Here is a 288,358-nt window from a genome sequence, read left to right as displayed (position 1 = left end):
TTTTTTTTTCCATAATATTTACACACACGGACTCTGTCTCTGGTTAGTCCATCATGTTTGCTGTTTTGTCCTTCAAATTGTGGGCATTGAATTCAATATGAATCTGATTTTTTTATGGGGGTGGAGTGGAAGAATAAGGGTTCTGTAAAAAAGAGAAGCAGTAATTATGAATGTATTAACTTTGATAATAAAGTCTCCAACTCATTAAAAAGTGTAACCATAGCAACCTCAACAACACAGTCTACCCACGTTACATCTATCTAATGATGTGCAAAGTACATTTCTGAAAGCAGAATTAAGTAACATGAAAAGGAGCAAATGGATACTAGCCGTATGTGCATCTATTTTTATTAAGAGCCTTTAATAATAGTGTGCTGTCATTGCTTTGTAAAACAAAAGAGTAGCTACAGAGAATATTTTCAACATGAACATGTATTCCCTGTCCAATTATCACTATTTTGTTGTCTTTTAGTAAATGTTTATCACCATGATTGATATACAATTTCTATTTCAAAACCCAAGTGAGGTGGGGAGAACATAAAATCCATGCATTTCCCAAAGCTTTCTAATTATCTGTAAATCTTGTCTCTCAGGTCAGAGTTCATAATATAAAACAGTGTTCCATGCCATGAATATTTATTTACTTATTTAATAGTGTTTATAGCCACAAAGGTACAAAAGAAATAATAATATATTATTTTCTATACAAAGAAATAATAATAATATATCAATCACTCTAAGATGGGTATCTGTAACACTTTACTGCTGTTGAAGGTTTGGTGAAATAAAACTGTCCTTAATGATTATCTGAGCACCATGAAGCAGGAAACTTTATGAATCTTCGGGATAAGGAGTTCCATCATGAGGAGGTCATCATAAAGAAAGGTTGTGATCTTATCCATTTACCTCTACCTATCTTCAGATAGAAAGAGATCTCTGAATAGACTTTGCCTAGAAACCTTCATCAAATGTGGAACTTCAATTTGTAAGGCAACATTCGCTCTGAATCAGTGGTGAAATCCAAATTTTTTTACTACTGGTTCTGTAGGCATGGCTTGGGGGCGTGGTGTGGCTTGGTGGGCATGGCTTGGGGGCGTGGCAGGGGAAGGATACTGAAAAATCTCCATTCCCTCCTAGTCTTGGGGGAAGGATATTGCAAAATCTCCATTCCCACCCCACTCTGGGGCCAGCCAGAGGTGGTATTTGCCGGTTCTCTGAACTACTCAAAATTTCTGCTACTGGTTAAATTTACACATCACTAGTTGTTTCAGGTTTTTTTGAGGGCAAAAGGGAATACATCTTGGAATAGAATCCTATGAAGCTTCAACAGACGCAAGCTACTTCCTGACACCATTCACAGAACTCATAAGCATATTTTCAAATAGTAAGGTCATTTTTTTATTGTAAAACTGAAACTCTCACACCCTCTTTGATCACATGTACCCTGTAATTATTTCTGCATAAAAGTACATATGGAAGTACATATAGAAGAGGAATAACAGGGGACTGACAAGAATCAGCAACAGTAAACAGATGAAGTGGTTCAGTTTTTGTTCTGGAGGTGTTTTGACCTCTGCAAGAAAAAAGCTTCACTTCCTTCTAACCATTGTAGAATTCTCAAATATGGCACATGCTTTTTGTAAGCTTTAACTATCACATTTGGTACACCTACAAAGGTGGACATGGTTTGCTAGGATTTTACACAGCTTTTGGGGACTGGCGTTCAGCAAGAGTATCACATGAAACATTTTCTTTACTACTTGATCTCAATCTGTTTCCAAAGAAGAGGGTTAAAGAATGCTGTACAAAACTGCCTGTTTAAAAAAAAAAAAAACAACTTTTAACAAGGCATCAACAGGATATTTTCAATCTGTGCCATGTCTTTCTTCACCCAAGATTGAGGAAGAAAACACAAAAAGACTCCAAAATGCATCTGTGGCCATGTGGAACTTGATGCGCTTAGTATGGAAGGCATTCCGAATGATAATTTGAGAAGACCTATGACAGTGCTTCCCAAACTTTTTCCTTCATTATAAAAAACCACCGATCAGAAAGTTCTTATTTAAATTCTCTGTTGTGATTGGGTAGTAAATTTGTGTTTCATTATCCAAAGAAAAACCACTTTCATCCAATTTCGAATAATTTGACCAGGTTTGGGAAACAGTATACTGTAGCTTCATTCAAGGCAAGCTTTTGTAGGTATTGTGAGGCATCCTTGGCACAACTACCTATCAAGATCTTGACTGGGTCATTCTACAGTGGCTAAAGGCAACAGTATGATTAACAATGGATGCAAAGGAAAGTGTAATAATATTCGTTTATTAAAAGATGTTTTGGTTGGAATAGCTATGGCTGAGGACCATTCAAAGAGTTAATTTGTTTTTAGATCCTTAAATGTGTAATAGCAGGACTCATTCAGGGTTCAAACCTAATTAGGAGTCCTGTTTCCATGTTGCCTAGCAACTAGGGAGAGCTGGAGGAGTTTGTATGGAGCTTCTTGTGTGTGTATAAAAGAAAAAGCCTAGCATATTTTGTTCCAGGTCACAGTATGCTGTGTATGTAAACTGTCTTGCAAGCCTATTTTACTTCTGAACCATCAAGGTTGCCAAATTCTAAGCTAATTTGATTTAGCCTGCTTACTCTGAGGTACTTTGCTAATAGGTTTGCAATCCGTTTTTTTCCCTTGTACATAATAATGCTTCAGAAGAATGTTCCTCAAGTCAAAAATGAATCTTTTTCAATGGAATTGAAAGGGGCCTGTATTGCTGTTGATTCTCTGAAGATCTCCCCCAGTTCAAATCAGATTTCTCTTTTTGTTATTTGAGTTGCATTTCATGGACTTTTTCATATTTGGATTAAAATGCAGCATTTAGAGGGGCCCTTAGTTTACCCAGCATACTGTCATCTGCAACCCTCTTGATATCATAGGTTTCTCTTATGGTAGTTCTGCATTCCTATTACCAGTATGGCCTGTTTTGGGGCAGAAGATAAGTGTAGAGATGGTAATTGAGGCTTTCCAGAGACAAAGCACTCATATTCCCTACACCTTCTTAAAATGATCCTTTAAGAAAGCAAAAAGAAATTATGTAAGTAATGTACCAAATACAGGCAGTTCTCGACTTATAACCACAATTGAGCCCAACATTTCTGTTGTTAAGTGAGACACTTGTTAAGTGATTTTTGTCCCATTTTACACCTTTCTTGCCAGAGTTGTTAAGTGAATCATTCTAGTTGATAAGTTAGTAACCTGGTTGTTAAGTGAATCTGGTTTCCCCATTGACTTTGTTTGTCACAGGTTTGCAAAAGTGATCACATGATCCCAGAACACTGCAATAGTCATAAATATGAACGAGTTGCCAAACATTTGAATGTTGATAACATGGTCATAGAATAGAATAGAATAGAATAGAATAGAATAGAATAGAATAGAATAGAATAGAATAGAATAGAATAGAATAGAATTGAATTTTTTATTGGCCAAGTGTGATTGGGCACACAAGAATTTGTCTTGGTGCATATGCTCTCAGTGTACATAAAAGAAAAGATACATTTATCAAGAACATCATAGGGATGTTGTAAAGGTTGTAACTGTGAAAAACTGTCAAAAGTCACATTTTTCAGTGCTGTTGTAACTTTGAATGGTCACTAAACAAACTGTTTTAAGTCAAGGACTACCTGTATTAATGAGGCCCAGAATGGACCTCAGTTTAAGAAAACTGTAGGACAATTCGTTATATGCCTCATTTTTCTATGGAAGGCTTCTTAATGGGAGTCACTGAGGTGTAAAACATCTCTATGCTCTTTAGTCACTTCTGCCATATACCTTAAATTTGACAGTTTTCCACACAATGTTTCTCTTCTTTCTCAGAATTAAACTCGAATGTCATTTTGCCTCCCCCTCAGAGTAAAAAAAAACAGTTGTAATATGCTGTAGCTTAATTAGAATTGGTGATCTTGAAAATCATAATGAGGTGGGTCTAGCTGCAAGGCTGAAAACATCTCTACCCCCAATTCCCTTTGCTTTCACAAGGATTAATCACACAGATGCTATATAGCTGAGCACAGACAGTATTTTGAATTTGATAGAAAAAGGAAGAAACTAAAACAGGCATTCTTGTTATTGGATAATAGGAACAATTTTAAGCAGGGGCAAGGGCAAATGACAACCAGTCTTAAACTAGACTTAGTCTTCTACAAATTATAATTTACCAGGAGTACTTTATTTTTAGCAGCAATGCAGCCCAAGATCCAGTGGTGGGATTCAAATTTTTTTTACTACCGGTCCTGTGGGCATGGCTTGGTGGGCATGGCTTGATGAGCGTGGCTTGGTGGGAGTGGCAGGGGAAGGATACTGTAAAATCTCCATTCCCATCCCACTCCAGGGGAAGGTTACTGCAAAATCCCCATTTCCTCCCAATCAGCTGGACTCAGGAGGCAGAGAATAGATGGGGCGGGGCCAGTCAGAGGTGGTATTTACTGGTTCTCCGAACTACTCAAAATTTCCACTACCTGTTCTCCAGAACTGGTCAGAACCTGCTGAATACCATCTCTGCAAAGATCCATTATTGGGACTGCTTGCTTAAGCTTAGTGGATTTCCAGTTTCCAAACTGGACCTAAGCTACAAATGAATCAACAAATTGATTACCCAAGAAATACCTTTGAAGGAAGACCATAGCGTCCTTTCATTCACAAGATGGAAGCTCTTTAACAGCAGAGCAACAAAAATCCCCTTTCACATAATAGATGATGCTGAGTCTTTAAAAAGCTCCAGAAGTTACTGAACTAGAAATCTTAGCATTTAAGATTTACTTTTGACCACAGTATGTGGGACTGCTGCCAGTGACATTTTGAGAACCATAGACTTCCCTTTTTGATCAGACAATATGGAATTAATGGATAAATAAGCTAATGTAGCATAATTATCTATCCAGAATTTAACTAGACACAATTTCTAAGCACATAATATCCAACTGTACATACTCCTTAAAGCATACTGTTTTTAATGTTGTTTACTTCTCACTTTATTTTTTTTTAAATAGGGTCATATAATTTGTAAATGTGGAAGTAGCAGAATGAAAAAGAAGAAAGTAATTTTTGTCAAAATAATATTGGCTCAAGGTAAAAGGAGTTAAAAATGCAACTAACCTGACAGAAAAGGCCAAAAAGTCCTTAAACTCATTGTCCACACCAGTAACATCAGATATTGCAATAGGCCAGCTTAGGTCATTGGTATCATTGATAGTGAATTTCCACATGGGTGTTTCACACTTTATGTGATCTTTTCTTCTTCTTCTTCTTCTTCTTCTTCTTCTTCTTCTTCTTCTTCTTCTTCTTCTTCTTCTTCTTCTTCTTCTTCTTCTTCTTCCTCCTCCTCCTCCTCCTCCTCCTCCTCCTCCCCCCCCTCCTCCTCCTCCTCCTTCTCCTCCTCTTTTACAGCTACATAGTTCTGGTCCTTGCTCTTCTGACAACTTCAATTATTGTTAATTGATGCTGTTGCAAATTGTCTTATATTCTGAATTCAATAGAATCTATTACTAAAAGATCTGCTGAAAGGTGGTGATGTCCTATGCAGCATATAACTGACTATCATGAAAGGCATTCTATTTATATATAACAATAAGGTCCATAAGGTGAATCTGATGTAACTATCTGCAACTGTCTAGCTGACCTGGATGTAATGTTTGCTCCTGATATATTAAATAGACTTATGTACACCAGTTATGAATTGAATTCAGTTCTGTAAATATATATTTTCTATCAGTAGTGAAATGTTCAATATAATCATAATATTTTAATCCAGTATTATTAATTATATTCATTATGTTTATAGATAGCAATATAGGAAATTGCCGTGTTTAATTATAAATATATTAATGGGTTATTGTTATTGTACTCGGAGTAGGAAGAAAAAAAAATCCTACTATCTGTGGCTTGACTTGAACATGGATATATTGATTCCAGTCATGTATTATTAACTTGTAGAGCATGATTCTAGACTTCCAGAAAAAAATGGCATATTGTATTCATCCAAGATGTTTTGGTCCAGCATGAAATAATGATGCTAATAGTACATTGGTCCAGTTGAGGTACTGTTTCTTCAGCTGTGATTGCATGCAAGACATGTAATCTTTGTAAGCTTTGCTTCTTAAATAAAACAATATATCACAAGTACATTGCATTATGTCTATAGTTTGCAGATAATTCTAGGTGTCATCATTTGGATTCAGCACTATACTAAACGTTTTATTGTCAGTACCTTCCTGAAGAAGAAAACCCTTTTTCCAAGTTATGGGAAAACAAAGTAGTTTAGAAACATAATGTTTTAGGGAGAATTGAAAGTGGTATTTAAAATTTATCAAAGTACAGAGGTCAAAATACTTAAGCAGTAAAAAAAATGAAAATATGACTGGTTTAGACCATAACTCAGAAGGATATTCATTAAAAGTTGTATCCTTCTTTTTGGAAGCATGCATTTTTTTAAAAGAAATAATAATGAATGTATTATTTATTGTTTGTAATATAATATTCTTTGCGAGAATAAATTTACAATATCAGTTTTTAATACAGTACAATACTGGTTTGAAGAAAAGTTCAGGTAGCTTGGCAAAATTTGGTTCAGCATTTTTGCTTGTTAATTGCAAAGTTATTTTATTTATTATTAAATTTGGAAATGGAGATGCAAATAAACTGAATAGGAATGAACACCATCCAAACCAATGGCCATCATGCAATCTTATGAAGGTAAATTCTACAGATTAAACCAGCATGGATGAAGGAGTACCTGACAACAGTTGGTTCAGCACTTTCCAGTTCTAAAAGTAAGAGAGTGAACAAAATCCCTGAGCAAATAGGATCTCAAATGCATAAAGGTTAAAGGGGGGCTGAGTCTTGATTGACCTGTCCTGTTTGTCATTGTCCATGCTCCACTTCACCAGAAATTCCTTTGTGTAATGCAGGGGTGGGTTCTACTTACCTTTACTACCGGTGCATGCGCAGATCACCCATGATGATGTCGTGGTGGGTGGGCGGAGCTTCCCGCCGGTTTTACTACCGGTTCTATAGAACCGGACAGGACTGGGAGCAACCCACCACTGGTGTAATGGACGTCAAAGAGGTTTTATGGATCGTAAGAGAACAGTGATGTATTGGGCACTGCACCTCATGTACAGTAGGTCAATTATTGTTGTTATCGGGCACCACACCTGTACAGTAGGTCAATTATTGTCAATAATGTCTGGAGCTCACCTACACTATTTACATTGAAACAGAATAATTTCTTTAGTAATTATGAGATACTGAGTTTACAAAATATGATTCAGACATTCTGCATATGTGGAAAATATAGTGATTGAGTTTATACTCTATGCTGAGACAATGTTTGTTAAAGCTATACATTCTGGAATTAGCTAGAAGTATTTTGATTACTATATACTGCTAAGCCAAAACAAATAAAACATATAAAACAAATAAAACAGAGTCCCTCGGGAGTTGGGCAGCATAGAAATGCGATAAATTAAATAAATTAAATTAAATATAATGCTAAAAACTAAGTAACAATATATATGTGTATTTGCCTATAAAGTCACCAAGAGTCGGACACTGACTAAATGGTTAAAGCAACAACAACATATATTGTAAGTGTGCAATGCATGTGTGTGCATGTGTGTAAAATGTATGAATATCCTTTCACAAATATACTCAGTCCTATGACAATAATAGTTTTTTTTTACCAAACATCTACAAATAGAAACACAATCTTACAAGAACGGCCCATCATTAGTTGCATTCAAAGAGAAACAGTATGATTTTTGGTACTATCAAATGCATTTATTATTGTTGTATTTGCAAAATGTTTCAAAGAAGCCAGTCAAATGCAACAGATAGATGTCAGATCACTTATCATTAATGAAGTCAACTAAGTGAACAGGTTGATAATTCAAATCCAAATTGCATTGCTTTATACAGGAGCGATATAAAACAATAAAGATTGCATATGTGAACATTTGCATTATTTCCAAAGGCTTTAATTTTATGTCATTCTTTTAAAAATGACATAAAATTAAAATAATTTTTAAAAAATTACTGATATAAACTGATTTATATGCGCTGGGTTCCTTTAAAATTCAAATCAACTATGAATGATCCTATGAATCAGCACAAGTCTTACTGGTTCCTTGTGCAAACAAACAAAAGGAGAACAAGGTTAGGAGAGAAAACAAATAATTTCTACTTACCAGTAGCTTAAATTTATAGCCATTAAAAAGTCTTCAATAGGAAACCTACAGTTAGGTTTACTGATATTTAAAGAGCTCTGTGGACAATTTAAAACAAGTTGTTTACATAATTGCAGATGTCTTCTGGATCAGACTGAAAATTAAATCAAGTCTAGGTTTCTGTTTCAGGAGCCAATTAAAATCAACTGGGAAATCCACCAGCAAGACATCAGAGTCAGTTCTGATTAATTTTCAATGCTTTGAAACCAATAGCTATTCAAATGAAGCTGCATAATTTCTAATTGCACTTATATAATGAATTGCTTAAAATGTAGACCTCCCGAGTTATTAGGATATCAAATTTGTTAATGTCAGTTTATGTAAATTTAATTATATTATTTGAAATCAGCCACTACCAGAAAAGGGAGTAGAAAAACACATTCATTTATTTTTTTTTATTTTCAACTTAAATTGTTTAAAAATCATTGATCTTAAAATTAATGATTGTAGTTTTTCTGTTGTTATGCAGAGAAAGATTTTAAATCAAAGTCTATTTGATGGGCAAATGAGATTTCAGGGTTATCTTTGATCATACTGGCAGATATGATAACTTGATTTTAATTTATGTATCAAATACATGAAGTTGTTTGTTTCAGGGAATTGATAGTGTTTATTCTTTTATTAACCACTGTGTGCATGCAGCATGGAGTCACTAGGTTAGACAGCTACATATAAATCCACTACAAACAAGGAGGTCACTAAAAGAGGGAAAAAAGGTAGTCTGTTTTGCCCAGAGAAACCTCAGATGATCTCAGTGAGGCTCCTTTTTCCAATCTTCAGGTGATAGCAGAAGATCTATCTTGAACTATTGTACAGTATCTTCTGCCATGCAATTGGGCTGCTGAAGATACATGTAGGAGTCCAACAGGACTAAAGGGTATTTAGAAGCCTCATTCTCGGAGTCCTCAGTTATTTTTGTATTACTGCATCTGAAACAGCTCTTCGTTTCAAGTAATCCACTTTTTTTGTTTTAAAGATTTGAAGACTATCAGGTTAACAAACATTGTAACAGAGCCCTACATCCAGGAGTAAAATCCAGCAGATTTTGACAGGTTCTGGAGAACTGGTAGCAGAAATTTTGAGTAGTTCGGAGAACCGGCAAATACCACCTCTGGCTGGCCCCAGAGTAGGGTGGGAATGGGGATTTTGCAATATCCTTCCCCCAGGAGTGGGAAGGAAATGGGGATTTTGCAGTATCCTTCACCTGCAGTGGGGTGAGAATGGAGATTTTGCAATATCCTTCCCCCAGGAGTGGAGTGGGAATGGAGATTTTTGGAGTATTCTTCCTCTGCCACGCCCACCAAACCACACCCACAGAACCGATAGTAAAAAAAATTGAATTTCACCACTGCCTATATCTACTGGATATCCACAAATAACCCCCTTTGCAGGATTGTAGAATCCCATCCCATCTGGTTTAGAACCAACTAAAATAGAACTGACTTCTATAATTTACAAACATTCAATAATCCATTAGAAACTGACTCTGGAAATCATCAGCAAAAATATACAAATAATATACACTTTTAAGATTTCAAATTATTTGCTGCCTGGATTATGAAAATAACTCTGACCTGGTCCAGGATTGTAGTTTCTCTGAGCTGTGGTGCCGCAGTGGTTAGAATGCAGCACTGCAGGCTACTTCTGCTGCCTGCCGGCTGCCTGCAGTTCAGCAGTTCGATTCTCACCAGCTCAAGATTGATGCCTTCCAGCCTTGCGAGGTCAGTAAAATGAGGATCCAGAACATTGGGGCCAATATGCTGAACCTATAAACCGCTTAGAGTAAAGCACTGTAAAGCACTGTGAAGCGGTATATAAATCTAAGTGCTATTGCTTTGCTATTCTGGATTTGCTTCTCTGTGTGAGGTTATCCGGATTTGTGTTTCAGTGCATATATGTTGTAACTGAGGCTTTCATTGTCCTTCTCACAATTATTGTCCTATAAAACTAGATAAATGGGTCTGAACTACTGTGCAACCATGCATATAAATTATAGTTTAAGCCCTAACATTTATGTCTAAACATTTAGTTGCAGTTAAATGAATTGTAATTGGCTTAACAAAGATCTATAGAGATATAATTGATATTATTGAATTTCTTCTGAGACAGAGAGAGAAGGCTTATAAATAAATAGCTAAACGCCATTCAGTTTTTACAAAGTTTTTAATGGTACACTATCATATGCAATTTATATTCTATAATGTTACATAGAATTTGCCATCAAAGCACTTTTTTTAAAAAAAATATTCCTTTTAAACACATTCTTAACCAGGGGTCCCCAACACTGTTCCGTGGACTGGCACCGGGCTGTGGCATGCCAGCAATTTGGCCGTGCAAACAAGCAAAGCCCTATCTGTGGGATGCAGGCAGCATGAAAAGCCACACACCCTCTGGTCCACAGAAAAATCTTTCTCTATGGAACTGGTCCCTGGTGCCCAATGTTGTGATCCAGGCCCAAGTAGTTAGTATTAAATATAAACAGTTCGAAAACAAACAGACTTTATTAGAACAGCTGAGAATTAACTCATTCTCAGCATAGTTCAAACTAAATTAAAGCAAATTCTTCAAAACACCATTCCTCAGTTTATCACTGACCTTGGTATAATTAGGCAAACTGCCAAAGGCTTTTCTTGGCAAAAGTTCAGAAGCAGAAGACGCCGACAAGAAATGAATACAGTGAAACAAGAACCAATTCTCTCAACGTTGTTTTCCAGCAAAGAGGCCAAGAGCAGTTGCTGGTCTTTTAAGCCTTATGGGAGGGGCCAATCATCTCTTGACTCTACTCCTGAGTCGTCCTCTCTGCTTTATCTGCTCCTGTGTTGTGGCCCGCCAGTGGCCTGCACAGATCATGGCTAATCCCGACGACGAGGAGGCTGGTGTGGGGTTGCGTCAGCAGCCGGCGCAGCCGGCGCTCGTGTCGGACAGCGAGGAGGCTGAAGAGGATGCGGTGCCAGAGGCAGAGACTCAGCCAGGGCCTTCAGATCCTCCAGAGGCTCCTTTAAGTGGAGAGAGTGAAGTGGAGGAGCCTCTCCTCAATGCTCGAGCACGCAGGGCTATCAAAAGGCAGGAGTGGCTACTCAGGAGGAGGAGGTCTCCTCGAGAGTAAGGTTTGAAGATAATTGGTCACTCCCTTAGCCTATTTAAGTTGCACGCAGTTAGTAATTTCTTGCTGGAAACAACGTGTAATTATTACAGAGCATTTTGGAGAGTGAGTGTCTTATCGTATCTTGTTTTCTGGCTAGTTGCCAACCTTTGTTTATTCTTGGTACATTATAACTTTGATAAGGACCGTTGGTGTGTGTCACAATCCTTGGGAATCCAGAGCTGGGGCAGAACATCCTGCCTTCTTCTCATACATGCACTAGGAACAGGTTCCTCCTGTTCTTCTGCCTCTTTACTGTCAGCCTCTGGAGGCTCCAAAGTCCGCACATCACTCCCCGATGGCCCTGGCCCCATCTCTGCCTCCGATGCAGAGCCCTCATCAGGGCCTTTCCCAGCCTCCAGGACTGGCCCATGTTGCTGCTGGCAGACCACAATACCCAAAAGGTTGGGGGCCACTGTTCTAAACAGCAGGAACAGCAACTTGTGAGTCCAAATAAAGAAGCTTTAATTACTTGGCCAGGCATACCCACCAAACCATGAAGATATCACAATGGGACAATCACACAAATGCCACAATTAAGTACTTGGATCAGGATATCTGATGCAAGCACATACGTCATGACTTTTTGATATGATTACATCATTACATGCATATCTTAATTTATCCTCTATCTCAATCATCAGGGTTGTGTTTGATCTCGGGGGGTCAGGGTGGGTATGGCCAGCTCACCGTCGCTTGTTTCAGGGGTGCCTGTGGCAGCCTGAGTGCTTTGCCAGCAAAAACAGGCTCCTGAGCTCCATTTTCAGCTGCAGTGCCTTCCTGCAACTCTCTACCAGCAAAAACAGAGCTCAGGAGGGCCACCCGCATCCCTGAAAAGCTCTGTTTTCACTGGCAGAGGCATTGTGGGCCAGTCCTTTGCTATTTCCAGGCAGCCCCAATCTAAGCACCCTGCGGGCCAGATCCGGCCCCTGGGCCTTGAGTTGGCACCCCTGGGTTAGAGGGTTTTCAAAAAAAAGCTAAAGATCTGGAGGGAGGCCAGTGAACATAGGTTTTGCTTTTACAGGATTCCAAGAGAATGACACAATTGAAGATTTAGAATATCTGCAGCTGAGGTTTGAGACAACAGTTAAGAATCATGGTGGAACATTGAGGTAATGACTGTGCCAACAGGAAGGAACACAAAATATCAATGGGAAGCAGGTGATTTATTTGAACAGAGGTGAGTGTTGCCAATAAAAGAACCACCAGATCTGCTAGTCTTTCACAGCAGGAAGGCCAAGTGGTAAAGACTAAGGAAGTTTGCTAGTTTCCGATGTTATCTGGCAAAGATAAAGAAGGCCAAGAAATGCAGCCTAGAGAATTTACAGCACCCATTGAAGCAGCCCAACTACCATATCTAGCAAGGCCGAGCCAGCACGGTGACAGTAAGAAGAAAAACCTGTGACATCGGACTTTCTAAGATTAATCCTAGGCAGTAGCAGCCCATTGGGGATATGAATTTCCAAGGATAGTGTGTAAAAATAATTCAACCAGATATGAAATTTCAAAATCCAAGGTTAAATTATCCCAGTTAGAGATACTTCAGATGGCAGCTTGAAACAACACTCAGAAACTAGAAGTGAGAGCTGGAGATGTAGCTAAGAGAGAAAGAGAGGTGACAGAAAGCAACACTTTTTCTGAATCACATTTATTAAGTGATAAAATAAAAAGAAGTTTCACCAGAAAAGACTTCTATGTAGTCCTTCAGGTTGATTGCCTTAGAATTGGCAAATGTCCTCATTTTAACCATAAAAGCTTGCAATCTTACTTACAAGAGCCAATAATACAGGATACAACACAGCCTCTTTTCACAAAACTTGCTATCTTTGCTACCCATTGATTTCTTACTCTGCTATTTAACCAACAATGTGTACAATGATGCCATGGTAAAAATGATACAAAATGTGGCATTCGTGCATTTTATCAGTATGCAAATAGATTCAAATGATATGATGATTTAAACTGTCACAATTATACTTTGTATAATTGTATAACTGTCACAATTGTACTTTGCGATGCAAAAGACATTCAGGAAGAATGGATATCCTTTTGCACTGCATGGTCCATTAAACTGAAACTCCCAGTGTATAGCATTTTTAGTTTAGATTACAACAATACCACAAACACAAATCTATTTTGCTTTCTCTTTGTGGGCTTTCACATAATAATAGCAATTACACTATCCAGCTCCAAAGTGGTGTAAAAAGGGCCAAATTAAAGAATGGCTTACCAGTTATGAGTATTTTGGAGATAGGGAAGGATGAGGGTAGAACAGAAGTTATATAAACATTACCAACAGTTCAGGAATTAAGAATTAAAGTACAGTATCATATAGAACAGGGGTGTCAAATTCGATTTCATTGAGGGCCACATCAGGGTTGTATTTGACCTCAGGGGCCCAGGGTGGGCGTGGCCAGCTTGATATCACTCGTGTTGTGGGTGCCTCTCTGTGGTAGCCCGAGCGCTCTGCCAGCAAAAACAGGATCCCAATCTCCATTTTCATCTGGGACGGCCTCCTGCAACCCTCTGCCAGCGAAAACAGAGTTCAGGAGGGCTGAGGCAGTCCTCCCGAGCTCTGGTGTCACTGGCAGAGGCACCACGGGCTGGTCCTTCACTGTTTCCAGAGTGGCCCCATAGGCCAGATCTAAGCACCTCATGGGCCAGATCCAGGCCGCAGGTCTTGAGTTTGGCACCCCAGATATAGAGTATAGGCTACCGAATTGTTTAGGATACAAAAATTAAAAAAAATAGAAATAATAGTGTTATAGGTTCAACTGCTGAAGAGGATCCCATTCCTGTTCATGTCAGAAGCACGGAGACACTTCTGGATTAAAAGGATTACCCCAGGGCATGCCTGGTTGGGGGCTCCTTTCATGTCCTTGTTAATGTGTCCACCAATTTTTTGTATTCTCCTTATATCTTTTAACACTGCCATGCCTTTATAAATTTTAGTCCTCCTTAACTCCATCAACATTGTTTTGAAACATTTCTTCTATTGTGCTGGGACAAAAGAGCAGCAGTATGGTATAGTGGTCAAATGGCCTAGAAACCATAAGACTGTAAATTCTAGTCCTTCCTTACACATGAAAGCTGGCTGGGTGACTTTGGCCAGCCATTCTCTCTCAGCCAAATCCACCTCACAGAGTTGTTGTGATGGTGGAAATAGGAAGAAGAAGGATTGTTATATATGTTTGCTGCCTTAAATTACTTATAAATTTAAGACAGCAAACAGGGTTAAAAGGAGGGATAAAAGGAGGGATTTAAAAAATCTAATAAATAAATGTAAGTTGTGATGCTGAAGCTTTGTCTGGGACTTGTCTACATAAGTTTTACCAGCCATTTTAAAGCATTACAGTAGGAGAAAGAATATGTAGGAAACTATTATCAGTTTCATTGGGCCATCTTGACTATGTCTGGTTGCTGATGCTGGACCAAAAATTATTTAATTTGATTTTATTCTATTTTTAAATTTTGTATTGTATGTGTTTTTATTGTTTGGCTGTGCACCGCCCTGAGTCCTTCGGGAGTAGGGCAGTATAGAAATCTAATAAAATGTAAAATGTAAAAATGGACAAGTCTATGTTGCACTTGTCAATTCCACACAATCTGAAGAAAAACCAAACCAAATCTGTGACTATATGGACAGTGTAGTTTAATCACTATCACACATAGTACTATTTATGATGTTTTAAATTAATATCACCTAACACTTTGGACACCTAGAAAACACACTATTCAACATAGAAATGGAGTATGTGATGTAAAACAATAAAAAATATTTAATATCACCTCTGCTTGCAATTAGCTGTAAGAATTCTCTTCCTTCACATCTTTTAAAAGATGGCAAAATAATGTTCACTCATGATCTCCATAAGAAATATTTGCGTAAAAAAAATCAAGCAATGACAGATTGTTTTCCATGTTAGAAGGCAACTAGCCACACATTTTATGTTTAAATATTTTTGTTTTATTATATGGTTTGTTGCTTGAGACTGAATTTTGGTCTATGAAAGTACTATTTGACCCTGATTGTTTGCTGTAAACCTGTGGCTGGTTAGTTGGTTGTTGGATTTTATTTTATTTTTTATAGAAATTTATTCATAGAACTCATTCCAGTACAACCTTCATGGACAAGTGCTATTTTGGTTATTGTTTTTTTTCAAGAGGAAGAATGCAGCATACTTTTATTTTCTCCATCATTTTAGCTTTAGTTGAGGTTTAACTGTACCAAGGTCACTCCATGAATTTCCTTGCTGAATGGGGATCTGAACCAAGCTTTCTACATTCTGATCAGAATAACAGGCTTTATCTCTTCCATAAGGCTTTTGTTCTTGATTACATTTTCTCTCCTTACATCTTCATAACATTTTTCTTACTCTTGATGCTAAAATACCATTAACCTACTAACAGCTTGTGTGGGGGTTTTTTAATTGCAGAGTGACCCCTTTCATTTTTGCAAACACCTGTAGAAATGAGTCATTTGTAGAAGAAATGCTATTAAAAGCAACAAACAATTCTGAGTATTACTGGAAATGATTTCTTTGGATTTAACCTTTATGCAAAATTAAGAAAAGAAGAATCCAAACACTGAATTTCTGGAGTTCAGATCTGAACAAATCCACTTTATTTTTTTAATATGTAGGGAGAATCTGAGGGTGAATTATGCATATTGCATCAGAAACTATAGATAAGCCAACATTTCTCATAATATATATTTTTAAATGCTAATATTTTCTCTTTTTTTTCCCTCCAGGCAGGGCCTGGTTATTAAAACAAGTATTACTATTCTCAAACTAATAAAAATAATACCTTATAATACAAAGAAGTTAACTTAAAAATTTTGTCAGTCTTCAGCCAAACCACAAGAACGTATTGGAGAATGTGAGCTTCATAAATCAATGGAGATTTAAATCTGAATCTTTTAAATTCAATATTTTAACAACTTATTATAATAGCTCTCAGGATAGATAGATAGATAGATGATAGATAGATAGATAGATAGATAGATAGATAGATAGATAGATAGATAGATAGATGATGGATGGATAGATGATAGATAGATAGATAGATAGATAGATAGATAGATAGATAGATAGATAATAGAATTTATCAATAAGAAAAATGAATTCTATAGTACTTCTATCTACTTCTAAATATTCCTTCTATATAGTATTCATAATTCTTATAACTGTTACATTTGTTTTATCTTGCTTTGGGTTTCACTGTTTTGCTGCTCTTATCTGATACAAGTTTTAATCTAATTTTTGTGAGTTTTTTCTGCTGTTTTTAGCACACAGAATTTTATTTTTTACTAGTTAGGACATCTATGAAACTGCTGTATGTAAAACTGTGTTTTACATACAGCAATTCTGCAAGCAATTTTTAGTGAAATACATGCTATCCATTTCTACTTTATCTTTTCAAAGATCAAATCAAATCTAGGACCTTTTATATGAGAAGTTTATGTACCAAAGCTATGCAAACCATTTGTACAAAGTGGTTTGGATCATGCATGCAGCAATGTGAACAAAGCACCATACTTCAAATTATTAAAGCAGGAGTGCTTTCTGCAAAGCTCGTCAAATGCTGTTGCTGGCAGTCTCTGCATGAACATACACATACAGCTGTTTGGAGACCACCAGCAACAGTGTTTGAAGCAGCTGTGTGAGCCTTGCAAAAGAGCAGCTGCTTAAATGGTTTTAAAGAGAGGCGATCTGCACTGGAAAGGAGCTCATTCAAATGCTTTGCACAGTTCTAATGTATATGACTGCAGAGCTGCAGCTGCTTCCATATCATAGAATCATATCCTTAGCTTTCTTGAGAGAAAGGATACCAATGAATATTTAGAAGAAAAACAAATCAACTTCACTTTCCCATTTGAAAACAAGAGTCCCAGGTTCTTCCAATTATATTTGGAAAGAAATTTGAGCAAGTTTCTTTTACTCTTATTCACTAACCACCACATTATAAAAAAGTTGTTGAGCCTCTAGTAAGAATGCAGAGAAGAGCAATAAAGATGATTAGGTGGCTGGAGGCTAAAACATATGAAGAACAGTTGCAAGAACTGGGCATGGCTAATCTAGTGAAGAGAAGGACCAGGGGTGACATGATAACAGTGTTTCAATATTTGAGGTGCATTCCTCCCCTTTTAAGTAATTTCAGTTATTACACAGGTAGGACTACCAGCAAAAATAAAACTCTGTGGCTGCCCTAGCTCTCTGGAACCAGTTACCTTCTGAGGTCCGGACCATCCCACCCTATTGGCCTTCCGAAAAGCGGTGAAGACCTGGCTCTTCCGGCAGGCTTGGGGCCGTTGATCTCGCTGCTGCGATTTGGTGAGATCCGGCCATGAATGGTGTGAATGGGTTTTAATTGCTTTTAATGGTTTAACTTTTAATGTTTTATATATGGTTTTTAAATGCATTGTAAGCCGCCTTGAGTCTTTGGAGAAAGGCGGCATACAAGTTGAACAAATAAATAAAAATAAATAAATAAAACATAAAGTTGATCTGTTAGCATGGTCTGTGAGTATGCTCCTTGATTTCACATATATCCACCAGTATGTGAATCCAATTTTATGTCATAAAAAGTCAATCTTCAGTTGTTGTTGTTGTTCACCAGGAAACACATAATGCAATCAAACACAATGACAGCACAGGAAAACTGCTAATTGCCAGTATGAAGACAGGCACCAGTGGGATAGATATAATGAGAGATGCCTTGCAGGCATGCTCTCTGAGTTCTGTAATTTCAATCATTTTAAAAGCAAAAAAATAATGAATAAATGAAGACTTCCTGAAGTCATGGAGTAGTGAATGTTAAAGCGCAGAACACCAAAATCAGCAGAACATGGCATGATGCTTAGTTATTAAGATAAGCAAATCAAATATATGTTGCATAGATTCATTGAGCAACAGTCATGACCTTTACCGGGAAAAATACCTTTTTTACTTATTCATTACAAATCCAAACAATATTGCAAATATTGAGCTGAATAATCTAAAGCAGAAAGGAAAAGTATCTCTAATTTCCTCTCCTTGGTAATCTGTGTCAAACAATTACAACATTGGGAAGGTTTATTATCACCTGTTTAACTTGCCAGAGCAAAGCAAGTCTCATCAATTCATTCCATGTTCCAAGAGACACCATCACTCTTCCTGCTCCGAGAGAAGTCCAAGAGCTAATATATGTCAAAGATTTCATAGGAGTAGCAATGCCCAAGAAGGAAATGGGATTGTGTGGGCAGAATCACAATACATTGTTTTGCCTTAGGCAACTGGCAGCGTGTTCTGTGTGGTGGGCTCAAGAATGAGCTTCCACCTCTTAATGATAAGTAAGAAAAGCTGTGGTTTTGCCTAGGGAGAAACAGGGTACTATCAAGACAAGTTGTTTTGGTGACTAGGGTAGAGAATAAGGGAAAGAGAAGACATCTGTTAGAATGAGAGGAAACTGAAGGCCAAGTCCAGGTTGCAAGGCACAGGATTCATCTGCACTGTGACGTCATCAAGATACCAGACAATTTGCACCTAGTCAAAACAAGCAAAGAATGACTCAGCTTTGTGGAATGGTCCGCATAACGTAACTTGCATTTGTACATACATGCATATTTCAGAGGTAAAATTCTTTAAATCTCTAGGAATTTCACAGAATAGTAATGAGATTATGCATGAGTGTGCAATTCCATTAGGAATGAAACTATAAGAATGTCAGACTTAGGATAATCATAATACACAGTAAAATGCCAAAGTTGGGCCTCTAGCCATAAAACAAAGATAACCATCCTTGGGCTAGTATCTAAAATTAGGACCTGCTTACCTATATACTTCATAAAATGAATTTCTCTCTTATTACTTCTCATTCTTTCCGTGATCATGCATTTGTTAAGTTTACGAATCTAAATGATTTGGAGTATATGATTTGGAGTATACAAGCATAAACCAGTTTTACAAGATTTGTGACATATTATATAAATAAAGTTATGTATCATTATTTACTAGGATTGCTATAGATGAAGTTTAAAAATAAGCACACCATGAGATTCATCCCACTCTCTATAGTCTCTATTAGAAACATGGAAATAGATATCTTTGGTGCAGTTCAGATGTTGCCTGTGGTTTGGGCTTTGGCTTTGGTACACCATAGTGACAGCAACTGAATCTATTTTCAGAACATAATCCAAGGTGCCTCATTGAATTAATGAAAGCAAGAGAGCTGCTAAAGCAAGTTGTCAAAGAGCGTGAGAAATGACTGGTACACATTGCAGAAATAGTTTAAGAATATTTAGTTCATGCCCATCACCTTGAAATTTTGCTTTGGCATATATACTGAGTATGAAACATCTCTTAACTTTTGTGATAAAAATAAGTGGTACCTGTGTATATGTTTTTAGAGCATGGTTAAGCAGTGAACCATCTTTTTTACATGCAGTACATGCCCCAGAATTTCTGGAACCTCCAGTTCAAAAGAACCAGACTCCTGAAAATAGCCATCAGTAAACCACAGGTAATACTTAAGCTATACAACATTCATCTACAACAGAATATTTTAACTAATATGAGAAGATGGGACTATGTATTCAGTATCTGTTCCCTCTGTTTTAGCAATGCATGAAAGCAGCTCTGATCCTCAAGATCTGAATCACACAAGCTTTATCAGACTCATTTCTGAATCTTGTAACATTGTTCTTTCTCAAAGCTCGAGAATTCAGATTTGGGGGAGATGCCAGAAGATCAGGGCTGAATTTAGCACTTAGCATTTGGCTCCAGAAGAAGATGATGGAGATCAGGACATCTACAGTGGAGTGATGGGAGTCAGAAAAGTCAAGAGCAGCTGCCACCATATGACTGAAGTGCTACCTATTTTAACATATATTGCAACACATATAAAAAGGATTGAGGTTTGGTTGTGTCTTGATCACCATATTGGTTTACTTGCATACACACACACACACACACACACACACACACACACACACACACACCTAATATAAATGCCCATGCTGGGGAAGATTGTACTGGTAGGTCTGAGTATCTGTTTTTCTTAGAGGACAGAGCTATTGTATTTCCTAAATTATTATTATTATTATTTATTAAATTTCTATACCGCCCTTCTCCAAATAGGACTCAGGGCGGTGCACAGCCAAGATAAAAACAAAGCATACAAAATTTAAGAACAATATTAAAATAATTAAATGTTTTGGCCGAAATTAAGATAACCCAATTTAAAATCAATTTAAAATTTAACTCAGGCCAGCCCAGCTTGTTGAAATAAATAGGTTTTCAGGGCCCGACGAAAAATCCGGAGGTCTGTTATTATACGTAACTCTGGGGGAAGGTTGTTCCAGAGGGTGGGCGCCGCCACAGAGAAGGCTCTCCCCCTGGGGGTCGCCAGCCGACATTGTCTGGCGGACGGCACCCTGAGGAGGCCCACTCTGTGCGAGCGTACTGGCCGGTGGTTAGTCCATCTTTGAGCCATATTGCAGGCTAATTCTGCCCACTGTCAAAAGTTCAATCCTTAGCAGCTCCAGGTTGACTCAACCTTCCATCCTTCCGAGGTCAGTAAAATGAGGACCCACATTGTTGAGAGCAATATGCCAACTCTGTAAATCACTTAGAGAGGGTTGTAAAGCACTGTGTAGTGGTATATAAATCTAAGTGCTGTTGCTATCTTTGCGCAAGAGGGTAGGTGCCTGTTATACTGATATTTCCAACAGGACTGACTCTAATATCAGTCAAATGGAGATGATTTACCTTATGCTTCAGGTTCTGAGGTAAATGTTGGGAATATAGCTATGGTGTTGCCCTCTTAACTCGATGCTCATTCAGCTCTGAGTATGCTCCTTTGATTCACAGTTTGGATGCACAAATCCCTATAGTTTTCTTGGCAAGATTTCAGAAGTGATGTGCCATTGCCTCCATCCTAGGACTGACAGAGAATGACAGACCTAAAGGCATCCAGCTGGTTTTATAGCAGCTTACTAGCCTGACACTTTAATCACTAAAGCAACTGGCTCTAACCTGTTTCTAACCTTAATTGCTATACTAAATTGGCTTTGTTTCCTGGATCTATTCTATTCCTTTCAGATAGTGATACTATAACTCTGGACATTTTGAGAGTTGCAGTTTCAACACTTCTAATGGTGCTCCAGATTGTGAAATGTTAGGTTAACCTAACCAGCTTGTTATTTTTCAAGGGAATAGCACCTCTATTCTAATAAACTCTCACGAGTCAGTAAGAATTCACATTCCTTCAAACATGGTGGTTAGTCTTTAACCTAATGAATATTATCATTTCTAAGATAAGGAATAGCTACCAATTCATTTTTGTAAGGAGAAAAAGTAAAGTTGCAATTTTTCTAACCAAAGGTGTTATTCTACAGAAAACAGCTCCCAGAAGAATTTTTGCTATTTTTTTTTTGTTACAAACTCTGTGATTTTAGAAGTGTAGAAAGCTTTTAAAGCATTATTGTGTAAGAGAACAAAATTATATAACCATTGGTAGCGGAGAACAGAAGACATTTTCACGGGAAGGATAATTTTGCATAAGGTGCAAAAATTAGGAATCACCTTAAAGCAAGGTGATTCCTAATTTAATAATAAAGCAGTAGTCTTTTTAAATCAAGGATCACATTTGATCTTTGAATACATTTGCGAAAAGTGGAGCACCTAGACAAAAAAAAATTTAAATGAAAAACCAATTTTAACTTTAAATTAACTAAAATTATATCAAAGCAATTAATTACAAGTCTCTTGCAAATAGTAACAAGAGCAGATGTAGTATTGCTTTTTCTGATTGATATAATTTACAACCTACATTTTAACGTAGGATTCATTCATCTGGGATTTCTGAAAGTGAGTTAATTATTAACTGTTAGAATTGTTTCTTTAATCTGTCTCCTTGCAAAGCCATCATCTTGCTTCAAAATACAGCTCATTTGTTGCTATTTTTTATACCATGAAGGAACCTCTGAAGTTGCTGTATCTACATCTTCCTTTGCCAGCGTCTTCCTAAAGTTATGCTGCTATGTAAATATTTTTATGTTTTCTTTAGAAAAGTATGTCATTGCAATTTTGATCATAAGAAACATATTATTATACTAGTAAATACAGCTTGCATTTCTGGCTGATTCTGGAATTGTTGTGTTCCTGAATCTAAATGTAAACTTAAAAAAAAAGAAGAAGAATATTTTTGGGAGAATTTCCATACTTCTCTTTTATATCATTTGTATGGCTTGTCTCCTACCCAAACTTCCTGGCTAAATTTGTAAATGATCTTTTCTCCCCATCCAGACTGTTCAAGTTTAAAAAGGGGAACTTCATCTATTCTTTCTGCTACAGGAATAAGCCCACAAGCATTAAGCTACAATGTGGTGTTTTGCATTAAGTTACAATGTAGTGTAACTTCCAAGCAGCGAGATCCAATTTGGTGGGGTGGTTAAGATTTCAGGCTAGAGATTGTGAATTCTAGTTTCACTTTAGGCATAAAGCCAGCTGAGTGGCCTTGGGCCAGTCACTCACTCTCTCTCAGCCCTTGGAAGGAGGCAATGCAAAATATGTTGGTGGTGAAGGTCGGTAGAGATTCTCGGTCATCCAGGTTATTGTTATTGGTGGTTTGTTCACTGAGCTTGCTGTTTAGTTTCCAAACATTTCATCACCAGGCTAGGTGACATCCTCAGTGGGACTTCGGTTGAAATGTCTTGTTTCAGTTCTTCACCAAACAAGATACTTCAACTGAAGTCCCACTGAGGATGCCACCTAGTCCTGGTGACAAAACATTCAGAAGCTAAACAGCAAGCTCAAGTGAACAAACCACCATCAACATCTACCACTCGAGCTACAAATATTTCTATCATTTCTAATGGCAAAATATTTTTGAAATGCTGGCAAAAACTTATCTATATCTCCACATTTGGATCGATTCTTATAAATTAGCATGCACAAATTTAATGCTCCAGTGGTGCAGTGGTTAGAATGTTGTATTGCAGACTCAACTCTGCTGACCTCCAGGGGTTCAATCCTCACCAGCTCAAAGTTGACTCAGCCTTCCATCCTTCTGTGGTCAGTAAAATGAGGACCCAGATTGTTGGGGGCAATATGCTGACTCTGTAAACTGCTTAGAGAGGACTCTAAGGCATTGCAAAGTGATATATAAGTCTAAGTGCTATTGCTATTGCTAATGCAACTCTGGTCCTTTTCTGGGGACACATTTTTAACCTACCATATTTTTCGGAATATAAAATGCACTTTTTTCCCCAAAAAAAGAGGATGAAAACCTGGGTGCGTCTTATACTCCGAATGTAAACCGGCCCAGCCTCGCAAACGGAGATTTCAGAGGCTGAAAGAAGCCTCTGAAAGAAGCTTCAGAAAAAAAGCCACTAAATAGAGCTTCAGAAAAAAGCCTCTGAAAGGCTTTTATCTAAAAAAATATGGCAAGCAACAAAAGAAGAATCAGTAAAGGTTCTAACCAAACTATGCTAACAAATCTGGAGAATGGCACAATAACCAACAGATCGGAAGAGGTTAATCCAGGGGTGAAATTTAAAAATTTTCCCTACCGGTTCTGTGGGCGTGGCTTAATTGGTGAGTGTGACTTGGTGGTCAGTGGCCGGGTAGGCATGGCCAATAGTAATAAATAATAAAAATAATAAACAAAGTACACAAAACAATAAGAGGTACCAAAAACCAACTTTCACACTTTAAACACACACAACACAACATAACTGACTCACACACAATGTAAAAGCAGCTGCACTTCACCCAAAATAGCCCCTACAACAAGCAGGAATGTCACACAGCCACAAAAAGTTCAAAAACCAACTTTCACATCTTTTCTCACACAAAATGCCACATACAGCTTTGTGAGATTTTATGTGTTTGTGTATTAGAGTGAAACACTACAGAAACACACCAAATCTCAGATAGCGGCACAAATATTTTATTTTATTATTTTAGTTTATTTTATTTATATTTTTAGATAAAAGCAGCTAAATTTAAAACTTCCTTAACTTTAAATTGCTCTGTCTAAAAAAGAAGCAGCAACTGCCAAGTAGGCAAGTGGGGACCTGGCGATTGGGTGGGCATGGGCGGGGGCGCCAGGGATTTTTGCTACTGGTTCTCCGAACTACCCGCTGCCATTGCTAATGGATCAACCGATCTGGTCCGAACCAGGAGCATTTCACCTCTGGATTAATCTATATACCAATTCCAAATAAAGGAGATTGAACAGAGTACAGATAGTCCTTCAGAATAAAAGCCTCTGAAAGAAACTTCAGGAAAAAAAAGCTTCCAAACAGAGCTTCGGGGAAAAAAAGCCTTTTATTCTGAAGCTCTGTTTCAGACGTTTCAGAGGCAGAAAAAAAAAAAGCAAGGCACAGAGCTCACAACCAACGAACCTGTTGCTAAAATTCACCTCTAGGAACAGCTGATTGGGGGTATTCCAGGAGGCCATCCACTACCAATCAGCTTTTTTCTTATTTTTCTCCCCAAAAACTAAGGTTTGTTTTATACTCCGAAAAATACATTTATAAAATGAAAAAAATGAAAGTGTCCTATGAGCTGAGTTAAATTTTGAAAATGTTGTGGAACTAACCATGCAATTTTCTTTGCAACAGTACAGAACTAGTTTATTGTGACTTTTTATTATTTATTTCCCAATCTAGTAACCTGCCATGGTATTCCCTGGAAGACTCCCATCCAAATATTAATTCCAGTTAATTTCCAACCCCAGACAAGGCCAGCAAGGTGCTGCCACCTAATGGCTTCTATGTCTTTCTATAACTGTCTCTGTGAATCCACTCTTGTGTTTTTTGATAAGCAGAAAAATCATTTTCAGATAATTCCATGTTTATTGTCACCAAATTCTGATATTCACTTTAAAATAATCTGAGACATATATGCATTGATACATTTTCCCCTGTGCAGTTGAAGTTTTAAGTTAACCCCTGTAGCTGCCTGTGAGTTCAGTGACTCATGCATGCAACAAAAGAAATAATTTCTTCTCATCAGGATTCTGAAGATTAGTTTGAATGCACTTTGTAAAAATAGAAACTTCAAAACATAAATTCAAGGAGATTAATCACTTTATGCCTCCACTCCTAATGCCTTTCTGTAATGAGCTTTGATGTCTATTACCATCAGAATTATTGGTCTCTTAAAAAAATAAAAACAATGGAATAATTAACTATTAATTTGAATCTCAAATAGCTACTTTGTATTTATATTTGGTTCTCTATCATGTGGCAATTACTGCCTAAATATTTGCATGATAGGATTAGCTAGTCATAGGCAGTGTCTGTCTTGTTTATTGCTTATTTATAGATGTAAGCCTTTGCTTCTCCCTACATGAAGGCCTCTGTAATAGGCTGGTGTTTGAATTTCTAGCTAAATGAAGTTATATTCTGATTGACAATGTGTAAAACATGGTAAAGCAGACTTCCTAAATTGGAAGATAATTTATCTAAAGTAATTGTCTGGTCTCTATTGTCTAGAACTCTATTATGGTAATCCTCACTGAATCTGAAGGAATTCCTTTGATCTGTTTGTGTGTATATGCATATATACATACATACATATATACATACATACATACATACATACATACATATATACATACATACACATATATATATGATTTTGTCTTATGTGGCGGTTTGAAAGCCATGTGCAAACTCCAGAGTCAGTCTTGGAATGAAAAGGGTGCAAAGACCAGTGAGTTTTTAGTGATATGGAGATATATAAATAGAATGGATAAATTTTGGAGCATTGGTGAAATTTTAATGAGGAAATAACAGAATAGCAGAGTTGGAAACAACCTTGGAGGTCTTCTAGTCCAACCCTCTGCTCAGGCAGCAAAACCCTATATCATTTCAGACAAACCATTGTCCAATCTCTTCTTAAAAACTTCCAGTGTTGGAGCACCCACAAGTTCTGGAGGTAAGTCATTCTATTGATTAATTCTTCTAACTGTCCAGAATTTTCTCCTTAGTTCTAGGTTCTCTCCTTGGTTAGTTTCCATCCATTCCTTCTTGTTCTGCCTTCAGGTTCTTTGGAGAATAGGTCATGTCATGTCACCCCCAGTCCTTCTTTTCATTAAACTAGATATACCCAAATCCACCAACTGTTCTTTATATGTTTTAGTTCCCAGTCCCCTAATCATCTTTGTTCCTCTTCTGTTCTGTGTTTCTTTCTAGAACTCAACATCAAGTGTGGTCTTACCAAGGCATTATAAAGTGGTATTAACACTTTATGTGATCTTGATTTTCTCTCTCTCTGCTAATGCAGCCTAGGGCTATGTTAGTTTTTTTGGCAGCTGCAGCACACTACTGGATCATATTTTAGTGATTCCCCGCTAGGACTCCAAAATCTCTCTTGTGGTTACTACTGTTGAGCTACTGTGCTTTTGATTTTTCTTGCCTAAATGTGGCCCCAAATCTTTCTGAAGTTTGCAATGGTAGAATCATAGAAATGGAAGGAGCTACCTGGATCATATTTCCCGCCCTTTCTGAAGTTGGAGATATTGCTGTCTTTTACTAATCTGGCACATTATTATTATTATTATGTTATGACAGTATACACAGCAAGTGAGATGACCATGCTGGATTTCGTATCCCAAATCACTAGTCAAACACTTCTCAAGCATTTAGGACTGTGTGATGTATCGGTGGATTATGCAATCAGATATTATTATTATTTATTGGTTAATCTTTAGTGAGATTCACAGCCTTTGAGGCTGGTTAATAGCTCAGCAGCTCGAGTCCTAACCAAGGACCTAGGAACTGTTAAGGTATCGTCGGAGGATGTAAGCTGTTCCGAGTAAGGTGGTTTTTTGTAGAGTCAAAATGTTCAAGTCCGGCAAATTTAGAATTTCTAAATAGCGGGGTAGCCCTTTGGGTATTGCTCCGAGGGCTCCAATTACAATCGGGACAACACACAATTTCTTTTTTCACAGTCGCTCAACTTCAATTTGTAAGTCCCGGTACTTTGTGATTTTTTCTTGCTGCTTATCTTCAATTCGTGCATCACCAGGTATTGCAATGTCAATGAACCATACTTTTTTCTTTTCAACTATTGTTATGTCAGGTGTGTTGTGGACCAAGTGCCTGTCAGTCTGAATCCTAAAGTCCCACAAGATCTTGAGTTTCTCATTCTCTAAAACTTTCTCAACCTGATGTTCCCAGTGGTTTTTGCTGTACTCAAATCCAAACTTCTGGCACAATTTCCAGTGAATGATTTTAGCAACACGGTCATGGCGTTGTAGGTAGTCAGTTTGTGAAATTTTGCTGCACCCACTGATCAGGTGGTCAACTGTCTCTTCTTTTTCATTGCAGAGGCGGCATTTGCTGTTGGTGGTAACATGTTGAATTTTTGCCTTCATACAGTTTGTGGCTAGGGCTTGTTCTTGAGCTGCCAAAATAAAGCTTTCTGTTTCTTTTTTCAGTACTCCTGATCTTAACCAGTTCCAAGTTAGTTTCTGGTCAGCTTTGCCTTCAATACTTTTCAAGTATTAGCCATGCAGAGCTTTGTGTTTCCAATTTTCAGCTCGCTGCTCAATTACTTCTTTCTTATATTCTACTTTTGTTTTAGTTGTCTTTAAAAGGCCTCCTTTATTTACTTCCTTAATCATTGGTTCTTCACTTTTCTGGATGTAACCATTCAAGCTGCATTTTTCTTCTTCCACAGTCTGCTTTACTTGTAGGAGTCCTCGACCACCCTCTGCTCTTGGTAAATATAATCGGTCAACATCACTTTTAGGGTGCAAGGCATGATTCATTGTCATAAGCTTCCTTGTTTTTCTGTCCAAATTGACTAACTCCATCTGGGTCCAGTCAATTATTCCTGCAGAGTATCTAATCACAGGTATAGCCCAGGTATTTATGGCTTTTATGATGTTTCCTCCACTCAATTTGGACATTAATATCTTACGAATTCGTCGAATGTACTTGGCTGAAGTTAATTCCTTGACTTTATTATGCATTAAGTCAGAGGCTTCTAAAATCCCCAAGTACTTGTAGCCTTCTTCTGATTTTACTGCCTTTATCATTTCTTCATTCTCTAATTCTATTCCATCCTCTTCTATGATCTTGCCTGCTTTGGTTGCTATTGTTGCACATTTGTCAATTCCAAACTGCATACCAATGTCTTGGCTGAATTCTTTTGTGTTTTCAATTAATAAATTCAGTTCAGCTTTTGTTTTACCAAACAGCTTCAAATCATCCATGTACATCAAGTGCGAGATTTTCAGTCCTTTCTTTGCAAGTTCGTATTCACAGTTCATCTTCCTCAAAATGATTGTCAGTGGTAGCATTGAGAGTATAAAAAGTAGGGGTGAAAGGGAATCGCCCTGGAAAATGCCTCGTTTAATTTCAACTTCACCCAGTTCTTCTTCATTAGTCATAAATTTTGTTTTCCAGAGGTTCATTGAAGATTCCATGAATTTTTGTATGTTGCTGCTGATGCCTAATATTTCCAGGCATTTCTTGATCCAACTATGGGGAACTGAATCAAATGCTTTCTTATAGTCTATCCAAGCCATGAACAGGTTGGTTCGTCTTTTCTTTGAGTTCTTTAGGATTAGCTTGTCGATCAGCAATTGATCTTTTGTTCCTCTTGAGTTTTTGCAGCATCCTTTCTGTTCTACAGGAAGCAAGTTATTTCTTTCCAGGTATCCATAGATTTGGTTTGCAATGATACCAGTAAGAAGCTTGTATGTTGTTGGCAAGCAGGTGATTGGCCTATAGTTTCCAGGGTCCTTTCCTTTTTCTTTATCTTTTTGGATCAAAAATGTCCTTCCAGTTGTCATCCATCCATCATTTTCAGGTGTTTTTAGGATCTGGTTCATCTGGGTTGCCAATCTTTTGTGCAGACTTGTAAGTGCCTTTAACCAGAAGCCATGCAGCTCATCCGGTCCAGGTGCACTCCAGTTCTTCACTTTTCTTGACTGTCTTTGCACCATTGCTTTTGTTATTTTCACGTCTTCCATTTTATGCATTTTAATAGAGTCCTCAGCCTGTTTGATCCATTTTGCATTTCTGTTGTGCTTCTTGTTGTTTTCCCACAAATTCTTCCAGAATTTCAGAGCTTTCTCTTTATCAGGCTTTTCATTTGTTGTTACTCCATTTCCATTTTCTAAATTCTTATAAAACTGGTGCTGATTTGCTCTGAACTGTGAGTTTTCCTTGAACTGAGTTACTCGGTTTTCATACCTTTTAATCTTTTCAGCGATGGCAACAACCCTCTGTTTCAGCTCTTCAATTACTATTGCAATCTCCTTATTCCTTAGATCATATCTTGCTTCCAGGCTGCTTTTGACCTGCTTGTTCTTTAGCTGACCTTGCCTTAGGTTCTTCAAGTTGCTCAAATCTCCACGTACTTTTTTGATCTTCAATTCTAACCGAATTTTCCACTTAGGCTTCCCCTTCTTGCCTCTTTGGTTCTTTTGTATTTTCAACCCCAGTTCTTTGGTGGTTATGACAGCTGCTGCATACATCAGTTGGTTAGTTTCGGCTAATGTAGTGGTTCGAATAGTTTGCACAGCCTCATTGACCTTTTTTAGTACATTTCTCAATTCTTTCCGGTTCACTTGGTTCAGCTTTGGCAAACGTGTTCTTTCAGCATCTTCCATTTGGTGCTTTATTTTTCCAGCTAATTGAGCACTATCTGTTGGTGTTTGTTCTTTAGTGCTTCCTTGTTCTTTATCTTCATCCATTTCAGTATCCTCTTCTTCCCTTTCTTCCTCAATTTGCTTTTGAGTCTGGAAATTATTCTTGATGTTACTCCTCTTTGTTGTTGTACTCAGACCATTAATTGCTTTCTCTTCTATTGCTATTAATTCTTCTGTAGTGAAAAATTTGTGGTTTAGGATTACACATCGTTGGTCCATTAACCTTTGTTCACTGGTGTCACAGTCCGTATGGTTCATCTTCCAAATCTGATACATTCTTTTTTGAAATCCATGTTTTGATGGTTCAGACTGATAGTAAGCTTTCATAATAGAGGTGTTTTCTTCCCAGATTTTTCGCTTTTTGGGTTTTTCTTCCAGTAGCTTGTCAGCTCCATGCCCTGGTTGCCTAGCAGAGGGAGTTGAGCCCTGTAACTCATTTTGCGTAGAATGCCCAGGAGCCATAGCATCCAACGGAACCCTTGTTAATCCGGGCGACGGTTCAGCCGGCATAAATTTCATTTTTTCTGAATTCACCATATTTGAATGGGTTGTGGAGCAGATTTTGTCTGGCCCTTCACCTAAGGTCTGTCTGATATGGTTGCACCGCTTCAGCATAGCCCTTAGGATCATTAGAGCACGCAAGCCCCTCCACCACGACAAGGTAGAGCTCCTTGGAGGGGTTATTATTATTATTATTATTATTATTATTATTATTATTATTATTGTTGTTGTTGTTGTTATTTCTTCTCAGTGTTAGTGCTTAAGGTTTGTACACAGTATCAGATAATACCTTTAATACCCTAGGATTCAATTCATCTTATATAAGTATTTTTAAAAAACAGGGGTTTTTTTTAATTGAGATACTTTCATAGTGTTGATGGTTACAGTACTTAAGGTTATCATTTTTCTCATAACCTAACTGAGGTTTTCCAATGCAAATGTAAATGCAAATAATTGGATCACAAATGTCAGCACCACCCACCCGTTCTAGTTATGACATCACTGTTTGTGGTCTTCAGGGCAAAAAAAAGATTTTTCACATCATGTTAATGTGATCTGCGAACATATCAGCTAATGCAGCATCTCCTCTCAAAGCAGAAGTAATTCTTATGCTACCCAATTATTATCCTTTAAGATAATTTTCTTGATTATGGTAAAGTAATTAAAAGCAGAGACAGGTAATGTGCAAAGGAAATAAGGATCACGGTCTGCATTTTTATGAAGTTAAATTAAGAAGTTGGAATAGTACTATTAAAGTTTTATTAACTTTATAAATTAAGTTGTTCAGGAGAAAATCAAAGAAAGTTTGCAAACTGACACAACATTCTTTATTGATACATGTTTGGCTTTTAAATCTGTGGGAAATTTAAAACTGAACCATTTTATTCTCAATAAGAAAAACAGTAGCAACCTGTTTCACCTTGTGCCTCCAAAAATGATAGCTCTAACAGCTTGAGTCAGCATTGCCATTATAGACGCTGAAAATATTGGCTGTAAATTTGAATGGTGTGATAAAATGCTTCTGGAAGACATCAACTGGACAAGTCTCTAGCCTCATGATAACTTTGATGTTTAGATCAGTCACTACCAGTATCTCAATCACCCAACAGAATGGACTTCAATTCCTTTCAAGCAGAGTCAATATGGCCAGTGGAAAAGACTACATTAGGAAAGTAACATTTTACATCAACTCATAACGTTAGGAAAATAGAGGGTGACATACTGAATGGGTTATTTAATTCAATTGTGCCTCCCTATTGTCCTAATCCTAACTCCAGCTCACAATTTGGCAATTTCCCCAAAATTGTGGTTTCATTAAAATTCCCTCCAATTGCTACATACTTATTATTTTAATGTGACATAAATACTTGGGAAAAAAACCATTTTAATTATATCATTGTTACCCAAAAGGAAGACAATGCTGATTTTAAGATGGCTGAGAAAGGAAGTATAGATAGAAAAAGAATTGTAAACATCAATAAAAATTCTATGCAGTGCCCAGGTTTTTATCTTGTATCTTAGTTTTGCCAATTGGCTCCCACTGAAGTCAATCCCAGAAATTTTCCCCAATAAATGTATACTTGTGATAAAAGTGGATATCTGTATATGGCAGAACAAATAAATAGATATTGTTTGCATTGGTACCTTTTGATTAATTACTAGCTATAAAATAAAACATTTATAAAATGCATTGATTGCCCTGTCTGCAGTTACCAAGTATTTCTTTCTTCACACAAAAACGCACCTTCGCCCAATACACAAGGACACATTACACACATATTTCCTTCCTTCTTTCCAGCAGAATTACCTAAAATATATTAGGAAAGGAAAATCAGGTGAAGATTTTTTTGAGACTCTTCATGAGGGTCTTCCCTTTTAGGAAGGGAAGAAGCCAGAAGCTTCTCCAGTGATGATCAAAAAATCAAGAGCATGATTGCAACCACATGACTGAAGTGCTGCCTTTTTATATGCGTCACATCCACAATGCAGGTAGAATTTAATCATATGGTTGTGACCATCATTTTGAGAGGTTGATTTGCAAACCACTGCCAACTTGCTGCAGAACAACTTGCCACGGCCATCTTGCCACAGGACAACTTGCTACAGGACACGAATTACACTAATTAAAAGAAATGGTTGAATAGAATCATTAAAGAAAGAATGCAAAAGGAGGAACAGAATAAAATGTGAATGGCAAAAATTAAAATACTCTTTATTTATTTTAAATAATTAAATAGAATTGTTACATTGTCCTGCAGCGAGTTGTCCCATGGTGAGTTGGCCATGGTGAGTTGTCCCGCAAAGAGTTGGCCATGGTCAGTTGGCTGTGGTGAGTTGGCCATGGTGAGTTGGCCACAGCAAGTTGGCTGTGGCAAATTGTCCCATTCCCCTCTTGGAGTTGCTAGAAGGATTAGAATTCATAAAACAAGCAAGGTCCAACAAAACAATCTTCAAGCTAATCTTCAGAGCAAGCCATACTTTTGGCAGCTCTAATTACTTGAACTTCCCATACTTCCTTCTCTTCCAGTAGAGAAATGACTGTACATTGAAGGGCAGGACATTTACAAACATCCCATGAATATATTGTAGTAATAGAATAAATAACCCCCACCACCACCATTCAACCAAGACAATTTTATTGAAATTCTGCCCTCCTTTGAGAGATATTTTGAAAGCAAAATCTCTGATATTGATGTGAATGGGAAATACTAGGGGGAAATGCAGAACTTTCTTTTGGGGTAGCATAATAAGCAGCATAACTAAAAAAAAGGATATTTATCCCATCAATTAATTACTAAGCTACATTTGATGTCGCCATTCACACGGCTGGAATTCAATATAAGATACAGTGTAATGAGTTAGATATGTTGGTCTTTGCATTCTTCTGTGGGCAGAAGAATAATGTGAAGCCAAGAACTGTATGAAAAGAGCCCGACAGACACTTTTCACTTATGGTACCATAAAGTAAGTTGCAGTGTGAGCAGTTCCTACTCAAATTATACAGTATATCTTTGTTGATATGCTATCTGGGTTGAAAGTAAAACCTACATTGAGGAAGTTTTAGGTATCTACACTGAGTTTCCAAATCATTGAAAGTATCTTGAATATACTTCTGAACTGTACCAAGTAACCTTTAATAATATTGAAGAATGTCAGTTTGGTTTTAATAGTAGCAGTACACTTTTCCATTTCTAAAAGATAAATCATGCCATCTTTCTTAATGAATACACTTCTGAGCTACCTGCTTCATGCAACACCTACAAAATGGTGCTGTGTTAATTTTTCAGAACTGACATACAACCCTAATTTCTTCATATGTTGGTACCGATTTAAGACATCGTATCAATGTTGTGCTTTTATATAATTTATAGCAGGTTGTAAGAGATGTTATGCTGTTCTAATATTATTTTAATCATTTTTATAACATTTGTTGAAAGCAGAATACGAAGATCCATATGGATTGGATCTCTTTTACTCTACCACAGGGCTGTCGAACTCCCAGCCCGCAGGCCAGATGCATCACGTGCTGATCACACCCACACCCAGTTTAGTGAAGGGGGGAAAATCCCAATACGTCACGTGATGCCTATGTGATGACGTGAGTTTGACACTCATGCTCTAGCAGATTCAAATACAATAACTAGGTATGATGTTATACATCTGATTTCTTTCAGTGGAATAGTGTGCAGTTACTTTATTAACTGATCTGGAACTGTGGTGGGGCAGTAGTTAGAATGCAGTATTGCAGGCTAACTCTGCCCTTAGCCTGGAGTTCAATTCTGACTGGTTCATGATTGACTCAGCCTTCCATCTTTCCAAGGTTGGCAAAAAGACCCAGATTGTTGGGGACAATATGGTGACATTGTAAACTGCTCAGAGAGTACTGTAATGCACTGTGGAGCAGTATAAGTCTAACTGCTATTGCTATTGCTATCTCTTACAATTCTTTCTTCATAGCAAAAACATTACATACTTTACAAAGACGCTACTGCTTCTTCACAGCAATTCATGGACTGCCTATATGGCAGTAGGATTGTATGTATTTTGTTAACACAAAATTTTATTCTGAGAACCAACAAATGTTAATTAGACCATTATTGATACTTAGCAAAACTATTTCATCTCCAAATGAAAAATAGCATTTGAGACTAAAACCATCTTGCAGTGGTTACTTAGAACTTAATTTTTAATACTGTAGCTATATAAAAGTATAAACAGAGTGAATGAACAAATCCAACTTGATTTAACTTCATTTGCCACCAATCGAGTTCATCATAGCCATAGAAATAATTTATGCAGGTTTTAGGATTCAGTGAGCAGAGCTCCGGAGATGCATGGATTTAATACAAAATTAAAATGGCTTCTATACCAGTTTATACAATATTTCCCTCATGGGTATATACTCTGTTCTCTCAGGATAATATTCCATGCATATGATGAAGTGGACTGTAATTCATGAAAGTTTATACCATAAAAATATCATTACTTTTTAATATGCCATAAGGATTCTTGGACTTCTGGAAGTATCATTTCATCTTTTTATATTTTTTCTGACAGCAGCTCCCTAGTTCTTTTTTATTTTTTGTGAAACAGCAATGAGTTTTTGGGATATGTCTAGGCTTATAGAGTCATTAAATCTGGTGGAGAGTGGGAACTGAGGGTCACATTTGGCCTTTGAGAGATCCACACTACAAAACATCACAGGTTTGACAGGGCAAGATATTAAACATGATTTGAATTTAGTTTACATTTCTATTTAAATCAGTATCACTTGTCCAGCTAAGGGTGGCGATACATAATTGGGTATCATCAGCATATAGATCATACCAGATCCCATATTGTCTCACCTGGGCATTTCATGTAGATGTTAAAAAGGAAAAGTGAAAACTCAAACCCTGAGACACCCTCATGACTCTCTCCTCCCAGCTTCAACTTCTCCTTCAATTTCAACTGAAACTGACCATGGAGGAAGGAGGAGAACCACTGTAACACAGTGTCTCCCATTCTCAACCCCCAAAGCTAGTCCAGAAGAACTGATGGTACCAAAGCCACTGAGAGATGCAGGAAGATCAGAAGGATTGCAGGACTCCTATCTCAAATCCTCCAAAGGACAACAATGAGTGTGGCCAAGCATTCTGAAACTAGACTGAAAAGGCTCTAGATAATCCATTTCAACCGGGGCCTTTGGTATCTGTGTCCCAACCATCCTCCAAACAACCTTCCCTTAAAAAAGGAAGATTGAAAACTGAATTAAAACTTTCTAATACTCTGTCTAAGAATGGCCTTTTGAGAAAAGGATGTATTTCTACCTCCTTGAGAGCAGGTGGTATCACCAGCTCCTAAAAAAAGCCATTAGTCATCGCTTGGAAACAACCACATGCCATGTCCTAGGAGGATCAGGAGAGGCATGGTCCAGAAGCAGGTGGTCCATCATCATCCCAAGGAACCTATCCACATTTTTGAGAGCAACTGGGTCAAACTCATCCCAGAAAACAAGGCTCTGAAGTATCTTCCTTCCAAAGGGTCTGCTCAGCCAGGAGTCCATCTCCAAGCAAAATCAACCAATTTCATCTGACAGATGCTAGGAATATTCTTCACAGTGATTCTGCAAGGGCTTCCTTAGCTCTTCTTACCCAGGAGGGATCTAGTTACTGGCAATAAGGTCACTGCTCAGCTACCTGCAGATGCAATAAAGGCAGAAAAGTATTTATGCTCCCCCATCCTTACAACCACAAGGTAGATCCTGAAAAAGGTTCTTACCTGTGCTTGGCTGGCCACAGCTTTCCCCCAGAGATGCTCTATTTATCTCTATAACTGAACTTACTTTTGAACACAGCCAAGAGCAACATTTCTGTTAAAATAGAGGTGTTGGAAAGTTGAATTGGGATAGGCAGACTGAGATGATAACTCAAATGGTGAAGGGAAGAGTTCTTTTTTTTTTTAAATCTTGGGGGAACAAAAATCATATGGAAATATCAATAATGAGACCTTATGACATTCAGTTATAAAAATTGGCTTAATTGCTCGATCAATAGGGAGCCATGCATTAGCTCTATGAAAAAATCCATTTCTTTCTCAGCATTCCATGGAGGACAATCTTTCATTTAAAATAGTCTTTCAAGTGTTTTCATTTTTTTCTCCCTAATGTTAAAATATTTATAACCTCCAATTTCTCTTCTCAGCCTACTAAATTTCTGAGTGTTACCAGGGTGGTGTTTGCTGATTCTAGCCTTGCTAGAATGAATTATCTTCACATCTGGTTCTGAAGAACGTTCCTTCTATAGATCTTACAGTCCATATGATCACTAGCAGGACAGAGCTCTACATGTGTTTCTTTTAATAGTTTCTTCCAGTTCCCCTCTCCATCTACAGGACAATTAATTCAGGTGAAATATAAATTTGAATTACAAGCCTGAAGCTCAAGAAGATTAAAAATTGAAAAAAGGAAAGGGAGAAGCAGAACACCTCACAGACTGCTATAATTCTCATGGTAACATTCCATTCGATTAATACAGTCTTGTTGCTAGGCAAAAAATAAAAACAGATGCTGAAGTTATCTGGGGTCATAGTCAGATGTATAATTAATTTTTCCCCTTGTTCTTCCCTAAACTAAAAATAGAATCTCTTTAATTGTTTTAAAGGGGCTTATTATGAATTAATTATGGCATGTTTTTATCACAAGTAATTGGAAGACTTATACTGGGTTAATGCAATATACCTCACATGTTTGAAATCTAATATTCTCTCAAAAATATAAATCCTTTTTTAAAAAGTTCTGTTGGGAGAACTTTTCATAGTGACTATGCAGTTTAAAACTGAGAAAAGTGTGTTAGGCAAAATGTGCTGTACATGTTTGCAACCTAAACAGTACTTTTACACTTTCCTATCAAAATATTCAAAGCTTCTAGATGAGATTCTAGGTGAAGCTTTTGTCTCATCATTGTGGCCTTGCACAACTTTAAAGGGCCAAACTATGATTGTTGTGACTGCTCAAAGTCGCTTTCATTGAGATGGGTCACTGTACAAATTTGATTAATAAATAATGAATGATGTTTTTATTTTTAACTTTCCCGTGTTTATCATAGTTCTTTTTTTTCTTGTAAGCTATCACTCAATTGATAAAAAATTATTGCAGAAGAAAAGAAGTGTACAATATATTGCCATGGTAGCACATTAAGTCAAGAGGAACTAACCAGAGAATATCAGCTACTACACAACCAACTCATTGTAATCAGTCTCCAGCTAACTATCTAGACTTCTGAAATTCACATACTCAACCTTCAAGCCATTTAAAATAGGTAAACAATTTCTAAAAGTAATGCTGAGTGAGTTTATGGACCCCATCGCCTATCTGGAGGAGTTGTAGAAATTCTGGTATTTATAAGCTCTGCATTACCAATCCACACACAAGGACACACAAGCCAAAAATAATCAAAGATTGGAAAATCTATGTATGTTTACCAGATGAATGATCTCATCAAAACTCCATTAACAGTTCTATCAAGACCCCCTGTTTGGCTGGTTTTATTTCTGCTCTAACCTAGAACTACATCTGGATGCTTCAAGAATTGGATTCCAAACTCAACAGAACCGATATACTATGTACAGAATTAGGTTGCAGGCAGTACAAATAGTCACACTCCCAAAAGGTTGTAGGAAGTTCACCAAGAAATTTGAGGGTATAAATAGATTGAGAGGCAGCCTTTGATTTCTCAAACTGTTATATTTGTATAGATTTCAAAATAAGGCCTGTCATCACAAGGAAGTATGAAACTGTTGATAAGTGTTTTTTTCTGTCTTAACAAAGCAGATGACAAAGTCTTCATCTGTACAGTTATGTGGACAGACTGTTCATCCCTTTTCACATCATTGCATACAGATAGATTCTTCATTTCTTTTTATTCAAGTAGAGGATCAGAATGCTCATCTGCTGCTTCAGTTATGGTGGAAGGTCTAATATGTGTGAGCAGATGTGTGAGTATATAAAGACCAGGCAGAGCAGGAAAATATCTTTTCTCCAAAGAGTTGAAAAGCCTTCTCCAAACAATACTGGGAGGAGGAAGAAATTGCTGCCTTTGAAAATAGCTTACTGTTTGCCCCAGATTTCATATAAGATTAATATATATCTGTAATTAAAATTGCCCGACATCATTAGCTTCTTCTTCAGGATTGGTAGGTAGCATAACTTAGTTACTGAAGCTGGGAAGTGTGTTCTACAATGAATAAGCTTACTTTTTCAGCTGCTCTTACTCAGGATCATTTGATGCATTAGAACAGGGATGTCAAACTCATGTCATCACGGTGGCATCACGTGACATATCGAGACTTTTTTTCCCTTTGCTAAACTGGGCATGGGCATGGCCAGCGTGTGACACATCCGGCCCATGGGCCGGGAGTTTGACAGCCCTGCATTAGAGTGTTCTCACAATACAACTGACCAAGTGAAGTTTATGACTGACTATGCCATCAAACATTTTTGCTGAAATGTAGTGATACTCTTTATTGTTTTATTTCTCTTGAACCATGAGAACTAACGATGGCATAAAGAAGCCTCTAGGTCTCACTAAGACAGTGTTTCTCAACCTTGGAAGCTTGAAGATGGGTGGACTTCAACTCCCAGAATCCCCCAGCCAGCAGCGCTGGCTGGGGGATTCTGGGAGTTGAAGTCCACCCATTTTCAAGCTACCAAGGTTGAGAAACACTGCACTAAGAGCTACCCCTCTCAAAAGAATTCTATTTTAATTTGAAAATATATAAAAATGCATTAATCCTAGAAAACGCTTCATATTAACAAAGTGATAATGATTTTTTTATATTCTCCTGTGAAGGATATGGATGAGGGAAAGAAAATCTGATAGGCCAAAATATTTAAATGCCTATCACAAGTGATGGATTTTGTTTTAATTCAGCAAAGGAGTTTTTAATTCTCCAAAGGTGTTAAAAGAAGCATCTATTTCAGTTCTCTCAGCATTAATAGCAAAGAAATGACAATAGTAAGCTAGTCTATATAGCGATGTTTCTCAACTTTATCAAGTTTAAATTGTGTGGACTTCAACTCCCAGGAATTCCAAGTTTGCATTGCTGGCTAGAGAATCTGGGATTTGGGCTGCACACCTTAAAATTGCTGAGGTTAAAAAACGATGGTATACAGAGTCAAACTAGACAGATAGATACCAAGGAAGGTTGAACAAGAGAGGATTTTTTTTTCTTCTCAATTTACATACTGTAAATGTCCAAAAAGCCTGTTCAGCCAGGATTTTTTTCTTTTAAATGGACAGTTTGTGCTTCATTTGATTTTACTTATTATTTTTACCAAAATGGTTACTGGAAGTGTTGCACACAAACAGCTTGAGTTATATCTTTCAAGCAGAATCCAGCCTCCAAATTTTCCCGGTTTCTACCAGTTCACCCCGGTTTGGACGAACCGGGAGCGGCGGCGGCAGGAGGCTCCACCCATCCACTCAGACATCATCACAGATGCTCTGCGCATGCGCAGAAGGTTCTGCACATGTGCAGAAGCACCACGCACAAGCAAAGCAAGCCAGCGCACGTGCACTCTCACAGTTCCGAACTGATAGCAAAGGTAAATGAAACTCACTACTGTTTATTATGTATAATTTATTGGCAAGCTCTCAACATTGTATGACTATCTGGCCATCAGTACTGAAACAGTATAGAATCTGTGCAATTGGTACTGAGGCATAAAACTAACTAGGAATTTTATTTAATATTATGATTCATTTGTCCTCTCAACTCAGCACCAGATTCCATCACATCTACTATAGCTATCCTTAAACAAATGGATAGTGGAGCAGTTGAGTAGGACTTTGAGCACAGATTAAAACATTTTCTCCAAGAACACTCCAGTAATTTGAATTTGGTATTGCCAGAGCTCTGATTTGTATACAAGGCTGTGCTATACCATTGTTTGGGAGTTTCCCCTTTCATTTTTGTATATGGGATAGCTAATGGATTCATATATTTAATAGATTTTTAAAACTGGCACCTCATGAGAAAAGTCTGTTCTTCAGCCCACCAACTGTTGAATAGATTGGGCAACTAATTAATGGAGATGGAAATGATGGTTTTAAAGGTTGGTTAAGTTTCTGCACTGTCCTTATGCCATTGAGCCTAAGGGTATTAAATCTCCTTTTTGAAATCCTCAGATCTGCCATGATGATGATTGACAGCAGAGTTTCCCATTATTTTGCAATAGAAAATAGATTAGACTTGTTCTGTAGACCCTAAAATAGACATGCTACAGTTTAAAAATATCCAAAGCTTACATATATAATGGGCTCCTGGGATTAGAGGTTGTCCACCTGAATTTTAAGAAAGTGTTTTAAGAAACACTTTTTGTAAACCAAGGATTTTTCCCTCAGATCTATTTAATATGTTTATATGGCATGCTGGTATACACAGACTAAAAATCTTCACCAGACTTTGCACAACATATTATGGATCACACTCCAAAAGTGAGTAAATCTAGGACATGTTAGATGGCATTGTTAGGAGTTTATATAAAATATGTAATATAAATAGATAATAACAAATAATAAAATAAGAACCTCAATGCACCTAATTTGCCCTTAGTTGCCCAAATATATAAAAAGATCAAAATACTTGGCTTCATCAATTTTGGAATCAACAAAATAAATACAGTAATGCCCTAGATGAAAGGACTTATTATTTATTCCAATACATCACATTAATCATTTGTCATAAAAGTCATGAGTATTGTATTTCCCCCATATTCTTACAATCTGGGCCACTGATGGAATTTAATTCTTTTTTTTTTATTTTAAAAAATGCTGTTTTTTTTAAATTCAGCTCCATAACAGTAATGATTATGAATGTTATTATATCCTTGGGTAATAAAGCAGGAAATGCAAACCCCAACTGACTGCAAAATTAGAAGCTGTTTTGCTTTTATGCTTATTAGACTGTGTGATTTAAAATACGATTTAAACCAAAATCCTTCTATACTTGGCAATAGTTTAAAGTGTGTAGGATGTACAGACTGATTTATCCTATAATAATTGTAAAGAGAATTATTCTTTAATAATTGTAAAGAGGAATGCTTGTAAAGTGCTTGTAATATCAGGTTTTGCTTTGTGTATGGAGTAGAATTATTTCCAGCTTCATTTATACAACTGAACTCAGTTTTTTACTTGTAGAAAAACTGCACTCAAATAGCAATACTTTTCCTGGAGTAATTAGATATGAAAGTGTTCACCAACCACAATCTAGGTTTGATCCAGTTTCTAGAAACTGAATGAAATAGTTCAGTAGCCTGGAGCCCTTTGTAGAGGGAGAGATTGAAGGGAGATCCTCCCTAAAACTTTGCAGAAATTTTCTAGTAATAATACAGTGTGTGCTTTAGTCTGGCAAGATTCCTATCTATAAATGAGCAATATATAAACAAACCTCTCTGAACAGCCTATTGTCTTGCTTCTGGTTCCTTTTGCTTGACAGTAAAAGACTGCTGTTCCATGCCAATCAGAGGCAGGTTATTTAGCTGAGTGGGCCATACGAATATACAGTATAGAGATTATTAGAGAATATTCCTCCAACAAGTGGTTTGGTTGGATAGGTAATGTCACTCTTTGGAGTAAAGTTTCTATGACAGCCAAGGCCTATTCCCTACACTCTTGGAAATACTGCTAAATATATATAATTGTTATTGAGGCCTTTAAACTATGGTGCTGGAGAAGACTCCTGCGAGTCCCTTGGACTGCAAGGCGATCAAACTGGTCAGTCATATAGAAGATCAAACCTGACTGCTCTTTAGAAGGCCAGATCCTGAAGATGAAACTCAAATTCTTTACCCACCTAATGAGAAGGAAGGACTCACTGGAGAAGAGCCTAATGCTGGGAAAGATTGAGGGCAAAAGTAGAAGGGGATGACAGAGAACAAGGTGGCTGGTTGAGTCACTGAAGCAGTCGGCATGAGTTTAAATGGACTCCAGAGGATGGTAGAGGACAGGAAGGCCTGGAGGAACATTGTCCATGGGGTCACGATGGATCGGACACAATTTCGCAACTAACAACAACGACAAAATATCACTACAAGATATTTCATAGATCATTGTCATCAAGGAACAAGTTAAATTTACTGTTTAATAGTAAGTTACTGTTTTTTAGCTTGTACCCTACCCCGAGTCACTTATTTTGTGAGATGGGTAGCTATGTAAATTTAATAAAAATAAATAAATGTGGCATCAAAGTTGTATAAAATGATCTTCCACCAATTTATACCCTTGATAAGTAATTTCGAAGTTGTGAAAGAAACGAGCACCCTGTCTGTATTATGGAAAGGAGCAAATTCTTAAATATCGTGTTTGTAAGTGCTTGGATGGAAATGCAACACTTACAAGAGCCACTATGGGTTTATCACAAAATAACCAATGTGTCTTCTTCTTCTTCTTTTCTGACAGTGATTAGTTTAGGTTACTTTCCTGTCATTGCACCTTGTACAATTAAATGCCATCTTCAGTGTACATCATACGTAAGAAAACTATTAAAAAATAAAACAAAAACACACATCCTTCACGCTCTACACAATTGAATTGAAACCCCCTGATACTGCATTAATATTGCACTATACGTAGAATTCAACATAGTTGCTGTTCTGGGATAGAAGCTGTTTTTCAGCCTATTTGTCCTTGTTTTTATTGTCCTGTACCGTCTGCCAGATGGCAATCGTTCAAAAAAAGGGTGCCCAGGATGAGATGGATCTTTAAGAACGTTTTGAACTTTCTTAAGGCAGCGGGAGCTGTAAAGCTCTTCCAAGGAAGGGAGAGGGCAACCAATGATCCTCTGGAGTGCTGTCCTATCTGCCACTGTGCAATTAGCAAACCATACACAGGTGCAGTAAATTAAAATACTCTCTATAGTGCAGTGGTAGAAGAACCAGCAATTTTTCATTCAGTTGTTGTTTCCTGAGAAATCTCAGGTAGTATAATCTCTGCTGGGCCCTTTTGACCAGTGCTACAATGTCAATGCCCCAGGTCAGGTCCTCTTTTAGTTTAATAGGTTGAGAAATGCTATGAACATAGAGTACCTGGGCTTGACAAGTAAAGTCTTGACAAATCTCTCATGATAGTGAAATATTAAATAACGATATAGTAAATGATTTAACTGTCAGGTGAATACATAACTGGCTGAATGACTGCACCTAAAGTGCTAAAAATGATTCCACATCAACTGGGAGAGTAGTACTGAGTAGAACACTACAAGCTTTCACCTGCTCCCTGTGCTGTTCCACTTTATTTATTTATTTATTTTAATTACCTGCATCAAGGGGCTGAAGGGATGGTAGCCAAATCAGCAGAAAATATAAAGCTATGAAGATCAAAATGATAGTAGAAAAGTTCTCAATAGGCTGGAAAAATGAGTAAAATAACTCAGCTAAAATTTAACGAGGAAATGTAAAGTCATACATCTGTAGGGGAGGAGAGAAAGGGAAAGAATAGGGTAAAGGAGACATGTGCTAGCATTAGTATATATGAAAAAACATCTAAACATCCTAGTAGGAATATAACTCACTGTTGGTTATATTCCCTGTGAGTGAATTGAATGGCATACTGTGAGAAGGCATATACTATTTTGGGGTGTATTAAGAGAACCTTAGACCCTAGATCCTCGGAAGCAACAATCCCACTCTATTGTTTCTTTTGTCAGGCCCCATTTAGACTAGGATGTCCAGTTTTGGACACTGCAAGTTCAGAGACGGCCTACCAAGATGGTGAGGGGGACTAGAAATCACACTCTATGAGGATCTGGATTTACTGAAATGACAGAATAGAAAATTAAACGGAGATATGATAGAAGTCTTCAGATAGCTTTTAAGAAATAAGAGAAGTGGCAAATTTGGCTTTCCAAATAAGGCAGTTGCTATCTGGGCATGTAGTCCAGATCCCTGGAAGGGAGGGCATGCTTTCCAAAGAAGCAAAGACAGTGAAGTTTAGATAGTTTGTTTAGAGAAAGGGAGTTAAGAGAGCTCCCCACTAAGAAGTTCCCAGAGTATATGTTAAATGGTGTAAGTAGTACGTTTTAGTTTGGCAAGATTGATGTCAGGCTCCAAAAACCAAGAAAATTGTTGGTTTCCTTGTTTCCTTGAAAACAATTCCTTTATTGTTCCTCACCTACAGACAGAATCTTGCCAAATTAAGGCAAGCTACTTGCATCATTAAAAAAATATTCTGAGAACTCCAAGGGAGGAGTCGTCTTAACTCTTTTTCTCTGACACAAACTATCTAAACTTCATTGTCTTTTGCTCCTTTGGAAAGAACTGTCTCCCTCCTGAGAATCTGGATTATTCCACCACAGTAGCATTACATATATAGTTTGATGTTATAAGTTTTAGGTCTTTAACAGATTTTTAGAAAGTTAAAGATACAAATTGCATATGTAGTTTGATATTATTCATGGGAATGTTTCATGATATTGTTAATAGTAGTATGAAAAAACAATATGTAAATAACATCTAAATTGTCAAGAGAGAAAGGAAGAGAGAAAACCTGGTTGTTCATTAGTACTCCTACAGAAATGATAGGTTGAAACTTCAAGGAAGTAGGTTCAGGTTAGATATTTTAGATATTTTAAAATATTTTCCTGATGCTAAGAATTGTCAATTGAGAAACAGGCTTCATGAAGTATCAATTGAGAAACAGGTGGACTCATGAAGTGATATATTCCCAACCACAAATGAAAAGAACTGATAGAACAATCAGTATGATTTAGCACAATGTTTTCAACCTTGACAACTTTAAGATGCCTAAACTTTAACTCCCAGAATCCCTCAGTTTAGCAAGTACCAGTAGTTCACACATCTTAAAGTCTTCAAGGTTGAGAAACATTGACTTAGCACATCAGGGAGTTGGAGTAGACAACCCTTGAGTTCCAATTCTATGATTCCATGTTCTTTCACCAATTAGTTGGCCTTCCTATACAGGAAAGCATTTGTTTCATTGGTAGTATAAGATATTCTTATAAATATGTTAAAATGGATAATTTTATAAATAAACAAATAAATAATTTTTGCGATTACTAAATATGTGTTGCATTTTTTGCATTCTTTATTATATAGTTTTATCACACAATTTTTAAATTCTGGTTATCCACCTTGACTGGGAAAAATGCATTAGAGACGTGAGCTCTAATGTCAGATTCTGTCTGACATTAGACAGAATCTGTCTAATACATAAGCAAACAAACTTAAGCAAACAAACATATTATTTATTTATTCTTTAAGTTGGTTTTGAAAGTTTTCTTTCTCACACTCTGCAACAATATTCTTGGTGGAATGATGGAATAGAATCAGACAGAATCTGATTTATATTGCTGGACTGATCCAGCAGGACTTTTCCAAATCCAAAATTAACACCTTTTTTTAAGGAACAATTCACACTGTCAGTTTATGCATTGCAGAGATGGACTTCTTCCAGCATTAGTAGGGCTCTTAAAAGCAATCAGAAAAAAAGCTATTTTTCCTCATTAAGTGATTTTATCCTAGCCTTGCAAATAAATTCTCACGTAAAATTTTTATTGCTTGTATAAATGCAGTCACTAAATTTGATGATACTTGGCAGTTGTCAACTCAACTAAGCTTGCGGTATCCTTTGGAGCACCTGGCAAGAACATCATGTTCCAGTGAGGAGGTGTCAATAGCTGTCCAAGCAATATCATTACAAGCATTTAGAGATTATGAAGTTAATGGGCAAAGACTGCAATCTGCACATTTCTGAGCTATCAGAATGGCAGTCTATGAAGCTTAAGTAAGAAAATAATAAAATGCAATGCATCCAATTACAAAATCACCTGTTGGGAGTCAAATTTTCAACTAGATCTGACAGGATCTCCCTGATAAAAGGATGGATGCAATGTAACTTGAGATCTACTCTTTGTTTTTGCATAGGGAATAATAACTTGGGAGCTCGGAAAACATGCAATGAGAAGATAAAATAGGTTATATTTTACTTCACTAACTAACTAACTATGTTGTTAGATGTTGTCTCTACAGCTCGTTTCTGATATCTTGGGAGAAGATTTGAAGATAATGGATTAGTTTGCTTATCTGTAGATGAAATGTATAAGCTGTGATTGAACCATCTTGTGGGTCATTTGCAAATCCCACAGAGGTGAAAGCAGTAGTGGGTTTCACTTACCTTCGCTACCGATTCGGAACTGTGAGCGTGCACATGTGTGTTTGCTTCGCTCATGTGCAGCGTTTCTGTGATTGCGCAGAGTATCCGTGATGACGTCCCGGTGGGTAGGCGGAGCCTCATGCCACCACCGCCGCTACTAGTTTGCCCAAACCAGGGTGAATTGGTAGAAACCCACCACTGGGTGAAAGGCTGCAGACTTAGTGTGCCAAACAAATGAGAGCTTAATGCTTGAAAGAAAAGCCGAATAATAAACAGTGCTCAAATGCTGATTAGATGTCACAGCTTGTCTTGTTCTAAGTTTCAGCCACTTCATTGGGGAAATGGCCTCAGAGTTGCTAATGTAGTTGACCAAAAGTTCAAGTCAAATATTGCTTTGCTAATTTCATTTGGTGCTTGTTATTTATAGAAGACTTGTTAGCCATTGATTATTAATCAAACTATGGTTAGTCAATAGGAATTTCAGAACCTCTTTTGTGGAAAAATTGGATACTTCCCAACTCCAAGATGAGACACAGAATAATATTTGTGCCCAGCTAATGGGCTAAAGACAATAAAGTGACTGTTGATATATGGAGGCATATGGAAGAAAGATTGTAAGTTTTGTACATGATAACTAGTCACCATAATAATGAGAATCACATCTTGGAACTTGGTTATTCACACTGCCTTCCTTTGAAAGAACCTGCAGGTAGACATAACACTCTTAAGCACAGCACAGTCTATACATGAACATTATTGAATACTCCTGTGCAAAAGCAAGTGGGGAATAGAATATATTAACAATTTCATGTATGTGGATTTGTGCTGCAAATATCCAGATTTATTAGATTTACTAGATTTGTGCTGCAAATATCCAGATTATCACAAAATGGCAACAATGGTCTAGAGTTTTCTTTAGCTTATAGTGCCATGTATACCAGCCCAGATCTCGTAGCTCTGCCTTTCTGAATTACAACATGCTTGTTGATTCAAATGCTAGTCATAAAAATTCTAGAATGTGAGGACCAATTATCTACAAATTGCACTTTTCTTTCTTGGAAAAAGCCTTGGAAATGAATTATTTTGAATAGTATTTTGCATTCAAAATAATTGCCTCTTACGCACTATTCTTCTCCCTTGCCCCTCTGCCCAAGGAAATCCACATGTGCACATTGCAATTAATACTCAAGCTGGCCTTGCTGCTAGAATTAAAATTTACATAACAAATTACTGATGAAAATTTTATTGTGTCTGTTTTGTGAAGGAAACAATGTCCTTATAGGAGGCAGGCTGCACATAACCTGGGTAAACATTCGTCTAATCAGAACAATATTACCTAGGTTGTACAGGTTTCCCTTTCTTGTGTATTGCTATTTGTATTTTAGAAAAGTATTTCTTGTTATAATTTAAATGAATTTCTAGCTTGGTTTACATTTTGAGTTCTAGTCCCACTTTAGGCATGAAAGATAGCTTTGGCCAGTTCCTTTCTCTCAGCCCACAGAGTTGTTGTGAAGACAATACTGCAGATAGACAAAGGACTAATATGTTCAATATCTGGAGTTATTTATAAAAAAATAATAAAAAACTGTAGACAAGAATTCACAAAACTTAAGCATGATTTTAGTGTTTGTACTTCATTATACTTCATAAGAGGTCATCTGTTTTTATTTCTAGCAGGAGAAAATGTCATGCTGCATATTATATGCTATAGATATTTTTCTAATTAGCTTGTACTTTTAAAGAACTGAAGTGGAACCAGATTTCAGCAGCAAATTTCCAGAAGATCACTGTGGTTCAAAAAGGTTGAGCTATTCTATAGTGTATGTGTCAGTGTATATGTGTGCTGCCATTTAATAATAATCATTTTTGCAGCCAGATCTAGTGGTGGCCAGAAAAAAAGGAAGAATATACAGACCTTTTGAAGTTAGGATTAACCCCAAAATTACGACGCAGATTCAAACTCCTGATTGTTCCACATTCACAACCCATAATTACATGATCGTATTTTGGATGGTCAGCAACTTTACTGCCATTTGCAGCATCCCACTGTCACGTGACCAAGATATTTTTTTGCTGGAAATCTTCTAATTTCCAACAAAAAATGCCCATTGCAGAATATAGATTCACTCAATAACCGTGGTGATTCTCTTAATCCCCGCCTCAGAAAAATGTCATAAAATCAGATTAGTCATGTAATGATCTGCTTAATGACTGGCACAATTTACAACCATAATTCCAGGCTCAATTATGGCTGTAAGTCTAGGACTGTCCTGTTTCCCCCAAAAGAAGACATCCCCTGATAATAAGCCCTATTAGGCTTTTGAGCTCATGGCAATAAGGCCAAGCACTTATTTCAGGGTTCAAAAAAATATAAGACAGGGTCTTATTTTTGGAGAAACATGGTACTTATAATCAGGCTATGTGTTTCCTTTTTCAGTTATCAAATTCGGTGAATTAGGAGCTAGAAAAGCAGGGCTTAGTTTACCAGGCATTACTTGTATCTCTGTCCTAATTTTGCTACATGTTTTAATATATTTCTACATTCCTAGAAAGGAAACATATGCAGAAACCCACAACATAGTTTCACCAAAGTATACCTTAATATTACCTGAAAATGACTCCACCAAGAGATATCACAGAATCCCTTTAATTCTTCTGCATCAAATCAACTATGACCCGGAAGAATTCAAGCTAGATCAGCTACCATTAGCTGAGGACTTTCTGCATAGAATCTGTTCTACAATGTGCTACTGGTGGCTTAATAGAATGTGTTTCATTTTATTTTGAATGTAAATTGTGTTGGTTAATGAACAAAATAAAGAATGTCTATCTGATTTGTAAGTACAGTAGTGGCCAAAATTGTGGAAACCTTTTGGGAAAAGTGTATTTTTGAGGTTTGATGGCTAATAGCACCATTTTGTTTTTGGAGTTTCAAAATAATCATATTCCACTGCTGGAATGGCCTGGGAATAGCCCAGACCTTAACCCAATTGAAAATCTATGGAGCCAACTAAAGAAACCTGTTATTCAGAAGCAACTCAGCAATAAAACCCAGTTAATAGAAGCAATCATTCAATCTTGGTTTCACATTATAACAGCTGCAGAACTAAAAAACTTGGTTCACTCCATGGGAAGACATTGTAAGGCTGTAATTCATGCTAAAGGTTACCCAACTGACATGGTGATAATTTTTGTATATCTCATTTTTTTCTAAGGTGATAATTTTTGTATATCTCTTTTTTAAGCCAGACCTTGCTACCAGACCTCTGGAAATTTTCTATGACTTGTACTGGAGATTTTAGAATTTGATCTTAGTATATGTACTTATGTTCTTGGTATTCTTAGTCCCTGAATTAGAAGAAGGAATTATTTTCAGGACCAAATTGGTAAGTACAATTTGAGTTTGGCTCAAGAAGGAATGCTCACAGTGCTGTCAAAACATATTCTTTTATGTTTTGTTGTAGTGCTAGAAATTGCTGTGTGATTCCATTGTGGTAGTAAGCAGTCCACCATATTTCCTTAAAAATGGATGAGACTGTACATTTCTATAATTTTAAAAATGCTTGCAGGAGTATCACATAAAGCTAATGCAGCAATAGCATGACAGAATATGTGGGATCCAAAGATTTAAGATTTATGGATTCACATTTAATTATCTGTCTGCATATATTTCTCTTATCATTCGAAATTAGTTGTCACTCATGTGAAAAATCTATTCTAAATATTGTTTATAAAGCCATGGTATTAGAATGCATTCCCCTATGTCTCAAATTATATGTTAAAATCCAGCTCAGAGCATCGGTAATATAAGTTATAACACAAAGCTTCATTATCTGTGCAACACAGATTAATGTCACATTAACAGTTCTTGTTTAACATAAGAATGGTTATACTTAAAATGTTGGCTTTCCTGTGTTAAGTTTTATCTGGTACGAAAAATTCAAGAAGATTTATTGCATTAAATCGTTAAGGGGATTATCACCTTCTATATTATTCTTAAGTATAGCTCAGTTCCCTTAATAAGAAAAATTCTACAGTCTCAGCACACTTAACAGCCATGTTGAAATTCCTTTGTAAGAAGGTCACTAAAGCTTGATTGTCACTTTGTGACTTTTTTTATTTACAAATAAATAAAATATATACCTAGATTTCATCAGTTCTCCAGAGAGAGCGCCAAGGGCATAAAATACCCATAATATGTTAAAACAAAAAAGTATGGAAGAGGCAGTAATTAAAGCACTTTCTGTTCTTCTCCCATATAAAGTTTATTCCTCCCCACATTTTAGAGGAAGAAACTCTCTTTTGAAAATGTCTTGGTTTTTATGAGATATTTGATTCCCATGGCAGCACAGCAATAGTTGGGAGCTCTCTACCTTGGATGCAATGTCATTTAGCCAATGCATAAATGTATAAATTCTTGCTGGCAGAAAGCAGACCTTATTGGAAAGACAGAATAGTACAGTTGTGGGGGGCATGAGGGGCTTATTTCAAGGAGTTAGCTCCATTATCCCCCTGCACCGGGGGGAATCATGAGCTGAAGCTTTGGAAGGTTAGGGAGAAAGTCTGTCTTATTCTTTGCTAAAGGTAAAAGGTAAAGGTTCCCCTTGCACATATGTGCTAGTCATTCCCGACTCTAGGGGTGGTGCTCATCTCAGTTTCAAAGCCAAAGAGCCAGCACTATCTGAAGATGTCTCTGTGGTCATGAGCCTGGCATGACTAAATGCCAAAGGTGCATGGAACGCTGTTACCTTCCTACCAAAGGTGGTTCCTATTTTTCTACTTGCATTTTTTTACATGCTTCCGAACTGCTAGGTTGGCAGAAGCTGGGACAAGTAACGGGAGTTCACCCCGTTACGCGTCACTAGGGATTCAAACCACTGAACTGCTGACCTTTCGCTCGACAAGCTCAGTGTCTTAGCCACTACTGGGTTATAGTTCTCTAGAAGAGAAGGGAGCCTGAACTAATACATCTGTTACTCAGAGTTTGTGTTATCTCTGCTGTGGCGAGAAAGGAGTCAATCCTTATCTGATGTTCCAGTATTTTAAAAGGGTTTACTTAGATGCCAACTATGCTGGGTTTTCTGAATAACTTTGCAGCTGGAAAGAAATTAATTAGGAGAAAGCACTGGGGCACTGGTTATAGGGTTTTATTGCTGGGTCACTTCTGACCAACAAGTTTCTTTAGTTGGCTCCATAGATTTTCAATTGGGTTAAAGTCTAGGCTATTCCCAGGCCATTCCAGCAGTGGGATATGATTATCTTGAAACTCCAAAAAAAAAAAAAAAAAAAAAGTGGTGTTATTAGCCATCAAACCTCAAAAATACACTTTTCCCAAAAGGTTTCCACAATTTTGGCCACTACTGTACATAGGACCCAAAGTGCAGATTATACAGAGAGGCTTCAGAGACAGTCCAACAGTTAGCGTCAGGGTTTAAGATAAAGGCAGGAACAACATACACTTAATGGCACAGCCAAGTAGCCTGCATTGTGTACAGAAACAGCTGTATAGAATATGGGCTACATCCCCTGAAGTCTAGATGGGAGATCCCATGGAAGGTTGTGGAAAGTAAGAGGGCTAAGATTCCGTGGGATTTCCAGATCCAGACAGGTACTGGTCAATCAACCAAATATTGTGGTAGTAGACAAAACCAGAAGATAGTGGCAGTGATAGATGTTGCATGACAGCAACATCAGGAAGAAAGGGGATGAGAAACCAGTACCAGTGCCTGAAGGAGGATCTGGAAAGAAAATGAACAGTAAAGGCAAAAGTGATTCCAATAGTGGTAGGAGCACTTGGAGCTGTGACTCCTAAACTGGGAGAGTGGCTCTAAATTGGCTCTAACAGATTCCTAGGAACAACAGCAGAATTCTTTTCCTAGAAGATTATAGTGCTAGGAACAGCTAAGATACTGCACAGAACCCTCAAATTCCCAGGCCTCTGGTAGAGGATTTGAGTTTGAAAAAGGCTTGTGATTTTTTAAAAAATCAAATTTACTTTAGACTTCATTGCATTATTAAATTTTAAATTTTTCCATTGGGGAGAAGTGAAAAAAAACTATAGTGGAGCCATTAACTAAAATTAAGCCTTCCAAATCTCAGATATGCATGAGAAATATACGGACATTTTTATCATGCACAAAATAGAACTTGTTTACATTATATTTTAATAAGAAAGTCAAAGTAAAATCCCTTAAGAAACTGTAGAAAACATAAGGAGCCACTTAAGGAACAAGAGTGCATGCTTTGTCAAAATAACATCGCTTTCCAAATGAAAGATCGCAATTAACAGGGAATGTAGCCATCTGTATTCCCTTTTTCTGAACATGCTAATCTTGAACCAGATTTTTGGGAGCTGAGATTCAGTAAATCTCTTTGTGAGACAAGTTTTCCTTCAGAACTGTGCAATGGATTAATGCTGAAAAATGTGTTGGGGGTATTTTTAAGAATCAGAAGATTTTGGATCTTGCAAATCCAAAGGTTCCTTTGATTTACTCTGCTTATTGTTGTCCTGCCCCCAGACTAGTTTTCTTTTCTCTTTTGCTGCTAGAACTCCAGAGTCAGAGAGGTGAAGACAACAATGCTGTTTGCAGGAACGGATGGCAGGGAAGGGGCATTGGAGTTTGGTTCTTTCTCTATGAGGGTGAACCTCTTTCTTGATGGACAGTCCTTGAAGAAGAACTGTGGAAAGAAGCAAGTAAAATGCATTTTTGCTAGAGAATGCAGTGAGGTATGACATAGTGGTGGGTTTCACTTATCTTTGCGTGAGCGAAGCAAGCACATGCGCAGCACATGCGCAGCACATGCGCAGCACATGCGCAGCACATGCGCAGCACATGCGCAGCACATGCGCAGAGTGTATTTGATGATGTCCAGGCAGAGCCTCCCGCCACCACTGCTACCGGTTCACCGGTTAGTAACCCACCACTGGTATGACATGAGATGAAAAGAGAAAGATTCCCCTCGCCACATAGAGCAAAGAGAGACAGCTGTGATCTGAGGGTTAAATTTCTCAAAGAATATCTTTAAAAGAAATATTTCAGTTGTATATGAAGGGGCTACTTCTGTAACTGACAACAGGAACAATTTTCTTTGGGTTACAACTTTACATGAAAATGTAATCTAATTAGTTTGTGTTTGATCTAACTGTAATGGTCAGTGCTACATGAACTATACCTTATTCAAGAAATCCTAGTTTGGTTAATGTAATATGTAAATACAGCAGCCATCCTTTTATGTGTTGTTTTACATATACAGGTAGTCCTTGATTTACAATCATTAGTTTAGCAACCATTTGAAATTACAAGATGCTGACCAAAAAAGTGACTTACCATCATTCCTTTCACTTACAATCATCTCAGCATCCCCATGTCATGTGATCAGAATTCAGGCCCTTGGCAACTGGTATGTATTTAAGATGGTTGCAGCAATGTGGAGTCATGTGACTGACATTTCCTGGTCAGCTTCTGACAAGCAACAACATTGAGGGAAGCCGGATTTGCTTAATGACCGCAGGATTCACTTAACAACTACAGCAGAGGTCTTCAAACTTGGCAGCTTTAAGACTTGTGGACTTCAGCTCCCAGAATTCTCCAGCCAGCTATGCTGTCTTAAAGCTGCCAAGTTTAAAGACCTCTGAACTACAGTGATTTATTTATCTACTGTGGGCAAAAAAAAAAAATAATCATCATAAAATCAAACATAACTCATTTAACAACCAACCAGTTTGCTTAGCAATAGAAATTCTTGTTCCAATTATGTTCGTAAGTCATTGTTGTACTTGTAGTCATTTTTAAAGAAGAATCAATATATTTTAATCTATCTTCAACAATCTAGACGATTGTATCAAACTCGCGACGATACGTTGTCATCACATGACCTATCGCAACTTTTCCCCCCTTTGCTAAACTAGGAGTGGGCCAGGCCAGCGCGTGACACATCTGGCCCGCAGACCGCGAGTTTGACACCCCGATCTAGAAGACTACCTAATAAAGTTTAAATGTAACTTTTTAATTCATTAACATATTAATTTCTTCCAATGATTCCTCCATTGTATTATTTGATAAGTGAAAATTTCAAGCTTCTCTCCAAGCTGTGCTGAATTGCCTGCAGAGATTTATATATAAATAGGTTTTATTTTTCACAGGAGATGTAGATATCCTTTCTTAACCACAATGATGCCAAACAAACAAAAGAAAGAATACTTGTAGAATATTTGTAGCTCAGGGTTGAACTGTCACTGTCTACTTGGAGTGCAAACTTTGCTCTTTCATGCTTAGATTGCAATGTGACTTGCAATGTAAAAATTTAAGGGAGGGCATTTGTACTGAAGATTCACAATGCCCATTTTGTTATTTCCCACAGTCTCTCGTTGCAGATACCAATGAAAGGAAAACACATGATTTGTTAATAAGCATTCCGTTTAAATGATCAAGGACTCTTGTAAAGTTATAGAAACCTTGTTACATCTGAAGTATTGTGCTTTTTAAAGAACAATTCGATTCTGGCAACTATGTAAATAAACTCCAATTGCGCCTAGCTCTTGAATACTTTGCACATGTAATCAACACTCAAAAAACCTTGAATGATGAAATCTCAATTTTCCCTTAGTAACTGAATAAGACAGTAAACAATTAAAATGATACACTCTGAGCTTATAATATCTGAACTTTTATCTAAACATAGTAACAGATAGTAACAGAAAAGCATGATTGACGGCAAATATTAGACAGTGAAAGGAAAGAATTAAAAGTGAGAAATGAGGGAAGGAAATAAAATGATCATACAATAGATATTGTGAACCACTGTCTATTACTAGTTCACTTATTTTGCATTCTAAGATCTGTCCAAAAACTCAAAGTTTAAACGAGAGTTAAAACATAAAGGTGTTAACTTAAAGGTCAATACTGTACATTTCAGTTTATATGCTGATTTGAAATACAATGCCATGAATACCGAGACATGAATCCTATTGTTTTTTTACAACTTAATAGACAGAAGCAATTATTATTCTGGAAAGCAGAATATTTTATATCAGAGACTTCTACTAGCCCATGTTCAGGAGAAAAACTAGATATTAGGGCTGTGCAGATCAGCTCAGATGGGTATTGTTGATTTGAATTGATTTGGATGTATCTGATTCAACAGTTAAATTTGTTTTCTGATTTGTTAAGTTGATTATGTCAGGTCACTTTCCAGATGACTCCCTGAACTAGAGCTTTATGTAGCTATGCTAGGTATGCCACAATTGTCTGAATAATCCTACTAAATCATAAGGATATATAAACAGATGTGCTGTTTAAATATTTACTATAGCCATCCTTCTAATTACACTCTCTAAGAATGGTATTTCTGATAAGTTTTTCAATACTCAGAATTTCTCCTCCCCATCCCTTGTTGCTCTTTTAGCATGTTTCCAAATTTGAAATAACCAAATAAGGTAAAATTCAATGTAATCAATGAAAACTGTGTATTTCTCACATCACTGATCACAATAGTCAGAATACCACATGCTCCTTATGATTTTGTACACCCTAAATAAGCAGAAGCATGCTGCTGTTAATGACAGAAACACATTTTCTTAGCTAAGAGTTGCTTTCATGGGTAATATCAGGCACACTGAAAGTTCCCTTGGGAACATTATGTTCTCAGAGAAGCCATATTTTCAAGCAATAACTTTCAAGCATACTGAAATTTGAGATAGATAACAATGTACTGCTTACTGAGCATATTCAGAGGCCTTCTACCATGGGATTTATCCAAAACAATGCAGACAATCTTGTTATTCTTGAAAGTAGCATTATGGGTTCTTATCAGAGAGACAAATATCTTAAAATATCACCAAGCTTCATAACATAAAACTATGAACTTTACAGAAATTGTTCTTTAAAAACTCTTTGGAGTAATGAATTACTTCATGCCTTAAAATATTTACCCATTTTCTATATACCACAAAGATGCAGGTCATCCAGATCCATTCTAAATCAACACAGGTATTTCAGGGCTCTAAGTGTATTTTGCTTATTTGGTTCAAATGCAGGACTAAATTATTAGCTATGTTCATTTTAAAGCAGGCTTGAATCTATGTGATTTACTTAATTTTTTTCTTCCACTGGATTGTTTCAACATTTCTTAGGATGTAAAGAACATTTATCACAGATTTCTATGGAATAGAATTCCAATAAATTAACCTCTTCTATGACTTGAAAGGTGTTAATTAGCTTTTTTTTTCTTCCCCTGGTAAAACATCCCACCAAATGTTTGTTCATAAAATTACAAAGTTGGAAAGAACCTTAGAGGCTATCTACTTTGTAGGTTACACTGATTTAATTTTTAAAAAATGTCATCCTGGGTCTTCTTAGATTCCAGCAAGCATCTGGAGGTTTTTGTTTTTGTTTTTCCAGCAATCGGTAGGCAACTTTTGAGAATCTGTTGATCCTTGGAAGCTGAAGGCATTTGACATAATTGCTCTAGTGCTCGCTCACTCTCTCCAAAGTTCTCCTTGATTTACCAAGAAACTATAGGAAATAAAGGATCAGAAATGTTATCTGCAGTAACTATGGTGGAAAGCAAAATATAAATGTAGCTGGACACAGGTATAAGCCCATATTTAGACCCACTGATAAGGGTAGCACAATATCAGTATATCTTCTTATTTCATCAGAAGATTTTCATCTGGCAGCACAGGATAAAGTGGTTGCACCATGTTGGGACAGGAAGGGGTGATCAATCTTCCTTCAGGTTGTCCTATCAATTTTTTTTTGTTGTTAGTTGCGAAGTCGTGTCCGACCCATTGTGACCCCATGGACAACATTCCTCCAGGTCTTCCTGTCCTCTACCATCCCCTAGAGTCCATTTAAACTCATGCCGACTGCTTCAGTGACTCCATCCAGCCACCTCGTTCTCTGTCATCCCCTTCTTCTTTTGCCCTCAAACTTTCCCAGCATTAGGCTCTTCTTCAGTGAGTCCTTCCTTTTCATTAGGTGGGCCAAAGTATTTCACTTTCATCTTCAGGATCTGGCCTTCTAAAGAGCAGTCAGGGTTGATCTCCTCTAGGGGCTGTCTCTGAAGACTACTAAAAACCGCAGATGGTCCAGAATGTAGTAGCTCTCATATTGATATGAGAATCATCAATTTGCCAATTGTGTTGCTGATGCTGCATTGGCTGCTTTTAAGTCCTGGGTACAATTCAAGGTGCTGGTATTAACTTATAAACCCATATAGGGCTCAGGTCCAGTCTACCTTTGGGATTGCCTTCTCCATATGCCCTCGTCACCTCCCGCCTGGACTACTGTAATGCTCTCTACATGGGGCTCCCCTTGAGGAGCACCCAGAGGCTCCAACTGGTCCAGAATGCGGCCGCGCAGGTGGTTATGGGAGTGACATGGCGTTTCCATGTAACATCTCTCCTGCGCGAGCTGCACTGGCTCCCGGTGGTCTTCCGGGTGCGCTTCAAGGTCCTGGTTACCACCTTTAGAGCACTCCACGGCTTAGGACCTGGGTACTTACAAGACCACCTTCTGCCACCAGTAGCCTCTCACCGGCCAGTACGCTCCCACAGAGAGGGGCTCCTCAGGGTGCCGTTGGTCAAACAGTGTCGACTGGCGGCCCCCAGGGGGAGAGCCTTCTCTGTGGGGGCACCTGCCATTTGGAACGAGCTCCCCCCGGAGATACGGAGGATCCCGGATTTATGCACTTTTCGCCGTGCCCTCAAGACCTTTTTATTCCAACAGGCTGGCCTGGCCTAACTTCCTTTTAATTGTTAACTTTAATTGTTTTTTTTAAAAAAAAAAAAAAAAACAGGGGTGTTTTAATCAGTATAGGCCAAATTTATTTAATGTCTTTTAAATTGTTTTTTAAATTTTATATTATATGTGTTTTATCTTTGGCTGTTCACCGCCCTGAGTCCTTCGGGAGTAGGGCAGTATATAAATCCAAAATAAACAAATAAACAAACAAAATAAATATAGAATTTGCATGCCGTGTTCACCCAGCCCAGGAGGCAGTCTTACAGATACTGTCTTTTTTTAATGTCAGCAGGCAAAAGTCTTAAAATGGTTTGGTGTGTAACTCCCATCCTTTGTAACAAGCTTTGTCCTGAGTTTTAGGTAGCCCACATCCTTGTCATTTTCATAAAAACAATGGAAACATGGTTTTCCCCACCCCTCCCAGCAAGCTACTTGTTCAGAGGTCCCACTGGATTTTTAAGAAAATTAATTTTGCTGAATTTTGCTGAGTCCAATCATATTTTGATATTGAAATTATTGATGGTTTTATGCCATACATTATTTCCATGCCTAGTCTAGAATTGGACAAGTAGACAGTGTTGAAGTAAATTAATATAAAATAATATTAAATAGTGTTTCGGAAGCTAACTAGATCAGGAAAGTATGTGTACCAAAACACTGTATGTTGCAACAAATAGATGTCAACTAAAACAAGATCTGTTAAAAAAACAGAAGGTTCGTTGCTCTGCCCTAGTAAAGCATTTTGAATTTAGATTGACCAAACCTTGCTACTCTCAGCTCTCAATCTCAGTCTAAAGGACAGAATTTTTCAATTTCCTGGATTAAAATATGCTGAAAATAATTATACTTCAGGCATAATGAGTATAATAATTTCTGTACTTCAGAGATCTTCAAGCAGTAAAGCTAAATGGGGTAGGAAGGCATGTGAAAAGTATTGTATGTTTGTTCTATATATACAGCAAAGATTGCCTGTGGAGATTTGGATCTCCTGAAGTGCTAAGCACATTTGTTTTAATTAAGCTATATTTTCCTCACTAAACTAATTATCAACCTGGGCTTGAATTAAAGACTTGTTTCAATGTTGCCAAATATGCTTCCCTTGACTGTAACTGACTTTTCTTCAGTGTGAAGGAACAATAGCAATAGCACTTAGACTTATATATCGCTTCACAGTGTTTTTATAGCCCTCTCTAAGCGATTTACAGAGTCAGCATCTTGCCCCCAACAATCTGGGTCCTCATTTTACTGACCTCAGAAGGCTGGAAGGCTGAGTCAACCTTTGAGCCTGGTGATATTTGAACTGCCAAATTGCAGGCAGCCGGCAGTCAGCAGAAATAACCTGCAGTACTGCCCTCTGCGCCACCGTGGCTCATGTGAATCAACAAGCACCAGATTCATGTGACTGTTTCAAAACTGAAGTGCCAGCACTGTCTGAAGACATCTCCGTGGTCATGTGGCCAGCATGACTAAATGCCAAAGGTCCACGGAACGCTGTTACCTTCCCACCAAAGGTGGTCCTTATTTTTCCACAACCCGTTATGCGGCACTAGGGATTCAAACCACTGAATTGCCAACCTTTCGATCAACAAGCTTAGCATCTTAGCCACTGAGCCAACGCGTCCTTAGAAGAAGATTGGTGATGTCATAAACAGAAGATAGGTGATGTCCTTTCCCTTGCCCTGTGTTGAGGGAGACCTGTTCAGCTGAATCCTCTTTCAAACCAGTTGTCCTCTCTGTCCAGAATATGAACCTAATGACCAACCCTCAAGAGTGCTAATGACTGGATGACTGAAAAAAAATATAAATCCTTTCATTCTCTATAAATTAGTTGGAAATGAAGAAGCTTTTTGGGTGAGGAGCAAACCATTTCCAAAGGTAAAAAAACAAAGTCCAGTTGTCTTTTGAAAAAAAGTGCCTTTGGGACAACCAAAGGCACTTTGGTTGATTGAGAATCTCCAGGGCTGGATTTTCCTATAGGCTAACTAGGCTTCAGCCTAGGGCCTCAAGATCAAGAGGGGCCTACATTCAAATTGTTAGCAAAATTAAAATTACACTTTCACTATAGGTGAAAGGGCCTCATAAGTGGAATAGCCTAGGGCCTCTTTTCATCTAAATCCGGCCCTGAGAAACTCCATAGTAAAATAGCAGCCCTTCCAAGTCCTCTTTGAAGGGAGACTTTATTTACCAATGGCCTCATCTTACATTCTTCATCTTGCAACAATAAAGGAGAAATTGATCTTATTTATTAGATTATCATAGCTAGAAATGGTCTGCCCATCTCCATTTTTTCTTCCACAGATATTGTTAGGATTGCTTTTTGGTTGAAAAGGTAACAGTAGATTCATCCAGGCTGCATTGGGAATTTGGAGGTAATTTGCAGTTTGTGTGTATTTATGAAGGATGAGGGAAAGGATTATGGCTATTTTACTGCTACTGTCTAACAGGATGGAAGCTTTTCTCTCACAGCTCTGTCCATCTGCTCCATATCCAACTCCATAAAATATGTAATCTGAGATAATCTTCGTATGTAACTGATGTAATACACTGGTCCAAACAAAGATATAGTTTCCCTTTAATTTTGAATTTTCTCTGAATCAACATCCTATGTCTCTGTGATAGACACATCAAAAGGCACAAACTATGCCTGATAATTTTGGGGTGGAAATCTAGAACTCAGTTTATCAGAATGTGTAACCCCCTCCCCCCCGGGGTGAAATCCAGCAGGTTCTCACAGGTTCTGGAGAACTGGTAGCAGAAATTTTGAGCAGTTCGGAGAACCGGCAAATACCACCTCTGGCTGGTCACAGAGTGGGGAGGGAATGGGGATTTTGCAGTATCGTTCCCCTGCCACATCTACCAAGCCACACCCACCAAGCCATGCCCACCAAGCCACACCCACAGAACCTGTAGTAAAAAAATTGGATTTCACCACTGCCCCCCCCAATGGAATAAGTGTGCCTTTGTATCGAGATAAGTGAAATAATTTGCACAGTAGTATCATTTCTAGGTCTTTTTTTCTATCCTTTGTCATTTCTTAAGATATTTAAATCCAAAGTTTAAAATTACCTACCTGGTTTATTTTTCTAAAGGACAGTGGTTCATATTAAGAATGCAAGAAGCTGTGAATTTTCCATCAAAAAAAATGAAGCAGCAAAGCTCCAAATGCCTTTTTTCTTTTTCCTTCCTCTCTTTCGTTCCCACACACTGATGTGATTTCTTTGCAAGTCACAATGGTTTGTTCCCACTGAGTCACAACCAATGGCTAAGGGCAAAGAATTTCAGATGGTATTAGAAAGAAAAATTTCCACCCAAGACATCTGGTGCTTAATTTCTGAGTAATGCTTTGAAGAAGGCAAAATTCCAAGGTGGAGATCAATTGGAGTCAAGAAATTCCTCTCTTTAACCTCTATGGTTGCATTTTTAAACCATAGCAACTTTAAGATGTGTGGACTTCAACTCGCAGAAGTCCCTGGCCAGCTTGCTGTTGGGATTTATATTTATATTTTTCATCTCACAATTTTCATTTCAAGGCTGTTACAGGATGCTAAGAGCTTTATTGGAGCATAGAAGTCTGAAAAGTTACAAGATTGGTTCTGATACATACTTTAGAAATGCAGAATAGAGTCTCATAGTAAAGTCAGGGACAATCAGGTTCCTTGATTTCAGAAATCCCTTAAGCAACTTTTCCCCCTTACCCCAAAGGTGATTTTTAAAGAGGCAACTCTTGGGAGTTGGGAGTATATCTAATTCACTGGAAAGAAATAGCAGTTTCCTAAAGAATTGGTAAACTAAAATGTTCATGCTTCATTTTGAAAGTTCTCGCTCTAAATTATTTTCAACCTAATGTAAATTTAGTTGACTAAAAACCTCATCAGAACTGGGATTAAAATAGTATCCCAGAACTGGGATACTATGTGCATTCCACAGGACAATCTCTACAGAATTTAAGAAGCATAGCTAGAATAATCTGTCAGTTATAAAACACAGGCAAAATTCAAAATCCATTTAATACATGATTTCTCTTTTAGAGTTTTGCTTTATTGTGGTTGTTTTGATGCAACCTGCTTCAGGGGTTTATTTTTCTTTAATATTGTCCATTTAACATGGATAATTAAACATAAATAAATGCCAGAATTCCAGAATTTTGCAGTTTGTTGGGTTGTTCTGTGCCATTGTCTCCCTTTTTCTATTTTATGAATTGAGAGATGGGAGTATTTATAGAAATCTTGATGGAGTGTGTGTGCACCTAGGTAACTCAGTCATTTGGTAGAAACTAATCTTTGGTAGAAGATGCAGAGCTACAGAGAAAGAGCTGACACCAAATCATAGCCAAACTACTTCAGTTCTTTCAAAGAGCAAAAAGTTGATGTGTCTGAAAGTGTTAACCTGGTGTTCATTTATTGATGAAAACTTAAATATGAATATGAATAGTTCCTATTAACAGGAGCTTTCACCCAAGGTTATATTTTGATTTGATCAACCTGGAGCCCATTTTCGGATGGCTAACAATTAAATTAAACTCATCTGCATTAGTAGGGCCAGTACAGAAAAGTACAATTTCTTTAGTTTAGAAGTCAGCAATGCTAGGGCTGATACCTATCCACATTAAAAAAAAAAAAAAGATAAGAGTTGATACAGTGAATGAAATTTTGCTACTCCAAAAGACCTGTAGTAGGCAAAGAGTTTAATTAAAAAACAGCTATAAACCAAGGGTGGATGGGCAGATAAAAGGAGGGAAGGAGAAATACTTTATTACAGTCACATACCAAAATAGAGGAACAACTGAAGACATAATTTACAAGAAAAGGCACTATGAGCAAGCTACCTGGCATAAACACAACCATGATCTACTTAAACATATGTTTGCATTCTGAATTACAAATGAAAGAGGAAAGCTTTGGGTCTTGGTCATCCAGAAGGTATCTAACATTAAAGTTCATTAGGGTGCCAGAAATATTCCTAATCAGAAGCAATATTATACTATTGGTATTCTTATATAGGTGAAAGGGGACACGGTGGCTCAGTGACTAAGATGCTGAGCTTGTCGATCAAAAGGTCGGCAGTTCAGCGGTTCAAATCCCTAATGCCACGTAACGGGGTGAACTCCCATTACTTGTCCCAGCTTCTGCCAACCTAGCAGTTTGAAAGCATGTAAAAAATGCAAGTAGAAAAATAGGGACCACCTTTGGTGGGAAGGTAACAGTGTTCCATGCGCCTTTGGCATTTAGTCATGCTGGCCACATGACCATGGAGATGTCTTTGGACAGTGCTGGCTCTTTGGCTTTGAAATGGAGATGAGCACCACACCTTAGAGTCAGGAACGACTAGCACATATATGCGAAAGGAACTTTTACCTTTATCTTATACAGGTTATAGTAAATCAGATTGTGTGCCAATATTTTAATGGCACCCAAATTACTATCAATTTCACATATATTTAGGAATTTTCCTTCTACTACCATTGCAAAAAGAATATTAAATTAGATGAGTGGTAAATATCCTGTAGTATTTTTAAAAAAGAGGCAACTGCTCAAAGTAATTGCGTATGACAATATATGTGGGGCACTGGTTATTAACATCTACCTTTTTCTGCTTTAGGGTACTGCAGTTTGGTTTGCTTGTGGTGTAATTTCCTCAAAGCTCAACAACCTATGCTAAAGCATTTTCTCTTCATTCTTGTATTTCTAAATGGATGTAAAACTGTCAGCAGGTATTAAGGGACTTAGAGAATCTGTGGAAAGAAAAATATCTTCAGTCATAAATTGAAGATATTAATCCACGCCTGGCTTTACCTTTAGCAAACCTATTTCTCTATGAACAGCCACACTGGGGATGTTTAATGAGGTGACAATTGGCCAACTACTCATATCAAAGTCAGAAGTACCAACGTAACATTCAACAATTCCTTCAATATTCTCCTTATATGGAAGTATGATTGCAACATTGAATATTGCTTGTAAAGGCTACAAAGTAAGCTTGAAATCTACTGAATCTGTAAAGCACTTTTGAAGAACATAAAGCACTTCAAAACCACCTGATCTTATGAGCTTCATCAAAACAAGTTGCCATTCCAGTGTGAGAATCTGCTTTGAGGCGTTATTCATTTTGAAGGCTCACTGAATGAAAACACTTCTAAGAAACTTTGCACAGTCTTTGCAAGTAGCTTTGCAAAGGGAGAAAGTCAGAAAATGAAAAGATAATTGTAAAGTAGGACTGTTAGATATCTAAGTGGTTTGGTCTGGTTTACAAGAACCAGTTATTATTTTTCCCCTAGAAAACTCAGTGGTGCTGGATGACGTTCAGACTCACCCAGCAACTTTATCAAAGTATGGAAGTAACCTGCCACATCACTCGTCCCATGAATTCCAGGACAACTACGTTCAAAAGAAACAACTCTTCAGCAGCTCCATTTCCACTGGTTCCAATCACCTTTGGACACAATGAAAATCGATATTAGCCCTGGTGTCAAGTCTGGGATCAAATGTGACACTGTTGGTCTTTAGTGTTAAAGTTTCTATCATAAGATTACATTAAGCTCTCATTCAGCCATATGTAAAAAATAATGGAGTTGAGATGTAAACTTGCACAATAACCAGAAAGTTAAATTTAGTACAATTATAATTCTGATAAGAGAAAAATATCAAAAAGGAATGTTTTGAATCTCATAGCCAAGTGGCAAGAATTAAGTCCAATTTTTCAGCTTGTCAAAAATGTGGGAGAAATAATAGATTTCTGGTCCATGGGCACACCTTTTAATCAAATATGGATGGTGGTGTGCACGCATTGGTAAGTGTGCATGCTATGGTAGAAAGTAAACTTCATTCATCATTTTAAAATAGAGTATCGGAATCTGTTACCTTGGAAGATAACACAGCTTCAGAAGTGCAGCATTGTAAGTTGGCAGATGGCACGGCTGAGATTTTGTCTAAAACTCAGGCTCAATGGAACAGCTGTGCTTATGTTTACATGGTAAACTCCAGCCTAACATTTTCATCTTTTTTTCTTTAAATCAATCAATAAATATAAAGCTATGAAAACCTACATTATGCTGATTCACCAGATGATTTTTGATTATCACATACTAGCAATTTCCCTAATTTTTCAGATCTCCAAAGCATTTTTTTACTTTTAACAGATGTTGAACAGATGTTTATTTCTTAGCTAAAGCCAGATGGGAAACGATTCTGTATATGGCTAATTATTCAGCATGCCGAAAGTGCCTCTTCCGTAACTGAAGCAGCATACTGAAAATTTTACTCATATTCAGGAGATACATCTTAATTGCAGCCATGATGCTGGGCCAATTAGGTTCCACAAAGTCCAACATATTATTTAATACCACATCTGTAGGATGGCTGGCTACTACAAACTTATAAAGAAATGTCAGCTTCTTCGTTTCAAAGTTTGACTCTCTGCTCATCTTGCCTCTGACCTGGAATTCATGAGCAACAGCTGGAAACTAAACCTCTAAACATCTGTTCCTATTTGATCTCACAGCTGCTCTTGATACTTGTAGTCTTGGCAAAAGTTTGGACCACCTCTTGGGCTTGTGAGTGTGGAGAACTCTGTTGCAGAGGTTTTCTTCTCTCCTCCAGAGTTAGTTACTGTTAACATAGTAGAAAGTTGGGTGCTGTTAGCCCCCCTTTTATTTAACAGGACATGAAGCTACTCAAAGAACTCACCTGCATCAAAATGTCAGGTATTATCAGAATCCTGACGATGATCAGTTGTAAATAGCAATCCTGCACTGGGGGCTATGAGGATCTGAATGGGGGGAAAAAAACTCGGGCTGAAACGGGTCAAGGTGGAATTAATTTGGAAGTGAAATAAAAGTCAGCTAAGACATGTCATATTTTAACTTTAGTTTTATCTGGGGCAGGGGCGAAATCCAGCAGGTTTTGACAGGTTCTGGAGAACTGGTAGTGGAAATTTTGAGTAGTTCAGAGAACAGGCAAATACCACTTATGGCTGGCACCAGGAGATCTTGCAATATTCTTCCCCCAGGAGTGGGGAGGGAATGGAGATTTTGCAGTATCCTTCCCCTGCCATGCCCATCAAGCCACACCATGCCCACCAAGCCATGCCCACAGAACCGGTAATAAAAAAATTTGGATTTCACCACTGAGCTGGGGTTATGATCTCCCAAACTTAAGAGGTTCATTGTTTGGAGGTCTTCTTGGACTCACAAATCCAGGTCAAGGACCAGTAAGCACTTATGGATAGAAGGGTCTTTATCTTACCTTTATTGTATTGTATTGTATTGTATTGTATTGTATTGTATTGTATTGTATTGTATTGTATTGTATTGTATTGTATTGTATTGTATTGTATTGTATTGTATTGTATTATTTTATTATTTTATTTTATTTTATTTTATTTTATTTTATTTTATTTTATTTTATTTTATTTTATTTTATTGCTTTATATAGCCATCTACTTGGCCCATGACTAAAGACAATGTACGCAATTAAAAGACATAACGCAATTAAAAACAACACAATAAAACAAATTGTAAAAAAAAAAAAAAAAACCACCCTAAGGCACATAAATACATAAAATTCCAGGAAAATTCATCAAATAGGTCATACTGCTGCCAGTTCCAACAGGAAAAAAGGGGTATTTAATGACTTTCAGAGGCTCAAAAGAGATGTTACCCTAAAACAGAGGTCTTCAAACTTGGCAGCTTTAAGACTTGTGGACTTCAACTTCCAGAATTCTCCAGCCAGCATAGCTATGCTGTGAGTGGTAACCAAAGACAGTCCCATGTAAACCACATTGTGACAATCAAATATAGAAATTAAAATAGATAAGAGCATTTCTCAATTTGCCTTTTGAACAGCACTACCATAAAGGTGTAAGAGACTGAATCTTACAGTTTGAAGCAGTTACTTTTCTTCATTATTAATGGCTTATTCTAGTATCTGCAATACAACCACCTTATAAAAATCTATATCGTTGTCTGCAGTCTTTCTAGTTCAAGTATTGGTCTGGGTGAAACTTGGCAAGAAATGGTATACTCAGAAAGTGAATATAGTAAAACAAGAAGAAATAAAGGTCAAGAATCACTGGAGGGTGGACAAATGTAGAATGAATACAAAGTAAGAGACTGGTACAAGAGATGTACTTTAAACTGATTATACATATGCAGAGACTGAATGAAGATGGAACTGCAAATAAAATTAAATACTATGGAAGAATAGTGGATGGCCTAAGAGGAAAGGGAAGACCAAGAAAGTCTTACTTGGATGGAGCAGATGAGATACTCTAAAAAAGTGATGTGAAAATTACAAAAGAAAAAAGATAATGCATGCAACAGTATCAGGAATAGATGTCATCAGAGATGGTTTCAAAGATTTAAAGGTATGAAGAGACATAGTGAAGAGCCTTAAATCAGATCTAGATATATTTCCCTTTTTCATGCTTTTAGCTTCTCTGGCTTACATTTCTTACTTCCAGTTCTTCAGTCATACATTTGGACTACAATAGTTGTGATGATCCCAAATCACAAGTCTCCATGTTTCCTTATTTCCTTCCTTCCTTCCTCCCTTCCTTCCCTAATCATTGCAGTTTACTTTTGATTCTGCAGACTGTAACTGAAATGAATAGAATGATTCCAGATTCCTGGTGTACATTTAGTATATGTGGAATCAACATAATAATCTTTCTTTCCATTTAATCCTTTCTTTCCATTTCAACCTTGATTTCTTTGTGGACAAGATATGAACTAGGGCAGTGATGGCTAACCTTTTTTTTCCTCGGGTGCCAAAAGCATGCACGCGTGCACTATCGCACGCATGTATGTGCCATGCCCCTCCCGCATGCCCCACCCCTGCACATGTGTATGCGACCCCCCCCGCACATGCACACGCGACCTCCCCTTTTGGCCTTGCCTCCCAAAACAGCTGGGAGAGGAAAAAAAGCCTGACCTCCCAAAATGGCTGGGAAGGGGGGAAAAGCCTCACCTCCCAAAACAGCGCTGGGAGGGGATTTCTGGAGATCTGGGAAAGATCTGGGAAAGCACGGGCAGCAGAAAGTGAGGAGAAAGGTAACCTCCCCCTCCCATGCACAATTGTCTCCCACTTGCCAGGCAGAGACCGGAAAATCAGCTGTCCAGCGGGAAGCTCTGGAGCATGCGCAGTGGAGCTGAGCTGGGTGACAGCTCACGTGCCCGAGAGAGGGCTCCACATGCCACCTGTGGCATGCGTGCCATAGATTCGCCATCACGGAACTAGAGTCACAGCTAAATTTAAACTCTGTTCAGATATTTTTCCCCAAATAATGTCTAAAGGGTATTTCTGTGGGGGTTGAATGGGTTGAGGACAGGGTTCTGAATCACTAGTGAAATAAAATAGTTTCCATTTTTAAAGCTGGAAATTATAGCTTCCCTATAGAGGCAGAAATAAAAGAAGGAAGGCTTGTATTTCATGAAATGGGTTTTTTTTTTCTCCTTCATTTGGATGACTTTATAAAGTTGGGCAGTATATTCCTCATTTTGGTTCATAAGACTTTAGAAATAATTCTTGTCTTGTAATAAGAAAGGACAAATAGTGATTGATGAAGCATTTCGCTTCATCTCCCAGTGAAAATTGTCTATAACTTTAGGTGAATCATGGCAAGCATTTGATCATTTGAACATATCTTTAAAAGAAAGAGTCAGCATGTTCTTTCTGTTGGGCTTGTTAATAAGGAATCATGTTAAAAATTGCCAGTGATAGCAGGATACTTTCCATTTTATCTTCGTATTTAAAACAAGTCTTAGAAGTTAACATGATGAAGAAAAGCAATATAAATCGTGATCTTACACATCAGATTTCCAATTACTTCAAACTGCTATTGAAAACCTCTGTTGAACGAAAGAACAGAAAATAAAATTAGATGCTTTCATTGCTGTTCCAAAAGCAGTAAATAAAAAAGCATTAATCACTGGATGTAATATTTTAAAGTCTGGGGTGGGATGGGAGCAAGCAAACATAGAAACATCAAGGACATGAGTTTAATCTATATTAATTGGAATATCTTACTTTATGACCAGTAAAGTAAGACTTTCTGGCAGGACATGGAGTTTAAATAATGGAAAGATATTTGGTAAAAGCATCCAATAATAGCAAGATTTTCAGTGCTCTTCCTTGCACCTGCCTGTAGTTTCTCATTTTTCCCATTGAGCTAACATTTTGTATTCTGAAACCAACATGAATGGAGATTCCCACCCTTCAAGCCTTCCCCTTCTCTGGGCTAGGCTGCAGTATATCCATTTTTGTTGCCAAACAGATGGAGAACTAGCAGGCTTCCATCAGATATTAATCTGGTCCAATCTTATTTAATGTTTAGCATGGTAATAAGTATCCATAGAGATTAACATACTCATTTCCCCCCAAAGCACTTCCTAGTCTTCTCTATTGGGAAAAAATAGTCAAAATAATGGTCTTGATTCTTCTAGTATTATTACTGGCAATGGTCTGTAATACCTTCCTAGACAAATAAAAAATAGAAATGCAGCCCAAGAAAGAAAAAATGCCTTGTCTATGCCAAGGATAGAATTAGGTAAGGGGAAATCTTTCTTAGGTCATTAGTTTTAACTTAAGAACCACTGTGCAAGTTAAATAATACCATCTAGTGACACAGTGACTAATTTAAATAATAATAAGAAATATTTGAAACAAAGTAAATATACTCAACCATCTCTCCCAATTTCGACCTAAGTATTGCAAAGCAATTCTAATAAGTTCTGGTATTAAAAGCATGTGTGTGCATGCATTTTAAAATGTTTACAGATTTGGACATTTTCAATAGGTTTATATACCTTTAAAGACTGTCAAAATGATATATGTCATGATGACTTTGAAACTGTAGCTGGGATGGAGTATTTCAGCAGTGTGGAAGGGAGCATTGATGTATAAAAGTATAATGACTTGCTTTTATGGGACACCATCAAATTGTTTATATCAGCTGGTTATGAGTTAGGTGGCCTTATAAATTTAAATTATAAAGAAATTCACGTAAGTAAATAAATCCTAACCTTAATTTCAGACCATAGCATAAAGTCTATCACTAACAATTAAAATTCACTCTAATGCTTACATTTAACATTACATTTAGCACTACATTTTAAAATGGATCTCAAGGAAATCTCACCATACCCCTAGTTTACCCTAACACTAATATAAATATTTACTCTAAAAGTTGTCCTGATTATTATTATTATTATTATTATTATTATTATTATTATTATTATTATTATTATTATTATTATTATTATTATTAAAATTTTTATACCGCCCTTCTCCCGAAGGACTCAGGGCGGTGAACAGCCAAGGTTAAAATACATACAGTATGAAAATTAAGATAATTTAAAAATAATTAAATCAATTTGGCTTCCCAATTTTAAAACCCCTTACCCATAAAATTAATCAATTAAAATCTTAAGCCAGCCCGCCTCGCTGAAACAAGAAAGTCTTCAGAGCCTGGCGGAAAGTACGGAGGTCCCAGATCAGTCGTATCCCTGGGGGTAGTTCGTTCCAGAGGGCGGGTGCCCCCTCAGAGAAGGCTCTCCCCTTGGGGGTCGCCAGTCGACATTGCTTGACCAACGGCACCCTGAGGAGACCCTCTCTGTGGGAGCGTATTGGCCGGTGGGAGGTTATTGGTGGCAGAAGGTGGTCTCGTAGATATCCAGGCCCTAAGCCATGGAGCGCTTTAAAGGTGAAAACCAAAACCTTGAAGCGCACCCGGAAGACCACCGGAAGCTAGTGCAGCTCACACAGGAGAGGTGTTACATGGGAGCGCCATGTCGCCCCCATAATCACCCGCACCTGCATTCTGGACCAGCTGGAGCCTCTAGGTGCTCCTCAATGAGAGACCCATGTAGAGAGCAGTAGTCCAGTAGTAGTCCAGGTGGGAAGTAACAAGGGCATGAGTGACCATGCATATGGAGTCCTGATCCAGAAAGGGGCGCAACTGGCGTATCAGGCGAACCTGATAAAAAGCCCCCCTGGCCACGACTGTCATATGCTCTTCTAAAGACAGCCTTGCATCCAGGAGGACACCGAAGTTATGGGCCCTCTCCATGGGGGCCATTGACTCGCCCCCAATAGCCAGCGATGGCACCAGCTGGGTATATTGGGACACCGGCAACCACAGCCACTCGGTCTTGGAGGGGTTGAGTCAGAGCCTGTTCCTCCCCATCCAGACCCGCACAGCCTCCAGGCACTGGGACATCACTTCAAGGGCATCATTGGGGTGGTCTGGGGTGGAGATGTACAGCTGAGTGTCGTCAGGGTACAGACGGTACTGCACCCCAAAACCATGGATGATCTCACCCAGCGGCTTCACATAAATGTTGAACAGGAGAGGCAAGAGGACCGACCCTTGTGGCACCCCACAAACAAGGTGCCTTGAGGTCAACCTCTGCCCCCCTGCCAATGCCAATGCCGTTTCCATGCTGTACCCAGGCCTGAAGCCGGACTGGAATGGATCTAGATAGTTTCAGTTCCTGAGACAGTTTCATCCAGGTATTGCAGGAGCTGTCGCGCAACCACACTCTCAACAACCTTCGCCACAAAGCGAAGGTTGGAGACTGGATGGTAGTTTGCCAAAACAGCCGGGTCCAGAGAGGGCTTCTTGAGGAGGGGCCTCACCACCACCTCTTTCAAGGCAGGGGGCAGGAAACCCTCACTCAAAGAAGTGTTAATAATCCTCTGGAGCCAGCCTCGTGTAACCTCCTGGGTAGCCAGCACCAGCCAGGAGGGACACGGGTCCAATAAACATGTGGTCATGTTCAACCTCCCCAGCAACCTGTCCACGTCCTCGGGAGTCACAGGGTCAAACTCATCCCAGATAACATTCTCAAGACCCACCTCAGACATCCCACCTGAACCCACCCAGTCAGAGTTTAGTTTGAAGGTAAACTAAAACTAATTCTAATCACCAAACTTCATCTTTATGTTAATCCTCTAACTATAGACTTTAAGGAAGACTAACCATAATGCTCATTTCATCTAACTCCAGTATAAACATTGTTTTTTAACTGAGCACTCAGTTCTCAGTGTAATATAAAACTAAGACTATCACTCACAACAGAAACTTAACCTCTCACAAAATTTAAATGTCATTGAGTATAAACCCTATATTTACCATAATGCCAATATAAACATTTACCTTAATTTTCAGCCTGGCACAGAATGCCAATTATAACAAAACCTAAGGACTACAATTAACCATGAAATATAGTTCAAATTATATTCCTAACTCTAAATTTAACTGTAAACCTCAAGGAAGATTTATGCTGGATCCTAATTTCACCTTGATGCCAATGCAAAGCATCTCCACATCAATGCTGCCACACATGCGTGTAGGAGAAGGGATGGTAGAACCTCTGGGTGGAATGAAAAGGGGGATCAGCCTAGAATCCCTATGTAGCCATAAAAGAACCAATCCCTCTTGAGTGCCATTGACCCTTATCTAACTCTAAGCAGGTACCATATAGTTAGTTGAAAAGATTACTTGCATAGGCTTTGAGCAATAAATCAGTTTAATCTAACCTTCATGTGTGGAACTAATCTTTCATGCTGACAATGTGTCTGTACTCATACAGGAATGCATCTTTTTGAGAAAGGGGATAACAACTGTAATTCACTAATTCACTACTATTTCTCTGCTTTATATCTCAGTGGAGACATAACAAGTTCGGCTGAAATGGGAAGGCAGTTTTGCTTCAGTGGACAAATGTGAGGATCCAGGGATTTTTATTTTATAATAAAAAGGGCAAGTTCTAGCAGGCATGCAAAGATGCTATACTTAGAACCTGCTATAGTAATTACTACTCTGTCGTGAATAATTATCACAGCAAGGCCACAATTACATGTCACACAGGCATTCATAATGTATCTAAAATTACTAAAGTATAAAAATAACAGCAAGTATCTGAAGTTCACCAAAAGCAAGGAGTAAAGCATGCAAAACCATACTGGGCCTGCTGCTATTATCTCCTCTTCATTTCGAAGGCAGGCAAAATGATGACAAAGGTGATGTCTTTAATATAATATTAATACTCTACTTTCTTTTACAGTTCTTCTGTGATGGAGTACTTACTCAACAATGAACCTCAATGCCTGGCCAATTATATTGTGCAAAACTTCTTCCTTTAATGTCTGCCAGATAATCAGGGATTCTAAAGGTCAATTCTGGCTCCAGGTTTGATGGATTTAAGTGCTGTCTGCTAGATTCATCCCCTGTACTGGTAAATCCTGACAGGCTGATCTGTTTATGGCATAAAGCCAGCCAGAAGCACAGGAAATAATTGAAAAGCTGTTTACAGATCAAGTTCTTATAGACCTCAGATTGTTTATTGATTTATTTTCATTTATTGCAAGGGCTTTTATGCCACTTCAACGAAGTGAACAAGTGGTTTATCACAGCTGTATAACAATAATGTACGTATAATTTATGCATGCAACCCACTCCATATGTACGTAATTCATACATATATACATATATATCAGAGGTGGGTTTCAATAGGTTCTGACCAGTTCTGCAGAACCGGTAGCGGAAATTTTGAATAGTTCGGAGAACCGGTAAATACCACCTCTGACTGCTCCTGCCCCCATCTATTCTTTGCCTTCCAAGTCCCAGATGATTGGAAGGAAATGGGGATTTTGCAGTAACCTTCCCCTGGAGTGGGGAGGGAATGGGGATTTTACAGTATCCTTCCTCTGCCACGTCCACCAAGCCATGCCCACCAAGCCATGCCACGCCCACCAAGCCACACCCACAGAACCAGTAGTAAAATAATTTGAAAACCATAATATATAAAACAATACATCAATTATATAGAGGATGTGCATGTCTGCATGTGCGCTTGTGTGCTTGTATTTCAATTCAATAACAATAACACAAAAATAACAATAAAGCATAAAATAGCATCCCAAGTGTATAGATCATTGACTCCCCAATTCCTAAATGCCAACTGAATCAACTAGATTTTTTAAAGCATTCTTCTCTATGCTAATAAATATTAATAACAAGGACACTTATTTCTGGTGCCAACTGATCCTGCAGAATAGGAGTTCCTATCTCTAAAATCATTAAATAAAGTTTTGAAAAGCTGGGGCATAACAGATCCAATTCATCAAGGCAAGGGATTAGAGCAGAGATATTCAGAAGCATTTTAGCATTTTGGTAAGCAGCCCATAAAATACCATTGGTGTTGATAATGAGGGTCACTAAGAAGTCTAATAGAACCAAGAAGAGCTCAATCCCATCATTCAATTCCAATGTGGTTTGTCTTCCAGAGCAGCAATGTATTTTTCTTTCTCATGATCAAGTTGGAATTCCAACTGAAAAGTACCTGAATCATCTGTCGAACGATGACTCATCACCAAAAAAGTTAAGTTAGAGGCAGGGCTAATGTCTATGGAGATTCTCAATCATGGTTGTCCCACAGGTGCTTTTCAAAACGCAACTGGACATTCTTAGTTTTTCCTTGAAAACATTTCACTTCTCTTCCAAGAAATTTCTTCAGTTCTCAAGAAGCTTCTTGAGTGAGAAGCAAAACGCTCACTCAGAAAATTTTTCAGTTGCCTTTTGAAAAGCACTTTTGGGTTAGGACAATAATTTTCAAGTAAAGCCGGATGAGATATGGCCTCTTTAAGAGAGAGAACACTATTATCTCAGAGTTGGAGGAGACCTAGTTGAACCCCCTTCTCAGGCAGGAAACCCTATACCATTTCAAATAACTGGTTATCCAATTTCTTCTTTAAAACTTCCAGTGTTGTAGCATCCACAATTTCTGGAGGCAAGACGTTCCACTGATTAATTGTTCTGTCTACTGAACAATCAGTCCACTGATCTCTTTCCAGATTGATGGCACTCTGATCTCTCTTAAAGACACATCTGAAATTCAGCTGCTAAAAAAAATCAGACCTGGGTCCAAAACAAAAATGGCATGTGCATATTGCAAAGAATCATATCTATTTCCTTGGTTTCCACAAGCTGAAATTAATTCTAGGTAACATTGTGAGGCAATCATTACCCTAAGTTCACTCCAAATGATTACATTCAGACGATGCTTTTCCACTGATTATGTGTAACAGTGATTTGCTAGAATTGGAAAAAAATGTTCAAGAAGCAAGAAGTCCAGCATTCAAATGCTTACTTTATGTCACCAGACTATTAATTTAAGAAAATGAAACACAACTGATTGGAATGGATTTTTTTAAAAAAATAGACAGCGGCTGCAGGCTACTTAGAACAATAATTGACAATATTCCTATGGCAGCTGAATTGCTTGAGGGGATGTTATCTATAGCCATCAGCAATCAAAAAGGAGAGTGAGGAAAGTAAAGGCCAATTGTCCAAAAATAAATCCAGTGATTTATTACAATTCAGCACTTTTTTTTTTTTTTGTTATAAAGTTGATGAAGCAGCATGCAGGAAATGAGATGGAACAGAACATCTTGTCTTTTTGTATTGAAGCAGATTTTTCAGAGTTTTCCAAGACAATGAACGTGTTTGAAGTACCACAGCCACTATCTATAGATTTGTCAAACTACACAATCGTATCCTGAAATGTGGAAGCACCTCTGCAGAGTTGTCTGAATGGGTGACTAACAGATCACCATGGTTTCGATAGTCTTGCTCTTCAGGCAAAAATGCAACAAGCAACTAGGTGGGATTCATTACAAGGACAAGTTTGCATTCCACTGATATCACTCACTGTTTCACTGACTGAACAGTAGACCAAACAATCATTATGTTAAGTGCATGTTTCAGAAACATTATCTCCAGTCTCTTAAATGCAGAGAATTGTCCAGAGTATGTTATTGCAAAGCTATCTAATGTGGGAAACCCTGAACTTAGAATGATCCTGATCTAATCAGTATTATAACAAAAACTGTGTTTGACTACATGATAGTGAAAGATACTGAGTGAATGAGTTGAGTCAAGCAAGGTTCCGCCAATAATTTCCTAGGAAAATTGTCATTGTCACTATCCATATTATCACCAGAAAAATTTCATTTAGGCACAGGGGTGGGGGGGAGACACATCATTCTTATTGTGGAACCTATTTGCTTATTATGGAAACTTTATTGGCATTTTGACCTTAGTGAAACTCTGGAAATAATATTAATATTTACTTCTCAGTCAATGATTGTTCCAACTGAATTGCTGACTTTTTCCTGGACAAATAACCTGTGAAGAATTTAAGAATCATGCCAGACCGGGTTGTTTATGGACTCAACTATTGCATTAATTCATTCATTGAGAGTTTTATCCCTGTGAATCTGTGTAACTATTATTTTTAAAGCCACCTAAATTATGTTCCTTGCTTCACCAATATTTTTAAAAAGTATTGAAGAATAAAAATATTAATGAATGTTCAAAGTTATGATTGACCTCCCCAAAACTACTGACTATTTTCGAACTTATGACAGCGCATGCATCCTTGTGGTCACTTGACTTCATTTTGGGTGTTTGGCAACCAAATCACCCTTTATGGCCATTCACAGCATCCCACAGCCATATGACTGTGGTTTGTGATGTATTTGTCAGTTTCCAGCATGTTCTGGTTTCTGAGAAAAAATGCCAACTGGGGAAAATGGATTCAATTAAAGACCACCACATTCATTTAACAACTGTCATAAAAATTTTTGTAATTTTGAGTCCAGTCACATAATGCCTTGACTTATATCCATAACCATTTACAATGTAATTCCAAGCTCAATTACAATCATAAGTCAAGGACTACCTGTATTGTATTTATGTCTCACCCTTTCTTCAAGAGAATCAAGGCAGAATGTATAATTTACCCATTTCCCTTTATTTACCCTCCCAGCAACTCTATAAAGTAAGTTGGGATGAGAAATAGGAATTAGCCTACCATAATTCAACCAAGTTCTACATTGGGACGAAAAACTGATCCCGAATGTTCTCAGATATCAGCATACATCCCACTCACTGATTCTCAGAAAATATATGTGATGAAAAAATTCTGTAAAGTAATTAGGTAGAACAAATATGGTCCTTAAAATAGTTATGATAATTTATAATGTTATAATGTCAACCCTGGTAATGCTGTGCTTAGAATGCAGTATTGCAGGGTAACTCTGCCCACAACTAGGAGTTCAATCCTGATGGGCTCAAGGTTGACTCAGCCTTCCATCCTTCTGAAATTGGGTAAAATGAGGACCCAGATTGTTGGGAGCAATATGCTGATGTTGTAAATTGCCCAGAGAGTGCTATATAAAGCGCTATAGGATGGTATATAACTCTAACTGCTATTGCTATTGAACACGATTAAAAAAAAACGGTAATATGTAGCCCAGGACAATTTGCCATTCTTGGCCAAATTTCAGGTAGCCCTTAGCTTGATTTCAAAAGCTTCTGGAAGTCACCGGTTCAAATTTCTTCCAATAGTCCACTATCTCTTCCCTGGTAGCCAATTGTGCAGAGAAAAGGAGTAGAGACAAGGACTGATATTAGAAAAGGGAAAATAAAACGGAAAAAAATAAAAAAAGGGAGGAAAATATTTGGATTTGGAGCCTTCACCTACTTCTAGTTCAGACAATGCCTCTTTGCCCAGAGTTCCCTAATCACAGATTAACTCAGGGAAACATGCTTTTGCCCAGAAACAAGTTGTTTATTCTTAATTTAATTGTCTACCTGTTAATCATGTGGCACATGTAACTATAAATCCAATCAATAACCTGAATTAATCAATGAATATTTAGATAGACATTGCAATATGAAAAGCTAAAAGAAACAACAGACATATAATAAAATATATCTTACATTTTATATTTACGCCAAGGAATAAATTTAAAAAACCTTGAAAGCAAGGTGAGCTTCATAACATTGGACACGCTGAAATGAAATTGAGAACTTAAAGGTATTAGAACTTTTTTTTTAACTTTGGGACAAGGATATATTGTGTCTCATTCTAAGGCAGTAGGAGAGCTGGCTAGACATCTTGTAAGGCTTTTAATCAAAGTATTCCTCAAGAAATTATCATCTTCCCTTGAAGAATAACATCCTGTCACTACTCAATGAAACTTTGGGGGTTATCTGATATAATACAAGAGAAAAAAACCTCCACCAAACAATTGCTTCTTAGATGTGTGCTTTCTTTATAATTCTATTTGAGCTTTGTGAATTATTCATCATCTCAGGATTTGGAACATAAACAAAGTTTATCTCCAGCAGAAAAATATCATGCCTTTGCACTTCTAAAATATTCAGCATTGGCTGAGTCATATTTCCCAGTTTCTTTACTATAGTTAGCAGATCAGAAGTGCATTCCAGATTGCTTATACTCCTCTTTCTATTTTACTTTTGGGTGCAAACATCTGCTGCCACTGATGCAAATTATCCCTTCTTAGGGCCAAAGTTGGTAGGATTGTAAAGCTGTAAGGGGACATTTAATTAATGGAGTCTAATGCTCTACTTAGAGCAGGAATCAAAATTAAAGCATGTCTGTTAGGTCACTATACACCTCAAATTTAATATTCCCAGGTAAGGAAAGCTCATCACCCTGGAATCCAGGGGTGTCAAACTGCCAGGCCTTGGAATGGATGTGTCACCAGCAGGCCATGCCCACCCCAGCTCTGCGAATTGGGAAAACGTTGTGAAATGACATGTGACAGCAACATGATGCAGCGAGTTTGATACCCGTGCTGGAATTCATAAGAAAAGTGGGAGGTCAATGGTAGAATGGCCTGGTTGATGGTGGACCAGGGGGAAAAAACAAGGGGTATTTGCATGAGGGACATCCCCTCATGCAAATCATTTTAACATCATTGCTCTTTGCCCATCACTTCTTGAAGTACAATATCTGCATTCACCCTTATTGTGAGCAAATTGTTCAAATCCAAACGAATAATTTTGAAAGGTCAGGCAGAAAATCCTGCCATTCCCAATCGCTGATAGTAACCATGCAGTAAATAACATCTTACCTCATTCCTCAATTTGTTGTCTTTGCATTTTATCCAAAACAAGAGCAGTCTGATATCGTGACCTTACCTTACCCCATGTCAGGTATGGTCCAGAACAGTGGTGGGTTCCTCCCAGTTCAGCCCGGTTTGGCCAAGCCAGTTGCGGTGACGATATGATGTCACCAAACCGGTTCTCTTTGTTCGGGAGCTGGGCTCTCCCCCCCCCATGTTATTCTTACCTTTTATTTGGCCCCGCTCCCAATCTATTCGCTGCCTCCCGAGTCCCAGCTGATCGGATAGAAGGAAAAAAACTGTTTAAGCTCTTGCTGTGGCACTTCAAAGGGCCGCCCTACAGCTGATCAGTGTTAAAAGGCAGTGTGGTGGTAGACCAGTGCGCTTGGAAAACAAATTGGTAGACCGGTGCCCAAAAACAAATGAGTAGACCGGTGCCCCCCAAAACAAATGGGTAGACCGGTGCCTCCAAAAACAAATGGGTAGACCGGTGCCTCCAAAAACAAATGAGTAGACCTGTGCCTCCAAAAACAAATGGGTAGACCGGTGCCTCCAAAAACAAATGGGTAAACTGGTGCCTCCAAAAACAAATGAGTAGACCGGTGCCTCCAAAAACAAATGAGTAGACCGATGCCTCCAAAAACAAATGGGTAGACTGGTGCCTCCAAAAACAAATGGGTAGACCGGAACGCTCCAAGAACAAATGGGTAGACCGGTACAGCTCTGCAAGCAGTTAAAAGCCTGGTAGACCAGTACCTCTGCTAAATCCTAACGAATTGTCACATGACCATCAAACCACGCCCCCAAATTAAGCCACACCCACAGAACCAGTAGTAAAAAAAATTAGAACCCACCCCTGGTCCAGAACCCTGAGTATGTAACTGAACTGTAGCAACAGGAACACCAGCCACATTTCAATTAAAATAGAATCTGAAAGTCTATTCACAATTAGGATCCATTTAAATTAGAGAAGTAGAATTCTGCCTATACTTAGTGTTCAGTTCACAAGAACAGAGAGTATTAAAGCTGGAGGAAGTGGGAGAAACAACATCATGAACGCATTCCTTCTTTGTGTAATTTCTCAATGATAATCAATTTAATCCCTTAAAAATAAAGCAGACTTCTGTGAACTTTGTTCTTGTCAGCTACAAGCCCAAATTCCTTAAATTGCTTTTCATTCATCACTCCCACATCAGATGGTTGATACGTTATATGTTCTCTACTTACAAGCACTCTGTGGTATGTATATCTGCAAAATCTTTTTAATTTCTTACACCACAATCTACTTTAAAAGTACTTAGAATAATCACTCTCCCCCCAAACAAATTCCTATTAAATTTAGCAAGCTTCTCCCCCCCCCTTCATACCAACCTATATAAATTATATTGTTTTCATGCAGGTGCCTTCCCAAATACAGATAAATTCATTTGTATGGTGATAAGAAATAAATTCATTTTGGAAAATAACCTCAAACGACAAAGTTTACTCTTACATAAAAACCTTCCACCTATCTTTCTGAAAACTGTCAAAATTCCATTCTGCAGAAAAGGTAAATATTTTCGCAGTTATATTAACAGGGAAGGTAAACAAAGCTTGTCAATTCCTTGATCTAACCTTAAACTGCTGGAAATTTGGCATAGTTCGTGCTCTTAAAGGCACCTACTGTGCCTACAAATCTGACAATACTTCTGTCAAAAACAGGCCCTTGTTAATTTTCAGCAATACCCAGTAGGGAGACGGAAACAACTGAATATCTAAAGCACTGCTTCTCAGCCTTGGTCACTCTAAGAGCTGGCTGGTTGGGGAATTCTGGGAGTTGAAATCCACACATCTTAGAGTTGCTGAAGTTGAAAAACACTGATTTAAAATGAGATTTTGATTGGATTCTGAACACAGTTAAGAGTCTTCCATAGCAGTGTTTCTCAACCCCAGCAGCTTTAAGATGTGTGGATTTCAATTCCCACACTGGCTGGGGAATTCTGAAAAGCCAAGCTGAACTAGCCTGTTTTCTACATCTCTAAATCACAAAATTGGCATGGAAGAGTTTAAAAATAGCAATAGCACTTAGACTTATATACCGCTTCACAGTGCTTTTACAGCCCTCTCTAAGCGGTTTACAGCTTATTTTTCCCAACAATCTAGGTCCTCATTTTACTGACCTCAGAAGGATGGAAGGCTGAGTCAGACTTGAACCTGGTGAGATTTGAACTGCCAAATTGCAGGCAGCCAGCAGTCAGCAGAAGTAGCCTGCAGTACTGTATTCTAACCACTGCGCCACCACAACAACACTTCCAGTAATTAATGTACTGTTATCAGTTTGACTTGCATAATTCCAGACCATGAAGTAAGGTTTTCCTGAGTTTCTATAGCTCACCTTTTTATCCCAAAAAGTAGGAGCAACAACAAAAAAATCCTAGGATTTTTAACACTCTGCTAGGACACTCTCTCATTTAATGGGACTCACCCTTCCTAAATGCACTCTAAAGCCCCTGTCAACAGTATGATTCTAATCCAAAGGTGTGATTAATCATGCAGATATTCATGTGAATCTGCTTGGGTCACCTTGGTAGAATTAATAAATTTTACCTTTATGCTGATATGTATATGATATCAGTGTTTCAGTGTGATCATATCTCTCTTTTTGCATGCTGCTCACCCACATGTGAAAGTAATAAAAAGTTCTATGTGTATGTAGGAACTTGTGCAAGTTTCTTTGCTGGAGTCACAATGCAGGATATTAAATATGTCACGGAAAAGAAATTGGATTCAGAATTATCAGTCTACTGAAAAAAAATTATCTCAGATTGAACAAATGGGACTTTGTCTCACCCTCGTGATAATTGATTCCAGTTGGTTTTGAATGAGAAATCCTTCAGTGGCATTGATTAAAATATTGTGGCTGCAAGTATTTTATGCTGTGCTTCAGCATTCATTCGAAAACAATGAAGATAGCTTTAGCTGGGTTTATAGAAGATTGCACCATTAAATATGTATGTAAAAAGGTATAGTTTCATATCTTCTGTATAAAAATTATTTTGGCACACAGACTTGTGCAAACAAAGGCATTTAAGTGCCAGTCTGGATTGGATATAATAAAAAATATTGCTAGACGCCATCTGTAGTTCTCTGAAAATATTCTAATACAGCTGTTCTAGGAAAAATCATTTTAAAACCTCACCCTTTTGCTTGCTTGCTTCCTTGCTTTATTAAATGGTTGTTGATTTAGCTTTCAGGAGTTTTTTTCCACTGTTCAACTCTTAGGCTTGTGAGCAAATTGTATATTATAAAACACTAAATACAAGGGTCAGGCCATTGGTCTACAGCATAGAAATGGGTCACTGATACCTCATTAAGGCCATTAAGTCAATTAATAATTAGCAACTCAAATTTTGCAAAGAAGTCAATAGCTTGTTGCAATATTCTCTTTAAAATTATACACGTGAAAAAAATTGCTTTAGTGCCACATAGTGGTAAAATGAAGATCTACATAATCTTAGACAAAGGCAAGAATGCTTTTATGATCATATCTTTTTTTTTTTCCTGGATGACCTACAGGCAGCTATTAATGTAATTTCTGAAATTAAAAAAATGGTAAGAAGTCAACCGGCAAGGAAGTCAGACTTTTAAAAGGAAATCTTTTTCAAATCCCAGATTGTGGAGGTTGGTTGCAGGGAAAGTTTTATTATTAATATTGGTAGTCCTTGACTTACAACAGTTCACTTAGTGACCATTCAAAGTTACAAAGGCACTGAGAACAATAACTTATTATAGTTTTTCACACAACCATTGTAGCATCCCCATGATCACAGAATCACACTTCAGATGCTTGGCAGGCAGCTGACTTAGCATATTTATGATGGTTCCAAGCTCATGTGTCATTGACAAGCAAAGTCAATGGGGAAGCCAGATTCACTTAACAACTGTGTTACTAACTTAACCACTGCAGTGATTTACTTAACAACTGTGGCAAGAAAGGTTGTGAAATTATTAGTGTAAGTTGAAGACTACCTGTAATACAATTGCCAGGTTGTTGGTTAAAATCTAGAAGCTGATTGCAAAAATATGGTGACCCATGAAGATAACCATAGCAGCAACAGTGTTCAAAATGTATACAGAATGGGGAAATGCTTATCTTCTAATTTATAAAAGGAGAAATGTATAATCTTTGAGAACAACATCTAACTTTGGGAGGAGCAGGGAATCAACAAAATATAAATATATACTGTAAATGCTCATGATGTTCTTTGGCCTTTTCTAAAGCCAGACTGAACATTTTTTTTTTTAATGGCTCCAACGTTTGTTGAGTGATTTTAAGCATTATTTAGCTTTATAATTAAGGATATTGTACAATATTTTGTACGCTCTGGTGTTTGTGTGTTTTGGGGGGATCTCATTGGAATGTAGATAAACCTCTCCCAATCTGATGGTCACTATATCATTCTCCAGATTTACTGGTATATCTTGGTAAGAACCATTACTGCTGCTTCTTCTTTTGCTTGCCATATTTCAGGAAATTTTCTATCAGTTGTTGTTGCTTTCCTATTTGGTAATATCTAACTATTTAACTATTTGCAATGTATGTCTGTGAAAGTTGACCATAAGAAAGGCTGAGCACCAAAGAATTGAGGCCTTTGAACTATGGTGCTGGAGAAGACTCCTGCAAGTCCCTTGGACTGCAAGACGATCAAACTGGTCAGTCCTAGAGGAGATCAACCCTGACTGCTCCTTAGAAGGTCAAATCCTAAGGATGAAACTTAAATACTTTGGCCACCTAATAAGAAGGAAGGACTCACTGGAGAAGAGCCTAATGCTGGGAAAGATTGAGGGCAAAAGAAGAAGGGGACGACAGAGAACGAGGTGGCTTGATCAGTGGTGGGTTGACCCCGGTTCAGACTGGTTCACAAGAACCGGTAGTAAAACTGGTGGGAGGCTCCGCCCACTGACCCGGAGGTCATCAAAGTTGATCTGTGCATGAGCAGAAGCAGGCGCGATGCGAACCAGTAGTAAAGGTAAGTAGAACCCACCCCTGGGCTGGATGGAGTCACTGAAGCAGTCAGCATGAGTTTAAATGGTTTCCGGGGGATGGTAGAGGACAGGAAAGCCTGGAGGAACGTTGTCCATGGGGCCACAATGGGTCGGACACAACTTCACAACTAACAACAACAACAACTATTTAACTCAAGTACTCAATTATCTAACTCTAGTACTTGAATTAGTAAATATGGAATATCATCTAAGATACTGTGGATATTGACATTTCTATTGTACAATATACTGTATATAAACTACAGTATAGTTTTTTAAATATATTTCTTCCTCTTTCTTTGATCTCCTTTGAATCAGTTACTGTCCATTGGCATCCTTTACCATATCAATCTCATGGTTGGAAACTCTTTCTGAATTCAGAAATCTTTTGAAAGACTGTCCATATTTTTCATTTGTTTTTTTGTTTGTTGGTAGGAAATGTTGAGGAGCTACACCAACTCCAGTGACATCATAGAAGAACTTACCAAATTTGCTGTGTAGGGCACAAAGAGGAAATGACTCCCAGAGCCTAAAAAATTTGTTCATGTACTTTGTAGAGATTATTTTTTTGAAAGCTGAAAGAGAGAAGTTATTAAACAGCAACATTTCTTGGTTTGTAGATTTGGCATACTGTCCGCATTTTACTTTTCTTAGGATGAAACTAGTTTTCAGACCTATTCAGACATCTATTTCAGCTTTCTTTTGGGAGCTGCTTATTCCATTCATCTTTTTAACATTGTCTTTTCAGTTACATGCCAACATGTTTCAAAGGAAACAGCTTTAGGATGTGAGTGCTATTTGATCCTGAGGGGTTTTTTTTCAACCATCTGTTCACAAAGCTATTGATAGGGAGACAGAAGGCAAGTGAACTCTACATAGTTTACAAGTTTATGGCTGCATAATTTTGGTTCTTCAGAAGATACAAATTGTATAATACCTGGCAATAAACCTAGTCCATTTTCAAAGACCGATGCAGTGTATAAGCAAACAATATGCATCTTCTTTGAATTTTTAAGGTTCAAAACTTTGTACAACTAAAAGCACACCATGTGTTTTGTGTAACAATTCACTAATCCCTGATGCACCAGAATTATATAATATTTGAGCCGTGGTGGCGCAGTAGTTAGAATACAGTACTGCAGGCTACTTCTGCTGACTGCCAGCTGCCAGCAATTTGGCAGTTCGAATCTCACCGGCTCAAGGTTGACTCAGCTTTCCATCCTTCCGAGGTCTGTAAAATGAGGACCCAGATTGTTGGGGGCAATAGGCTGACTCTGTAAACCACTCAGAGAGGGCTGCTAAGTCTAAGTGCTATTGCTATTTGAATGTCTCAGGAAGTCTGAGATTCTGTTAACCTCCTCTTCCTCCTCCTCCTCCTCCTCATCATCATCATCCTTTTTTCCACTTGTTGTCATTAAAATCATAATCAGCATTCTCAGGGATAGACAAGTTTCTGCCTATGAGCCAAATGTGGCCTTCCACCTAAATTGATCCAATCTGTGGTCCACAAAAGAAATATATTTACTTGGCCTGCACAAGAGTAGAAGAAAGTGCTTGCTAACTCCTAAAATGGGGGATGGTTTCACTGGCTGTCCCTTGAAAATGGTGTCACTGGTTTCTACAGTCCTTGTTCTGTATTATGTCTTGCTGAACAATAATGCAAGCTATAGAAGTTCTGCCTGCAAAACTTCCTGGCATTACATAAACTTTAGTTTCTTCTAATACTGCTTCTGTCTTCCATTGACAATAGAAAATTAGCAGTCTTTAGTATGACAGTTGGGAGGAGAAAATGAGGGTTATCCTACTATTTTGTTTGAGAAGACTAGTTCATGTAAACTTTGCATCAGTGGCGAAATCTGAATCGGTTTACTACTGGTTCGCTGGCTGCACATGTGCAGTGTGCACATGCACACTGTGTGCAGTGTGCACACCAAATGCGAGGTGCACGCATGCAGTGCATGCCAAAAGGAGGCATATGGTAAGTAGAAGAGCGCGCAAGGGGGGGTTAATCAGCTGTGGCGTGCAATGTTTTTTTTTACTTTTAAAAGCATTGCTTTTAAAAGTAAAAAAAAGTCTCTGACGATCATGCTGCTCAGCTGGGATTGTCAGAGGGTTTTTTTCTTTTAAAAGCGTTTTTTTTCTGTAGGAAAAAATACTTTTAAAAGTAAAAAAAAAACAGCCTCCGATGATCGCGCAGCTCAGCTGGGCATTGGGGGAGGGGCGCAGGGATTTTTGCTACCGGTTCTCCAAACCACCCGCTGCCATCGCTACTGGATCGGGCAATCCGGTCCGAACTGGGAGCATTTCACCCCTGCTTTGCATACAGTAGGGATAGGAAATTTATCATCTGAGGACCTAATCCAGTGTGCCAGATTCCCATCACATCTTTTCTTGCACCTTGGAAAGCTACATGTTTCTCCATATTTATTCTTTCTCTAGAAAAGAGCCAGGCTAGATGTCCAAGGAAAGGAGAAATCAAGCAGAATTTACTATCTTTTCTCCTCTGATGATAAGAAGACTCGTACATCTTATCAGTTTGGAGCCAGGTGGTTCCGCTCTGATTACATTTGCCTTTGCCTTTTTAGGATATCGCACTTACGGAATTCAGGGTGCACCTTTTCTTTCCTCTTTGAAGGAAAATGACTGGCACAACTAGAAGATTCACATTGTGCGTGTGTTGAATTTGATTTTCAAGCTGGCTTCAATTTCTTGAAAATTTTCTTTTAATGGAAACTCTTTTTTAAAAAACTGTATTTTAAGTCATTTGAATTTGTTTTAATCTTTAAACGATCACCTTGCAGCTACCCACTTTACATAGTGTTTTTGTTTCACATTTTACTGCTTATGTTCTTATTCAGCCTGTATTTTTCAGTGTGTTTTATTGTAAAGTGACCAAAACATTTTGTCTATTGGGTGGTTTTTTTTCAAAATAATTAAAAACTAAATAATCACTGGCATATCCAGTTAAGATAGTGAGAAGGACTTCTACATAAAACTGGAAAGTTACTGAAATAAACAATATTGGGGTGGGTGGGTGGGAGGGAAGTACTGGGTAAGGCAGTCTCTTACATTCCTATGACTTTTGCTTCTTGCAAGCTAGGAAATTTGATAGGGTTTCTCCTTCTGTGATTGTTTTATTTTGTTTCTGTTTCCAACCACTGGACCATTGAGTATGAAGAATCATCTGCCATGTTTGATTTTATAGTTCCTCTTCAACTCGTGCCATTTTGATGGCCTGTGCAAGAAAATGAGACAGTTAGTTTCCACATGATTAAGAGACCTGCGCTTTAAAAAAAAAACCTTAAAAAAGCAATCAGCACCAGACTTATAATACTTCTTTGTCTGCTGATAGAGCTGATGGAATATGAGTGAGAAAAATAAATGAAATGCAGTCAATAGCATCCTCACTTATTCCACAGGGTATTTGCTTACTATGGCTTACCCACAAATGTTTGAAATAAGATACAGCATCATTTACTATGGAATGTCCTAATTGTCCTTTGTAGATTTCTTGTTGGTGACAAATAAATGCAAGATGTATACCTACCCTAATCCTCCTGATATTTAATGTTTCCTTTTACTAGAGCCCCTCAACACTGGTGTGGCTATTTATTGATGATTTAATTTCAAAAAAAAATGTTCAGGAAATCAACTTGTTCTATAAGGACAGAAGGTTTGCAGCATTGGTGGGCTTCAAAAAATTTTTACTATTGGTTCTGTGGGCGTGGCTTGGTGGGTGTGGCTTGGTGGGCGTGACAAGGGAAGGCTACTTCTAAATCCCCATTCCCTTCCCACCCTACTAACCTGCTCTGGGAAGGAATCAAACTCTCCCCTCTTCATTTCTCCAAATAAAATATTACTCATAAGAAAAGGCTACCAGAAAAGAAAGGAAAAAAATCAAGCTGCTAACAAAGGAACCTGCCTGAGGCTCATTCCACATTCCTGCCAGCTGCATAACAGAAACTTTGTAAGAAGAAAACAGCTACCGGTGCTTAGAGATAATAGAAAGTGGAAGCTGGAAGTTAGGCTCCATTTACAAGAAGGCAGAAAACTCATTCAAGACAGGATATTTCACAATGGAAATCACCCAAACCTTTTTAGAAACACAAAGCCTATGTTGCACAAACCCCAAAACATCAAAAACATAGAATCGTATAAGAATCCCTCCTCTTATCCAGTTTGTTGTTCAGCTGACCCAGAAACAAACTGCTGAATGTCACTTCGCTTCTGCAAGTAAAAACCTCCTTCCAGCAGCTGCTTCTTGGCTTGTCAATTTAAAGCGACGGCATCTTGTTCTTGTTTTTTGTTTTTCTTCTTCTTCTTTGCCAAATAATCTCCCGGCTGAAAAGCGAGCCCTGATTTTTTCCTTCTGGCCAATCAGTTGGGAGGCTTCTTGGCTTGTCAATTCAAAGCAATGATGTCTTGTTTTTTTTTTCTCTTGTCAAACCGAGCCCTAATTTTTTCCTTCTAGCCAATCAGCTGGGAGACTGGGAGGCAGCGAATAGATTGGGGACGAAGCCAAGCAGAGGTGGTATTTACCGGTTCTTCAAACTACTCAAAATTTCCATCTCCACTGGCAAGAACCAGTCAGAACCAGCTGAAACCCACCTCTGGTTTACACTTAATCTCCAAAGCTTCTCTCTAAACCCAGATCATGCTTACTTATTTTATTTAAATTGCCTATTAGACAATAAATACTATTCTGTGTTACAGTATACACTGAGATATACAGCATGCCTATTTTCCTATCAATTGTTACTGTTAACACTAGACAATGTTTCACTATAGTAGTCTTTTCCTTTTTGGTCTATAATAGTAATAGAGTCCTCCCATTCCCTCTGCTCCCCTCTCCAAGCTGTCCTCTCTCTTACTGCATAATTGCAAGCTGCTTGGACAGCATCACTGTTAAGCTCTTTTTAGCAGGCAGCTCAGTTCGAGCATCAATATCTAGCTGACTTTGGCTGACTTAAAAAAAAATAAAAAATGAAAAACCCACCTTCCAAAACTTAATCAGTTTTGAATCTCTATGAGAGTTTAGCAAACTGTAGGTAAGACCCTGGGGAAGAAAGCTATGGCAAAGTTAGACAGCATACTAAAAAGCAGAGACATCACCCTGCCAACAAAAGTGCATATAGTCAATGGTATGGTTTTCCCAGTTGCAATGTATAGCTGTGGAAGTTGGACCATAAGGAAGGCTGAGCGCCAAAGAATTGAGGCCTTTGAACTATGGTGCTGGAGAAGACTCCTTGGACTGGACTGGACTGGACAGTCCCTTGGACTGCAAGGTGATCAAACCGGTCAGTCCTAGAGGAAATCAACCCTGACTGCTCTTTAGAAGGCCAGATCCTGAAGATGAAACTCAAATTCTTTACCCACCTAATGAGAAGGAAGGACTCACTGGAGAAGAGCCTAATGATGGGAACAATTGAGGGAAAAAGAAGAAGGGGATGACAGAGAACAAGATGGTTGGATCAAAGGTGGGTTGCCCCCGGTTCGGACCGGTTCATAAGAACAGGTAGTAAAACCAGTGGGAGGCTCCGCCCACTGACCCGGACGTCATCAAAGTTGATCTGTGCATGCGCAGAAGCGGGTGCAATGCGAACCACTAGTAAAAGTAAGTAGAATCCACCCCTGGGCTGGATGGAGTCACTGAAGCAGTCAGCGTGAGCTTAAATGGTTTCCGGGGGATGGTACAGGACAGGAAGTCTTGGAAGAAAGTTGTCCATGGGGTCGCGATGGGTCGGACATGACTTCGCAACTAACAACAACAAGGTGAGACCTGAAGGTTCAGGGGAAAAGAAACGAAAAGAAAACAATTACAAACACTTCCATTTGCATGTTTTCCCAACTACCCCACTCACAAACAATCCTTGAAGACATCTACATGGATCTCAAGAATCAACTCAAATTGAAGCTTTGAGCAAGCTGCAGATTAAATGTATTGCCAGTAGGTGGAGACAAAACAGTAAAATTTCAGCTCACGGTTGGAAAACAATCTTACTCAATACAGCTTTCTAGGAATCTTGAATTTGTTCTTTGAATCTAACATGTTTACACACATTTCTTAGTGCAAAATAATTAATTGTTGGACACTATTTCCAACAGCAAGCTTAACTTCAGGGTCTTGAGGAATGAAAGAGATGAACTATATCATAATTCTTAGTTGTTGTTTTTTCTGTACGCTACAAATTGATAGAGTATCTCTGCACATTGATTGTAGATGCTTACTGTTTTATTTTATTTTGCCTTTGGTGGTTTTCCATTTATTTTTATTTCACATGATTTAGAAAGCTTGGAGCTTTCCTAATTATTTTCTCTCTCTACCCTTGCTCTGGCTTTTCTTCTTTTTTTCTCTTTCGTCAGCCCTAACTCATTTTAGTCGCTTTGTGTGTTCTGTGTTGGCATCTCCTTGTGCAAGTGCCTGCCAACTCCTTGAAAATCCTCATGTCTGTTTTTCCACTTGGTATGTTTTTTGGCTGCTGGTCAATATCTAGCCTTTAACGTTTTCCAGTCTCTGTTCTCAATAAGCATTTCTTTCTTCCACATACTCTGATTCTTCAGACATGACGTGGAAGTGGCCTCACTGATTTCACTGGAACCTCTTTTCATAGAAGTATGTTTTGGATCCCAGCTTAGCCTCCATTCATCAACTTCCTAATTATTACCAATTTTCCCCTTTGTTTTTCTACAGAGCATCTCCTGGGGAAACCGTTTCAGATGTAAGTTGGAGGAAAGAGTGTGTTTTTTTAAGGGCGGGGGAAGGAAACTGGGAAGCTGATGTTAGATAGCCTGTAAAAATAAAACCGTGCATTTTATGATCATGTATTTTTTTGAATTATTTAAATACTGCAGAATAATTGCAGCAATGTTATACATGCAGCTCAAAGATACATTCTTGGTTTAAACAGACAGATTTTGCTTTGCATAAATGCCATACTTTGGTCATGCATAAATGGATGGATAGTACACAGACACAACTTAATCGTTCTTAACAATCATGTCTAAAAATTAAAGAGCAAAAACTAAGGAGGGTTAAATCAATTGCAAACTGATAGTCATCTATTGATTTTAGAGTCATCTATTGACTTCTTTACATTCCAGTTTACTTTTTGTCAATATTTTCCCCCCTCTTTTCTCCTTCCCTGCAATGCAATCCCTCCCACACCTCCAGTCCTGTTCCAGATAATTGATCCTATTGGGAACAGCATGTAGTGTGGTTACAACATGCTCAACTTAGGAGGGGGTATATTTATAAGTACCACAGTGCCAATATGTATGAGAGGAATGAATGTTAAGAATGTTAGCTGAAAAACAGACAATTCTAATAATGATATTTTATATTCTCTAATTAGACATATGCACTTATATAATATACATCTTGATTAAACTGCATCATACAATTGTATGTTGTACTGCATTGTTGAAAATGACAAGAATTACTCTGTACAGAATCTGTGAATTGTCCTAGAATATACACACACTTGAGAAATAACTACACATATGTCAAAAATGGACTATCACCTCCTTTTTCCAACAGTATCCGTCTATTCCTGCTTAACAATAGACTTTGTTTTTCTTTTAATTTGACTTCAAGCAGAATAATTTGTAAAAAGATATGCTTGCACTCCCAAAGTCTTCTAAGGGACTGAAGGTTGACGCTGTTTTTTATCTGGTTCTGTAGCCTTTGACAAACCAGCGAGAGATGAAAGAGCATTGCTTTTGGCGAAGTTATTGGTATTGGCTGGAAGTGTACATTATTTGAGAATATGAAAAATTCTACTTGCTTTGAATGTTCTATTTATTTATTTATTTAATTTATTTATTTTTCATATTTGTATACCGCCCTACTCCCGAAGGACTCAGGGTGGTGAACAGCCATAAATAAAATACAAAGACATACAAAAGTTAAAAACTATTAAAAAACAGATTAAATAATTTAGGCTCAAAGATTAAAACATCCAAATTTATCTAAAAGAGATTTAAAACCCAATTTAAAACCCAATTTAAAACCCAATTTAAAAGGGAGAGTTAGGCCAGACCAGCCTGTTGGAATAAAAACGTTTTTAGGGCGCAGCGGAAGATGCGTAAGTCTTGGATCCTCCGTATCTCCGGGGGGAGCTTGTTCCAGATGGCAGGTGCCCCCACAGAGAAGGCTCTCCCCCTGGGGGCCGCCAGTCAACATTGTTTGGCTGACGGCACCCCGAGGAGCCCCTCTCTATGGGAGCGAACTGGTCGGTGAGAGGCTACTGGTGGCAGGAGGCGGTCTCGTAAGTACCCTGATCCTGAGCCATGGAGCATTTTAAAGGTAGTAACCAAAACCTTGAAGCGCACCCGGAAGACTACTGGGAGCCAGTGTAGCTCGCGCAGGAGGGGGTCACATGAGAGCACCACATCTATGATGGAGATTAGCATTTCTATCAGTTTAATTTACTGAGCCAAGGAAAGTTAAATATAAAACAAACACATTAAGGAGAGGGAGGGTGGGAGGGAGGGGAGAGGAGAGGAGGGAGAGAGGGGAGAGAGAGAGAGAAGGATTTTGATTTTTCTGACACATTAGTTTTATTTTATGCCCGTTGTCAAAGAATGGAAATATATAATGGAAAACTGTACCAATTACAATTATTTTTCCAGCTATTCATGGTCTGGTAAGTTCCTATTTAGATTACGGCACTCATGTTTTCTAAGATAGACATCAACACAGACAATTTAAAAAAGGGATTGAACAGATTTATGGATGGTCAGATTATGAACAGTTAACTATGTTAAGTATCTTCAGTATCTAAAACAGTTTCAACGTCAGCAGCTGGAGAATGTAAACCAAGCTTTTCATAGGCATGGAGTTGACCACCATGAAAACTGAATCCTGACCAGATAGGATTAAGAGGAGAGCTTGAGTCTATCCTCAACCTGTAGTGGGTTGCCCCCGGTTCTATAGAACCGGTAGTAAAACCGGCAGGAGACTCTACCCACTTACCCTGACATCATGAAAACACTTCTACGCATGCACAGAAGAGCGCGCGCGGCCCCGTTGCGAACCAGTAGTAAAGTTAAGTAGAATCCACCCCTGTCCTCAACCCGATTCAATAACTTTAGGACAATTACTAATATGCAACCCAGATACCTCAGCAAATTTCGGTGTTATTTTTATATAACTATAAAAACATACCCATATCCTAAAGAAAGGAGATGAAATAATACTAAGTAATAATTTAAAATGCTGCAGATCTAAGAGACTATTTCTGGTGAGAAAAAGGCATCGCTTTTTATTTACAGTTAACGTCTACAGTGAATCTATAATTGATATGGTTTATATCAGTGATGGCTAACCTTTCTGCCATCGCATGCCAGGAAGGGGGGGAGATTTGCACGCACGTGTGACCACACCCATAATTCTATGCGGCCTGCCCTGCACATGCCTCTCTAGGAGTCTCTGGAGGCTGGGGACAGCAAAAAACGTCATTTCCTGTCCAACTGGGAGTTGGGAAATGAGCTGTCTCAGGCCTCCAGAGGGCCTCCGAGGGGGTGGGGAAGGCTATTTTTGCCCTCCCCAGATGTATAGAGAGGATCTGGAGCCAGGTGAGAAAGAAAAACGGGCCTTCCCAGCCCCACAGGCCCTCTGGAGGCAGGAAACAGCCTGTTTCCCTACTTCTGGTGGGCCCAAAAGGCCCAAAAATCAGCTGGCCAGCGCGCACATGCACGCCAGAGCTGAGCTGATGTGCCCACTGATATGGCTATATAGGTTCGCCATCATGGGTTTATATAATGCTTATGGAAGAGAGATTAGACAACTCTTATCATGCATTCATAGCACCTTACAGCTACATGATCTGCATATTAAAGTCAGTTTAAGGTGAAGTTTCTAATTTGAATATATTTGTTAGCAAGAAATGGGATAGGGAATCCACTTCCCCCCTCCATTACTTTCTGGCCCTACTGATATAAAATTATATATAAACCATGATATAATATCTGTGTATTCCATGCATAGTAAGAAAGATATAGGACATAGAAGGTAATTGATTTTCAAGCCAAAAGAAGCAATAATTTTGTTAGTAACTGAATGCAACATGTAAATTGATACAATCTTTCATTTTTGTAGTATTGTATATGAAGAACAATTATGTGAAATTTAAAACCTTGTATACCTTATTAAACTGCATGTGGGATGCCGTGGCTCAGTGGCTAAGACGCTGAGCTTGTCGATCAAAAGGTCGGCAGTTCAGCGGTTTGAATCCCTAGTGCCGCATAATGGGGTGAGCTCCCGTTACTTCTCCCAGCTTCTGCCAACCTAGCAGTTTGAAAGCACATAAAAAATGCAAGTAGAAAAATAAGGACCACCTTTGGTGGGAAGGTAACAGAGTTCCGTGCGCCTTCAGTGTTTAGTCATGCCGGCCACATTACCATGGACATCTTTGGACAGCGCTGGCTCTTCAGCTTTGAAACGGAGATGAGCACCGCCCCCTAGAGTCGGGAACAACTAGCACATATATGCGAGGGGAACTTTTACCTTTACCTTATTTATTTACTATGGTTAGTTCCAATAAAATTATTATCTACTATGACTTATTTTAATGTAATATAAAATTTATGAATTTACTGACTGCATTATGTCCCTCCTTTCTATTTATAGAAATATTCAAGGTGGCTTACTATGGTTAAAACAAAAATACAAAGCTTAAAACCAAATCAATTAAATTAAACAACATATTTGATCCTCATTCGCTGTAACTACTACAGAGCTATTATCAAGTGATACCAATGATACATTCAGCATTCTCCCCTTTAAAGATTAGTTTCATGCACCTTACCTGAGCAAACCCAACCCTCCCCCAATTTAACTTTAATAGTATTACTTTTATAGTATTACTTTGTTCAGTAAAGAATTTTTATTGCTTGACTCTCGGTTATTTTCATTGCTGTTGAGCATCAATCTGAGAGCATCAATTAGCCAAGAATGTTTTCTTTAAACATCTGTTCTAGAATAAAGATGCAAATGTATCACATGCAGATTTATTATGCAAATTATCAATTCCTATAATAAATGTTCAGGAAGACATCATGTCAAGAAGAAACCTTGAAGAGATAATTATCCTTTAGTTGCAGCACTGAATTTCAAGTGGCTTGCGTGGGCATTTCAGGTGTATGGAAGTATCTACTGCAGCAGTAGAAAACTTATGTTCAGCCCATGATCCAATCTGATCCTAAGCAATTTTCCGGATGGCAGAAACCAGTAGCAATTCCAGGAAGTTGTTGGAAGAAATATCCTTCTGGGTTCAGTTCCAAGTGGGGAAAAAGACACTGGAAACATGGTGGCTGCTTGGAAAGATGATTTTAATGGTGGACAGGATCACCACCCAAGAAGATCTTGGATGAAGAGGGAAAAAAGGGAAGAGATGCTGAGAGTGCCTGAGTTTTATACCCTCTCTGGGCTTTTGAATTTGAGCTTGTATTCTGATTGGTTCAGTGGTGGGATTCAAAAAATTTTTACTACCGGTTCTGTAGGCGTGGCTTGGCAGGCGTGGCATGGCATGGCATGGCTTGGTGGGCGTGACAGGGGAAGGATACTGTAAAATCTCCATTCCCACCCCACTCCAGGGGAAGGATACTGTAAAATCTCCATTCCCACCCCACTCCAGGGGAAGGATATTATAAAATCTCCATTCCCTCCCCACTCCAGGGGAAGGTTACTGAAAAATCCCCATTTCCTCCCAATCAGCTGGGACTCGGGAGGCAGAGCATAAATGGGGGCGGGGCCAGTCAGAGGTGGTATTTACTGGTTCTCTAAACTACTCAAAATTTCCACTACCAGTTCTCCAGAACTGGTCAGAACCTGCTGAATACTACCTCTGGATTGGTTGTCAGACTCCCATGGGGCCATGCAGGGGCAACTCTGTAGGCTGTCCTGAGTCCCAAGCTTGGTTGACTCTTGCTGGGTGATGATGTAATGAAAGGGCTTTGGGATTCCTATTATGGCTCTACCTGAAGGAGGCAGATCTTTGTTATGAAGAATAGTCTGGCCCAGGCCTTGATGGCCCATTGACAAAGGTGGGTGGGGGGCTGAGTTTCTGCCTCCCTTTCAGGGGAAATATTCTGCCCTTTTAATATTTCCTAAAATATCCCATTTTCCCAGGAGGGGTGGGTGCTAACTTCCTACAGAGTGAAGGCTTGACTCTTTCCCTTACCATTGTGCAAAGATGGGGTTGAGATTTGGTGGGTTGTTGGGGAAGAAAAGGGTGATTTCATGTTTACCATGTTTTCATTGCTTCTTGTGCACCTAGAACATTGCATGAGATGGATGACCATCTATGTAGGTTCTGAGAATATTTGGAATTATATAAAATCTGTGCAGGAGACAGAACATTATTGTTAATGACATATCATTACAATGCATACATTTCATATATTTTAATTGCATTTGATCTACAACAATATTTAAACATTTTTACTGGTTTACATTTTTATAAACGTGTAAAAAGTTGGAATTAAACTTTATGAATATGGGTTTTTAGCCACAGTCTTTTACAAGAGCAAGAAGTATATTTCTTATCTATACCACCCTTACAGACCACCAACAAAAAAAAAACCAAAGAAAGAAATAACACAAGCCACAGGGAGGCTTTTATTATTTGTAACCCTTATCACTGAGCCTATTCCCTGTGACAATGTATGGAAGCAAAAATTGGACTTTAAAGAGGCAGTATAGGAAGAGTATTGATTCATTTGAATTTTGGTGCTGGAGAAGACTCCTGAAAATACTCTGGACAGCCAAGAAAACAAACCAACCCAGCATTCTTACTCAAGCCACAAATGACCATACTCAAATAATCTCACTTTAGACACATTATGTGAAGTCGTAGCTCTCTGAAGAAGGCACTAATGCTGGGAAAAGTAAAGGAAAGAGAAGAAGAGGATTTTCAACATCAAGGTAGACAGACTCCATTATAGTAGGGATGAGTGTATTTTTAGAAGGCTTGTAACAACAGGTTAAAGATAGACCATCATGGAGAAAATCTCTATGAGAATTTACATGGTCAATAGGAGTTGAAAATGATGCTTGATGGCACATAATCTTATTTTTACACTAATGTATATGCCCATGCATAAGTTTTTATCTAATACAGTCCTAAGAACAACTCTGTTCTCCTCAGTTGCAGAGAAGAGCAACAAAGATGATTAGGGGACTGAAGGCTAAAACATATGAAGAACGGTTGTTGGGACTGGGTATGTCTAGTTTAATGAAAAGGAGGACTAGGAGAGACATGATAGCAGTGTTCCAATATCTCAGGGACTGCCACAAAGAAGAGGGAATCAAGCTATTCTCCAGAGCACCTGAGGGCAAGACAAGCAATGGGTGGGAACTAATCAAAGAGAGAAGCAAACTAGAACTAAGGAGAAATTTCCTGGCAGTTAGAACAATTAATCAGTGGAACAACTTGCCTCCAGAAGTTGTGAATGCTCCAACACTGGAAGTTTTTAAGAAGACAACTGGATAACCATTTGTCTGAAGTGGTGTAGGGTTTCCTGACTAAGCAGGGGGTTGGACTAGAAGACCTCCAAGGTCCTTTCCAACTCTGTTATTCTGTTTTCTGTTGCTGTTGCCTGAATTTATAACATGGGGTTTAACCAGCCCTTAGCCACCTTCAAGTTACTTAGCTTCTATTGCACTTAGCTGCTGTTCTGAATTGCTTCTGAAATGTTGGTTTTGCAGTTTCTCAGTCTGTGCTGAAGTGGGAAAAGGAAGAAGCTTTACCAGCTACTATTTGGTTGTAGCCTCTCTATTGAGGTAGTGAAACTGCTAGATTCCTTTTCAGCTTGTCTGAATCTGCTGTAGCCTTGTAGAAATCCCAACTGGCTCCTCCTTCACCATCAATTGCCTGCTGAGCTGATGGCTGGTCCACTCCCTCAACTGTGAATTCTTCCTCTCTGCGCTCCCACACAACACAAAAGCTTTCTCCAAAACACACCTACGTACCCATGCTCTTGTGTTAACAGTGTTTCCCTTTTGTAATTGGAAACCAAGTGCGGAAACCAGGGCTCTTGACGCTTCCTTAAAGTCCCAGGGGACAAATCAAAGGGAAGGAAGAGTTCATGTGAATCACTTTAATGCATTTCCTTCCATAGTATATTTGTCTTCCATATTCAGAAAAAAGCTTGAAAGTGAAGAAAAGGACTTTGGAATTACTTCCAGAAAGGATCCTGCTATACGAAGTGTCTCTTTGTCTAATCTTTGTTTTTCATATAGCCCTGAGGAGAAATATTTGCCATTCAAAGGAAGAAAAAAAAAGTTTGGAAGTTTGTCTGATAACCTGGTTGACTCTAAAGAGGATTTGAACCCTGGCCAGAAATCTTTTTGGTTATTGCAAATCCACTATCTGAATCTATCATCTTTTAATATGATATTCCATTATAATCAGATGCCTTTTTCGTTCTTTTTCTCCCACCAATATTATAGATTACAGATTAACAGAGTTGGAAGGGACCTCATCGGTCATCTAGTCCAACCCTCTGCTAACGCAGGAAACCCTACACCATTTCTGACAAATGGCAGTCCAGTCTCTTCTTGAAAGCTTCCAGTGATGAAGCTCCCACAACTTCTGAAGGCAACTTCTGTTCCACTGGTTGATTGTTCTCACTGTCAGAAAGTTCCTCCTCATTTCTAGGTTGAATCTCCACTTGGTCAGTTTCCATCCATTATTCCTTGTCTGGTCTTCAGGTGCCTTGGAAAATAGCTTGAACCCGTCCTCTCTGTGGCAGCCCCTCAAATATTGGAACACTGTTATCATGTCTGCCCTGGTCCTTCTCTTCACTAGACTAGCCATGCCCAGTTCCTGCAACCGTTCTTCATATGTTTTAGTCTCCAATCCCCTAATCATCCTGGTTGCACAAACCACATTTAATTTTCACATTTAACTTGGTTTTTCTTGAATATTTTCACTGAAAAATAAAAAGCATTAAAAAAACCCCAGAGTTTTCTTTCGTTTGAGGGTAGATTATTATACATGTTCAGTTGATCTTTTCTACCAGTTACTATTAATCTTCAAATATATTTTTAAGCTTACTTTTTCCACATGTATTTTCTCCATCAAAGATTTGAATACTATTAATACTGACAATTGAGTTGCAGTAAATGATTGGTTCAGTGCAATTTTTAAGTAAGTTTTTTGTTGGCTATTAAAACAATTAGAAGTATGCTTAAAAAAATAAACAATGATTGCCTTTTGCTCAACTAATATCAATCAGATAATACTAGAGGGATTTATAGAACCAATGGTTATAGTTTTATTCTTATGTTACAACTAACCATGTCTGACTGACCACTGTTGAAAATGAAACATTGGCATATGCCTAGTTTTCACAGGTTAATAGAATCACATAACTGACATGATCGAGGAAGATCTATGGAAATCCTTTAATGCCAAATTTCCAATTTGTGTGTGGTTGTGTGTGCCCTCTATGGAAAACTGGGTACACAGCATCAAAAAAGTTCAGTGTCATTATGAAAAATAATTCTGAACTGCTTTTAAACATATGAATCTAAGTATAGCAGTTTTCTTTATTTCTTCAAACAATCTTTAAGACTCCAACCATACCTAATAATTCCATTTTTAATGAAAGATAAAGCATGATTTTCATAATCTGCAACTTCATCTGAACTATTCTGAGTCACGTTATTTCTCATCTATCTATGATTAGATTGCTATCACTCTGTCTCTACTGAATAATTTCTTTTTTTCTTTATAAACTTAACATGATTTTTCTCTAATCCTGCCTCAAAATGGTGCTTGAGAGTTGTCTACAAAACCTTTCATTTAATGCTTGAAGGGTGGGTTATATTATAGCATTTCTGCTTTATCTAAGTGGCAAAGCATGTTACTTTTAGAGATTGTCTGACATTTGACAATATTAATTTTAGGTCAATTATTAAAATTCCTCCATTTCTCTACAGAAAGATCCAATTGATAGTTACTCAAACATGCAATGAATAAATGTTGGACTGTGTGGCTCATTCTTAGTATTTTAGGAAAAGAAGTATATATACAATCCTTCAAATTTCACAGCCTGCTATTAAGCAGATATAAGAGGTTGTTAATATTGTTTATCTTTGAAGATCCAACTTTACTATCTTGAGATTACTCCATTTTTAAATCAGTTGGATTTGGTAATCAAGCTAAGGGGTACAGAAAAATGAATTATCACAATTATCACAATTTTCTCAATTATCACACTTATCTATGTGCATGTAAGATCACATAAATCCTAAACTAGAAAAAGGATTTACACTTTCTTCACACCTCAGGAATCAAAAGTATCTTAAAAGTTACACTTCTTCCTTTCTATTGATGCTTGCTAGCTAAATGTCCACAAAGGTTACATTTTGATGCCTTTTGAATAATATTTTGAATGATTCTCTTTTTTTAAATCCAAAATTAGAACTGTTTTTTGTCAGAAAGGTAGGCTGCATCCAGACATCAATCTTCTTTGACATTATTCTGTCCAATTCTATTTTATTTTTCTTGTGGAATTGTCAGGTGGCAACCCCACATTTCATTCTTCATTTTATCGCATCATTCACAACTGCCAGGGTCCATCCTCATCAGGAGCAGATTGTGATGGAATGCATTTGGCACTCTCCATCTCTTCACTAGCTGTCCCAGCCATCCTTTCTCCACGTTCCCCTAATCACTCTCCAGAATGTAATTGAAACCTTGATCCAAGAATACAGGTGTGCAGGACACCTGCACAAGCATTTTATCTAAAGAGAGATTCAATCTGAATACCAGTTATTCACAATAGTTAAACTATTCATCTTTGCTGAGTTCCCCTATGATAATAAGAGACTTACAGTCTTGATTTTGATACTTATATTGTCAGTTATAACAATATGCTGTTATTTGGAGCAAAACATTTAGCAACAGGATTCATTTTACTTTTTATGTGATAGTGTAATAGATTTTTGGGAAAGCTCTGAAGACTTCCCTTTTCAGCAGGGCCTGAGACACGGTAATGTGTGACACCATTTAATTAAAAAAAAAACCTTAAAGTTTGTATTTGCAGCTATAATTATCATCTGCCATGACACGGACTGTTAAAATTGTTGTTGAAATTGTTGTTGCTCTTCATCAATGTCTTTGCTGAAGGAGAATGAGACCCAGGGGTGAAATCTACTTATCTTCCCTACTGGTTCAGAAGTTACGTGCCATCATCACATTTGATTTTTGACCCTCTGTGCATGCGCAAAGCTTTCTGCGCATGCACGGAGGGTCAAAAACAGGTTACTTCCTGGTTAAAACCAGGAAGTGATGACATCCGGGCAGGTGGGCAGAACCTCGCATTGCCACCACTGGTTCACCAAACCATGCGCCACCGGCACTACCAGTTCTCGCGAGACAGACAGAACCGGCAGGATTTCACGACTGGTGACACCCCTCACTTCTTCATACTTGCCATCTTTTCCTCTTAAAGATTAAGGGGAAGTAAATTAATCTTTAATTGTTTTTATTGTAATTTCTTGGTTTGATTGTTAAAACTAACTTTCCAGAGTTGTTAACAGTCAGGCGGCATACAAGTTTAGTAGATCATTAGTAGTAATGCAGGTACTTCTTGACTTACAACTGTAATGGAGCTGTATAATGCCTAGAGTTGCCATGGCAATTTAGGCAGTTTCTAAATAGATTAGATCAATAAATAAAATTAATGTATATTCTTTCCTCTTCCTGTCAGCTATGGTTATTTTCACATCTTTTGTGTGTTGTGTGCATATACAGAATCGATGGTGGAGCTGGTGCTTGGAGAAATAGATTTCTACTAAGTGGGAGAATTCTGAAGTTCACATACTGTTTTATTCCTCCTCCAAGCTTGTTTCAGTTTCCAATAGCAACCACAAACTCTGTGTGAGAGTATTACATATGCCCTTCCTCTTTTCCCTGTGTTTGTTCTGTAGAAAGTTTTTAAAATTTAACAATAGACCATAACAAGTGGCAAAACTGAGTACAGTTCATGAGATGTGAAAATATTGGTGGCACTTACATCTGAGTATTCTCAGATCAGATATTATTCAAAAACAGACCCATCAGGGTCTCTGTATAAGAGAGAGTTACTGCCTGAGGATATGCATATTTACTCAGAAGCAGTGCCAAGGGAACATTTGTCTGGGCCCCTTTCCCACAAAAGGCCATGTCTATTTTGAAAAATTAGGGGATTGATTGGCATCCTTTTGCTTCTTAAGCTCTTTTGTTTAAGCTAATTGCATTTCTGGCTGTCTGGTTTGTATTTGTAGCCAGGCTTAGCAGGATAACATACATGTACATATACATGGGAGACAAATGCTGCTGCTGAATCCCTAGGCAATATTATCATGTCTTATATCAACATCACATTTTATTCAGCCTTCCAGTATTATATTTATATTAAGTTCTGCTTTTGATGGAGACCTAAGATTGACAGTTGTCTATTGGACCCTTTTTTAATGCTGTGGAAAAGTAGGCAGACCATGAGGGAGAAACTGAGACTCCATTAAAGAGACCATGGTTGAAAATATCATGCAAGTAGACATGTTGGTTCCAGTTTTAAGGTATCTAATCCAAAATAAAACCTGATTGTCTAAGGCAGGGCTGTCAAACTTGCAGCCTGTGGGCCAGATATTGTTGTGGTCTGCCAGCAGCCTGCGGAGCTGGCAGCAGTCGGACAGTGACGGGGCTGGGGAGGAACATGGGCCAGTCCTGGAGTCTGGGGAAGGCTCGAATGAGGACTCTGCATCGAAGGCAGAAATGGGGCCAGGGCCATCTGGGAGTTATGTGCGGACTCTGGAGCCTCCAGAGTCAGACATCAGACAGGCGGAGGAACAGGGGGAGCCTGTTCCTAGTGTACGCATGTGCAGAGCTGCCAGAAGACAAGAACAGTTAAAACAAAAGGGACGACTTGGGAGTAAGGATTGGAGATGATTGGCCCCTCCCATAAGACATAAAGGAAGAGGAAGCAACGTTGTGGATGGTGTCAGTTTGTACTTTGAAGCTCCGTTTTTGACTCTGTGTTTTCTGTGGCCTTGCCAAGATAATTGCCATTAGGTCTTTGGCAGCGTGTCAAAGAAGATAAAGTTGGGTGTTTACCAGCCTTATCCGAAGAACTGTAGCAGACTTCTATTGGACTATTTATAAACTCTTGGTGATTCAGCACGTGCTGTGAATAAAAGGAATTCACAGCCGATAAAATAAAAAAAGGGGTTTTTGGGACTAATGGTGTGCTTTTTACTATATCAGGAAGCCTAGGTCAGAACAGATATGTCATGCGCTGGCCACGCTTATGCCCAGTTTAGTGAAGGGGGGAAAAGTCGCAATATATTACGTGATGATGCTGTGATGATGCGTGTTTGATACCCCTGGTCTAAGGGATCTGTTTGGGACACCCCGAGTGCTTTTTTTCCTGATTTACTGCCACCCCTGTGATAGCACCAAGAAAGTAGCAAATATTACCCATGGACTTTTTACCACATGTGGCCATGTTCTTATTACTGAATGAATTCTGGGAGTCTCTTTGGAAACCTCAGAATATATTAGTCAGTTTATTCTAAAGACCCCTAACTTTTATTTATTTCATTAATTTATTTTACAATACTTATAAATATTCCATCTCTGTCAGAAATACAATCTTAATCTTTAATCCAAAGCAGTATTAACATAAAAGCAAGGATAAAAACTAAAATGTGGCATCAAATAAATGCCCACAGTCAGACAGCTAGGACTAAAAACACATTAAAAAAGAACAATGTTAATGTTTTTCTGGACCTGCAGCAAGATAAAAGCAACAGATATTCCTGAAGAATATTCCATAAGGTGAGAGTTATTTCAAAGAAAGCATGCTAACTTGTCCGCTGAAGAGGTACATGGAGAGCACCTTGAAGAACGAATGCAAGATTAATTAAATAAACATCTGGTCAGCACTGATGAGAAAGGGGTGAGAAAGAAGCTCAATTCTCTTTGGTATAAACTGGAGAGAAACTGTTAAACTTGAAGTTTTCACTATTATTATACTCTATAATCATGAGGGAAAACCTGTGGCACGCAGAGCTTTCTCTGCAGGCACGCCAGCCGTCACTCCAGCACAGCTCCATCGTGCATGCGCGCGTGTCTCCTGCTGGCCAGCTAGACGCATGCGTGTATGCATGAGGGGGCCAGGTGTATGCACAGGGGTGGGGCACATGTGTGGGGATGGGGCACATGTGCAGGGGGCGCTCGCATTGCATTTTGGGGGTTGTGTGTTTCCCCCCCCCATGCCAGAAGGCCTCCTGCACCAACCTAGAAGACAAAATGGAATTGGGGGCCCGGGCGCATGCATGGGGATGTGCGCACATGCATGGGGGCAGGGCACATGCAGAGAGGGTGCTCTTGTTGCATTTTGGGGGTTCGGGCACATGTGCATGCATTCACACGCGTGCCCACTTTGGGCACTCAGCACCAAAAAGGTAACCATCACTGCTCTATAACAGCAAACTAAGTTCCTGTAAACTTTTTTTAAACTTTTTTTATTTTTTTATTTTTAATTAAAAAAAATAGTTCTTGTAATCTTTGTGGTGTCTGATCATGTCCCACCAACCTCACATTGGGACCCAATTTTCTGCAGCTCCTCTTCTGATGATTTGTCATGGCAATCTCAAATGAGAGACCAACAGTGAACAGCTAGTTCCAGATCTGACTAGCCACAGGTGGAGACGGTGGAGCTCAGTGTTAGGGTGCAAATAGGATGCAAGCATACAGGTCACCCATGTCATCTTTCTATGTTCTAGTAAGAAATATTCTGCAGGGAGTTCTCTACTTACAACAGTTCAGTTAGTGACCATTCAAAGTTACAACGGCATTGAAAAAAATGACTTAGGACCGTTTTTTGCAGTTATGACATTTGCAGCATCTCCATGATCATGTGATCAAAATTCAGCTGCTTGGTAACTGGTTCATACTTACGACCATTGCCGGGTCCCAAGGTCATGTGATCACCTTTTGCAACCTTCTGACAATCAAAGTCAATGGGGAAGCCAGATTCACTTAACAACCAGGTTACTAACTTATCAACTGCAGTGATTCACTTAACACCTGTGGCAAGAAAGGTCGTAAAATGGGGTAAAACTTACTTAACAAATGTCTCAGTTAACAACAGAAATTTTGGGCTCAAAATTTGGGGTTGTAAGTCAAGGACTACCTGTATTTCTTTTTGAAGTGCAGCATTTGTTAAAGTTTGCACTTCTAGTTAAAAATTAATTAGTATACACAAACATGCCATTTTTGTCTTCTTTTCCTCTTCTTTTCTTTTTGGTAGGATGACACGGAGCTTCAGGTTTGATTCCCAAAAAGTGCTAAGAGTGTAAAGGGTCACAAATATAGCATCTGTTTATAACTTTTTAAAGTATCTGTGTTTCTTCATGAGAAAAGATGTGGCTGATTTAATGAGTTGCAGTCAGGTAGTAGGCACAACCCTTGTGCCCTTCTGAAATCAAATCTGAACTGTTGTCTAGTCCTATTCTGCAGTAATACATATGTAGTCATGTTTATCTAGGTAAGTGGAAAGATGTATTAAGGATAAAAATCAATCCCCAACTTCAAATTTAACTCTAGAGTTAATTGACTATTCATTTGTATGTTGTTTTTGAAGATAATGTAGCAATTACAGGAATACTGCTTTGAAGTTAGAACATATCATTTTAAAGCTTAGATGGCAGGGAACGTTATAAAAGCAAAAATGTTTCTTGCTTGAAAAAGCTTTTAAAAGCCTTGGGTTAGGAACAAGGAAATGGCTAAGCACTCCCTGTTATGTAAAGATTCCAAAAACAATACTCGTGCTCATTAATTTTAAATTTAGCATGATATATTAACTAATTTTATTCAAAAAGACTCCCTGTAATGGAATATCTTGATAGAAAAGCTGGTCGTAATGAAAAAAGGACTCTAAGAAGTTCATAGGCTGGCGTGGGCTGGAAGAAATGCATAATCTGCTGAGCATTTGAAAGAGAAGAACTAACTATGAGAAATGAATACTGGATAGCAAAATGTATACAGAATGCCAGACAGCTAAAAGCGGTATGACACCTGGGGCTAACCTGATGTTAAGAATTTTTACAGTGCCAGTGTTGTTCCTCATCAATTTCATGAAACAGTTTGATGATCATCTGCAAATCTTTTCATTTACTGACTTTTAAATGCTATAAACATAAAGCAAAGAATATCATTTGCTTACTGTTCAAATCGTCTGAGCAATTCCGTTGAAGAGGAGCTTCAAAGACAACATTTCCTCGTGATTCTATGACTGCAAAGGCCCAGGAGTTGGAAGCAAGATGGAGCCAGAATTACTATCAATGGAGAAATGAACTAACTAACATCTTGAATCAATTTAAATGAAAAGAAGGACTAGAGTTTAATGAAAAGTAGGACTAGGAGAGACATGATAGCAGTGTTCCAATATCTCAGGGGCTGCCACAAAGAAGAGGGAGTCAAGCTATTCTCCAAAGCACCTGAGGGTAGGACAAGAAGCAATGGGTGGAAACTAATCAAAGGGAGAAGCAACTTAGAAACAAGGAGAAACTTCCTGACAGTTAGGACAATTAATCAGTGGAACAACTTGCCTCCAGAAGTTGTAAATGCTCTAACACTGGAAGTTTTTAAGAAGATGTTGGATAACCATTTGTCTGAAGTGGTGTAGGGTTTCCTGCCTAAACGGGGTTGGATTAGAAGACCTCCAAGGTTCCTTCCAGTTCTGTTATTCTATATCTATTTCTAAAGAGCCTCTTTAGGCATGGTGGACCTCTTTCCTTTCAAAAAGAAAGTCAAAAGCCTTTGTTGAAGAGAAGTGACACAGATCAGGCCTATGTTTCAGGAAGGTAGAGAGAGAGATTCACTGCTACAATAAGGCACTTTGCCTCTATATGGTAAAGTGCTTCACTGAAATAAGTCATGGTCAATTTATGCATTATTGTTGAATTAAGTTCCTCAATTAACAGGAGACACATAGAATTGTATGTATTAGGACAAATTCCTTGTAATAACAAATATAATTCTTCTATTTTTTAATTTAGAGAAAATGTAAAGAATATTTCATAAATGAATACAAATAAGGCAATAGAGTAAAAATGCAACTATGTAGTCTGAATTTACGTACACTCACACATTCCTATTTCAAAGACCTCCATAATGATATTTGCAGCAAATAAGAAACTTTCTGGAAAAAAAAAAAAGAGTTTTGCTAATTTCTGCTGCTGAACATCTTCAGTTCCAATTTTTTGCTAACTTGCATGGGTGTTTGTGTACAGGTAGATCTTTCCATATCGCTGTGTTACATACACACAGCACATGTACCGATATTCCATTATATTCTGTCTAAACTGAGAACAGTTTGCTCAGATTCTTACTCTGATTTACAACCAACATGGAGTCATTAGACAAATAAGTCATCGCAGCTGAACAAGCACTTTCAACTCTAAACAGTGGGAAATGTTTATCAGAGACAAACATTTCATTTCTAAAAGGTTCACAGCTTTCTTTTACATACTATGCAAACATAAAGTTGTGGGGGGGGAACAGTCATATTATAGGAGTGAAAAGGATTGTTAAATAGGGACGGGAAAGCTTATAACTATTTGTAGCCCCGATATGTAAAGTGGAGGAGAATTCATCTATTTTTCCCCCATCCATCCAGCCAGGATGGATTCTATATGTTTAATGTTAAATTTGCTTGATACTTGGGTCATTTGTTTTCCTTTTTTGTACACCAATATTTTTTCTTTATTTTTGTTGTTGTTAATGCTGGATGTATGGAGGGGGTTTTTGTACTTTATTTTTGTTGACAAAACAAATATGTTTTTAAAGAACAGAAAAAGATTTCAGTTAGTATTCACAAGGAGCATATTAATTCCAACCACCCCCAACTTAAAAAGAGAAATGGCAACCTGAGGAGAACCAGCATTCAGACCGAAAGGAGGTGCGAGGGAAATAACAGGGTTGGACAGCAACAAAGCAAAAGGAAGTTCAATTGCTAATTTAAAAGAGAAGCTGGGGGGAGTGGGTGGGAAGCTAAAATAGTTATTAGAAGAAAGAAAAACTGAAAAAGTACAAAAGAAGCAGTTTCTGTTTCAGGTAAGAGAAACACAAAAGCATTAAATTTCAGCTGTTCATATCTAGATAACAAATATATGTTGCATAAAAGTTGAATCCTAGAAAAGTTTATATTTGGATCCAAATTAAAATAGGGTCAAATATATCAAGCTTTGGAAATAAAGAAGTTCCCAACTGTCTACTCCACCACCCACCCCAAGCCAGTTCTGACATTGATGCTCCCAGGGTTAGGGAGGGAAGTCTCAATTTTGAATCCTGAATATATTGGTTGTAAAAATAACTTTAAAGGGGGTAATAATCACCATCCACATAACAACTTTGATGGTGGTCTTTCAGAAGGCAGGTTCCTTGTTTAAACAAAACAACCATTTGCTTTAGGGTTAGAAGCTCAAACAGAGGCCTGATTTTCTGTCAGGAGGAAAATAGGGAGCTAAAGCTTCATCAATAAAGAAGTACATATTGGATTCAATGGATGAATTGTGTGGAAGGTGCCAATAAGACATACATATCTCTCCAACTCTCACTTGGAGATTGAAGTCTGGTACATGACTCTTGAGTCAGTCCAATGTAGTGGTTAAAACACTAGGAGACTATGATTTCTAGTCCTGTCTTGGGCACAAAGCCAGATAGGTATCTTCGGACCTAAAAAGAAAGCAGTGGCAAACCACTTCTGAAATCTTGTCAGGAAAACTACTTGTCCAGGTAGTCACTAGGAATCAAGAGAGAAGAGGGGAGGGGACAGGAGTGGAGTGGAGTGGAGGGAAGGGGAGGAGAGACAAGAAAAGACAATTGATGCTCAATCTTAAAGACAATTACGGGCTTTAGACAAAGCAGCAAGGGACTCGGTGATCATGGGACTATGCTTAAGATGGGCTGACTCAAAGAAAGCAGTGTGTTCCTTTTCAAGCAATGAAAAGAAACAGAAGCTTCATTTCGCTTCATTGCCTTTAAAACTGTTAAACAAAGAGAGACTACCATGAACAAAGTTGCTATATGCAGTTAATTTATTCAGGTTGTACACTGAACCTCTTGATCTGTGAAAGAGTTGGTTTCCTTACTGGTTATATTGGCAAAGTAAATTGGCATTCTTCTGTGAATTTTCCTTCAAGATCCATGCATACATTTCTTCTTAACTCAATTGGTAGCAGCATGAATAATAGCAGCACAGGAACAATTCATGTACTTTTGTCTGTATCAGTTCCACAAGATTCTTAAGCTTGGCAGCCTTTTTGGAACAAAATTTAAAGGAAGCTCTGAAAACTGAGTAATGTTTAAAGAAAATGTATGGCACTAAATTCATATGAAAATATCCTATATTTCTGACTTCCTCTGCAACTCTAACCTCAAATCCAATTTTCTAGCTCCCCCACCCCACATAAATATAATCTATATATCCAATCAGAAATTCCCTGTATCAGAAATGATATGTAGCCTTTACATGTTAAATCCTTTTGCAATTCACTAAATAGTTATTGCAACTACTTTATACAGCTCACATTTTCCTTTTCCAGATAATGTTTGGAACAGAATCACTGCTGTTCTCTGCATGGCAAGTTGGATGTAGGCCCAAGTTTTTGTTCTAAAGAAGGTATGTGTAGGTAAATATTCAGGTTCAAATTCACTGACGGAAGGAAGCCTTATCTTTTCCCAGGCACAATGAAAGCAGAATGCCTTTGTCAAGTACAAGGAAATTGGCAGTACGTTTACCAAATGACTAGTGTTGGAAGAAATGTCCATCTGGGTTCAGTTCCAAGTGGGGAAAAAAGACACTGGAAACATGGAGACTGCTTGGAAAGATGTTTTTTAATGGTGGACAGGATCACATGCCTTGATGAAGTTGGGGGAAGAAAAAAAGGGAAGAGATGCTGAGAGTGCCTGAGTTTTATACCCTCTCTGGGCTTTTGAATTTGAGCTTGTATTCTGGTTGGTTTTCAGACTCCCATGGGGCCATGCAGAGGCAATTCCAGGGGTGAAATGCTACCAGTTCACTCCGGTTCAGGCAAACCAGTAGTTAGCTACCCATTCAGTTGAATCGGCAATTGAAAAAAAGCTACTCGTTCCTCCGAACCGGTATTTCCGATGATCAGTTGTGCAGCGGGTTTAACTTTGCTAGAAAGTAGGATTTCCTGTTTTCTAACAAAGCTAAACTGCGCTGAACAGCTGATCTCCCCCCCGCTGTTCTACTTACCTTCCCAAGCCTTTTTGCGCATTCTGTGCATGCGCGGCCACAGCATGTACCAAAAGGAGGCTTGAGAAGGTAAGTAGAACAGCAGGGGGGGATGAGGAAATCCTGCTTTCGAGCGAAGCAGGAAATCCTGCTTTCTAGCGAAGCTAAATCACGCACGACAGCTGATCTCCCCGTCGCTTCTACTTACCTTTCCAAGCCTCCTTTTGGTGTGTACTGCACATGTGCGTACGCACACACAGCGTGCATTTGGCGCGCAATGCACAGCCAGTGAACCGGTGGCAAACCGGTTCGGATTTCACCATTGGGCAACTCTGTGGGCTGTCCTGAGTCCCAGGCTTGGTTGAGCCTTGCTGGGTGATGTAATCTTCCCAGGTGCCATGTGATGAGATGGGTAGAGGGCTAATCCTATCATGTCCTAAGGGCCGTGTCTTAATCCCATCACCCTGGAGCTGAAGAGGGGGCAGAGGGCTACTGGAAGCTGTTTTGTCTTTAAAAACATGCTTCTCCTTTTCTCATCCAGGGAAATATAATATTCTGTTTTTTTAATATTTCCTAAAGTATTTCATTCTTCTAGGAAAGGGGTGGGTGCTAACGTCCTACATTAGCTAGTTTGCACTCCTCTATCTGTTTCTTTTTAAGCTCAATTTCAGAAACAATGACCAAAATATTTCAACATGAATTTAAGTGGCATGAAACTTGAAGGTGCAAGCCAAGACTAACAGGAGTTATAGAAGGTATGCACAAGACTTTCCAAAAGAATGTGTCTGCTTGAAAACTGAGGACTTAAACCAAGATCTAAACATAAAAGGGCAATATATATTCTGGAAAAATATACAGTAATCCAAAAAGTTCTGAGCCTGAAAAATAATTAATAACTATTCTAGTTCAATGACACCTGGGTTTTATTCCTAATTACAATGGAATGTTTTTCTTTCTACATTTTTGGAATTTAAAATAACAAAACTCTGACTCTATTTGGCAATGTTCAGGCTGTTTTACTGGGGAATTAAAACAAATACTTATGCCAAATATGTCTTCAGTGACATCACTTATCAGTTTACTTAAAATGTATTCTTGAAACCACTTTAATAAAATAAAAAAAAAGTGCTGAGCAGGGCCAGATATGTTAATATGGATGGGAGAATATCAGGAAAACCCTGGGGAATAGACTCAAACAAACAAATCCTGGTGAAAGTTAATGGCAAACCACTTATATATTGTTGCCAAACTACACAATTTGTTTCCACATAATCATTTTGCTTGTCCATGCAGATTGTTTGTTGTCCATGTAATCAGTAGATATTGTGCTTGATTTGGGGGGAGGGTATTTACCGTTAATATTTTATATTAAAGTATCTTACATTAAGTTGCAGCCTTCAACTAAAGATGGCAGGATAAAGACAATGGCCCATGGTGAATTGGGCTATGGACTAATTCAAAAAACATTCTTTTTGTTAAAATTAGCACTATGTTGCTTCTATAGCTATGATAGGAATGTTTGCTATTGTACAATCTATTGTCGTACTGGTTGCATGCCCATTACATAAAAAGATTAAAATATAGCACCCTGTTTTTATAAGATACATTTGATAATTTATCATCCCTTATTTTTTGTTCATAAAGACACCTTCGCTGGTTAATCACTAGACTCTGAATATTTTTTTCATCCATTGTGTTTTTTAAAAAATGATGAAAATTTGAACATACTACTTGAATCATAAATTAGCTGCAAAATTGGTAAGAAAAACTTTTGTCTGACAGAGATTCCTCTTTTTAAATACGTATTAGTTCTAAAACAGCTTTCACTAATACTAAGTAGTTGGTAAAGTCTGCTTTCCCTTCCCACTTTTATTTATTGATTCAATGATTATAGTTTATTTTAGAACTCTCTCAAGAAGGATTATTTTAGGAAGTTCTCCAACTATGGTTTCTACATATTACTACAGAAACCTCTTGTTGACAGTGAAGGCAGTATGTCCAATTCCAGTCACACACCTACCTATCTCTCCCTCCCTCCCTCCCTCTTTTATCCCAAGATTATGTCAACAAAAAAACCTGCATAATGTAACTAGGCAAAAGATATGGTAATGGACTTTGTCTTGCCCGATTCTAAAATTCAAAGAAATTGTGACTGCAATCATGAAAAAAAAAAGGAAATATCCTATGTGGAAGAACAATTATTACAGATTTAGACAAATCATTAAAGGGTGGACACATGCAAGGATCCTACTGCAAGGGTATGGTTTCCAATTTGTAGCATATGGCTGTGAAAGCCGGAACATTGGACTGAATGAAGAAAAAAAACCTTACTGTTGAATTGCAGTTTTGAGAAAATTTATTGCGAATACCTTAGTCCCCAGGAAGAACAAATGATTCATTACTAGATGAACTACAACCAGATTACTGTTTGAAACATTAATAATGAAGCTAATCTTAAATGTTTCTGATACTTATTGAAATGGCAAGAGTCATTATAAAAGAACATGGCACTTGGAAAAATCGAAGGCAATTCAAAACAGAGGCAAAATAAGGTGACTTGAAGCAACCCCAATGACAAGAACCTAGTGAAGTAATTGTTGATCATCAGTGTGACTAAATGATGCCCATCAGGTCAAGAAAAATAAAAAATAAATAAAAAATTAAGAAGTCACTCTGCCGTCCCCCCACTTTGGAATAGTGTTCCTGCAGAAGTTACATTGGTCCTGACAGTCAGAAATCCATGAAAACCTAACTTTTGCAGAGATCCTTGGAAATAGACTGGTAATAAGGAAGACCTTCCTGTCATAATGTTGTTGTCAAATATTATGTCTGTTCCTTGGGATGTTATTTGATTTCTCTTACGTTTTCTGTCAGTCTTATCTATGTTGTATTTTTTTGTTTGTAAACTGCATGAGCTTCTTTTTTTAGATTTTTTAAATCCTGCTTTTATTATTTTTATAAATAAGTCCTCCTATTTTCCACACAGCAACAACCCTGTGAGATAAGTTGTACTGAGACATTGTGACTGGCCCAAAGTCACCCATCTTGCTTTCATGTTTAAGGCAGGACTAGAACTCATAATCGCCTGGTTTCTAGCCTGCTGCTTTAATCACTAGACCAAACTGGCTCTCTTTATTGGACTGAGAAATATATAAACTGCAATGAATGAACAAATTACTTAATTATTGTATTTGTAAAGGGCATCTTCCATCTGCTATATGGGCGATCCTACTCAAATCAAACTAAAATAAAATTATGGGAGAGTCATAAAGAAATTAAGTTATTCGGTGCAATCAGAAATTATCAGTAAAAAGAACTTAAAAACCATTAAAATCCCAATAGGACACATAGGAGATGAAAAATAAAGGGATGGAAACATGCAGAAAATCTAATCCTGCTAAAAGGAGTACACTATAATATAATGTTATTATATAAAAAGTTTCTTTCAGATAACTATCAACCAAACATATCCATAATACTATAGGACAGTGATGGCTAACCTTTTTGCCATCGCGTGCCAGGAGGGGGGCGGGGGAGGTTCGTGCATGTGCATGCCCACACCCATAATTCTATGCGCCCCACCCTGCACCTGCGCATGCAACTCCCCCCCCGGCAGCGATGGCCTGGTAGGCCCGTCTTTTTCTTTCTCATCTGGCTCTCTAGGAGTCTCTGGAGGCTGGGGACAGCAAAAAACGTTACTTCCTGTCCTACTGGGAGTTGGGAAATGGGAAATGGGCCGTTTCAGGCCTCTGGAGGGCCTCCAAGGGAGTGGAGAAGGCTGTTTTCGCCCTCCCCAGATGTATAGAGAGGATATGGAGCCAGGTGAGAAAGAAAAATGGGCCTTCCCCACCCCCCCAGGCCCTCCGGAGGCAGGAAACAGCCTGTTTCCCTACTTCTGGTGCGCCCAAAAGGCCCTAAAATCAGCTGGCCAGTGCACGCATGTGCACCAGAGCTGAGCTGGCGAGCCCACTGATATGGCTTTGTGTGCCACCTGTGGCACGCATGCCATAGGTTCACCATCACTGCTATAGGAAATATCAGGGCCTCCAATGAAACTTGTAAATTGCAGACCAATAAGAAAAGGCACTGCTTCAGATAATCTAGCTCCATACTGTTTAGATGACAGCAGAAAAATGCAGCCCACCAGTATACCTTTCATGGAGAGAAATTTAGGACAGGTCACAAATTTTGAGCCTTTTCCCAAACAGAACAAAATGATTACCTTAAGGCTTGCAAATACAGATAGTCCTTGACTTAACAACAATTCACTAAGTGACCGTCCAAAGTTACAATAGCACTGAAAAAAGTGACTTATTACCATTTTTCACATGCAGGATTCCCATGGTCACATGATTTACATTTGGATACTTGACAACTGATTCACATTTACAATGGTTGCAATGTCCCGGGGTCATGTGATCACCTTTTGCGACCTTCTGACAAGCAAAGTCAAGGGGGAAACCAGATTCACTTAACAACAGTGTTACTAATTTAACAACTGCAGTGATTCACTTAACAAACGTGACAAGAAAAGTTGTAAAATGGGACAAATTTACTTAACAAATGTTTCACTTAGCAACGTAAATTTTGGCCTCAGTGGTGGTCGTAATTCAAGAACTACCTATATTTGAGATACAACTTCAGTTCTTCAAATATCTGCCCTTTAAAAATTAGCTCTTGAAGATCACCCAAGATTTTATGGCTTAGTAGACCAAAACTGCATGTTTAGTTATGTCTTAAAATTAATTGAAAATCAGTGAAGTTGTAATATTTGTTATGAAGGGTATCCAAACAAAAATAAAAATAAAATAATGGATGGAATGTTTTCATACAGTGGTGGCCTACAAATCATGTCGAGCATGTTACAGTGATCCAAATAAAATATATGGAGGCACTCAAACTAGGCCTTCTTTCTCTGAAGTTGGCAATTCCTATCCAAGCAATTTTATTATCAGACTCACCTATGTGTGAGTTGGGTGGCTATATAAAACTATTTAATAAATAAATAACCTTGATCCCCAAGAAACAAAAAATGATAGAAACTTCACATTACATCTGGAATCATCCAGACAACATGTTGAACTACTGTATGCTTGATTTTTCCATGATCCCAATTTGAAAGCAACAGATAAATTTAGAATACAGAATAATATAATATAATATAATGGTATATATATATATATATATATATATATATATATATATATATAAGAAATATACGTATAAAAGATACATTAAGATAATGTATTGTAAACTTAACACATTGTAAGCCGCCCTGAGTCTCCAGAGAAGAGCGGCATATAAATCAAATTAAAAAAAAAAAAAAGAGAGAGAGAAAATGTATAAATATGGATTACCGACACAAAACTGTTGAAAAGAAGATGTAAATATCTGTTTTTGTTTGTTTTTTTTAAAAAAACTGTTTAATAAAATATATTTTTTTAAAAAAGAATACAGAATAATCTTGGGACCAGATGAGTTTTTGCCTGTGGTGAAATACAATTTTTTTTACTACCGGTTCTGTGGGCGTGGCTTGGTGGGCGTAGTGTGGTTTGGTGGGCGTGGCTTGGTGGGCATGGCAGAGGATGGATACTTCAAAATATCCATTCCCACCCAGGGGAAGGATACTGCAAAATCCCCATTCCCACCCCACTCCTGGGGAAAGGATATTTCAAAATCTCCATTCCTACCCCACTTTGGGGCCAGCCAGAGGTAGTATTTGCTGATTCTCCGAACTGCTCAAAATTTCTGCTAACGGTTCTCCAGAACCTGTCAGAACGTGCTGGATTTCACCCCTGGTTTTTGCCAACTCACTTTATTCAGAATTAAATCTGACCTCCCAGAACAGAATTGTGTTCTGTATGTGTGCCAAGTAGGCAGAGCACAGAATAGATAAAATCGCCAGAATATTGCTGGTGATCTACAGATAGTTTTCTGTTTCCTAGCTTTAGTTGCCATTCTTGACCAGTGAAAGAGGAACAGGAAACATGAAAGGAAATGCCATTCCTATTCATTCTTCGGGAAAGCTCAGATTTTAAATCTAAATTGCTAGTACGAGTGTTTCCTTTTTCCTGTACTTAGAAATAGATGGTATAATTATATGGCCTTTGACACTACTTCTTATTTACCAGCAATGAGAGATGACATTTGGGCTTTATTTCCTGCTGAATATTATTATGGTTTAACAACTGCTTTTTGTTCTTCTTTTTAAAGGTGGTTGTTCAGATTATTAATGTATTTTAATTACTACACTGTAAATTGCTCCAGAGGCATTAATTAAGGGTGGCATGCATATAAACACATTATTTTTTTAAAAAAAAAAAAGTGGTCACAGAGAAATAGCTTTGCTACAAATAGAAAGAGTCACCCCTTAAAGCCTGTTCTCATTAGTAGTCCTTAGCAGGGCTCAATTTTTATGGTGGCAGTAGAAAATGTTGCTGGCATAATAATGCATTGTCTTGACAATCTCTATCCTCCTTTGTGTTTGTTGGCCTTGCTGGGGTTTTGTGATTTAGAAAACAGTGGGATAAAGCTGTGTAAATCATAGTCTGACAAAGGTCACACTCATAGGGATAGGGACAAAACTCTGGTTGCTAGGCTGTTCCACTGATGCTGAAAATAACTAATAAAGGAAGGTTCTGAGGTGTAATGTATGCATGCATGTGCTACTGACAGTATAAATTTAAATACGGGACCTGTTTGCATTACATTTTGGCCTGAATAATTATTTTGGTTTGAAAATTTATGGATTGCATAATTGCTGTGTTGCCATGATGAAAAAAGGCCAGTGAAATTACTGCTAGGTTCCTACTTTGCAGTAAACCATAATGTTGTTACCAAAGCTTTATTGAACAATAAAGGGTCCACACAATCTTTCAATGCTTTTTATAAATCACCAAAACTGATTGCATGGTGATATGGTGATATGGTGTGATGTGCGAACACAGTGCTGTGTGTAAAGGCTCATAACATGTTCTGGTAATCTATTATCTAGGAAATAGTAAACATGTATGAAGTCACCTTAGTTCTCCTTGGGTGAGGGAAGCACTTTACATTAAAAAAAGAGAAAATGCGATAATAGAAGTTTCATTTCATTCTGAATGCTTCCTCTAGTTCAGTGGGTCTCAACCTTCCTAATGCCGCGACCCTTTAATACAGTTCCTCATGTTGTGGTGACCCCCAACCATAAAATTATTCCTAAAACCATTGAAAATATGTGTTTTCGGATGGTCTTAGGCGACCCCTGTGAAAGGGTCATTCGACCCCCAAAGGGGTCCCGACCCACAGGTTGAGAACCACTGCTCTAGTTGCTGGGAGAGATTTTTGCACATATGTGCAGCTGATATATTGATTGCTGCTATTGGTTGTATCAGTACATATTACTTTACCATACAGGCTACATTAATTCAAGAAATTGGTTTGAAAAGTGTTTCTCTTAGAGAAGAATTAATCCATACTTTTCCAGTTTTGCTAAGCCTTAGGAAACATAGTACATCTTTTTATATTTTATATTCATGGTTTTAAAGTAGAGTTACTTTCTGGCTTGATCCCTGAGCATATCAGTAGTTTGATATAAGCATACAAAATTATCAGCAGACATAAGGGAAAAGCCTATCAACTCAAACCACACAGTAGTTGTAATCTTTGTCAATTCTGAAAAGTTGTGATTTCTTTTTTCATCATGGAAATACAATAATAAAGAAAACCTCACTTATTTGATTGCTAGCTTGCTTGATTTCTAGCTGGCATACAAATAGAGGTAGAAGGCTTCTCTGAAAAGGAAGTTGGCAAATCTACATATTTTAAAGTTGCCAAGTTTGAAAAGGATTGATCTACAGGAATTCTAATGAATGCATTTTACATACAGGAGGCTTTGAAATTCTTGAAGCTATCTAAAAACCTCTTGGCAAATTTGCATGACACAGAAATGATGTTTACTACTTTAAATGTTTTTGTTCTGATCCTTAAAATTACAGTATGTACCAAAGCCTTCAAAAGGTTGCAACATCTTTGAAGCTGCAGGCTTTGGTGCTTAGTAATTGACAAAGATGGCCAACATTACTTCTGCTTATTTACAATCCAAAATCATGACCTTTCTCTAGATGTCATCATAAAACTTCATTTGGAATGCTGTGAGATGATAGGAGAAGGTAGCAATGACGGAAGGATAACAAGATCAGAAAAATCACTGCAGCTGGGGATACAGAAGAACAGGAAAGTCTCATTGTACTCATTGTACTTCATTATACCAGACATTTTTAATAATAATAGTAAAAAAGGACAATGGCAATTCTACAATGAATTGTATGGACACTTTCCTCTTCAATCCTTTAGGTTTACAACTCTTCCATAAGAATTAAGGATTAAATATTGGAACATCTGCACAAGAGTAGAAAGGTTAGACAATTATTTGACTAACTTCACCACAAGCATGCAGGATCTTTTTAACTCTCTCTCGCTTGACAAAGTACTTTTCTTCTGTCCTATTTGTCCACTGAAATCATGGCCCAAAAATGGCAACGCAGGAAGAATTTCTCAGCTCCTAGGATTTTTTGTTCTTTACTGTTTTAGTAATTGAATTGCTGAAATGGTTGGATCTAATTTTGAATAGGCCCATTTTATGTGGGGAGTCCAGTTTGGTACTTTAGATCAGACTGGAAAATTTGGGTAGATGCAAAAAGCTCCAAATTTATGCATGCTCAAGATTATACTTTACTGAGGCTACAGAATACAACCCCATGTTTGAGTGAGGTAGTATAGCTCAAGTCCTTAATGAGTTGTAACAGCCAAGGCCTCCATTTAGGTTCCAACACCTTTAACATGTCAGCAGAACATAATTAAAAACCCTATGACATAATATAGCTTATTTGATTTAATGCTGTGAAAGCTTATTACATTTTAGCATTACATGAATCAGTCAACTTATAGTAGGAATACTAAATCCATGTGGTTTGACTCAATTTAATTGGTATGGTCATTTGACTAATTACTAACAATAAACTAACATATCCAGGTGGCAAACCTCCAAACTTCAACCAGATAACAGCAAAAATGACATGAGTTTTCCGTATTTTTTTGCCATCTGGATATCTGCCACTTAGACCTGGCAGCCCAAACTATGGCCAGCTTAAGGCAGTTTAACATACTTTTGTTTAAAGAAAAACCAACTCAGTTTGCGCAAGAACCAGGATAGCGTGCAAGTCTTCGTGTTCATTGGAATGATCAATAAGTTGATAAAGGAGGAAGCAAAGTTCTAGATTGTTTCTCCCCATCTGAATACGCTCCTGGTGGCAAGCTTTATTTCATTTAATTCTATGACAACCCCAACCGCGTAATTTGGTTTTACGCCTCATCCAGGTGATCCCTTTTTAAAAGGATCCTGCAGGATCCTCGCATCTTTTAATAATAATACTATTATAATAATAATACGTCGTATATTTTTGTCTATTGCGGTCTTGACACTTCTGTTCGTCCCACTGACTGAAATAACTCAAATGAGTCCCCGCTCCCTATTTTCTCCTCCGCCCCTTTTGGAAACCATCCCCTTCAGTCTGTAGAACCGGGGAGTCCGATTCCCAAACGCTGCGTGATTGATGGGACAATTTCACGCGCCCTTATAAAGCCCTTCCCCGGCTTCGTCAATCGCGCAGCCAGACGGGAGGGTTGCGTTTTGGCATGCAAAGCAGACCCAAGTTCTTTGGGGACGGGCTGAAAAACCTCGGGGGGGACTCGCGGGTCTAAACCGCCCGAGTTCCCGCGAGGAGGCGGCAGCAGCGACAGGCTTTCATTACGCCCTCCTGTCGAGTTGAGAAGGTGGGGTTTTGCCTTGGCGAGGGCGGGGCTCCGACGAAGGCCGAGCACGGTGCGGGGACAGGACAGGAGGGCAAAAGGAGCAGGTCGAGTTCGGAGGGAGCGCCTGGAGCGCGCGGGTGAGCAACCGGTGGGAAGTTTTTTTTTTATTTTATTTTTTTATTTTTTTTGGCTGCCCCGAAGCTCGGAAGCTTCGCAAAAGTCCTTTGCCGCCGCCTTTGGTGCGGTTCCGATGAGGGGTGGTGAGTTAGTTGGGTTTAATTGGGGAAGGATTAGACTTTAGACTTGACCTGGGTGGGTGGGTGGGGTGGCTTCTGTCGGTTGATATTTTGGCGGGAAAGACGCCTGGGCTTCCCTAGTTGGGAGATAAGCTGTCGGGACCCCCTCCCCTTCTCCACAGAAAGTTTCCGTAGCAGCCGCTGTAGTTAAAGGGCTGAGTTGGTGATTGTAAACACGGTGCTGCTTCCATCGCTGAGCCGCAGGAGTTCCTCATGTTGATGGAGGGGGGGGTCTTTCACACACGCACATTCATTCCTCCAGAAGACTGCTGTAGGGAATAGTGTCAGTGCTATAAAGATTGCTAACGGGGAACAGTAAGCTGGTATGCGAGCAGTTACAGAGGAATGCATAATATAGGAATTACTCTAGTGCTCATGCCAGGAGTGCGAGTTCAGAATTTTCTTCTTAAAGGTGCAGTCTGCTTAATTCAAAGGCTTCAGAAGGATTACGCCGCTGTCCTGGAAGGACAAAAGGGGGGAAAAAAACCCATAATCCTCCTTTTCAGATACTGTTCAATTCGAGGGATCCTGCACAGAAGGCTTCTCGCCCTCCTCCTCTTGTGCTTCATTATGTGCCAGAAACACTTATCAAAGAGTGCTGGGAGTACTGGCACGGTTGCAACTGTATTATGGCCTACAGTTGGATTAATGGGGATGCTGGAATTCTTGTTTATTGACCTCCTTAGTGCTAACTCTGTAATGTTATACATGTTTTTCCGCAAGTCCCTATGGCGCTGAAGGGGTCTTATCCTCAAAACAGGCCTGGGTTTTCTCAGCCTTAGGCTAAGCAATTGAGTAAACAGGCATACTTGAGCATGGAGCTGTTGGAGCAAAATGCAGTTCTAAAACCCTGTTTTTTAAGTATTGTAGAACAAATGTCTAAAAGCAAAATCTTAGTTGCCGCTATCTTTTGCTTTTAAAATGTTGTGTAATAAATATACAAGTTTGTAAAATATTCCTAGACTTTGTACAGTTCTGCTTATCAGATTGGGATTGTGCTGGCGGGAGGCACAATTTAATAAACTTGGTTGCTGAACTGCAGTCTTACACATGTCAGCTCAAAAGTGAATACCCTGGAGTTCATTGATGCTTTCTTCAATGTAAATTTATGAAGGATTTATTTTCTGGGAAAGGAGGTGGAATTTGTGCTGCTCTGCAGCATGTAATGCCATTATTCTTTGTTGAAACAGTTTGGGAACAGGTTTGTCATACAGTAGCTACATCCTTAGGATTCCTTGTGTACATTTTGGGGTATATTTTAAGGTATCTCCACCCATTCTCAAAGACACTGTTAGGCTTTGTACAAATTGTACCTATTTTCTTAATAACCCTGAAATATTTACATAATTGTATTTGAAATCTGGATTAGTTGGTGCTGTTGAGCGGAATTAGGTTTGATGAAAAAAATTGCTCCAGTCTGCATAACTATTACATACCCTACAAGGTTTCAAACTTAAAAAAAAATATTTTTCTACAGAATTTATGTGTGATAGGAAATATAAAGAGTTCTTAATTTGCCTATCAGCTGGAGGGCAGAATGTGATTTACTTGTAGATCAACAGACGTTGATCCAATACAAATGATTACTTTTTGTTCGCTTTGCCTTCTGGAACCACCATGGTTTATGTTAAATTATTCTTGGCTAGTTTTCTTGTGCTGTAATTCAGTAGACCCTTTATTTAAAAACTAGCCTCGCTGTTTAACTGCATGTAGAATAAGAAACTGCCTACTTTAAATGTCTCAGAAAAACTTCAATTAAAAGTTTCTATTGTTTTTCTGGCACAATATAACCAGTCAACCTTTTCATGTTATGCTTGGAATAACTGTAAGAATACAGTTGAGACTGCCCACTTATTTAAATGTTAAATTCTGCTTCCATAGGTCCACTATTAGTATAGTGTACTCACCAGCTGTAGGCCTAAAATCTTAGAGTGTTCATTAAGCATTTATTTCATTTTATGGAACACAATTTTTCTCCTTTATTCTTTATCGGAATCTTTGGGAAGATGGAAAACACTGAAACAATTTTTTGATATTTTAATTTGAATGAGAAATAGTTATCCTCCATAAATGGGGCCTGGGAAATTACTATTTAAAAGAAGGATCTAGAACTTAATCCATTCCTTCTCTGTACTTTTGAGAAACATTTGAATGGTATCCATTAGCTATGTCAGCTGCTACTGCTCAAATTGTCTTCCAACAGTAGTAGATATGCTTTGGAAATGATAGACAGTTTCTTTTTTTTTTTAATTAAGAAATGATAGGCACTTTCTCCTCTACCTTTTCTCCCCATCAAGGGTGATTTATTAGATTGTAGCTACCGAATGATTTTAAGTTTTTGTTTTTCCTTTTTTGTTGTGCAATAGGATATATTGCATTCCTGTGTTGATGTTGAATTGACCTCAGTTCTGGGTTATGGATGGACAAAATGAAGTAGACTTTTCCAATAACAACATTACACCATTGTGGAAGAGAAGATCAGTGCATCGTGGGCATTTGCACACCAAGAACAAATCTAGACCACAGTCCTATCAGAGTTCCACTGGGATCCTCTTCACAGATTTTCCTGTGGAAGACAAAGATACATTCACTTTAATGCAACCTGATGAAACAATTACTTCTCTGGACAGCAACTCTATTCAAAGAGGTCCCTTGCTTTTGACCTGTAAAAGTGCACCAAATGGAAAGGTTCAGTTTCCAGAACACAGAATCTTATCTTCTTCACTTTCTGATCAGCCCCTACAGATCTTGAAAATGGTTTCAAATAATTCTATAAACTTTACCTCTAGCGGTTCTATAGATTCAGCAAGCAATAAATCAACTTGCACGAGGAAGGCTTCTAATCAAGCATCACTTAGTCCTGAGAAGGAACATCTTGTTTTCACATCAAGCCTTGGAGTGTCGCCACCAGAAATTGTGCATTTGCCAAACAATAACACAACCATTGCCTTAGCATTACAACCCAGTCAATTTCCTAAAAGCTTAGAAAATGAACCTGTTTGTCTGCATGCTCCCTCAGACATTCCACATTTGCCTCTGCAAAGAATACCATCAAATCGGAACGACCAGTCAGAAAGGTCATCTGTGACTCTGAGCACAAATAGTCTTGCCGCATTAAAAGTGGGGAAACAGCAGATCATCCCTAAGAGCTTAGCTTCTGAAACGAGAGTAATTGGCAAAGCTAATGGTCAGAATTCAGAGCCAAACAGCAGGGTACTTAAGGTACGCAGCATGGTGGAGACTCTTGATGTACCTTTGGTAGCCAGTGAAGATGATGAAGCAGAAGGGGATGTGGAAAGCCCAGGGATGCTAAAGCGTAGCTTGAGGTCTACTTCATACCGACGAGCTGTTGTGAGTGGTATTGACTTTGATGGTATTGCCAATATTAAAATGAAAAGCAAACTGTCTCAGCTAGGGCTGAAGGCAGTCATAGAAGATAAAGAGAAATTCTCTAGTTTAGGAAGAATAAAGGTAAGTAAATAAGTGAAATTGTTAATAGTTTACAGTCATTGGTAGCACAGATTGGCTTATTTTGAATATTTGCTGTTTTAGTTTTTATGCTGAAAGATCAGGATAGTATTTTAACCATAGATTAATAGGGGAAAATGTGGGAAATCTTACAGGTTTAAGGATAAGAAAGGATATATTCGTTGCAATTGAGTGATAACAGTCTTATCCAGTGGTGAAATTCAATTTTTTTTAATAGCAGTTCTGTGGGCATGGCTTGGTGGCAGGGTGGATTTGATTTAAATCGAGTTGATTTAAATCACAATTTAAATCATGATTTAAATCACTAGTAAAAAGGCTTGATTTAAATCAACTCGATTTAAATCATAATTTTTAAAGAGCAACTGTCATCTCTGCTACTCCTTTGACCCACTGTTGACTCACCAATAGTCCCAGTGTTGCAGAATATACAGCCTCATGCTACATAACTAAGCTCCATTTCATGCTGAATAAAATAAATTATTTATGTATCTTAAATAGAAAACTATCTTACAATAGATTTTTACCCAAAAGTTTTTTATTAAAATAAATTCGATAAAAATCAAAAAAATCCAATTTAAATTAAAAAAATCCAATTTAAATAAAAAAAAAATCTGATTTTTTTTATTTTTTAAAAAAATATCATTGATTTTTATCCACCCTGCTTGGTGGGTATGGCTTGGGCATGGCAGGGGAAGGACTGCAACATCTCCATTCCCACCCCACTCCAGGGGAAGGATACTGCAAAATCCCCATTCCCTCCCCACTCCTGGGGGAAGCATATTGCAAAATCTCCATTCGCACCCCACTCTGGGACCAGCCAGAGGTGGTATTTGGCGGTTCCCCGAACTACTCAAAGTTCTCCAGAACCTACCAGTTACGCTACCAGTTCTCCAGAACCTGCTGGATTTCTCCCCTGGTCCTATCACCAAATGAATCTTTGAAATCTTCCTGAACAGACCCTTTGTTATTATATGTAATCTTATCCATTTAGGAAAAAAAACTTAATAGTTCAGTGTGTTACTTTTCTTAAAATGTACATATTTTTAAGTCTTTATACAATTCATCCCCCACTTTTCATTATCTGTGATAATCCTTTATTTACTCTGTTAAGTGGGAAATTAATTCAAACTGCATGGCTGGAACATCACCGTGAGTTCTTTATTCATCAAGTGCTCTTATTGCTATCCAAAAATTTATCCCTATGACATTCATATAGGATGAGGTATTTTGTCTGAGAGGTTTTTTCCTCTTTGTGTTCAGAACTTGATTAGTGTGGAGAATTGTTCAGTGCAGAAATAAACTGACTTGTTGAGAGCAGTGACTTTCTGTGACCCTTTAGGTATTCTAGCTCTTATTAGGATCAGAGGTAAGCCATGTGCCTCACTCTTATCTCAGAAAAAAGCAGACTCATACATTTATTTGCTCCAGACTGGCAACCTAAAATGTTTATATGTATGAGAATGAGATTACTGTTGATAAATTTCTATTCAGATGCTCAGATTTATGATATTGAGATGGTAAACACGATTGTTCCAGATTATGTCAATATGTCTTGATAAAAGATTTGGGATTATGAGCCACAGTGGCGCAGTGGTTAGAGTGCAGTACTGCAGGCTATTTCTGCTGCCTGCCGGCTGCCTGAAATTTGGCAGTTCAAATCTCACCAGGCTCAAGGTTGACTCAGCCTTCCATCCTTTTGAGGCTGAGGACTCAGATTATAGGGGCAATATGCTGACTCTGTAAACCGCTTAAAGAGGGCTGTAAAAGCACTGTGAAGCGGTATATAAGTCTAAGTGCTATTGCTATATTTTTTTGGTTATTATATTTATGGTGCTAATTATTCCCTAGTTGTAAATATCTCTATAGCTTTGATGGAAATATTGCTTATGCAACAATGCGCTTCAGTTATACTTCAAGATTAACCCACTTTATAGAGATTATATTAATTTTATTTAGGACAATCATGGAACTGACAAACTGGAAGAGCAGGATGCAAAGATGCAAGCTAATGAATTCATTCTTCACAAACTTTTTGTGCAGATTACATGTTCCATCTATATTCCAGCGTGTGTATTTGAAAGCATTATTTGGAGTTGGGTTTTCCTTTCAGATAATTGTATTAAGGGGATAGATATCTTACAAATCAGTTTTTTTGGAATCTTAATTCATATTAGTCAAAAGAAACTGACAGGGTTTCTTGCTTCATGTAGAACCTTTTGCATAAAGAAAAGTTAAATTTCCCAGAAATTCAAAGTCAAATAATTTGTGCAAAGGAAACATTTGTATAAATCAATTACAGAGTTCAACACATATACAATGTATAAGGTTGACTTAGCCGTCCATCCTTCTGAGGTCGGTAAAAGGAGGACCCAGATTGTTCGAGGCAATATACTAACTATAAACCACTTAGAGAAAGCTGTAAAGCACTGTAAAGCGGTATATAAGTTTAAGTGCTATTGTTGTTTGGCACAGGGTTTTTTTACTGGATTTGTTGTGTATAAATTTGCTAATCTTGACTTTACTAAAAGCAACATGTTTTTTTTATTTACAGTCCAGTCTTTTTCTAGGCCCCAAGGTATATTTTTTTAAAATGTCATAATGTAACCACCACCTGGGACTTAAGAGATTTTATGCCGGAATGTATGCATTAAACTATTAAAAAACCAAAGAATTTGAAGATTTCTTTTTTAAAATTCCATTTTGGAATGTAGATATCATCTGAGGAATGTTAGGATTTTCTTTTAGTATCTCTGAGCCACTGTGTGGTTTGTTTAGTTTTAGCTTAATGTGTTGTGCAGCCCAGCCATTGTGTTTTGCAAGTTATGATTATCTCTTAGCAAGATGCATAAACTTAGCTAGTCATTTAACTAACAGATCATGGCTATTATATCCTGTTCTTTTCATTTCAATTCTTCTATCATGTTGAAGCTGAATGAGGTAAATTGTGATGCAAGAGGTGTTTCTGTCAATCCAGCCTTCATCTGACCTGTTATTTTTGATCTTTTATGTAACTCTGGGAGCATCTGCTAGATGGAGGTGGAATAAGAAAGTCTGTTTATGTCAGTCCTGTTACATGTATACAAATTTCAATCCAACTCCCTAGACTTATTACCAAATCTGAAGACATTATCTGTGATGGAATATATACAAAGTCTAAAAGAAAATGCTTTAAAAATCTTGAAAAAAATAGAAATTTAGATAAAATCTGATGTGGAATTCTTAGTAATTTTCTATAGAACTAGAGGGTTTTTTTTAGGATAAATAGGGAAAAAAAGTCTGGCTTTTCTTTTTTTAGCCAAATGCTATTATGCATTTTTTACGCTTAACCACTTCGTGATGGTCCACCAGTGAATCATTTCATACGTTAATAGAAAATATTAACAAAGAATTTAAAACTTTTCTTCAGCGTAAACATCATTGATATTATACATGTTAAAAGTCTGTTATTTTTAAACATTCCTCTAATTTCAGGACAGACAGTGATTCTAAGAGTGGTTTTATTTTGTGAATGGGTTTGGAAAGTTCTGGTTCAGAATCAGAACTATACCAAAGTTGTAGATCTCCTGGAAGATGGCTACTATCCTAATTTACTAATGATTAAATATATTATGGAAAACATTCGGAATTCATTCATTCTTATGCAATGCACCGGGCATTCCTATTTTCACCATTTTCTCCTTTCCCTTCTCTATTTTTTTTGAAATATTATAGAAGAAAATGCTAAAAGGACAAGGGACATTTGATGGACAAGGTAAGAGCTGCTTGAGTATACTGTACTTGTTTTTAATGATATATTGTGGAAAGAAGTGGAACCAGGTTAAGTTTTACACTGCAAAGCAAAGTTTGGGTCAAAGGTATAAATTATTCTGTTTATATTAACAGGGTGAGAGAAAACAAAACCAAAGTCATTGCAGCAAATATAAAGTAGCATTATTATTGCAATATCCAGTAGGGATCTTCTGCTGATATCATGGATAGGAGAATGTCAGGACCAACTTTATAATGTATTCAAGTAGTGTAAAACAGGAGAAGGAAACTTCCTATTGCAAAGAATAGTTACAATTTGTCATTTTGTGCAGTTAATGATAATGAGGAAATGGAAGGTATTAATCTTGTTATGATGGCTATAAAAGCTTCAATTATGTCTTGTTTACAGAGGTTTACCATCTGGCCTCATGGGTATTGTGATTTTTTTTTTTGTTGTTGTTATCATAGTTACTTCTTGGCTATAATTTATCGGCAGGGGTGGGCTGCTGGGGGTTCGCAGGGGTTCAGGAGAACCTCTAGCTAAGATTCTGTGCAGTTCGGAAAACCCCCAAATCCCACTCCTGGCTGGCCCCACCCACCCCCACCCCTCCCAGAAGTCCCCACACGGCATGTTTTGGAAGCAGGTAAGTGCAGGGCATGCGCAGAGGCCCGGGGAGGCGAAAAACGGGCCTACTGGCAGAGCTGTGGAGTCGGGAGATAAATGTTCCGACTCCGACTCCGACTCCTCAGTTTTTTGTACTTCCGACTCCGACTCCGACTCCCCGACTCCGACTCCTCTGTATTAATATGCGAATGTATTTTATACATTCCTTGAAGGAAAGAAAGGCAACATACATGTCATTACCACAGGACTACTGGCTGGGAAGCCAACAGTCTACTGTATTGAACAGTTTAAGCAAAAGACAAACACAATGAAAACAACAAAGTTTTATTAATTTTTTTTTATTAATTTAATTAATCAAGTTGCTGGATAGTAGCAGCAGGCATAAACATCAGGAACAGGAACTTTACCAGTTCAAAAATACAAACCACATTATTTGGTTGTTTTAGAACAAAAACAAAGCTTATCTATATGAACCAAAAACAAAATCTGTAAAACCTAGAAATGGTTTATATTAATCTTGAAATGTAGTTATAGGCTTAGCAAATGCAAATCAATTCAATGTAGAGTTCTAAGGAAGAGAATTGCCTCTGCCAGATCCTCTTTCATAGAGGCTCTTAAGTCAGACTTTATTATTTTTAGGGCTGAAAATAATCTTTCGACACTGACTTGGGTGGGTGGCATTGCAGTAACTATTCTGGCCACATCACTAACGATCTCTGGATAAACAAGGATGGCTTCTTCAACAGTAAGTTTTGATGAGCGATCATACTTTTCAACTTCTTTTAGTGCTTTATAAAACTCCTGTTGGAATTTTTTTATTTGGACATTTACTGGTTCTGTAACGCTTATGCGACGTCGCTTTCCTTTAGCAACTTCCATTTTGTCTAAGAAGGAATCAAAGTCTAATTCTTCGTTTGAAGAAGATGATTCTGAGTTACCACTATTGCTTAAAAGAACTCCATCCTCCTGTGGAGGTATTTCAGGTCGTAATCCCTTCATGCGAACTGCTACATCATAGAGGGCCTTTTTCCCAGTAGCAATCTGTTTACTGTTCAATAAAAGTCGGCTCATTGGGTCGACATAAATAGCCGCTAACAAGATTTCATTTTCCAGCAAAAGACTCTCTCTTTTCATCATTGAAGATGCAATGCCCTCAGCTATTAACCCTCCATTTTTGTTCAGGCGATATAACAGGCTCTTCCATTCCAAGAGGAATTTACCCGGGGTTAGATCATCACATTGCAACCTCTTGGTGACAGTGAAGGGGTGAGAAAGAAGGTTCTCCAGCTCTTTTGTTTGTGTCCACTGGCTTGCAGTTAATGCAAGATTTTCATTGTCCATTTCTTCTATGAAGTCTTTAAGTTCAAGCAAACGCTTCACCATTAAATAAGTGCTTCCCCAGCGAGTTGTTTGATCCAAAATGGCTCCTTTTCCTGCACGTCTTTTCAAAATTGCATCTGTTTTTGGGGCCCTGGCTGCAACAGTTACTTGCCGTAATTTGCCAATTAATGTAGCTGCATGGCGATCTTTTAATCCATCTCTTATGGCAAGTTGCAGTGTATGAACAGCACATCGCATATGATGAATAGTAGCAAGCTTCAATGCTTCTTCAACAAAGTTGTCTAAAAAAATGTCAGCATTCTCTTCAGTTTCTAAACTTTCTCTAATACTTGCAGAGCTGTCTTCCTCTAAGTCTAATATCTGTTTGATACCTTCTTCATCTGCCTTCATCTTCTCAATTGTGCTCAACATGTTAGAAGCGTTATCTGTCACAACACATAAAATCTGTTCCTTTTTAATTTCAAAATCTTCTAGAACACCCTCCACTAACTTCTGAAGGTAATCACTGGTGTGATGTGCCTGAGTGTCCTTTACTCCGAGGGTCCGTGTTATTGTTTTGTTATTTTCATCCACAAATCTAACATTAATAGCGAAATAATTGACTCTGTGACGTGTGCATGCATCCATTTTAAGGAAGACAAAACGTCCTTTCATAACTTTATGTTAGCAGTCTTTTTGCCATTGTTTAGGATGCCTCCGGAGTCGGAGTCGGAGTCGGTGCATTGTTTGCCGACTCCGACTCCGACTCCAGGTACCCAAAATTTCCTCCGACTCCGACTCCTCGACTCCGACTCCGACTCCGACTCCACAGCACTGCCTACTGGAAGTTCAGGAAGGCTGGAAACAGGCTCCGTCCGTTCTCCAGAGGGCCTCCAGAGCCTGGGGAGGCTGTTTTCGCCCTCCCGGAGGCTCAAGAAAAGCCTCCGGAGCCCGGGGAAGGCAAAAACGTGCCCCGCCATGGTGCAGGAGGCTGACTAGGCCATGCCCGCCATGCCCACGCCCACCCAGCAACTGGGCAGAGAACCCCTTGCTAAAATTTTTGAAGCCCACCCGTTTACCAGTACAAATTTTTATCACTTGTAGGCAACACTTTGGTTTGTTTGTTGGTTATTTGCATTTCAGATGTCTGCGAATTTTTTAATTCATAATTTTCTCTTTTTTACATTGTTCAAGTGTTGCCTTTGTTCATTCAATGCCTCATATTTCTTAATTTGAGACTGCTTCATTTTTTAGCCACAATCTACATATACTGCTTTATGCTGGTCTATGACCATAATAAAGACTTGATTGATCTACATATGCTGCTGGTTTAACATATTGCAATTTTTAATATTTTTCATACTTTCGGTGGCATCCTCACATTTTGTTATTACCAGTGTAACTTATTTATATATCCTATATTTTAAAAATCTTAGGCTTTCAGTCCAAGTTGTAATTTGAAGAACAGTTGAAAAGTAACATGATAAATTGAAAGCAGGGGTCAAGTCCAGTTATTCTTCCCGTACTCCAAGAGTATTAACAACAGGAAAGCAGACTTGATAGGTTTGATCCAATGCATATATATATAGAACTAACTCTGTAGAATTCAATAAATAATCATAAGATTCACATCTAGGAAGAATTGAAACATAGTTCAGCCTACTTTCACAAAGTCATCTTATTGTTGACTTCTTAGGTCTCTTAACTGATTATGTGTCTATTTTAAAACTGCATTAATTATTTGTCATTTATCTGGAATGTAAAGACTGAAATAGGGCTATCTGGGGTTTCTGATTGAAACTTCAGATACTTAGGTCAAGTCTGTTTTATTTATAATAATGTACGGTACTACTGTGGCTTTATAACATGTTGCTCATATATTATCAATTTCCTGAATCTTATTAGGGTAATTTATATTTAGTATTTAAAAGGTAAAAGAAATCTAAACATCAGATCAGGTATAATTTATGCAACATGATTTGGAGTGATTTGATTGACATTTTAATAGGCATGAGAAAAAAAAACCAATATTTAGTACTAAACTCTTAAGATGTTGCTAAATAGACTTTAACTTGGCATTTGCAATTATACGTGTTTCCCCGAAAATAAGACCCTGTCTTATATTTTTTTGAACCCCAAAATAAGCGCTTGGCCTTATTTTTGAGGTAGTCTTATTATTTTGGGGCGTGTGGAGCAAGATGGGTTCCTCTTGCTGTCTTACCTGATTTCCAGCTCTGCATTTAAATATTTTTGGGGAGGGCTTATTTTCAGGGGGAGGCTTGTTTTAGTGCATGTGCTCAAAAGCCCGATTGGGCTTCTTATCAGGGGATGTCTTATTTTCAGGGAAACAGGGTAATTACAAGCTAATTGATTTTGATTAAAGTTTCAAATGATTTTATACCTTGCTTGCATACTTTGCTAAGAAGATAAATCATCCAACTTTCATAAGAACCCTTTGTATTCAATCATCCACAGGATGGTGAAGAATAAAATAGGTTCTGTCTTGTTTTTCCTTTCTGAATTTGGCTGACTTGATGTTCCTGTAATTTATAATATGCTTGCCCAGTGTCTGTTCTGAACAAAACTAGCTGTCTAAGAGAAAATTATTATAATTAAATAGTCTAAAAGCATCTCAAATCATTTTCCTTTTTTGTTATTGCAGAAAATGCAGTGTTGTATCAGAATTATAAAGAAAAAGCTTTGGATATAGATTCCGATGAAGACGTAGAATCAAAAGAACACAAGTCAGATGAAAAAATAGTTATTCAATACAAACCTCTAAGATCAACATGGAGTCAACTGTCTGCAGTAAGTGTCATAATATTAATAAGTACCTCAAAGTTCAAATTGGAAACCAATGGTGTTTATAAGCAAGTTTTTTTACCAGCCAATGTGAATATTTACAGCCTGCCTTTACGCTCAATTACCTCCCAAAGCAAAATGTTTATGAACATGCAGATACTATTCAATAGTTGTAATTGGCAAAGAGATCTAGAGGCTGCTACATCTGCATTCCTCTCTTTGATTCATTCAGATTTTTAAAGCAAACTAATTGGGTGAAGACCTCAGGAAACAATTAGAAACAAACTATTATTTCATGGAAAGGAGAGCCTTTGATTCATTCTTAATAAAATAAGCATATGGAGCATGGCAGGATGATTTGTTCCTTCTTACCACTTAGGAAATTAGTAAAATCTGGGTCTTTCCACAGAGCTTTTGGAAGATCTTCACATGTGGTTGATAAAACAATATGGGTTAGCTATTTAATTGTCCAATGATTAATTGGATAGGTTTTATTTGTATTGTCTACAAGCTCCACAGAATTTATGGAACGAACAGTACACCAATACATAAAAAATAAAAGTACAAAACATGAAGAAAGAGCAACTGAGCAATGTTCTTCTACTATAAATGATGAGGCAAGCAAGGACTGGCTCAGAGGTGGGTTTCAGCAGGTTCTGACCAGTTCTGGAGAACCAGTAGTGGAAATTTTGAATAGTTCGGAGAACTGGTAAATACCAGCTCTGACTGGCCCCGCCCCCATCTATTCTCTGCCTCCCAAGTCCCAGCTGATCAGGAGGAAATAGGGATTTTGCAGTAACTTTCCCCTGGAGTGGAGAAGGAATGGAGATTTTACAGTATCTTTCCCCTGTCCCACACACCAAGCCATGCCACGCCCACAGAATCAGTAGTAAAAAAAATTTGAATCCCACCACTGGACTGGCTCCCTACAAAGCTTTGCTTGTAATATATCTTTAAAGAGTAGTCTCTTTTAAAGCTGTCCTCTTTCCCTGTCCCCTCAGTTCCATTTCACTGTTGTATTATCAAAGAACCATTGGGACTTCTTTCAAACTGGTCAAACTACAATCCTAACTTTTTTGGTAGAGATTTGGATATTGCTTTCTCTGAGGACTCTTTCCTTATTGTCCTTCATTCTATGGAGAGATGTACAGGTGGTTACTGTTTAATGACTATTTGTTCAGTAACTATTTGAAATTTTAACGGCGCTGAATGAATGGGCTTAATAACTCAAAGGTGCTTTTTTCAAAAGGCAACTGGATTACGTTCTTTTCTTTGAGGAAGAAGACGTTTCACTTCTCATCTGAGAAGCCTCATCAATTGTGTTTGAATGGTGGGGGTGGAGGTGGGAAATGGAAGGATTATATTTTCTTGCAGTCATCTGGTTGTTAATTTAGCACTCTCTCAGAGCTGTTGAGGCCACTTGGAAGTTTATTTATGCCCTACTGGTCACCTGAATCATAGTGCAAATGGTTGTGGAACTCTTTGAACTGCTGAAAGGACTGCGTTGCTATAGACAGAGGTGGTGTCATATTCCTCCCCCTCTTGATAGTCGCCTCTATCCAGAATGTGGACTTAATGACTGTTACCAGAAATTACAACTATTGCAGCACCTCTGTGGCCATGTGATGAGAATTTGGATACTTGGCAGTCTGTCTACCCTTACAACCATAGGTGTGCTGCAACTTCTGCCACCTGCCAATCTCCTTCTCACAAGTAGTCGTTCTAAAGTACTGTGAGAGCAGCCATAATTATCACAATTGTTTGAATGGTGGGCTGGTGGGGAGCAGGCCTGGACTTCCCAGGAAGTGGCAACCTTGTGTTGCACTTCAGCACCCTGCCAACTCACGCATAGCCTGTGCCAAGCTTCCTGTGCCTCCCGTGGTGTCTTCTTTCCTGACACTCCTTCCACTTAATTACCTGCACAATTGCTTAGCAACAACAACTAGCAGAGCCAGGATTGTAGTCATTGAGCAAAGAGGTCATGTGACATCTTTGCTTGGTGACTGATTTTGGTCACAATTGTGATTGTTAAGTGAGAACTACATATATTTGTTTCGGATCAAACCAATGTAAGTAACAATTTTTTCAAGAGATGTAGAGAAGTGCACGAAGAGCAGGAAAAGCCCAAGGGCAGGGCATATTTTTCTGTGTATTTCTATATGCCCAGCTTTTTATACATTCAGCTGACACCTGAACAGATGTTGTGTTCTTCCAAATTCTAGACTATTAAAAATTTTCAGAGAGTTCAAATATAACCTTAACCAAAAGATTCACTGTGAATGAATATTTCTTAAATCTTTCTGAAACAGTATGATTGAATTGGATTTCAACTAAATCAGGTATAGAACATAATTTGCATAGTTTAAAAGCAAGCAAAAAACCCTCCCTTTATTATTTTATCAACTGCTCTAAAAGGTTGTTTTCATTAACTACTCAAAGTTTGACCTATTGCAGTCAGAACAACCAACTGTGCTGTGCTGTTAATTTCCCACTGTGTTCTCTGCTGGATTAGAAGAGAAGATGGACTGAATCAGCTGAAATGGTTCATTGCAGGGAACTTAAATTATAGTATGAACATCCAAATTTGGCCATTATCTTAGCAGTCCGATTATTGCTTCCATGTGGTTGCTTCCCATAACCATTCTACAGGGGGTGATGTAGAGCTGTTGCAAAAAAATAATCATGTCACTAGTCCCTTGCCCACTTGAGATCAGCAGCTTCAGAATTATCAGAGCAACATGAATGGATAATGCATAATGAAAATCACCTCTGTGATATAACTATCTTCCTACAGTTTCATAGATAAGGAAATAATTTTAAAAAATCTTAAATCTGTAAGACATCAAAATTATATATTTTTTGTGTTCTGAAGTTGTGTTCTGAGAATCTCTTTCTTGTGGACCAGAAATGTCTTCCATTTAAGCAAGTGCATGTAACACACCCAACTTACATAGGAAATATATGTATTTATTAGTGATGTTGGTCCTATGTGTGTGTAGGTTATTTTTTTTTGTTGTTGTTGTTCTTTCCAATGCTCTGGTATTAGGTAAGGTCTTTTTTTTTTTTAGCTTATCTCTTCTTAATTGACTGCATGAAAAAAGCTGGATAGAACAGAAAGTCTTTTGAAAATAGTTCCTAAGCTATTAGAAATCAGATATATTCAGCTCTTTTTAAAGCTGCCTTTGTCTAAAGAAGTAAAAGCTACGCTGTCTCATTCACAATATGCAACAACAGGGCAATAATATGCATGTGAAAGTAGCTTGAATTGTGAGCATACCAGGAAGTAAAGTGAAAATGCATTTGGCAATAGTATATCTTAAGTTATGTAAGTAAGTTTTTCAAGTTATCTGCAACTCAAGTTATCGTAAAATAGCTGCATCTTTTGTCAGATTACATAAAAACAGCCAAGTCATTATAAAAGTAGAGTATTAGCAGGGAGTATCAAGTATACCCTTTGAAGCTACACAGAGACGTGTGGTAGTTTCAATGAATTCTTGCCTTTCAGGTAATTTTGATTCATTGAGATTTAGGCAGCTGATGATAGAAGCATAGAGAGACCAAGAAAGGTGTTTAGAGATACCATATCAATATTCTTTTCTCAGTGACAGCTCTTTGGCTTTCATGAACAGTGAGAATTGCGGCTAAAGAAGTGTTATAGGGAACAATTAAACTTTTCTCTCATAAATCATCAGAAGAATGGCCTTTCTCAGTAGCTAAGTACCTATAGTACCAATTTGCCGGATCAGTCCCAAATTTGGCTCTTAGGAAAGAAAAAATATGTATCGGGGGATGGGAACCTGAACTGCTTTTTTTACATGCTATAGGAATTTTTTACATGGGTTATAGGAATGTGAAGAGCTTGATCAGCCTGATTGAATCTGTCTAACGGACAAAATGATTAATTTTAATTCTAATCTTTTAAAGAAGTAATAGTATTAAAACTAGTAGAGGCATGCCTTAGTTAATCTCTATAAAGATAACATAAACTTAAATTAATGCCTCTTTCCATGTTAAGCATTAGGCCGAATAGAATAGAATAGAATAGAATAGAATAGAATAGAATAGAATAGAATAGAATAGAATAGAATAGAATAGAATAGAATAGAATAGAATAACAGAGTTGGAAGGGACCGTGGAGGTCTTCTAGTCCAACCCCCTGCTTAGGCAGGAAACCCTACAACACTTCAGACAAATGGTTATCCAACATCTTCTTAAAAATTTCCAGTGTTGGGGCATTCACAACTTCTGCAGGCAAGTTGTTCCACTGATTAATTGTTCTAACTGTCAGGAAATTTCTCCTTAGTTCTAAATTGCTTCTCTCCTTGATTAGTTTCCACCCATTGCTTCTTGTTCTACCCTCATATAAATAAAGTAGGTTTTAAATAAAATAGGCTTCCTAAGTGTATATGAAACAAAGTTAGTAAATTTAAAGCTTAAATTTGTCCATTTCCTATTAGCTTTATACCTTTCATCTATCACTGTTCTAAAATTATTTGGCCAGGTTGGATCCATTGTTCTTTTGCCATTTTGCTAAGGTGCTTAAAAAGACACATTTACACCATCAGTATATATGTCCCTGAGCCATATGTTCCTTTTCTGGTCTCTCTCCACTGAATTCCAGTTGACTTGACTATCTCATCTCCTCAGCAAATTCATTGGTAGAATGTGTGCTACTTTTTCTCTCCAGCCAGTATGCAAATATGTCCTTCCAGGGTGTGTGTGTGTGTGTGTGTGTCTTCCACCTTTCCTTGCGATCTGCAACTATTTTTTTCTTGAATTTTAATTTTTAACGGTTTTATTTAAAAAGTTCTAGAGACACACATACAATACATATATGTAAGTTTTATTTGAATTTGACCTCTGCCTTTACAAACAATTCAATACATAAATAAATTAAAACTAATTAAATAAAATGCAAACACATGCTATACATTTTAAAATTTGTGAGTAAAAATAAGCACACATGATTTTTCATGTAACAAAAAGCTAATGAAAACTATATAAAGTGACAGAGATAACATATGCTTGTCTTCTGTTCCTCCTCCTTACAGCCTGCCCAGGCCCTAATCTTACCACACATTCGTGAATATTTGCAAGGCTTTTTCTCTCTCTTCTTATCACATGCCCACTACCGATCTGCCAGTCTTCACACACTGATCCATCAGTCTACATACCTCCCTCAGTAATCCCAAACTTTTAGAATTTTAATATAAGCATGGATTTAAGCATGGATTTTGCCCCACCCCTCAAATTTCCCATTCGTAGTCCATCCTTAAAATTCCTGGGGTGTCATATAATTTGAGAACTCTTGCTCTAGTACAGGGGTGTCAAACTTGTGTTGTCATGTGACGTATTGGGGCTTTTTTACTCCCTTTGCTAAACCGGGCGGGGTTGGCATGTGATCCATCCAGCCTGCAGGCTGCGAGTTTTACACCCCTGCTCTAGTAGAATTAAATCAACACCTTAATGTACGAGGGAATCAACAACATACTTTTGGCAGTAATTCCCAGGACAATTTTATAAATCCGGGAGCCATAATAAAATCTTTCAAGAATACTTTTGTTTGGCCAGAGCGCCAGTAGTCTGTAACATCTGTAAAAGGAACTGACAGCATAGAAGTTACCTATGGCTGAGATTTTGACAGATCATTTAGGTATCATATATTGTCAGTTGCTGTTTGTATAATGAAGTAGCTTTACATTATAGAAACTATGAGTTAGGGTAAGCAAATGGACAATCTCTATATATTTTTTAACAAATATATTAATTAAGCATTCATTTCAGGTGAAGAGGAATGGCTTATCTCAGACCATCAGCCAAGAAGAAAGAAAAAGACAAGAGGTAAGTGTTATAATAATTCAATTATTAATAAATACTTTTCTAGTACTTTTGTTTTATAAAGACAGTAAGTTCTGGTTCTCGTTTTCTTTGAACTAAATTGCAAGAACATTCTTTTTAACCAGGCTTTCTGAAATTGTATTGCCCCCTATTGAGTGGGGGCATATTTGCTGGTAGAAAAGGATTATATAAAATATAAATTCATATATAGTATAAATAATATGGGGTTTTGGAGGTATATTAATAATGGAAAAAAAAAATCCTTAGCCCTTGCAAAGTACTAAAGTATGTAGAAATAACCAGTGTATATTGGTGACTTTTCTCACAACCAACTCTGTTTCTGCAAGTTTTGATGTATTTTTCATAATTTGGGGATTGCAGAGATAAAAGGAGTTAATAGTAAAGTTTATTTATGTCATTGACTCAAACAACAACAGAAGTAGAAAAGCTAAAGATGAGAGCAAAATCAAAATTTAAAAAATGCCGAATCATTTAAAGGGGAGAGAAAAAATATTTTGCTAATATGATATAAAGTGATTAATTTGGGCTGTACAACTTTTCACCTTTCAGCTCTAGACCTCAAATCTAGTCAATTATTATTAATATAGACCTCCAGCAGCAGTAGAGTTTAGTAACCTGGATAGCATTAAATATTTGGTGAATATTCTGCTGGAATATTCTTGTGGCTGCAATGCAAAACTATAACATAGATCTGACAGGAGGAATAATCTTCTCTGTCTGGTAAATCTTTCATGAGAGATCCAATCAGATACATCTATATAAAAATGACAGTTTAGCTAGTTGTGGTCCAAAAATGTGCTAAGATATCTCTTTATACCCCCTTTATCATATCTATGTGTGTTGAACATCTTAGTAATATTTATCTAATATTCAGTAAAATGTATTTAAAACATGTTTCATCAGTAATAGCAGAAGGTAGTACGTCAAGAGAAAGCTCTGTGATGTTTGCCATTTGTTATAGATTTTTATTTAATTTAATTTAATTTAATTTAATTTAATTTAATTTAATTTAATTTAATTTAATTTAATTTAATTTAATTTAATTTAATTTAATTTAATTTAATTTAATTTAATTATTTAATTTATATGATGCCCTTCTCCGGAGACTCAGGGCGGCTTTCAATGTGTTAAGCAATAGCCTTCATACTTTTGTATATTTATACAAAGTCAGCTTATTGCCCCCACAAACTGGATCCTCAATTTACCTACCTTAGAAAGGATGGAAGGCTGAGTCAATCTTAAGCCTGGTGAGATTCGAACTTACAGTAATTGTAGACAGATGGTGTTAATCACAATGCTATCAGTCTGCTGATCCACCAGGCTCAGATTGGCCAGTTGGACTAGAGGTTCATGGAAATGTGGAAATAATTTCCTCCCTGATTTGTGACTTTGCTCGTGAGCTTGCATTGGATCTCTAATCTTTCTATCGTATTAGTATGAGGAGTGATCCTAAAATTTGTTGTTTTCTCCTCCTCAGCCCTCTAGAGGCTTCTGCTGCCCTCTTGATGAGTTTGGAAAACTCTCCTCCAGCTCCTTTTGGTCTGGACTGCACTCAAGAGAACTGTTCCTCAGAATAGTCCTGACAATTCAATGAGAGATCATAAGGAAGGACCTAAAGAACATTCTGAGTGTAAGTCAAGTCAGATTTTTAAGCTGCATAAAGTCAGGATAGGAAATGTCCAAAGGAGAGGGAACATCAACCTTTTAAATTAAACTCTGCTGTGAATGAAGTGAGAAAGAAGCAACTTATTCTTAAAATGATAGAAACTTGCCAGCTGTCAGGGAAAAAGTTGTAGTTGGTGCAGTTCTCTTTAGCTGCGGTCCAAATCAGAGGAGCTCAAGGCTGGGTAATGACTCAAACTAAAGAGGAAAAAAGGGGAAAGTCTCTTGGATTGGCTTGAGTACAATTTTATAGATGGTAAAGTAGGGTTAAAATGATAAGGGAGATAACCTTGAAAGACTTTTTACTAGGTGATTGTGGTTACAACACATTTTGTGGTTTAACCTGGTATGAGCCCCATCACAGTTTGTGAGGTCTGTGGCTTAGGTGTTAGATCACTTGCCTTTTTTAATAAGCTGATTAAAACAAATCTTAGGCTTAATATTAAATGGTAAAGCGGATATACATGTTGGTAAGAAAGGTTCCCCAAATGCACAATTGTGGACAAGAATATTGTAGAGTCTCTCACTCTAATATAAACTGTACCTAGACTGCTTTAATAAATGAAGTATACACATACACACACACACACACACACACACACACACGTAAATACAGTATACACTTTGATGCCGTTTCACTTGTTTTACTGATTAGTTTAAGGTTCATACATTTTGTTTATAATGATTTATCTTGGATGTTATTGTTGCAATTTATAAATTTAACCTGTGTGATAATGCAAGCCAAGGAGAAATAATCTGGCCTAAAATAGCTCTTAAAAATGTATGTGCTATATACAAGCCTTTTTAATCTTAAATGTAATTACTACAGTGGACCTAAGCACCATCTTTTAAAAACGTGCCTTCTGTTTTAAAGCCCTTTTAATTTTAAATGTAAGTACTTCTTCAGTGCCATATACAAAGCTTCAGTGCACATTTCATCTCTAAATAGTTCTGACAACTGCTCATCAGCTATCAGGCTTTAAACATCTGTGTGCATTGCTGTTATGCAGATGAACTGAAACTACATTTTGGAGTGTCAGTCATGAAGATTGTCATTTGTTTTGAGTAAGAAATAAGAATTGGAAAATATGTTATCATTCTTCATCTCCAATTAGCATCACTAGGTTATACATGAGCTCAAACACTGCCTGTTCTGTTTTTTTTTTTTTTTTAACTAATTGTTTTAGAAGTTTTCTGAAATCCTTTGAAAAGCTGTTTATCTGCTTGGCTCACAAGCAGATATAACTATCTCATTTTCACTTTCAAAACTGGGATGCCTAGTCTTGTATTTCTCATCTTTGAAGGAATCAATTAGGGCTGTCATCAGGACGGAGAACAAAGAATCTTTAAATAGTCTTGAAGATGAGTTCTGTGATGTCCTTTCTTTAAAAAAAAAAAATCAGATCAGAACAAATTAGTCATGGAACACTGCTGCTCTCTCTAGGCAAATCCTTCCTTTATGACTGCAGTTAAGGCAACAAGATGCAGTAGAAACATAGTTTTCAGAACAAGATGATAGCAGGAATGTAAGTCATAGTGCTTCTGTTGCCTCTAGTCATACTATACAGACCTTCTTTATGTTCACTCAGTTGTTGATTAAGGACTTGAAAACAATTAACCAGCCTGCCCCAGAAGGTTGGACATTTTCCAGATATTTGGATTTTAATTCTCAGGGTTTCCAAGCCAGAATTATCACTGCAAGAACTTTGGGAGTCAAAGCCCACCCAGCTGAAGAATGCACAGATTGAGAAGAACGGAAATACATACATGCGTGCTTGAAATGCTTATGGACTTTATAGCTACAGTGCAGCTCACTGTGGACTTTCAACTCTCCGTTGAAAAACAGTGACAGTAGGGAACACCAAGATCTCAATCAGTATGCTAAATATTCATTGTAGAAACAGCAAACAACAAAATAATGGGCTGTATAAAAACTACATTAAAAGATATATTTTTTGGGAAACCAAAGACTCATACTGAAAGTGGTACAGCCATCATGTAAAAAAATGACTAAAGCCCACTGAGGTAATAAAAATGTTCTGGTAGATAGAAGAGCTGTTTCTTAACATTCATATTCATTCATAAATGGGAATTTTTGATTAACTACTCTGGACTTGCATGTAGGTCTGCTTTTTGTGTGTGTCTGTGTACCCTTTTGGGTCAGTGTTGATTTCTGGCGACTGTCTGGACTAGTCCATGCAGTTTCTTGGAAAGATTTTTGGAAATGGCTTACCATTGACTGCTTCATATGACTGAAAGAGAATAAATCACCCAGTTGCTTCATGCCTATGGTAGAATTAGAACTCCGGTCTTCTATTTTTTAGCCTCGTGCAATGATGGCTAACCTTTTTGCTGTCACGTGCCAAAAGCGGGGGGAGCGCAGAGTGTTGCACACACACGTGCCCTCACCTATAATTCAATGCCCCCATGCATGTGCGCGCAACCCCCCCTGTGCTCCCCCCGCTTTTGGCATGCAGCAGCAAAAAGGTTACCAGTGGGCCCGGTAAGCCTATTTTTTGTCCTGCCCAGGCTCTAGAGGCTTATTTGGAGCCTGGGGAGGGCGAAAACAGCCTCCCCCAGCCCCCAGAGGCCCTCCGGAGGCCGGAAACTACCTGTTTCCTGACTTTGGGTGGACCTGGAAGGTCTGTTTTTCACCCTCCCCAGGCTCCAGAGGCTTTCTTGGAGCCTGGGGAGGGCGAAAACAGCCTTCCCCATCCCCCAGGGGGCCCTCCGGAGTCCGAAAACACCCTCCCATAGCCTCCGCGCAAGCCCTGTACTTACCTGGCATCCAAAATGGGTCACGTGGAGACTCCGGGGAGGGGAGGGGAGGGGCGGCGTGAGCAGGACCAGTTGAAAATCAGTTGGCCAGCGAGCACATGCGCGCTGGAGCTTAGCTAGGGCAATGGTTCATTTGCCCACAGATACAGCTCTGCGTGTCACCTGTGGCATGCGTGCCATAGGTTGGCCATCACAGGCCTAGTGCCTTAACTATTAAACCAACCCAATTCTTGTAAGTCCTTTGCACCCTCACTCTCACCTTCACTGAAATTTGGACACTGCTGTTGTAACCAAATTTAAGAATAATTAAATCAATCTCATATTCTTCTGTCTCTGCTGTTTTCTCCTTTATCATTTTCCTTGTGTCAAACTGGATGTACGTTGACTTGAATCATGAATAATAAGAAGTTGCAAAAAAGTTTGAGAGACAATATATATATTCTGGATCCCATCCTATTCATATTCAGCCAACCTTCAATAAAAAACAGATGATAGCAGATGATTCTGTGCAATGTTGCTGCTGATTCTACTATGAACTATTTTAATTTTGTAATAAATTAAGCTTATTTTTGTTTTATGTATGTTGGACAATTCAATATTCAATAAGGAACACGTAAGGCCTGGGCTTGTCTTATTTTTGTTATTTTTGAGGTGAATTAACAGGACTTTTTAACAATGTGTTACAATAATATAGATTTGTTAAAACTGTATCCTGGATTATTAGAATATATTATAGTATCAAGAATTTATGATGTCTTGTTAGCTAAATAAAAAATATAGCCAACAGTGGATTGCTGATATTTGTGATTTGTCAATGCTTGATTTTTTTTTTTTATGTTTTAGGATTTTTCAAGAAATTTGACATTTTTATTTTTTTTAATGAGGTTCTTTTTCTTTCTTTTTCCTTTCCTTTTTGTTAGTTTTTACTTCTAAAAAAAATTACATCCATGCTACTGCATGGGTACAAATCTGTTATGAAATTGATATATTAAAATATATGAGAAAAGAAAATCTGAAAATAAAGAATACTGGTCTGAAAATATGATATAATTCACATACTTATCTGAAGCGGGGTTGGAAGTAATATTTTAAGATCTGAAAGCAACAGCTCAGCCATCGAGCCTTCTGGCTCTCATGCTATAGTGTTGCCACTAGAATGGTGTAGATTGATTGATTGATTTTGTTTTTGAATTTTCCCTTCTTTTAAAGGATGAGATTGAGATCCAGACCACAAGAGTCAAATTGCTGACATTTCCTCCTTAAAATATCCCTAAAATCTGAAAAATGGTTGAAGTATGCCACATTTTGATACTCAATCTACCCTAACTAACTCTTTTGCATACTTTCTTTTTTTTATGTTATTTAGTGTGTCTTCATTAGTCAAGTGGGGGGAGATATTTTTATTCACCCTTTTTCACTTAGTTTGCAGGTTTTATTTACAGGGTTTTTTATTTTAAACAAAGTACATGCTAAACTAGTCCTAAAATGGTCCTAAAATTTGTATTTGTATTTTTGCTTACTGTTGAAACATATACTCAAATACTAAATTTTAATTTATAGTTCAGAATAATTCTTTCAAGATAATTGTCCTGGATATTCAAAAATACCCTTGTGAAAAAGGATTACTGTGAAATGATTTGTTGTATAAAATCAAAAGAAATAACTTTAGTTTTCTCTTTTACTCCTCCCGCCCCCCGATCATGCAGGCTATATTTGAAGTCATCTCTTCAGAACATTCATATCTGCTCAGTCTAGAAATTCTGATTCGGATGTTTAAGAATTCCAAAGAACTGAGTTCTACAATGACGAAGACAGAAAGCCACCATCTTTTCTCCAATATTGCAGATGTCTGTGAAGCAAGCAAGAAGTAAGTTTTAATCAGTCTTTTATCACCGGAGTTAGCAATATGCATCTGGTTGTTGGTTGCTTCCAGGAATTTTTAAATTCTCTCATGTTTATATTGTTGGCAAGGACATTGTTGCTGTATTTCTTTAGACAATTCAGTCGAAGGACAAATTTATAAAAAGTGTGATCAAGTGGGTCAAATTTTGCAGTGTCAACTTGTAAAGAAGTCAAGAACTAAATCAAAGGAACTTTTAGCTATTTTCCATTTGTTATTAAGATGTATCAAAATCAATGGAGCTTAACCAAGCATGCCTGCTAGATACAAGAATGTTCATGGGAATGATTTTTTTTTTTTTAATTCTTAAAAGTTTTACTGCTTGAAAGGTTGTCTATCTTTGCTATAAGATATACAATGACATTCATGGAGCATGCTGATATTTGTTACGCAGATCCATTATAATAAATTTATATATGTGCTGTGTTAATCTTTTGGCAGACAATGTAGTGCATTATACAAATACTGTTGAAAGCTTTGACATGTTTTTTCAATTAAGGCATTTCTGGTTTCAGATCACATCTTTTCTGGTCTTACACCAAACAGCTTTTGCCAAACCCTTAAGAGATGTGTGAGAATCATATGCATAAAAGATTAACTCATTAGTAGATACTATTGTAAGGTGGTGAATTTGATAAAAACTATTGATTTTAATGTTGCCCGATATTTTGATGATTCTTTAATTTGTGATCTAAATTATGTTTGTAAATTCCTACAGATTTCTAATCATGTTTGGACTAGTTTATACTAGAACATAATCTTCTGAAATAGAGTCAAAGTTACTATTTATCTGTTATTGTTAGATTGGCTGTACTATGCCAGAGCCAAGGTAAAGAAATCAGAAGTTAAGAAAGAAATGCTCTTATATAAGAAAATGATCCTAGAGTAACAGTATAACCTTGGGCATTGCCTAATCCAAGAACTCTGAGTCACTTGCTTTATCTTGGCTGAAAACTCATACATTTGATGTCTTTGTCACCTTGAACAGTTGCATCATTGTGATTTATTAACCTGTTGTTTTTATATTAAACTAGTATATAAATATAGAAGTTACTTTCTTTTTTGCTATAACAGGGAAATGTTCAAGTCTTTAATATCCATAAAACTTTCATAAATAGCTGATTTGTTAATAAACAAATCAGTAGGTATTGCAACCAGCCCATATACATTTTTTCATATATCTGGTGAGGATATTGCACTTTATCTCTGTATAAGATACATATTGTGGGATGTCCCAGGAATGTAATCACAAAACTTTTAGGCCATTGAATAGGGATGTACAGTGCTGTGTCCATCGACATATTTTCACACACACAGGAAGACCATTTATGTATTTATAGCTATTTAGTACTTTAATGATGTATTTTTCCGTGAAACAGATTTTCACAGTAAAATAGTATGGGCTTCACAATTTTGTATTTCTGGTGCTCTATTTCTGAAATGCATTCAGTTTCTTGTCATTCATAACTTGTTTCCCAATTCCAAATACATCAAGCACTATGAGAAACCAAAACCAGATTGTCTCCTGCAGAGAACTGTACAGATCTGCTTACTATGGCATGCATAGTTCTTCAGGTTAACAATAAGCGTAAATTTACAACAGCTATTATATTAATAGATAGAACATTTTCCTTGCTTACATGAAACAACTCTTAACTAGAAATAATTTATTAAGTTAATGTAGTTGTGTCAGTTGGGGCATCGTTTCAGAGATACTTATCAGTTTCCTCAATGCGTTTAACAATGACAGAGCTTCTGATATACTGCCTTCTCTGGAAAAATTCTTAAAAATTCAATGAGGTACCCTGTTTTCCCAAAAATAAGACATCCCCTGATAATAAGCCCAATCGGGCTTTTGAGCACATGGCAATAAGGCCAAGCGCTTATTTCAGGGTTCAAAAAATATAAGACAGGGTCTTATTTTCTGGAAACACGGTACTCAGAGGTGTGTCTGTCTTGAATATAACCCCTGTAGATCTGGATAGCAGTCACATTTCTAAAACCTGGCAGTGTGTGTAGACTTTTTATATCCACTGTATGCACAAAGAAAAGGCATTTGTCTTGCTGGTCAGCGAAAGTAATTGCCATCCATCTGGCATTATTGAGAATGAACATTTAGGAGCTGCTACTTTATGTAACATTTCTGATCACCAGAAGTAAGTAAACTCCCATTTCAGCCTCATATGTTTTAAATGAGGAATAAAGGGAACCTAATTTAATTCAAACATTCATTTTTCTGAAACAAATGTGTTTCCATTCAGTTTCTTCCAGTTGTTTGTTGAGTAGCCTGTAAAATATGTTCATTTATCTTTTGAATGCACTCTCCACTGTGGTCAATTTACTGTTCACCTTCCATCCAGAGAGGCAAATCTCAGAGTAATTTTTTTCCTGCCAGTAAGAAAAAAAAGGGTGTTAATGGTTTTTAGACAATTAGGTCAAGATTCAACCTAGACCATGTAAGGACAGGCTGTCTAGCAACTTCCAGTTGTTTGGATGGAAAGACAGTTAAGGATCTCTTTACTTTTAGATAACAAATTGTGATTAAATGTATTCTTCAAAAATCTTCTGTTCATTTCAGGTTCTTCACAGAGCTTAAAGAAAGGCATCGGAGTAACATCTTCATAGATGATATCAGTGATATTGTAGAAAAGCATACTACATCAACTTTTGACCCTTATATAAAATATTGCACAAATGAAGTCTATCAACAGCGGACGCTTCAGAAACTGTTGTAAGTAGTGGAAACTACTATCAATGGAATTGCTTGGGGAAAATAATGTTCCGAATCATGTATAAATTTGGTTTTGGAAAAATAAATATTTCAGCCATACTAATTGAAGGAGACAATAAACTGAGTTTTTAATTTTGCTCAAGTGATTCCCCCCAGGGTTAACTTATTTCAATATATTTCTAAATTGTCCTTTACCTACAGGCATCATAGGTAAGCTGTGAATATAATTGTAGGTAAAACTAAAAAAATGTTTCAGTCATCATTGTTATTAAAATGTTTTGGTTAATTTTCTATAAAAAAATCTTACTGAAAAGTTTGTCATATTAGCATTGGACTTATTCTTGAAAAAAAAAATAGATTCAGAATAGTAGGTTATGAGGTAACCTACTATAGATAACGTATAGCTGTAGCTTCACAATAATTGTGTTTTTGCAATGTCTCTTGACTTAAAATACAGGTGAAAGCCTCTTAATAGAAACTTTGTGGGCAGTCTTATGAATTTTGGGCAAAACCCTAATTTATGAGGTGTGTTTGTTGGTATTAGTTTTTATGTTTTCAAGAAAGCTATTGGCAAACAATTTTTTTCAGACAAAAACTTAGTTTTAAATGCATCACCTTTCTATTTAATGTTGTTTATAAAGTTGTTGCTATTTTGGACAGAGCTACCAATCCATCCTTCAAGGAAGTATTATCGCGGATTGAAACTCAAGAAGAGTGTAGGAATTTACCAATGATATCCTTCCTCATTCTCCCAATGCAAAGGGTTACCCGGCTTCCACTGCTGATGGATGTAAGAGCAGCTTATTTTTAATTGTCTGTTCTATTTATGATTGTGTTTATATGTAATTCTGCTGTCATAATTTATAATTATGTAATCACTGATTTGCTTATCCATCATATAAACTGCTGAATTGTCATAATTTCAGTAATTTAGAATTGGCCCAGAAATACTTTCCCAGAAATACTGGGAAATACTTTTGCTGGGGCAAGTAAACATTCTGCTAATGTATTTAATTTTCAGTGGCTTCTGTGGGATTATAAATTTCTACATAAAGTATAAAGCCTTATAATCCTCTTTTTTTTTTTTTTTGGTCCTGCTGGTTGACTTTAATAGGACTATATAGTGCTATTTTCTTTTCAGAAGATTATATTTTGCACAAGAAGTGCTGCAACAATTCTTATAAAAGTTTTAGAAGAATTTTAGGCTTAAGAATGTGGAAAATTATTTCTTGAAGCGTTATGGGCTAAAACACAAAGTAGTCATGCTTAAACCTATTGTCACAATGCCATAGTACCTTATAATATTTATTTAGTTTATATGCTTGACCTTCTCACTTGCAATGGTGGCATGCACAATTAAAGCACAAACTAACTATAATAAAATCCAATCATTAAAACCAATTGAAACAGTTAGAAACTACAATTAGATAAAGACAAGAGAGAGTGTTGTCTAAATTAGCCAGTTTGTATAGTGGTTAAGGCACCAGACTACAAACCAGGATACCATGAGTTCTAATCCAGCCTTAGCTACGAAAGCCAGATGGGTCATTCTCTTTCAGCCCAACCAGTTGTCGTGGGGAAAATAGGAAGAAGATACCTTGGATATGTTTGCCATCTTGAGCTACTTGTAAAAACAAAAGTGGGATATAAATTAAATAAATGAAAGTTATGTTTGGATCTTGTACTGTACAGATAAGTTCTTATAGTTTCATTTAACAATTAAAAATCTATTAATAAAAAGCTATATTCATAAGTAAAACACAAGACAGAATTTCAGTGGTGAGAATGAGTGGTCAGGACCACCCAATGAATTTTGTCAGCAATAGTTTTGAATCTTCCCCCAACATAACTTAGTATGCTAAATTATGTATTAATTCATAATTGCTATCATTTGGCCTGCAAAACCAATGGTTCTTTTTATTCCATTAAGGCTCTAAAAACAACATATTACCAGGAACAGTTTTATAGCATTTTGGCTTCTCACAAAAAAACTCTTAACTCCCTTGTCATTAGATATATATCAGTGTGAGATGTTTGCTTTGGTGCTCTTTTGTTTTCATAGCTTGCTTATAAAAGCAAGTTAATAAAATGTTGATTTAATGGTTAGACTGTTTTTATTATGTTACTTTAAAAGAGAAAATGTTAATTTGCATCTTGTTCTAGAGCTAACCATCTAAATGTTCTCAAAGACTTCAGTAGGCAGATCTTTAATACCTTGTTAAAATTGAACTGGAGAGGTAGGCAAATGTCTTCATTTGTACTTGAAACTAAAAAAAAAGGAAGAATGAAAGATGGTGTTACCAACTCATTACATTAAATATTAAAAGTGAAATTTAAGTATTTCCTGGGAGAAAATATTTCAGAGCAAGATGTCTTGGTGAGCTAGAAGATAGTATATTTTGATTAATCAGAAGGTAAACATTTGGATAAAATTCATAATACAGATTTGCAGATACAAGTATCATGTACATTTCCCTCTCACTAATTAAAACAACAATAACACATCTCTAAATTGATGAATTTTTTATTTCAGACAATTTGCCAGAAAACACAGAAAGATTTGCCAAAACATGAAGTTTGCAAAAGGGCTTTAAAAGCAGTAAGCAAGGTATGTTTAGATTCTCTGTACAGAATACAATGTGTTTATTGCTGAACTTCTTTTGTGCATGTTTAGAAGTCAGAATTCTGTATATAATTTCCTCAAAATCTTCTAAGTAGTCTTACAACCACAGTTGAGCCCAAAATTTCCATTGCTGAGCAAGACCGTTGCTAAGTAAGTTTTGCCCCAATTTATGACCTTTCTTGCCACAGTTGCAGTTGTCAAGTTAGTTATATGGTTGTTAATAAGTGAATCTTGGCTTCCCCATTGAGTTGCTTGTCGGAAGGTCACAAAAGGTGATCAGATGACTCTGGGGCACTGCAACCCTCCAAAATATATGCCAGTTGCCAAGTGTCCAAATGTTGATCATGTTACTGTGGGGATGCTGCAACCCTTGTAAGTGTTATAACCAGTCATAAGTCATTTTTTTTTTAGTGCCGCAGTAATTTCAAACAGTCTCTAAATGAAAGGTTGTAAGTTGAGGACCACCTATATCAGAATTTCACTGGCCAAATCTACTTTTTTGGGGGGTAAAGTTTGATTCAGAAAAATTATTCATTGCCTCTAGGAAAATGATGATAGCAAGAAGACTGAAGAGCTCCCCAGGCAGTCCCAAGACCTACTGGCTTAGCAAAATGAATTACGTTGTTCAGTTACAGTACAGTCAGATTTATTTCCCTAAGTTATAAGTGGTATAGGTGGTTCCCATCCTAGTGTTCTATTACCTTATGACCTTCTATGTTAAATTGGGCTTGAGACATAGAGACCAAGAGAAGTTATCATGGGACCTTCATTATTGAATATCATCTAAACATGGATCTCCTTGTCCTTATTCAACATGCTTCTATTGTAACTACATTGATTCTCATTATCAGAGATACTGATTCTACTTAATGCAATGGCATAGTACTTTCTGTACACTTATACCAGCATCAAATATGTTGTCTCTTTTGCAGTTACAGCAGCTTTAAACATTTTTTAAAATTTTCTGCACCTTGAATTTAATTTTCTCTTTAGGGTGAGCTAAAATATATGCAGCTGCTTGGTGTCTGAATTTGGCTCAATAGCCCATGAGTCATCCAAGATTGGTCAGCTGCAAACTGTTGAATACAGTATACCATTTTCCATCATTTATTTAGCATTCGGTTTTATGTTTGTCAAATCTTTATACATAGATGTTGGCTGATGTATATCAACAGAGTAATCTGATACAGATATAGTAGTGTCAGAATGTATTAATGTTTACTACACTAAATTCACATTTAGAACACATTCAACCATTAATCTCACATACATATCTTCTGAATTCATTTCCTTTAAGGAATATCCTAAAATTATGTACTGATCATATAAATTAGAATTTAGGATTAACTATCTACCACATTAACATTTGCAGCAGAATTTTGTTGCAAGCTAAATATGGGGCCAATTCTTCGTTTAGCTTAGCATTCTCTGAGCCTTCTGTATTTCTAGACGTACATAGAATGTTGAAAGAAGGAAGAGAAAAATGGCAGTGTTGATAAGTTCATTGCCATTGTGGATGGTGGGCTTTATATTTTTGGCTGCTAATTTTTGCAGCCTAATATGGAAAAGAAAGAATCCCCCTTTTTTGTCAAAGGACAATTGAAATGTCATAGCTTGGACTTCTGTAAGAAGCACAAGTAATTCTTTTCCATTGCAATCAGCGATCATTGAGAATCTGAAAAAAAAGGGGGGAATGATTTCTGGCTAAAAATGGAAAATTAATCTGGTTGTCTCACCCCAAATCTTCAAGACAATGAGATGAGCTTTTCAAACCTGGCAATTTGCCAGGGACATGTTTATCACTGGCAAGAAAATTAATTAGAATTTAGTGATACTGATCTTTCAATGAAAACTTGCAAAATATTATAGATGATCAGTGGTGTAAAATTATATAGGAATGTAGTGCTAACTTTTTTCCATGCTGGGCAGAGAGAATATATACATATAGATCACAGGACCCTAGTTGCATTAAGAATTCTTAATAGAACACTATTTATTAGAAGTAAAAATTATCGTCTCCTTAAGACCCAGTAATTTTTGTTGCAAATTATTATTGGTGTTAACTTTTTTCATAAAATATATAGAAATAGAAAGGGGAGCAATATAAAAACTGCTTCATTCAAGAATGATTATTGATGATTTATATGCCCATGCTGATACTGCATGTTATATAATGTAATCAGTATTGTAAGAGTTCTAAAAAAAAGTGGTGCATTTTACATACTGTTCAGATAAAAAAAGAAGACAAAATAGCATTCTCTTGATACTGTTACTCTATATGGAAGTCACTAAATTATCAATTGATAAATCTGATTTTATCTTTGGCTCATAAAAATTGCTTCCAATGGCTTGCTAACAAATACTTTCCAGAAAATATATGCCTCATGGGTCTTTTAAAAATGCCTTTATCTTCATTTTTCCAAATTACTCATTATTTTCACTGAAATTCATTGGTACTGAAAAAAGAAAATACTTTAATATGCCTCCTACACATAAAATAGCTAGAAATAGAAATTGAAATGTAACTGCTTTGTATCTAAGTAACTTCAGATGAATTTTTTCTCAGAAAGGATATGGTTCTCCCCCCCACCCCCTGTTTTTCTTTCTTTTCTCTCTTTTTTTTGGGGGGTGGGGAGAGTCCAAAGTTTTTGGGAAAGAGAACAGACTTTCCCAAAGGTATCCTCCAGAAAGTTGGGTAAGGAAAATAACAAGCCTTACATTAATTTTTAAAAGTAAGTCAGTAGTAATATAAAAATGTCATTGGCATTTTACAGTTGAGAGTCTATAGACTAGAGCCGTGATGGTGAATCTATGGCACACATGCTGAAAATGGCATGCAAAGCCATCTCTCCAGGCACACCAACTGTTGCCCGTTGCTCCTCTGGGTTCTGGCGCGCATGCGGGAGCGCCAGAAAACGGAAGAGCAGCTCCCTGGCGTGCATGCTGGTCTTCACACGCGTATGCGCATGCCGGAAACCGGAAGCTCAGCTTCCTGGCATGCACATGCACGCCAGGGAACTGCTCTTCCATTTTGTGGTGCTCCCACGTATGCACACTGGGGAGCTGCTCTTCTGGTTTGCGGTGCTCCCCCACATGCACGCACGTTCCCGTTTCAACACTTGGTGCTGAAAAGGTTCACCAACACTGGACTAGAGTGTCTCAGGGTTCAGTCACTTAGTCAAGAGGAGATCAGAAGGACTTAAAGGGTGAGGATGCAATCTGTTCAGATTAAATATTGATGTATGGACAAATGTCGAGATGTTTGATTTGGGGCCCTCGCTGTTTCAATGCTGGTGTTGTTGTCTGTTTATGTTTTTATTGTTGTTTTTATGAATCACTCAGAAACATATGGGCTATCATATATGTCTTGTAAATAAATATTCATTTGGGGGACAGCTAACCATAAATTAGCAGTCTAATAATAGAGAAAAGAAAGTACAGTGCAAACATACATCAAAGAAACAATAAAAATGAAAATGAAATCAGCAAAATAACCATCTTGTGCTTACAACTCACTACCATTCAAAGCACTCCCTCCTCTTATGCTAGATGGAAAAAATGGTCTTTAACAGCTAAGGCCCAGGAGATCAGGGCTAGAAAACCCTCTGTGAGAGTGGAATTGGATTGGATGGCAATCATGAAGGGACAGGAACTATAAGGAGTTGATTGTATTCAGTTTGATTGAATGGGTAGGTGAATGTAGGAGGAGGCAGATGTAGAGCAACATAGGGCTGTGAAAGTGATAACCAGCAATGATCCTTGATTCATACCTGGAAACTGACAGGCAACCAGTGCAGATCCCAGACCAGAGAAGTCACTCTGGTACACCAGTTACATCCATAACTGCCTGGGCAATTGCAGTTTGTACCAACTGTAGTTTCTGGATGTCTAAATGCATCACAGTTGTTCAAAGGGGAAAATAAGATATGAGTGGCCTTAAGAAGGTATAGACAGCCAGTGTCCTCGGATATGTGCCTGTATGTTAGAAGGGGCCTATCAAGAAAAAAACAAAACAAAAAAACAAACAAACCAAAAAACCCAGGAATCTTGTTTTTATGAGTTCCTTTACTAAGGAAATTGTAAGCAGTGCCCTTTTTAAAAAAACGGAAGTAGCATTCTTATATTGTTTGTAGAAAAAGCTAGTTCATTCAAAGATAGCTGCACATTAAAAATCTTTTTCTGATTCCCTTATTGTTACAAACCTCTAAAAAATGGGACTTTGTAAAAAGTAAATCTTTAATACTGAATGCAAATGTGTTAGGTGACATAGATGTCTTTTTTTCCAGTTGGTTCGTCTGTGCAATGAAGGTGCTCGAAAAATGGAAAGGACAGAAATGATGTATACCATCAACTCCCAATTGGAATTTAAAATCAAGGTAGGATACTTCCTTCCATGCATTTTTATATAGACTTTTAACTTCTGCTTTGTTTTAGTGCTGAATTTTTTTGAGTGAGAATAAGCTGTGTTTATTTTTCTTATGATGAAATAGGGATTATTCAGTTTATGTTTTGGAAATTAACAAGTGCTTCCTGAAAGCAGTAAAGATTAAAGCACAGTTCATATTTTTGGTTAGTAAATGCCAAGTTTTTTTTTCTTTTTCTTTTCTTTTTCTTTGCATTCAGAACTGTAGAAGGAACATTTTTACAACATTATTGTAAAAATGTCTGCTTAGAAAATCTGGAGAAAAGAATAAATTGCAGTTTTCTTACTTTGTAGCCCTTTCCACTGGTTTCTTCTTCACGATGGTTAGTGAAACGGGGTGAATTGGCAGCATTTGTTGAAGACACTGGACTTTTTTCTAAAAGGACTTCTAAGCAACAAGTATACTTCTTCCTCTTTAATGATGTCCTCATTATCACAAAAAAGAAAAGGTAGGAACTATGCTGAACACATTTTTTACAATGAAATGATAGAATTATTCCTGTATTTCTTTTATAAAAAAAGCAATTATTACTTTTTAGTTCTCTTATTTAAATTTTTGACAGCTCTGTTGTCCATTGCCTTTTTCTGTAGGTATGATGAACAAATCTTTATTTGTCATGTTAATAGGGTTTTTTTCTTTAAAAAATCTGCTTAGATTACTCTAATTCACACTTTAAAAATCAGTTCTGTTCAAGGAATATTATCTTTTCTGCCATTTTTTAAAAACCATGGTAACTAGTTTTTTGAAAAAGAAAACTAATAGAGGGAAAAGAATTTTCATCTGAGTATAGCATATGCTGATATTCATGTTTATTAGGCTGGTCATTTTTTCTCAGAGTTCTTCCTCTTCATTTGAGATTCTATTAAGGATCGATATGAGATACTGAACCTGGAATCTTATGGATTGGTGATGACATTCAGAATTTAGAAAAAGAAAAATATGTTGCAAAATGATCTTGTAGTTAAGGACGACATTGTACATTGGCTTAAAATTGCTTGTACCGTATTTTAGAAGACGACTTTCCAAATGCTTTACATACCAGCTAAGTCATGAAACGAATTACCTGGAACTTTGCTAATCATCAAGCATGTTGAAAGGCATCCAAGTAATGAGACTTTTTCCAAGTCCAAACACCTATAACTAGCTAATTTTATATACTTAAGTTTTCTTCGTATTAGACAAAATCTGATGGGTTGTTATGCTTTAGTTGAGTGCTTCCTCAGAATAAGTCGTGACCCAAAGGTGGATCCTGTTTGGTTGAGAAGTAGAATTGTAAAATAGTTCAGAGGATTGAGTAATTTGTAATTTTATAAAAACTCATTACTTCATGGTAATAATCACTTAAATATGGCTTCCCCCAGACTTCTAGGATAGTCCAAAATTCATGCTTTCTGGAACACATTATTCCAGAGAATTTTGGAATAGTTTGTTCCCTCTGATGCATGTTATTCCAGGGACAGTTTTGACAGATTTCAGCTTTAAATTCTCTGAGCTGAAATTGGTTTGAATTATTTCATCATGGTCCAGCCCTGAAACAGGTCTATGTTGTCCAGAACTCCGTATCTTGGACACCTTAACCTGCTTTTAGTTCTGAAAAAATATATTCCAGAAAACCATGCTGGGATAGCATGATCCAAAGAGAAATTTTCTAAAATGTTCTTTGGCCAAATTACCAAGTTTTGTACATCTCTACCAGTTTTGAAACACATGGAGGCCAAGTTGGATCCCTGTGTCTTTCTAAAACTAGATGGAATATGTTGCTCCCCCCCCCCCCACCATCTTCTGTATTAAGACCTTCAGTGCTTTACAAAATAGCTTTGAAAGGGTATTTTGTCTTGTTCTTCAGCGAATACTGCACTGTTGTTAATCTGTACTGTTTTAAAATGTAGCATGTGTCATTCGATTAATTCCGATGTATTTTCCTCTCTTATACACAATTAAATGTTTCTCTTTTTGAACTGTTGAATTAATTATTTTTAGAACAATTCAGATTACTGTGAAGCTTCATTAACAGAAACACAGATAACTGTCAGAGTAGTTTAATTCTGTGGTTATTAGATATTCTTACATGGTATACAGTCCCCTTAGGACATCACTGAAATTCTTTCTCCATCTAATGGTTTGTCAGCTCTTGAGATAATCCTGGTAGTGGAATGCAGCTGGACTTCTTAAATATGAAGCCAGCCAAAGGTCACAAACTCTTTGGAATGTTACCTGTGCACACTTTCTGGATAAAATGGAACTTGGGCTTCACATAGCAAAAAAAATATATTCAAAGCAATAATACTGGTTTGTAATTAAATTACTGTTTGAGTTTCTTAAATATTTTGCAGAGTTTTACAGAGAATTAAAACTAACAACAACAGTGAAGCTAAAATGTATTGAAACCTTTGCAATTGTTTGTAATTTAATTGAGAAAAAAACTTTCTAACAGAAAAGGAAAGAAAAAAATTTTTTTTTTGTATGTATGAGAAGTGACACAGGCTGTATTTCTTGGCATGCAGGCAAATTTTATGTGGAAACTACAGCAATAATTACTAGCAAGCAGATCCTTAATTTTTCTACTTTTACACTTTTCTGTATAAAGCCAGCCTGATTGTATATCCATTTTTATACATCTGCTAACCATCTTCTCCAGCAATACATTGTTTATTGAGATGGGGAGGATTTGGCATTTTTCATAAGGACTCATTATGCACTGTAAATAAATTAAGCTCTCTCATTCTAGTGGAATAGAAAAATAATTGCTTTACAAACTTCAGAATATCAATTGTTTATTTATAAAAAAATTATCTGTATGAATTTTCAGTTGGATCCCATAGACAGTGATGAAACTAATGCAATAATGAAGGTTGGGGAGAATTATATGTTTAACGATTCAAAATCAGCTAAACATTACACATACTCTTTTATACCCTTCTTTTTTTTCAGTGAGGATTGAGATTGAATCCAAATTGAGTGATTTGAGTTTTAGGTCCCACTAAATCATTTTAGGGACTCAGTGGCTAAGATGGTGAGCTTGTTGATCAAAAGGTTGGCAGTTCAGCGGTTCGAATCCCTAGTGCCGCGTAACGGGGTGAGCTCCCATTACTTGTCCCAGCTTCTGCCAACCTAGCAGTTCAAAAGCATATAAAAAATACAAGTTGAAAAATAGGGATCACCATTGATGGGAAGGTAACAGCGTTCCGTGCACTTTTGGCATTTAGTCATGCTAGCCACATGACCACGGAGATGTCTTCAGACTGGCTCTTCGGCTTTGAAATCGAAATGAGCACTGCCCCTTAGATTCAGGAACGACTAGCACATATGTGCAAGGGGAACCTTTACCTTTTAAATTATTTTATTTACCCAAGTGCATTCATTCAGTCAGGAACAAGCATTGTGGAAGATTATGCATATTCCTCATCATTTTTTATTCCCATGTGATTGGTAATTTATCATTAATAATATTTTCTGCAGTAAAAAGCCTATTTATTTGTTTATTTGCTGAATAGAAAAGGTTCTCTTTCTGGGTTCCACCAAACAAATATGGCTTCTTCAGGGGTCAGACCAATACCTCTTTAAGAGGTAGAAGAACAAACCCCTCCCTCAAGGATGAATTCACCACTGTCAGAATCCATCCACACATCACCCCCAAGATGGGCTTGGCCAGCCAGGAAGGGGATGGATCTAAAGGGCAGAAGGGGAAGATCACAGTCATAATGACCCCATCATTTCCTTGGGTCCATCAGGTTTAAACCATTCTAAGACAACTGTGCAAGGCTGCACCCCAGGCATCTCCTCAGGGCCTGTATAAATGCCATTATCCAACTAAGAATAAATCCAAGTGATTTTATCCAGTGTAAATTTTCATATTCAAAGAAACAAGAAATGTGACTTTGACTGATCTATTTTTTTTAAATGAATTTATTATAAGCAAAAATGAATTTAAACTATATGTAGTCATTATATGATTAAAGGACAATCGTTAAACTTGCAAATTTCACATGGCATAGACAGTTCTAGAAGAAGCACAGATAAAATGCAGCCAGCAGAAATATTTGTTTGCATTAATTATCTGCCCCATAATCTGTCTCAAAGTTTTTTCAAATCCCAACTTGAATGTATTTTATCTGTTTTATATTTGAAAAGGAGCAAGTTTTTCTCTGGTTATTGCATGTTAATTTTTAAAGATTGGTAGTGAGTGATACGAGTTCTATATAAATCCAACTAAGAATGCTGAGTCTTAACTATCTGGTTAAAATATATACATTCTGCATCATGAGTTTCCATAGTTGTATGCACATTGCACATCCTAATGCTGAATGTACTAAGGTGGAAAACCTACCGTATTTTTCGGAGTATAAGACACACCTACCTTTTTTGGTGAAGAAAAAGAAATCTCCCTCTGCCTCTGAGCAATTTTGCCTCGTTTCAGCAAACAGCTTGCTTTACTTTCATTTTCATTTTCAGCATAGCTTGATTAGCACAAGGAAAAAAAAATTTGCTCCAACAATTTACCTCTTTGCAGCAAGCAGCAGAGCCCTGTGCAAAACAGCTGAGAGCAAATCAGCTGAGAGTCGAGAGGCCGATCCAATCAATTTATGCTAATTAGGCTGTGCTGAAGCTGAAACGAGCTGTTTTTTTCTTCCTGTTTGCTTGCAAGGAAGTAACTGCTGCGAGGCAGAAGCCAAAGGGTGGGGGCCAGGGGGTGGGCGGGGCTACATTCAGTGTATAAGACGCACGTAAATTTTTACCCCTTTTAGAAGGGGGGGGAAGGTAAGTCTTATACTCTGAAAAATATGGTATGTAACCAATTGGAAGGCTTGATAATGCCATAGCTAACCTGCTGGTAGAGAGCATCTTAACCTTTTTTTTTTTTTTAGCAAGAACTCAATTGAAGCATTTGTATGGATGACTTTTCTCTGAGATTCTGACATCAGATAATCATTTGTTGAAAAATGAATTATGTGCATATGGTCTCTGCCTTGAAGAGGTCCATTTCAGCTGGAACAATCGGGCTGAAGGGACTTGCAGCATGCCTCCTCTGCCGGTACGAGTGGTACAGGCCAATCCCAGTGAGGAGAGACAGTCCTTCAAGTAACCTGCACCCATGCCATGAAGGGCTTTAAAGATGATCACTCACACCTTGAATTGCACCTGGAAGTGGACTGGCAACCACTGCAACTCACAGAGCAGTAGTGTTACAGGGGCCACTCTGCACCAGTTGTAGCTTCCCAATGCTCTTCAAGGGTAGCCCCATGTAGAGCACATTACAGTAGTCCAGCCATGAGATGACTATTGACTGAATGACTGAGCACAGGGAATCCTAGTCCAGGAAAGGCCGCAATTGGCACACAACACAAAGTTGGGAATGTTTAAATTAAATACAAGGATGCATACGTTTAAATATGGAATAGACTTCTTCTAAAGGACCCAATATTATTTTGTTATAGCACTAGTACTTAGACTTATATACCACTTCACAGTGCTTTACAGCCCTCTCTAAACAGTTTACAGAGTCAGCATAATGCCCCCAACAATCTGGGTTTCATTTTACCAATCTCAGAAGGATGGAAGGCTGAGTCAACTGGTGAGCCTGGTGAGAATTGAAGTGCTGGCAGCCGGCAGTCATCAGAAGTAGCTTGCAGTACTGCATTCTGACCACTGTGCCACCATGGCTCTATCTTGATAATTGGATCCTTCGTGAATGTTTTGTTTCTTGTTTTTTCTCCTTTGCTGAACAGCTAAACCTGTCTGAAAATTAAGTATTGTGGACTGTTCTCTAGACGTTTGTTGCATACCTGACATGTTTAGCATTGATTTGAATCTAAGCTCCCTTTGACTCGTGTCTCTTTTGGTTCCTTTTATTGACAGTGATGAGAGCTACAATGTTACAGATTACTCCTTAAGGGATCAGTTACTAGTTGAGCAGTGTGACAACGAAGAACAGAATTCCTCTCCAGTAAAAAGCAGCACACCAATGCTTTACTCTCGGCAGAATTCTGCCAATCACCTCTTCAGATTAACTGTCCTGAGTAACCATGCAGGAGAGAAGATTGAACTGCTTTTGGGAACCGAAACTCAGTAAGTAAATGTCACTCAGTAAGTAAATTTCTTCTATTTGTTTTTTAAATCTGGGATTCTGGAACAAGATTTTTCCATCCATTGTATTGAAATATGTTTTCTGTTTCTGTTCACCTTTGTTCTGCAAATACATAATAATCACATACTCTTAAATTATTATCAATTTGCTTATTTTCTTGTTAGTAACTATCATAGGATTGCAGATTTTTGAGACAACATATAATCATCAAGTTAATTAGAATTAACAGAATAACAGAATTGGAAGGAACATGGAGGTATTCTAGTGTAACCCCCTGCTCAGGCAGGAAACCGTATAACAAATCAGACAAATGGTTGTCAAATCTCTTCTTAAAAGTTTCCGATGTTGGAGCATCCTACAATTTCTGGAGGTTGTTCCACTGATTAATTGTTCTAACTGTCAGGAAATTTCTCCTTAGTTCTAGATTGGTTCTCTCCTTGCTTAGTTTTCATTCATTGCTGCTTCTTCTGCCTTCAGGTGCTTTGGAGAATAAGATTGACCCTCCCTCTTCTTTGTGGCAGCCCCTTAGATATTGGAACTCTTCTATCATGTCACGCCTAGTCCTTCTTTTCATTAAACTATACATTGCCAGTTCCTGCAACCATTCTTCATATGCTTTAGCCTCCAGCCCCCTGATCATCTTTGTTGCTTTTCTCTGCACTTTCTAGAATCACCATATCTTTTTTATATCATGGTGATTGATGTAAACACATATATTGTGTCCAGTACCATAATTATCTCTGTTGCTCTTGTCTGCACTCTAGAGTCCCCATGTCTTTTTTTATATCGTCGTGATTAAAACATATTTTGTTTGAATAGCAGCTTCATACCTTCTTTGATTTGAGACTTTGGGATGCCAAGAGAGTCTTTGCTAAATTTGTCTAAGGGAAGTGTTCTATTTCAAGCAGCAGACTGCTTGGCACAGGCAGATAAACTCCACGGAAAGGATATCATGTAGATTACTTTTATTCATCAGGCATTATCTAAACAATAACTCACAGTCACTGAAGAGATTCTTCTGAGGTACACATAATCTGTTCCCAATTCACATAGGTGAAACGAGGTAGTTTGTCCCCGTGTTGAGGGAGCAAACAGCTCCCGGTAGGGCTAAAATTTAAAACTCCCACTAATCTAAACATAGCAAGTTAGCCCCGCAACCAATCAGAAGTCTGACTCAGTGGCCAATCAGAAACACAGATATGACCATGTGACATAAAACTACATTTCCTAAAAGCAATCCCTTAAGGGGATGGTTCTTAATTCCTAAACTAACTCCTTACTTTAACCAGCACAGAAAGAGTATATATTGTATATATATTGTAAAGGCATCTTTACAAAGTACTATTTGTTCCTTTACTCTGTTTATTACAAACATTATTTATTTAAAAAAGTGTAAAATCTCTCTAAATTTATTTTTTCAAATTTCGTTGTGTCTCTTAAAAGGTTCAGTTTAAACATCACATTCATTTCATGCACATTCATTTCCTAGGAAATAAACATTATAATTCAGATATTAACTCCAGACTGCAGTGAAGCCATGGAAACTATCTTGTTGAATTCTGTGTAGTCTGGAAAAAGGAGATGATAAAAGAAGCTGCCCTGCCTTGTTTGGCTAGGCTACATTGAAAGGCTATTCATCCTGAGACAGCAACAACAAGAAGCATCTTGTTTTCAATGGTTCAGATTCCATTAAAAAAAAAAAAGTTCCATTTTGTGGAATGGCCTTGGCATCTGAGTAGCTTGCTGAAAACTAAAAGTCTAAATCTGTTTCTCGAATCCGGAATGCAAAAGAGCGTGTATGTGCATAAAAGTCTGTACATTTTTGCCCAATAGCATTAGGACATCTCAAAAATTAAAACGAACCATGAAGTATCGCATTGTGAGATACACAGAGAGATGCAGATTCCTATAGGATGGCTATAGAGCTACTGATTAAATATTGCAATGTCAATATTAGATTAAAATGCCAGAATGCCTCTGGTGAATTCAGCCAATTTGAAAATTGGCATAACTAAACCTTTTCAGTCTTTTAAAGTCTAATTATCATGACTTCTTCATTGGAAGAAATGAAGTTTCTTCTAATATTGCTTAGATGTCTGTGCTGTATTTCAAATGACATGACAACCATTAGCATAAGTATAATTACCTATTTTCTTACATCTTAAAACTTAATAAATAGTGATGCATACATATATCTTCAGTGTATTTTTTTTCAAACAGGATTAATTCAGTTTCCTTTATTAAAATCATTGTTTAATATACCATAGATTTTTCTTCATATACTGAAACTCAAGTGATTTTATTTTTTTGAGCTGATCCATGGAGGCCCTTCTGTTTCAGGAAATGTCCTACATGTATTACAAACCAACCACCTTCAAGATATAATTATCTTTTTGTTGTTGTTGTTGTTAGCAAGCAACTATATCTCCCTGGGATATATTTTATTACTGCATTAGCAGTGTTGTGAATAAATAACAATGTCTTTTACGCAGAAAAATTTGCTTTGTTTTAATACCAAAGCATAATTTTAAAAAATGTTGCAGTGAAGATATTTGAGGAAGAGGAACTTAGATCTTCAATAGCTCCTGGAACATCATCAGGGTGGGAATTATCTGTATCTCTGAAGAGATGTTATTCTTGAGATCAGACATTGTAACAGGGAAGAAGACATGGTTCCTGAAATGTGCTGTTATTTAGATGAGCTGTGAACAGTTGGCCCCCATAAAGGCCTTTGGTGATGAAAAATGAGACTTCCACTTGATTGACTTTGACATTGTTGGGGGTGTTACTTGGAACCCTAGCATTATCTTTTATTGATTTTATTGGAATTCCTTTGTTGATTGTTGTGTGCTGCATCAAGAGTCAGGTGGCATAGGAATAGGATAGGATAGGATAGGATAGGATAGGATAGGATAGGATAGGATAGGATAGGATAGGATAGGATAGGATAGGATGTTGATTAGTTGTTTAGCAGAGTGATGGCATTCGGGAGTGATGGCATTCGGAGGGGTGAACTGTTAATCATTAAATCAACTAAATCAAATTTAGTTAATCATTCTCTCCAGATTTTAAAAGACTTTCACATCTGCAGCCATTCTGTCTTGCTAGGGAGCAGCCTACACCTTTGTCCCAATGCAGATCTTAATTATTTCTATTGAGTCACTTCTTTGGCCTGGGGCAGAGTTGAATCAGGTAACATCAACATAGATATAGTAACTTTATTCCATGCTAATGAATTACCTCCCAGAGCCTCTGAGAGTTTAACCTGCCCCACCCCTGCCAACTAATATTGGCCACTTAAGGAACAGAAGAAGTAGCACAATGTGGTGCAGCCCACTCCAAAGTCATCTTCTGTACAGTTCATAAAGATATTTATGGTATCGAAAGTCAAAGAGAGAGATCCATAAAGATTAGGAGGATCATTCTCTTCTGTTCTAGTCTTATCAGTGCAACCTTTTTAAATTCCAATTAATACAGGTCTAAATGATCTGTTTTCTCCAGGAGTTTCTATATACTGCTTTCTCCCATGTCATTTTTAAAAGGGAAGCTTGGACACTTGAGAATCTTTTAACATATGTGTAATATAAATATATACATGCCATGAAAAAGAGGGAGATACTCATAATGTTTTCCCCTTTCTTTATTTAGGAATGAGAGAGCTCGCTGGATTACTGCACTTGGACAAAGCAATGATAGAAGAACCAAGGACAGGACAAGTAAGGAAGGAATGAGAAAATTATTTGGAGTTGTAATGTGAGCTTCAGTGACCATTGATAAAAAATTAAATCTAACTAGGTTTCTGGTGTCCCCCCCCCCCAGCCCATATTTATCTGTCTACTTTGAATAATAAATAGACAGTAGAGACTCTATTATAAGTATCTAATTTCCTTTGATAATTTTTCCTTTTAGTTTTCATGTGAGATTGAATATGATTTAAGAACATTTCAAGGATGCCCCCTACTGGTCTATAGCTTTGGATGTAATTGATAGTTAAAAATGATTTACCTGAACGTTTTTGATCTTGCTTTTTTCTGTATGCTGTCTGATTCCTGGATTTGCAGAAAAAAAACTCAAGAATTTTCCATTTGAAGAGAGTTTGGAAACTCTGCATGCAGAGAAACTTAAGTCATACTGAATATGTTTATAATTGCTTCATCTTTAAAGTGAATTCCTGAGCTTTTGAAATTGACTCAATAAATACTATTTTTTCCCCTCAGCGTTGACTCAGGTAGAAGTTATCAGGTCATACACTGCCAAGCAACCTGATGAATTATCCCTCCAGGCTGCTGATGTTGTTCTTGTTGATCAAAAAGTCCAAGATGGTAAGTAAAGGGCTTTTCCAGTTGTTTAGTGGTTGTAAAACCTTTTTAAATGCAAAGCATCTGTGCTATACATTACTATCTATCATTTATTCTTACAGAGTTAGGATACCTTCTTTGAGATTTAATATGTAAGAACCAGTTTTACTTGTTTAAGATATTATGCTATGATGATTGAGGTTCATGTTTCATTCTGTTTTTGTCTATATAAGTAAAATGCGGATTATCCCTACCTTCTTTGGGCATTTTTTCCAAGTATGTGGGAAAACCATAGATGGAATAAAAGTTCATATAAAATTATTTATTTTATTTTATTTACTTATTTATTGAATTTATATAGCTGCCTATTCATCCATGGCGACTCAAAGCGGCTTACAGAATATAAAACAACATTTAAAACAATAAAACTAATAAAAAGAATCAAATTAATTAATACAGTATAATATAATAAAATCACCCCCCACCCCAGCGACAGCAGATCACACGAGCCATTTAATGGGATCCATCCCACTCTGGGTTCCCCAGGCCCCAATTTGCTCAAATAGAAACATTTAATTTGAAAATATCTTTCTAAAGGGCTTTCTGAAAGTCATTTTTGTAAGCAAAATAGGTATTAACAAAATACCGCATTTTATCTTATACTTATGTTCTCAATAAAATCTGCAGTACTTTCTATAAAAATGTCATGAAAGTACCTGACCCTGTAATTTTACCTAACCAGGTTTGGTGGGATGTTCAGAAAAGTCACTAGACTGAAAGCGGCAGAAATATATTGGATGTTTCTAAGTAACCACAAAAAAGGAATGCAAAGTATACTGAAGGCTTAATGATTAATCTTAAGGAAGGTTAAGCTTTGCAAATTCAAATTAATGCTTACTTTAATTGATGGTACATGAAAGAAAATAAATGTTCTTTCCTCACCAATTCCTTTGGGACCCAGAGTATTTGGAATGTGTGCTTTTGGTAACGTTATATGTATTGCTGTTCAGAAAGTTAATTACATAGCACTTTTCTGTATTTCACAACTGTGTTAGTTAATGGTTATCCCTTAGAAAGCAGCCAAAATAATACAGATGGTCCTTGCTTAATGTCTGTTTGTTCAGTGAGCATTCCAAGTTATGATAGAGCTGACCAAAGAGATTTACAATTAGTCCTCAAAGTTCTGACCATTGCAATATTTCTGTGCTCACATGATCAAAATGAATGCCCCTGGGGTTCACCCAGTGGTGGGATTCAAAAATTTTTTACTACCGGTTCTGTGGGCGTGGCTTGGTGGGCGTGGCATGGCTTGGTGGATGTGACAGGAAGGATACTGTAAAATCTCCATTCTCATCCCACTCCAGGGGAAGGTTACTGCAAAATCCCCATTTCTTCCCGATCAGCTGGGACTCAGAAGGCAGAGAATAGATGGGGGCAGGGCCAGTCAGAGGTGGTGTTTACCAGTTCTCCAAACTACTCCCTATCCTATTTTAGTAAATCATTTGAGTATCACTAATTACCGAGGGTGTAGTAATACACAAAGATTTATTAAATTAATGGTCTTTGAAAACCCAGCTGCATATATTAAATACAATATTAAACTCAGTAGAGCTCCATTGGATCTGACAGGTTTCTTTATCATTATGGTGACTTTTAATGTGTTTAATCCCTTTTGCACTTCATCGCAGGCTGGTATGAAGGAGAACGATTGCGTGATGGAGAAAGAGGCTGGTTTCCAATGGAATGTGCCAAGGAGATCACATGTCAAGCCACAATTGACAAAAACATGGAAAGAATGGGACGTTTGCTAGGCCTAGAAACTAATGTATAAAGTTGTCTCTAATACACGTACTCTAGAATTTGCACTAAAGTCAATGGCATTTTGGTCCCGTCCCCTCCATGTTACGTTGGTAGCAGATCAGATATATGAAGATAGGTTTTTAAAAATGGAAGAAATTAACCCAATTCAAGGTAAATAAGAGTTCTTCTGAATCAATTTCTGCACAATAAACTTTGTTTTTAAAATTTTCTAAAAATAAATGTTGATTTATTGATAGCGTATGTTGATAGCATTCCTATTTACAGTATTTACAAAATATTCCTGTATTTTATATCTAATATACCTTTGTTCTAAAAACTAGTTCTGTAGTCCATTCATTTTACCTTATATTTTAATTAAATAAACAGTTTTCATTCCTTTCACTCCCACAACCAACATTTTGAATTGGATCAGGCTTCTGTTACGTGTGCAGTTGCTGTGGTGCACATGACTGAGCTAGCTGTTTGTATATTTTGAGGTAGAGAAAGGCTGTTGAGACCCATGAACATTGACTATCACTCTTCCAACTGATTTCAGTTGAACTGAAACACAATTGATTTCATAGCATATACTGTGATACATGGACTAAGTGGAGACATATGGTGAATAAAGACACAGAGACTACAACCATGGCAAAAACCAAGGAACAGTGTGTAGACTGGTTCCACTTATCCAGACTTCAGATAAGGAGAAGATGGAAAATTGCCCACACGTCCTCGGGGTGGTTGCTCCTCACGAGACTTCAAGACAGCATTCTTTGCGGGTGTCTGTGCCAGGAGACAATGTGATCACCCATCTTGTTCAGAACTATGATGGAACCTTTTAAAGGACACTTAAGTTCACAAACCTCACTTTCTAATTACTTTTGCAGATTACCTATTAGCCATTTTAAATCTATTAGAGACCTTTGGAACAACAAGACTGAAAAGTCTACCCTGGGCCAATTTAAACTCAACTCTGAACAAATTACAATTCTTAATTACAAGTTTAAGGACTTAAAAGAATTTTAAATAAATAGCAAAAAGCTAAGATTTTAGTCTAAGAAAGTTATAAATGGAATAAGGACAGATCAGTTTGGAGTATTTTTACTATGAAATTTGGAAATAATTATTTTTTAAAAAAACTTATGGGAAATGAACTTGCCTATCATAGAAATTTCATGTGATAGCAAATTTTAGAAATTGGACAGTACAGAGAACTAAAGATTTTAAGCAAAAATAAAAAAATACAAGCCTGATGTCAGTACCAAGACTTACAAAATGATACAAAACATAACATTGGAAATATTAAAGATCTTTGAAGAATGGAATCAGATGTTATTAACTACAATATCAATAGTGTCAATATTGACATCTGTTTCTATGGACAGGCAAATGTCTAAAAGATGTTCATGAAGGAATGATAGATATGTGAATCTATATGACAGGTTAAGAGAATGATTTGGAGATACAAAAGGAACCTGCTGAAGTTTTAAAAATGAAAAAAGTTAATACAAATGATAAACCAAAAGAATGATTGGACAATGTTTTTTAATTCGAGCTACAAAAGAAGGTTGTTAACATCTTGAAGAAATCCTGACATGGAAAAAGAAATCAAATCCTACAACCATAATCAATCGATTGAATGAAAGATAGACTGGTAGAATTAAAAGGAAGGAATATGAAGTGGGTTTATTTGATCAAGGTTAAGATAAAACTTTTTTTTTAAAAAAAATGCAATCAACTGGCATTTTGATTTCTGGTCCATATACCAGAAAAAAATGCTACAGTGCAGTCACAAGTGGGAGAAGATGGGCAATAGGAACGATGAGAAGACCAATAGCAATGGTAATGCAGCCTAATGTGAATAGTTTGACAGTGTTGAGGGAATTATTTGTTTAGCAGGGTGATGGCATTCTTGTATCTAATTGTCTTGGTGTGCAGAGCTCTATAGCGTCGTTTTGAGGGTAGGAGTTGAAACAATTTATGTTAACAATGTTGAATCAGGACCAGTCCCTTGAATTGGACAAAAAATGGCCTTATTTTTGAAACTTCATTAATTTCCTTCTGCTTGCCTTTGTTATTTTGTCAAAGATTTAGCAATTCTCCCCTGTTGACCTACCACCAAGGGATGAAGAAGCCATTCCATCAGTAACTTGGTAGTAGCGGAAAAAACAACTGTTTGCTAAAAAAAAACTCTTGCCCATGGTATTCAGACTGAACAGTTGTAAGCTTGGAGTGAGGTATTAGACCACCCAAAAGTCCTCTGAAAAAGCTACAAGCAAAAGAAACACTGTATTATTCTGGTCCTGGCAAATGCTATTTACAAAATATGTTTAATACGAAGTTCATCAGACATCATTCTGCTTAAAGCTGCATTAAGCATCCTTCTGCAGAAGTTTCCTTTGCTGCTTTGTGATGGAATGAATACATAATTCATACAAAAAAGGCAGGAAGTTTGTGGCCTATAAGAGTACAATGCACATCTACGAGGACTCCAAAAAATATGTAAACATGGTTGCTAAATTTACTCCCAAGTTATTTAGACAACTGATTTTGTGCCAACCACCAATACCCTGAAAACTGGTGCTTTACTTAAGAGGCACCCCAAATTCTTCGGCTGTGGCATGAAATGAAAACTGCATTGAGAAGTTATCTTAGTTGTGGTGGTACAAGTAGTATTGCAAGAGACACCCCTGGTGCCTACATTATGCATATTAAGTGGAATAGAAAATATTGTGACGTTTTATCACAATAAAAGCAACATTGCAATTAACATTTGATGGTGGGGGAGAGGAAGAATGGATGGGAGTAGGTTGAAACATTTAATACTGTATACTTTCAATGTATATACAAAGCAAGCATTTATCATTGGAGTGTAAATATGACATGGTAAGTTTATTGACATTTCGTATTTTTTTAAAAATGTTTTTAATTAGTCTTTTCCATCCACCCCTTATCGCTTTTTTAAAAAAAAATACAGGAGTAATTAATTTTAAAAATCATTTATTCAAAAACATTCATGTGGAAATTTTCCAGTTAAAGGGGAAATAATCCCATACATTATTTTAAATGGGTTAAGAATGCTTGAGATAGACTATAATGTACTCTAAACTTTTTCTACTTTAAAGCACTAAAAGCATGACTTGACTTCATATATGCTAGCTGTGTTAATTTTACCTCATTGATTTCAAGTTGTTTTAGCTTTTTATCAAACAGCCTATTGGATTGTGAAAGCTTCCTTTTCCCCTTCTTAAAATGACTCCTGTATTTCTGTTAAGATTTTGGAAATACTTTTATCACATGATGTACAGAGGAATTAATTTGCATTTATAGTCATAATTTATCCATTTAAATTTGTAATGCATTTGCTTATGTAAATAGGCATGGCATTTTACTGACATATTTTAGCAATTCTGAACTTTTTAAGCATTTAATAAGAAACAGCTAAAAAAATTCCATGAAGTTAATACATGGTCCAGAATAAAGCATAAAGTAACTGTCATATTTAGGTTTCCATCAAAATGACAGACAACTGTATTGGGGGTATTGGAAGGAAAATCCATCTGGTTCAGTTCCGAACTGGGAGAAAAACACTGGAAACAACATGGAGGCTGATTGGAAAGATGGTTTATTGAACAAAACCACAAAGACAATTCTGGGTCAGCTGAACAAATGGTTGAATGAGTGGGTAGATCTTTATAGGTTTCTGTGACTAACGTTTGTGCTGTTCTGGGGGTGGTGCAATGAAGGGGCTGTGCTCTGAAAGGGTGTTAGGCAATTCCTATTGTGGCTGATGGCTTTTGTCCTGTGTTGGATCTTGGTTGAGGGTGCTGCTTCTAATCCTATCATTCTGCCTTTGTTAGCTGTCTGCAAGGAGTTTTGAAATATCCTGTCTTGAATGGATTTCTGCCTGCAGTATTTGCTTTGCTTTGAATAGAGCTATCTAGATAGTCTTCCTCTTTCAATACGTTCTTTATCTCTTAAGTGCTGGCAGCTGCTGTGGGCTATTAAAGACTTGGAGGCAACTTCCTTCCTCTAAAAATATGTTTCTCCATTTCTCATTTAGGAAAATATAATATTCTGCCATTTTTAATGTTTCCCAAAAATTTCATTCTTCTGGGGTGGGGGGTGGGGGGCTTCCCACAGGGGTGGCAGTTCAAGGATGTAGATGGCTATTTTCTATGTATGTATCTCTTTGTATGTAAATAAATCATTGTTTCCAAACAGAATATTTAGTTACATCTTGTTTACAAGGAAACTAGCTGAAAAAATGGTTCTGCAGAGAAAATGCATTAGGTAGACCAGGCAGATCTCACATAGCACTATCACGTTTCTTTGCCCCCTTAGAAAAGCAACAAATATGCCACTATAGCCATAAAAAGCTTAAAAGGCAAGAAGGAACGTGGATAACATGAAAAGTGATAATTGGAAGTGAGGAAATCTAAATCAGATTTAGGATAGGAGAGAATCAGAAAATAACCATTATTCTAGTATTCAGTTTCTGTACTCTTAAAACCATTTTCTTTTTAATCTCACTTTCATTACTTCATTATCTCTAATCTATTACCTATACTTCGGCTTGCATAAGAGGGTTGTAGCATTGACCCTGTCTAGGTTTGCTATTGCTGTTTATTTTGGTTTGCTAGCACCAAAATAAACCTAACTTGCGCTATTGGAAGGTACCATCTGTTATCAAATGAAATTTATTCTCTGATCCAGTGTTATAAGTGGGATCAACAGAATAAAGGAGTAGTGGTAGCATTTCTTCAATAAATACCACTGCTAAGATAAAAATTGCTCTTTATCTAGTAAAGCAGCATTAGCTGCTCTATTTTTAGTGATGACCCTTTATTCATGTAAGTCTGCATCTGATCTGTGTAGAATGGAAAGTCTTGTTTGCATTACTACCATTATATCGTGTGGTCCAGTTTTGCAATTCACCAATTGTCCAGTCTGCATCAATGGAGCATAAGTTTACAGTTTGCATATCTTCATGCAGGCACAGTCCATTCGTTCATTGGTTGGTTTTGAAGGTGCTGGCCATCTGGGCTGAGTGCAAGGGTCCACCTCACAATGGATTCCAGATCAGCTGTTACCACATGCCTATACTATCAGTCTCACTTCTCTCATTTTATCTTGAATTGGGGCGACTTTGAAGGCCTTCCAGGTGTCTTTGTTTGCAATATGATCCAGCCAGGTGACTGTCGCCCCATGGCCAACTGATCATTTGTATTTTCATTCTGTGCAATGCCTGTTCGTGTCTCTTTGTTGGCCAGCATTCCGCCCCATGGAGTGCCACAGGATGGACAACCATGTGGTAGATCTTCTATTTAAGGCACAGCAGGATCTTCCAGATGTAGAGAACGCCAGTGACCTGGCACACTTCAACCAGGAACACTCACTTGTGCCCAGGCGTGCAGAAATGTGTCACCATCAGTTATGCAGGATACAAGGTAACGAAAATCAGAAGCCTTTACAACTAGGCTACTGTTGACTGATTGCACTATATGTCTGGATGTTGTATTCCAGGTACTCAGTTCTTGCCAAATTAAGTTGCAGTCCAAAGTCATTGAGCCATATCTTCCATTGGTTAATCAGTCGCTCGATTCCATCCTGGGTTCCATTCTGTGTAGAATAGAAGTAATAGATCCAAATGTCTGACTAACATATTAATTCAGTCTGAAAAGGAATGTCTGCTGCTTCCCAATATTGCTGAAGGGGCTGGATTCTCAAAAGTTGAACCAAGGGAGATTGTCTTTAGGATGATGTAGAACATCTATGTCTCCCAAGCCAATAGACATATCTGGAAGTAGCATATCTATACAACAATGAAGAATTCCTGTTCCTGGGTCAGAAAGCATCTGATCATAAAATCTTGCAGAATTTTTTGCTTTTGTATGAAAAATTTGCATGCTGCCAGGAAATTTTTGGAATTGAAGTCCACACATCTTAAAGTTGCTAAGTTTGAAAAACACAGTCTTGTACAACTAAAATTTTGGCAGGCACAGAGGAAAGATAGATGTTGAACTAATGGCAGGCATGGCCCTGATTTCCTTCAGCAAAAAATCAAACTCCAACTCTCTACAAGAATTTGGCTTCAGTTTTGATGGAACTGCAAAGTTTAGTCAACTATAATCGACGAGCTTTTAGACGATTAAGTACACCACTCAGTTTTCAGGGAGTCTCAAGAAGTGAACCCATCAACTTTGGCCCTAGCAGCCCTTGCCTCCATATATGCCAACAATCCTAGTGAAAAAAATCAAAAGCAATTGAAGGAAGAGGATGAGAGAACATTTAGGTGGCCAGATACAACTTCTATAAAATTACAATTAATACAATTAATATTTTAAAAGTTTTCTAAGAATTAGGGTTACATGTCAGATGACAAAATGGTTGCTGTCAGTCTTGATGAAATGCTATTCAAGTCACAAGGAGTTAGAAATTGAAACAAGTTAAAAGTCAAGATTCTGAAGTTCATCTGGTTGAAAAACAAGCATGTACTAACATATTAATAAAAAAAACTTAAAACTTTTTTTCAGATCTTAAAATAACATGCATTATGTATTGGTAGGATACATCTCTTGTTTTGGTTATTTGCAATCTAAAATAAATATTGTTGCAATCTGCAAAGAGAAAATATAATCAAGTGTTTTTTTTTAAAGGAACAAGTTATAAGGAGCAGAAAGATTTGTATTTGACCATACCTCATGCTAAGTAATATAACTGGACCATGAAAAATAAATAAGCTATGAAACAAAATGTGAAATGTTGAATCAAATTAGCCAATGAACTCAGTTAATATATTGTCACTTGGGGAATTTCTAGTATTCAAACTGTACCATTTTATATTTTACATTAGATACCTATATATGTAACATAATTCACTGCTTGGTTACACAAAATTTGAAATTTAACCCATTAGGAACGTTTACACAATGTGTTGGATGTTCAGTATGCAACCAAAAAATTTCATTACAGTAACAGTTTGTTTCCCAACAGATTCATATCTACATCAGAAAATTATAAGATACATGCTAAAATCATTTCTATTCCTTAAGGACAAGTGTTTGCAAATGAGTTCAGTAAAAAGATTCCCACCTAGCAGTTTGAAAGCATGCAAATATGAGTAGATAAATAGGTACCACTTTGGTGGGAAGGTAACAACATTCTGTTTGCCTTGGTATATAGTCATGCTGACCACATGACTTTCGACAATGATGGCTCCCTCGGCTAAGAAATAGAGATCAGCACCCACCCCCACCCTAGAGTTGGATTCCACTGGATAGAAAAAACCTTAATCTTAACTTAAAAAAGAACAGCTACAGCAAGGAATCTAAACAACCTAGATGTACTGACAGGTATGATTCCTACACAATATACAGTACTTTCCATATGAATTCACAAGATAGCAAGATCTTATAAAAAAAACCTTCTACGTAGTTGTTTCTAGGAATCTATGCATCTACTTTCATTAGCAAGGATTTTAGCAGGAGTACTAAATTTTATTTGGACTACTGCACCTAATAATGCCCTTTTTGTTTATAGGGATGGAGAGAAATAATGTTCAACTTGAATATTAATACAATCTTTTCTAGCAACTCTTCTAAATTTTACAAGTGAACTGGAATTTTTTTCCCAAAACTGTGTATTAAAGAAAATGAGCATATATAGAAAAAAATATGTTGGAGCAAACTGCAAAAAATGTATTAGGAAACTAACTAGAAAAGCAAACATAGGAATTTTAGACATAATTTATGGCAAATATAAGTAGTTTACCAGGGATTACAAGAAATCAAATACAAAACACATATTCCAGCAAACAAAACCTTGGGTCACACAAGCAACATCTATAAAATTACAATTAGTATCTTAAAAAAGTTTTCTAAGATTTAGAGTTGCATGTCCCTGGAAGAGGAAGGTCTTGTACCATTTTTATGGTTTAAGAAAAGTCTTTAAATTAGCTGGATGTGGATTGACACATCAGTTTCAAGATATCTATATAATTTGAACTGTTTAAGTAGATACTGCTTAAATCCAGATTCTGCAAGAAATATTTGTACAGTCCTAAAGAGTTCAGCAATGACATTCAGACACTGCCAACACAATAGCTCTGCTCATAACTTATATAATAATAACGTATTTCTCCTACTCTTGAAATAACTTCCTGAATATACTATAATCTTATGCTATAATTTTCTGCATTATGAACACTGGGACAAATAATGTTTCCAAGCCTGCACACTCTCCAAATGTGTGAACTTTAACTCCCACAAATCTCAGCTTGAAGACTGAATTCAAGGAGTTGCACACATTAAGAGGGTGTCCAACATGGACAGACTGATTTTTAAAAAGTAGTACATGGGTTCAATTATAATTGCAGGAACATTTTTAAAAATAAAGAATACACTATTGAAATAGAAGTCTGGTTGTTCCTTAGTGTACAGTTAATGTGTACTTGATTCCATTAGAATTTGAAGGACCTTATTTCTGTCCCACAGTCGCATATTCAAATACACTTTGCAAAGGGAGGACATTAAAACCTGTTCTCATCCAAACAGCTGACAGTTTTTTGCAAGCTATCAGAGAAGGGTTTATGCTGTGAATAAAGCCTTGGTTGCTGAAAGTCAACATGTTATTTCTTACATTGTATGCAAAGCAGCTGGAATGAAGCAGGTATTTATTACTATACTAAAATGATGCAAACATATTCCCATTTCATGAATGCCTTTCCCATCATACTCTTTATCTAGTGACTTGGTTCAACTTTACAGACCAGTGGGATATATACCAGTTCTAACTGAATTCCTTACTAATTCTAAACAGACAATAAACATACGACTAATATTTAAAAAGTGAAATTTTAGTTATTCTGATCATTTTTCAAACTAACAATTTCACAAATTGGGTAAGCCAAAGAATATAAAAATCAGTTCATTCTTTTATTTTATCCAACTTTTGCCAGAGGGAAATAAAAATTATACAAGCAGCAGCAAATAACTTGATGTACATACACAATATTACAGATGATAATGCATTTAAGAGCTATGTAAACAGGTACTTTATACACGGCATGCCATTTACACAAAGCCATTATGAAATATTAACGCTAAAGATGAAATATCAAGATGCCCAGATATAAAAAAAAGTAAAAGGAGGGATGGAAAAAAATTGGTTTTCAACAGCAAGGGAACACTATTAATTGTATTGTTCATTTTGGAAATGAGGCGCAAAGTTTCTGGCAGTTTCATTCTCTTGTGTAGTGATTAAGTCTATAATAGCTGTCAACACTGCAGTGTCCCTTGATTTAGTATTGTTCCAGTCCACAGGTTGTGGATTTTCTATTTTCTCTTGCAGAAGGTCATCCAGTTCTTTTTTCAAATCCTAAGGATAAAAAAGGGTTGTTGATGAGAGTAACATCAAGTTTTTATCATTATAGGCCATCCTCGGCTTATAACCACAATAAGGACAGGAATTTCAGTCGCTAAGGGATATGGTCATTAAGTGAGTACCCACTGGACCTGATTTCAAGACCATTTTTATCATGGCCATTAAGCAAATCATAGAACCATTTAGCAAATTACACAATTGTTAAAGTGATTCTGGCTTCCCCAACTGACTTTGCTTCTCAGAAACTAGCAGGGAAGATCACAAATCAGTCATGCGACTGCAAGATGCTGTAACCATTGTAAATGTGAGCCAGTTGCCAAGTGAACAAATTATAATCATGTGACTGCATGGTGATGCAATTACTGTAACTTCAAGGATAGGTTTTAAGTCCAAGGCCATTGTAATTTTGAACCATTATTAAATAAACAGTGGTATGTCGAGGATTACCTGTATTTTGTTTTTATATAACTATATTAGACTATCTAAACAATATATTTTCTATATTATTTAATCTATGCTCTTCCTTTTACAATTTCAAATATTAATACATATATACTGTGTTTCCCCAAAAATAGGACATATCCTGAAAATAAGGCCAAGCCTGATTTTTGGTGTGGGGGTAAATAATATGCCCTTCCCGGAAAATAAGCCCTCCAGCAAGCGCGGTCATTTTTGCCACAGATTGCGGCCACTTCTGCAGCAGGAGACCAAGCGATGCGCCCCATGTGCCTCACAGCGGCCTTCCAAAGGGTACTGTAACAGCAGCTATCCACAATTTTTTACCCTTATTTGGTCCCGACCGTACTGGGCCACATGGGTCAGGACAAAATAAGGGTTAAGAAAGTGTGGATAGCTGCTGCTATGTACCCTTTGGAAGGCCGGCGCGAGGCATGAGTCTCCTGCTGCAGAAGTGGATGTGCCCGAGGAACGCTTTTGGGAGAGAAGGCAAAGGGGAAGCGATCCCTTGCAAACTCCCGCCACTCCGCCGGGCGACTCCCAGCAGGCCCAGACGCCCAAAGCTTGTGCCCGACTGGCTCCCTTTTCTACATTGCCCGGCTCTTTATTGAGGGGGGTGGGAGAGAAGCGAGAAGCACGGAGCAAAACAGGGCTCGCTCTTCTTGCCGTCTCTTCTCCCCCTCTCGCCGGGCATGGCAGGGCTTCCTGTCCCTGCCCCAATTGGATGCAATTTGGGGATGGCAAGTGGGGAGGGGTGGCGCTGGGGAGACGTGAAATGTATCTTACCTGCCTTGTAGCTCCGTCGCTTGTCTTGCCATTGTCTGCAGGCAAACACGTTGTAGGGTAAAAGAAACCTTGCGAGTTCGATCAAACTTCTCGAACTCGTGAGAAGTTTAGTTTTATCCTACGTGTTTTCCTGCAGACAACGGTGAGACACACGACAGAGCTACAAGGCAAATAAGACACGCGTCTCGTGTCTCCGTGGCCCCACCCCTCCCCAAATTGCATCCAACTGGAACAGGGACAGGAAGCCCTGCCATGCCCGGCAAGAGGGGGAGAAGAGATGGCAAGAAGAGCGAGCCCTGTCTCGCTCCATGCCTCTCGTTTCTCCCCCGCCCTACCTGCCATCCCCCGCGACAAAGAGATGGCGGGAAAGAACAGAAGCCAGGCTGCTGTTACCATTGGGGTGCGTGGAGCCATCTTACCTGCCTTGCAGCTCTGTCGCATGTCTTGCCGTTGTCTGCAGGCAAACACGTAGGGTAAAAAAAACCTCACAAGTTCAATCAAACTTTTCACGCTCACTAGTAGTTTGGTTTTACCCTACGTGTTTGTCTGCTGACAACAGCGAGACACGCGACAGACCTGCAAGATAGGTAAGAGGCGCGTCACGCGTCTCTCTGGCCTCTGGTGAAGGGAGGGAGAAGAGATGGCAAGATGTGTCTTGCTTCTCCTCCACCCCACATGCCACTCCCCCCCCCAATAAAGAGCCAGGTACTGTGGAAAAGGGAGGCGGGTGGGTGCAGGCTTTGGGCATATGGGGCTGCCAGGGGTTGCCCGGCAGAGAGGTGGGAGCGGGGCGGGAGTTTGCAGGCGGGGGATGGATGGATGGGAAGTGGGCAAGTGCCCAGCGAACAGCTGACGAGCAGCTGTGTTGTGCTGCCACAGCAGCGCAACACAGCAGAAGCCATGAGGTGGCCACGCTTGCTGTCTCCTGCACTCCCAAAATAATAAGACCTCCCCGATAATAAGGCCAAGCCCTTATTTCGGGGTTCAAAAAAATGTAAGACAGGGTCTTATTTTTGGGGAAACACAGTATTTATATCTCTGTCTATTGAATTTATCCTTGATATGTTTTCCGTTGTATACAGGGAAAAATAACAGCATTCTTTCAATCTTCAGGCATAGAAGCAACCTTCAAAGACATGTTAAACAAGTTACACAGCCAACAAACCATACTCATGTTTTTCCAGGTATACTATGTATACTTGCATATTTAAGATTTTCACAGCATTTATGACCTTTTAAATTTTTCTTCTCTTGATAGTATTGTTTAAAATACTTGTTTCAATTTCTCTCTTTGATATATCACTATCATTTCCCTACAAATCTCTTAAAACATTCTTTCCAGAATTCCCTTAGCTCAGTTACTCTGCATTTGCTTTGTCTTTTTAGTCTTATTTGTTGCTTTTTCTGCAACTATTATTTTTCTCTAGATACACCAGGCACAAGATTTTTTATTGATTTTCATCATTTCTTAGAAGCATTTTCTCATTCTCAGTCTCTTTAACTTCATCATTTTACCAAGCATACTTTCCTATGCCTGGCTAGGTGTCTCAGTGGCTAAGATGCTGAGCTTGTTGATCAGAAAGGTCGGCAGTTCAAATTCCTAGTATAGGTTTCCTGCGTGAGCAGGGGGTTGGACTAGATGACCTCCAAGGTCCCTTCCAACTCTGTTACTGGTACTAATTCTTCTGATTACTATACAAATATTTATGCAGCACTCTATAACATAATTATTTTCATTCTATACCAAGCAACTTCCACATCTTCTTTTCACACATTATTTTGGGAAGTAACTTTTTTTTTCCATCTAGGGCTTCATTTTTTCTTTTCATGCAGTCATTTTATTCATTTTTCCCCTCAATATTTTATCAAATGCAATTAAATTTATCACTGTTAAATTTCTATTCAACACACTCAATATGCCTAATAAAATTAAAAAGTTGAAAATATATGTTAAATTTAAAATTTACATTTAACTTAAATTTGCATCTTCAGATTTTCTGCAGCTGGAAAAGAGATCAAACCCATCTCCCACATATCTAAAAGGCAGCCTTTGAGCACTAGAGAATCTTTCAAAAGGACTGTCCCATAGTTCTTAACAGTTGCACGGGTTTATAACAGGAGGGAAGAGTTTTTAGAAAGTCAACTGTTTTGTTTTGGGAACAACTTTATCTGTTCAAGCTATATAAAGATATAGTATATAATGCAGTTTTGGACTCTGAATATTTTTTTAATTACAAGTATCAAAAGGAAACATATTCAAGGGATCAATACAGTCAAAAGATTGTTTTCAAAATAAATGATATTTCTCATAGTCAGGTTTAATGCACGTGTATCTTTAAAAGGTAATCGCTAATTCATGCAGAGAACATAATACATTAAGGTTAAACTAAATGAGTGATTCAGCTGAATAGCAAATACAGTAGTTTAGTATGAATATTATTTTATAATTAATATTAGCAGGCCAAATAGAAATATTTGGAAGTTTTTAAACAGTTTTTTAGCTCTGTGTATGCTTTGAAAATCATTTGGAAGAAGCATTTTGGATTCTGAGTAGGGCATCACTCTATTAATTAAAACCGCCTATATTTTTCACAGACTGTGAAAAAAAATGATGCAGCTGTTTTAAGCATCAGCACTTAATGAAACACTTAAATAGAATTACACGTAATATTTTTCATATTTACCACATTTTAAGGAAATAATCTACATGAAACTTGTTTTTAGAAATAGTCTTTATAATATAATTATTAAATTGTATCAACTATTTTAAGTAGCCAATTCCACCAGGGTTAGCGGAAACTTACTCACCTTTACCAGCTGTGCTATTCTTGCTGGAGACTGAAAAACAATCCATTCATCTACAGCAATTGTATCCTGATCTTTGTCCTTTTGAATTGAAATATCTCCTCCAAAAAACAAGAGACAAAATGGCGAAACTTCCGTACAATCATAAAGGTATATCTATAGTAACAAAAACATTTAGCACACAATAAACATAGTAATATATGGCCTTGGAACATTATTTGATTTTAATTGCCTTTACAATGTCCATATAGCACAGTATATCATGATTTACAATGAAAGAAATAAACCCCATTCCTGCAGCTTTGCAAGGTACATTTGTTTTCTACTGTAACCACAAAGAAAAAATAAGCAGTGTTTGTTTTTATTTCTAACCCATCAGGCATGTCATATTTATCTAATTCACTGAGTTTAATTTAATTAATTAATTAATTTAAGGTTTGTTTTATCATTCAGTCTGAAAGCAGCCCTTGATGGCACTTGACTGAATGCAAATCAACTCAGATATTTTTGTAATTATTTTGTAATAAAATAAAAATTTTCTCTTTTATACTACTAACAGTATTACATAGGGCCAAATGGTAAGCAAAGTGATAATACCTTTGTACCTTTTTGCTTTGTATTAAGCAAAAGCATGATACAAAAGTGAATATAAGATTTATTCATAGAGATTTATTCATACTGGTAACATCTTAATACTTAAGTATTAAGTACTTAATACTTCTTAATACATAATACTAAGTATTTAATACTTAATGCTCATCTTAATACTGGTATCTTCCAGTCTAGGATTATCTAGCTATTAGCTATTAATTTCTCAAGAAAAGCTTAATTATTTCTAACTGATATCTGTAGCTAATAAGAATTGTTTGAGATGAAACAAGCATGGAAAGACCACAATTGTTTCAGCCAAAGTCCATTTATATACACATTCATATTTAAAATTAGTAAAAAAAATGTTAAACTTACGCTACTTGTCCTCATTTTCAAGTGATAAACTAGCCAGTTGTAATGGAATTCTGTCTCTTCAACATTCACAGATTTGGGATGAATATTCACTGTTCCATCTGTTTTGGTGGAAACTTTAACCCTGAAAGATACAAAGCAGTTACAACTTACAGGAGAGAGACGTACAGGAACAAAAAAAATTAAAAAAAAATATTAAAAGGCCTGGAAAAGTTAATGACCATTTGCTGATTCACTCTCCATTCTACAGTGAGACACTGACTTCTGACTAGCCCTAAGAGTTGGGGGAGCCTCTGAAAAAAGTACCATGGAGGGAGGTGACTAGGAATGGGGAAAATTGGAGAAAATCTGGATTGTAGTTCCCTCAATGAAATAAAACAATTGTTCCATGTAAGGATCAGCAAATGTAGATGTGGAACATCATATATGTCTTCTCTCAGTAAATACATTAGAAAGTAGCTTATACACTGAACCAATGTTTCTCAACCTTGGCAACTTTAAGATGTATGGACTCCATGGCTGGCTGGGGAATTTTGTTGATGTCTGCCACAGTTAAGAAACATTACATTAAAACTTTGACGAGAACCAGAAAGTACATGCAAAAGAGATTAAGAATAATCTTTTAAAATTCCTCATTAAAATTAAAAGAATCCAGTTAGTTTCCTACAAGAATATTTAGTTCTCTTGTATGTATAAATTACTTTATTTTTCCTCTATGTGTTTTTCCACAACGATAGTTCCAAATCAATGATCCACTGCCTCTTTGTTGTTTACTTTTTACATATAGAATATGTTGGTATTAATAAAAAGTAATCTTCTACCATTTCTTAATTCAAAATATCCCAGAAATATGTAATTAACATATTTTTGATAAACAAATATACTTTTAGAATATGTAAAGGAGAGCAATTAAGAGCTAAGATGTTAAAATGTTCATTAGCAACACCATCTAGTGACAAAACAATATTACTGCAACTTGTTTTAGCTTTCAGATGTTGATACAATCAAAATTATCATCCTTCAATAACATCAGATTAGTCGATTTCTTAAAGAAAAAAAAATATACAAAGTTTTTGGATAAGACTTTAGAAAGCCTAAAATAACCAAAGTAAACATCAAATCTAAATAATCCTCAAATTCAGTTTCTGGGGGAGGGAGTGAGTTAGATTATGGTGATGATTAGAATATAGTTAGGAGCCATGGGAATAATGCAACAGTTTACTCTCTTGAAATCATTTCCTCTCCAAACTCTCCCGCCTCTGAAAGGCAGGAAGCAAAAAGATTGCCTAGAGGAGTAGCTTGAGTTTTTTTCCTTTTCCCTCACCTTAGAATGTGCTTCTCACACTCTTTCCTTTGTTCTCCTGCCAGCAAGGTCCAGCTTGGACCGGCAGGAGACCTCGCTTGCCAAAATGTAATAATTAACTTTTCTTAGTTAGTGAGGTGTTTTATTTTTCTTTATAACAAATAAATGAATGTGGAGAGATTAGAGATAAAGGGATTTCAAGAGAGTAAGTCTGCATAGGACCCCATGGCTCCCAGCCCGGGAGTGTGTTCATATTGCTTTTGGTGTATACAAACATTAAGCAGGCACTCAAGCATTCCAAAGTGGAGGGGAATTGTTAGGAGGCAAGCAATAGTCAATGTTATGAAACTGAATTGTTTTATCTCTTTCTAGCCAGACAGCAGTCATGCCATTTCTCACTTAGTGACAGCTATGCTTAGCAGCAGAGTTCCTGGATCCAATTAAGTTCATTAAGTTAGAACTACCTGTATGCCAGTTTTTGTTTTTTAAAAAACATGTTGGAACACTTTTAAGATGCTGCAGGTATTTGTCTTGAACATAGGTAAAGCAGCAAAAACATGGATAGACCTAGTCTTCCAATTCTCACACTTCCTTCCTTGCATAATACTACAAAAAAACCATGGGGCAGCCCCATAAACCTTGTACTGTACAGAGTCCTAAAAAAAGATCTTATATCATGTTGGCTACATTGTTGGAAGCTGGGATTGAAGGTCTTATCCTGTTGTTTAAAAAAAGTCAGACACCTAAGAGTACTCATTGAAAAGGATTCTCTTCAATGATTACACACCAAATCTCAAGCAGGCAGAAGTGCTAAAAAGATAACCAATATACCAAGTAAATTTGCTGCAACATTACGGAGCTCTGCTTAATAAATTAATCTATACTGCTCAAAAAAATAAAGGGAACACAAGCAGAAGACATCCGAGATCTGAATGAATGAAATAGCTTTATTAAATACTTTGTTCTTTACATACAGTAGTTTATACACTGCTCAAACAACTAAAGGGAACACAAAACTACTGTATGTAACGAACAAAGTATTTAATAAGGCTGTTTCATTCATTCAGATCTCGGATGTCTTCTGCTTGTGTTCCCTTTATTTTTTTGAGCAGTGTATATGCATATATATAATCTATATAAATAGTCTCAGAGTAAATTTTCAGAAGCCTTACATTTTTCTCTTTTTGCTGAAGTTTGCTCGGATTTTTGCCACCTTTGGATATAGTCCAGCACAGATAACAGCTTTGAGTAACTTCTCATTTTCTGGAAGAAAAGACAGTCAGGGGAAGTGGAACTCTCAATGGAAGAACTGAAAGCCTCCCTGTTATTTTGCTTCCCCCTCAACATTTACCTGAGTTAATGTTGGATTTGGGGTCCCTAGGGTTCCTACTATTCACAAACCCAGCTGCAAGGAGATGTTCCGCAAATTGCCCTTTCATGTTTCGTAGCATCTAGAGAGTAACATATAAGCACCAAGTAATCTCTTAGAGTTTGTAAAATGCAGTTTCCTGCCACAGACAATATGGTGGAATGTAGTCTGATTCCCTACATTACAAAAGAGGCAAACAGTTATTACCTGCAGGGTATTGGAAGAAAGAAAGTATTCCCAGCAATAATCCTTCTCGTATCTGAAACCACGCCGCTGAGCTTCTTCCCAACCCTGAAAACAAGATTTATGTTTTAATACAGGCCTTACTAGATTAACTCAAAAGAAAAACCACGGAATAAATGTGATTGTTAAAATACAATGAGATGCCAGATACCAAGTAGATTTAGGAATTTTCACAAGAAATAGGAAATTTTATAATTAAAATACATTATTTTTGAAAAAGTGCATATACTGATAGTCTCTGTTATGTATTTATCCAAAACAGGAAAAAGCTCCAAACATAATAAATAGTATTTCCTTAGACCATTATGTGATCTAATAAGAATAGGAAAGGAATATGATAGAGCCTTGGTAGTACAGTGGTCTAAAGCACCCTAATATTAAGAACAGCTGCCTGCAATTACTGCAGGTTCGAATCTCGCCAAGGCTCAAGGTTGACTCAGCCTTCCATCCTTTCTAAGGTAGGTAAATTGAGGACCCAGTTGTGGGGGCAATAAGCTGACTTTGTATAAATATACAAAAGAATGAAGGCTATTGCTTAGCGCATTGTAAGCCGCCCTGAGTCTCTGGAGAAGGGTGGCATATAAATCAAATTAAAAAAAAAAGAATAATCCCGTCACCCATAGTCATCTTGTAGGGGAGATGGGCGGCATAAAAATGTAATAAATACATAAAATTAATTCCAAAGCACTATTTTTAATAAGGCAACTAATGGACTATGATCCAAAAGCTTAACTTTACCTAAACTATCACAAGATTTTTTATTGTTCACAAACACATTTGAAGTAATTAATCTTAGGCTTTAAAACAAAGATAAAGGGACTTCGTGATATACAAACTGGATGAAACATTGAAGTTTTAAAGATTATTTAGAATGAATCACAGCAGCTACCAGGGTGGATTTGATTTAAATCAACTTGATCTAAATCACGATTTAAATCACTAGTAAAAAGGCTTGATTTAAATCAACTCGATTTAAATAATAATTTTTAAAGAGCAAATATTATCTCTGACCCGCTGTTGACTCACCAACAGTCCAGGGGTGAAATGCTCCCGGTTCGGACTGGATCGGGGGATCCGGTAGCGATTGTGGCAGGTGGTTCGAAGAACCGGTAGTGATAGTGGCACGAGGCTCCGCCCACCCAGGTTTTCCAGGTTTTAACCAGGAAGTAATGTGTTTTTTACCCTCTATGCATGCGCAGAGGGTCTGCATGTACATGTGACGCTCGCTTCCCTCGCGCACGGTCGGTGCACTTCTGAACCAGCGAGGTAGATTTTACCCCTGCAACAGTCCCAATATTGCAGAATATACAGCATTAGCTACATAACTAAGCCTCCATTTCATGCTGAATAAACTAAATTATGAATGTATCTTAAATAGAAAACTATCTTTAGATAGATTTTTACTCCAAAAGCATTTTATTACAATAAATTTGATAAAAATAAAAAAAAAATCCGATTTTTTTAAAAATTGGTTTTTATCCACCCGGGCAGCTACTGATATAAGATTTTTTTTTCTATATTAAAGTATTTATAACGTGGATTTAGCTTCACTCTGCCAGTAAATTAAATATATACCACAGTAAGAAAACTCCTATGGCTTTCATTCATTGCCCAGCAATGAAGGTTTGTTATATCCATGAGTTCTGCATGCTTTTCTTTCAAAGAGGCAGCTACCGTCTCAAATTACTACAGATTGCCAATTGTAACAGAATTACCTTGAAAGCATTCACAACAGTCAGGTGATCACTTTTAGAATTTCTTGAGAGTTCCTTTCTTCTTGCATCTGCTAATTTTTCTTTACCCTTTAGAAGAGAAAAATACTTGAAATAAACAAAACTTTTTTTCATCTGTTTACAGTTTTAAAAAAAATCATTCTGAGCATGCAACAAAGTGTCACTGAATTTGTTACAATTAGAATAGAATCAAGTAAAACATTGAATTTCTGCCAGCTACTTCTTACTAACATATTTTAAAAAGGCATTTTACATGTTTTTAATTTTATTTTCAGATACGTTACCAAGGGAATGATAAAGGGGTCCTTGAAGCTGAGGCCAGCTGCAATAGTGAGAACAGGATCTAAGCAACAGAATAAGGCTCCAAACAGAATCATTTTTCCAATGTGTGGCTCCACAGGTAATCGTGCCAAGTGGACACCAAGGGGCGTCAACTGTTCTTGTCTGTCCAATGCATTCTATCAGTGGGAAGAGGAAAGAGACAGAATCAATGAAAAAACATGCAACACGAAAGAGGAGAGCATGGATAATGGCTTTAATGAAGAAGAATGAACTGCTAAATTAGGCTTATAAAGTCAATAAGCTACTAAATTAGGTTTATTAGGACAATTATTAGGTTTCTTGCAACCATATTACTGTTTTAATAACTAGCATGACATATTTACTGTAAGAATATCTCTGTTTATTCCAAACTTATCCTTTCATCATATGAAAATAGAAAATGGCCACAATGCTGACATATCATATGTTGTATGTCACATATCAAAGCCATTCCTTGCATTTTTTATCCATTGACAAAAATAAAGACAAGAAAATTCAAAAATGGATTCAGACTACAAATTAACCAATATACAAGAACAACAGAACATAAAAAATATACATACGATTCTAGGCATGATTTTTTTTAAAAAAATAAGTTTAATAGTTGATGTTTTGTAAGCAAAAAATAAAGCTTTCATTTAAAAAAAATATAAAATGTGCAACTAAAATTAGTAAAATATATATCCACTGCTTATGGTAGTTTACTTATTCACATTTTATTTTATTTATAAACACAAAATTTATAACATTTTATTTTATTTATAAGTGACCATTTCTTTTGCAATTCAAAGGGAACATATTTTGAATCTGGAAAGCTGCAATGTTACATTTGTATTTGTAGTTATACCAATATTTTTTATTATAAAAATATCATAATCGTTACAGTAAACGATGCATTATTTTAGGCTAAATATAGCAATTCTTTAACTTTTCAATGATCACTCTAAAATTAAGTATGAATAAATTTGTTAGTATAGGTAGTCCTTGATTTATGACCACAATTGAGCCCAACATTTCTGTTGTTAAGTGAGACATTTAAGTGAGTTTTGCCCCATTTTATGACTTTTCTTGTCACAGTTAAGTGAATTACTGCACTTAATAACAAATTAGTAACCTGGTTGTTAAATGAATTTGGCTTCCCCTTTGACTTTGCTTGTCAGAAGGTTGCAAAAGGTGATCAGTATGAACCAATTGCCAAGTATCTGAATTTTGATCACATGACCATAGAAATGCTGCAAAGGTTGTAACTGTAAAAAACAGTCAAAAGTCATATTTTTCAGTGCCGTTATTACTTTGAATGGGCACTAAACTGTTATAAGTCAAGGACTACCTGTATACAAGCAAGAGAAAAAGAAACTCACCAACTCCTTTAGATGCTTTATGGACAGCATCACAGCATCACGTGATGGTGGATCCATGAGCTTCATCAAAAAGTTTGCAATACCTCCAAGTTTCAAAATCTGAAAGAAAACCATGATTCTACTTGATTATATCTGTCCATGATAAAGTAAAACAAATACAATCAAATATCACCTGTAAGAAAACTAAACAAACATAGCTAATTCACAACCCTAATGACTCCAAAACTCCAAATGTGCTCATGGAACTCAAAATCAACAATACGACATAGAACATGAAAAGATGATGGGAGAAAAATCACATCCCTGAAATTCTCAAGAATTCATCTATTGCTAATCTACCGAAAAGTATTTCCAAGGAGGCCAATCTGACTTCTGGAGGGAAGTTAGAAATCATGAAATTGACTTCTGTAATTTCCTCTTAGGCATGAAAGCCAGTTGGGCAACCAGCTATTCTCTTTCAGACCTACCCTCCTCACAGGGAGGTTGTTGTAAGAAAAATAGGAACATTATGTATACAGGTAGTCCTTGATTTACAACCATTTGTTTAGTGACTGTTCGAAGTTACAACGGCACTGAAAAAAGTGAGTTTTTCACACTTATGAAAGTGTGCAGCATCCCCATGATCACATGATCAAAATTTGGGTGCTTGGCAATTTGCATGTATTCATGATAGTCCCACTGTCCCGAACTCACTGTGATCATCATTTGTAACCTTCCCTGTCAGCTTCCAACAAGCAAAGTCAATGGGGGAAGTCACATTCATTTAATGACTGCATTATTCAATTAACAATTGCAATGGTTCACTTAACAACTGTCATAAAATGGGGCAAAACTCACTTAGCAATTGTCTTGGTTAGCAACAGAAATTTTGGGTTCAATTGTGGTCTTACGTTGAGAACTACCTGTATATGTCACCTTGGATTAAATTAAATTAAAACATGGGATAGAAGTATAACAATAAATATGAAATCAAGATTTATTTTAAAAATGTTGACAGCCACTATGAATCAATAGTCTAAATAACAACACAATTATATTAAGTTAATATTAATCAAAGTAAAAAGTCAACATTAACCAATATACAATCATTTTATTCTACATTATTCTCACAAGATTTAATTTTTTTACCTCAAAGCAAAAAAAAAGTCCATTTAAACCTTTCAGCTAATCTATTTTTATCATTAATGATTATTTTTAAAATGTGTTTGCTGTCAACTTGCTATTTTTTATTCCTTATTTTTATTTCTGACTTCTGTACCCCAACATCTTTTAGGATCCTAGCTTTGAACTAGGTCACCCAGAGATTCAGAATTATTGTAAAAGTTACTAAATGACCAATTCAACATTTTTATCAAAATCAGTTTCCTAAAGAGCAAGACCAAGGCTTCACTAGGATATATTATCACTGTCCCAATTGTGTAAATTACCTTGATTTGCAAACATAGTTCCTCCAAAGGTGTCCTCAGGATTTCAGGCAACTGATAATCATCTAGCAGACTGGCACGAAGACCATTATACAAGTGGTAGCAGTGGCCGGGTTGGACTCTGTAAAAGTATAAATATATTCTATTAAGTATTTTTACCAAAGTAATAAGAATACGTTGTATAATTACAGCTATTTAGTAGCTGTACATTACATACAAATTCAAACTGAATAATCTAAACTAATTACAATGGGAAAACACCAAACTTAATATCAATGCCTATCTAATATATCAGTGATGGCTAAACTTTTCCGGACTGAGTGCGGAAGTGAACCCCCAAAATGCAATGTGCGTACAGGCCCTGCCCATGCGCCTCCTGCGCATGCACACACGCCTCCCGCACGTGCCCCACCTCCCCCATGCATGCACCAGCAGAGACCCAAAAACTAGCCAGCCAATGGGAGGTGTATGCGCATGCGCAGCGGAACTGAACTGGGGCGACAGCTCATGTGCCATCAGAGAGGGTGCAGAGACGGTAATATATCATTCAGAAGCAGTTACAAAGATGCTCAATGGCCTATATTTTATCATTTTTATTTTATTTATAAAATTTTTTTGCAGCCTATCTTTCCTATAAGCGCTGAGCAAACATCTTGAGGCCAAAGACCACTCCTTTACAGTTTTAGGAATGCTGATACATAGTATTAATACATATTGACACCACTGCCTTACAGAAACAGCCATTTTGATATAATGGTTAAGCACTAGCCTAGAAACTGGAAGTTCCAATCCTTCCTTAGGCCCAAAGGCATCTGGGTGACTTAGGGCCAATCACTTTCTCTCAGCCCTAAAAAGAAGGCAATGGCAAACCACTTCTGAAAATCTTGCCAGGAAAACTATAGGGACAATTATAAATATGGGTACACACAGAACGAGACACACAGAAAAACCCTTCACAGAGGGTATTAATAGATTTTGTTCAGATGCTTGGAATTGGGGATTTACAAATATTTATATGCAACTGATGTTGAATTGTATGTTTGAAATGAAGGTTAGTAAATGGATAACACCTAGAATAAAAAATACTACTGATAAATCCACACTGAGTGATTAGTTTACATGCAACATCAAATCAAGAAGAAAGGATCTGGCCCTCTGAATTCAACTTCTCATGTTATCTGTACACATTTGTAGGGAAAAGAAGAAGCAGAATTCTTTTGAGGCTTCCAACAACTTTTGATGGTACAATGGTTAAAATACATTCAGATTTAGAATTCATGTTCTTTATTGTAACTCATATTACATACAATTTTTTAATGCCAGTATCAAGAAATCACAGGAAAAGTAAAATCAAACAACTGAATTTACACAATATTTAAATTAAGTTTAAATATCAGAGAAAATAATCATCATAACTGGTAAAGCATTTTTTAGAAACCACTAATACATACAATTCAGGTATCAAATTCCATAGTTTAAGCACCTGACTGAGTGAACTATGAAGATAGCAGGGATTGCACTTGATAAAGCAATTTCTACCTAATGCCCTGATATATTTACCATAAAATATAGTGGGGCTCTGCTATACTACCTTGATTTTTCCACTCATTAAAAAAGTATTAAAATTAGAAGATCCAGTCAGCAAATAAAATTTCATACGGAAGCAATAAGACTTCAATATTAAGAAAGCATCTTAATAGTGAAGAGAAAAAATGAAATGTCTTTAAAGTTAATCAGAAAATGTTCCAAATGAGCCAACATTTTTCTACTGAACAAATTTTATAACAATAGGTATTACACTTACCTGCCTGCTCTCCCTTTTCTTTGTTTGGCATTTGCTTTACTAACCCATTCTGCAGCCATGGTGCTAATATTGTTCTGCGTGTCAAAATGAGTTTCTTTTATCTTCCCTCCATCTATAACATAAACTACATCATCTATGGTGATACTGCAGAAATGAGAAACAGAGAGAAGCAATTTGCTTATCTACATCACACAGATTCTTAGCTAATACCTTTATAAAGTAATTTTCTCCTTGTAAGAAGTAACCCCCTCTTCCCTTTCATGGCTGATGAATCAAGCCATAAGGAGCAGCAACAATTACTGGCTGATGCCTTGTTTCCTCCTTTGCCAAAAAGTCAAATAAGATAAAAAAGGCAATCCTGATAATACTGTAGTATGAAATGGAGAAATTATCAGAGGACAATTTACACTGCAATATTAGAATTAAACCACATTGCCAGATATAACTGGGAGAAACTTGATGGAATTGCTTAATGTTTAATACTTAACCTTGACATAGTGTTAATTCTACATATAATTAGCTACATTTCATCAATAAGAATTGCCAGTCTGAGCATCAAGTAATTGTAGAACAGGTATCTTAATCCAAATAAATCTGCCTTAACTAAGACTGGTACAGTGGAAACTTAGCAGTGTAAGCAAAATAGCAATGTACTATTCATTTAATTTCAGATGTACCTTCTGAGGCATAACCAAAAAATGAAAAAGAAATAAAGCATCTTTGCATTTATTCTGTTAGACTGCCTTACTCAATTTGATGCCCTCCACAATTTCCCAGGACAGACAGTCCATATCCTGGTTTAGAATTCTGCAATTCTTGACTCAATAAAATTATAGTAGGTTCAGCAAAGTTGCCATGGGCACTGTCCCTAACTTCAAACTCAGCAATGCAATTCAATTTATAAATGCAGAAAATGCCTAGATCCTCTTGTATATCCTTTAAAATATCTAAACAAAATAGTCTAATAATGGAAAAACAGAGAAAATGTTTAGAAATACTTCCCTCCATTTTATTCCTACTACGATGCAAAGAAATCACCTTAATTTTTATTAAGCTACTCAAATTTTTCCTAATAAGTTAATTTTGTATATTTCTAGAAGCATAAACTAATGTTTACCTAGTCTCAGCAATGTTTGTAGCAATTACAATTTTACGAACACCAGGAGGGGTCTTTTTGAACACCTAAAGAAAAGCATGGAAAAGACACAAAAATAAGAAATGTTATTATAAAATCCATTTTTATTACAAGGATTTTTAATATATTTATTAAATTTATTAAATTACTTCAGTTAAAACAAAAAATAAATATATCATTTGAAACACATCATTTAAATACCAAGTACTAGAAATCAAAGAGAAACAAAAAAACTTTTGCAATATGGAAGCTGAAGATAAACTTCTTATATATAGAATAGATTTGCTCAAATCAGTGTGATTTGAACTACTCCTAACATACTCAAGTGCCATGGACAAATGGATCGATTCTTAAAATCTGACTATCACCAACAATCTTGAAACTCTTGAAAAATAAGTGTTTGAAAGTAGAATAACTTCCCCTAATTAAAGCATTATGTTCTTTATCTTAAGAGATATATTTATCATTTATTTTCAAACTACTTATAATCCACTCCAATCCCACAAGACTTTGGGTGGTATATGTTGCTGAAAGGTGGGTAGATCGTTCTATCACATGTGAGATTTAGGATGGCTACATTTGAGTATGTACTTAATCTTTTCAGAATAGGAAAAATGCTGATTTTTTTTCACATTACTTGTGGGTGGTTGTTGATGTGAAGTTTAATTTGATTAATTTAATTAATTTAATTTAATTTATTAATTTAATTTAATTTAATTTATCGCATTTCTATGCTCCCCAACTCCCAAGGGACTCTGGGCGGCTTACAGCAAAAATAATGCGAACAATGAACATAGAAAAATTATTTAAAAACATTATAAAAACATTTAAAAACATTAAAAGCCCATGCACATCATTCATGGCCGGATCTCACAAGATTGCAACAGCGAAATCAATGGCCACAGGCCTGCTGGAAAAGCCAGGTCTTCACCACTCTCCGGAAGGCCAATAGGGTGGGGGTAGTCCGGATCTCAGGAGGTAACTGGTTCCAGAGAGCTGGGGCAGCCACAGAGAAGGCCCTCCCCCGTGGGCCCGCCAGCAGGCATTGTTTAGCTGACGGGACCCGGAGGAAACCAACTCTGTGGGATCTTACCGGTCGCTGGGAGCTATGCAGTAGAAGGCGGTCTCGAAGTTGCTCCCTCCAGCTCTGTAACTTTAATAGCTCAATTGTGAACTTTGTTTTTACATTAGTTTTAACTCTGCTTTTATTTCTCCTTTTATAATATGGCATGTTTCTTACTACAAATCATCCAGAGTCACTTAAAGAGTGGTGTAGAAATGAGATAGATAAATAAATGCCAGGTTGCAAAGCACCCTAATGGTAATTACATGATTCTTAGATGCTGCAACAGTCATAAATGCAAGGAAGGACTGGTTGTAAAGCTATTATTTTTTACACTGTTGTAACTTCAAAGGGTTGCCAAATAATACAGTCAGTATGGGAAGACTACTACTACAGATAAAGTTAATAAAGTTATGGTTAGCACCAGTTATACATACCTGAGTCTGGTTAACAGTAGGCATTAATGAATGCAAAGGTATGATGACAAACCTATCTAAAAAATAAAATACACAGGATGTTGTATGTGAAATTCAGGAAACAGAAAAAGTAGAGAACTTAAGTATAAAAAGATAATGAAGCTGTACAAACAGTTCTCAAAGATACTTTCTAATTAATTAAAAACTTAAGTTTTACTAAATATTATTTTTAATACAGCCACATTTATTGTTACTAAGGTAAATATACTGTACATTTTCAATATTAGGATAGGTATTGAATAAATTGGAATGGATGGATTATTCTTTCTTTGACAGAAAGAATAATGATAAATATTTAATCAAAATTTCCCAGCAGTCAGCAATGTGTAAAACATTGGAAGGGATGGATCTTTTCATCTATGGAAATTGGAGTATTCCATCTCTGCTAATTTTTAAGGAAAAGCTAAATAGTCACTTCTCAAGAATGCTTTAGTTTTTCTCTGTGTTACGAAGGGTTTCCTAGATTATATTTGTTCTCCATTCCAAATGTACAATTTTAACAGCTGGGGGGAGGCGAACAGTTGCTCCAAAGATTCTCTCAAGGTGCATTTTCGTGTGGGCATGAAAATCAGACAAAGTGAACAATTTGTGTGTGGAAGAGAGAGAGGAATCTTCAAACAAGCACACCAATCTTTACAGAAGATGCTACTACTTTAATGCTTCAGGGACAGGGGAATGCTTTCCTTACACTAATTATTCTTGAAGTTCCTATTTAAAATAGTCTACACTGTCCCAGTAAACATTGTATGTATGAACTTAATAGAGCTATGCTAAAATGGATAATAATTAAGATGATCTTTTTCAACTTACACTGCAATTATACTGCGCGTATAGCCATTCAGGCTCTAACCTCACAGATGGACTATTGTACTGCACTCTACATGGGGCTACCTTTGAAGAGCATTCAGAAGCTGCAGCTGGTGCAGATTGTGGTGGCACAGGCAGTTCTTCTGATCCAAAGAATGGCCCATGCAACATCACTGCTCCGTGAGCTGCACTGGCTGCCAATCTGCTTCCAGGTGCAATTCAAGGTGTTTACAGCTTGTTAAGTAAATGTTTACGAAATAAATGAAAAAAGCACTAAATATTAGTATTATCTGTTTAGTTAGATTTCCTTAATAATTAGCCAAACCTATATGAAGTTCAACGGCAAAGGCACACAATCATTCAGGAGCCTGGATAGCTCTGCAGACTACGCACTGTAATTTAACACCAGCTGTCTGCAATTAAAGTAAGTTCGAATCTTGCCAGGCTCAAGGTTGATTCAGCCTTCCATCCTTTCTAAGGTAGGTAAATTGAGGACCCAGTTTGTGGGGGCAATAAACTGACTTTGTATAAAATATACAAAAGTATGAAGGCTATTGCTTAACGCATTGTAAGCCGCCCTGAGTCTCCGGAGAAGGGTGGCATATAAATCAAATTTTTTTAAAAAAATGAAAATATGAAAGGGGTAAATATTTTTTTCACAGAACTGTGTAGACATCGGATTGTAATATAAATCTATTACACTAGCATTGATCAGCCAAAGCCCCAGAGTCATTACAGTGGGGTTGTGTGTGTGTGTGTGTGTGTGTGTGTGTGTGTGTGTGTATATGTGTATATATCTGTCTTCTTAAGTTTTCGCGGGTGTGTATATGCAAAAAATTAAAATCTCGGGTGTTTTCCCGTGTCATAAGTTTTCACTAACTTATTTAATATGACAGCAGTTCAACAATCCCAGCTAATCAATTTAGCTATTGTGTAACATGAAAATCAGGATTTGGATATTCACTAGTATGCAAAGCAATTGTAAACAGAATAGAAGGAGAGGTTCAGAGTGCCATTATTATATTATTCAACATAATGTAAATATACATAGCTTTATGAATTAGAGTAGTTGCTCAACAGTGTTGATTTAGTTTTTCATTCCAGTTCCAAATTGTAAGGTAATGTAAGCCAATATACTGTATGTCTCAAAATGATTTACTGAATTATTCTAGCCTACCATATGATATTAAAGAAACGATTTGAGTTTTAAAATTTTACCTGATTTAAACATAACTTGGGATACCAGAAGATCATGCAGTGTGCTAATGTTATCCCATCCAGGAAGAAATACTAGAATTGCACCTTCCTGGATATAAAACAGGTATATTAAACAAGACATCTGCATTTTTAAATTCATAAATATAGCATACAATATAGTCACATACATAATTCTAGGGCGATCTTTTTAAATAGAGCTTGTTTAAACAGAGGTAGGCCAACTCTCATCTGAAGCCAAGGCCTAGATTTTTTTTCCTTTTTTTCCACCCTCCAACAACCAAAGGATATACTATGCCATGAAACTGAAAGAGGATAACATGGAATTTTCCAACACCAAGATCTCTCCTTTCATGCTTGTGGGGTTTCTGTAGGAAACAGGAGTGTAGATTGCCTTCCAGAAATATTTAAATCTATTTTGTTACTTAGTACTATTTGCTTTTGTAAATAAAATTGTAAATTCCCTCTGGCTAGCTGCTGGATTTTGAGTGGAAATGATGACCATTTCTAGGTTTACCTATTCTTTTTTTATATAAAGCAAACAAAATTCTATTCACACCATACATTAAAACCTATCTCCACCTTCTCATTTTCATCCCATTTCCGCTGGATCAGATTGGAAGTTCAGAAATTTAAGTTATATTAATCTCTTCTTAACAAAAAAATAAACATTCCATATGTTTTTCTCTCAAGCTATGTAGCTAAAGATAAGAACATGTATTTTCTGTTTATAAACATGAACTAGTTCTTAAAATAATGCATTCAAGCCTATAAATTTTCTTCCCAGCCCATATATCTGAGCAAATGTTTAGAATGGCAGTGAAGTAATCTTGCATCATGCTCATCATTTATTGAAAAAAAGTTAGTCATCATATAATGGTAAAAATCTGGTTTCTCTTTAGATCGCCAAAATCTTGATAGCCTAGTATTATTCAATACTAGATAAATTAACACTTGTATAGGCAATGTATAAGAGTAAGAAATATTTATTTTATTTAGATGTTTTATTGTGCCTTTATTGTTTTATAAGTAACTCAATGTGATGAAGTTACTTAGTACTTGGTCCTCTTCTTATTTTCCCCACAACAAGTCTACGAGGTGGGCTGGATTGAGAGAGAGAGACTGCTCCAAAATTACCCAGCGGCTTTCATGCCTAAGGCAGGATTAGAACTCCTGGTTTCTAGGTCAGCATCTTAACCACTACACCAACATGTCTCTTTTCACTGTTTCTCACTGTATATTAACACTTCTCTGCACAAACAAGTAAATAAAACAAGCAAACCAGTCTACTAGCCAATAACAAACTCACCTCTTCTTCAAGAGAAATATATCTTATTAATGCTGCTATCAAATCAAGATCAATTTTATCATCATCTATCATTTCCAGTGCATCAATTGTACTTTCTGAATATCTAGAAATCATGCAGAGAATAAAGAATCAGTACAGCCAATACAAAATTGTTATGCTTAAAAAGGTTATGCTGCTTCTTATTGCTTGGGAAAAAAAAGAACAGAACTAGTTATAATGTGTGTTAAGGCCAGGGTAACAGTTCTAAAAAGGAATTACATTAAATAAACTATTTACTTTCAGGCAATGAGAACTTTTTTTTTTGTTTTCCCCTACAGAGCTACTTACATCTACCGTAAATTTGTCAGTAAATTAATTTGTAAATTTGTAAATTAACTTACTGAGAATTCAATACACTTATCAAAAATTCAAAAAATACTGCTACTTGACTACTTGTTTCACAATCTCACATATCTACCGTGAAGTCAACAATCAGTTAGTCAATAGCTAACTTAGAAAAAGTTAAGAGTTATTAGATAAAAGAAAATTTGAAAGTTGCTTTAAAAAAGCAAAAGAAATATACGTACCGTGTTTTTAGTTGCTTTACATAATCTGGCCATTGTTCATGATAAATTTCTTCTTTTTCTTCCTTTTCTGGTCTGCTTATATGTCCCTGCATAAATCTCTTTTTCCAATGTGGCCTGCGATCTGTATTTTCTGGCATGTACCTTCGAACAGATACAATGTTAGGATTACAGACTTGTAGCAAGATTAGATTTGCTTGCAAAACTGATTTTCACTTTTCTTTTTTTTACTGCACTACAAGTAATCCTCACTTAATGCAGGGGTGAAATGCTCCCGGTTCGGTCCGGTTTGCCTGAACTGGTAAAAAAGGCTACTGGTTAGCCAAACCGATAGTAAAAAATGTAAAAAAACAAAAGTTCTAATGATCAGGTGAGCAACACGCGATCATTGGAACTTTTTTTTTTTTTTTTTTTACCTTTTAAGCATTTTTTTTACTACCGGTTCTCCGGAACTGGTAGTTAAAAATGCTTTAAAAAGTTTTTTAAAAAAGTTTTGAAGCTCGTGCGTTGCTCCCCTGATCATCAGAACTTTTGTTTTTTACTTTTTAGGCATTTTTTCACTACCGGTTCTCTGAATAGGTTGTAAAAAAAATTCTTTTAAAAGTAAAAAAAAAAAGGCTCCAAAGATCGCGCGCCACAGCTGATCACATACCTCCACGCGCTGTTCTAGTTAGCATGCATTTGGCGTGCAGTGCGCATGCGCAGCCAGCAAACCGGTAGTAAACCACCACTTGCTTAATGTAATCGGGAACAGAATTTCCATCGGTAAGCAATGTGGTTGTAAAGTACTACATCATGTGACCATATCACTTAGCTATTGACCGTATCACTCAACAGCAATCCCAGAAATCACTGTTGCCATAGTTATGTGAAAATCATGACTTGTTGGATAAGACCTCACGTGACTGTGACTTGCAACTTCCTGCCAGCTTCCCATAAGCAAAGTCAATGCAGAAGCTGGCTGGAAGGTGCAAATGGGCAGCTTGCAAGCAGACCAAGGGGCAGGTGAATATTACAAGGTGAGGTAGGGGAGTGCTGGGGCACCTCCCCATTGTGTGTATGGGGTATGAGAGCCTTGGAATTTTCTCTCTGTAAGAGAGAAAAGCAGTGGGAGCAACTTGCAACCTTCCATGCCCAATTCCCATTGACCTCGCTTATAGGACGCTGGCAAAAAGGATACAAATTGCAATTGTGTGATCATGGAATGCTGCAAACCCTTCCGTGAGCCAGTTGCTGAGCACCCAGATTGTGATCACATGATTGTGGGGGTGATGCAATGGCTGGAACTTCAAGGCCAGTCATTCAGCGTTATCACACTTTGAATGTTTGTTGAACTAGGGAAGATTAATCACTAACCTTCAAATTTATTCTGAAAGATTTAGTTACAGGATCATGTGCGGGAATATGAAGAAAATATTAGAGGGAAACCTTATCCATAGGTTGAAATCTATATGCTACTCAATCTAGAGTAGAATTAATTCTGAAAAGGAAAAAAAGGAGTCTTTTGACTAACCGTAATTTCTCAATTACATCTTCCAAAAGGTATTCCTTGACAGGATAAGCCAAGCCAGGAATATGGATCATAGGACAACTGTCTGCCATAAAGAAGAGAAAATATTACAACACTAGCATTTTTAACAAGACTGCTATGTGAATGAAACAGAGGCATAAAATACTGTACCAGAAGAAAAAAATGTGAAGCATATACAGAATAAAAGAACCTCTCAAAAAAACTTTGCACTGATCTAGATTCTTAAAAGAATGTAAGCATTTTTTTACATATGCACAAGAGTACTATAAGGAACATAAAGCTATACAAACAAAAAACCCAACTACAAACTTATCTATGCATTAGAAGGTAAAAGAGTAAGGCTGTAACATCTTGGGAATGTGCAGAATGTCAGTATTCATACAAAGATGCTGTTTGGATGAGTTAACAGCCAATCTATGGGATATATTTGCATAAGTTCAAGAAAGGTTGCTACAAGCAGCAGCAAAGCACAATAGTGCCTTGGCAGAAACCCAGCTAGCGCCTTAGCATGCTTCTAAATTATCTACACATGAAATACCAAAAGTAGATATTGTGCTGTGGTCTTCAAAGTGTCAAAGGAATGGATTAAGAAGGGGACCCGCACATCCCAAACCCCACTTTCCAACAAATTCATTTAATTTCTGCCAAAATATATAAATATACATGTAAATATTATGTTAAGTTTGGAACATCTATTTTGCACTGTGAAGCTATGAAATCACACCAAGCTATAAGGACCTCCTTTTTTTAGCCAAAGAAAAAATGCTATAAAACATTAATTGAAATTAAACTCAAATATGTTTAATTTTTGTCCTGACCTCACTTTGTATTTTGCAATATTTGCCAAATTTATATGCACCTTGGTTTGATTTAAAAAATGTACGCCATACCACACATTTATTAGCTATTTTGATTTAGCTATTCTGATTCAGAAGTATTCAATACTAGTTTCATGCTCACTTGATTTCTCAGTGTAGACTTGTTTTATTTTTAGATACTAACTAGCAAGTTAAAACTAATTACATTTTACATATTAAAATGTTGAGTATGTTGTATACCAAAGTAATCTGAAAACTTCTCAGCATTCAGTGTAGCGCTCATCAGAATTATTTTCAAATCTAGTCGTACATTCAGGAGGTCTTTAATTATTGCCATTAAAACATCTGATTGAAGATTTCTCTCATGGACTTCATCAAGGATTACATGACTTACACTGGACAATTCTCTACAACAAAAAATACAAAGGAAAAAGACATAGTGGTTTTCAAAACCATAAAATACAATTAAAAAGTTGTAAGTAAATGGAAATGATTAGCCATAGCAAGTACAATAGTTAGCAACAACAAATGTTCCATTAAATAAATCCTTGAAAAGCTCAATTATTGGTTCTTTTGATAAAAAAAAAATACATACTTGTCTGACTGGAGCCACTGCAGGACAATTCCTGTTGTGCAGTATAAAATTGAACCTTGTCTCCTTGGCAACCGGCTGAAAGAAATCCATTAAGAATACTTGAGTTTTCCCTTTTTTGCATTTGAAAAAAATCAATAGAGAACTAGGGGAGACATAGAATTTTAAAAGCAATAATGAATCAATGTGACTTTAGCAACAGCTCTATACATTTATTAAGATTCAAATGAAGTGAGTGGCTGTGCAAAATAAAGATGACAACTATAATTCTAGCAACACATTTCCTTAGACAAAATCTCAATTGAAATCAATAGAGTGGATCAAAACTTGCATTCAATCATATTCCACTGCCATTAGAAACAATCTATACGCTGCTTGAATAGAATACAAAAAGATTTTAGTGGTGCTGAAAAAATGTCAGGAAAATGCCTCTGCTGGATTCTAGTTGCACTAAAGAATGGAAGGAACTCTTCACAGAAATGAATATCTGGAATTAGTTCTACACAAATTGTATTACATTAACTATACTAAAAATCCCTTTGGGTGATTTGCAAAATACTGGTGGTGGACAAGAGAACTGTCCATAATATGGGGCCAAAATTAAAATAATAATAGTTTTAACTCTCATAAAATCATCAGAACCTGATATAGTGGTGCAAAATTTCAAAAGATTTTTGACATAGATGCCTAAAATTTATGGAGATTATAAAAGAGAATATCAAAATCTTGCAAAATTTGGTCATTTTATTAAATCTCATCCATTTTTAAACATTACTATTATTCTTTAATTTGGGGGTTCTTCTCTGAATCATCTTTAGTCATGAGCATCATGAGCAGGAGGTTGGACTAGAAGACCTCTAAGTCCCTTCCAACTGTGTTATTCTGTTTATTATTTGGAACAAAACAATACCCAAAGTCCTACTGTTTAAATAGTAGTTGTTCATCTTTTTAAAAATTTTCATTGGAACCGAAGCATGACTTCAGAAAATTATAGCTTATTCAAATAACTGAATAAATAATATAATGTAAGAATAAAAGATAAAAAGGAGCCATTTCCAATGTAATCACATAAGCACTGTACTACTATAATATAGATAAGTCTCATTTAGCAACTACCTCATCTTGCAATCATGTTCAGTTACAACACTGATGAAAAAGTAATTTTATGTCTAATCATTGCAAATAACTTCACAAGTCTATAAAAGAAATGAAAGCTGAACTAAGATCATAAGCACAGTTGTAGTTTCACTTAAGAACAGCTTCACTAAACAACTGAGTTGTTAGTCCAAACTGTGGTCGCTAAACAAAGACAACCTGCATTGCGTTTTTGCTATGAACTACTTTAATTTCAAAGAAAGCACAGTACAAATGAAGCAACATTTAAGGGAATAGCAACATACATACATTTTGGTCATAGTAGCACAAGTCATTCGATTAATGTTTGATCCAGAAGTCATCATTTGTTTAACTTACTCTAATTTATGTTGTGTTTTGCCTAGCTAGCAGTATCAAATGTCAATCTTATGATGGTCCTGAAGACCAGTCATGATAGCTTACATTTTGTAATCTTGCTGGCAATCATCCTAATTCTTTCAAACACTGGTAAATATAGCATCCCAATATCTTATCCACTTCAACATGGCAGACAATAATTATATAACAGCAATTAATTGGTAGATAATCCACTTTATCTTCACTCTTAATGTTTCCCTCTTTTAGCCTCACTAACCAAAATTAACAGTTTTGCAATCACAGTTTGCTTCAGAAACCTGTAATATCAATCATCATTGGTTGATGATCTCTGGAGGGCTCGGGACAGGGGTTGCTCCTCTGTCCTGGTCCTACTAGACCTCTCAGCGCCTTTTGATACCATCGATCATGATATCATGCTGCACCGGTTGGAAGGGTTGGGGGTGGGGGGCACTGTTCTACAGTGGTTCTCCTCCTTTCTCTCTGACCGGTCGCAGTCTGTGTTGACAGGGGGGCAGAGGTCGACCCCGAGGCCCCTTATATGTGGGGTGCCACAAGGATCGGTCCTCTCGCCCCTTCTATTCAACATTTATGTGAAGCCACTGGGTGAGATCATCCGTGGTTTTGGGGTGAAGTACCATCAGTACGCTGATGACACCCAGCTGTACATCTCCACCCCAGACCACCCCAATGATGCCCTCGAGGTGATGTCCCGGTGCCTGGAGGCCGTACGGATCTGGATGGGGAGGAACAAACTCAGACTCAACCCATCCAAGACCGAGTGGCTGTGGTTTCCGTCGTCCCGATATAGTCAGTTGGCGCCATCTCTGACTATTGGGGGCGAGTCGTTGGCCCCCACAGATGGGGTTCGCAACTTGGGCATCCTCCTGGACTCACGGCTGTCTTTTGAAGAGCATATGACGGCCGTAGCCAGGAGGACTTTTTATCAGGTTCGCCTGATTCGCCAGTTACATCCCTTTCTGGATCGGGACTCATTACGCACGGTCACTCACGCCCTTGTCACCTCACGCCTGGATTACTGTAATGCTCTCTACATGGGGCTCCCCTTGAGAAGCACCCGAAGGCTCCAACTGGTCCAGAATGCGGCCGCGCAGGTGGTAATGGGAGCATGGTGGCGCTCTCATGTAACCCCCCTCCTGCGCGAGCTGCACTGGCTCCCAGTGGTCTTCCGGGTGCGCTTCAAGGTTTTGGTTACTATCTTAAGAGCGCTCCATGGCTCAGGACCAGGGTACTTACGAGACCGCCTCCTGCCACCAATAGCCTCTCACCGACCAGTTCGCTCCCATAGAGAGGGACTCCTCAGGGTGCCGTCGGCCAAACAATGTCGACTGACGGCCCCCAGGGGGAAAGCCTTTTCTGTGGGGGCACCTACCATCTGGAACAGGCTTCCCCCGGAGTTACGAAACATCCAAGACTTACGCATATTCCGCCGTGCCCTGAAAACATTTCTATTCCAACAAGCTGGTCTGGCCTAACTCTCCCTTTTTAATTGGCTTTTAAACTGGCTTTTAAATTGGGTTTTAAACCTCTTTAGATAAATTTGGATGTTTTTAATCTTTGAGCCTAAATTACTTAATCTGTTTCTTAATAGTTTTTAACTTCTATATGTATTTGTATTTATTATGGCTGTTCACCGCCCTGAGTCCTTCGGGAGTAGGGCGGTATACAAATATGAAAAATAAATAAATAAATAAATAAATAAATAAATAAATAAATAAATAAATAAATAATATAACTAAATTATCCCCTTTGTTCTCTCCTTGAACTCATTTGGATGTTTCTAGAACAGGTATTCAAGGCATTTATAAAGGGAGCACATTAAAGCCTAACTTAGACCTCAGTATGTGTGTATACCTCAGTATTCATGATCCACCAGTGAGGCCCTAGGCTAGTGATGGCTAACCTTTTGGCCATTGCGTGCCAGGAGCAGGGTGATGGTCATGCGCGTACGTGCCCACACCCATAATTCTATGCGCCCTGCGCATGAGTGCACGACCCCGGCACGCAATGGCATGGTAGGCCCATTTTTTGCTCTCGCCAGCCTCCAGAGCCTTTCTAGGAATCTGGGAAGGGCGAAAATGGCCTTCCCCCCTCCGCCAGAGGCCCTCCGGAGGTCAAAAATGGCTCGTTTGCCAACTTCCGGTCCCAATGGAAGTTGGCAAACGGGCCATTTCTGTTCTCCGGAGGGCCTCCGGGGGGGGCATTTTCGCCCTCCCCCGACTCCTAGAAAGGCTCCGGAGGCTGGGGACAGCAAAAAATGCGACTTCCAGTCCCACGGAAGTTGGCAAACAGGCTGTTTCCGGCCTGCGGAGAGCCTCAAGGGGGGGTGGGGAAGGCCGTTTTCACCCTCCCCAGACTCCTAGAAAGGCTCTGGAGGCTGGGGAGAGAGAAAAATGGGCCTTCCCCACCACCCCGAGGTCCTCCAACAGCAGGAAACAGCCTCTTTCCCTACTTCTGGTGGGCCCAGAAGGCCCGAAAATCAGTTGGCTGGCACGCACATGTGCGCGAGAGCTGAGCTCGTGTGCCTACCAATATGGCTACACATGCCACCTGTGGCACGCGTGCCATAGGTTCACCTTCACGGCCCTAAGCATTTCCTTCATTCTGAAATAAGACCACCTTACTTATTTTTCTTTTTTTTCTTTTCTTTTCTTTTCTTTTCTTTTTATTTAATTTATTTTATTTTATTTTATTTTATTTTATTTTATTTTTATTTGTTCTCCTGATCCCTTTCTTGCTATGTCCGCTCTTATTCTTACATCATCCAGTCGGACACTGCAATTTCATAAATTCATAAATTTCCCTTTTTCATAAATCCAATTCTCCATTACTATTTTCTGAACTGTATCTTTCTTTATGTCAATCACTGTCTATGTGTTATTTCTTTTCAGTGCTTAGAATGATAGTGTAATTATATAGGTGTATCTACATATATGCATGAATGTGACTAACCAATCATTTCTCTTTCTAAATATTTGTCACAGTATAAATATTGCTTGGCTACAAAACTTATTGTTAAGCTGCAACTCCAACACGTCAGTGGAATTTCCAAAAGTTGTGCAATCATGTATCCGATTTTAAAGGCCAGTCAAAGTACAGAGCTTCATTTTTGTTCAAGTTATTGACTACAATGCATAAGCCATTTTTGGCTATAAAATCAAACAAAATTTGATCTAGCCACTCAAACGTTAAGTATACTCCCAAATGGCTGGAAAATGTTCAAGAGAATCTGCATTCTGTGAAATGTCAGGCTGTAAACAAGAATCACGTACCTTTCAAGGCGAATTTGATATCCAGTGCTTTTTCCATTACCACAGCTTTCAGCCCTTTCTGCTGCAACTCTTTCTGCTACCTTAATTTTTTAAAAAAGAAATACTTTATTAAAACCTGTTTTTCTAAAACATAGTTACTACTTTTAATTACAGAATGGAGTTAAATACCACTTACAGAAATAGCACTGATTCTCCTAGGCTGAGTGCACACAATCCTGCAAGAGGATCCTTTTCCTCTTTCAATATGGTCATCCAAAATGAACTGGGTTACTTGGGTTGTCTTTCCACAACCAGTCTCACCACTTATTACAGTTACCCGGCTATTATTTATAAGATTGACCAGCTCCTGTTTTGAAAAGAATAAAAGTGGTCACTTTGTGTGTATAAATGCACCACCTGCGCATTCATGCACCAATTCATCGATGAAGCAAATAAAATTTACACTGATCAAGTTAGTGCTTGGTTTCAATTTTGTTATCTGTCTGAACTGCTCCTTTAAATAAAAGGTAGGATATAAATTAAATTAATTAACAAGGAAACATCATTCATTAAAAAGTATACGTAACATAGCCAGAAACAATTATATCAATTGTAGCCCCTTTGGGAAAAGAAAAAAACAGACATGTTGGGAATTCATTAAAAAGCAGTCTGGATTTGCAGAAACCAAATGCTTATCGTTTAGTGGATTTCCAGCAAAGAAAACAGCTGCACTAGATCTGAAATGTTTGTATTTATTCTTAATTCTTTGATCAGAAAAATGTATTAATACATGGAACTAAATAGAAACAAAAACAGCTTGTTTTCTACCTTATACTATGGCTGGTACAAGCCTTACATGTTAAAAAGGGGCATTTTTTTTGCTAAAAAAGTTATCTCTTTTAAGATTGTCAAGATAGCTTTGCAATAAATAAATGTTAGCATTAATACAACCACAGTTTTTAAGTACTTTATAAGTAGCTATTTAATTTCTTGAGTTAGAGTCTACATTTTAGCCAACCACATTAACTAAAAGTAGTGTTTTAGTATTAGGTTCATAACTATCTCAGCAGGAAGAGTAGATCATAATTCTTTTAAAAATGGTAATTAAATTTGATGTTATAATGTAGGGGTGTCAAACTCAAGGCCCGTGGGCCACATCCGGCCCACGGGGTGCTTAGATCTGGCCCACAGGGCCAACCTGGGAATAATGAAGGACCAGTGGCTGGCGGCCCTCCCAAGCTCTGTTTTCGCTGGCAGAGGATTGCAGGAGGCTGTCGCAGCTGAAAACGGAGCTCAGGAACCCGTTTTCGCTGGCAGAGCACTCGGGCCACCACAGGCGCCCCCAACACAAGTGATGTTGAACTGGCCACACCCAACCCAGACCCCACGAGGTCAAACACCACTCTGATGTGGCCCTCAATGAAATCGATGATACACCCATTATAGTGTATTATCAACTCCTGCAGAGAAATCACCCTATTGCACTACTTTTTCATATTTATTGAGATTTCTCTCATGCTATTTAGCATTCATTTTGTTCATATTAACCCTCTTTATCCAAACCCTGTTAAAGATGCAAACAAATTATTTCAATAAACATTCCATACCTTCCTCATACTGTGGGAAGGCAATTTCTCACGAAATCTCTGCAAATTAAAAAACATGAAACTTGGTTACTTCATAATAATTTTTCTTAAAAGTTCAATAGAACTTTTGAATTGATATCCCCTATTCAATAGATTTCAGTTTTCACATTTAATAATTCTTTAAAAGTATCATCATACATCAATTTTTTAATCAAGACAAAGTGTACCAAATATTTAGGAAACAGCATCTCTGCTAAAGAGATACCTTAGCATACCTTTCTCTAAGTCATACTGGTGACATCACTGGAGTACTAGCCTCAGTGAAAATATCATGGACTGCAACAAGACATTTCAAGGTAAACCAAAGCTCTGACAAACTGCCTACTGCAGATCAGCTACTCACTGAATTTAAGGAGGAAACAAATGTTTATCCTACTTAGTAGCAAGCTGAGATCCACATACTTTTACACATGAAGTTGTTAACTGAACAACACTGGTTTGAAACAAAAAATGATACCCCAAAGGTATGCAGAGGAGACATAATTGAATTTACTTATGTGTCTCCTCCAATCAGTCGTCTCTTTTTGGTTATAAGAATATTTGCCCAGAAGGCATAATCCATAATCCTACAGATTATCTCACTTGTTAGCCTAATGTATGAGTTTCTTGAGCATAGTAAATTTTGTTTTTTCACATTACCAAGACACCAACAACATTTCCAGATCTATTACAGTTCTAACACTTATTGGATTTACTTCATCTGCCAAATCACTTACCCATAATCTTGGTTTAAGATCTTGTTCAATTACTTTGGTGCCGTGTTTGCTGACACAAACTAAGTTGCCTCATGTACTAAGAAATAAGGTTTTATTCTAGCTCCATTGAAACTAAATTCAATGTGATTTAAACTGCCAATTTATTTTCATTATTCCTAGACCTTAACCCTATGAAAATTATTAACTCCAAGTAGAGATAAATAAACTACTTTTCTCCCTCACTTCCATCTCAGCATTCCATTGCCAACAGGATTTCAGAAAGTATGAAACTTCAATAGCTGAGCATTCTTGACTGAAGGGAAAAATGTCTATTATAATTCTATACATATCAGAATTATTATTTGTTAATCAGAAATTAAGTCTGATTCTAGATTTGTAAGATTGATGCCTCATGCTCTATTGAATTATAGTATCCTGCCATTCAGAAAATCTCAGTACCTGCATCTCAATATATCTTGAGTCAGACTTTTTCTTTCTCAGTTCTTCTTTAAATTGTTCATCTAAGTCACTATCGGGCATATTTTCTTGTAAGAGATAATCTGAATCTTGAACCAGAAATGATTTTTCCAGTGCTGGCCTTTTCTTTTCAGGAGCCTTCTCCACAACAGGATTTTCCACCACAGGCTTTGTTTTAGTAGGAACCTCATTTGTATACCTGGAAAGGAATAATTGCAAGTATTCCTACTGTGAAAAAGTGCATGTTATTGAAATGTATATTTAATCATAAAAGTCTGATCTATAACTATTTGCTCATCTACAATTAAGTAGGTGCTATTAATTTCAATGAATCTTGCAGAATCGGATTTTAACTGTACTTTGTTTTCACCTGTATTAATCTGGTATTGTCCTTCTGCTTAAATCACAGGACTGTCTTAAATAAGCTGCAGCCTAAAACTTTAATTATATGTGTAAGGTATAATAACATCTGGCTCCTGTGCACTTATCTCTCTGATCTCAGTGGGCTGTTGAGTAGTTAATACAAATACAAAAACAATATATTGTCAATGGAGACAAATTCAGAGAAAGTGTTGGGAATGGTATTTAGAATATGACAGTAAAGGACATTCATCATCATCATAAGCAATCAAACTTCAGCATGTTAGTTATTCACAGGACTAGAGTTATCATATAATTTAAAGTAATTCATTTTGAAAAGACAATTTAATATGTTAATACGTTCATTCATAAATACCAAAAGTTCACTTAATTTCTCTGTCTGATAATGCTTATGGACAATGTCTCAAACTAAAAAGGTCTGTTATATGCTTCACAACAGCAAATAAACAAGTGTGTGTGTTTATCTGTGTGTGTGCAGTCTTCATTTAGCGACTGCCTTGCTTACCGATCATTTGCAATTATGACAGCGATGAAAAACTAAGTGTATGACCATTCCTCACATTTACAACCTTCACAGGTCTGTAGAGCAAAGGAATGGTGAAGTTCATAAGCAGTTACAGTTTTATTTAGCATTCACTTTGCTTCAAAAACAGAGTTACCAGTTCCAGTTGTGGTTGTTAAACAAGGATTACCTATATGTATACTACATTACATACACTTCATTCCACTCCTCCCCCCCCCCCATGCAGATTCAACTAGAACTGGTTTCAGGTAGCATGGACAATGGAAAGCAGAGAAGACAGAAATATTGCCAGAGGATAGGAGAAATATTGGTCAAGACTTTGACTACAAAATGATCAATCTGTGGCATATAGTGGATCAAACATTAATCAGCCAGCATAAAGGAAAGAAGATTTGTTAAGAATAAATCATGCCCAAAAACTCAAATCTTCATTTTTGATAAAATGATCTATTTACTTGACCAATGGTGTGAAGGACTTAGTGGATCCTGCCTATAATAAAATATTTGACTCAATGTCCTACAAGAAATTAATAGTATTTGACTGAGCCAAAAATATTACTTCATTTTGGCACTGCATTTTAGGAAGCTTAATGACAGACTGGAGATGTCACAGGAGAGCAACCAAGATGATAAAAGGCTGGAAGGAAAAGATTAAAAGGAACAGTTGGAGGCATCGGCTATGCTTAGTCTGGAAAGAGAATATGACAGCTGTGTTCAAGTATTTGGAGGGCTGTCATGGAAAAGACGGGCAGTTCCATTTAGATTTAATGCAGAAGACAGGTAAGAAACAAAGGTATAAATGACAAGAAAGTAGGTTTGATCATACATCAGGGTGGGAGAAAAACACTAACAGTGAGAACTATTTAATACTAGAACATACTGTCTTAGGTGATGGTCCACTCTCCTTTCACTGGAGTTATTTAACTGAACCCAGAAAGGCCACTTGTTGGGGATAGTAGTAAACTGATACACCAGGAAGGGGATTGAACCAGATGATCTCAAAACTTATATTTTTAAACTGCAGTCAGGACATGAAATCAGATCAGACTGTACTACTTATTTTACCATTCTTAAGCTGTCCTTGCTTGGCTTCTAATTCCTACTGAAAAATAAAGTAACTTTGTCTAAAACAAAAAAGATTGAATGTTCTTATTACCCTTCTTCATCAGACCACCAAGACATAGCTTCTTGCTCTTTTTCATTTTTGTTCTGGACAGTATTCAGTAGTTGTACAATCTGTTCTTCTCTGCGCTCATCCATATGTACCACAGCTCTCTGTGTAAATAAAATGTATCTTATTAAACATGTAACACGCAGTATTTAATATTATTTCGGATTTAACTGTCTCACTTACCAATGTTATCCAAAGTGTCAATAGGATGTGGCTAGAGGATGTCAAAGTGGACAGAGGATGTGGCAGAGAGAGTGAAAAGAAACAGGACCATTCTTATAAGTATCTTTGTTCCTCTATAAATCATTACATTATGTGCTCCCAAATTCAGATGGGCAATGACAGTGAGCAGGAAAAGAAGAATTTCTAATTACTAATGTGGAAGAGAATAGCAGAACCTCTAAAAGGCCAATGAAAAGTTTTCAGGTTCTGAGGTGGACTTAGATAAGAAAGACATAACATGTGCGAACTGCTAGGAACTGCTATAGCAATTAGTTCATACAATTACTTACATTTTGTAAGATGTACCCTGTTTCTCTGAAAATAAGACATCCCCTGATAATAAAACCAATCCGGCTCTTGAGTGCATACGCTAAAATAAGCCTCCCCCTGAAAATAAGCCCTCCTCAAAAATATTTAAATGCAGAGCTGGAAATCAGGTAAGATGGTAAGAGGAGGCCCATCTTGCTCCACGCACCCCAAAATAATAAGACCTCCCTGAAAATAAGGCCAAGAGCTTATTTCAGGGTTCAAAAGAAATATAAGACAGGGTCTTATTTTCAGGGAAACACGGTATGCTAGAAGTGTCTGAGTGGCATACTAAAAACAATGCAATTGTATAACAATGTGACAAATACCACAGATTAACAAAGACATCAAACAAAAAGGAGTTGAAGAGTTAATTCCACATGATGAATGAACCACAAACTAAAACTGCATGACAATATCATCATACAAGCACATTTGTTTTACTATGTTCAACTTGATACGGTGCACAAAGAAGGATCTCCTAAAAGAGAGATTTAAATTACGAGGCGCAATGACAATAAAGTAAACTAAAGTAAAAGGAGAGAATAATCCAATTTATCAAAGAGCTGGGATAGAGAGGTTCAAAGGTAATAATTGAAGTTTCTTTTGCTTAGGAAAAATGACAAATAATGAACTCCTACCTCTGTCTGCCTGTCTGTCTTATCTATCTATCTACACACACACAACTATGTTAGTCTAGGATTCTAATAAACTTGTGCTCTAATAATCACAAAAATGTTATTTGATGTAGGTATTCCACTATTCATGAAAACAGATAAGAGTTTTTTTTCCCCTTCCGTTTTCAAAGAATATGAGAACCTCAAAGCCCAGAGATAAATTGAAGAGTCCCCCACGTTCAAGGCATACTTCACCGTCGTTTCTACAGCAGCAATTCCCTGCCCCTCAGCCGAACTCCTCGCCGTACTTCCAAGGCTCCGCAGTCTACCGAGAGAAACGGCCTTGATTGAGGCGAAGGCCTATATATCCCGCATCGCAAACTGAGGAGAACTGAGCTCTTCCGCTCCTTCTCTTCTTTTTCCATCACCCACCTGCTGCCTCTCGGCCTCTTTGCTTCTCTCGCCTTGTCTCCGTGCGTACCATAAGCCAATCTCGCGGCCCTTCAGGTGAGGAGGAGGTCGGCCGCGGTTGGCGCCCCCTCTGCCGCCGCCGGCGCCCCCTCCGCCACCGCTGGAAGAAGAAGAAGAAGAGGACGACGACTGTGAAGCGCGGGGCCCGTCCCTGCGGCCCCAAGCCCGGCGGTTCTCATAGCTCATCGTAAAGCCGTGTCACACAAGCGCGGTTCGTAAGACCCTCTTCTCAGTCGGCGGACGCGATGACCTCCGGAAACAGAACCGGCCACCGATTCAAGCCGGTCTGACACAGGATTGTTAACTTCCGTTCGGAAAGCGAAGGCTGGCGCGCAGGCGCAAACGCCGCTAAGTGGGCGTGAAAACAACAGCGTTTCTGAACCTCCGGAACGTTAAGATGCGTGGACTTCAGTTCCCAGAATTCCCCAGCCCAGCGCGTCTTTAGAATTTAGAACGCGACTGCATTATCCGCGATGCTAGAGGCATTGCTGCCCTCGAGCGGCGGTCGGAGTTGCCCAGCAACGGTGTGGTGGAGGGGGGGGGCGGGGCGGTTGTTCACCAAAAGAGTGTTCTTTGTGTGTTTGAATGTTTTGTGACCAATTTTCAACTTAACAGCGAAAGGTGTTTTTGGACTCCAGCCTCACCCAGAGTGGTGCATTGTAGTTATAATCGCAACCTTTTATTAAGTGGTCATTCTCACCGGTTTAACAAGCGGCAGCATTTTGCCAAATTATTCAGGGCTGTGGGGTCGATGTGAGACTACCAGGAAATCGCAGCGATGCATCCTAGACGCGAATCGAAGGGGGAAAGCTTTGGTATGCACCTCCATAGGAAAAAGGGATGAAGGCTTGCAGATATCATTTTGGGTTTCATCGGCTTTTTGTAAGTGATTATAAATCAGCATTCTGCCAATTGGAAAGTCTAACAGTCGAATTTGAGCAGCCCACAATATATTTTCAACATGCAATAAGGTTGTGCAGTCTTTCAGGTCCCGTTTTAAATTATACTTCAGTTATACTTCCGTAGTTTATAAAATCCTGGTCTGCAACTTTTCGAAATAGACAATCTTAACCCAGGATTATGTGACAATTACATAAGAGTTGCACAGTCACTGCTCCTAGTAGACAGCAGTCTCAAATGGCAGGCCATGATGTAATTGCTGCAATTTAATAGGTGTAGTAGTTCATACTAAACCTATCATTCTAGTCAAGTCAGTGGATAAAGAAGGTTCAGTGGAAGTAGATATAAATCAAGGCAAACTCTTATTTATGAAAATTACATTGTAATGCCTATGCTAATACAATTAGACTTATTTCCACTTCACGTACCGTGTAGTGATTTTGAATTTTGATTAGCAGAACCAAGAAAAAGATGTCTGCTGATTACAGTCAAGCATATGTGCAGAATCTTAACCATCTTACATTTTTCAGTGTCTGATGTAAACATGTTCACTCAGATATTGATTTTCTGACAGAAGGATATGAAAGGTATGAATAAAGTAGTCAGGCATGTATGTGCAAATGTATGTGGATGACACTTTGAAGCAGCTGTTCTCAAATATTAAACCAGTTGTCCCAAAGGTGCTTTTTTTAAGAGGCAACTGGACTTTCTTGTTTTTCTTTGAACACGTAGCTTCTTGGATGAGAAGCGAAACATCTTCAAAGAAAAACAAGAAAGTCCAGTTGCTTCTTGAAAAAGCATCTTTGAGTCAACCATGACGTGGATGACTGAGAATCTCCATAGACATTTGGTTATGCACTTTATTAAAACAGTTGTTATAAAACTGAAATAAGATAAAAATAATGTGAGGGAATGCGAAACTGGCATTCATCCCTTCAGACACAGAGCTCAGAATGCTTTACTATTAGAAATGTGGCTTTGGATAAGGTGCTGATTTTCATTTGTTTGTCCTTTCGAGTCAGTGTTGACTTCTGGTACTATTCCTGTAGTTTTCTTGGCAAGTGGTTTTCCATCCCCGCCTTCTGAGGGCTGAGAGAGAATGACTGATCCAAAGTCATCCAGCTACTTTGTGCTAAAGTGGGACTAGAAGTCATAATCTCCCTGTTTCTAGCTTGGTACCTTAACCACTACACCAAACTGGTTCACTGGGTGTCCAGTAAATATTTAGTGAACCATAGTGAGAAAAACAGTAGATTCTGTAGTTGATTTTTCAATTACACCAAATAAGAATAAATCAACATAATAATTGGTTAAGATAATTTATTTCCATATAATACATTTTATTTTGAGTCTGCAGCTGTAATAAATTTCACTTTGAGTCTGCATCTGTACTGAACGTAATTACTAATTTATTGTTAACTGTCAAATATTCTGAAACTAACTTATGATGTACAAGACGTTTGGAAAAGATGAGTATTCAAGCAGATATTTTCATTACAGTTCTGTATAATACTAAAATCAGAAGCCTGAGCATTTTCTGAAATAATTACTGAACATTTTCAGCTTTAATGGCAATTAATGTACCTTTTGCTATGGGACATGATGAGCACTATTAATTCTGCTTGTGTTAAGTGCTGTTTCTTGTCTTCTTCTAATTCATATTTCAGAATTTATTTTCCTACCATTTTGTGTACCTACTTCTCTATTGCTGACAGATGTGGTAGAGTCCCCAATTCCCCAAAGGAAATTAAGGATCAGGATAATAACAGGTATCAGAAAAAAAAGTCAAAGGTCCCTGCAGTACTATTCAGCAGTCTAGAATATGTTACCCTTAAATTATTTATTTATTAATTCAATTTCTATAGCTGCCCAACTCAGCCAGGTGATTCTGGGCAACTAATGTTTATTATGTTTATGCCTGCTACTAAAATAGCAATAACAATAAAGATTTTTAGGAACTACATCTAGAACAAGTTTTTTGAAGGATCTTTGCAGATCTAATCTTCACACAATATAAACATATTTAAAAGGATATAATAATTTAGAAATTGACGTGAGGACTTAAAATATTTTATATACTTTCTATTAATTCTTACCCACAGAATTTTATTTTTTAATAAAATTCTGTCTTGTATTTTTAATCTTACTTGTTTTTCTGCTGCTGCTTCCTGTTAACTTCCCACAAAAATCCATGTTAAATAGAGAAAATTGGAAGAACTTAAAATTCTGACTTATCCAGATTAAAGTCATATTTTGCTTCTTGCAGTTTCTCATCATGCTGTTTACCAGTTTTTCTTTTCACAGCACCCATCAGCCTCATTTAGGAATGGGAAATTACAGTTTTGCAAATAATAACCATGAACAGGAATAGTCTAGTTTTTGCTCTGCTGTTTGCTATGACTGTATTAAATTATTTCAGTTATCTAAGCTTTTTTCATGGGGGAAACAATGCAGAACAACTTAAAAAAAAATTCTTACCACCTGAACTCATTCATTTCCAATAGGATTTGGGGATTCATCTCCACATTCTGATTTTCCAGTATAAAATTGTTATGGGTGCAGAAAATCAAAAAAAGTCTTTTGTATGTATAAGATCCACAGATACATATATGTTCTCATAAAAGGTTCTTGCCAGGTTTACACAAACCATTAAAGGGATGTTTTATTATACTTCAAACTAAACACCCCTTGAACTTCCCTTGAAATGTAAAATGGTTCCCACAGCAGAATTCACTTCTAAGACTGGACACTTCTACGTTTTTCTCAGTAAATAACTGCATGTGAGGCTCTCAGATTGATACTGAGTCTGAGGAAACATTTGGGATTGTTGCTAATGTTTCACCCTTGCTGCTGTACATTAAGAGCACTGTCTGACCTGCTGAATTCTATTGCTGGGGTGGTTTAGGAAAGCCTATCCTTGGGGCTTCCATTTATTGCCAGATGATCTCAGGAGTCTATGGCTTTCAGGTCAGCCATAAACCTATCCAAGGTTACTGAAGGTCAACAAGAACCAGAGGGTCACACTTCAGATCTGGATTTTGTCTCAGGACATTTGCAAATCAGGACATTTTTTGTAGGGACATATATTATCATTTTATGTGAGATAGATTTGGAAGTGTTCATATGACCAGTAGATGGGGCATTCTACAAGAAGATCAATGTAAGCCTCTGGAAAAATTTAAAGGGTACTTCCACACCACCACCATTTCCATCCCAATAATTGAATGAAATGGCTTGACACTGATCTGTGATTATTTGATTATTTATTAAATTAATATACTGCTAAATGTTGTGACTCATAGTGATTTACAGAGATAAAACACAACAGAGCTATAAAACAACATATATTAAAACCAGAATAAATAACAGAATAACAATTAAAACAATATCCATTTCAAATCTCATAACCAAAGGCGCCTACCTTTATTAAATGACACTACCTCTCAAAGGTCATGCAGAATAGCTCAATTTTAACTACTGAAAAAATTCAAGCTGGTACCACTCTACTCTCCATTGTTAAGGGTATTCCTTAAGTTTGGTGTCTTCATACAAAATACCACCTCGAGTCCTGATCTGACCTCTCATATACTAATTGTCAACACATCCAGCTGGGATAAGCGTAATGGAAGGATTCTGTATCGAGAACATGATCCTTCAATTATCTAGGTGCAAAGCTATGTTGGTAAAACTTGTTCCTGGGAGCCTATCGGCAGCCAGCATAATGGCTGCAATACATGTGTCACATGGTTGAAGTGGCTTTTACTCATCAGCATATGAGTAACTGCATTCTGTACCAATTGCAATTCTAGGCTAGTATTCAAAGATTGCCCCACATGGAGCACAGTTCATTAATCATTCCTAGTCGTAACAAGGGCATGAGTTACCATTACTTGGTCATTCCACATAGGTCCACTTGGTATGGCCTTCACCTATTCTTACAAGAGCCACTTGGTAGACACCTGTATTGTAGACCAATGGCTCCCAACCTTTTGAGCACCAGGGACCAGTTCTGTGGAGAAGGTTTTTCCATAGACCAGAGAGGGCATGGTTTCATGTTCTGCCTGTATCCCACAGATGGGGCTTCGTTTGTTTGTGTAGTTCCTGGCATGCCGTGGATTGATACCAGTCCATGGGCCAGGGGTTGGGGATCCCGGTTGTAGAGTGTTACCTCAAGGATAGTGCCACTCTCTGATTTATAATGAGCAAAGAATCAGATAATATTTAGAAAATGGCAACTGCTTATTTTTAAGGTAAAAGCTTTGCCTCATTCAGGCCATAACTTCTACAATAGGTCAAGAATTCTGTGACATCTCTGGCCTACAAGGGGCAGTGATGCATGGTTGAGTATTCATCAACCCCCTGATGATATCTCACCCTGAACTGAACCTTTCCCAGCAGGGCCATGTAGATATTAAATGTAACAAGAAAAATGCCTTGCACAAATCTACAAAGCAAGATTTGTTAAACTAGACTTGTCTTCCCTCCCCCTACCCACAGTTCCACCTATTGGATTCATTCTCTGAGAAAGGAGCAGAGTCAGTGATGGGTTTCAAAAATTTTTACTATTAGTTCTGAGGGTGTGGCTTCGTGGGCATGGCATGGCTTCATGGCATGGCTTGGTGGGCATGGCAGGGGAAGGATACAACAAAATCCCCATTCCCACCCCACTCCAGGGGAAGGATACTGTAAAATCTCCATTCCATCCCCAATCCAGGGGAAGGCTACTGCAAAATCCCCATTTCCTCCCAATCAGCTGGGACTTGGGAGGCAGAGAATAAATAGGAGCGGGGCCAGTCAGAATTTTTACTACCGGTTCTCCGAACTACTTAAAATTTCTGCTACTGGTTCTCTAGCAGTAGCACTTAGATTTATATACTGCTTCACAGTGCCTTCTCTAAGCAGTTTACAGAGTCAGCCTATTGCCTATTGCCCCCAACAATCTGGGTCCTCATATGAGCTGTAAACTATAGAGAACAGAGTACATGCCAAAGAGCATATACACAAGCTGAAATGAATCCTAGCTAACTGCAAGTCCCCATTCTATACCATTTCATTCCTGCCATAAGGAGTCAAGTTTCTGGTAAATTTGAGTGACTAAGATCACAAAAAGTGCAAATGTATCACAGTGGCCACGAAGTGGCTTCTCTATTTTTCTTTAGTGTGATTCAACTGCTGTAAAGAGGCCCACCAGATAGCACTAGACAATAATGTCAAGAGTGTTAACATTTCACTGTCTTTACCCAATAGGGTAGGCTCAAACATGAGTTTGTCTTATGTTTCATCATGTTTACAGTTTGTCAACTTCCTCTAATGTTCCCAGCATTGTTTCTGCCACTATATCTCTTAGAGTTCCCCATTAAACCAAGAAATACATCAGAATCCAATAGTAGAAGGAATCAATAAAATCAAGCATCTGATCAGTATCTGCTAGGATACTGGAAAATCCATAAAAATTCTCTGGATTCATAATATTGTATAGGGTGGACCATGCTAATCAATCCGTTCACCTTCCAGAGGTCCATGATAGTAAATGTTGTCCAAACTAGGGGATGATTTCACCATGGTCAAAGCCTCAGATTTGAATTATATTTTTGTCTTTATCAAGATAATTCCCACAAAGACATGTGGGAATTTTTTATTAAAATCTGCTTTAACCTCAAATGTTGGATTGCATTCATAGTGACATAGCAGCTATAGGAATGAAATTAAATTTCAATAGCAATGTTCATTTTCTTAAAACTCTTTTAATTAGGGACACTGCGGTTGCTGATTATTCAGAAAAGGCTGTTAGTAATAATATGAAACCTCATTTTGAAAGTACAATGACACATTGGAATGGGTCTAAGGCAGCAAACCATGAAATGTAGTGCCTGAATTTGAAATGCAATTGAATTTTAGGCATGTTATGATTATGTGGTTGTTAGTTTGCATTCAATACTTTTTGCAAAAGCGAATTATGTATTTGAAGGTAAAACAGTATTGTCGTTATTAGTAATATTAATATTTAATATTTGCATTCTTCCATTAATTTAGGATTATGTATTCATGGCATTTGTGTTGGCTCAGCTGGGTTGAAAAATGTATCCAGCTCTGGCTTAACTGCATATGTAATTTATGTAGAAGTAGAAAAAGGAACAAGATGATATGATGAGGATGAGGATGATCCGCAAATGTTGGCATATACAGATACAGGTAAAGATCATCTCTCTTCTGGTGCTGCATCTGTGACCAATCCCATTAAAAAGTGTTGTATCTTATGTCAAGTGTGAAGAAAATTCTTTTTATAATGGCTTATTCACACTTATTAACAAGAGTTTGGTTACACACAGTTCCTTCTTACAGTCTTGCAAAGTAGACAAGACTCACATAAGTACTAAGATGAGTGTGTTAAGAACGGATGGATAAGACATTGCTAAATAGGGTTGAAAATGAAAATTGAAAAATGTGACTTACTCATTTATTCTTTGCCCTCAGAGCATTGTCAAACATAAGAAATGGTATGGCAAGAAAACAAAAAGCTTTACAGCCACTTATCACTGCAGTAATACTATGTTCACTATATTCATTAGTCTACTAAATGCTATGAATCCTTGGAAACAATCCATTAGCACAACAACACAAGCTATTAGAGACATTGGAGTAATTTACACTTAGGAATTAATGACTGATTTAGAAGACTAATAGACATATTTTTGAAATATTCTTCAAAGCAAGAACCAAACAATTTAATCTAATAGATACTGTGAATATTTTTAAACTGGTGCTAGTTTTAAGTTTTAATTATAATGTTCCTGTTATATATGTTATATATGTATTTTGTTGTCAACTGCCTTGAGGGCCTACTTAATGTTTTTAAACTAATACTCCATATTATACTGGGATGCAAGCTACACACAACTCTCAGTTAATGCATTTGTGCTCTGATCCTTAACATGTATCTACATGGAAGGAAACCCCATTAAATTAGATTGAATACACTATCATTCACACTGTTTTGGTTTGACGTACACTTTTTCCTTTTTTTTTTCTCCAAAGCTGAGCAGATAGATACAGGATCATTTCAACACACATTATTTGTTAAAATATTTGTGAGAATGCTGCATCTACTGCTTAATCATTAAATACAATAGGCTATCATTTCAAAGAGCAGATGCAGCAATGACAGAGCTGTGTGTGCTGTCAAGCGTAACCTGAATTCCCTAAAGTAGATTAATGGCCATAGTTGAGCCAGACGTCAAGTCCTATTGCCAGCATTGAAGTCAGTCCAATTACCTTCTACACATGGAAATAATAAAAGCAAAGAAGTCATTGAAATAGAAAAGAGAGAAGAATCATGTTGCTCAGTGCCTCAGGCAACCATTTTTTTTTTAAAATGAAGCTTTGTCAGATAGTTTCACAGGTAAACACCTGGAATAATAGATTTGCTGCCCTTTGCTGACAATGAAGATGGATTCAGAGCAACCCAGGAATATTATTATTATTAGCATATGGCATTGTTACATTAGCCAAGAGACCACAATGCAGAGTAGTAGTTTGGCTGCCAATTATCAGCTCTGATGTAGGGCACGCTCGCATGCTTCCCAAGCTACATCACAGGAAGGCAACCTGATTTCGCACAAGAAAAAAAAGACAAGCTGCTCTTCCTGCAGTGTCATACAAAGCCACCTCCCTTCCCTGGAGCTGCCTTGCCAATGGGCATTGCAACCAGGAAGGTTCAGAGCTGGGAGGAATTTGACTGCCTGTACGGAGCACCAACTCATCTGCCCACTGAAATGGTATCTATTTATCTGCTCGCATAGAACATGCTTTTGAACTGCTAGGTGGACAGGGGTTGAGGTGAGTGACAGGAGCTTACCCTGCCACGCAGTGCTAGGACTTGAACTGCAGGGAACATTTCCTGTGTCATTAAACCACTGGGCTACTGCACTTCCTAGCAAGGACTGATGTTCTAAATTATAGTCCAATTAAATAGAAATTGAGATATGAAAGGACACGGAGAAGAAAATGTTTTGAACAGTGAACTTCCCAAATTTCAATGTGAAGTAAAATGTATTACTCAGTAGCCTAAAATTACTGCTGTTCAATGTCTGTATTTTTTTGTTCAATCCCACATGCAGTTTGGTTGGATCACATTTCTTTCAAATCACCTTCAAAAAGATCTCTTTGACAACCATCTTTCTGCCCAGAAATGTCAAATACTATGTTCTGAAGCTTATTAAAGGTCAGAGGGATGGAAAAAATCAGAGAAGAAAAGGATGGAATAACTCATTAGAGATTTAAAAGGATTTAAAATTTTAAATCCATCTGGTTTTCTAAAAATGATAAGCAATTCACTATTTCTAATGTTCTCTAATAAACAAACAATAGGAAGGGATAATTAAATGTTAATATAATGCAAATAACTCTTAATGGATAAATGATATTCAATTATTTCAAAATTTTATTGAAATGAAACAGAATCCAGTTGGCCACTGAACAGAATGCCATCTATAGCCTGGGTGAACAGTGCTTTTTTCACAACAGTACATTACCTTACAATAGGTTGAGTCCTGAACTGGTTTTACCTAAGGCAAGATAAATGCACAACTACCAATAACAAGTTCTTGGAAGTATGGTGAAGTTTCTGTGTATAGTCATTATAGTCTCAAGAAATTAATAGAAAATAGGACATTTCAGTCTGCAAAAATTCAATTTAGCCCATTCTTTAAAATTGTCAAAATGCTCTCCACATTTGTGGTTTGCAGTTTCAATGACTTCAAAACACACCATGACAGGAGTTCCGAATCAATAATTTGAACAGTTCAAAATGCCCTAATTGAAAAATTCTCTTTGAAGTTGATAAAAATCAAGAAAAGCTGAAAAGATAAATGAATCATCTTAACTAACAGACTGATGACTTCAATGCAGATTAAAAATAGAACTGGTAAACAAGAGCAGTTAACTATCAGTATCTCTCCTATCAAAATCACAAGAATATGGATAGTTTAAGAATGACTTAATCAGCAATTCCCTGTATGTGTATGATGGCTCCTTTGAAATCTATGCACTGTTGATCCTTGTGGAAATAGGTCACTTGAAGGAACTCCCAAGTTTTCAGTAAAGCATCAAAATGTGTCCATCTAAATTTAATTAAATTCAAACCTTATTGTAATAGCTATATTTTAATATATATATATATATATATATATATATATATATATATATATATATATATATATATATATATATATATATATATATATAAATCAGAATATAACTTTTTGGCAGTGGTGAAATCCAAATTTTTTTACTACCGATTCTGTGGGCGTGGCTTGGTGGGCGTGGGGAAGGGGAAGGATACTGCAAAATCTCCATTCCCACCCCACTCCAGGGGAAGGATAGTGCAAAACCCCCATTGTCTCTCCACTCCTGGGGGAAAGATATTGCAAAATCTCCAATCCCATCCCACTCGGGGGCCAGCCAGAGGTGGTATTTGCTGGTTCTCTGCAACTGGTTCTCCGAACTGCTCAAAATTTCCACTACTGGTTCTCCAGAAGCTGTCAGAACCTGCTGGATTTCACCCCTGCTTTTTGGACATAGCAAGCTGTTGAGAACGTCTCTGGATTTCACACTATTTTCATACAGTGCAAGAAAGATGAAGAGTTATTTTCCTATAATGAATTTTGGAACAATATTGCCCCCAGTTTATTGACGTTTCTGCTTGGAGCCACACTTCTTTCTCACTTTCAAGACTGATGTGAGATTTGAAAAACTACCATTGCTTATATGCTTATTGATTTAAAGGAGGCATATGATAAAGTGAACAGGCTTGGATTACGAAATATTTTGCAGAGATATGGAGTTGACTATAGGCTGTTGAATATGGTAAAAGTGTTATATGATGGAAGTAAAGAACGAGTGACAAAAAAGTTAAGTGTTTGACAAATGTTTCAACATTGAGAAGGGAATAAAACCAGGGCATGTGATGATCTCATAGTTGTGTAATATATTGATGGTTAAATATATGCTTGTGTTCATTAGAGGTAAGTTGCTTATGGATTTCAGCATGTGTGCACTTTTGTACGTACACAATGCAATGTTTGCAGAAAACCTGAATGGTATAAAATGGTGTTGGATTATATGATGCAATTAGAAGAATGAATCTGAAAATGAATACATCAAACACAAAATTAGTTGTTTTCCACAGATAAAATGATTGATTGAAAGATGGCCAGTCACATATAAATCACTAAAAAGGAGAGCAAAATAAAGTCATGTTCTTGGGTAGAATGTTTATTAAAGATGAAAAATGGATTGTAAAATCAATTATTTCTTGGTTACTTACATTGTGGCAACTTTTGTAATAATTCTACTGGAGCTCAATTTGTGTCTCAGCAAATACTGGGATAAAACTCTCAGTGCTAAAGCAAGCAACAAGACTTTAAAGTTTTTGCAGCACAGAGCAATTATTTCAAAATATGAGAGACATATTTCAGTTTTAGGAAATTAAAAACTGAATATAAGAATTAAAAAGTGCAGGTAATTTTGTGTATCTTTGTACAAACACACACAGCATTTGTGTGTGCGTAATAATACTCCAATGGAAAATAGCTTTTGACCACCTCCACTTTTATATCCACATGGAGTTAGGCCAGTATTAAAAATTAAAACAAATGGTAGAAGTATTAAATTAGGAAAACTCTATCTCTTTCTTTCCTTCCTTCCTTCCTTCCTTCCTTCCTTCCTTCCTTCCTTCCTTCCTTCCTTCTTTCTTTCTTTCTTTCTTTCTTTCTTTCTTTCTTTCTTTCTTTCTTTCTTTCTTTCTTTCTTTCTTTCTGTGTCTGTCTGTGGGTCTGACTGTCCTATTCCAGTTAGAAGTGGTTTCAATATTTCAAATCATGCATAGGTTGTGTAAATCCAATGGAAAGGGAGGGAAAATATTTTTGTGATTCTAGCTATGACACCCAACTGTCAGAATGAGAGATGGAGCTGGTTTCTTTATATTACTTCTCTCTCATTGGCTTGAAACTAATCAAGGAGAGAAACAACTTAGAACTAAGGAGAAATTTCCTGACAGTTAGAATAAATAATCAGTGGAAGAACTTGCCTCCAGAAGTTGTGAGTGCTCCAACACTGGAAGTTTTTAAGATGTGGGATAGCCATTTGTCTGAAGTGGTGTAGGGTTTCCTGCCTAAGCAGGGGGTTGGCCTAGAAGACCTCCAAGGTCCCTTCCATCTCTGTTATTCTAGTCTAAACTGAATAGGAGAAAAAGTATTATGAGCTCTCCAGATTCAACCTAGCCCTAACCACATTCTGATGAAAGCAGTATATAGCATTCTGTATATTCATAGCTTTCATAGCAGATCTAGTTCCTGATGGTGCTAGTTGCTTACAATGGTTTTCCTATTTTGTCCATGACATCCATAATGTTTGTTGGTCATTAATCACTACTCCAAGAGGGTAATAAGATCATTGGGTTAAAATGACCAAAATGTTCTTTCTGTAAACAAGTAGCCATTTTGCATTAATCTCTACACTTAACATTGTTCACAAATGGCCACTCACGGCTATTGTTATGTTGGCTAAATACACTGAAAGATGATAGCTATTTCCTTTCTAGTGAAAGGAATAGCCTGAATAGTGCTGCACCTGGTGGAGCTGGTCTGGGTTTGGAAACCAAGCAGAGTCAGGTCTGGTTAGTAATTGGATATCATACCATTAAAGAATGCCAGAGCTGTAGGCTAGGTGGGAAGTCGAAACCATCTTTATCCTTTTATCAAAAATATTACAATGTAATCATAAGGTTGAGGCTAAATTCATTTTGCCTCCCTTCTCAAATTCCATAAAAGCTAGAAATCCATTTTCTTTTTAATGAAGACTGAGGGCCCGAGGTAACTCATGGTCCCCCTGAGATTGTTGGCTGGGAGGCTGCAATCCTTTAACCTCAATTTTTAATCCAGGATTCACAGCCTCCCTTACGTATCCCTCAAAGGCCTCACTTTTGGCTCCACTGCTAGTGCGGCAAAACTGGCATTAAGAGTAGAGATTTAAGTTACCTCATCAAGCAAACTTCCAACAGTAATTCTTCAGAAGGCAGAGAGGGAAATCTGCCCTTTCCTGATACCCTATTCCTAAGGAATATAGCAATACTGCTTAAAACAGCTTTTGGACAAAGGATGTAATTAATGCATTCTGTTATGAATGCATTAATGTTATTCAATTGTTTCCTCAAATGCCATGAATAAATGGTTCAGGGTCCAAGCAAACTTAAAAAATGAGGGTACAAATTATTCACAGTCCCTTTTTTCTATGTTTTAATTGCCAAGCCCATCTTCTTCTCTTTTCCTGTATGCTTTGTTTAACATTTGTATTTCTTCTTGATAACCCTCTTTTTCCAAGTGCTGTTTTTTACTATTCTGCCTGTGAGCTTCGACAGTGTCAGGAATGGAGATGTTCAGATCACTGTTGGGATTGCTTGATGGTATGAAGAGTGAATAAGACGCTGTTTCTCCTAAATCACATGAGACAAATCTATTTTCTTTCCGAGAATAACGTAAAGATGGAGAGCGGACCTGGGCAGACGATTGGCTAATATTACTAATGATGGAAACAGTGTCCATGGCTTCTTCATTGTCACAAATTTCAAGCACCTCTAAGTGAATCTTCACATTGGTGTCAGTAAATGTGGTTGGAGAATCCTCGGGATTTGGTTCATGGCCCACACTCTTGGAGCGATACACTTCAATTTTCTTGGATGTGGGAGTGATTTTTTGTCCTTCTGAGCTTACCTCATATGTAGATAAAGAAAGGGTTTTTCCTGTGGGAGCTTGGAGAGACACAGTTCCTTGAAATGCACACAGAGGAATAGCTAAGGCACCGCCTGAACGCTGAAATGAGAAAAATGGTTATTATTTAATGTTGCTTCCACAAGCAAAAAACAGTTGTCAACAATCCAGTTACATCTCATTATTTTCACTGCTGTGTGTTGAGAATACCTTTTAAAGGACTTAGATGTCATCGATGGTATAAAAATATTCGCTTCTTTATTCACAGTTCTTATTCTGAATGTATTGACTCCTTCTGTTTCCTACACAATTGCACAAAACTCACTATTCTTTTTACTTTTTAACCATTTTTGTCCTTGCAGGTATCAGCACCTGTCCAATGTTTTCTAAGTTTGGAAGCTAAGCAGAATTAGCCCTGGTTAATACTTGAAGAGAAGATCTCCAGAGAATATCAGAGCTATATGTTGGTATCTTGAAAACAATGTGAAGTTACCAGAGATTCATAATTGAATAATTATCTTCCTGGACAAAGAACTTCTACCCATTAATCTCGTTTGCTCATTTGGGATGTATCAAATAATAATTATTAATCAGTGAGTTGATTATGTTGATAAATTGATTGGGTTAGAGTGTATAATTTTATAAACTAAAGGCAAAAAAAATATAACATGTAAATGAACTGGGCCAAATAGCCACTACAGCCAGATATTCCTCAATTTACAACCAATTGTGCAATAGCAATAGCACTTAGACTTATATACCGCTTCACAGTGCTTTATAGCCCTCTCTATAAGTGGTTTACAGAGTCAGCATATTGCCCCCAACAATCTGGGTCCTCATTTTACCAACCTTGAGAAGGATGGAAGGCTGAGTCAACCTTGAGCCGGTGAGATTCGAACTGCTAGCAGCTGGCAGTCAGCAGAAGTAGCCTGCAGTATTGCATTCTTTTACTTCTGTATTCCAGCAATAAATGGAGCAATAAATGCCCCAGGTTTGCTTAACATTTGCTTAATGACTGTTGCAAAAACGTAATTTTTAATCTGGTCATGCAAATTCAATTCAAACCTTTATTGTCAGAATATAACATGTATACAATGAGATTGGCTGAGCCTCCCTTCGTGCACCCCCACAACCCAATACAACTCACAGTGAAAGACAGTAAAAGAAAAATCTCTAACCCAGTGAATCCTACTAACAAGCACACAATCCTACTGCACCATGTGAACTTATTGCACATTGCGCGGCCCTGCAAGTCAATCGTACTGTGTTGTTGTAAAGTTATTTTCCATTCAGAAGCGTGATGTTTGACTTATGATCATAATGACTTATGACTATAATTTTGGGTTTGAATTAATTTTGGTCGCAAATCGACGACTACCTGTATCTCTACAGTAGAAAAATATATAAAATATATTTGTAATAGAAAAAACATATGAAAGATGAATTCCTTTTCATTTTCTTTTTTCATTACCCAGGTTGTTGAAAGTGCAGAAAGTTTTATTATTTCTAAAAATAGGAAGACAGAGAATCAACTTTAAGAGATCAAGGCGACAATCTGATACACACTTTTCTGGAAAGAGAAACTCCTCAATCTACTCCTGAATACACACAAGCTTAACTTACAGAAGATATGAATATCAAGAAAAAAATAGCCAGATTTCCATACTACAGGGAATTAACAAATTGTGCTTTTTTTTCAAAAGAAAAATCTTGTACTTTTTTCTGAGTGCCTTAATTATGATGACCTGTACCACCAATACATGGATCTATTTTGTCTTTCTGGTCAGTGTAGAAAAACATGTCAAGCGAAAATGTGTGTAAAGTCTGAAAAGTATATCTAGTTTCACCAATGAAATCAGTAATCCAAATGGTGAAGAAATTATGAATGTTATTGAGCTGTGGTGGTTGCAGCCTACTACCAGGGCGTGGCCTGTTTGAAACCAGGCCATGGGAGAAAGGCGCAAGCGTGCGTGCATGAAGCTGCACTTGTGCAAGCAGCAGGCAAGCATGTACACACATGCAAAGTGCCCTCCGCTTGCGTGAGTGGAGCTTTGCGCCCGGACAAATGGAGCTGTGCACACGTGTGCATCAGTGGTGGGTTGCCCCTGGTTTGCACCGGTTCTATAGAACCGGTAATAAAACCAGTGAGAGGCTTCGCCCACCGACCCTGATGTCATCTTCTGCTTGTGCATGGTCCCGTTGCGAACCGGTAGTAAAGGTAAGTAGAACCCACCCCTGGTGTGCATCTGCCACTCACATGCCTCCCCTGCGCTGGGCCAGGCTGGGCCGGGCCGCCAAGCTGGAAAGTTTGTGGATTGCTGGGCTAGGAAACAATCCGATAAGTGAGGGAGGAGCTCCCGATGGATTAACAGTCAGAGAACGAAATGTAGGAAGTATCTGCCCTAATTAATCAGGTGGTTAAAAGGAGTGGTGGGCAGTTGGACCTTCAGACTTGCAAGATTCTGTTAATGTAACCTTACAGTAAAGTAGAATTAGCTCATTTAATCATGTTTCCTGTCTGGTTTGCAAAGGTGGGCTGACAGTTCCTAATTATGGAATTGTGTGCAAGACCATAATTAGGCAACAACTACCAGATATATTTGGGAGATCTATTTTTTTCTCTCTTTCTGTTGTTAACCATGTCCTTTCATTGCTCTTCCTTTCTACCTTTCTGCTCTCTCCTTGGAACACAAAGCAAGGAAGCAGGGAGGGAGGGAGAGAGGTAAGAGAAGAAAGAAAGGGAGGGGGGAAAGAGAGCGAGAAAGAAAGATGTTGCTTTCATTACTCTGAAAAACTTTATGAGCAATCGTGTAATGAAAACATCCATGAAAAACAATGACAATGTCTATGTGGAACAATTTAATTTAAAGAACATATTTCATTTTCCCTGGTGGTGAGTTATAGTCTTCATTCAACTTTTCTTTCCACATATTTCTCCACACGGACCTACTGCAGTGCCGCTCAGCAAGTGGAAAAAGGACTTGGAAAGAATAGAGGATGAATGGATAGATGGGAGATTGGACATACTGTACATTAATTCATTCACAAGCCAACCATTTTCCACTCTTGCAATCTATATACAATCACAAGCTCACATTCCTGTATCATAGCTAGAAAATGGGACTAGGTAGCAAATCACACAGAAGGAAGGATGGAATTGTACAGTTGAAAGCCAATTCAAGTTTCATAGGAACCTACCACAGACCTGGGTTTAATTCTATTCAGCCACTACTTGGAAGGAAAACTTTGGCCTGAGTGAGAGAAACACTATCAAACACCAAAGTGATTTTTCTTCAGGTTACAAGTCTGAAGACCTACATTGATTTGTTCCTGATGAAAATGCTGAAAATGTCCAAATGAATCCTTGGAAAAATATTTACAACTTTGTTCTAGCAATACTGTTTGTTTCTATGTTTCTTCTCACTTGTCTCTCCCATAAATCAGGTCCTCACTATTTTCTTGTTTGACTGTTTCAAAAGGATATAACATTGACTGAAATATACATAGTATCATTACTTCTGTCTTTAGAGGTTTTTAAAATATATAGTAAAAAGTACTCTTTTTTCTGGAGAGCTGCCTAGATCTCCGTGATGAATGGCAAGCTATAAATATCCTGAATGCAACATTTTAGAAATGGAGACAGACAGCTTTGGAGTGATGTGCACTAGGCATTAGTCCATAAAGTAGCTACAGTAGGGCAAATGGGTGGGACAAAAACGAAGGTAAAATTTGATGGAATGTATTTGATGTTTAAATGAGTTAAAATTATATCAAATAACTCATGTGGCGTTAAGTTCTTTCTCCTTATCAGGAAAGGATGGAGACAACCAAGGGGAGAGAATTAGTTGGACAGCTAGTAGCTATTGTAAGAAAGAATTAGAGGAACAACATTCTCTGAACATTCTCTGTTCAGAAACGAAAGAATGGTTTTGTTTTAGTTTGCTGAAGAGAAGTTCAGGTAATTCAATAGTTAATTTCTCATAGAAAGATATTCCCAGAGGAGAAGAAGGATCTGTTGAGCTGGCATCAGAAGTGGAATTTTAAATTACAAGAGGAAACCTAGAAAGAAGAACAAGGAGTGGAGATAGAAACGGAATAGAAGAGATACAGCATCTGGCAACTAAGATGGACCTAAACAGCAGTGACTGTTATAGATTGATGAGTTTAATAAAGAGTGGAGACGGCTGTTAATCCTAAATGTGACTAGACAGCGCTATACTGCTGAATCTTTGTTTTGTTTCCAGGATATTGGTTCAAAGTGAATGAAGCCGCCTAAAACAGATCTGGCCATGAGCCAGAAAAATGTATCAAACAAAGAGGGGGAAGCTTTAACCATTAATTACCAATGAGAGAAATATTGGGTTTATTTTTCATAAATTGTTGATGAAAGAACATATTTGTACATAATTTCTATTTTGTATGTTCAAGTAACTTTTTTGAGGAAGGGGGGGTACATTTGAGTGAACTGCTCTGTTGCACAATTCTTTGCATCCCAAAAGTGCTTTTTAAAAGGCTATTGGATTTTCTTGGTTTCTTTTTTTTTCCATTGAAAATGTTTCACTTGTCATTCGAGAAGCTTCTTCAGTTACTGAAGAGTAAAAGAGTGATATTGCAGCACCAAGGAGATATCTCTCAGATATCTTAGTTGACCCCCAGATAGAAAAAAGACTAGGAATGTCACACGATCGAGAGGGAGGCATGGAGGAATGTGTCAGGAAAGTTAAGAAGAGCAGGGTTACCCAGTACAGTCACATTAAAAAAATTACAATTTCATGGCAACACTTACAGCCCCTGATCTAGAGGAAAGGATAAATTTTTGAAAGACATATCATATATGGAAATTAGTTGTGGGAGAAAGACATTATTCCACAAGCAAAATAAACAGAAAATGGACGTTTATTGTTCTTTTTTAATAAGACAGTGCAAAGGTAATTTGATTTGATGACACTTTGCTGAAGTCACCCCTCTATCAAAATGAGGCCTAGCTCTGAAACTGTGGATCCAATTGGAAGTTTTCAAAGCATTTTGTTTGGAATGTTAACTTTTCTGCTGCTTTTGGTATTGTAACAAGTATATGCAAGTTTGCAAGGCCAATTTCTTATGTGGGAAACACAGAGAAAGGCAGTTGATTGTTGTGGCAGACTCTCAGTCTTATGAGTAGCTGGCCAGTGAATTTTACTTTAATAGACAGCCTTGAAAAACTATTTGAGGGCTGGACATTTTTTGTTTGTTTGTTTCTGCTTATATTTTCTCACTTCACTTGTTAACATTTGCTTGCTGTGCAGCTTAATCTGCTGGGAAATGGGGGGAGAGGGAGAGGAAAATGGAATAATTGAGCAGTTATTTGGTGGGGTTCTGCTTGCTTATGTCTTCTTAAGTGTGACCATACATTCCTCCAAGTCTGTTTATTATTCAGATGTTATTTGTGTCTGAGCTAATTTTTTGTTTATCTTAGTATGTCTGTCCAGTCTGAGTTCTTTCAGTTCCTCATTCGTCTTCATTCTTCTCACTCCCACATCTCATGTTTGATTCCCTTTCTAATTCCTCTGTTGTCATCTACTTGTACATCTCTGTCTTGAATAAATGGGCCCAAGGCATGTGTGAGGTTAGGTTACTGTATACTGAATTAGAATTAGCTGTGTTCCCATTTCTTTTTCCTATGTAGTTGTCCAACTCTAGTCTAATCAATGCAGAACGCAATGGAAATATTATCTCCTGTGATTTCAGCACCATCCTTTTAATGTAGGCCAAGCATGCATTGGTATTTTTTAGCACCTGTTCTAATGGGGCAGCTGCAACATCCACTATAGTTACCTAATGTGGACATTTCATTTCCAACATTGCAATGTAAAATAGTTATTTTAATGCCCCCAAAGGGGGCATTATATTACATAACTGGGGAGTCCCAATCTGACCAACAATCAGTAGAAAATCATATTACTGTTGCTGCTGCCTATCACTTTTAAATATAAGAGGAGAGATATTCTATGAAAACTCTCAATATCAAAAGATATTCTGTGGAATATGGCACAACTGGACAAGAAAAGAACAGCTACAAGTACATGGGAGTGTGTTCTGCTTAAGTGCGTCAAAGTGGAAGCCATTTCTTGGAGCCCTGAGAACTGAGGCTGTAGGTTTCTTTTTTCAGGGTGAATGGCCTTCATTCATTCATATAAGAAAATTAATTATTGTAACTGAAGAGCAGATAATCTTGACAAGATAAAAACTGCCATTGTTAAAAAAAAAAAAAACACCAAGTAACAGTGCCACTCATAGAGAGTCTGTTCTTCAATTGCTTCAGGCAGGAAGCCCAGCTACACAAGCTTAATTCTTTATTACCACCTTAAGGACATGGTAGAAAATTGTGGCAGCAAGAACAACAGCTTCCCTTTCTCTGTGTTTCTGTCTCTCTAACACAGAGAATGCAAATCCATACATATCAGACATGATTCTCCATTCTTGAATAAAAGCACGGGAAGAAACTCTCGAAATAATTTGGTAGGTAATATAATAAACATGGATTTTGACCTTTCCATAATTCAAAGGAACAAAAACTATAATTGTATTTTTAGATTAAAAAAAAGCATACATCCCTCCCCCCCTTCTTTTGTCTCTCCCCTGTATTAAAGGGTTAGTATTTCAGACATGCATCCAGCTTAATTACTGATTTCTCTAAAGAGCCCAAAATATATGTGGAGCTTATTCAGAATTGGAAGAAATATTTCAAGCTATCCCAAATTGTATTGCAGTAGTGATCAAGCAAAACAGTAGCAATCTGTTTATATTTATATCTCGAGGCACATTCATGTTAAAATAGAAATCAGATGCCAGAGAAACATGCCAAGAAAACTAAATTTACCTCCTATGACATTTGCATGATTTGTATCTTTTTTTCCTACAGAATTATTAGCTTATTCTTAGTGTATTATATTGGCCTTAAAATTGCTTCTAATGTACCGACTGTTCAGTTTTTAAAACAGCACATAATAGGGGGAACTAAGGAAACTATCCTGGGAAATAATAAACTTCATTTTAAGAACGTAATGTATATAATTAAGGCTGAAATATGACAATTATTCTAGGAGAAGTTGAAGTTGATGAAATTTTAATTTTTATGTAGTGCTTAAACTATATTACTTGAACATCCTGGTTCAAAATCCAGGTAATATGGGAATCTATTCAGAGAGTCACGTCTCACCATGCAAGTATAAACTGGAATGGCTGAAAGTGTAATATAGCATATTAAGATAGAATAAAAAGTAATTCACTACAGTTTCCTGGTCTGTCCCTTGGCCCAAAATAATATTTTCTTACATTTGTTGGAATTCATTATGACGTTTATTGTTTCATCAATGTATAAAATACAAAGAAAAATAAAAATAGGAAATTAAGGGAAGGCAAAAGAGAGGGGGAAAGAAAATATGAGGCATAAGGGAAGGAAAAAAGGTGTTGACTTCTGACTCTTTTTAGCACAATACAAGATAACAACATTCCATCTTTTTTCTTACATTTGTTGAAAGTCTAAAGAAGGCTGTATTGTGTGTGTGTGTGTGTGTGTGTGTGTATGTACAGGTAGTCCTCAATTTACAATAGATCATTTAGTGAACTATTCAAAGTTACAATAACACTCAAAAAAGTGACTTATGACCATATTTCACACTTATGACCTTTGTAGTATCCCCAAGGTGATGTGATCAAAATTCAGATGCTTGGCAACTGGTTCATACTTAATGATCATCGTTATGTCCCAAAGTTGTGTGATCACTTTTTGCAACCTTTTGATAAGCAAAATCAGTGGTGAAGCCAGATTCACTTAACAGATGGATTACTAACTTATCAACTGCAGTGATTCACTTACCAACTGTGGCAAGAAAGGTCGTAAAATGGGGCAAAATTCACTTAATAAATGTCTTACTTAACAACAGAAATTTTGGGCCCAGTAGTAGACATAAGTCGAGGACTACCTGTATGAATGTATGTATGTATGTATGTGTGTATCTATCTATCTATCTATCTATCTATCTATCTATCTATCTATCTATCTATCTATCTCACTGGTGCGTTTCAAAAATTGTTACTACTGGTTCTGTGGGTGTGGTTTGGTGGGTGTGGCATGGCTTGGTGGACATGGCTTGGTGGGCGGTGGCAGGGGAAGGATACCGTAAAATCTCCATTCCCACCCCACTCCAGGGGAAAGTTACTGCAAAATCCCCATTTCCTCCCGATCAGCTGGGACTTGGGAAGCAGAGAATAGATGGGGGCGGGCCAGTCAGAATTTTTACTACCAGTTCTCCAAACTACTCAAAATTTCCGCTACCGGTTCTCCAGAACTGGTCAAAACCTGCTGAAGCCCACCTCTGATCGATCGATCTATCTATCTATCTATCTATCTATCTATCTATCTATCTATCTATCTCTCTCCCTCCCTCTCTCTCTCTCTCTGTGTGTGTGTGTGTGTGTGTGTGTGTGTGTGTGTCTTTGTGTGTCTTTGTGTCTGTGTAGAACTCACTCTACATGCATCCCTAAGAAAATACAACATTCGGTTCATTTTGTTTCCATCAACTTTGTGAATATCTGAATGAGTTTTATTTGTATAAGAAGCCCACTGAAATGTCAGTTGTTGGCTGATGAGCTTGTAGGTGAAGAAAAAAATGGGCAGAACTTTTTCAAGCACTGTATAAATGCTTCAAAGTCCTGACAAGGCAAGAGAATAAGGACTGAGAATCAGTCAGTTTTATTTATCCTTACTTCATTTTTTCCAATCAATCAAGACTTTTCTTTCTTTGCTTGCTTTTGCTCATTTGAAGGCAGGTTCAATTTGATTGGGAGGTTTTCATCTTTTAAGGACATTATTAAAAACTAGTATGAGTTTGGAGATTTCTTCAGTAAATGCATTTTTGTTGGCAGTTTTCCCATTTTCAATATCTTTCTCTAATGTAATATGCTTTTCTCTATTATTTTCCCACATATGCATTTTTAGCAGATTTTGCTCTAATACATCTATGAGTATTATTTGTTTTTTAAAAAATAGCAAACAGCATTGTTAACCTTTGGAGAGTTAAGATATTCTGAGAACTGGTTGTTAACTTTCTGAGCAGTTTGGGCAATTGGCTGTTGGAAGAAATCATTGGGGCAGAGAACTGGTTGTTAAATTAGTTGAATCCCACCACTGGTCTAAATCATACAAAAATATATTTGTGACTAATCCATCTGGCAACATAATCTATTATTTTAGATAGTAGAATATTTTTGTAGATAGTAGATAGATAGAAAAGAGAGACAGAGAGAAGATAGATAGATAGATAGATAGATAGATAGATAGATAGATAGATAGATAGATAGATAGATAGGAGAGAGAGAGAGAGAGAGAAAGAGAGAGAGTAAAACTCAATAGAATGTACAATTCCTCAACAAATTTGCAAATTCAGGCATACTTAAAAGTTCCAAGTACAAAAGACTTAAATAAGGCCTAAATATATTTATCATTTTGTCAAACTTTAATGTGAAAAATGATGTTGTGTAGGAAAAATAATACTAATTTTTAATGCATTTCATGTGACGTTTGGCATTTCCCCAGTGTCTAATAAGAGCGCAACATGCATTTTCTGCTGTCTGGAAAATATCTATTTAGATGGAACAGAATTTCAAACAGGAATGCTTTTCTTTCTATGATATCCTTTTATGCTACTATTTTAAGAGACAACTATAGAGAAAAATGGGATAGATTGTCTCTGAGAAAAATTGAACACTCTAATTGGATGAACTCCTCTGGCAGTCCTAACAGCACATTCTTAGAATGGTCCATATAAATTTGACATAAATAAGAGAGGTAGCATTTCAAATTGTAATACTTATCTGATATTGCATATAAGTAATAGATTGGAATATTCTAAATGGCTTGCCTTTGCTCTAACACAATTCTATATAATCATATGGGAAATTAGAATATATATAGACTGTATGTAATTATGCATTTATGCATTTATGCATTTATGCATTTATGCATTTGTCTGTCTGTCTGTCTGTCTGTCTGTCTGTCTGTCTGTCTGTCTGTCTGTCTACCTACTACCTACCTACCTACCTACGATATAATTTTATGCATTCTAATAGTTTTGGTCTGACTATATTGGCATAGCTACTTTAAATTTAAAATCATTGTCTGAGAGAAGATAGAAGATGTGGCTTGCGTTCTTTTTCACCATTTCATGTTTCTTTTGTAACCTTGAAATACAAAGCTCAATCCACTGGGAGCCACTTCATTTAATATATTGTAATGACATTCAAAATGTCAACACCTTTGTTTCCTTGAATATGTTCTTGATTGTCTGGGACTCATATTGCTTTTCGCTTATTGTTCCCTACTAATAGTTGGGGTTGGGTTTTTTTTTTTTTTTAGCTTTTAGAATATTTGCGCATTCTGCGTGGAAACTATGAAAAACAATAGGCCATTGCTTTTAGCCTTCAAAGCGACCTGACTGCAGCAACTGAAATGGGTGACAATGATAAGTGTTTTGTTACTACGTTTTTCAAAAAGAAAAAATAAATAGGCATTGCAAGTCTCCTTGCCTTGAGCATCAATTTGTCGTGTAACAACTGAACTTTGGAGAATAAGAATTAAATATCTCCTGTAATTGACTTGGAGGAGAAATGGGTCCAGAGCTGCTACCCTATAAGAATACAAGAATAAAGCCTATTAAATTAAGACCTGCTTCTGGAAAAGGCATATGTAAAATTTAACAATAGTTCTGAGATTAATAAGAGATACAACATTCCTGATCAAGAGTATGTAGAAAACCGAAGCCATCTTGGAGCTTCAGTATTGCCACTCTGGAGCTGAGGGATAAGGAGGGGGGATTAGAGATAGCTGGGGTTACATAGTCAAAATAAAATACTTTCTTCTGGGAACCAAGGATGTTCTCACACCTGGCTGGAGGAAGGACGATGCTGCCTTGATTGGACCATGTGACTGACTGTTTGGGGCTGAGAGAAAAACTTTTACTTTTAATTAGGTGAAAATCAAGGGGCCCCTCAGAGTTGGTTTTCACCAGATACAGTATGTGCCAATTTGATATTTCCAATAAAGCTATTCTTTGAGGAATTCACCTGCCTCGGAATTTTTGCTTGCAATGGATTGATTGCTTGGAATCCTGACGATTTCATTACCATTCCCAAATCCTTAATCCTGAAGATCCTAATACAAGGTATCTGTGGGTAATCTAATACCCTAGTGCACCTGACAGACACATTTAGTATGCGGAAGGTTCCATACCCTAACTTTTATAGAAAAATTAGGTAGTGAGTTATAAAGCCTTGCAGGTTACAGTGTCCACCTCATCTCCAAAAATACCTGTGGGAACATACATATCATAGTTTCAGTTTTTGTAAAAACATAAGTTTTCTCATCCCATTGTAGCCATTTTTCAACAGCCTACCTTGATTGGGGAATCCTATCTTAACATACCCTTCTTATTGCATCCATTATTGATAAAGCAAAGGAATTCTGCTTTGTTTTGTGACTACTGTTCATTAGGGAAGAAATTTAAATAAGTCGACCTTTTTTAAAAACCTTATCCAATGTTCTTTCATTGAGAATGGTTGCAAAGCACCCAGAGTCATTTAGGTGAGATGGGTGGTGTAGAACTTTAATAAATAAGTACGAGAAAAAAATGAATTCTGTCTGCGTTTGACTTCATAGTAAATTTCCTCTCCACAAAAACATTCAGTTTCTTAATCCTATGGTACTCCTGTTCAATCAGTTCAGCAATACTCATATCAAGCATTTAGAAATAAGAATTATATCTCATCTGGTCACTCTGTTACCACTCTGTTGTTTCAGGCCATCATTCTTTAAGGAAAAAATAATTGCAGTCAGAAGTTAAAGAAATCTATTATGTTAACTTAAATAATATACCTTCCAGGACATCATGGCAATAACTCATATCTGTTGAGTGGGAAGGTAAGGGAAAAAAAAACTCTAGAATTTAAATCCTGGAGAACAGGCCTATATGTAGGCATTTTTAATCTGGAGAGGATTGCTTTTGTTTTATCAGAAATCCTCACTTGATTGAATGTTCATTTTGGAAAAAATCAGTTTTGTGATTTACATCTGGTTATAGTTATGTCCCACACAAGGCCTGCTCTTTTTTTTTTTATTCCATTAAAAGTGTCTGCACTTTCCAGAAGTGGAATTATTGATTCCTACCATGAAGTAATTAAGGCTTTGAAAACTGAAACAAAGAGTATCATTAAGCCTCCAGAATTTACTGATAGGCAAATCTGTATCTTGGTAAGAAGACATTGTTAGAATAATAATAATTCCACACTGTTCTGATGGCTATTCTGTTTTATCAGTTTGACATATATAACTACTTAAAATGAGGACCTCCTGTTTTACTACTAGGGTTGATGTGGGAGCATAAGATATGAAAAACTCTACTAAGTGAACAAGTTTCAAAGAGCCAATGCTTTTGCATGGAGATAGCTAATCCTGTTTCTCAAAAACAGCTTTCTGGACTAGTCTTTCCTAATCTGATTCTCCCTAGATGCAACTTCTTCAATTCTTCTGCTTCTCTTTGATGGTTTCTCAAAATGCCCAAAATTGTTCCTCAAAGTGTTAATTTTATCCCCCCTCCGTTTCCTGGAGAGTGAAACATATTTGGCAAAAAGAACTGATGTTCAGTCAATTACCATTATATATAAAATGACAAACATTAAGGAAAGAGTTTCCTAGAAAAGCATATCCTTGAAAAGATTATTTATCATAATTGTTATGAGTTTGAGCATTCAAAACAGTATGAATGACATATTAAAGATATAGAAACAATATGAATAAACCTAAACTTGCTGTTGAAAAATATGACTACTATAGTAGTGAAATGTAAAGTTATTACTATTTTTTTAAAGTAAAGAAAACACTTCAAGGCTATTTATCTTTGATGAATTTTTAAAATGCTGGCTAAAGTCCTAAGAATTTAAATTATTTGTTATCTTTAATAATTGTTTGATCACCTATTGGGAGAAAGAATATAATCACCGGGAGTTTGGCAGCACATAAATTAAACAAATTATTATAAATTCAATATAGGAAAGCAAGCAACCAGCTATACGTAAATGTAATAAACAAATCAGCAAGCATAATGACAAAGTTGCTCTTTTCTTTTTTCCTTACCATCAGAACTATGAACAAAATGTGATGGATATGCACCTTTGTTTTTTTAATCCCTGTGATGAAATATATTGAATTATGTGCATAGATTTGTTGTGGGGCTTCAGTCTACATATATCTTAGTGCTGTAAGAAGTAGTATGGTTATGTTCTCACATAAAGAGTCCTGCACAGAATGTGCCATTCTTACTAATCTGAGTGATGTAGCTTCAGGTAGAAGTCTGATGAAGATTAATTTCTAAAAACGAGTGAAAAATCCCCCAGAGACCAAAGTCGTATGAATGAATAGCTAAATTTCAGCAAAGATTTCTTTTGATCAAGCCTTGTTGTTGTCAAAGCTCTATTTAAATGAAGAATTCCTATAATATAATAAAACTTTTCTGAAGGAATAGAGTACAAGGCCCAATCAAATTCATTTTGCCTAATGTATATGTACCGAATGAGTTTTCCCATTAGAGAAAAATGCTAGTGAACAATCATGAGAGGAGACTAACAGCATCAATTTTGCAAGTTCAAGATGACCCTGAGAGAAGGGTGGAGGAAAAGGCTGGTAACACAACCCGTGTCTTTAGCAAAGTGCCAAGTTCTTTAGTTCAGTGCTGAGAAGGGAATGCACAATGCCCTCTGCAGAGTGCTAAGTCTAGTATTTGAAAGACCCTTAAACAGGGGAGCTCCAGGCAAGAGTCAAGTGGACAGCTCAGCCCTGGTAAGGTATCTATTCTCCACCATCCTCTATTAATAAATTTCTTGAAGCAAACATGAAGTACATTACTCTTTTTGTTTCAAAACTCTCTAAGAAGTAAAATATTACCATGGGGAAATCCATGTGCTACCTCTGCGTATGTATGTATGGGTTTCAGCAGCTTCTGACCAGTTCTGGAGAACCGGTAGCAGAAATTTTGAGTGGTTCGGAGAACCAGTAGTAAAAATTCTGACTGGCCGCGCCCCCATTTATTCTCTGCCTCCAGAGTCCCAGCTGATCGGGAGGAAATGGGGATTTTGCAGTAACCTTCCCCTGGAGTGGGGTGGGAATGGGGATTTTGCTGTATCCTTCCCCTGCCATACCCACCAAGCCATGCCACGCCCACAAAGCCATGCCACGCCCACAAAGCCACACCCACAGAACCGGTAGTAAAAAATGTTGAAACCCACCACTGGTATGTGTATGTATGTATGTATGTATGTATTTATGTATGTATGTATGTATGACTGACCTTCAACTAGATAAAAAGAGATAACAAAAATATTTTCATCCTCCTTTTTTTTATGGCCAAAAGTAGCATTATGCTGAAGGAGTGGGCCATTTTAATGAAAGAATTCAGCAAGAGCCTGAAGCTTTTGGAATTAGTGCTGAAAATGATGTAGTCCGCATTCTTTTGAGTTAACTAAGAACATATATAGGACTTATTGACTAGAACAGGGTTCTGCAACCTTAAACACTCAAAGAGCCATTTGGACCCTTTCCCACAGAAAAGAAAACACCGGGAGCCACAAAACTCTTCCCGTGCCTGACTATTTCTTGAGCTGCCACAAAACCATCATATGTTGTTGAATTAAACATTCTGTTTTCTTCTGAAACTTTTCTTTTCTTGGATTTATCCATGGTTGGCCTACTGGGGGTTGAAAAGCTCAATAAATCACGTGCTGGCCGGTGTCACACATTAGCGGTTGTGACACATATTTTGAGTGACAGGGAGCTACAGCAGAAGGGTGAAAGATCCACATGCGGCTCCAGAGCTGCAGGTTGCTGACCCCTGGATTGGAATATGGTTCTGAGTTTCATTTTCTAGAAGGCAAAATGGTGGGGCTAGGAGGAAGTAATTTGCCTAACTTCCTAAGCAGAAACAAAAACCTGAGCTTGCAAAACCACATATTTTTGCTTCTAACAAACTGCTATTTAACAGCAGGAGAGAGAGAGAGAGAGAGCGAGGGAAGGAGGGAGAGATTGGCCTGGAAGACAATAGGACAGGGGCAATTGAAGTCGTCCAATCTTAGCCATAATGTTAGAAATATGTGAGTTTAGGTTTATATAATTAAACATAACAGTCTTTGAAACTGCAAGGAAAACTAGAGGAGCAGAGACAGGAATTTTATACCATGAAGAGGTTCAAATTTATTTATTCAATTTTAATTTCAAAACTTCTTCCTATATTTTTTTCAAGGCTTTTGCGATAACCTAGTGGGTTTAATTAAAAGTCATTATGTCAAGCTCTTGATGAAATTCCTTCAATTTTAAATGACATGGATCTACAGCATTCTTAAACTATGATTAAAGTTTGAGATTCATGGACTATTTCAGAATCAGAATTAGTCCCAGCTTCAATTTTAATTTTATTTAGCAATACTAGTTAAATAAAAGCTAATATTTATTTAGCAATATTAGCAAGAAGCAATGATGATGATGATGATGATGATGATGATTAATTGACCTGATTTTCTCAGTTGCTGGATAGAAAAGCAATTTTTAGACACAACTGTGCATTTTTAATCTATGTGCTCTATTGAAAATCATTCTCTTGAATGTGTTGCAGTGAACTATTAATTAGAATGCTTTAAAGAAAAACCACAGGATAACATTTGTGATGTCACTAAAAGGGAAACAATTTGCTTCTCTCCATGATACATAAGGAACAACATTTATTCAAAAACTGAAAATAGAAAATGATGATAAGGAAATTGTCATATACTGTGCAATTTACTAGAGTAATAAATCAGTCATTAATAAACCAATATACTCCATCTATTTTTCCTAGCCTGAGATCAGTTCTAATTTGTTTTTATTTTTGCCATTCTCTGATTTTTTCAAGAAATATATGGCAAGCCAATGGTTACTCTTGAATTCAGAAGATAACTGAACTTGCATATAGAGATCTTGAACTTCAGATACTGCACTAGAAAAAGACATAATGTCAGTGACCTGAATTATGCTTTTGAAAACATCAAAATTAGAGACGTGATAAAACAATAAACTATAAGGCAGAGGAAGCAAAAGATAGATAACAGATAGACTAAATAAGTATCCAAAATTATGAATTTAACCTCTTAAAACAAAAGAAATTATAGTTGCTTCTGATCTACGCTGATTTTTGCTGATGTTAAATCAGCATTTCAAAAAACTCTTACAAGGAAAATATTTTTCTATATGTTACTGTTCTGAAAATATTCTTATCTTTCTGGATTAGGAGGGACTAACACAGAGGTGGTATCCAGCAGGTTCTGGCCAGTTTTGGAGAACTAGTAGCGGAAATTTTGAGTAGTTTAGAGAACCGGTAAATACCACCTCTGACTGGCCCCGCCCCCATCTATTCTCTGCCTCCCGAGTCCCAGCTGATTGGGAGGAAATAGGGATTTTGCAGTAATCTTCCCCTGGAGTGGGGTGGGAATTGAGATTTTCCAGTATCCTTCCCCTGCTATGCTCACCAAACCATGCCATGCCCATCAAGCCACTCCCCACAAAACCGGTAGTAAATTTTTTTGAATCCCACCACTGGACTAACAATGGTAATTCATGGACTTGTCAGCTCATGGTTTGATTACAGTTTGTTCTACCTGAAATTACCCTATATCATTTAAAAGCCATGTAGCTGTTTACCTTATCATGGCAGAGAGAGATTCTATAGTAGAATAACCTGGGTATTGAAAGAATCACATCGGTGGTCGGTTGAATTCTAATTCAACCAGGTTTTTGTTTTATGGACTTGTGTTCGTGTTTTGTAGTTATTTGCTTTTACTGTTATTGCAAGCTTCTCAGAGTTAAGGTGGACAATGATACAAACCTCTTAAATATATAAATTAAATAAATTATTGGAGTATTTAGGTGACATATATACAATGGTGCATAAATCCTATAGCTTTTATATAAGAAATGTACTGCAGTAGAACCAATGTTTAATACAGTAGGCAAGGCAGGGCAGAAAAATGACAACATGAAGCCTCAGTTTAATTTCTAATTATTCATACGAAGTTGGCTTATACTGAAGCACAGTCTCTCTGTTCCAGGTAGGCAACCAAATAACATCAAGATGTTTTGGACTATAGTTATGACACTCTGTTTTAATGGACTGTACCTGTTAGAATTGGTAGAAACTATTGTCTTTGAGACATTTTTATATCAGAATCCAAAGAGTTATTTAGATGGTAATATTTATAGCAACATAAATTTATTTTTTTTCTAAGAAAATTTGCATAGAGCTGTGCTTTAAAATGAAAAGACTGTAGCTATGCAACAAAACACATTGGTTGTGGCAGATGACATGATCTTGAAAAAAAGCAAAGAAACCAACAGCATGGGTACCATGACTTGTCTCAGCTGCTGTTTTTATGTTATTTTGGTTGTTTTTAACTCTGGGTGGTTTTAAATTGGTTTTAAAACAACAGACATTCCTTTTGATTTCCTTAGGCGGATGAGTGAGCTCAATGTCTGTTCCCAAAAAGAGTTTGGTCTTTAGTTATTCATCATTAATTTTTAATAGCAAATATCCCTGAAGTCACTAAGTGCATTGCATGTAATATTTTTGCTCAGTATGGTGAGTTCCAGTGCTTCTCCTTTCTTTGCCATGAAAAAAACCAAATTTGTATTACTATTTTCAATATTCAACTTGAGCAAAATAAACTCTCTTTCATAGTTCCATATTTTTATTTACCCGGAAAGTTTTTCTCATTTCTGTATCCACGGTAAATCAGTGAAAGTGGAATGGTTTCTTCTTTGTGTGTGATGCTCTTCTCAACTACAGCTGCATAGAAGTCATATTTATCCAGTGAGGCAAACGCAAGTGATTGTGCCAATGAGAGGGGCTGTTGTGTGGGAAAGAATATGTCATTACCTTGTTCTTATGTATCTGCAGATCTAGCTTTCTGATTACATTATAGAATAATGACTTTCATCAAATGTCAGGTTTGAAGGTCATAGAAGATGACTGTAGTTGGTTCTGATAACTGAGGCTATTTCTGGCCTTAATAATGGTGGCGTTATTGCTGCCTGGTATTTATCCTGACCACATAGTCTACTGTGGTGGGATGGAGGTAGAAGAAGGGACTTTTCTAGTCTGTATGCATATTTGTGTTGGAGAGAGAATTTTGATTCTCAACCTATTCTATAAGTGTTTGTTTTTGTTTCATTTCAGTGAGACAGCTCTGAAAGCCAATTTTGTCTTTTGGGGAGTGGTGGGATAATGATAGTTTTGTTTCTTTCTCTCCTGCTTTCTCACTCACTATGTGAATTTGGAGCTTGCTCATTTGAAAATATTTCTTAATACAATCAGTTTTCCTTCTATGAACAGATGGTTTCAAATGTTCAGCCTTGCAATTTGCCTTTAGAATGTATAAATTAAGGAATCCAAACTCAGAAAGAAGGAGAAACCTCAGAAGTGTAATTTTTTAAGTGAAATAATGCAAATTTACACAACGAAAACTATCATAAGCCTGTAAAACTGTACTCACAAACCCCAGAGTCCATGTTTCCATAAGATACTAGACTAAGACAAAGTTAAGTCTTAACACATGTCACGTAACATACTAAGACAATGAACATGTGTTCACTCACATGCACAAGCAAGGTTTTGTCAAAGTACTATGTAAGCCACAACTTAACCACAACCTCAGCTAAAGAGACATAAAAAGCATATGTTCATTTGGATAGTGAAAAAATACTGCTTGATATTGCCACTGAATAGATGTGGATAAGATTTCAGAAAATTTTCAAGAGATTATACTATGATCTTTCCATTATAGACAAAAGCTGAAAAACTAGCTTCTAATAGTTGTTGACATTTTATGAGACTTCCAAAATATTTGAAGAGGCATGCAATGAGGCAAAGTAGCTCAAAGGTACTCAGAACATAACTGCATTTGAGTATCATAATGAAAATCAAATAAAGGTCAGCCTTCCCAAGACAATTATTGTCAAATGGATGACACTAAACCATTACCTTTTAAATTTAAATTATGGGACAGTGTCCAAACATATAAACCAAAAAAAATCTCTTCTGAACCTGGGGCTGGGATGATTGGGTGGATCATGCAGTTTTTGAAAAGAGTGTTTTAGTGTGTCCCCATTGCTGACATAATACATATTAAAGAAATGGCAGCTGAAAAAATGCACTATTTGGGGAAAACTTGTCCAGTTTGTTCTGTTCTGCCCACTCTACCTATTTTTACAATCTACAGTCTACAAAAGATGTATCCAGCCTGTGGCCATAGGCTGCATGCATCCTTGGATAGCTAGTAATGCAACTCCACAAGATGAATACCAGTAGTAGGATTCAAATCCCAGCACTACCGGTTCGCTATTGGGAGCACGCAGGTGCGTGTGTTTGCTTCGTGAGCGTGTGGTGCTTCTGCGCATGCGCAGAAGATTCTGCGCATGCACAGACCATTTTTGATGACATCTGAGTGGGTGGACAGAGCCTCCCACCGCTGCCATTACTGGTTCACCCGAACCGGGATGAACCAGTAGCAACCCACGCCTAATGTATACATTTATAAAGATTTATAAAATAATAAAGGATGTTTGTTATTTATATACATTAATTGTATTATATATTTTATATGTGGCCCTAGGCAATTTCTTTTCAGTCAATGTGGCCCAGACAGTCCAAAAGGTTGGACACCCGTAGTCTTCAACCTATCTTGTGCATCATTATTGCTTGCTTTAAAGACTATTTTCTTTATTTTTTCCAAAGCAGGAAAGTACTTTTTAAAAAAGTGTATTTCTACACTTTGGGGTGTAGAAACAGAGCCAGGATTGAGTGGTGCATGGGGTGAAGTCAAATATTAAAATCAATTTAATTTAAACTGGAAAATTAATTTAAAAAAAAGTTCTAGCCACTTGGACTATGGGCTGAAAGCTTATAAAATACATGCTCTTGGCTCAAAAAGAATTTGGACAGGATTAAGTAACAGGTATAAGCTAACATTTCTAGGCATTGGTTCAAATACTTACCTCTTTTAAACATGAGGGGTTCATGTGAAGATCACCTCTATAAATGCCACTTTATCTATGCCAGCTTTTTCTCTGTGAGCTTTGTTTCTGGTACCTCTACTACTTAATATTGCCATACAAGCAACCAAATCTTGCTCAGAAGGGCCCAAGCTTCACTAATATATCTACCCATCCTGGCACCCACAAACGTTTTTCCAATGAGTAGCTAAGCTTGCTGATCTCCTATGCAAATCTGTCTGGCCATCCAGTAAACCAAAGAATGAGAAGTAGCAAAGACACAGTCTTAGGGCACATAACTTCTCTACAGGTTCTTACCTGTCTACAGTTCCTGATTAGAATAAATGCAAGCTAATTTGCTGCCATTTCCTTATCCGCACTACGTCTGTCTTACAAGAGGTACAAAGGAAATATCCTTTTTAAAATCATTGGAGTGAAAATATTCAGTCCAAACTCAGCAGAGGTAAATAAAAGATTTACCATTACTGGTATTTTTATATTATTATCCTTAAAAAAATGAAGCAGCTACAGATGTTTTTATGTTTCCCCTTATAGTCTGAAGTTACCGGTATTTATTTTTGTTCAAAATCAGGTGCAGGAATTTGAAGCTGCTTAAATTAAATATTTGCCCTCTTAAACCAAACATTCAAATTGAATCATGCCTTCCTTAAATTATGCTTATATTAGAATGAAATCAGTAATAATTCATATATAACTATTCTCCCAATTTGCATCTTAACTGCCTAAATAAATACAGACCTATCCTATGCAACATAGCTAAAGTAAAGTATCTCTGATTTAGGTTGACTCAGCCTTCCATCCTTTCGTGGTGGGTAAAATGAGGACCCAAATTGTTGGGGCAATATGCTGACTCTGTAAACTGCTTAGAAAGGGCAGTAAAGCACTGTAAAGTGGTGTATATAGGTCTAAGTGCTATTGCTATTACTATTTTCCACTGAAATACATTGGAATCCGTTCTACTATGCTGAGTATTGCCTTGACCGATTTGTAATTTAGAACATGGCTATGTTTTTTACAAACCTGAGTAGCAAAGTGACTTGTCACTTAGAAAGCTTAGACCCTGAAATGCTTAGCACTTGTTACACTTACAAACAAATCAGCATGTGCAACTTTTTGCTGCCAACCACACTTTTTTTTTTTTGAATGATATACTCCCCAAAGTAGACAGGGCCGGGACAAAGAAGTCAAGGACAATAACTAAATTTGATTTGTTTACATTTGAGCTGCATGAAATTAAATAAATATAATTGCTATGATTGCTCCCCATATATTTAATCATCTCCTCCCTTCATATCATTTTAAAAATTGTACTTTACTGGAAAGTTTTGAAAGTTCTCTGGAATAACATTCAAAGGTTTGAAAGAGGCCTCAAGTTATGAACCTTGGACATAAAAGATTTCAGTACTAAATTACACACTACCTGTCGAGGAGTCCTTTCCGACTTACTTCTGCACCACTCCCAGTCAGAGAGTTCTGGTTTCCGGCCCTCCTCATGAGACAACCTTCTTTCTGGTCCTTCAAAAAAAGTTCCTTTTTCAATATTCCGGATCTCTTCTTTCTTATATGTCATTTTATCAGACATTAGGCAGTCTATGAATTTATCCCTGCTTAAGTCTTTCCTGGTGTCTGTGCTGTCAACATTTTTGCAACCAGAAATATTTTGACACGTGGAGCTGTCCACCACGGAAATGGTGCTGAACTCCATTTTGCTGCTTTCTTTTTGAGTTGCTTTTGTGTTCTCACAATCACAGTTGAGCAAGCTGTGGTAGGATATTGAATTGCTACCATCACTGTGGTGATTGTCATGGGATATCTTATAGATTCCATAACCTTGTTGAAAGGACAAATTGAATTCAAAGCCTCTTCTTTTGGCTAAAGAAAGAAAGAAAGAATGAATGAAAGAAAGAAAAAAGAAATAAAGTAACCCATTGCATTAAAACAGCTAGAAGCCAGTGGGACAGTTAATAGTATTTTTTTTAAAAAAAGTACACCATATTTTGATAATTGGGTTAGCAGTGAATTGTTTCAAAACATATATTTTAAATCAATGCTTCAAAACATTAAATGACAAAATAGAAAATAGTTGAAGCCAAAGTGTGTTTGCACAATATTTTTTACTGGGGCAGGGAGTAGATCAGTATATTGTATAAACACCACAATCCAATTAGCACCAGACAGTAGAGGAAATTAGTTTTAGCTGTAAACAGACTATGGTTCATCACTGTGCAAACTGGAACAAAGGTTAACAAAAGGTTTACCTTATTTTTCGTTACTGGCAAGGAGATAAAAGTTTTAAAGTGATTGCTCTAAGGACTTTTTGTCTTACTTTCTCTTTGCTTTTTATTCCTTTGCAGCTCATAGAGGGATTAAATATAGGAAGACGTAGGCTGGGGTGAGTGAGCCTTCCCCAACTCTTCTCTGGCAGAAATGTTGACCAGTCCAACAGATGTATTTTAATGCTTTAAAAAAAAGCAGCAGGAAGTAATTATCTCCCAGACAGTGTGGCAACTGGGCAACCATCCAAAAAAGCTGTCCTTCATTTGATCATGTGCAGTGGATGCACAGAGGGAAATCAGTCATTCAGTCATTGAGTGAACTCAATAAGTTTTATTCCAGTGAGTGCGTTTAAAATTGTATGAAATGTAATAAATTTTGCACATTATTGTATAGATTTATTTATGACTTAAAGAGAGGCACGTCATAACATTTGGAATGTGAAATAAAAATTTCTTAGAACAAGAGCATAGTTATTTCCCAGCTATTAGAAAACAGTTTTTTATGTTGGTTCTATTAGGAAATGTACACTCTTTGAAAGTCTGCTAAATTTACACTGGAATTAAATTAAATGACCTTATTGTAACAGAAATAATATAAAAATAAATGCTAATTTGACTTGGAGCTAGCATTAATAATATCCTGAATAATGTCCTGAAAAAGAAAAATATTGCTATATATTTGTACAATATATATTACAATATAGTAATATACTATTACTATACTTTTGCTCAATTATATCCTATCCTATCCTATCCTATCCTATCCTATCCTATCCTATCCTATCCTATCCTATCCTATCCTATCCTATTCTAACCTATCCTATCCTATCCTATCCTATCCTATCCTATCCTATCCTATCCTATCCTATCCTATCCTATCCTATTGTTTTACAATTTTCTGCATATTTTTTTGGTTTAATGATTCAGCCTTCAACTTGTTTTCAGGGCTTGGATATAGTTTTATTTCAGTGGCACAAGTCCAATATGTATACCTCCACAAACAAAGCCTATACCATTCTAATGAATTGCAGATGCAAAGTGAATCACATTGACCTCAATGAGATTTACTTTTTGGTAACTTAATATAGCATTGCAGCAAAGTAAATTAACCTGTCCCACTGATGTAAACTTAGCTTCACCCTGATATTGTTGGCTGTTTAAGACAATGAACTTTGAAAATATTCTGATAAAATTGAAACTATATAAATCAGTCATTAAACATCACCTTGAGTTCAAAGGGAATTAAATATAAGTAAGTAATAGGATTTTCATTTTTATCATAGGTAAATAAGGAGGCAAAGATAAGGCCTGACCAAAAGAGTAAGAAAGTCTAGATATCAATGGTGCCAATACTGAAAAGAAGATTTTTTCCTCATATTTCAAAAACACATAACGTTATAACATGGGATGGCATGAAGCAAATGCAACTTGATTTTTTTAAAGTTGAAATGAAGTCTATTAAACTGAATACTTTAAGAATATTTAAACATAGTAGTCTGGAATGAGCTACTTGAAATCATATAATTGCATGCTATATTATTCAGGAACTGGACAATACAGTATAAAGAAACCAAGTAACAATAATACTAAAAACAAGCACCTCTATGGAAAGTGTGTGCTTGGCTATGACTCAATAAACGATAGGGTCATATCTATAAGAATTGGAGTATAGCCAAAAACTGTATAGACAACTGTATCCCCGCTACAAATGTAAGATGTTGGCAAATTGCAAAAGAACTGAAGTAATACTATAAAGGATGTTTGCCATGCAAACATTGGAGAAATGGAGGAACTGAGAACCATAAGAAGATTTGAAGAAATGCAATAATGGAGAGGAAGTGTTAATAAATAAATACATGAAAAAAATTTATTACTACCCTCTTTTTCAAGCAACATAAATGCAGATTCTATGTAGTACATGGACATTACTGGATGTACAATAGCAGAATCAAACAAACTATAATTTGAAAAAGAAGATGAAAAAAAAGCAATCCAATGCAATCCAGGCAGCCAAGCAGTTTCAGAAAGAAATTGAGGAAGATACTATAAATATTTGGGTTAAAGGTAAAAGAACATGTGAAAAAAATAGAAGTGTTTAAAAAATAACAAGAAATCACAGAGAAATAATATCTAAATAGGAATACTTAGAACTAATCACAAAAGAGATATGTAATTGAATCAAATGAGGTTGAAGGAATATGAAAACAAATGAAATTATACAATTATAGAAAGCATTTTCAGAATATGTTCAGGAACCAGTCAGGCATGATAGAAAGTAAACTAGGTACCAGATAAGAAAACAGTGGAGCATATTTGCACTGCTTAAAGTTGCAGGAGTAGAAGCAGTCACTATGCTAACAGTTCTCTGTCAATAAATATAAAACAAAATTTTATAGCCTAAAGATGATAAAATATTGGTGAATATACCTATGCTGACATGGTTGATTAATTCCTTATGCAAGCAAAGTTCAACTTCAAATTTTACGAAGAAGATGCTTACACAGATTTCTATAAATAAGAGAAATCAGATTATTTTCTTTGTCTCTGATGACTCTTCTGAGGAACTTTTACAATAAACAAGAAGTTGTTGCAGAAACCAAATTTGGAGAAAAATAATGAATAGGAGAAGGAACAAGACAAGGATATCTCTTGTTCCCATGCATATCTAATAGAGCTTTAGTGTCTTAAATAGTAAATGAATGGAAAGATTAGCCATTCTCCTGTTTTGATTCTAGATAAGAATTTAAGATGAGAATTTAAGATATTCTGCTGAGAATATCGTCAGCAGAGAGTGAGACAACTCTCACAATGAAAATATGCATTCTGAAAAATCTGGGCTAATGTTATTATTAATGGTAAAGGGTTTGAAGTGATAATTTTGTTTCTTTGGGCTCAAGGATAGATAGACAAGGTCAGTGTGCTGTAGAATAAAAAGTAGATTAATCCTAATGAGGAAGGCACTGATAGTGTCATGAAAGAATAGTTCTATGACAACGAAGATCAGAACAATTACAATTATAATCTTTCCAGTGGCAATATATGGCTGTGAAAGCTGCTTTTGAAAAAGAGAGAGAAAGAAGATAATTGCTATCAAATTACAGATCTGAAATTATTACTAAGAGAATTCTGGATTTTAAGAAGAACTCATCAATCCTTGCTGTCCCAAAATGAATTAGGAATACCATTTTATGTTTGGAGATACATTTAGTTTCCATGGAGGCTAGAGCTTGGCTTTTACTTGTCAACTTTTGACTAAAATTAATTTTCTTCCCTATAAGTCTGGCCCCTTTAGCCTTTAGGGACTGCTTTAAATCAAGGTGGCTTAAGAAAGCTACTGATAAAATCCATTTATTGAGTTTTTCAATTGAGAGCCTCTGCTCCTTAGGCTTTGAAAATGCCAGACGTGCTCTCAAGCCACAGATATTGTTATTATGAGTAATCTACAGTTAAATTCACAGTCTAAGCCTGGTGATAACTTAATAATTCAAGATCTAACCAAGGACCTAAGAATTTTTAAGGTAGTTCCTAAATATATAGGCAGTTCTAAGTAAGGTGGGGTTTTGTGGGGTTTTTTTTGGGGGGGGGGGATAAAACTAGGGTGTTCAGGTCCAATATATATATTTTTTAATCCAAATATTGAGGGAGTCCTTTGGGTATTGCTCTGAGGGCTCCAATCATGACTGGGATAAGTACAGATTTCTTCTTTTTTTTCATAAGTATATAGTATTGTGGTTTGATGCAGTCAGCCAGATATTCAGACTCTTGTTATTATTTAAATTTATTGACTACCCAATTCCAGGGAAGACAGAACTTCAATCTAATTTAGGTTTTCCCAAACTGTGAGGTGTTCCTTTCATGGAGAGGTTCAAATGGTCTGGGGAAGTATGAAGAATCTTTTAGTTACATTGTTATAATAAATCTATATTTCCCATCATTTCAGTGTATTATTTTCATTATTCATTTATGTTTGTTTTGATCTTTGGATTTTTAGGGGAAGTATGTACATTAAAATAAAGAAAGATATGGTGACAAAAAGTTTAGGAACCCGTGACCTAATCTAGGGTCTAGGGTCTAGTCCTAAAACTTGGGAGATTCTTCCAAATCGGATTGCACCAGCCTACTATTTACCATCTACTACAAGATCAAAATATTGTAGGCCTTTTACCTTAACCAGGCTAGATGCACTGACTTCATTAGTCCTCTTTGGATGGTCAAATAATACTCCAGTGCATCACCACCTATACCCATGCAGAGATGGTTCATTACAGCCATATGTTCCTCTGTTATTCCTCTAATAAGGACTCTAGGATGACTCTCAAACACTTAATCCTAAAGACATTATGGATAGAGAGCACAACTTTTATTTATCAGTTCTCTTATCTGAGAAGAACCCAAGTATATTCTCCCAGGTTGCTCATGTCTACATGTACTAATCATTGTAACTGTAGTTGAAGATCCTGACTTATTAACTTTCTGATGCTTTATGTTATTTTATTCTATAATTATTGCACTTTTGTCCCAATACTTTTAAATTCTGTGCTTCATTCTTATTTCTTGTTATATATCTTATATCTATATAGACTTATCAATTGATATATATGTGTATACATATTCACTTATTTTTAAGGCTTTAATTTATTGCTTTTTGGCCTTATGATTGTAATAAGGTTATTAGATTTGAATCCTGGGCCCAAGAAAGTCTGATTCCTCCCTTGAGGAACAGCAAACAAAAACTCATATACTTTAGGCATGTGATATAAGATGTATTAGATCTATGTTGTCTATGTTTAGAAGTATGGGAGAACTAGAAAAACGGGAAGACAACTAATAAAGTAGATAGAAGGAATCAAAGAAATTATAGGTTTCTTTGGGAAGAACTTCAAGCTGTTGAACATTTGTCCATGCAGTTGTCAGGAATCAGGTTGACCTAACTAACATGTTAATCATCTAACTGAATGTCTCCAATTCAAGTCTATTTTTTCTGATTTTGTTTGTTTGTTTGATGTGCAGTTGGCTTGGAATTCAACATCTGCTACATTTTTTTCTGTTTAACTGACTTTAATTCTTCGTATTTGTTTTATGTAGTGATTCAGGAAGAACAATGAACATAAAATCCATCTCTTCAGAATCAACTGTGGCTCTATCACCATCTATGCTTGAGTTCCAGATTTAGATTGAATAGTTTTATCTACATCGTTTTTGATGTTAAACTGGGACCTATGCAATTATTACTAATAACAGTATTAGTTTATTTTCCTGCTCTATGCAAAAAAAGGAAATAATATATCAGTCCTGCAACAGCTTAGTCCAGAAAGCTTTCTGCTATGGAACACATGAATCTTATTCAATCCAGGTGCTTAAGATATTAAGTAATAAGTTTGGTATAGTGGTCAAGGCATCAGGCTAGAAATCAGGAGACTATGATTTCTAGTCCCACCTTAGCTCCAAAGTCAACTGGTGATTGTAGACCAGTCAGTTTCTCCCAGCTGTGGGAAGCAGCCAGTGGCAAACCACTCCCAAAATGTTGCTAAGAAAAATGCAGGGACGTCTTCAACACACTTGAAAACACACATACACACACAATAATGTTTAAGGATTTCAACAGGGAAGACAGTAAGCTGCTTAAGTGCCAGCCTCTACCATTTTTGTATTCATAAGAATGTTTCCTAGTTCAAATAGCTCATACACAGTAGGTATTCTTAAAAAAATCAAAATGACAAGGAGCTGCAACAAATAGAGGTGTATCCACTTGCCCAGAAAAAGAAAAAGCTAATTAAATAGGGAATTGTAGGGTGCTCCAAATAAATTGAAGGGAATGAATGTTTGACGTCTAGCTATCTTGTATATAACTATCTTAACAGCCATCTTGTGAGAGCTCTCATTATATGTTCTCAGAATTCCAAATCTGCCATTTCTCCAAATACGTTGATTAATGACAGGTAGTCCTTGACTTGCAACAGTTCATTTAGTGACTGTTCAAAGTTACAATGGCATTGAAAAAAGTGACTTATGACAATTTTTCACACTTACAACCATTGCAGCATCCCCATGGTCACGTGATCAAAATTCAAACACTTGGCAGCCAACTTATTATGGTTGCAATGTCCCAGGGTCATGTGATCAGTTTTGGTAACCTTCTGGCAAGCAAAGTCAATGGGGAAGCCACACTCAGTTAACAACCATGTTACTAATTTAACAAGTGCAGTGATTCACTTAACAACTGTCGCAAGAAAAGTTGTAAAATGGAGCAAACAAATGTCTCACTAGCAACAGAAATGTTGGGCTCACTTGTGGTTGTAAGTCTTGGACACCCTGTAACATTGATTCTGGAATACAGGCTTAATGGTAGTGATCCTAGTGTCCCCAGATGTTTCAAGCACAATCCCTCTCACTGGCTACCTTAACTGCATCTGATTGGAATTAGATTTCTAAACTTCTGAAGAGCACCAGGTTGCCTATTCCAATTTCTGCTCGCTACTCCTGCCCTTTGTAACAGAATATGTTAAAAATAAAAGCGAGCTGTAGTCATAAAAATAAAATATCATAAAAATAAAAGATTTTAAAGTAGGGGGATATTGGTTCTAGATACTGTGACTGTATGTTTAACTATTTAGTTCTGCCTGAGGCCATAAAGATAGGGTAAATATTTTATTTTGGATCCGAGGGGAGGAATAACCTTTAGCATATACAAAACAAGAGAAAAAGTTTAGCTTTAAATTGTTAGATAATTGTTGGATCGCCATCTGCTATAAATTTCTTTCTGCAAATATTTGATCAAAGCCAGAAATATGCAGAAGGTGTACACATTATTTCTTGACATAAAGCAAACACGGAAGCAGGTTCTAGAACAGTGGTGTCAAACTCACTTTCATTGAGGGCTGCATCAGGAGTGTGTTTGTCATTGGGGGGCTAGGGTGGGGATTGCCAGGGTGGGTGTGGCCAGAGCGATATCACTCATGTCAGAGGCGCCTGTGGTGGCCCAAGCGCTCTGCCAGCAAAAACGGGCTCCTGAGCTCCATTTTTGCTGGAAGAGGCACCACAGGCTGGTCCTTCACTGTTTCCAGGTCGGCCTATGGGCCAGATCTAAGCACCCTGTTGGCTGGATCCAGCCCAGAGGTGGCATTCAGCAGGTTCTGACCTGTTCTGGAGAACTGGTAGCAGAGATTTTGAGTAGTTCGGAGAACCGGTAAATACCAACTCTGACTTGCCCCACCCCCATCTATTCTCTGCCTCCTGAGTCTCAGCTGATCAGGAGGAAATGAGGATTTTGCAGTAAACTTCCCCTGCCATATCCACCAAGCATGCCCACCAAGCCATGCCATGCCTACCAAGCCATGCCCACAGAACTGGTAGTAAAAATTTTTGAATCCCACCACTGATCTAGCCTGTGGGCCTTGAATTTGACACCCCTGCTCTAGAAGATCCAGAGGATGCATCTTTTTGTACAGAAAAGATCCATTTTGCTTTGGGCATGAATTGTGAATAAAACTGTACTTAATAATCACTGAAATATACTGTTATATGGGTTGCCTGCATGGGCAATTTGAAACTTTGGCTGTTTATGAGACATGGAGAATAAAAGAATCCGCCATGTGAATTGTCATTAACTTTGATGAAAGAAGAGTATTAAATCATAACAATCCCCCCTCCACACACAAAATTTGGTTTTATTTTATGTAACGGATGTTGAACTTCTGTCAACCAGAGACAACATTGATCTTTCAATACCACATTGGAGTCTGCATTTTAAAATAAGTCAGATCAGGCCCAAAGGAAGTGTTCTAATGAAAAATGTTAAAACGATATAAAACTATAGGTTTTACATCCCCTTGGATCTACACTATGTGACCGAAGGACTTGATAATGTCCTTTTGGAAGAAGCAGTAAAACCTCTTTCCCCATCCTTCCTTCTTACCTTTGTTTTCCTCTGATGACACTGAATAGATGCTCTTTCTACAATTGATAATGCAGCCACAAGGCAGGTGACTCCAGTGCTCTGACAAGACAAACATCGGAGTGACAGTGACAGCTAGCAAAGTTAGCAGGAAGCTGAATATCTCAAAGGAAAGATTGTGAAACCCAACAGTGTATTGAACAACCATTTGTATCTGAAAGAGAGAGGTATTCCAGAGAAATTAAGCAACAGACAGCTGGCTTGTACAGAAGCGATCACATATTATAGTCCCTCTCCTAAATACTTGCTGCATAGGCTTCCCCAGACTTGAATATTGGCATCTTAGAAAGCAAAGACATGATCCAGACAGGACTCTTCTAAACCTGCTACTCATAAATAAATGCCACAGAGTTTGTAGCGCTGACTTTTACTTAGCATTGCAATGCATGTCTGCCATATGTTGCAATCCTATAGAAGTAGTACAAGTGAGCCTATTCTTCCCAACAATTTCATTTACTTGGGGAATCATCTTCTACAATCCACATAATATGGCAGGCAAAACCAAAGCCAAAAGTAGCCAAACACAAAACTGCACACCCTGTATCATTACATTCACCAAACATATTTATGAGCACACTTATCTCTGCTCTGCTCATGATAAGGGTAAGACCCAGATTTGGATGGCCCATGGTCCATTAAGTCCTGCCTGGGCATGACCTAATGTTCTTTGTCAGGCTCATTCAGTAGCCATACATATTTGGCTGAGGATATATTTACAGGGTCATTGCAAAATAATGCACAGTAACCACAAACAGTCTCTGCTACCTATCAAAAGACACCCAAAGCCATTTGTTCTTCGAGGTACAGCAGATAAACATTCCTGTTTTCCTGGAATTTGTCTCAACTGAGCTTCCGCATGTCTTTGAATCTTGACAGATGTCGAAAAGGAACTGTTCTAACACAAGTCCCATCTGTGTCTCTCAGAAATGCCAGTTGCTTCAAGTGAAACAATAAATATTGATGCCTGTTCTGTAGCAGAGAAGTAGCTTCAACCCTGAGCTATTAATAAAGAGCCATTTGAGTTATTGCAGGGAGGTGGAAAGGTACCCTTGAGAAGATCATGTTGATAGATGATTTGCACAGTGGTTTCATTATGCAGAGCTTCATAAATAAAGAAGCAAGTCTGTGCCCCATGGATCTTACAATTTAAATCTCATCAGTAAGGGCAAAGGGAGGATTGCTAGAGAAGGTTACAAGGAAAGAACATGAGCGAATGCAGCTCTGACTACTGGAATGGCGAGTATGCGTTATTCTTCAGTGTCTAATAGGGCTTATTTCCAGGAAAGAATACACAAGTCTTAGACCAAACTGATGTAAAAATTAAAGTTCATCAGTGAATGTAGGATTAAAAAAGGGCTCTGAAGAAATAACAGATTTCAAATTATTGCTCCCTATGTGCTGGCAAAAATGAGATTCACAAATGAAATAGGGCACTGAATGTAGTGTAAGAGATACATGAGAAAAAACAAACCCAAAACCACATGTAAACAGATTGCCCTATCTGCAATCTACTATCACAAACTTCAAGGCAGTAATTCTTTTTTTTAAAAAAAGGAAATAGAAAATAATGACATTCTTTCAGTCATTTGTGAATACTTTTGAATTGCATAGCTACAGGCAATTCACCACGAAAAGTGCCTTGCAACTAATAAACAAAGCAAGGAATTTTTGGCAAATGCCAAAACCAACAACATAATACCCAACTGAACTGCATGAAGCATAAGAGCTTGATCTATTCCACCACCTAGTTTTTTTCCCTTGGAATCATTCAACAAGATGTATTTGTAGAACACTTATACTAGCATAAAACTAGCACCATAAAGTAGTTGTCTGGAATCTTTCTTATATCTGACTATTACAAACCATTTCTACATTCAGCAAAACAAATCTCAACCATCTGAAAAGTAATTAAAATCTTACTCATTCCCTTAAGAATACACCAATATATGTGCATTTTGAATTCCTGATCATTAACTATCAGTATTAGAAATGTACAGTACATTCAGTTGAAACTACGATAATGTACCCAACTGTTTGAATAGACGAGGAATACTTTAAACAGTAGCCAAACTGAATAAAGAAATACAAAGCAAGTGACACAGTAACTCGTTAAAAAATCTTGATTAACCAATGTTTTAAACACAAGATGCAAGTTTTCAAGATGGACACAAGCCGTAGCTTAATTTACCCTGTTCTGCTGCTCCCCACTTCCAAATATCATTATATACCACTTAACTAAACCCTTAGAGATAAGAAGAAGAAACTTGGGCAAGGTTTTTTTTACCATCATTGGGAGCCAAAGAATGACTTTGGTCAGAGCAAGAATTAGTGAGAAGCGTTTCTGAGCAAATTCCACAGTGATGTTCCGGTTGTTAGGTGGCACATTTCGTGTACCGTAGTGGTCCAAGTGACAGTGGTCAGCTGGACTTTGTCTGGTAACTGGGTCAGAGTTCTGACAGTGCTTCTGGGTTTTATTCATAGTGTCTTCTGTAGGAAGAGAAGATGTGTGAGTCTCAAATGGAAGTACCCCAGAAGAAAACTGGCCACCAGTGATTTGATGATAATCATCATAAAAATGCTGTTGCTCATCTGAACAGAGCAATTGATAAATAAGGGGAATGGAGAGTATAATTACGAGACAGAAACACAATGAGTAGATTATAAAGAGAAACAAGATATACGAACTGGAACAGTCAGCAAAACATCCCCAGGAGGTGGGAGCATAGGTGCCCCAGCCACATAAAGGCAAAATACAAATCAGCAGGCAGACAATCCAGATAGTAAGAACAGCCCATATCATGCTCACTGGCCTTTTGGTGGCCCCTTGGCTGTCTCCCGTTTTATTGAGGCTGTAGAAGTTATAGAAAACTACAAGGGACCCCATCAAGTTGCTGGAGAAACCCTGAAATAAGTACAGTAGCGCTGAAGTGGTACACAAAGTCTGGGGAAGCATCTCAGTCAACCAAGGTTTGAGCATAAAAATCGTTGCTGGTACCACACTAATCAGATCATCCACACTTAGAGAAGTTGCAAGCATTGAAACTGTACTTTTGTTCTGCAGTCTCAGCAGGGAAACTAATGAATAGACGCTACCCAGCAGGGTTAGGAATGTAATGACAAAAGTCAAGAGAAAAATAAAAAGATTCAAAGATTGTTGGTCTTTGGGTATATCCATCATTCCCTGGTTTGGGGAGCTTGTCCCATTTAATGAAACATTAATATGAGTGACTGACATTGTTGTCAGGATGGTTGGGATAGCTGGGGTGGATGTTACTTTACCTTCTCACAGATTCTTTGAGTTCTCATCCGATGAAAACATTGTTAGCTCCACAGTAGATTCCTCATCTTCTCTACCAAGTTTATTCTTGGTCTGTACAGATTTTTTCCCCCTTTCTGAATGCCTGCTTAGGATGCTCCCAAGTAATGCCCAGCTCACACTGTTAGAAGAAGCATTAATGTTAAGTCCCAAGAAGCAAAAAAAATTCCAGCCAAGAAAATAAAGCACAATAATTTCTCCTTTCCTCAGTTCTTTGCCAGTCCTTTATAATCCTCAGAAGTGGTCAAGTTTAGCCTTAAAGTAAAAAGCCGATGTCAAAAACGTGCCGTAAGAGAAAGCAAGCAGAATATCAGTCTCACACTGCCGGCTTAGGAGAAACTATAGCAGAAGGGAGGGAGGGAGGGAGGGAGGGAAATAACCACCAGAAGCTCTTTGGTTCAGTCTGCACAATTCATAGCTGCAGGAGGGAGGAGTCAGATATAAGCAGGATAGCAGAAGAGAGTGGAAGAAGGATATCTCAAAGCAGAGCTGCTCTCGGATCATAAGCAAGGAAGACTCTTTGCAAAGCCACACCTTCACCTTCAGCCCTGATGCACAGAGCCAATGCAAACACTGATCCAACAATAAATGTCATCTCTTCCTCCCAGCCCCAGAACTACTGCACAGCTGTTGTTGGCCTTGGGACACACAGAAGTGGAAATCCAAGTGCAACAACTTTCAGAAAGGCTCTGAGGCCAAAGCATTCATGGGGTTTGGGATCCTCAGATTGTACATTGCTGTGCTAGAATTTTGGGAAAAAATAATTGTAGTTGATGTCAACATTATTTTTAATCATTACAACAGATTCTTAAATCAAAACTGGAGGCAAACCATCTGTTGAGTGGGTAACACCTGGGCTCTTTGACTCTCTAAATCTGCCTCTGTTGCTGCCTCTTGTCATAAAGGAGGAAAGGAAGTAAATGAAGATGGCTTGGGGATGATTTGGCACAGATGGCTTTAGAGCAACATCTCCAATTTGGCACCCCTCATCAATGTTGGAACTGCAGGTTCCATAATTCCTACATTGGCTTCACATTTGCAGTGCTGTCTTTCTGCATTCAACACATCAGTAGCCATGTCATTATGATAGTCTCTCGATGCCATTTCTTGCTCAAAAGCTGCTTCTATTCACAAGCTTGGGGAGCTATGCATGAAAAACTTGATCAATAATACAACATATTGAATTTCATCTTACTCTGTTCCCGCACATTTTGTCAGGGAGTTCTCACAATCTTTATCAGTATGACTCAGCCCCTAACCCTGTTTTCTTCTGGAATTAAAATCAATGCTGTGTTGGAAAGACAGGGCAAGAAAAATGGAAATGATCCAGGAAAAGTGTCTGAAGAATTCTTTTTCTCTCTTCCACAGTACTCAAAATCTTGAACTTTTTTGTTCATTCTGTGCTAAGCAGACTCTGAAAGAAGATTTAGGAGATTTTTGAAGCCCACACAGTGGTGGGCTTTAAAATTTTTTACTACCAGTTCTGTGGGTGAGGCTTGGTGGGCGTGGCAGGGGAAGAATACTGTAAAATCTCCATTCCCTCCCCAATCCAGGGGAAGGTTACTGCAAAATCCCCATTTCCTCCTCCCTCCTGGGACTCAGGAGGCAGAGAATAGATGGGGGCGGGGCCAGTCAGAGGTGGTATTTACCGGTTCTCCGAACTACTCAAAATTTCCATTACCGGTACTCCAGAACTGGTCAGAACCTGCTGAATCCCACCTCTGCCCCTGCAGATGGATATTCTAAATCCCATGGTCCAATCTGATACTACAATATCATGCCCAAAAAGATTCAGGAAGTAAATTGCTACTTAAAGAGCAAAATACTGTTTTCAGAAAAATGAGTTACATATGTAGATTTCTATTCACTATAAAGCCTGAAAGGAGTGGTAGATTTTATGACAGGGTCTTCCAAGATTTGTATTGGGCTGTTTATTTCCTGAATCAGTAGTACCAATACAAGGTGATTTGGGATACTTTATGGACTGTAGTTCTTGCTTGAAGATCTTTCCACTCATCGGTTCATGAGAGACATACTAAATGAAATATTAAAATTCAAATCAATTCCTCAGTCTGAACAATTCATTTCACACCCTGTAGAATCCAATAGCCAGGCTTTGCTCTTAGGTAGGCTGAAGCAGTTGCTTCAGTTTAAAGATGTTATGAATGAAAATCCATTATTAATATTCTTAATTCATTCCTGCAGCAGAAAGGAGACAGATCCTTATTCCAATTGGATAATATTGTGAAAAGCAATTCTCACTTCCAGACAAAATGTAGACAATGTATGATTTATAGCTAGTATAAAGAATATATGTGGTAAAAATGTGGTATGAGAAAACTCTGTGTATGGCTTGCTTGGAAATATGCACGAGGAGCAAGAAGAAAAGTATGTCTGAGTTCTTCTGTGGCTAGATTTCAAGCTACCTGTGATAGTAGACCTAACATGCCTTCCTGTATTGTAACATGCCTTCCCAACATAAGCAGGGGTATAGATATGCAAACAATGTGTAGACGAACACTTAGAAATTATTGATATTTATTTATTCATTCATTCATTCATTCATTCATTCATTCATTCATTCATTCATTCATTCATTATTCATTTATATCCCATCTTTATTTTTTATAAGTTTTATTACATTATCAGCATGGGTTTTTTAAAAAAAACTTTTTCCAAAAATTTAACACGAATCTTTAATAAGCCAGAATTTATTTTCTGTTACCTAAGATTAAGTCTTATTTGGTACAACGACTCTCAGCATCTAAGTGGGCATGTATGGGATCAGGCTGTAAAAATGATCAAGAACAAAACTTGTGTTTGTTAAGCTCTGGTTTTTTTTAAAAAAAAATATTATTGCTTTATCATAGAAAATGATAAAAATAGCGTACAAAAAAAGGAACAAAGTGGTCAATTAAATTTAACTTTTAACATTTTATATGTAGGAGCCACTCTGGCTGGGTGCTGAAAGGAAAAAAAAAAAAGCAATAAATTATCCTCCCCTTTTACAAATATATATACTGCTCAAAAAAATAAAGGGAACACAAGCAGAAGACATCCGAGATCTGAATGAATGAAATAGCCTTATTAAATACTTTGTCTTTACATACAGTAGTTTATACACTGCTCAAATAACTAAAGGGAACACAAAACTACTGTATGTAACGAACAAAGTATTTAATAAGGCTATTTCATTCATTCAGATCTCGGATGTCTTCTGCTTGTGTTCCCTTTATTTTTTTGAGCAGTGTATGTATGTATATATATATATATTCTTACTTCTTCGTAGGATTTATGTGTGTTTTTCTTCTAGCCAGGTTTTCCCTACGTAACCAAGGTTTTTTGTAGCTCCAGCTCAGTAGAATCACATCTACTCGGTTCTGGGCTTTTTTTTTTTCCTTTCTAACAGCTAGCAAGCTCTAACTGCTAGGTGGGAGACCTAAATAGATCCATTTCTAGCTTGTTTGCTTTCATCAGTAGGCCACACCCATATCTTATGTATCCTCCCTGTAAAGGTACAGTATCAATTTTCTTACTTCTTCGTAGGGTTTATGTGTGTTTTTCTTCTAGCCATATAAACACACATAAACCCTACGAAGAAGAAAGAAAATTGATACTGTACCTTTACAGGGAGGATACATAAGATATGGGTGTGGCCTACTGATGAAAGCAAACGAGCTATAAATGGATCTATTTAGGTCTCCCACCTAGCAGTTAGAGCTTGCCAGCTGTTAGAAAGGAAAAAAAGCCCAGAACCGAGTAGATGTGATTCTACTGAGCTGAAGCTACAAAAAACCTTGGTTACGTAGGGTAAACCTGGCTAGAAAAAAAAACAAAAACAAAAAAAACACACACACATATATATACACACACACATTTATATATATATATATAAAGAATTTTTAAATTGTATCTGAGGAAGAACGCAATGGAGGGAGGGAGGGAAAGAGGGAGGGAGGGGGAAGGGAAGGAAGGAAGGAAGAAAAAGTATCTCTCACTCTGTGGGCTATCCAGAACTTCTCAAAGGGCATCACCATCACCAAGAAGCTCTCTCTCTATTGAATATATACAGTACATAGTTTAACATCTTTAAGGTTGCAATCCAGGAGATGCTTTCTTTGGGTAAGAAAATTTCTTTTTAAAGCCTAACATAGGATTGCATTGTGAGAGACAGCAATTGAAAGAATTGTTTGCATAGTAGCATTATGGGAGGAATAAATTTCTCATGGTTTGCACAGTGATTGATCTATGAATTTCTTTCTTTCTTTTTCTTTTCTTTCTTTTTTTTTTTTTTGTCAGTTTGCTTCCTGAACTCTAGTTTAGCGGGAAATAGTCTAGAATTAATTTTTAGACTCAATTTTTGCAGAAGGAATAAGGAAGAGCCTTGAAGCATAGGAAGAAGAGCTGCAGCCAAGGCTATGGTCAGATAAGCAGGGCTTAAGCCTGGTCCAAGAAACTAATTTGAGAAAACCACTCAAACAGGACAAAATAAAGGAGGGGGGAATATCTCATCTTCTGATCTTCCATTTTGATTGTGTACTTATAATATGGCATAAATATCCATGGTAGTCCCAGTGTTATCAGCACGCTGGTGGATTTCAGTGGTGGATTTCAGAATTTTTTACTACCAGTTCTGTGGGCGTGGCTTGGTGGGTGTGGCATGGCTTGGTGGGCTTGGCTTGGTGGGCATGGCAGGGGAAGGATACTGTAAAATCTCCATTCCCTCCCCAATCCAGGGGAAGGTTACTGCAAAATCCCCATTTCCTCCCAATCAGCTGGGACTCGGGAGGCAGAGAATAGATGGGGGCAGGACCAGTCAGAATTTTTACTACTGGTTCTCCGAAATACTCAAAATTTCTGCTACCGGTTCTCCAGAACTGGTCAGAACCTGTTGAAACCCACCTCTGATACATACATACATACATACATACATACATACATACATACATACATACATTTATTTATTTATTTATTTATTTATTTATTTATTTATTTATTTATTTATTTATTTATTCGATTTGTATACCGCCCTACTCCCGAAGGACTCAGGGCGGTGAACAGCCAAACAATAAAATAACATAGACATAAAAAATTTAAAAACCAGATAAAATCAAATTAAATTATTTTGGCCCAGACAGATTAAAACACCCCAATAATTTAAAAAACAGATTAAAATTTACATATTTAAAAGGGAAGAGATTAGGCCAAGCCCGCCTGCTGGAATAAAAAGGTCTTCACAGCGCGGCGGAAGGTGCGCAGATCCGGGATCCTCCGTATCTCCGGGGGGAGCTCATTCCAGACGATAGGTGCCCCCACAGAGAAGGCTCTCCCCCTAGGGGTCGCCAGCCGACATTGTTTGGCTGACGGCACCCGGAGGAGTCCCTCTCTATGAGAGCGAACTGGCCGGTGGGAGGCTATTGGTGGTAGTAGGTGGTCCCGTAGATAACCAGGTCCTAAGCCATGGAGCGCTTTAAAGGTGGTAACCAAAACCTTGAAGCGCACCCGGAAGACCACCGGGAGCCAGTGCAGCTCGCACTGCATACATACATGCATCTCTGGATGTATTCTTTACTAAAGACAAAAGTGAACAGTGGACATTAAAGACATCAATACCTGGATCATACCTCTGATATGATACACTGCTGGAATTATTAACAGTACACAAGCTGAACAGGCAGTTTGGATCAAATAACAGGGAAACTGATGACAATGCAGTATGCTGTAGTGATATTGATAGATTATACTTCCCGCACAGATATGGAAGCAGAGGTCTATTTCAAATCCAAACAAATTGTTGAAGAAAAGTGTGCATTGGGTATTATAACAATGGCTGGTTTATTGGCCATGACCTGCCTGGATGTGTAAGTCCACAGGCCCTTAATCCTGTTCTTCCCTATAACATTCTGTGGAATTCCCCATTTTGAATTGGGAGATCTAATCAAAATATCCCACAATGTCCTATACACAATGCTGGCTGCTTGGTTATGTTGTTCAGTGTATGCTGTTCCTGCCTGCATCTCACACCTTGCCACTATGTAATGGATTGTCTCTGAGGCCTCTCTTGGTCCTGTCTAGTGTGGTACTTTCAGGCTCTTGTCTTGCCATGGCATTTCCTCTATTTGATCTTTCATGTCTGCTGCTGCCTCAGGCATTCTTTTAGTATCTCAGCTTTGGGTGCCATCTTACTGAAATTCTCAAGCTTCCAGGCTAATGGTTTTGATATTCATCAGACCCTGCCTTCCCTCTTTCCAGTATATGTACAATCTCTGGGCATTGGGCTTGGGATAGACATCTCCATACATTGTGAGGAGCTTCTAGCATTTGTTCAATTACAGGTTCTATTGTCTCATCCATATATGGCTTGTTTCAGTAGCCAATTTATCATCAAATTGTCCTGATTCACCAACATGAGATGTGGACCTTATTAATCTGGGTGATATATATATTTACACACACACACACACACACACACACACACACACACATGCAATTTGGAGTTCAGAATATGAATCTATATCTACATATAGATATAGATATACCGGAAGATACACACACACACACACACACACACACACACACACACACACACTCACTCACTCACTGAACTCCAAAATCAAAATAGCAATTCAATTCAGAAGCATTCTAATTCATGTCAAGTCTTGGATTTTAATTATTTTAGCACAAAAAGCCCAGAATGTATTTAGGTTAATTAAGCATGCAGAATAACTCCAGATTTTTAGAATGACGCAATCAGTTTATTTAGAAAAGCAAAACAAAAGAAAGGCAGTAAATGGAATTGAGACACTTTAATGAACCTAAGAGCAAAAGCCCAGTTTTCGGGAAGAAATCAGCACATCTGCTACCCTAATTGCCTCTTTTTTTATGTAGAATAAGAGTGAATGCTCCTATTTTGTATGTTCTCAGGTTTATGAAGCTTGATGTGTTCCACCATAATTTTGAAAATCAATCCTCACATAATGGTGAGATCTATTTACAATGCAGAGTTGGCTTTGGTAGGAAGAAAACTGAAAAGGACAAATCGATACATTTAAAAGTATATTCAGGTATTTTGTTCTGAAATAATATAATAAGCAGCACAAAACAGAGCCATTCATTTGGAAAATGGAAGAGAGAACCTGAGAGAAAGATGGTCTGGTAGAAAAGTCAGAATGATTCAGACGTAATAAGGAAAAGTTTAAGAGACCATCAATTTTGTGTAGAATTCTTAGGAAGTTTTAGTGAGATGACTTGCCAAATGCAAGAAAGTTAAACTTTCAAGGGGAAAAGGTTAATTGTTTTTTTTTTAAATCAGGTTAGGCCTAAAAGATGAATCATATTAAAGTACTTTCTGTGATGATTGTCTTAAGATAATACTTCTAAAGGCCAGGAGAAGGAGGGGACACTGCAGAATGACCATAATACAAAATAGAACAGATATAAAATTGGAAAAATCAATACTTTTCTGAAGGACTAGAGATGTTAAGAGGTATGGTTGATGGGGTGAGCGATCCTGGTTCTTATAGAGAGATTGTTGTTAAAGAGACTTCAATGCTGTAAAAAAAAAAAAAGAAGAGAGAGAGGGAGCCAAAAATCTATTACTTTGAACAGGTAGAAGAGGTCCTGATTTGAAATCTGAAACTAACATACATACATACATACATACATACACACATACATACATGCATACATACCACACAATAAAATAAGGAAAAAAGGTTTCCTGAATACTTTATACACAAAAATGTCGTTGCCCACGTGAAATTCTTGACTCTGAATATAAAACTGATAGAGAACGTTTAAACCTATATCTAGTACTAAATCTTGACAGGAGACAACCCTACAATGTGCACTTCAAAATTTAATTTATTTTTATATAATATTGCTCTTTTCCCTTTTGTTCTTCATATCATGGCTGGTCATTAGAATATAGATTGGAAAAAATAAATTCCTTTTCCCTGCTTGCTTAACCATATAATCAATTCAATCATTGCCCCTCATGTAACTTCCTTTCCTTCCATCATGACATTTAAGTGCACAGCCAGAGCTATTGACTAATTCAAGGATGTCCAATCTGTTTGGAATCAAAGGTTCCAAGGGACTTTATGCCATGAGTCACATTCTAGAAACATATATTTAGTTTAAGTTTTAAAATATTAACTGCAATTAATATGATTACTTCCCACATGCCTAATATTTTTCTCCTATTATATTAATGGAAAAAAAAAACTTTAGAAGGGCTCTATAGGATGCATACAACATTGTAAGGGCCAACTGAAGTCCTGAATTCTAAATTGTGCTCTGATCTACTGGGTGAATCCTCTATCTACAAAATCAGAACTAACAGAAGGCCTGATTTTGAACATATTTATCATTGGGAGGACATGATCAGTGAGTTAGTAAGATTCTACAAAGACTGTGATTCAGATCAATATACTGTACTTTGAAGTTTAGGCAACAGCAGCTATGTTATTTTACTTTCTCCCATGTTTTTCTCTTTTTTTCACCTTGTTTATGAAGAAATTTCCTAAAGTTGATAAAATGTTAAAAACTTTTTTTTTTTAAAAAAAGTTTTTATTTCTGCAGTGCCAAATGAATAGATACATTTGTTCTCATCAAGGAGACAGATTATGCATTACCAGCCTGTCGTGCAGAGGTGTCAGAAAACAGAATTTGCAACACTAATAGAATCCAACAAACATAGCTGAATACACAGAAATTCAAAAGCAGACTTTTAAAAGCTATGAATTTAAAGCTTATTTCCAAATGAATGAATCAGTCAATGCTGTTTTCTCCCACATTCGATTTTTGATTTTGTTCTATTTCTTTTATGAACAAGGCAAATTAGATGATGAAGATGATTTATAACTTATTTTTCCTCTAAAATCTCAAGGCAGGTATGTAGGAATCCAACGCCCCCTTCTATTTTTTTCTTTACAGCAGCAATTCTATGAGGTAACTGAACCAAATGCTCTCATACATCTCCACAACAAATAAAATGTTAGACATCAGTGTTTATGAGTCCTTTGGGCAATGTCAACCAGGCATCCTGTGAGTTTCACACTTAATATATTGAGAAGATACCAAGGTTACCTCACTGGACATTTTTAATGTCTTCATAACACCACATACTAGTAATTGAAGTGACAGAAACCTTATCCTTCTTTTTTTTTGGCACAGTGAAGGTTGCATGATTCTAAGCTGCTAGTAGGGAAATGAGGACTATCAAAGATTATTTTTACTGCATCATGAGAAGAATAATTGTATCTACCCTACATATACTAATCTCTAAATAATTAAATTCAAATATTAGTATCATACTTTCACAAAATCATAATGAGAGTCTGTTGCATAACCGGAAGGTCTTCGTGAAGAATTTCTACTGGAGTCAGTTCTCCTTTATAGTTGCTTCCTTGTTTAGTATTCAGATGATTTCCACAAATGGGGCAAGTTCTCTAAAATAACACAAATGCATTCAGTTTTAGTTTACTCCTCCTCCTCCTCCTCCTCCTCCTCCTCCTCCTCCTCCTCCTCCTCCTCCTCCTCCTCCTCCTCCTCCTCCTTTTCAGGGCAACACATGCTAAAATATTTATTTCTGAAAAAATAACAGCATTCTCCTGAAATTATAAACAAGCAGAACAATGGCACCATAGACATTGTAGGCTCTTACCTTGTGATGCCAATAGGTGCTCTTCAGAGCCACTCAGTCTGCTATCTTTAATGCAGGATCTCTGCCAAGCAACAAACTGTGCGTGGACATAGAATTTATGGCTTGATTTCCCCCTACATTCTAAAACTTTCCATTTAATTAAGCCAGCTGCAAACTCCTGCCATTTCACAGAAGGAGCTCTTTTGTACAAGGAGCCTTTCTCAGTTTCAAAGCATTCATGAAGATCAGAATGTTTGTCAGCCCTTAATTATTTGCTGTCCACAAATATAATTCGAATATATCACATTCTATTTTTATGCACCCATAATCTAGAACAAAAGAACAACAAGCAAACAGCCTCTGCTTTTATTCCTCTTCAGAAGGAACCTCACATTTCTCCCCTTCTCTTGCCTGACAGCTTTCATAGTAGAAGGAAATTAGTTTGAACCAGAAGCATTTTGGAATTATCAAATAAGATGCTGTATAACAGTGACGGCTAACCTTTTTGCCGTCGTGTGCCAAAAGCGTGGGGAGCTGGGGGGGTCACACGTGCACGTGCCCACACCCATAATGCAATGCCCCCATGTGCCCCACCCCCGTGCATGCGTGCGCAACTCCCCACCCGCCACCTGCCCATGCATGTATGCCCCCTCCCCGTGCATGTGTGTGTGCCTCCCAGATGTGTCCCGCCCTCACACAAGAGACCTGAAAATCAGTTGGCCAGCGGGAGGTGTGCACACATGCATGGTGGACCTGAGTTGGGCTCGTGCCCACAGAGAGGGCTCCGCGTGCCACCTGTGCCACGCATGCCATCGGTTCTCCATCACAGCTCTATAAACATAGTAATTGTGCAATAAGAACACAAGAGCAACCCTGTTGGGTAACGGTCCCTTTACAAGGGGGCAAATCAGTATTTGGTAACTGGGTCTGCTGTTTCCCCTCTACTTTTAAGATGCCAGATGCCACAGGACAAAGTCATCAGATGAGCAGGAATTTAGAAAAGTCTAGGTCGTCTGGATGATTTTGTAGAAATGTTCTACAAAATTATGCAAATACAGATGTTGTTAGCTTTCTCCTCCCAAAAGCAGAATGAGGGAATGATAGTATGAGTTTTGTGGATTCTGGAAGTTGCAAAAAAGGAATACAGAGCTTGCATATGGTCCATAAACTGACACCTGAAATATATAGCACTGTCTCCTACATTGTCCAGATTCTACTTCAACATCAACACTAGGGCTCAACACAGCCTTCATTACTTAGCTATGGTCAGTGGTCTCTTATCTCTTCAGGAAAAATAACTGGGTCTTCCTTGGAAAGTTGAGAATGGACTGAGAACAACTACAAATTGAACACGTAGTCCTTCAAGCCACCATATATAAAATTGCACCATTGCAAGGAAGTGCAATAGAACTGCAATAGAAACACAGTGCTTTGTACTGTGCAGAAACTAGTAATATAATGGGTTTTAGCCAGTGTTATTATAGCAGGCTTCATCTTACATTATACTAACATTAAGATGTTAGAACATTAACATTAACATGAAAATTTGAACTACACTGTCCCCTTTTTCCTTTCCCCTCATGTCATAGCTTTTTGGATTATATAATGTCTGGTTTTTATTATTCTCTGAATCCTTCTGATAGGTTTTCAGACTAAAAAAGCAGTGTATAAATACTTCAGATATACCACAAATAATAATACATGGAAGGAGATGTTTTGCTGCATTTATGTTGTTGAGCAATTCCAGATAAATTGTATCTGCTGTAAAAAGAATATTTGTCCAAGAATTATGACCACATCTCTGTTGCCCAATTAACATAGCCAGTTACAACTCTTCATTCCCAAAATTATTATTCTGTGATTGGCAAATCTTTTGTCCCAGGTTGTAACAGTGCAGACTACAGAGACCCTGAAAACTGATATGCAGTTGCTTCATCTTCTCAGCTCCTAAAATCAAAGCCTTCCTTGTGTAAATCTATTAGAGAATTGAAATGTCGAAGATGGAGATTTTTTCCAAGCAGTGACAATACCCTGGCAACTTTAATAAAAGGAGAGAGAGAGATAAAGAAAAACAGCCTAGCATCTCATCTTTAAAAAGTTGAGTAAAAATATACCTATACAATATGATCTTCAGAAGATGCTGAACCTATCAAATCTAATGTTTTTTCCTCCAAGGATTTTAAATCAAGGGCAACTTCAATATATAAAAGAAGCCTCTATTAAATATAATTGCTTTCTTCTCTGGTTTGCATAGTAATGTTACCTATGAAAAAGCAGGCTTGCTGTTAGGGAAAGAGTGATTACCAGACAAGAACAGTGTTGAAATCAAATCATAAAAGTCTTCAGTTCCATTTTCGTCCAGAGAAGCTGAAAATGAGATCCAGTTCTCACTATAGTTTTGGGGAAGAAGGAACTTGATTTACAGAAAATTGGCAAATCCATTTGATATTTTCATACATAACATAATACTCTACATTTATTTTTATTTATTTATTTATTTATTTGCTAATCTGGTTCTTTAAATGTATTGGGCTGTGACTTCCATCATTCCCATTGGAATAATGGGGATTGTAATCCAACACTCAGGTTGAGCATCAAGCTAGGGAAATGTTTGATTATGCAATGATGGCATTTCTTTGTCAGGGCCAGAGATGTATAATTGGATATCATTAGAATTCTGATGATCCTTCACCCCAAAGCAACAGATGAGATCACCTAGCAGCTTCCCCGGCACCTGGATGAAGCTATCTATCTGGACCCATACCAGTTGGGCTTCAGGCAGGGGTACAGCACAGAAACAACATTGGTCGCGTTGGTGGATGATCTCTGGAGGGCTCAGGACAGGGGTTGCTCCTCTATCCTGGTCCTATTAGATCTCTCAGCGGCTTTTGATACCATCGACCATGGTATCATGCTGCAGCGGTTGAAGGGGTTAGGAATAGGGGGCACCATACTGCGGTGGTTCTCCTTCCTCTCCGATCGTTTGCAGTTTGTGTTGGCAGGGGGGCAGAGGTCGACCTTGAGGCACCTCGCATAGGGAGTGCCGCAAGGGTCGGTTCTCTCACCCTTCTGTTCAACATTTATGTGAAGCCGCTGGGTAAGATCATCTGTGGTTTTGGGGTGAGAGTCCATCAGTACGCTGATGACACTCAGCTGTACATCTCCACCCCAGACCACCCCAACGATGCCCTTGATGTGATGTCTCACTGCCTGGAGGCCGTGCGGGTCTGGATGGGGAGAAATAGGCTCAGACTCAACCCATCCAAGACCGAGTGGCTGTGGCTTCCGGCATCCCGATATAGTCAGCTGGTGCCATCGCTGACTATTGGGGGTGAATCTCTGCCCCACACAGAGAGGGCTCGCAATCTGGGCGTCCTCCTGGACACACGGCTGTCTTTAGAAGAGCATATGACGGCCGTGGCCAGGGCAGCTTTTTATCAGGTTCACCTGATTTGCCAGTTGCAGCCCTTTCTGGATGGGGATGCATTGCGCAAGGTCACTCATGCCCTTGTCACCTCCCGGCTGGACTATTGTAATGCTCTCTACATGGGGCTCCCCTTGAAGAGCACTCGGAGGCTCCAACTGGTCCAGAATGCGGCCGCTCAGGTGGTTATGGGCGCAACCCATTGTGCCCACGTGACACCCCTCCTGCACGAGTTGCACTGGTTGCCAGTTGTCTTCTGGGTGCAATTCAAGGTGCTGGTTACCACCTTTAAAGTGCTCCATGGCATAGGACCCAGGTACCTTCGAGACCGACTTCTGCCACCAATAGCCTCCCACCGGCCAGTCCGCTACCACAGAGCGGGTCTCCTCAGGGTGCCATCGGCCAAGTTATGTCAGCTGGCGACACCCAGGGGGAGGGCCTTCTCTGTGGGAGCCCCTGCCCTGTGGAATGAACTGCCCCCGGAAATGCGTAAGATCTCCAACCTCCGTGTATCTTGCTGTGCCCTCAAGACCCTGCTGTTCCGCCAGGCCGGGCTATCAATGTAATGATTTTAAATTAGGTGTTTTAAATTTTGGGGGTTTTAAATTTGAGCCGAAACTATTTAATAATTTTAATTATTTTTAATTGATGTTTGTCTTTGTGCTTTTAATAGGCTGTACACCGCCCTGAGTCCTCCGGGAGAAGGGCGGTATAGAAATAAATAAATAAATAAATAAATAAATTATTATTATTATTATTATTATTATTATTATTATTATTATTATTATTATTATTAATTATAGATGGTGAATAGGAGTGGAGAGAGTACCAAACCCTATGGCATACTTGAAGTAGAGTAGATCTCCCACCCCCAATTACCACCAACTGGCATTAACCCCAAAGGAAGGATAAAAACCAACATAATACTGTGCTGCCCACCCCTGATCCCCAGAGTATGTACAGAAGGATGCCATTGTCAAAAACAAGCAGAGCAAGGATGGACGCACAGAAAGACATGCTGAGAAAACAAGCAGAGCAAGGATGGATGCACAACCTCCATCCCTCCCTTGCAAGATTGTCCAAAAGCATGACCAATGTCATTACCATCACATACCCATACTTGAATCTTGACTGAAAGTGATAATTGACTATGAGAGAAAGTAGGAAAAAAAAGGGCATAAACCTTTTATACTAGCACTTTTTAGAAACATTTGAATTAAGCAAAAGTAACCTCAAATACATATTGATCTCTTGTTAAGTTCATGTTTAGCACATATATATATATTTACTTAAAAGATGCACGATATAAACTATTAAATACAGTTAGGGTTTCTATGCTTCAAAATGATCTGGAAGCAGTGCTTTAGATGTCATATAGATGCAAAACCAACAGTTCTTTGCTATTTTTTCTGCCTGGGCTTCCACGTGAGCATGAAAAAAAGATGTGCTAATTTATGAGACTCAGCAGTACGCTCTTTAAAGCAGTACATCTTTTCTGAAATCAGTTAAGTGCTGTGCTCACTCTTGCACAATGTCTGAAGCACTTAGTTGAGCTATATTCAAACCACCTGTAGCCCTAACTTGACGTGTAAATTTAAGTGCTTCCAGAATTAGCCCGGGACTATTTTAGACATAGGGAATGTACAACTCATTGAGGAAAAGGACCACATTGATGAATTAAATATAATTGTGGACCACAAAGGAATAGCTGGCACGCAAATGAGTTGTTGGTGGCTAGTGTCAGTGCGGCCTTGAGAAATTGCTGGAGGCATTTGAAGGCACTTAGAAGTGTGTCTTTCAAGGGAGAGGCATTGGTGTGGCAGGGACGGACATTTAGTAGTCTGCCTGAGTTTTCCAAAATGCTGTTGTTCCAAAAAAAAACAAAGCTGTTTGATGGGCTGCATGTGGTGCTTAGGCCTGGCATACTTGTATAGGCCTAGCCGAGGCTAAGGAGAATTTAGCTTAGGCTAAGCTAAGTTGGAGTACAGGAAGTGAAAAAGCTGATCAGGATCAGCTAGTAGATTTCGCAAAATTATTCTTATACTTGTACTCTTGCCTCTAGTCATGATAGAATGGCTTGCTGTTAGTTAAAGTAATCAGTTAATCGGAGAGCTAAAGAAGCTGTGTTATCAGAGAGGCAACAGAAGACCTTGGATTTTGTTTTGTTTTTTACTAGTTTTCTTTGGCTACACCAGGGGTCAGCAACCCGTGGCTCTGGAGTCACATGTGGCTCTTTCATTTCTCTGCTGTGGCTCCCTGTCGCTCAAAATATGTGTCACAACCACAATTGCTGGCATGCAATTTATTGAGCTTTTCAACCACTGGTAGGCCAACCATGGATAAATCCAAGAAAAGAAAAGTTTCAGAAGAAAACCAAACATTTAATTCAACTAACATATGCTAGTTTTGTGGCTGCTCAGGAAATAGTCAGGTACGGGAAGGGTTTTGTGGCTCCCGGTGTTTTCTGTTGGAAATGGGTCCAAATGCCTCTCTGAGTGTTTAAGGTTGCCAGCCACTGGGCTACACTGTCATCCATTTGTATATCTATATCTACATCCTATATCCACGGTGGCACAGTGGTTAGAGTGCAGTATTGCGGGCTACCTCTGCTCATTGCCAGGAGTTCGATCCTGACCAGCTCAAGGTTGACTCAGCCTTCCATTCTTCAAGGTCAGTAAAATGAGGAACCAGATTGTTGAGGGCAATATACTGACTGTGTAAACTGCTTAGAGAGGGCTGTAAAGCACTGTAAAGTGGTATATAAGTCTATGTGCTATTGCTATATTTATTTATAGCTATCTCTCCAACTAGCTCTGTTTTGAGATTCAGAAAAAAAGATCCAAGCAGCTAAATAGTAATAACTTTATGACAGATAGGATTTTCATATCTTTGAAAAATAAAAACAAATTTACCTACCCAAGCTGGATGCCTAGAGGGAAATAAAAATCAATTCAATTGTCAGTATTATCATCTGCAAGAATTATGTCATAAGATTTTTCTCATGATCTTGCTTTGTTCCCCAAGTTCATTTTCTTTGGAACTAAAGGGGCAGAGGACAAGGACAAGAGATTCTATTATATTGAATCCAATGTTATTTTAGTTTACATAACAACTTGTGCCTGAGATGTAACTTTTTATTTGAGGAGAAAAAGTGCCAGTTAAAGAACTTTATGTGGGAGGCTGCTTTTAGTGGGCTGGTCTATTGGGAAATTGTTATTTAAAAACAAAACAAAATCTGATCTATCATAGATTTAATAGCTTGATGTAGAACCTCCCTGAAATGAGAACAAAAGTGGAAAAAACACCATTTTCTATGTGTTTCTGATGTTCTTTTCCTTTGAAAGCAATTTTATAAGAAAAACTCTGCTAATTAATTTTGATTATCAGGAAAAGGGTAGATTAACTCAGTTTATATAAAGCTGAGCTTCAGGGGCTGACAAAATCAACGAAGACTATCTGAAACAAAAAAAAACCCTCTCCCTTCAAAAAATAAAAAAGCAACAGAAGAAAAGATATTGTCATATCGAAATGTAACTACAGGTAGTCATCAACTTACCACAACTGAGCCCAAAATTTCTATTGTTAAGCAAGACTGTTGTTAAGTGGATTTTGCTAATTTTACGACCTTTCTTGCCACTGTTGTTAAGTGAACTACTAAAGTTGTTAAATTGGTGACACAGTTGTTAAATGAATCTGGCTTCCTCATTGACTTGTCAGAAGGTCGCAAAATATGGTCACATGACCCCAGGATACTTCAATCATCATAAATACATGCCAATTGCCAGGTATCTCAAATTTGATCATGTGACCATGGGGGATGCTGCAATGGTCATAAGTCTGAAAAATGGTTATAAGCAGTGATGGAATTCAATTTTTTTTACTACTGGTTCTGTGGGCGTGACTTGGTGGGTGTGGTGTGGCTTGGTGGGCATGGCAGGGAAAGGATACTGCAAAATTTCCATTCCCATCCCATTCCAGGGGAAGGATACTGCAAAATCCCCATTCTCTCCCTACTCCTGGGAGAAGGATATTGCAAAATCTCCATTCCCACCCCACTCTGGGGCCAGCCAGAGGTGGTATTTACTCAAAATTTCCGCTACCTGTTCTCCAGAACCTGTCAGAATCTGCTGAATAGCACCCCTGGTTATAAGTAATATTTTTCAGTGCTGTTGGAACTTTAAATGGTCACTAAATGAATGGTTGTAAATCGATTACTACCAGCTATCAACTATTTATTTAGTTGATAGCTCTGCTTGCTTTTTTCAAGGAGTTCAATATACTATTAACAACAATAACAATATGAAGAAGGATGGATTAAAATGTAGTGATTGGGCCAAATCATCCACTAAACTTCCCTGGCTAAATGTGTATCTAAGTCACCCTGGTTAAATTCTTAAAGTATCTTAATCACCTTACTACACAGCCAGTGTAATTATCTGTGCAAACTTTCCCAAGAAAAAATTAAGCAGTAAAGCCAAAATTATGTGTCACCTCTGAATAAGGACTTTCCTCCACAGTGATCTTTATGCTGCTTAAAATGATTGGACAACTTAGAAAATCCACTATTTGGCTCAGTAGATTTTTTGCATTCTGTTTTTATTCTGTGCCTGTTCAAGAAAGCTCAGAATACTTGTAGTAATTCCCCAAGCAACATTCAAGCCATCATGAATTTTAAAAGGGATATGAACTAGAAGTTTCCATTTCTGTGCATTTGAAATTCTACCTACTATTGCAGTAGATTATTGATGTATTGTTGTTACTTTTTTCATGTTTTTTAAAAAAAGAATTTTAAATCAGAGTGTTTGTTATGAATTCTGTCCAAGGAATTAAAATATTGATGATCCATGCTCATCAAATATCTGCAAGGCAACCAACAAAAATCAAAGCAGAATATTAAGAATGTACTTATTTATTGTCTAATTATGTTAAAATATATATCAAAATTTAAAAGCACTGGAGAGAAACTAATTAGCCACATTACTCACAGCAGCAGTAACAGACAAAATAGAGTTGGTGGAGGTTATGTAAAAAGGAAATGGTTATCCTCAGCTTCACCATCTGTAGACAACACAAAGAACTGAGAGTAGATTATATACGGCTAGTAGTTTTATTAGCTATATCTCTCCTCCAGAATCCAAGAAAATACGACTTTCACAGTATCAGCAACACACACAGGAACTTCACACAACAACAACAGAAGATAGCTAGTATTCTCAGAAGACCAGTTATGGCTTCCTGAAAGTAAATAGTTGACCATTGTATTACATAAAATGCCTGTTTGATGAGGTGATCAGTCAGAATAACAGAATAACAGAGTTGGAAGGGACCTTGGAGGTCTTCTAGTCCAAACCCTGCTCAAGCAGGAGATCCTATACCTGTGATGGCGAACCTATGGCACGGGTGCCACAGGTGGCACATGGAGCCATATCTGTGGGCACGTGAGCGTTGCCCTACCTCAGTCCAGCACGCATGTGTGCAGCTGATTTTCGGGCCTTCTGGGCCCATCAGAAGTCGGGAAACGGGCTGTTTCCAAGCCTCCGGAGGGCCTCTGGGGGAGTGGAGAAGGCTGTTTTCACCCTCCCCAGGGCTCTGGAGCCTGGGGAGGGCAAAAAAATGGTCCTACCAGGCCCACCGTGCCATCGCGTGCCAAAAGCAGGGGGATGTCATGCGCTCATGTGTGGGGGATGGGGCGCATTGAATTATGGGCGTGCACAATCCCCCCTACTACCCCCGCTTTTAGCACACGACGGCAAAAAGGTTAGCCATCACTGTCCTATAGCATTCCAGACAAATGGCTGTCCAGTCTCTTCTTAAAAGCCTCCAGTGAATGGAGCATCCACAACTTGTTCTCACTGTTAGGAAATTTCTCCTTAGTTCTAAGTTATTTTTTTCCTAGTTTAGTTTCCATTCCTTGTTTCTTGTCTTGTCTTCTGATGCTTTGGAAAATAGGTTGACCCCTCTTCTTTATGGCAGCCCCTCAAATATAGGAACACTGCTACCATGTCACCCCTAGTCCTTCTTTTCACTGGACTAGACATATCCAGTTCCCAATATGTTGTTTTTTCAAAGTGGGGTACCAAATGTATTCAGGAACCTCACAAAGATGCCAGGGCATATTGTAGCTTTCTGACAGCTTGTATTTAAGGTATACGACCTGGGATTCTACAAGTAGTAAGCACCCATCACATGCACAGCCACTGACAGACTTAATCTTAATCTAAGAAGAGAATTAATCAAGGCTGCTTTCAAAATAATTTAAATTGGTGGTTTTATGTGTATGGAAATTCTTAGTCTATCCAGATTATGGTTGTCCCAAAGGAGCTCATTCAAAAGGCAACTGGACTTTATATTTTCCTTGAAGATGGTTCACTTCAGGGGGTATATATTTTTTAAAAAATTTGATTTATATGCCGCCCTTCTCCGAAGACTCAGGGCGGCTTACAATGCGTTAAGCAATAGCTTTCATACTTTTGTATATTTATACAAAGTCAGCTTATTGCCCCCACAATCTGGGTCCTCATTTTACCTACCTTAAAAAGGATGGAAGGCTGAGTCAACCTTGAGCCTGGTGAGATTCAAACCTACAGTAATTGCAGACAGCTGGTGTTAATCACAATGCTATCAGTTTGCTGAGCCACCAGGCCCTTCAACAACAACAATATGTTGTTGAAGGAAGGACAGATAATGCTGGGTGGGACAAATAGTAGGTGTGTGGCCTAATTACCATACATCTCTTCTGTGGACTTCTTCAATTTAAGTACCACCACTGAAAGAGTTCAGCTATGGATTGCCAACCACCATAATTTGGATAACTAAGAAGGATGCGAAGGAAAGGATTGAGTTACAAGCAGGAAGACACTGTCAAACTGATTACCAAATGCTTTATGATGCTATAGAAGATTTATACTGTAATGTTAGCTGTTTCCATTGATTTGACGAAGTCTTCCATGGTCATTATTCCAATGAAATTATTTGTTTTCGCTCCCAGCCAAAGAGAAGTCACAGTTAATAATATTATCTTGTCACTGTTTCTTCCCACACTAAATCATCATATTGTCCTAACAATGACTTAGCGGGGATAAGTCACAGTCGCAAGAATAACAGATGATAGGTAATACCAATTATCATTTGCTAAGCATATCTTCTAAATTAGGAATTCTGGTTACAGGAATCCTCCATATTAAACCAGAAATCATGTCCTGTAAATGTGCCCAAAGTGTAGTATTGATTTTCTGATTGTGCATATAGTTTGCATATGTTTGTGGGTAATATATTCCTGATTTGTCTGGCTGTTCAAATATATTCTTTGCTTTGGTTGTAACAGCTTGTAAAACTGAGGAAGTATTACTTTCCAAAGGATTGGTAGAGAAGCCAACTCATGATCTCATTTTTTAAAAAACATATTTCTAATGCCGAGGAATTATTTTACAGAAAACAAAGGAAGGTGAATGTAAACACTGAGTGCTCCTTCTATTAAGCTGTCAACCAGATGAATAAGACACAGTCAGCAAAATGTAATATAGAAGCAGATATACAGATTGTTCCTGTCCATAATATAGCCCACATTAACATGCTATTTGTACTTTGGTCAAAACAATGTCATTAAAAGTTTGACAGTTCAGAGGCTGCAGGAATTATGACTGCTTTCTTTGCTTATTTCATGAAACATAAACTAACGTATCATTTTAGAGTGCAATCCCATTTGTGCTAGCAGAAGGATAAACCTTGCTGAGATCCAAGGAACCATTTATTACACCATATAACAATGCAGCATTTATATTGCTGAACGTAGTGATGGGGGCAAGAGACAACTTTTTCTCCCAGTTGGTCTGTCTTGGAACTGAATGTGGGTTCATTCAAATGAAACTGATTTATAGGGCAAAGCTTCACACAGCGCATTGTTAACTTCACTTCCATGAGATAAATGGCCATTATTTTAAGATGAATTGAGAAGGGAAAAGATTACAACAAGGAGGATAGGATTATGGGTGCTATATTTCTGTTTAAAGACTGGAAAACAAAATGAGAAAGAGATTTTATACTTAGGAAATGCCTAAGGGAGTTGCATGAAGGATTGGGTTGAGCAGTGGAAAAGTAGTTTGCTTATTTAAATAGGCTTTTGGCCATTAAAATATGACATTTATTGACAGCTACTAACAACTGTTCCCTGGCAATTCCTGATATGTTGTTATTTGCATGTATATTTATATCAGGGTACAGCAAATTGATAGCATTGATCTCTCAACTGCCATGTTGTATCTGCACTCCATTGCTAGATGACAGATTGACCAATCAAAAATACACTGGCATAGATTAAAGTATTCCAATCTGGAAACAAGCCAAGGTGTCATTAAGTTAACTTTCAAGATTTTCTACTAGTGAAGGCAAGGATTCTATCAGTAATAAATGGGCTAATCCTCTGATAAGGCAGTGTGACACAGCAGCATCTCAGGCAGTAGATTTATGCCTTTCAGGTATTGTAGATGACACTTTATCATTGAGATTGTCCAAATAAATTCAGTTATTAGTCAACTCAATTTCTATAAACAGAATTGAGGCGAGGGTGCTATCCTTGCCTCAGGAGGCTAAATGTCTTGAATCAGGAGAAATGAAAAGGAAACAACTGCCTGAAATTTCTCTATAATAGCAGAAAAGTGGCCATTTTTTCCAAGGACTTTCCATGTTCATCAAAATAAATGGTTCAAAATATAGAACAGTCTCAGTCTGATTTAGATACAGGTTGCTTTTTGCCATTATTTTCAGGCTTCTGGCAAATTATTTAGAATCCCAACTTAAATCAAGTTAAATCAGAGACTTAAACAATCCCAGCTCTATAAATCAATTTGCTCAAAATTTGTTGTCTCTCTTTCTCAATACTTGAGGGGAAAATGTTAGGTAGATATTACGTTTGGGTCTCTAATGATCAAACATCATTATTAACAGTAACATTTTTCATAGCCAAATAAAATGAAGGGAAATAAATTGGATTCTTTCTGCTTCTCTATTTCCTCTCTACATGTGATGATGGTACAGAGATTTGCATTAGTTAGATTTTTCTAACCTGAGAATATTTCCAATTGATGTGGAATAATCCTCTTTAAATTATGTAGGTGAGTAATGCTCCAGGAGGCTTGACATTTAGACAATTATTTTTTATGTGCCTCTGCAAGCTTACATATAGAAATAATATGTAATATGCCCACACCCAGAATCTAAAGCTTTGTGTACACAAGATTTTTATTTCTAAAACTTACTACTTCTCACAAAGAAGAAAAGCTACTCTATCTGTTAAAAATTATTAAAAGCTTGTAGAACCTAAGAAGTATAATGAGATACTGGTTCTAGCAATCATAATGCAGATTGCAGAAATTCACTTCCTTTTTCCTCTTTCAGTAGATGTTTTTTCTTACTACACACTGTTATGTTACCTCATATGGGCTAAACACTTTTGGCTAAGGCTAAGTTGAACAAAGAGGATAGAAAAGAGTTGTTTATAGAGAACGTGGTGTGATTTAATAGTCTGCTCAGTTGAGAATGTGGTTCCTCACTAGCCTGTCACTTCTGTAACATAAAACATTTAATACAACCACTTTAAGAACACGAGAAATCACAGATGGGGTTAAATCAGGGAAAGGAAATTCTCATCTGGCCTGTTAGAAATTTTCTATTGATGCAAAACAGTTTTGAAGGAATATTTTTGGCTGAAGTACAAAAGAGGAGGAATTAAACTTTCCTTCCAACCAGCTGCAATTCCATCCTCGTGGCTATTATTTTTGATAATACAACATTTATATGAAATAAAAATTCAGCCCACACTTGATATATTTACTGGTAGAAAACTGCTTATTAGGTAAAGAAAGCCAATTAATTAGGAAATATAAATAATAAATAAATAAATGATATTTTTAATGAACTAAGGATTAAAAATATTATTATTCATTTTAATGAATGCATAAAACATTGAATTTCAACCAACCAATCAGGCACTTTCTCAGGATGCTCTGTTTTATTTATTTTTTTGCCCATCCATTTTCTCAGTCCTGAATTTTTACGACAACAATGATCATAAAGATGATGGTGAGGATAATTGCACTTTTGCAAACAGTGAGGTAGGAATAGGAAAAAAAGTTAGACTTGGTGCAGAGATAAGTTTTAAATGCAACTCAGATCGGGTACAATGCTTTATGACTTAATCAAAACACTCTAAAGGCAGAACATGGAAGCAGTATAAATGTCAACATCCAGCTCAAGAATCCAAATAAAAGTCGAGGTTCATTTTGTTTCCGAAAATCTTACTGTTTATTGAACACTGCATGGTAATATCAAAGTACAACTAACTCTGATGTTCCCAAACACCAGTTCATAGAATTAAACAATAATTTCCCCAGCTAAACCCACAACATCTCACAGATCATATAAACAAGTTCACTTTGTTATGGGAACTGTCTGCTTCAACTCCACACCTGTTATGATGTCCTTGAAACGGTTTCAGGCTCTCACAGTCTTCAGCAGAATCTAAATCTTTTGTTTCTCTATCTAACCCATTTATTTATTTTATTTTATTTTATTTTATTTGATTTGATTTGATTTTTATATTGCCCTTCTCCAACAGGACTCAGGACGGTGAACAGCCGAGATAAAACATAACATATAAAATTTAAAAAACAGTTTAAAAGACATTAAATAATTTCAGCCCTCAATTTAAAACAACCCAGTTAAAACCAATTTCAAATTAAAACCGAAAGGATGGATCAAGCCAGCCCGGCTAGATGAAATAAATGTGTTTTCAGGGCCCGACGAAAAGTCTGGAGGTCTGGTATTGTGTGTTTCTCTGGGGGATACACCTCCCCCTCCTACTCTAATGGCAAGAGGCTGCCAAAGTTTTATCCTTGACAATTCAATTATTATATCCCAATGTTTTTGAAAAGCCACATGATCATCAGAAACATCCTTAGCTACTGTATATTATATAACAATAGGAAATTACTATTTAATGTGCAATTCCAGCTACACTGCCTGGGTCACTTTAGATGGGTAGCTACATCATATTTCCTAACATTTGATCCATTGTATTAAAGCTTTGACATTCTTGATTAATTTATATGTTTTGCCTGCTTCATTGCAACAAATATGAAAGTGTTCAGTAACTAAAGTCAGTATTATGATCCAAAACTATGCCAATGTGCATTGAATAAAGGTATTTGCAGAGTAGAATTTGGTGGATTAATATTAGAAACAAATTCGTGGATCAATGATATCTTAGTTTCATTCTCGGGACAATGTACATGGCAGCCTTCCATCACTTGGCAAGCATTGGAATTCTTATATGCTATATACTGGTGGGAGGAGCACATGGGTATAGTAACACAAGATCAATCCTTCGTCACTGTGATAGAATATTCATGGGTTCATGGGAGCTGATCCAACTTGCAGCACATTCTTGTGCTTTTTCTCCCTTTTATTAGCCACATTAACCCAGTTACAAATTTTGTAACAGGCACATAAAGCAATTCAAAGAACACTTAATTACAGCAACTAAACAGTAACAGCCACTGATTAAGCTGGAACCCATTTCTCATTTTCTGATACATAGCAGAACAGCGAGAAACAAAAGTTTGCTTTATTAGCACCTGATCAAGCATTTTTAAACTGAGCTACCTGCTGGGTATGGATATACCGTCACATATTAATAAAATATGTGGCTTTCTATTAACCAGCATTTTCTCTGTTGAGCTGGCAGATCTCTCCCTTCTTCTCTTTCCACAGAAAGGTTTTGTTTTGTTTGTTTGTTTTGGAAGGCCCAGCCAACTCCAAGAATCTTACCCTGGATTCTTTCAGAACCAACAATTCTTCAAAATCCATTTTGACCAGCCATTCTCTTTTTGACCAGCCATTCACCCTTCTTCTTCCCAGAAGTATCCTCAAATCAGAAAAGCTCCTTTTCCTTTTCCTAGGAGAAATCTACCCTCTCTGATAAAATATGTTATCTATAGTTCTCAATTTCTGCTGTAAACGAAAAAGAATGAAATATTGTTTGGGTGGAAAGTGACAGGATTGAAGACAATTCTTGGCTCTCTCATACTATCATATACATGGTGGATGGGTTTAACTAGAATTTTGATCCTATTTCCTTTATCAACCCTTGCTCTTAAGAAAGGGGAAGAATGAAGAAAATGTTTATTTATTTAGTGTATGGTGTACAATGTCAGGAAAATCTACAAATGCTAGACGACAATGCAGTCCTGATAGCCTAAATTGCTAGTTCATTCTCTTGAGTGTTTGCATGTCTGTCCTTGGTGCACCGCAAGGAGTGAACCAGCTGATTAGCAGTACTAAGGTTGTTGGCTCTTCTGGACTCTTCTGCTGTCTCACCTCACCTCATCTTGTGTTGCATTGCTTCGCATCTGGGCCAGTGGTGGGATTCAATTTTTTTTACTACCGGTTTTGTGGGTATGGCTTGGTAGGTGTGGCATGGCTTGCTGGGTGTGACAGGGGAAGGATACTGTAAAATCTCCATTCCCATTCCACTCCAGGGGAAGGATACTGCAAAATCTCCATTCCCACCCCACTCCAGGGGAAGGATACTGCAAAATCCCCATTTCCTCTCAATCAGCTGGGACTCAGGAGGCAGAGAATAGAGGGGGGGGGGCAGTCAGAGGTGGTATTTACCAGTTCTCTGAACTACTCAAAATTTCTGCTACTGGTTCTCCAGAACTGGTCAGAACCTGCTGAATGCCACCTCTGATCTGGCCAGGTCCAGTGTCAGCTTCTCGTCTCTGCACACATGAACGCAGCTAGTTTTTTTCCACTGAAGTGGTACCCATTTATCTATTTGCAATATTGCATACTTTTGAACTTCTGGGTAGGCAGGAGAATGAAGAAAATAAAATCAACCATAATCCAATTCTGAATTATGTATAAGAAAATATGGAGATAGAGAACATGCCATTGTGAGAGCAGCAGTTTTTGTTATTGGTAGAATGACAGTAAGGTAGTAGAGCCTAGTAAATGTTTCCAAAGCTACTAGCCAGAAATGTCTATTCATTGTAAAAAGCAATCTGGAATGGGGAAAAATAAATCAGTGTAGCGCAGAGGTCTTCAAACTTGGCAGCTTTAAGACTTGTGCTGGCTGGATAATTCTGGGAGTTGAAGTCCACAAGTCTTAAAGCTGCCAAGTTTGGGGACCCCTGATCTAGAGGGACCTTATAAATGTATCTGAAATTCAAATTATGGATAATATTTATGTTAAATGTTTTAGCCTAGCTCACCAAAGTGGTCAAAATGTTTTGGAGAAAACAATATCTATGAAAATTGGAATATTGATGATATCACAGAATGATGCATTAAGAAATTGGGCACTCCCGTGTTATCACTCTTTCACTCGTCATTTCTGCAAGACAGTTTTGAAGTTTATTTCTAGCCACCATTTTTGCTGCCAGTTTTATAATCTGGGAACAAGGTGCAAAGTACCAAAGTCCTGCTATGATTTACCACCGATCCTGGAAAAATATTCCTTTACTCTATTCCATATAAAGGGAAATCAAATAATACCTTGCATTCTACCTTTCCTATAATCCAAGTTTATTGTGTTGTGTACTGTATATTTGCTCCATTAAATGCAAAAAATAACTGAGTGGTTCTGTGAAGCTGGGTTGCTAACCTATCAAGCCACCTTTGTTTTTCATGTATTTTCTAGGATAGCAGAAAGCTCAGAAGCAGGGAGAGAGATGTGACATGTATTCCAATACAGTGTTTCTCAACCTTGGAAACTTTAATGTGCATGAACTCACTTCCAGAATTCATTGCTGGTTGAGGAATTCTGGGAATTGAAGTCTATGCATCTTAAAATTCTTTTTTTTAAACAAACAATTCATCATTAATCAATCAGTGTAACATCTGGGTACAAAAAATTTTGTGTCATCATATTCAACATTAATCATCATTTTCTTAATACATATTTATCTTTCTTTTACATTTAAATTTAATGTATTACAACATATTTTCCCCATATTTCTTACTTTTACATTGCCTATTGTCTATATTCAGTCTCTATCCATTGATAAAATTGCCCCCATGTGTTGTAATATTCTGATTCTTCCTTCCTTTAATTGCTAATGTTAATCTATTCATTTCTGCACATTCTAATATTTTCTTAATTACCTCTCCCTTTGTAGGACTTTTTTCTGCTTTCCAATTTTGTGCAAATACCATTCTTGCTGCCGTTATTACATGTATAATCAAATATATATTTTCTTTACTAAATTTCTCCGGTAAGATACCCAACAGGAACAGCTCCGGTTTAAGATCAATATGTTGCTGTGTCATTTTCTCTAACCATATTCAAATTTTTGCCCAATAAATTCTGAGGTAGAGAACCACTGATCTAATAAATGGAGAATCAGATTGTGCACGAGTTCGACAAAGCATTTATAAGGAAAGATTGTTTTACATTAATTATAAAGATACCACAGTTTAGCAGCCCAAATCAGTCACATTTTTCTGTCTGGAAGTGACACATTTTTCTGTCTGGAAGGGCCCATTTACCTTATAAATTTTGCCCAAAATTCACCCAGTAAATTGGTCTCCTTCTCAAATATTATCAATGGGTTTTATCAAAAGCATGAATAAACATTTGGAAGCAGCTTTATTTCTTTTCCATCTTCTGCTTTTTTAAAAATAATCTCATTACTACTTTCAAAGAAAAAAGATGGGCTTTTAAGAGGCAGATGGTTTATGCCAGATGAGAACAGAATTACAGTATAGGGTAGGTGGTAAAATGTATGTTAATGAGTCAAGACTGTTAATTGGCACATACCTAGTGCAAAAACATTTGGCTTCACAGGTCTTACAGTGAGAGACATAAGCTGTTTCAGCTTCATAATGGAACTGCTAATGATCAGAAGGATGTTTGATAATTTCTTTCAGAGCTTCTGAAAAAGATGGGAGGTAAACTGCTTCGAAGCATCCTCCACTCACAATACATGCAGACTTGCATGACTACACTTGTAGAGCCAGATAAATAGAACAAAGGGGTATTATTTTATTTTTTTTCCAAAGATGAGGCATTCATACACCAGCTATTTGCAGCTTGGGCTGTAATGGGGGGGGGGAGGGCGGATAGCTATCTTTTGTAAGCTGATAATAACTAGCACACATTCTCTCTTCATTTCCCAACATCAGAAACAGCTAATTCAAATAAACTCTTGAATTCAAAACAATACAAAGAACTAGCTAGAATGAATATTCAAGCTCACATGGACAAGCAAGCACAACCAACAATACATGGCACCAACAAGGAAAATGATCTATAATTGAATCATAAAATACAAGGAACAGCAATATGCTTTCCTTCACCCTCTTATCCACACAGGTTCTACCTCCTCAGTGTCAGCTAAAAGCAATTCACCCTTTTATCCTCAAAGTGCATCTTTGTATTATTTCCTTTGGTTTCTGACATATCCAAATCAGGCTTGGGGATGCAGAAGGGCATTTCTTAGAAGCTTCAGCTAATTCTGAATTTTAGTTTCCCAGAAACATCTCTCTTTCAGAATATCCAAACCATTAGGTATGACTAACCTTCCTTGATAATGAGTTCATCAAAATCTGCTCTTCTGAAATCCAGTATTCAATTCTGAATACTCTCTATTCTTCCTTTTCCTCCCTTTGCTAATATGAATTCAGTGATAATATGGCCACTTGGTTTGAATAATCTGCACATTTTCAACCAATTCCTTTTTGTCAATTAGGATTAGGTTCAGAATAGAAGATTGTCTTGCTTTGTCTTTCACTTTCTGACAAATAAAATTGTCGGCAATAGAGGTGAGGAATTTTGGAGACCTCCAAGTTTTGGCAGCGTTCCAACACAGTAGTTGAAATCTCCCACTGTCATTATTGTAGGCCCATCTGAAACTGTATTTATCTGACACAGAAAGTCCTCATTTCATATAGCTTCTGCCTCACCAGATGGTCTATAATAATGATAAAAAAAACATCACAGTTGTTTGTCTCTTCTTTTGTTCTTACCTAAATATTCTCAACAGGATTTCTGTACTCTGAGTTTTGAATTTGTGTGTAGGCATATGGTTGTTTTATTTACAGTGTATCCCATCTTTTTCTATTATGTGTGTCATCCCACTAAGATTCAGTGGCTTCTATGACATATTTGTTCTCCTAGGTTAGGTACCCCTGTTTCTTTTCCATATCTCCTACCATCTAGTTTCAGGTTACCCCTGTTTATTTTCCATATTATGTGCATTGGTACAAAAACTTCTAGAATTGTAAGTGATATCTCCTACTGGGTTTGCTGTTGCAGTTTTTTTTGACAAGT

The 288,358-nt window shown here is 37.3% G+C and overlaps 3 protein-coding genes across 5 annotated transcripts; 1 reads left to right on the top strand and 2 right to left on the bottom strand.

The window, feature by feature from the left end:
- Nucleotides 1-123,161: 123,161 nt before the first annotated feature.
- On the top strand, nt 123,162-178,695 carry ARHGEF26 (Rho guanine nucleotide exchange factor 26). Of its 3 annotated transcripts, XR_011600534.1 has the most exons (15): nt 123,162-124,242; nt 127,972-128,011; nt 132,615-132,760; nt 138,539-138,595; nt 144,760-144,920; nt 147,532-147,684; nt 148,345-148,474; nt 150,218-150,292; nt 154,594-154,683; nt 155,025-155,179; nt 160,588-160,797; nt 164,465-164,532; nt 165,034-165,138; nt 166,803-167,085; nt 178,657-178,695. XR_011600534.1 is itself a non-coding variant. In XM_070946460.1 (14 exons), exons 1-14 carry the CDS (start codon nt 123,187-123,189, stop codon nt 166,943-166,945), a joined length of 2,340 nt encoding a protein of 779 aa, XP_070802561.1. In that variant the 5' UTR covers nt 123,162-123,186; the 3' UTR covers nt 166,946-167,109. The 3 variants fall into 3 exon arrangements, 2 of the variants coding, with proteins under 2 accessions (XP_070802561.1, XP_070802560.1); XM_070946460.1 differs by lacking the exon at nt 178,657-178,695 and having other exon boundaries at nt 123,162-123,993; nt 166,803-167,109; XM_070946459.1 differs by lacking the exon at nt 178,657-178,695 and having other exon boundaries at nt 166,803-167,109.
- DHX36 (DEAH-box helicase 36) lies at nt 175,835-211,860 on the bottom strand. The gene is made up of 25 exons (XM_070946458.1): nt 211,591-211,860; nt 209,999-210,117; nt 207,921-208,137; nt 206,728-206,766; nt 205,317-205,487; nt 205,142-205,221; nt 200,382-200,456; nt 200,027-200,193; nt 198,951-199,032; nt 197,441-197,581; nt 196,875-196,977; nt 195,569-195,656; nt 193,505-193,560; nt 191,987-192,051; nt 190,870-191,013; nt 189,069-189,186; nt 187,642-187,740; nt 186,244-186,417; nt 185,942-186,028; nt 184,191-184,274; nt 183,966-184,065; nt 183,787-183,877; nt 181,315-181,435; nt 180,352-180,504; nt 175,835-176,295 (listed from the first exon to the last, which is right to left on the bottom strand). Exons 1-25 carry the CDS (start codon nt 211,813-211,815, stop codon nt 176,110-176,112), a joined length of 2,985 nt encoding a protein of 994 aa, XP_070802559.1. The 5' UTR covers nt 211,816-211,860; the 3' UTR covers nt 175,835-176,109.
- A 12,962-nt stretch (nt 211,861-224,822) lies between these two features.
- On the bottom strand, nt 224,823-258,880 carry GPR149 (G protein-coupled receptor 149). The gene is made up of 4 exons (XM_070946210.1): nt 257,930-258,880; nt 255,607-255,799; nt 246,836-247,287; nt 224,823-225,395 (listed from the first exon to the last, which is right to left on the bottom strand). Exons 1-4 carry the CDS (start codon nt 258,878-258,880, stop codon nt 224,823-224,825), a joined length of 2,169 nt encoding a protein of 722 aa, XP_070802311.1.
- Between the last annotated feature and the right edge of the window lie 29,478 nt (nt 258,881-288,358).

This window comes from Pituophis catenifer, unplaced genomic scaffold (genome assembly GCF_029215685.1).
Source record: "Pituophis catenifer annectens isolate HBS135680 unplaced genomic scaffold, rPitCat1.0.hap2 SCAF_6, whole genome shotgun sequence".
In the NCBI taxonomy this organism is placed as follows: domain Eukaryota; kingdom Metazoa; phylum Chordata; class Lepidosauria; order Squamata; family Colubridae; genus Pituophis; species Pituophis catenifer.
This window is presented reverse-complemented; position numbering and strand designations above follow the sequence as displayed.

Coding starts and splice junctions, on each gene's coding strand:
- GPR149 (XM_070946210.1), bottom strand. CDS start 258,880: ATGTCAGTCACTCATATTAATGTTTCATTAAATGGGACAAGCTCCCCA. Junction 255,800..257,929: donor TTCTTTGGCTCCCAATGATG/GTAAAAAAAACC, acceptor TCTCTCTTTCAG/ATACAAATGGTTGTTCAATA. Junction 225,396..246,835: donor CGGAAAGGACTCCTCGACAG/GTAGTGTGTAAT, acceptor TTCTCATTTCAG/CGTTCAGGCGGTGCCTTAGC.
- ARHGEF26 (XM_070946459.1), top strand. CDS start 123,187: ATGGATGGACAAAATGAAGTAGACTTTTCCAATAACAACATTACACCA. Junction 128,012..132,614: donor AGGGACATTTGATGGACAAG/GTAAGAGCTGCT, acceptor TTGTTATTGCAG/AAAATGCAGTGTTGTATCAG. Junction 138,596..144,759: donor AAGAAAGAAAAAGACAAGAG/GTAAGTGTTATA, acceptor CCGATCATGCAG/GCTATATTTGAAGTCATCTC.
- DHX36 (XM_070946458.1), bottom strand. CDS start 211,815: ATGAGCTATGAGAACCGCCGGGCTTGGGGCCGCAGGGACGGGCCCCGC. Junction 184,066..184,190: donor TTTCTTCCAATACCCTGCAG/GTAATAACTGTT, acceptor GTTACTCTCTAG/ATGCTACGAAACATGAAAGG. Junction 180,505..181,314: donor TGAAAATGAGGACAAGTAGC/GTAAGTTTAACA, acceptor TTGTTACTATAG/ATATACCTTTATGATTGTAC.